At 42.7% G+C, this 271,103-nt stretch overlaps 1 protein-coding gene, 3 long non-coding RNA genes and 1 other non-coding gene across 8 annotated transcripts; 2 read left to right on the forward strand and 3 right to left on the reverse strand.

Moving 5' to 3' along the window:
* Positions 1-1,722: 1,722 nt before the first annotated feature.
* LOC140697783 (uncharacterized) lies at positions 1,723-18,970 on the reverse strand. 2 transcript variants are annotated; one of them, XR_012075111.1, is made up of 3 exons: positions 16,937-18,970; positions 11,486-11,651; positions 1,723-5,273 (listed from the first exon to the last, which is right to left on the reverse strand). It is a non-coding gene; the product is annotated as an uncharacterized lncRNA (long non-coding RNA). The 2 variants fall into 2 exon arrangements; XR_012075110.1 differs by lacking the exon at positions 11,486-11,651.
* Positions 18,971-19,838: 868 nt separating this feature from the next.
* On the reverse strand, positions 19,839-25,716 carry LOC140697781 (uncharacterized). The gene is made up of 3 exons (XR_012075107.1): positions 25,384-25,716; positions 21,233-21,330; positions 19,839-20,331 (listed from the first exon to the last, which is right to left on the reverse strand). It is a non-coding gene; the product is annotated as an uncharacterized lncRNA (long non-coding RNA).
* Positions 25,717-25,835: 119 nt separating this feature from the next.
* TULP4 (TUB like protein 4) lies at positions 25,836-232,751 on the forward strand. Of its 2 annotated transcripts, XM_072966122.1 has the most exons (15): positions 25,836-25,989; positions 78,019-80,241; positions 156,989-157,117; positions 165,331-165,492; positions 187,856-188,036; positions 190,519-190,653; positions 196,467-196,633; positions 206,258-206,482; positions 207,776-208,010; positions 215,718-215,862; positions 218,574-218,718; positions 220,768-220,861; positions 223,795-223,938; positions 226,378-228,899; positions 230,521-232,751. In XM_072966122.1, exons 2-15 carry the CDS (start codon positions 79,990-79,992, stop codon positions 230,635-230,637), a joined length of 4,653 nt encoding a protein of 1,550 aa, XP_072822223.1. In that variant the 5' UTR covers positions 25,836-25,989; positions 78,019-79,989; the 3' UTR covers positions 230,638-232,751. The 2 variants fall into 2 exon arrangements, with proteins under 2 accessions (XP_072822223.1, XP_072822224.1); XM_072966123.1 differs by lacking the exon at positions 165,331-165,492.
* On the forward strand, positions 175,573-175,713 carry LOC116281664 (U4 spliceosomal RNA). The gene has a single exon (XR_012075340.1). It is a non-coding gene; the product is annotated as a U4 spliceosomal RNA (small nuclear RNA).
* LOC140697782 (uncharacterized) lies at positions 220,357-227,189 on the reverse strand. 2 transcript variants are annotated; one of them, XR_012075109.1, is made up of 5 exons: positions 227,036-227,189; positions 224,873-225,000; positions 223,936-224,231; positions 222,928-223,010; positions 220,357-221,854 (listed from the first exon to the last, which is right to left on the reverse strand). It is a non-coding gene; the product is annotated as an uncharacterized lncRNA (long non-coding RNA). The 2 variants fall into 2 exon arrangements; XR_012075108.1 differs by lacking the exon at positions 220,357-221,854 and having other exon boundaries at positions 222,715-223,010.
* Positions 232,752-271,103: the final 38,352 nt, after the last annotated feature.

The following is a 271,103-nucleotide window of genomic DNA, read 5'->3' on the forward strand; positions in this document are numbered from 1 at the left end:
AGCCATTACATCATATGGTATCTATGGCTACAATCTGTAATTAATGCATCTTGGAAATTTTAGCAGAAGCTACCTAGTCTAAAAGTAAATGTTCTTTGAGTGTTTAAATCTTTAACTATGGCTATACTGGGTGACTGGTTCAAAAGCTGCTCTGGGAAATTTCCAGAATAAAACTATTTTGCTCATGACCTAGGCAGATACGCTATTGAGGGCTGCTGCTTCTGTATTAGGGTTTTTCAAACTTCAGTGTGCGCAGCCTTGTTAAAACGCAAATTCTCACTGAGCAGATCTGGGCTAACAAGCTCCCAGGTGGTGTCAGTGCTGAGCTCCAGCAGGTGGCACTGCGGAGTACCAAAGCTCTAGCACACAGTCACTGAGGGCCCAGAAGGGAAGAAACCTCAATACTTTACAAGAGCAAAGCTGCATTCCTCCTAAACTATTTTATTGTTTTCTTTTGTATTTTAATCTTGCAGATACCGCTGAAAAACTATAATTAGCTAACTGCTCCTATAATACGCATCTCAGTATGTTAATTTAGCTAAGGCTTTTAATTTCATATCCTGACTTTTCCTTCACTCCAAATTCCTCATTTCTTTTATTATTTGTATGAAAGCATCCAAGCACACATAAATAGATTGAATCACATAACAATATCCGTGCTAGTCAATGTTAACATTCATATTTGATTCTGATTTTTTAAAGAAATTAAACAATACAGAATCGAAGTCCCTTTTGTGCTCTTCGTCAGAGTCCTATTTTTTTAACTCTCCCAGGGTGAGTACAACAGGAAGTTGATGTATCATCTTTTACATTTTCTATTACTTAGTATGTATCCATAAAAGATCTGTATTATTGTTTTTGAATATAAGTGATACATAAATCATATAACAATGTAAACCAACATTCTATAATTCTTTTCACACTATTTTTGAGATCTATGTCATACGCATGGTTTCACTTTACTCATTTTTATCACTTACTTTTAGTCGTGAATACATAGAATTTATATGTCTATTCCTTTTTTGATGGACATTTAGGTGGCTTCCAAATATTAGGAACAAGTGCTACAATAATCATCATTTTATTCACACACCCACACGTCTCCATCCTCCAGCAACTTTGCAAGTCTTCTGCATTGTTTCCCAGAAGTGGAGTTGTGTCAGAGGTTAGGCACATTTTCAATTTCCAGAAATCTTGCCAGATTCTTCTTCAAAATAGTTGAATCAGTTAGCACTGACCAGCAATATGAGAAAATTGCTATTTTTCTACATCGCTGCCAACTCTTTATTTTTACTCATCTGATGGATTTAAAATGGAATTTAATCTCAACTATATTTTCATCTTTTCATATTTATTTTTGAAAGCTGTTTCAGTCTTGTGTCTGTGTAACAGGGGTAATTGTATGCCCATATCTAATGAGAAATATATAGTATTTCAGCTTCATTATTACTTTTTCTAGTTGGCCTTTACCCTAGCCATTATTCTAACACTAAACCAATGGGAAAATGTTTTTTGTAACAACTGAATTATAAATGAGCTATTACACACACAAGGACAGTTTACATTCATAAATTGGAGACTGTCTTCAATATGCTATTCCCACCCCCAAGTCTAAATTTTACTAAAAATAGAAAACCACTTTGTGCTCTTTGTAAATAGCTTAAGAGATTTGTCTGCTCCCAAAGTTGATCCCTAAGATGCTAGAGATAGACATTTTCAGGGTGAATTTTTAAAACAAACTTTTTATTAAATTATAACATACATACAGAAAAGTACATGTCATAAATATACAGATCTCTGAATTGCCACAAACAGAACACATCTCTGTAACCAGCACCACTAGGGTAAAGAAAAAGAAAATTATCACCATCCCAGAAGCCCTTTCATAGAAATGCCTTTCTGTCACTACCCACTCAAGGGTAAAACACTGTCCTGACTTGGAACAGCAGAGATTATAGTTTTGCTTAATTTTCAATTTTATATCAATATAATCATGCAACATGTATGCTGGTGTCTGGCAGCTATCATGCAGCGTAGTTGTGAGGTTCATCCATGCTACTGCAGGATATAATCGTCTTTTCATTCTCACTGCTGTACAGTAGGCATTCCATTAGTTGCCTTAATCATTCTAGAGATATTTTGGTTACTAAGTAAGTCCTAAAAATTAATAAATAATTATACGTGCATTAAACCTCAGTTTGAACTTGATAAACATCAAGAAATTTTACCACTGTCAACCTGTCATTACTAATAAATTTTTTCTCCAGTGGCAGAATGCATACAACTCTCTTTGTCTGAGAGAAGAAATGGAAGTATAGAATCTAATTGCCAAATATACTGGCATTAGTGACATTGATATTTTATGGTTATAACAGCTTCTTCATTCAGTTCTTCACTTATTCATTTAAAAAAAAATGTGTACTATGTCCTAGATGCGGAGGATGGCTATAGTTGGTTAAAAAAAAAAAAAAAGATGAGGCACCTGTATCAATTGGGAATGCTTTTTTTAAAACTTTTTTAAAAATTGAAGTATAGTTAATTCACAACGTTTTGTTAGTTTCAGGTGTACAGCAGAGTGATTCAATTGTATATACTATTTTTTCAGATTATTTTCCATTACAGGTTATCACAAGATATTGAATATAGTTCCCTGTACTATACAATAGGTCCTTATTGTTTATCTGTTTCATATATAGTAGTGTGTATATGTTAACCCCAAACTCCTAATTTATCCTGCACCTGTATCAGTTGGGAATGCTTTTGACTCCCAAGTAACAGAACACCAACTAAGAGTGGCATGAACAATAAAGAAGTTCAGTTGTCCCTTATAACAAGAAGTCTGGAGGCAGATAATTTCAAGGGGTTCAGCCCTCTGCTCTGCCATCCTAATAACATTGGCTTTTCATCCCTGGTTTGTTGCCTCATGGTCACAAGATAGTCGCTGCCACTCCAAGGGTTACATGCTCACAGCAACAGTCCAAACAAGGAAAGGAAGGCTCTACTTGCCTGCAGAGAAAATAAGGAAAAGCTTCCTCCTAGTATGAGTGTTTCTTTTTCTCAGGGAGAAAAATCTTTACTAGAATCTTCCCACATGCCCATCCCTGGACCACACTGGCAAAGAGGACTAGAATAATCAGAATGGGCTTAGATCAGTGATTCTCAATTTTTAAATCACCTGGAGTCCTTCTTACAGAAGAATTCCAAATTTATGTAGATACTGTCCAGGTGGAGCTGAGTCCACTAACATGAGTGTAGCTTGCTTAGTGACTTGCTTCCAAAGAACAGATTTGGACAGGGTGAAAAAGTAACTGTACAGTGGTTAAACCTGGAGAATACTGCCTTCCCCAGGTAGTCAGCATTAAGAGAAATAAATGTTGAGACCATGTACCCCTATGTGTGATGAGAAGGGCACTTCACCTCTGTGGTTTTCTTCCTTAAAGACAGTAACTCCAGTCTTACCATGAGAAAAGCATCAGACAAACACAAATTTAAGGGAGTTCTGCAAAATACACAACCAGCACTCCTCAAAACCATCAAGGCCAAGAAAAACGAGGTGAGACTGAGAAACTTACAGACCAGAAGAGACTAAGGAGACACCATTACTAAATGTGAAGCAACATCCCAGATGGGATCTGAAAAGAGGAGAGAGACGTTAGGTAAAAACTGAGAAAATCTGTGTGAAGCCTGCAGTTTAGTTAATAAAATGTACCATTCTTGATTTTTCAGTTGTGACAAATGGACAATGTTAACATAAGACTGTAAGATGTTAACCATAGTTAGAAGGTGGGGGTGGGGTAGGTGAGCCAAGACTGGCAAAATGTTGATAAATGTTGAAGCCGGGCCATGGCTCAGTGGGCTTCTTACACTGTTCTGACTACTTTGGTATATTCTTGAAGATTTCCATTAAAAGTTTTTAAATGTGAATATTTTGTTCTAGTACATAATATGCCTATATTTGTTTCAATAAAGTAGAGCATAATGGTTATTAGCCTAGATCTTTGTATCAGGAATTCTGTGTTTGAATCTCAGCTTTGCCATTTAATAGTTGGTGATTTGGGGCAAATGACTAAACTCTTCTAAATCTTGGGGGTGTTTGGTTATCCATAAAATGCAGGTAGAATAATCACGATAATACCTCCCTCATGGGGTTGTGTTAAGGATTAAATAAGATAAAGCATGCGTTGCTGCAGGGCATGACACATACTAAACACTGAACAGCTTGAAAGCTTCCTCACCAGCATATAAATTTAGTCTCTGTTCCCATTAACAGAAATACACTTCAGTTAGATTAAGCAAAAAAAGAGGAATTTGTTATCAAGGTGAGTCTCACAAAGCTCAAGCAGCTGAGCTTCACAAATAAGCTAAAACCAGAGGCCTTCCAGCCCTTCTCCAAGCACATCTTCCTTCCAGGTGAGGACCAACTTCCTCTGACTCTTGAATTCAAAGGGGAACGTGGTCCCATGGCTATAAGATTCCTATCTGTCCATTCAAGATTCTTGCTAGATGATGTAAAGAGCTCTTTGTTGCACTGCCTAATTCCCTAGGAAGGGCCCAGTGATCCAGCCAGCTGTGGCCAGGAAGACAGTCACATTGTACAAGCATAACTGGGGTAACCACGTGGATGGACACAGCCAATAGAAGAGGTATTCACTAAAACCAATTAATTTACAATCACAGGCTTTGAAAAGCAGAGTATCTTCAACAAATTCTTTATATAAAAATATTAGAAAGCAATAAAATCTTATAATATCCACGCTTTTTTCATAGACTCATTCAACAAATATTTATTGCATACCTACGGAATGCCAGACACTGCAAAACAGGCTCAGAGTACATAGAACAAGGTCCTCTTTTGGCAACACAGAGGTCCCAAATTCAAACATTTACTTGCATGTGCAAACCTTCAAAACTCTATTCTAAACTTTTGAGAAAAATTCATGCTTTAAGGAAGATGTGCTTTGTTCCTCTTGTGACTTCCACGTATTCTCTAGCATCTTACAGTGTACTTCCAGGGGGGCATGTGCCCTAATTTCAGAATCATAGAGTCAGGCTATGAGTATAAAGATAAAGTGAAGGCCATCATATTGCTGTCTCCCTGTAGAGGTTCCTTGGGAGCACTCACTTACTCTGTTCTAATCGTGTTCTGGTCAGGCCACCCTCTGACGTGGGATTTGGTCACCTTGAGACCAGTCTGGACCTGTTTGTCCTGATTGTTGTTCGTGGTCGTCCTCTTGTCAGCCGTATGCTACAGCCAGAGAAGACATGCTTGGGCACTGTGGGTAGTACATAATGAGAAAAATTCATGCTCTTAAGTTTTGAAGATTTCTATGTCTTTAAATAGATTTATAAATGTCTAATTTCTGGGGAAAGTACAGCCTCACATCTTTTTTGAATGAAAAATAACTACCAAGTAGTATCATTCCATGATCATACCCTGTTTTATGTGTCACATCACAGCTCACATTCACCTTACATTTTGTGACTGAGAAGCCCATGGAGTCTGGCATCAGAGTGTGGTGGCGTCAGCATCCATGGTAGTGTCCTATCAGGCAAGGTGCTTAAACTTTGTTAAAATTTTAGACAAATTTTCAGTGGCATGCAATCTGTTTCAGTGGCATGAAATCAAATATATTGAAATCACTTCTCTCACTCAAAGTCTCATTTCCCTGCATTGTCAGACTGATCAGTTAAATCTAAGGAAAAGTACAGGTTCCCAGTTCTTGATTACAAGAGTGATTAACATTCCATTAAGACAAATACTTTTGACTCAGACCAAAGAGTTTGAATATACATATGTAATGTAAAGAAAACGTGGAGTTATAAACAATGGAACCAAAACCCTACCTGGATGAGGTTACAGGTGATTTATTGTTTATCTGTATTTCCAACAGTTAACATATCTGACTAGTATAATGGAGAAATAATAAAAATTAAAGGAAAAAGGACTGTAACCATGTGGATAGTTTATGAATATCATATATTTGCTATATGTATTTGTCCTCAACATTGAAATGGAACAAAACTGCAGTTTCCTTTTCAAAGATAAAAATTCATTATCATCTTTCTCATCATTATAAAGTATTCTATTCTTATGTTTCTTGAATTGATTTCTTTATGGCTTGTATATACCCTCTCCAAACCCAAAACAGTTTTTTTTTCAATTGTATTATAGGCTATGCATACTTATACTAATTGACCTATCATTTGATCATTTGATTGTTTGGTGTTAGTCAGGAAGAAAATCTAATATATTCTCTTGGCATGCTTGTTCCTGCAAGAGTCATAAGTATTAAGTCTTAAAGTCACAAAAACTTGAATTTACTCCCCAAGTTTAATTTAATCCCCAGTATTTGGCAAAATTAACTGTCCTTAATAAAGAACAAATATTTACACAGTTTATTTTAGAACTTTATATTTAATAAAATAATATTCTAACATTCTATGAGCAAGACCAGACACTACAAAACTCCTAGAGGAAAACATAGGCAGAACACTCTTTGACATAAATTACGGTAATATTTTTTTGGATACCTCTTCTAAAGTAAAGGAAACAAAAGCAAAAATAAACACACAGTATCTAATTAAACTTAAAAGCTTTTGCACAGCAAAGGAAACCATCCACAAAATGAAAAGACAACCTACTGAATGGGAGAAGATGTTTGCAAATGATATGACCAGTAAGGGGTTAAAATCCAGCATAAATATACAGTTCATACAACTCAATATCAAAAAAAAAAAAGATTTAAAAATGGGCAGGAAATTAAACATTTTTCCAAAGAGGATATGCAGGTGGCCAACAGGCACATGAAAAGATGCTCAACATTGCTAATCATGAGGGAAATGCAAATTAAAACCACAATGAGATGTCACCTCAAACCTGCCAGAATGGATATGGAGAAAAGGGAACTTTGTTCGCTGTTGGTGGGAATGTAAATTGATACAGCCACTGTGGAAAACAGTATGGAGATGTTTCAAAAAAGTAAAAAGAGAACTACCATATGACCCAGCAATTCCACTTCTTAGTAAAAATCCAAAAAAAAAAAAAAGTAATGCTAAATTGGGAAAGATAAATGCACCCCAATGTTTGTAGCAGCATTATTTATAATTGCCAATGTAGGGAAGTAACCTAAGTATCCATCAACAGATGAATGGATAAAAACGTGGTATATAGATACAATGGAATATACTCAGCCATAAAAAAGAATGAAATTTTGCCATTTTCAACAACATGAAGGGATTTGGAGGGTGTTATGCTAAGTGAAATAAGTCAGAGAAAGACAAATACTATATGATATCACATATGGGGAATCTAAATACAACAAATAGTGATTAAAACTAAAAAGAAGCAGACTCACAGATACAGAAAAAAAACTTGTGGTTACCAGTGGGGAGAGGGCTGAGGGGAGGGCAACATGGGGAAGGCGGGAAAGGATTATTATGAGATTATATGAAATCATGTGCGTGAAACTTTTGAAAATTATAAAACAGTATAGAATTTAAAGACTCATTCAGTTTCAAAAAAAATCAATTAAGTGAGGGGTACTCACTCTTCCTCTGTTAAAATTGATATTTTGGTTTATATATCAGTACTGGAAATTCTAAAATGAAAATAGAGGGGGGGTATAGCTCAGTGGTAGAGAGTGAGCTCAGCATGCATGAGGTCCTGGGTTCAATCCCCAGTACCTCCGTTAATAAACAGATAAATAAATAAACCTAATTACCTCTCCCCAACCAAAATAATAATAATAATAAACTTATCTTTAAAAAACAATTAAATAAATGAAATGAAATGAAATGAAAATAGAAAGCTGGCAGAAAGGAACAATATTCAATGATGATTAAACAGGTCTAGCCAAAAATATTAACACAACAAAGTAAACAGTTTTAGGATTCTAATTCTGATGAAATTAACAGGCCAGATTTTCTAAACTGTATCCTCGATTAAGGAAAATGGGGCGAGAGAGGATGGTCACGTCTCAGGTCTCAGAGGAGTCCCTGGGATGTGCCCACCAAGCGAGGGTCTTTGGCTTTACACAGAAAATAATTCAAGAGCAAGCCATAGTTGAATAAAAGTAGATTTATTCAGAGAGATGCACCCTCCATAGACAGAGTGTGGGCCGTCTCAGAAGGTCAGAGAGGGTGACCACGAGGTGCAGAGTGGTTAGTTTTCATAGTCTTAGTAACTTCATATGCTAACACATGGGAGGCTTATTCCAACTACTTTGAGGAAGGGGCAGGGATTCCCAGGAACTGGGCCACTGCCCACTTTTTGGCCTTTTATGGTCAGCCTCAGAACTGTCATGGCACCTGTGGGAGTGCTATTTACCATGCTCATATGTTACAGTGAGCAGATAATGAAGCTCAAGGTGTACTGGAAGTCAACACCCCTGCCATCTGGGGCCTCAAGGTCTACTAGGAGTCAAATGTTCAACTGCTGTATCATTCTTTTGATGGTTGCGTCCTGCCCCCTTCTCTCTTATTTCATTCTTAGGAAGGATTAATGCAGAGAGAATGATACAGGAAGGAGGAATGTAGGAAAGCGACTCCTTCGTAGATCTTAATGATTTTTTTTCTTAAACCCAGATTAGGTCCAATTAGATACTTCACAAATTTGGTTAAAAAAACAAGTTTATTCTGTTTGGTGATTTTTTAATCCTGCCACCCCAAAATAATAGAGTGTGTTATTTATTCATATGACACTTCTATTTGGGAAGAACAAAAACAGCTTAACACATTAGCTCTTTAAACAAGCTTAATATTAATTCTAGCAGCTGATCTTGAGATGCACACACTGTCAGGGTGGAAAGTCCTGTATGAGGGCTTCCAAATGCACAAGAAGTTAGGCAGTTGGGGTTATTTTTAAATAACTCTTCCTCAGGGACAGGAAGCAAGTGTTAGGTCTTTTTCTCTCTTGTGGTCTCCAGGCAGGCAAGCATCCTTTCTTAGGAATGCTCAGTGCTTCCTAAGCCCCTGGCCTCCATCTGGTGAGCAGACCGCTTTCTCTCCCCACCCCACCCCCGCACCTTCCTCCCTCCCTGTGAAGCCAGGACCCTCAGATTCACCACAGCAGAGGCCTCTTCCTCCCTAGAAAGCCAAGTTTGGGTGGCTACTGTTAACACTAGTGTTCTCGGATACACCAAACATGACTCCACACTCCACTCTGATACAGATGCCCCCATGGAGGAAGTAACCGGAGTTTGGGAAGCCCCCAGTGCCTTTCCAGCCACTGCCACAAGCGTATAGAAGGCCCTGGAGCCCCTTTAAACCACGGTGGTGCGCAGACCAGCTGCATTGGCCTCACCTGGGAACCCTCTCCAAACTTGCTGAATCAGTCACACTTTAATGAGTTTCCCAGATGATTCTTATGCACATTCAAGATGGAGAAGAACCGCCAGGAAGGAGCCACTCTGGGGCGAGGGAGAGAGGATCTGAACGCCGCCTTGGGGAGCCAGAGGGGTAACAGATTAAGGGGTCAGAGGAGGGTCTTCCCAGCGATCATTATGTGGCCACGAACCAAGCCTGGCGCCTTACAAGCTGCAGCCTGACGCTCTCCCTTCTGCTCCCCGTCCAGTTCCGGGAAGAAAGCTGGGGATTAGAGTCAAGGGATATGGCTATGGTTACTGTGAAGAGGCTTCGTAATCTCACCCAGTCCAGAGAGGGGCAGAGACACCTTCACCAAACTAAAACCAGGCTCTTTACTTCACAAGAAGCAGAGTCAAATTTCTGTGAGTAGATGAAATACAAATTCTAAGACATCCCACCTTGCAGACGGGAGGCACAGAGCCACCCCATCCAGTGCCTTTGTGCAGCTCAGAAGAAGGTGGCAGGTACCTGGCTTTGCTGCTGGTCAGGGTGAAGAAAAAGACGCCTCTCCTTCCACAGGGCTCCGGCCCTCGCTCACCCTGTCAGCAAGATGCCATGGAACATATGACAGGAAGCAGTGATTGGGATGATGAGACAGGTGGCGGGGCGCTGAGTCCTGCCCATCAGATCACTCGAGTTCCCGCAGCCTGTGCCAGTCAAGTAAACTGCTTCGTTTGCTGATCTTACGCTGCCCTGTGACAGGATTTAGCCTGGTACTGCATCTAGGATCGTTAGATGCCCACTTCTTACGTTTAAATGTTAATTTTGTCCTTTTAAAAGCTATATATCATACTGCAGAACAATTTAAAAAAGTATCAGCCGCCACCTCACCATCCTCACGCAACCAAAATGAGCATTTTGGTGTATTTTGGGCTAACCTTCTCTGGTGTGCTCTATGGCTCTGTGGACATCCCCTGCCCCAGGGAAATATCCCAGGTGGTCACCAACGTAGGCGCCTGTCCCAGTTGGTGACTCCCTTTCCCCCACCTCCTGGTTGCCAACTTGCTCCCCCGCAGCCCAGCGCCTCTTCAGGCAGTTAAGCTGGAGAGAGCTGCTTATCACTTGGCCCGATTCAGAACCCAGCTCACCACAAACTCTGCTTTCTCTAAACAGTATAGTCCAAGACCATTCCCTCCCTGTCTTGAATCCAGAGGGTAAACTTTGGGTCCCTTTGCCCTTATGCGTGCATTACCTTACTTGATTGTTTGCCTTGACTCTGTGCTTTAAGTCATTTCAACTTGGGGGCCTCAGAAGACTGACAGTGTTCACAGTAAGTGCCCAAACTCTCCTTTCTGTTTTTTCCCACTCTGCCTTCATTGCCGTCACTGATCCTCCTTTTCAAGGTTGCACTGTGGCCTTTTAAACTTGACGATTGTGCCTGGGTCTCTAGCTTCCGACTTGCAGCTCCCTTTGAAGGATTTTGGTTTGGACTCAAGTTACTCAGGTGCTAGTTCTGCCTATTGCAGACAATCCCAGAAGTCTCAGCTCGGTCCTGGGGCAACTGTAACTGTAGTATCCAGTAGTGTTGTAATAGAAGTAGTTTTGTATGTTGCCCAGTATCTCCTTAAAAATCACAAATTTTAATGACTGCAGGGTATCTTAATATCATGTCATAATTTACTTAGCCATTTTCCTACTGCTGGAATTTAGGTAGTTTCCAGTATCTTGAGTGTCTAATTCAGTATGAATAACTTCTGCAAAAAATGTTGGATTATTTCCTTAAGATTCCTAGATGTAGAGTCACTGGGTTAAAGAATATCAATATTTTTATAGTCCTTGCTATATGTTTCTAAAATTGCTTTCTAATGGTGGTACCAACTGAATGTGCCAACAGCAATGTTCCAGTGTACCAGTTCCACAGTACGTGGACCAGAATGTCTTCATTTCATTATTCCACAAACAGGTACTGTATTAGGCACTGGTTAGGGTTTGGGGAGATAAAAACAAAATCCTTGCCATAGAGCTCAGATTCCAGTGCAGGAAAGAGATGTCAACGTAATGAATACTATAAACCTAAGTATTTATAGCATTTTATATGAAAGAGGTGGGAAAAATCTATTTCTGCCTGAAACTTCACAGAGGAAGTGACATTCATACTGAAACTTAAGGATGAGTAGTTTACCAGGCAACAGGGATTTCAAGCAGAAACAACATGGGCAAAGCAATGAGGTGTGTCACAGTGCCACATTTGAAGAGCTGCAAGCGTCACAGGGTGTGTTTGGGAGAGTGGCAGGAGAAGAGGTCCTGTAGGACCTTGTAGTTTTGTGATGATGTATCTGAACTTCACCCTAAAGGCAACGGAAAGCCACAGAAAAGTTTTAAACAAGATCATTTCATGATTTGCCTTCATTTATTCTGATCAATGAATATCTGGTATCTATTTAGAAGGCTCAAAGGGGCTGTTGGCAGGAGTTTGAACTGGAGTCGGGGTGGACCAAAGGCAGAGGATCTGGGTAAGATGTTATATCAGCATACCAGGTAAAAAATCAGGGGGGATGTCTCAACAATTTTTTATCTTTGGTTTCAGCATTTTGACTATACTGTGAATAAGTATGACTTTTTTTTGCACTTATCCTGCTTGGAGTTCTGTGAACTTCTTAGATCTGTTGAGCTGATGCCTCTCAACAATGTTTGAAAATTCTCAGCCATTCTGTCTTCAAATATTTCCCCCTCTTCTCCTTCTCACTTCTCCTTTACACATCTGATAAACCACTTGATAATGTTTTGCAGCTCTTACGCAGCTCTGTTCCTTTTTGAATTCCTTTTCTCTTCATATTTCAACCTAGAAACATTCTATTAACCTATATTCATGTTAACTGATCTTTTCCTCTCTTATATTCAGTTTTCTGTTAAACCCATTGAATTTTATGATATTTTTTAAAATTTATTTTTAGCATTTCCACTTTTGTAGTTACCATCTCTTTACTGAATATCCTCATTTGCTCATGCACATTGTCTACCTTTTTTAACCTGCTCTTTTAACATAATTATGATAATATGTTTCTCTATCTGATAATTCTAATATTCAGGCATCTCTATGTCTACTTCTATTAATCACTTCCTCTCTTGACAATGAGCCGCATTTTCTTGCTTCTTTACATATGTCATAACCTGTGTCATATTATCATTTACATGTGTCATACTGTCATTGCTTATTCTAGAGTTGGAGCAGAGAAAGTATAAGATGAGTAAGGCTATAAAAGATTTGAATAACACTCTCAATCTGTTTGATATTTACAGAACACTTCACCCAATAAGAGCAAAATATAAATTCTTTTCAAGTGCATTCAACATTCACCAAGATAGAGCATATTCTGGCTCATGAAACAAGTCTTAATAAATTTCAAAGGATAAAAAAAAGAAAGCAAATCAGAAATATCAGGAATGAAAGAGAGAAAACCACTACAGATCCCACAAACACTAAAAGCCTAATAAAGAAAATTACAAAGAACATTATGACAATCGATTTGAAAACTTAGGTGAAAGGCACAAACTCCTTGAAAAAAATCCGTGTCAAAACCAACACAAAATGTGAAAGCTAAACCACCCTATACTACTAAAGAAATTGAATGTTTAATGAAAAGTCATCCCACGAGTAAAACTCTAGGTCCAGTTAAAGTTCTATTAAACATTTAGGGAAGAAATAATACCCTTCTAACACAAACTCTTTGAGAAAATAGTAGAGGAGAGAACACTTCCCAGTGCATTTTATGAGGCCAACATAACCCGGACACCCAACCTGGACAAATATTACAAGAAAAATCATCCACTAAAATCTCTTATGAGAATAGACACAAAAATTCTTTAAAAATATTACCCAATGGAATCTAGCAATATATAACAAGGATATATATATGACATAATATTAAATAAATGTATATATAAAATCAGTAATATATAACAAGGATAATGCATCATGACCAACTGACCAAGGTTAGTTTAACATTTGAAAATCGATCAACGTAACTCATAGCTCACTACATCTACAGAATACAGGAGAAAAACCATGTGATCATCAAATATATGCCAAAAAAGTATTTGACAAAATTAAACACTCATTTTTTTTTTCAGGATGTTCAGAGTTTTTTTTAATTTTTTAATTGAAGTATAGTTGATTTACAATATTATGTTAGTTTCAGGTGTACAGCATAGTGATTCAATATTTTTAAAGATTATACTCCATTTAAAGTTATTATACAATATTGGCTATATTCCCTGTGCTGTATAATATATCCTTGTAACATTTATTTTATACATAATATACATAATAGTACCTCTTAATCCCTTACCTCTATCTTGCCCCTCCCATCTTCGCTTTCCCCACTGGTAACCACTAGTTTGTTTTTCATATCTGTGAGTCTGTTTCTTTTTTGTCATATTCATTTGTTTGTTTTATTTTTTAGATTGCACATATAAGTGATAACAAACAGTATTTGTCTTTCTCTGTCTGACTTATTTCACTAAGCTTAACATCTTCCAGGTTCATTCATATTGTTGCTTGTTAACAATCATTATTGATAAAAAACTCTCCACAAATTAGGAAAATATGGGAACATCCTCAATCTGATAAATGCATCTATTGAAATGACTACAATTAACAACATATAAGAGCAAAAGACTGAATGCTTCCCCCCGAAAACCTGGGAACAATCAAGACTATCCACTTTTATCATTTCTACTCAACATTAGACAGGAAGTCCTAGCTGGTGCAATTAGTCAAGAAAAAGAGAACAGGCATGTAGATTGTAAAGGAAGAAGTAAACCTGTTATATTTACAGACTACATGATTGTGTGTGCTGAAAACCTTAGGAAATCTTAAAAAAAAAAAACTAATAATTTGATTTAGCAAAGTCATAGAATGCTAGATCAATAAACAAAAAAACTTTTCTACATACTAGCAATGAAAAATTGAGAAATGAAATGTCAGAAATATCATTTCCAATAGCATGGGAAAATATGACATATACCCAGGAAATAGCTCCATACAGGTATCCCAGTTTCCTGACCCGTGAAATGAAGATGACAGTGGCCCCTCCTTCACATAGTTGTTGTGATGGTTAAATGAATAGTTATAGTTAAGCACTTAGAATACTGCCAGACAGGTCATAAATCCTTTGTAAATGTTAAGCAAATCTCAATGTAAACATCAATTATAAGGTAAATGGAAGTTGTGATATGGACTTTTTAAATCAGCACTTAATGAGAAATCTTTATTCCTGCCACGAAAAAGGAATTTTTGACTTACTGAATGTGCGACACTGTTATATTTGTTAGAAATGGAATCTTGACCGGGACTCCGATATCATGGTACCAAATAAGTTATTCCAGTAGGAGGAGCCCTGACCAAGAGTTTTAAAAGCATAGAGACAAACTATTGCCTCTGCTCTGGGGAGCCAGGCCTTCCATGCCCTGGAATTTGTCCTTCCTTGCTCCCTGTGTCATGTTAATGAAATAAAATGCTGCTACAAGCTGTATTTTTCTTCTCCTTAGAAGCAGTACATTGGAATAAATGAACTTGATTTGGATTTCAGCTTTAATTTCTACCAGAGAAATAATGCAATTAACTTGTATTGGCAAAAAGCACACTTTCCTACTTTAATAAACATCCACATTTGGGGATTACAAATAGTATCTTTACACATATATTTTTCCTGCTTTTGAGACCACTATATAGAAGGCTTTACAAAGGCTTTCTTGGCCTCAGACGTCAACTTTACCCTTGTGCTTCCACACTCCCTTTATTATTAAAAAAAATAATAAAAGCCCCACACAGAGACTCTAGACAGCCATGTCTTCATCAGCAAGAGCTATTTTTTGTTGTTGTGTTTTAACTTTTATTAAATTAAAAATAGTTTTCCTATTTTTATTTTGACTTGCTCTTAACCTTTGTAGTCTTTGGCAGTGTGATATTTTTGTTTTTATTGAGCTATGTTTGACAATTAAGAATTACATATATTTAAGGTCTACAATTTGATGATTTGATATACATATACACTGTGAAATAATCAACACATTTGAGCTAATTAGCAAATCCAGCTCTTCAGATAGTTACCACTTTAGCAAGAGCCATTTTTTTTAAGAGCCAATTTACAATGTTGTGTCAATTGCAAGAGCTATTTTAAACAAGTGTAATCACTACAGGGAAAAGATTGAGTATTCCAGATTAAAATTAATATTTTCCAAACTGACATCAATATCCTAATATGTGGACAACATATGTAGCTTTGTTCTGAGAGCTCACTGCATGGTGCTAGCATTATGAGTCCTTACATTTTTGTCATTTATCTCATAGTTGTCCTTGAAGAGCTGGATTTAAAATCAAGTCAAGGAAAGGGGATATGTCTCACTAATTTCAGGTTGCTAGGCAACTAGTCTACTTCACCACAGCATTTCTTCTTTTGTTCAGGAGATGCTGGAAGGTTAGCAGAAAGTATGTACCATTTAAAACAAATATACATTTGTCTATATGTAATACTGAGTTATGATAATTATCATATTGAATGTATATTACATTGATTATATTTATATATCACAAATGTATATGTGTATGTTAGTAGAATAATTTCTAGGTAAACTATACCATCTGTGGACTTTATGTTGTCTTTTTATATCTATATCTATTTTTTTCTTTATGTTCTCTTATTTCTCCAAGCCAACTACCTATTCCATCTTTCAATCTTATTAAGACAAGTAGAATTAATATTTAGAATTCTTCTTTGGAGAAATGAGTGAGTGTCAATGTATATATTTTCTCTCATCCTCTGATTTTCATATAAGATTTAAGTTTTTCTTAAAACTAACATCAAAACAACTATTTTTCTTACTGTTATGTTAATTGATATTCATTATTATCATTGTATGCGTTGAGGGTTGAAAGGTCAGAACTCCAGAATGATTTCCTGTAGGGTAACTTGCCTATACTTAGTTTATAATGATTACTTTGGTATATGATTTGAAAGCCATTTAAAGCTATGGATTTCTCATCTCGTATACTTTTACTTCTGAAAAGAATAATTAAAAGACCTAAAGTAGTACTCATTATTAAAATAGGTAAATATAGAACACTTAACTAGTATATCTAGTCACTTATTTAAACATTTAAATATCAAAACAAAACCAGTCCAACCACCTTTCCAAGCTGAACACTGTTTATTACATCTCACACCCCTGCTATGTAGTTGCTCAGTCTATTTATTCTTTAAAACCTCCAGTTATTCCCTTACTTAAAGTATACAGAAATAAATACTAGTTAACATGGGAACCCTTCCCACAAATACGTAGTGTCATTTTATTCCAAACTATTATAGCTTTCACATGAACACCTAATTTATTCATGCGTCATCCATCCCTCCATTGATTTGTTTATCTATTCATGCATGCAATTAGTCATCACATATTTAATCATTACCTGCCACTGTTCTAGGCACTGGAGATGGGGATACAATAGTGAACGTGAAACTTGCTCTTTTTTTCTCCTAAAGTATAAAACTTTTCTGCTGCCTACTTAGAGCTTCGACACTTCAAGATAGCCTGACATCTATTTTAACATTAGCTGCAGTTTTTACAGGCTTACCAAAATGAAATTTATTTTGTACTCCTTTGGCAGTTCCATGTAGGTGTTTCTTGTTGGTGGTCAGCCCTCCATCACGAGTGAGTCAGAAATCCAGGCCCTTTCTATCTGCTGGCTTTGTTCCCTGTATTTTGGGAGAATAGGTGCTTGCCTCACACAGGAAAGAATTCAAGGGCAAGGCATGGTAAAGTGAAAACAAGTTTATTTAGAGAGACACACTACACAGAGAGTGGGGATCTATCTTGCTCAGAAGGGAAGATGGCTTAGGAGATAACACACTCCAGAAGCAGAATGTGGGCTGTCTCAGAAAGGTGACAGGAAGAGAAGCCGAGAGGTGTGGGGTGTTTAGTTTGAAGTAAAAGTAGATACACACTCCATAGACAGAGTGCAGGCCATCTCAGAAGGCAAGAGAGAGAGCGACCACAAGATATGGAATTGTTAGGTTTTGTGGGCTCAGTAATTTTATATGCTAATAAGTAGGAGGATTATTCCAACTACTTTGGGGCAGGGGCGAGGATTTCCAGGAAATGCCTCCCCCCATCTACTTTTTGACCTTTTATGGTCAGCCTAGGAACTGTCACGGCCCCTGTGGGTGAGCTATGAGGCTCAAGGTCTACTGGAAGTCGAATCGTCTGCCATCTTGGTTCTAACTAGTTTGTCCTGTCCTCAGTTGCTGTCATTCCTTCAATGGTTGTGCCCTGCCCCCTTTCCTCCCTCTTCACACCAGGCTTCAAGTTCTTTGCCTCAAGCTGGCAGCCAGGAAAAGAAATAGGGTGAAGAAGCGCACCCATTTCTTAACTGCCTTGGCCAGAAGTGACACGTGACTTCTTCTCACATTCCATTGGCGAGCATCAGTTACATGATCCCACTTAGGGAGAGGGGGTGCTGGGCAGATACTTCCTAGTTACAGCCCTTTTATATGGAAAGGCTTTTGAGGGACAACTAGTCATCTCTGCTATAACATCCCAAACTCCTGCATTAGTTTGCAGGTGTGCATAAGGTTACTTTAACGTAATCATTAGGCGTCACTTGCCTATTTCAATATAATGTAATGTAATGCTTGGACACATCTCTTCTGTAGTCTGGTACTTGAACAGTACTTAAATCATTCAGAAATTATCTTCCTCTATCTAGTTTTTTAAAGAATGAAAGTTATTGAGTATCCAATAAATGATTCTCTTTGGAGAAATGCTTAATTATATAGGTATGACTTGACATTTGTATTCATTGGTCCTATTGGTAAACATCACTGTCATCAGTCTGATTCTCAGAATTTGTAGTTACAAAATCTAAGCTTTTTACTGGCTACCATTTACATAAAAGTTAACGCTTTTCCAAAATAGAGATTATAATGGTCCAAGCCCATTGTCAATCAGGAGGTCTACTTTCTAAGTGTGTGTAAGTTCTAGCATATTTTCACTATGCTTTGCTGCTTTTTGACATCTGCTTTTTTAAAATGCTGATGATTTCAGTTAACTTCATAAATGACAACTTTATCACATTTTATTCTCTATTCCTTTTTAAGTTTTCTCTTGGGGCTTCAGTGTCTTCATTTGAAAATAATGTCACTGATCTTGTGTATGGAAACATAAGCAAAATGGATGTAAAAATCATTGACATCCTCAGAACTGAATGTAAATGACAATGGTTGGGAAGATTTTGCAGCTAGTAAGAGGAAACCCAACCTAAAACTGCTTAAGCAAGAGGAGATTTATCATCTCAGAGAATAAGAAGTTCGAGATAGTGAAAGTCTGTAGAATACATACTGGGATTGGATCTTCAGAAGGTCAATGCAGCCTCACATACCAGTTCTCTCAGCTCTGCCATCCTAGCTGTTGTGGGATGACTCCTCTCGTGGTCACAAGATGGCAGCAGCCGCCCCAGTCACTGCATCCTTACCCCAAGGAGCAGTCCTCAGACTTTCTAAGGACTTCATCCCTTAACGTTCTTAAAAATGAAGAAACTCGAGATTTTTTTTAAAGTTGATTATGTCTACTGATATTTACCATTTTACAAATTAAAACTGAGAATTTTTAACATTCATTTCCTAATTAATTTTTAACAATAATGCATCTTTGTATGTTAATATAAATCACACATTTTGATTAAAAAAAAAACAAAACTATGTTTTCCAAGACAACAAAATCTAGTGGAAAGAGAGTCACTGCTTTATGTTTGTTTCAAATCTCTGTGATGTCTTTCTTAATAGGGAACAAGTGGGTTCTCATATTTGCTTCTGCACCCAATCTGTTGTGATATCACACATCATATAACCTCTGGACAAAACTGGTGTGCATTCACGAGAGAATGAGAGTGAAAATGCAAATGACTTCTTAGTATTACTATGAAAACAGACCCACAAATTCCTTAGAAAGAATGTCCTTATATTTCTTTTTAAGAGTTAAGAAGCTGTTTCTAAAAGGCTTCCCTCGCAGACTACTGCTCAGGTTTAATTGACCAGAACAGGATCACTTGCCTATTTCTAAGGAAAGAGAATAGAATTGTCAAGATTGACTTGTACCAATGATTACTCTGTGTGCATCAGAATCACCCGTGGAGTGTGTTAAAACACAGATTGCTCAGCCCCCAAAGCCAGGGCCTCTGTAAGGAAGTTTGAGGTGGAGCCCAGGAATGTGCATTTCTAACAATTCTCAGGTGTTGCTGCTGCTGCCTGGGGGTCCACTGTTTAGTACCAGTGGCTGGGACCCAGGCAGGGGGTGGGCAGTGGCCAGGCTTCTGGGGCCACACTGGTCAGTGGAGGACAAGGACAGCTTAACACACTGGGTAGGGTTCACAAGAAAGCAAGAGGGGAGAATGGCGGTTGGTCCAACTGTGATTGCTGTACTTACATCTTCAGAAAATTGATGGTAGATGACTGCAAAATAAAGAAATACTTGAACATTGGTCCTGTTGGTGACTTTACTGGTGACCAAGTATGTTTTGGATTTATGGTCACGGAGAGAAAAATGGTGAAGGAGGAGGAACAGAAAAGGAAAGGATGGGGTCGAGACAGAAATTTAATTTTAAAATGCTCTTTCTTCCTCTATAGCCTTCCTGTTGCCGAAACTCGGCCTCCATACTCCGCTTACTGAATTGACACTCTAGATCAGAGTTTTGGATGAAGTAGAATAGGCAGCTTCATTTCTTTGCCAGGCAAAGGAGATCACAGTGGGCTAATGCCTCCAAGACTGTGAGCCTGTCTGGGAGAGAAGGCAGAAGGTTTTATAGTAAAAGTTCAAGAGTTCAAGGCGGGGAGCTAGTTTCCATAGAGATCACATACAGGGTAACAAGTTATTGCAAAGCTGTTCTTGTTTTTGCAGATGCAGAGGTCGGTCCCCTTCCGTCTGCTGGGTATGAAGTTCACTTCTGGCTTTGGGACCCTTCTAATATTCTTGTACCTAGAACAAAGGACGCATAGGAAGGGGGTCGGTGGAAAAAAGCTCTAGAGAAAGACTTGTGCAGTTTAAAGTCAGGCTGATAAATGCTTTTAGCCTTTTAAGCAGGCTGAGGCCTGGGAACTCCTGCTGCAGGCTGAGGCCTGCAGCTCAAATAACAGAAGAGAAGGAAACCACAAGGGGTCAAAAACAACTGCAGACATGTGCAGCTAGGCCAAGTTATGAACAAAAAGATGCACATGAACCCGAGAGCCCTTTCTGAGGTGTCAGGGTCAAGAGCAGGGCACTGAGGGCAAGAGCAGGGCACTGAGCATGATCCCTGCACACAGCACCATGAGAGGGCTGGGCCGACCACCCAAGCCTCCCTCTTCTCCAGCCCAACCCTAGTCAGCAAGGGCATGAGAAAAACCCTTTAAGCCGTTATACAGTTAAGCAGTTACAAACACCGCTACAGATACCAGATGGTCATTGATGACAATAGGGTCCTGCTTGGTTACATTTCTAGCTTATGAAACTGTAAATCGGATGAATTTGATGTGGAGAAACTAAATGTAGCTGGGAGATCTACCCTTTGCAAACTCACTGGGGCACTTTATACTTTAGTAAGTCCACTGAGGTCTCAAACTGCATGCAGCCAGCCCCCGCCCCTTGCAGCTCCCCTTGTCCTTCACTTTCACACAGCCAGTCAAATGAAATATTCCTGACAGTAGGTTGGTATGAATATTCCAAACTGTAAAGAAGCCACGGGTTTGGAAAGGGCTCCATTTATTTCTATCCATTAACAAATCTCACTGAAAGAGCTGCAAAATTTTAGAGTTGAAAACGATCAGGGACCAACACCCCCTCCGCCTTTTACAGCCTGAGGAATGAAGGCCGGAGAGATGGAGGATGTGTCCAAGCTCACCCAGTCCCCATGTGCTGGTATAGATGATACACCTGTGACCTTGGCCTTGTGACCATGTCTGTTCTTCGCAAGTTCTGACTAGTCCTTCCATGTGGTGGCTAAAGCAGAAACAAAACCAAGATATAACAAACAGAGTAATAGTGAAGACCCACGGTTTTAAGGTATTTGATACTTGAGTCAAGTCATTCCTACTGTATTATGTTTTGGCTACAAGTTTTACACCCTGATCAGCTTCAGTCCCAGCTCCCAGCTCCACAGCTGTCACCCCCAGAAGCTTCCCAGAGGGCAGCCAGCATCCTGAGGTTTGAGCCAAAACTGGCTCCAGCACCACCCTGGAGGTTCAAGCGGCTGCCCTGCCCAGCCCAGGTGTGGCCATGAGTCCATCGTCTTTGCTCTCTCAGTGCCTTCACGTCAGAGGCCTCCCAGCCTTGAAGCAGAGCCTCTAAGGAAGTTGTCAGGGTCACTGATCTCAAATCACTCTTCCTCCTTCCCAGAGACCAAGTCTGTACATCAAGAGGTGAGGCAGTTTGAGGACATTGCCAGAAAAAAAAAAAAAGAAAAGTTTGCTCGAAACAATGACACCTGCCTACCTTAACAATTCCTTTACTGAGGCCACTTTGGTGCCTTTTGGAAGACCATTGACTACTCTGCTTAAAGAAAAAAACTGTACCCAACTCTGCTCAGCTACTCAGACAGGGTCTGGTCAGAATTCAGGGCTGTATAGATTGGGAGGGAGAGAATGAAGCATCAACCACAGGTACAGTATCTCAGCCTGCTCACCTCCTCTCTTGGAGGCTGGGAAGGAGGTGATGATAAAAATTCTTTTTTTAAAGCCATTTTTTCCTGTTTCCCATCTTTTTCCTTTCCAGAGTGAGCTGAGCAGTACTGTTGGTGCTGGACGTCAGGTCAGGCATGACCTTTGCTCTGGGGCCCTCCACAGGATGGGGAGAGGAAGGGGCCAGGCAGAGGCTCCAGGCTGTTTGGCTCAGAGAGGAGGATCTGGCAGGGGCGCCTGCAGTGTCCAGCCCAGCTGGCCAGAGTGAAAGGAGAGGCATGGGCAGGCTCAGCTCAACCTGACCTGGCTGCTACTTCTCTCATGGACCACCCTACTAGAAGGCTCCTCCGGCTCCCATAAACCCACACACACTGGGTCTTGATCTAGACAGCGCTTGGTCCAAAGAAGCTAGCTCCTCAATACATGATGAAAAAAGGAATAGTCCTCCCACATGAGCATATTCACCAGCATGGTCTTTGTTTCTTTTCGGGTTAAACACTCCTGTTTTCCTCAACAGCTACTTATAAAACTATAACATTGTAATACAGCTTCTAGAGCCTTTATCACCCCGGCCACTCTTCATAGTTAATGCTGCAGCTTATCGATGTGCTTCTCTAAACGTGACACGTAGGATCCAGAACTAAGAGAAACAGTCTGGACGGGGCTGGTTACATGGAATACCACGTACCATGGGAATAGCCTCCCTTCTTCTAAATGCTGTATTTCAGTAGTAAAGCCTAAGCTGGCACTGGCATCTTTGGCTCTGAGGATGTACTGAACAACAAAAAGCTTTCATCTTACTCTCCCAGAGCTCCAGCTCCTTTGCCGTGAACATTTTCTGTCTCCCTCTATCCAGGATCCAGTTTCCCATTCGTTGTGCTGAATGTCTTGGTGGCTGAAGATCTGGAGTCAGCAGAAACTTTAGGCTCTGAATTATGTAGTGGCCAGGAGAGAGAGGAGATATGACTAGGCATGCTGGGTGATAGGGAGGCGGGAGAGGTACCGAGAGAAGAGCTTCTGGGTCTTCAGTTTCTGGATGTCTAAGAGTGATGTGATGGGGAGGGAGGGGTGTAGAAAAGTAAGAGAGAAGAGCACAGAGGCCAACCAAGGCACCCAGCTGTGATTTCTGATCCTTGTGTCTTCAGGCCCTGCCTTGAAGTAGCACAGTGCTGCTGGCCCCACCTCCTTCATGGGTGCACAGCCCAATACTGATGGTGTGAAGTACTGATGTCACCACATAGTTGTCATAGTGGTACCAAGATGCCTATCAGATTCAGTCTGAGCTCTGAGCTCACTGTGTGACCCAAGGCAGATATAAAGATAGTATAACTTTCAAAGAAAGGTCACCTATCTGTCAGAACTTTGGGGAACTTGGTCCAGGTAGTAAGAAGTTTGTCTCAAACTTAAACCTAGAGCTAAAGGACAGCCAGTTAATAGAGCCACAATCATGAATGTCACATGAGAGAGACCCTCTTCTAGTAATTATCATTCAATAATGACTGAGGATTGCTTTCATTTCTTCAAATGTGTTGCCAAATTTTCTAATATTTAAAAGTATTTTAAACACACCAAAATAAGAATTGTTGGACCAGTGAGATTTCGAAGGCCAGTAGTAGAGTCTCTATTGCCAAATACCCTCTCGACGGTCCCCCAGTTGCTTCAGATTTCTAAATAATAGGCAATCATCTTTATTTCATATTTAGACTTTTTTAAAGCTTAAAATGCCGATTCACAACTGACTTGATTTCTGTAAGTGAGCCTTCAAGTGACACTGTCTTAAGGAAAATATTTTCATCCTGAAAAGGCAGAGAGAGGGAACAGATCCCTAAAGGTGTGGGATCCCTATCACTTGCTGTAAGAGGTAGAAGCAGGACTTCAATGAAGATGCTGGCTTGGAAGGCCATTCACAGCACCACCAACACTGTGGGAAAGCACAGAGGTGGAAGACAAACTCGAGAGCCTTTGCGGTTCTGCTGAGGGTTGGTTGTATGAGTGCCCAACAGCGTTCGATTAAAAGAGAATCTGTGCATGGGAGCCATGAGGAAAACTATGGTATTAGCAGAAGAGTGGTTTCAGGGTTAATAGTTTTTCATTTTGCAGAAGAAAAACACCTATGTTGATCAGTCTCGATGGTATTTGTTAAACCATTTTTATGCTTTTATAGCCATTGCATTTGTTAGGTCAAGCAAGTTCTTCACCTGCATACTTGTGTCTTTCATCCTTTTATGAACTCTTTGTTTTTCTTTTACTAACTCTTTAAGGTCTAACAGTTAAGGGTCAGATTTTTCAAAATTTGCTCCAGGTCCCGATTGCTGATCCCAGTTATTATGTGTGTGTGTGTGAGAAAGAGAGACTTAAAAAAAATGTTATGTATATATTTTAAAGTAATTCTGTTTAGAGGTTGTACATTTTGAAGGCAAGGGCCATACTGTATACTTCCTTTGGTTCTTCACAGTCTTTAGCATAGTATTGAGCCCTTAGTTGAAGCATAATACTCATTACATTGAACTGAGTGAGGATTACCATTGAGGTTTAAGGCGCTCTAATACTTAAATGTAGTTGTACTTCTGAAAATTTTCAAAATTAATTTTAGGGATGTTATTAAATATTGTTATCAAATAAGGCTCATATTAATATTTCTATCAAACACATTATACTTATGTGCATACGTGCAAGGGACAAATATCGTCGTTTAAAAATTAACTTTTTAAAAATTAAAACAATCTAGGCAGCACTTGCCAACATTTGTGAAATCGTAGGCATGGCATTTCAGAATTTAGACTCTAGTCCAACTCTTTTATTTTTTTTCCAACAACTAGAAATGCACAGAAGCAGGAATTATATATGAAGCTGAAGCTGATTTGGAAAATTTGGCAAACAGGCAAAATGGAAAAAAGTGTGGGACGCTTGCAAAGAGTGGCTGCTATACTTTATATAGGGCACGTTATGCCTCAAACCAAGGAAAGAAAGGATGCTGCTCTTGCCTACTTTAAAAAAATTACACATCTATGAACAGTGTCACAGAATCAGCAATGCTATTTCTGTGTACATGATGGAAAATGAAGGACGGATGAAGTTTCCGCTCCTAGCAGGACATCAATCTAATAGGTGGGAAAAGGCTGTGAATGCTTTTCTCTCCCGCGTGAGTTAAAATGACGCTCTCCAGTCTTTTCCCCATTAGACCAACTGAAAATGAGATACTGTATCTGAGATCATCACCATCAAAGACACTTCCATGACTGTCCTCATGGAGAGAAACGGTGGTTCATAGCACAAGCAAACATGTGCTTTCTTGTGGCTTTCAACTTAGCACACTATTGTGATTTCCACTTCCGGCTCAAATTAAGTTTGGACCGCATACAAATCGTTACATTACCGGTTGGGGAGGATTCCTCAAGGGAGCGGCGTTCAAACTGGACTAGTTACTAATTGTTTTCATTGTTGTCCACTGTGTATCTGCCCCGAGGCACGAGGACTGCCGGGTGTGCGTTTTGGCACACGTGTGTGAGAGTGTGCGTGCGAGTGTGTTCGTGGGTGCGAGTGTGCGGTGAGTGTGTGCTCGCGAGTGTGCAGGGGCTGGAGGGTCTGCTGAGTTGGGGGTTGCGCGCGTGGAAGCAGGCAGGTGGCGAGCTGGGCAGCAACTCCGGCCGGGGCCGAGCGCGAGCTGAGGGCGGCGGGGCCGCGACTCCAGCCCAGAGCCGGTGGGCGTCAACGGCCGGGGCGCGGGTCCCCGGGGGCGCGAGGGCGCGAGGCCGGCCGGGGAGGCGCCTGCCAGCCGCGCCGGGTCACGTGGCGCGGTCACGTGGCGCGGAGCCGGGCCCAGCGGCGGCGGCGGCGGCGGCGGCGGCGGCGGCTGAGGGAGGCGGAGACTCGGCCGAGACGCGGGGGGAGGCGGCGGCGGCGGCGGCGGCGGCGGGGGCTGCTGGAGGCGGAGGCGGAGAGGCGCGGAGGAGCGCGGGGCCGCCGCCACCGGCGCCCGGAGGTGAGACGGGCGCTGGGCCGTTGTCACCGCCGCCCCGGCCGGGGCGCTGCCGTCCTCCCGCGGGAGGAGGCGGCGGGCCCAACCGCCGCCCGGAGCGCCCCCCGGAGCCGGGCCGGGAGCCTGTCCCTCGGGGCGGGCGCTCGGCCCCCAGCCCCGGCCGGGCCCCTCTGCGGGGCGCTGGCGGGGACGCGTCGGGCGGCCCCGGCCCGGGACGGGGGGCGTGCGCCGCGGGCCGGGCGGGAGGGCCGGTGCTCGGGCGGGGGGCGGCGGGCGGGCCGCCTGGGTGGGCTCTCCCAAGGGCGCGGTGGGAAGACGGTGGCCGACACCCGGGCTCCGGGCGGCGCTTGCTGCCGTTCAGCTGCTTTAGCCCTTTGTTTCAACGTCTAAGAAAATGGGGCGAAAGAGGAGCTCGGTGTGCGTGTGTGTGTAGATCAGGAGGCGTTTGGCTTGGAGCCATTTTTTCCCCTTAATTGTGGAGACAGAAAATCCCTTAAAACGGTTTCCCCAGAGAGACTGTGCTCCTCCTCTTCCTCCCCGGTGTCTGGACGGAGTGGATTTCCCTCCCGGCCTCTGCCCACCTTCTCGTCCTCCAGTCTGTCCCCCGCCCTCCTTCCCTTTCCTGCTGCCCCACCTCCGTGAAGCCCCCGAGCGAGCGGGGTGTCTGCAAAGCGGCCCGGTCACCTGTCGTGGCAGCTGCATGGAAATGCTGGCGCTTCTGCTGTCTGGTCTGAGCTGTTTCCTTGGGCAAATCACGGAGATTCCGCTCAGATTACCAGCCCTTCCTATTTTCTCTGAGCTTAAAAACAAAAGTGCATGATGCTGGTTCTAAAGTTTGACCTGCTCGGGCAATTAGTAGGGAGAGGGGTCTACTTTTTCCTGTCACACCACTTCAAGGTTGGAAGGGTGAGGGCCATCTGGCTTTGTGGGAGGAAATGAGGGTGACACAGTCCAATCGGGGATGGATGTGACTTACCTGCTGAATTGCCATGGTGATCGAAAAGTCTTCTAACACTTTTCTGCTTGTGGACAGTCGGCTCCCCTTACAGGGAGCTGTCCCCCGGATTTCTCTGTTTGGGGGCTCTCCTCCTCTTTGTATTTTGCAGTGGTTCAGCAGCACCTTAAGGATACCCAGTAGGCAGGTTCTTAAAAAAGCACAGAGAACATCGTTTGTAAGGTTTTGAAGAATGTAAAAATTCATTTGGGGGTCCCTTTCTTTGTGCCTTTCCGTCTGTGTCCCAGGTTTCCATTTCTTGGAGTTTAGTTCTTGCAGGCAAGGCCACTAGGAATGGTGCTGTGGTCCCCAGGCCCCGCAGCAGCCGTGGCTGGGGTTTGGGCTTGTGATGGATGTGAAGTGACAGGGCATCTTGCACATAGCCACGCTGCAATCCAGAGACAGCCACCAAGAGTCCAGGTGGTCTGGTGGGGCAGTTTGGAAGCTCATCTCAAACTGCACAGTGATAGCTGCACTCAGTCTGGGAGGACCTCAGGCACCTTCCTTTATTTCTGGATAGTTTACTATTGTGGAAATGAGTATATGAATAAATTGTGAATAGCTAAATCTAGTGTTTAGCTCCTCAATTTAAAGCATAATAATTTGTATGAGAGTTGTTAGAGGATGTGAATTTCCTTTGAGAATTTTAAGTGCTCTATTTTAGGAAGGTCTGTGAAAGTAGCAGTGTTGATTGGGGAGGTGGTGTTGACCTCTAGACTTAGAGGTATGTAGTACTGAGTTAGAGGGATCATATAGGGGAGATTTTTTTAAAAATAACACGGTGGAGCTTTCTTTCTTTCTTTTTTTTTAATCCAGCATTTTATTTTATTTGGGTTTTTTTTTCTGTTTCTTTTTGGTGTGTCTGTGGGGAGGTAATAAAGTTTATTTATTTTTAGAGGAGGTACTGGGAATTGAACTGAGGACCCTGTGCATGCTAAGCATGCACTCTACCTCTTGAGCTATACCCTCTCCCCCACAGTGGAGCTTTCTGACGTGGGAGAAGAGTAGAAAGCCAGGATTACTTACTGTGCCTGAGAAATAGTAACGTACTTACTACTGTATATTTTAAAACTGACTTCTTCATTTAGAAAAGATGTGCGTATCATATTGAACTTTCTAGTTTTCATATGGAGCTATGAGAATGGCAGTTTGATTATTCATACTTTTTCCCACCAAAACTCTGAATGGTAAAACATTTTTTTTAACCCATAAAAGGATATGTGGTACATGAAACCTATTTTACATTGAACCACCACACGTTGCTGCAGAGATCCCCAGTAATGAAAGAACAGTAAAGAGACAGCAGCCTTCCTTCAGGCTGTGTTTCAGCCCTCTTGCTGGAGAGTGTGGAGGACAGAATGTAAGCCCAGGTTGTCTTTGGTCTTACTGCAGATTCACTGAGTATCTCTATTTCAGAAATGTTTGTTGAGTGCCTTCCATGCGCAGGGCTCAGTGAGGACATTGTTCTTCATCTGTTTCACTGCATTTACAGTATCAATTACAGTCTCTTTCCTGTTCTCTTTTGTGGGTGAAGAAAGATTGAAGATAGATTAAATGGACCAACTATGCATGTGATTCATCAGATGCATTAAAAAACTGAGTAAAACTTCTGCTATGAAATGCTTTGATTTCGTTATTGCGTTGGTTCCTGTTCAGCACTCTATGAAGTGTTTTCAGTATTACCAAAAGCCTTCCCCAAATTGTACATTTGCCCTTAGACTGCTGAGATTGCAGGGAATATGTGAGTGAAATTTCAAATTTCTTTTAATTTGTCTGGGATAATGTTAATTTAGTTGAGTAAATTTTAACATATAAAACATACTAAGTTTTTTATGATAAAATATACATAACATAAAATGTACCGTATTAACCATTTTAAACTGTACAGTTCAGTGACGTTAAGTACATTCACATTGTTGTGCAACTGTCACCACTGTCCATCTCCACAACTTTTTCATCTTCCTAAACTGAAACTTTGCATTTTATTTTATTAAACAGGAGCTTCTTACCCACCCCCCCCAATCTCTATGAGTTTAACTACTTTAGGTCCCTCATATAAGTGGAATCATATAGTATTTGTCCTTTTTTGACTAGTTTATTTCACTTAGCATAATGTTTTCAATGTTCATCCATATTGTAGCATATATCAGAATTTTCTTTTTAAGGCTGAATAATATTCCGTGTATGTACATACTACGTTTTGTTTATAAACCTTCTAAATTTTAACATACTAGTAGTGTTACCAGCTGAGGTAACTTCATGATGATCAAGTGCTGTCACTGGAAATCATAGATACCTTTATTTAATTAAAGTAGAAAATCAAATTAGTTATTATTTAATGCATAGTACCTTTTAATAATATAGGACCCATGGGGGATAAAACTAATATGTATGTTATATCCTTAACTGTGTCCTGTAATTTCCTTTTCACATGGATGGTACATCTTTCTGAAATTTGCAGCTGATGATGTTTTTGTTCCCCAGCTAATGTTACAGTGGTGGTGTATTTTGCTCTATGAAAGAGCATATAGGGCTCACCCTGATAGAAGAATGTTTGATTATTTCCCTTTATTTTCTACTTTCCAAAACATGAGTTGGCTAGTCAGCATTCTCTAGTGGTGATGGAGAAGGGGTCTTTTCTTTCCTTTTTTTCTTTTGAGTATCTTTATGAACTCCTCTATTTTAGCATATATGATGTGTTTTAGTCCATTTCAATATTGCCCTTTTGCTGCTTGAGTTGTCCTATCTCACACAGATAGAAGGTTGGCTCCAAGTCCTTATATGACACGCCTCTAGTTATCTGTAGTATCTTCCTCCCTTTCTGGTGTGACAAGATGTTCCGGGATCATCTTGTACCCTTCCTGTTCCAGGTTTGGAATCAGGGCAGATCATTTTTAAAAGGAAAAAAAAAAAGGAAAAATAAATGACCGATAAACAAAAACAAAATATTCAGTTTTACTAGTAATTAAACAAATGAAGTTAAAAGCAAAAATAAGATAACCATTTGCTATGAACTGAATGTTTCTCCCCCAAATTCTTATGTTGAAGCCCCAACCCCCAATGTGATGGGGTTTGGAGATCAAGTCTATAGGAGGTAATTAGGGTTAGGGTGCAGCCCTCATGAAGGGATTGGTACCCTTATAAGAAGAGGCACCAGGGAACTTACCCACTTTCTTCTGCAGCACCCCAGCCCCTGCCCTGCACAAGGGAGAGGTCATGTGATCACACAGTCACATGGCAGCCCCTTGTAAGTGAAGAGGAGAGGTCTCAAATGAAACCTACCTTGTTGGCATCTTAATCTTGGAGTTCTCAGCCTCCAGCACTGTGAGAAATAAATTCTTTTGTTTAAGTCACCACAGTCCATGATATTTTTATTGTGGCAGCCTGAGCCAAGACAATGGTGTCAGCCAACTAAGACACCATGTTTCAATTATTATATTGGCAATATAATTTAGACTCATTTCAGACCTTACTGGATGTGAAATACTTTGGTAAAGTTTAATACAAAGTATCATATTATTATGTTTACTTCTGGTATTCCTTCTCTTGGTAGTCTTAATATTTGGACATTTCCCAGTTTGGAACAGGAATAAGGATGGTGGTAATTCCAATGCTGGTGAGGATGAAGGGGAATGTGTACTCTTGGTCTTTGTAGAGGTATAAATTGGTGCACTTATTCTAAATAGCTACTATTAGTATCAAATGTAAAATTTGTATAGCCTTTAACCCAGCAAGTCCACATTTAGGAATTTATCCTAAAGAAACAATAGGAAAAATTAGCAAAAATACATGTACATAGAAAAGAACTAGTTCTTGCACACAATTGTAAAGCAAATAACCTTAAGTAAGGAATTGGTTAAATAGATTATGGTACCTTCATTGCATGCGGCCACTGAAAATAATGACATGGATCTATATTAAACCACCTGTATAGATGCCCATTATACATTACTGAGTGAAAAAGAGAGATTTCGGAACTGTAGGCATAGCACTTAACATAAGCATAGAAAACACTGAACACCTAGGCTTTGGAGGCCAAGAATTAGACCTTTGAGTATCTGGGCTTCAGGAACCACCTAACAGGTAGTCTGTTTCGGTGGTCTCAGAGAGCACGAACTGATTTCATTCTCATGTCATTAGATTCGGTTTTCCTGGAGAGAGAATATGACTGGCCTCATTAGGTAATTTGTCCATCCTTTGGTTGTGTGTGTGTGTGGGGGTGTGTGTGTGTGTGTAGGATTGCCCTCATATGGAATGGAGGAGTCATGAGGTGAGCTGGGGTGCTTTTAGCTAAAGAAAGGGAAGTCATTCCATGAAGACAAAGAGATAGATGCCTGCTATACATTCAGTTAAAATTAAATAAATTTTTTGCTCAAAAACATTGAATTAACTACTGCACCTCTAATAAATTACTGAAAACTCTGATAACTGATAAACTTGGGTTTTCTTTTCCCTTTAACTTCTGTTTTTGGCATGTCAGCACCTACACCAGTGGATCAACTTTATTTGATTTCTTACTTTCATAGAAAATGATGGGACAAAACTAAAATTTTGGGTTATTCATGGATTTAAAAATTAAGCTATTTTCCCTTTAAATGTGGTTAATTCAGAATCAAATATATTTCTCTGATGTAAGTGAGTAGAAACAGAAGTCTTTGTACTTGTGTCAAAGATACCCTCCTTTGAGAGAAAGTATTTTAAGAATAGAATTAAAAAGTAGTGTTTATGGAAAGCCTCCAATAGTAATGGTGTCGTAGGTTGTAGAAGGTAGACATGATTCCACAGGTATGCAGAGGTACAGACTTGTTTGAACATCTTTCTCCCTGTTATTATTTTTAATCAAAAGCACAATTAGAGTCAAAATGGATGTGAAAGAGCTTTGAGAAAGGTAACACACATTACAATTTAAATGGATGCTCATTTCTCAACTTTTAAAGAGTAAAGACTCAATTTAGACCTTAATGAATGTGAAGGATTTGGAAATGCATAATGTAAAGTATTATGTTGTTATGCTTACTTCTGCTATTCTTCTTTTTTGGGGTAGTCTTAATACTTGGACGTTTTCTCCTAGTTTGGAATGGGCAGGGTAGAGCCGCGGAGTTACAATTTTTGTTGTATCTGATCTGTTTGTGTCCGGTTAAGGCTAAAAAGGCCTTTTTAATGAATAATTTTTATGACAGAGTCTCAACCTTTACTTTTAAGTCTTAGCTGTTGATCCAACTAGTTACTGGTTAGGACACTAGGTTCTAAAGGCTCTTTGTATCTGCTTTCTAAGACTGTTGCTCAGTGTTTTCAAATTCCACTTAGATATAGACATGCCACTGGGTTCAGAATTTTTTCATCCAAACGACTTTTTCTTTGACCAGTTTCTAAACAACAAAAGGAAGATTAGTTTAAACTTCTGAGGCAGTTGCATCTGGTGTGTGTGTGTGTATGTGTAAGTAATTTTCAGGCAAGGGAAATTGTCTTTGTGTAGAACATATTTGTCCCCCTGCATAGCTTTCCTTCATCTTTGGCTGTTAGGAGTATATGGTACCATCCTGGGGAAACACATGGCATTGTTAATGACCTCTGTGATAAAACAGTGTCAGAGGTCCTCCATGAGGACAGGCTGGTTAGTACTGGGGCAGTTTTAACATTTAATACAAAAGTTGATCAGTAGTGATGTGCCATGTGCTGAGAATATACAGGATTATCTTCACACATAATCAGTTTCTCAAGCTTCAGACAACCCTCTTAGCCATAAGACCAGATGGGCAAATTCAGCTCCAATGGTTAGAATATCAAAAGGTGCATCATAAGAAGTTAGGCTTATGCTGTGTATGAAAACCCTGGACAGCCGAAGCTGACATTTCAGGTGGCCATGGTTACTGTACAGAATTGTTAAATCATCAGAAAGTTATGTGTTAGCATCTGTCATGCTAGAGAAGAATGCCTTCAGAAAGTTGTATCTGGACTTAACTGTTCTGAGAGGGGGAAGTTTGAGGAGGTTGGATCATGGGAACAACCAGGTGGATGGCTGGTTAAACTCAGGTCACGTTTTCCAGCGCCTACATTAGTTTGAACCCTTTTCGTTTTTGTGCTTTTTGTGCTTGCTGTCTTTTCCCATTAAATGAGAAACCCGGTCTGTGTTTCCTCATAGGAAGTTAACTTTTCAGAATTTTCTGATATCTGAATGATGAAATAAATTCTGTATTATTTGAAATGCTTGGAATAAAACATAGAATTCTTAGTAAGACATAGAAAGCTTGTAGTTTGCTTATTCCAGTAGTAATAACCTTTAATACCGTGACAGAGTGAGATTGAAAGTGGCACACACATTGTTTTGTCTTTTTACCCAGCTTTGATTCTAAGGGACTTGGGAATAAATTAAGCAGTGTGGGATTGGGGTGCTGCCCAGAATCTATCCATTATAGCTTACTAGAGCGTCATTTCACAACCTTTTTGGATTTATGGCATCCTGTTTGTGTTTGATTTTGCATCTCCCTCCTCCTCACCATTCTTACGGCTATGAGAGCCAGGTGTCTGTTATCAGTGGAGAGCAAAGTGCTGATATATGAAGTCCACAAATTATCACCATAATTCAGTTTTATCTAGTTTTGTCAACCTTTAATTTTAACTAATCACTACCAAACTTTTCTGGACCATTAACAGTCTGCATGATTACATTGCTGCATAGAATAGATTTATTTATGTTTTTGATCAATTAAATTAATGTTACTTTGAAAATTTTTGTGACGCAGTACAGTGAATAGGATTTGTATCTTATGTGTATTTATGAGCAAGAAATGTGATAGAAAAACATTAAGTGCCATCAGAGGTCCCTCCTAGGCTAAAAATACTTCTCTTTACAGAGGCATATATAGAAGTAATAATGTTTATAAGGTACTTTGAAATCAGCCTTGTGTGAATTTAATGTAATAAGTTTATTGTAAATAAGTAGGGCAGCCTCAAGATTGACCCACGGCTCATAAATGGTGTGTTGTCTTTAGTTCTCAGAGCCTTGGGATATCACGTTGTCTTCTTCCCTTCCTTGGTTTTCTGTGATTTGCAAGTGTCATTGATCTCCTTTGCTGATTAACGATCATGGAAATGGCATCTCCTTGGCGGTTCACCCGTGTTCAGATGGTGAAGTTTTTCTCTTATGCTTGATACAGAAAAATGTGTAGATGCTTGGGTGTGGGTAATTGACCTGTTTCTCTGGTGTATGCAAGACAGCCAAACTTTTTGTGGGAGTACTGTCATGTGAAAGATAACAGTAATCACTGGAAGTCAATTTAAGCCAATTACTTCACTCTTAATTTCAGCTATCCTCAAACCTTTCACTAGATGGTTAATGACTAGCACAGTTGGTTTCAGTTGAATATCCTTTGGTGCTAATGAGCAGTAAAGTGGACCCAAGGTGAGATATTTGAAGAAGGAGGCGTGCTGGGGAGTTTGGACTCATTCACAAATTAGATCATGAATGAGCTTTAAGAAGTTAAAACTCAGTTTAATTCTTCTCTTCATTTTGTCTTTACCTGGCCTTAAGTACTGTCTTAAGTACTTAATGTTATTTTGAGAAGTGAACTATCTTACAGCTTAGGAAACTCCAGATAAGCAGGGCAGCAGAAATCTGCCTGAGGTTTTTGGAAGAAGATAATCTACTGAGATGCAAACTTTTAGCTCCTGAATTTTCAGTCCCATGGTTTTAATCATGGTCACACTACTCTGAAAAATGCTTTGTTTCTTGACCTCTAGGTATTGTTTTATGTATGGAACTTCAATGTTCTTTTTGCTTCTTAATTTTAATATGATAACATGACCAATATTAATTCTTGATGTGATTCTAACTCTGACATAATATAAACTGTATGTTTTGATATGTATATGCTTGAAGTATATTCTCTTCAGATTCTCTGGTCCTCTTCTAAATTTAAAAGCACAAAAATAACAACCAAAAAATTACTAAGATAGGCTAGTTCTAATATTAACTGCTGAATTAGTTGTAATTGTAATTTATTTTAAGAAGAGGCTTTTTTTTGAATTTGAGAGTCTCTCTAGAAATCAGGTAAGTGGGGCTACAGGTGGGAGGTGACTGCCCACCTGTGGAATGCTTTTCTGCTTCCTTTTTTTCTGATTGGCTGGTGCTAAAATTGGAGTCTGGTTTTTACCTGCAAGATCTTTGACACCCTAGTCGTTTCTCAGGACTCCCACTTGTGGTTATGGTTTGACCCGTTTTCACTATGGTGGGCACCGAGCAGGTAAGCTTGACATACTGGGCTCATAAAGGAGAAGAGTCCTGGATTCTAGAAGGAGATTTTGGCTAGGAGTGGTCCAGCAAATTAAACAGAAGTTAGCTCCTTGTGGAGAAGGCTGCACTGAAGCTCTGCTTTCTCTAGCAGAGCCCCCGGTGTGGGGGATCAGAGGCAGTGGCTGAAATGAGAAAAAAACATGTGGTTCAAGAAGACTGAATTCAGGTTGGGACATACTGATTTGAAATGTATGAAAACAGTTGTAGCAGACGGAGCACTTAGGCATGTGGCCTCTTTAAATTTCAAAACTATAAAAAATTTACTGTGTTATGTATATCAAACCCTTTTCTTGTGTGTATGGTATAAATATTTTCCCAGTTTGTGGGTTGCTGGTCAACTCCAGCTCTGTTCATGACGTATTTTGATGTATAAGGTTTAAATTTTCTGAGTCAAGTCTATCAGTCTTTTTTCCATAGTTTCTACTTTGATGGTTTGCTTAGAAAGTCTTTTCGCATGAAGTTCTTTTTTCCTTTTCTTTTTTCTTTTTCTCTTTTTTTAAGCAGACAAGTGTTTTCAACTTTTTAAAATAAGCTTTTATCTTGGAGTAATTTTGAATTTACAGAAAAGGTATGAAGATAGCTTTGTACAGAGAGTTCCCATAGACCCTTCACCCAGCTTCCTCTAATGTTAACATCCTAGTAACTATAGAACATCTGTCAAAACTTAAAAACTAACATTGGTGCATTGTTATTAACTGAACTCTAGACTTCCTTCTGATTGCACCAGTTTTTTCAGTAATTTCCTTTCCCAGGGCACCACGCTGCATTAAATGGGTTTGGTTTTGAAGAGACAGGACCATGCGTGGCAACGTGCCCTGTAGAGTCCCGTGCTTGAAACCTCGCACTTGTGTGGAACGTGGCAGCTTTATGGTTTACAGAATCCTTGTACACACATGTAATTTAGATGGAAAATATTCTTGCGCATCAGTCTCATTAGGCACACCTGCCCCTAGGAAGCTTGTGTCTCGGCAGTGGCACTGTTGCACGTACGTGTGACCACAAGGAGCTTGGGCACAGAAGTGCCTCCCACATTGTCCAGCTGCCAGTTGCTGCCTCTGTTATTCCTGTGCTGTGATTACTTAAGATGTCTTTACTCTTGCAGTGTTGCCTCCTTCTTCTTTTGCCTGGACCGGAGTGGAAAATCATATGTTGTTGATTTTTAAGTCTTGGAGGGAAGGGCACCGTCACTGTGAGGAAGCGTTTTAAGTTCCTCGACTTCAGAGTATGCGCAGCATATGACTGCTTTCTCTCTCCAGAATCTTGGTGTTAGGCAAGGGCAGTCTTCTAACTTGATTGCCCCAATGAAGCATGTTGTATCTAATAAGAGAAAATGTGGTTGGCATAGATAAGTGTGTGTCCTACTTTTTGGGTGGGTTTGAGAATCTCTGGCACGTTCCCATCTCCACCCCCACCTCCACTGTAAGCGGAGACAGATGAATGAAGAAAGAGGCAGGGAGGGCAGACAAGAGATTAGGTAGAACACAAGCCATGTTGAGTGGCTTCAAGGCCACACTGCCAGTAAAAACAGCACCAGCAGGGAGGCTGAAGATGCCTCTGCATTCACTGTCTATGGGTGTCGTGACGCACAAGTGTTCGTATGAGTTGGGTTGAGCGTTCTCACAAGGAACCACTAGCTTCTACTTGTGCATTTAAATCAGTCTTCCCTCTCCTCACTGTGAAAACACTTACATTTTCTTAACCTTTTCTGACTTGAAAACACCACCACACTGCTTTTTGGGAGAGCAGTGAGACTGTGATGGCTGTGCCTGCCCGAGGGGGCGGGAGCAGCGGAAGAGCCAGGACCCTGGGTTTGGTGTTGGGCCGGCGCGCAAGGCAGCGTCTGTAGGGTTGTTACACCCACCGCAGCTCTCAGAGTCGGTAGGTCATATGGGAAAGCCGCCCACCAAGTCACAAGGAAATCAATAGAAATACAATTTTAAAAGCAGATGCCCATTAGTAGATTATACCTGCTTCATTTTGGCCAAACAGGAGTCATCCTTTTTCTTTTTATGGAGATGTCTTTCTCAGTGGCTTTTTCCACTGCAAGTTGCAGCTGTGATCATTACTTTTACAAAGCCTCTTTCCACATCTGCCATTTTATTAATGGTCTTCACAGCAACCTTGCACATTATGTCAAGCATTTTTTTTTTGTTTTATGAAAAAAGTGAGATCAAGGGGTTTGTACATAGTCACATAACTGAGCAGAAGTTTTGGGACTTGAGTCCACACCTGCTGATTGAGAGTCCCGCATTCCTTCTCTTACCCCCTTGTTTGCGTTGTGGCCTCCCCTCCGGGCTGGGGCTGCCAGTTTTATAGATGCACCATGGGCAAGGCTAGTGGAGGTTTGCTCTTATACGGTGTTGACAACCAGAGCATATACCCCAGATTGGTAACCATCTGACCCTATTGAGTGCATGTCTAACATCCTGTCTTCCCTTCTTAATGGAATTCGGGCCTTGTTTAGATATCTTCCCCATCTCCATGAACTGTGGGAAGGTGATCCAAGCCCAGCACAGGGCTAAGTCCTGATTTGTCTCCGCCAGTCATGCTGGTGCCGCTCGCCATCGTGACTGTTAGTAGTAAGCAGGGGACCTAGTTCTGGTCTGCCAAGTGGTTCTGGAAAACTTCTCAACCTTAAAATCACAATACTAGGAAAGAGAATCCTTTTCCTCAAGTATTGCCGTGTTGGATGTGCTGTCTGAAACTGTTAACAGCTGCATTGCTACAGTCTGAACATGAAGCCCATGCAGGGAGGAGGACAGAGCCAGGAAAATAGCAGAAAAAACTCCTCAGAGCCTAGCACTCATCAAAGCCTTTGGACTTGTGGTGTGAAATAAATTTCCTATTGTTTAAGGCGACCTGAGTTGAGATTATCTATTACTTGCACCCAAAGACATGCTGATTCATTCATTCATTCATTCATTCATTCATTCCAGGAGGGAGCAGTACAGGGTATAAAGGTGGGATCTGAGGGTCAGAGATGGCACCCTGAGGGACTGCAAAGGCCTTAGTGAAAGAGGCTCTTTTTGTTCTGGGCCTTGTTTCCCATGTTTAAGGATTTTGGTCTTTATTGCAAGAGCAGGGCCATTGAAGTGTTCATTGCTGGACAGTGGCCGGAGTACAGTGAGCTGTAGTTAATTTAAGCTGCCCCTGCTAAAGAAAACTTTGGCTTAACATTCCAGAGAGTCACATTTGATCTGCTGAGCAGGCAAGGAGCAGTCAGTGGTTAAGGCCCTGGTGGTTAGCAGGCATGTCCATAGAGCACAAAAGAGCATCTCTGCTTGGAATCTGATGAAATAAAAAATCTATTTTTCCTTTTCTTCCTTCTTGCCAGTATATAAATATGTGTGTGTGTGTACATATATACACACATACATATACTCACACATACACACGCACAGAGGCATCTTTCAGGTTTTCTGATTTAGACATAATTTGTGAACAGTCATTTTCTTAGTGTTTGATCATTTAACTTAAAAATTGCAGCAAAGAAATCTGTGTTGAGGTTGTAAAGACAGGATAGAAGGTTTCAGTATAAATAAAGTTTAAGGATGCTTTAATGTATCGGAAAGTGAACTTTTAGCATCTCCAGAGGTTTTTCGCCAGGTTTGATGTAATAAGATCTGCTCTGATTCTCATACATATGGATGTATTAGAAAACTGGATTACATCCCAGTGTAATCAGGCGGGGAACCAGCCTGAACTGCAGAGTGGAGCTGCAACGAAAGCTGCAGTGTTCCTGTAATCATATTAGGATGCGATGTGGTCCCTCCCTATGTTTATTAATTAGTGGAGTTGTAATGAGACTTCCCCCCCATGCTTTTAAGGATGCCGATCAGTGGGCATCTGGGCGGGATTTTAGTTGTGTTTGGGAGCCTTCTGCGTGCAGGTGGGAGGGATCAGTGTTTCAGGTGGTGGCAGGTGAGTCTCCCGCCAAGTTGGCATAATGGGAACAGGACTCTTCTGGGCTGCCATCTGTTTGTGGCTGATAGGAAACCAGCAGTGACTTCTGAGGAGTTTATGTTGAAATACTTAGGAATTAGTAATGTTAAGACCGTGCTGATCCGGTATTAGGAGGTGGGGGAAAATGGACTGTGTGGACTGAGCTTTCGTCACTACTAATTTTAGGAGATGACTGCCTGGATTCAGCAGTCCCTACTCCCACCTTCTCAAAACCACAGCTCTTTTCTGCCCACTGAAACTTCCACTCAAGTCACCCCAGTTTTGTACTGAGTTGCCCATGGCAAGGGGGCATGTTATTTACAGGACCGTCACAGGTAACACCGTGCATGGTGTTTGTCATTGTGACTCTTGATTCATAATTGTTTTTTGTTGTTTTAAATTGCGGTAAAATATACATAACAAAATTTATCATTGTAGCTATTTATAAAGTGTGTAGTTCAGTAGCATTAAGTACATTGATGTGTGACTATCATGATGGGTCATATTTTAACCAGGTACTTTGGCATACTTATTAGTGGTTGCTTCTTGTCTCTTTACCGTCTCTCTCTCTATATATATATATAATCAGCATGCTCTGTCTAACTGATGTCCTTTTGCTTTTTAAGCTGGGATTTACTTCCCTTTTGTATGGGAGTTGACTTGGTGGAGGTGCTGTGCCCCCCCTTCTCTGGGTCTGGTTTGTTGTTCTTGCACCTGGGAAGCTCTGCTCTCCAGGCACCATGCTTTTTGATGGTATCCTGAAAACTGTTCTGCCTTTTCTGTATTATACTTTAAAGCAAGGATGCGGAATAGAAAATAGCTCACTTCCCTTTTAACCTACCATTAGTTGGTAGGTTAACTAGAGGAGTTGACCTCTGGTGGCCTGGTGAGATGCATGAGGTTGGAGTTACCCCGTTGAACCCCTGCCACTGAAGCAGGTTCTCTTTCTGACTTGCAGACCCTGCTGGGTTCCATCTACCACCTGCAGGCTTCTATCTTGCCTCTTTCAAGACAATCAACAGAAAGGACTGTAGAGCCCTCTTTTAGTTAGGGGACTCTGGATTACAAGTAAAAGAGACCTAACTGAACTCACTTATACACAAAAGGCACTTTATTGGAAGGATTCTAGGCTCCCTCCTGGAATCTCTACTGGGACATAGCTGAGCTTCAGACTGGGACCCAGACACGGGAACACTCTAAGGATTCGCCTGGGAAGCTCTTTTCTCTCTCTGTCCTGTCTCTTAGCTTCCGTCACTGCTTCTGAGTTCTTCTCTGTTTTGGACCAGCACCCTCTACTCCTCAGTCCAGGTGGCAGAACGTGGCTGCCAACACCCTTGTTTTTCAGGTTATGATCTGAGTGTCCAGAGACTCATTTTGTCCATTCCAGAATTTTCTGGGAAGGACTGATGAGCGGTCGGTCATAGACGACGGTGACTCCATGGTAGCTGAGGGGAGGATGGAGCAGTTAAAGAGGCCTGTTGAGATTGAGCAGAATGGACATCTCTGCTACTGGGACACCCCTCATTGTTAACAGTTATGCACGGACCCAGGCTGTGAAAGCACCTAATAGACTTTGCATTAGAATTTAAATCAAAACAGTAAAACACAAAGCGAAACCAAAACCAAATGCTTCCACTCAACAGAATACCTAGCAAAAAATCCAGTAAGTTGAAGAGATGAACCTGCTAAACAAATTCTGGAATTACCTTTTTTAAAATTAAATTTCCTTTTTAGTGAAATAAATTATAGCCTATTTTTATGTCAGCACTGTTTGAACTCAGAGAAGTTTTGGCCACAGTTTAATTAAGCAGGGCAGCTTGATGTGGGAGATAGATTCCTGGAAACCTGAGTATAAATGAAATATTCAAAATTGTATTTTAAATGCACAGGGGGAGCTTGCTATCATAAGGAATCCTTCTGTAAATCTTTCTCCAAAATCCAGTCCTTCATCTTTGTGAATCTGAATCTTCCTGTGTCATACTCACCCAAATCCGGGTGTGCCAGGGGCTTGTCCTTCCTTGCTGTCGTTATCCCTTCAGGGTTGCTGGTTTACTGGCACATCGCACACTCCACTCGTTTCTGAGGCTGTGAACAACAGCATTTCCTCTTTTAGTTGTTTGGTTACTCACATAGATCCCCTGTGTGAATCTGAGAGCCCTCTATGAGTTGGAATTAAATTGGGGTTGAATGCTCTGTCTGAATTGTGAAGCTATATGCAGTAATCCAGGGAGATTTGAAAGTACACTTAGAGATTGCAAGACTCAGATAGAACAAGTCTGATAATTCTGGGCATTAGTGCCACTTGAGAACTTGGGAATTTGTCATTTTCTCAAATGCACAGGATCTGTTGTATTTGCCCATCAGTTGTAAAGGTGATTTGTTACTCATTTGACTTATTAGTGCATTAAAATTAAGTCTCAAACTAGTTTCCCTCTTCAGAAAGTGTGGGCTGTGTCGGGGTATGAGACATTACTGGCCTTAGGGGAGGGGAGGAATCTTGCCCCAGTGGAAGACACACTCTGGAAGGCTGCTGTACCTAAGATGCTCCTCACTCTGCTAAGTTTCCTGCCTTCAGAAGGACAGGAGGCATTTATTACTGCTTTAAAGGATGTAAGAGCCACTGGTATTCTAAGATAGTGCTGAAGAGCCCTGCTGGTGAGTGAATGAAAATGGAGAGGGTGCTGCGTGTAGGTTATGGGAAACCTTTTGTTCCCTGTGATCTTTCTCCTCTTCTCGGGCCTCTTTCCACACACCACAGGGATGCCCTGAAATGTCATGCCTTAAATAGAATGCCTCGAACCGTACCTTTCTCTCAAAAATGCAGATCTGGGGAGCTCTGAGGACTGGGGAGACTTGGTGCCTTCAGAGTGACAAGTTAGAAGTAATAGTGTAAAATCAGAAAAGCATATATGAGGGGGCTAATTTCATGTGGTGCCTTATGACAGCCCAGAAAAAAATCGAATTAGTATTGTAAATTTGACAAGGCAAAACCTTTTAGTTTATAAAGTACGTTACATTCTTCAGAGCATATTTATAAACGTCGCCTTGGGTCTTTCTGTTGTTGTCAGTAAAGGTGACAAAGACTGGGGCAGTAGTGTCCCCGTTTCTAAATGGGAAGCCGCCTGGGAGAAGCTGTGCCCCCTGCTGTCTCCCCACCACCACCCGGAAGGGACCACAGGAGCTTTCTTCTGAGTCCTGGTCAGACTCTTTCCCTAGTTCACTTTTTCTGACCCTCCTTTAAAAAAAAACTATTTGATGATAACTTTATTTAGAGCCCAGGCTTCCCCCACAAGAGTTGAGGTGGCTTAAAAGTAACAACTGAGAAGGATTATGTTGACAGAAAATTTTGGCTCAAGTAAGGCAAATACTTGTTTTCTTCTTATACTTTGAAAATGAGGATAAGAGGAAAACTGAGTAAAATTAAATCCACTCTGTGTGCCCAGAGCTCCCCAGCAGTTGTTAGGTGACTGCACAGCCCTCAACCATTAAGCATATAAAAACCTTTTCCTTGCCCCAAATTTAGGCTTCTGTGAATGGAGAAAAGAGTAACACATGAGGGAGCTTTGCAGTACAGACACCTTAGCTTTGCTCTTTTGATATCATACTTAGTGTGTCAATTTTTGATGTCTTTATAAGTTTAAGCACATAAAACAGCAGTGTGTTACAATACATTTATAAAACGGTAGAAAATCACCTTTGGTCTCCACCATTATGGTAACTCTTAAGCATAGCATTCTTTTGAATTCTTTTCTCAGATACATTTTTTTCATAGTTACAATCAAGACTACAAACACCTTTGTATATTTTTGAAAATTTAACATAGCATGAGCATTTTTCATGTTTCTATAAGGTCTTTATAATTATACTTTTTTATTGCAACAAAATATATATAACATAAAATTTACTGTTTTAACCATTTGAAAGTGTATAATTGAGTGGCATTAAGGACAGTCACCTTATTGTGCAACCATTACCACCATCCATCTCTAGAACTTTTTGTCTTCCCAGACTGAAACTCTGCACCCAGTAGACAATAATTCCCTGTTCCCTGACCCGGCAGCTACCCTTTTTCTTTCTATTTCTGAGTTTGACCACTCAAAGTACCTCATTATATTCACTTACAGTGAGCAAATCATATAGTGATATAAGTGGATATAAGAGGTACCTTCAGTAGTCAAACTCAGAGATTTTGTCTAGCTATATAGCATTTGTCCTTTTGTGACTGGTTTATTTCATTTAGTGTGATGTCCTCAAGGTTCATCCATGTTGTAGCATGAGTTAGAATTTCTTTCCTTTCTTAGGTAAGTAATGTCCCATTGCATGTATATGCCACATTTTCTTTATCCGTTTGTCTGTCAATGGACACATGGGTAATTATACTTTTTGGAGACTGTATAATATTCCATCAGGTAGATAAGTCATAATTTTTTTTGTGTTTGACTTTTACTGGGGCTTTGGGTTGCTTCTGTTTGAGGGCTATTTTAAGATAAAGATGTAATAAATATTGTTTTTGGCTTTAAAAATCTTTTTATTTATTTTTACTATTTTTGGGGGAGGTAATTAGGTTTGTTTATTTATGTTTAGAGGGAGTACTGGGGATTGAACCCAGGACCTCGTACATGCTAAGCCTGTGCTGTACCACTTGAGCTATACCCTCCCCCTTCATTTTTTTTTAATCCTTCTGGGTTATTTCTTTTGAATGGATTATACAAATACTGATGTTCAGTTTTGTTTGCTATTTACTGCGTTAGGATTTAGGCTGAACTTTTGGGTGAAAATAATTGAGATGTATGCTGAAAACAAACAGCATTGCTCTGTGATTTGAGTATGCCTTAATTGTAATGAGAAAGGGCCAGCTAAAGTACTCTTACTCCCTCAGTCAGCAGAGTGCCTCTTCGTGAGAGAGCACGGTGCAGTGGTTTACAGATGTCAGAAGTGACTCATGTTTCTGTAGTTGAAGAACTGATTTCAAGACAGTATTCAAGAAGAGTCTGGGGGCTGATTAAAAGAGTATCACATCTTCAAAAATTAGTCCAATGCTGAGACTATGATCTTTATAAGACCTAGTGGCCACACTGGGGGAAAATTGGTATCTCTGTTCCTGTGTTAATTATTATGAATCGTTGGTAGTCTATAAATACAGAGCTGGAGTGAAACATGTGATTTGTGCCCTCAGAGATGTTGCATCCAAGTTGTCATGCCAAAGTGTCTGACAAAACCAAAAGAACTCAGTGATAAGAGAAGTCGGCCTGGGATCCTACAGAGTAAGCAGGGGCAGACTTCACCTGCTTTTTAAATAGTTGTTAGACTGAGAGGAGGGCAGGCCTTAAGAGGATTCCAGAAGAGGGTGTTCAGTTTGATTTTCTGCCCTCCCTCCTGCTTCTGCTGTTCTGTCAGGCCTCTGTGTGCAGTTCGTGGCCATCTAACAGTAAGTCTTTCGGTCGCCGGGCAGCTTCACTCCTTTGCCAGGCTCATCTGCACCCATTTCCAGGCAGCTCGTTGCTCTGGCATCCCGCATGGACTCGAGTGTTGTTCCCCTGCCCGTGGATGCGTGCGTGGAGGCCACTGTGGTCTCACTGCCCCAGTGTAGATGGCTGTTCTTCGGCCGGACGTTACCTAAAGCCCTACAGTTGAGGGTTATGTGCTTGCCTTTGCCAGGCTGAATTTAAGGCTCTTTGGTACTTTTCTATCAGTCTAACCCCATCTGCTCTATGTCTTTTACAAATTCCTCACGGGCCTGTCAGTGGTGCCCACTGTCTGCTTTCTGCAGTTTTTTTTTTTAATGTTACTTTAACATTTATTTGATCATTTTTAGGGAGCTTGGAAGAGGAATTAGGTAAACACATAAGCTTATTCATCATCTTGAATTTATTCTTGTGTATTTTGTTTTCCCATTTTGCTGAACTCTCGTAGTACTAATTTCCTTCAATTCTGTTGTGTTTTCCAGATGGAAAATTATATTATTTATAAATAAGGATGATTTTTGACTCTTTCCATTTTATATGACTTTTTTTTCCCTGTCGTAATGCACTTCCTGGAATTTTTAGAGTGATGTTGAATAACACTGATGGTGGGAATCTTTGACTTAATCCTCACGTTAGTCAAGCTGCCTTTAGTACTACTGTTGGTTTTGGTCGCTTTTTGCATGTTGCCCAATTGCTGTCTGGAAAGATAGGCTGGTCTTGGAGTGTGCATGTCAACTATATGCTCACCAGTGTTGTGACCACAGTCTTGACAAGGCTCTTCCTAATCTATGGTTCTGTCATTTTAACATTAAATTTGGGTTTGGTCATTGGTTATTTCCTCCGGAAATACTGGAATCCATGAGGATGGTCAGAGTTGGCCTAGATTCATACATCGTTTTGTTCTTGTAAGTACTTACACACAGCTTTCCCTCCCTATTCCAAAGCAGCGTGGGTGTGGAGTGGAAATTGCTGTTGTTAATCCTGGCATCACAGTTTGGTGAAAGAAGTATGGGCCTTGGAGTCGGATATCAAATCTTAGGCCTATCACTAATAAAATAGCCTGGTGATTTTTGATAAGCTTAACTTAAACTCTTTGAGCCTTGGTTTAATCATATGTGAAGTATGGATTTTGCTATATCACAGGGAGACTGTGGGTGTGGAGTAAGAAGCAAAGGGAGCCCTGAGTGCAGGAATCATTATTTCTTGCTCCTTGCGTCATCTCTCCCCAGTGAGTTATTAACATACTAAGGCCATTCAGCAAGACTTGTCCAGGATTTTGGTAGACTTTAATTTTAATCAGAGATACTTTTCCCCCCTATGATTCTTTGTCCCTAATTTTCCAGTTGAATCAGGTTGAATGATTCTTGTTTTTACATATCTTTTCAATAATTTATTTCAGATTTTTAAATTGCTTAATGGGTGTAATATGAATAAAATTACAGCAATGTCTACCATTTATTGAGCAATTATAACTATGTGGCAGGCAGGTAATTAAAGTACTTTGTATATATTTATTTAATCTTCCCAGCAGTCGTACTTTATAGGAAACTGAGGCTCAGAAAGGTCACCCATCTTGGGAGTGTGACCCAGGCTGCACATCCTGGCAGTCTGACTCTGGAGCTGCTGCCAGCTGCTGCCACCACAGGACTGCCATCCTGGTCTCGAAGGGTTTGTTCCCTTTATTCTGTGTTTCCAAAGCCCATTTTAGTGTTTGTATGTATACATAATATAGAAAAAAATCTTAATTTTTGAAAAGGCTGGTTATTATTAAGTTTGATAGCAAGTGTGAAATAAGAGCATTCATATATATTGAATATGTTAATTAAAATCTGTGACGTTAAGACTTTTTCCTTACCTAGGCAGTATAATTTGCTTTATCTCCCTGGAAATTGCCACTCAGAACTGAACCCCTCTACTATATCTCTAAAACCTTGGTTTAATTTTGTCCTAAATTATTAAAAAATAAAGTCTTCAACATTGGGATATTCTTAATTTTTTATTATAAAATATACATAACATAAAATTTGTCATCTTAACCATTTTTAAGTTGCAGTTCAGTGGTGTTAAATACATTTATAATGTTGTGTAACTGTGACCACCATCCATCTTTATAACTTTTCATTTTGTAAGGTTGGAACTCTGTACCCATTAAACAGTACCCTCTGCCAAGCTTCTGTCAACCACCGTTTTACTTTCTCTTGACTAACCTAAATAGCTCATGTATGTGGAATCATTGAGTGTTCGTCTTGTTGAGACTGGCTTACGTCGCATAGCACAGTGTCCTTGAGGCTCATCCATGTCATAGTGTGTGTCAGAATTTCCTCCCTTTTTTAAAACTGAATAACATTCCATCATGTGTACATACCACATTTTGCTTATCCATTTATCTGTTGATAGGCACTTGGTTTGCTTCCCTGTCATTATTTGGACAGTTTTTTTTTTTTTTTACAATGAAGAGTATTTAATACTGTTGTTTATAAATCGTGGAATGTAGATCATTCACATCATTAAATTTAAAATAAACCTACATATATATGTATGTATATATGTCTTTATATGCATGAATTGTGTGTTTACACATTTTCCCCCTAGAGACCTGTTGTTAAACATTTACCAGCCTTACTCTGCACCGGCCTCCCACCACAGCAGGTATAATTCTCAGCACTGTTCCATATGTTCCCTGATCTCTCTCACTTCCTTGCTATTTTATTTGGACAGTCTTGTCAGTATAGTGCTTGACAGTAAATTCTCCTTCCTTTGGCTATGGTTTAGCTCTCTTAGTTTTGCTCTGCTATTGCACCATTTCGTAGGATCCTGAACTGGCTTTACGTTGCCAAGGATCAGTCATTCAATTAAGATTCTCTCAGCCCTGCCCCAGTATGCTTTGTTGGCCCTTGGTAATAGCATGTATCTTGTTATGTTGAAGTTTCTGTGTTTGGCCCATCTTCTCCCACTATGCAGGGAGCTCCTCAGGGCAGGGACTGGATTTCACTGAACTTCTCAGTGCTAGCCGCCAGCTGAATGTCTAGGCCTGGGTGCTGGGTAGCCAGTGGACATTTCTTATTTGAGTGTCCATTGGCTGCTTTCCTCTTTTCATATCTCACTTTAGACTCTTGCAGCTAAAATTAACACACATCATCTATTGATTTGATGCTTACCTTTTTTTAAGCCTTCCTAAGCTTTCAAAATTTCTTCCTGAAATTCTGGATTCTTCATGGATGAATTAGAGTTAATTTTTTACCCCAGTCTCCATTCTGCTTAAATGTGGCATCTTTTGAATTTGCCTTCACTTTTGTCTTAGAGTTTGTATGCCAGCCTGTTGTAAACATAAATGTAATTGATTTATTTAATAAAAGCAGTAGTCTCTGCTCTGTCTTAGTTTCTTTATTTTGTATTCAGTTGTTGTTTTTCATGTGATAATCAAGAAAAAATTTGAATCCTCATCAGGTGGGTAGCTATTTTGGTCCAGCTTCCTCAGGGTGGTGTCACAAGGTATTGATGAGGAAGGAAGGGCAGAGAAACATGTCACTCACATATACTTTGTCTCTTTTAGCTCAGAGAGATTTTTTAAAATTGTATTGCCGTTTAGAAGTTTTGAAGGGGTAGCTTTGATCCAGGTAACTATCCTCCCAAAGTAAAATAAAATGTTCTGAAAAGTTGGATTTTAAAGTTAGAAAGCACTGAGAATGAATCTGTGCTCAGGAAAACTTACTGGAAGGCTGCATTTGGGAATCTGTAGGATTGTGCTGAAGGCGAGATAGGGTGTGTATAAAGGACTGGTTGAGGGGAAGGTCCTTGAAAAGATTTATTGGGGCACCTGAGCAGTGGAGACTTTAAATTATTTGCAGAAGAAATGTTAGAATCCTTAATTTTTAAACTGGAAACTTAGGAGTGGAATTTAAAGGGGTTACTGACTCACCATTTTTTGTAGTTAATTTGCCTTGGTATGGATGACTCTTAAGTTAATACCTCTGGTCCAGACTTCCCCTCTGAGGTTCAGATTCATATGTCCAGCTACTTACTTGAACTTGACATTTGGATGATAACAGACACTGCAAACTTAACATGCCAGATGAACCTCTTCATAGGCCTTCTGGACCTGTTCACAGCAACCCTCTCCCCCACATGCTGCTCTTCACTTCAGCTATTGCCACCATCAACTGGGAATCATCCATGATGATAACCATAAGAGCTGACATTTATTGAGAATTTATTATGTGCCAAGCACTTTCTTAAAGACATTCCATGAATTAACTCAAATCTATTTCTAACAACAGGACCATGAGGTAGGTGATAATAGTAGTAGTAATGAGAATAGATTATTTAGCTCCTAGTATGTATCAGGCACTGTGTTAAGCATGTTATAAATACTGACTCATTGGAGTCTCACAACAGATCGTAATGTTAGAAACTGACACACAGGAGATTACGTGACTTCCCACGGTACTGCAGGTCCCCCGGCTGGTGAGTGGTGGAGCTGGGAATACAGTCCCCCAGAGACCGAGCGTGTGCATGGTACCGGTACTGCCTACTGTGATTATCCCGATTTCACAGACGGAGAGGCACTTCCTCCATGTCCTCTCCTGTGTCCAGTTCATCAGAAGTTCTGTTGGTTCTGACTTTGCACGTCTCCAGGCTGTGCTCCTTCTGTCTCGTGTGCGTCTTAGTGCAGCCACTGTGGGCTTGCCCTGTTCCACTGCCCCAGCCACTGTGGGCTCACACTCTTCCACCGCCCCAGCCTCCTGCCCCTGCCGTTTGCTTTCACTCTGTCCCCTCGCACAGCAGCAGCACTGGGCCTGAACTGAGAACCGGCACATTTCAGTCCACTGTGTGAAGCTCTTCAGTGGCCCCCGCTACACTCAGAATTAGATGTGAGCTCCTTTCTCACATCCTTTCTGTGGCTTCCATGGCCCCTCCTACACCTTATGTGCACCCTTGTTCTCCACTCTGCCCCCCTCCCCAGTCTTTCTCATGTCCTCAGCGTGCCAGTGTTTCCTGCCTCCTGGCCCTGGCACAGCCATCCCCCTGGCTGGGCAGCCCCCACCTGGCTGTTTGCCCTTCTCTGGCCTTGGTTGCCGTCCCTTCCCACAGGCCCTCCCTCACCACCGTCAGCACAGCACTCATCACCAGTGGCAGTAACTGAATTATCGCTTCCCTTTTTGCTGTCGTTCCCCCTGATGACCTAGGGCTCAAGAAGTATTTGTTGAAAGAAATAAATTCAGGTTAAACTTTGGCTGCTTTAGAAACCTGACCTTTTCCGCTTGAAAGTGTGTCCTGAGTTCCAGCAGGGCTGAATCTCACGTCGCCGGGGGCCCAGCCCACCTCTGAGCTGCAGCTGCCTGTGTGCTTCCGCCTCCACGGCAGACACAGGCCGCTGGGTCCGACATTCACGCCGGCGGTGTTCAGGGCTCTGCTCGTCATCCACCCATCTCCCCTACGTGCCACAGGATTCGGACCTTGTAGGACCGCTGCTGCCAAACCACAGCAACGCTGGCGTTTTTGTGGATGGTGGAAGGAAGCTGGGCAGGGGCTTTCACCTATGATGTGAAGGCCCAGGGCGTGGCCCCGCACCTGCCTGTGCAAGGCCCCCATCTGACTCTCAGCAGCTTGGGTTTACAGATCAACTACCGAAGGCAGAAATCTGGGCGGGTACCGTCACCACCGACCTCCTTTCGCTCTGTCTGGATGCCCGTTCTGTTCCTCTGAAGCTCCGTGTCACTGCCGTGTCCCCGGGGATTCTTCTGGAACCACCTTAGAAGTGCATGTAATGTTAATGCTAAGTTCTTTGACTTTCTTTTGTACCTAATTCTCCCAGGATGGGGTCCAATGAAATGTACTATATGAGACTTCTAATCGTAAACAAAAAGATGGAATTTGGGCTAATTTTAGGAAGCAGGCAATAAATAACTTAGTGAATTAACTAATATCTTGCTTGTAGTTCTGTTGTGGAGGACAATAAATTATCAGCTTACTGAAGACTCCATGACTTCCAGAGAACCGTGATTGTGTAAATATTGAATGAGGTGAGTCCCTGCCTTGAGAGGTAGGAGTGTGCCATTCATGTAGCCTTCCCGGATTGGAGCACTTATCTCTCTCCAAACAGGACAGTGACTGTAATGAACTAGGGAGACCTTTCTTCTAAAGCCACAGAAACAGCATGTTCTTAGTTGCCGGTGGAAGGGTAGACATGACCCTGATAAATGACTGCTTCAGCTGTTCTCTGGTCCTGAGCTCACAAGTCTGCATGGGTAGCAGCCAGTGTAGGTGGTTCCGACTTGAGACACTCATGCCATAGGATCACTTCCCACTGCACTCTCTTGTTTTTAATCTACACTAACTGGGAAGTTGTGTGGGTAAAGCAGCACTTTCTCTGCAGAAGTAGCATGTTGCATCCTTTATGCAAATAGAGGTGGCCTGAGTTATTAGAATCTGCACACGTTCTTCTGCCTGGCTCTCTCTGATCCTGAGTGTCACCTTTAACAGCCCCTCTGCCAGAGAGGTCAGGGAAATGAGATTACTTTGTAGACATTGAAGAGTGTTAGGGGGAGCACTGGTGTTTGCCCAAGGACACTGTGGGGTAGACAACGTTTATGGACCAGCCTGTGTGGCAATGATGATGCTTGACATCATTTCATTATAATAGTTGCTCAGTTTGCAACAACCCATTTACTAAGACTTCAACCACACAGTCAGTGTGTGGATTAATGGGGAAGTTTGTAGTAGGGCCACCAGGTACAGGGACTGGTCTTGACCACAGTGGCAAGAACAGCTTCTCCTCCTCCCTGTCCTCTGTTGCCTTTCTGGCTGTGGGAAAGCTCAGGGTGGGCTGTGTAGGACCTCATTTCTAGTGTCACACTAGGCTTGGTGACTCTTGATTTTCTGGTTTGTGGAAGCTATTGCTCTACACCTTGAACGTTAGATCTGATATCAGGACACCTCGGGGTGCGTCTCAGCTGGAGAGTTCACATCAGTGATAGAGATATTCTGAAACCACTCACTCCCTTCTGCAAATCCCAGGTTTGTGGGTACCAGAAACATCCCTCTTTTCTTTGTCTGGCAGCAGTAATCTCTGTGCACTTTCCAGGCCATCTCAGGCTAGGCTTGAGGCAGCTCTGCTTTCTTCACGCAGAGACCATCCACTCAGCCCCTGTCGTCTCATTGTTGCCAGTCTCTCCGCTTCCTTTGATACTGGGCCCCAGTTTTATGCTGGGTCTTCTCAGCAAGAGGCTGAGGCAGACGTGGCTCCCTCCCTCTCGTGCTGGATTCATCATGACAGGCGTGGAGTGACAGAACTTCAGGGGGTCTCACATCTGTTGATTGTCAGTCGAGTGCACCGCACTGTGAAGTACTGGGGAGGGGGTAGGTCTGTTTTCGCAGCGCCTTCGAGACTCTTCAAGGCGTCCGGTCCTGGTGGGGAGTAGAGTGGTTGTATTGACAGTGCAGCTTCGTAAAGAAAGAGCCAAGTCCAGCAGCCGCTCTCTGCCTCCAGTTGTTTTGATGTGGTGTATTTTGGAGTGTTTAGAGGGGAAGTGTAGAATAAAGTATTAGTTTTTTTTTTTTGGCCTCTTGCTTTAGATGTAAAATGATCCAGCACTTTCCAACATATGTTTTTATTATTAGAGCGAAGAGGTGGTGTTTATGTTCGTGTTGATTGAATTGATTGAAATGCTTGATTTTAAGGATATGCTTAGCTCTTTCCTAGGATGTTACTTTGATAGTAGTTTTTGTCTGATTGGAGAACATTTTTATATCAAGGATTTAGAAGAACAGTTGCTCTGACAGGAGTGAAAACTTTTTCTTGATCATTTCACACATTTTATTACTTTATTTTGTTTTTTAATAGATTCTAGCAACTATTTATTCGATCCTGATTTTTTTCCCTTTAAACATCTAATTGAACAAATACTTCTGGAGGGTCTACTCTCTGCAGGGCGCTGTTAGGTGGTACAGAGCTGAGTCACAGCCTCTGCGTTAGGGAGTCTGGTGGGTGAGGTTAGCCTGCCTTTACACAGACTCTGGTGGCGGGAGGGGGCAGAAGACTCGGCATAGTGTGTAATAATGACTAGCAGTTAATAGTTGTTCAGAATTTCTCTTGTATATGTTTCCTACCATCTTCTTAAGACTTTTTAAGATACTTTTAAATTTACACATAAACTGCTTTAGTATTTATCCGTGATTTAGCTCAGGTGTGATAGAAAGATGTGTTCTTTTCCTTTCGATCTTAATGTCATGGGAAGATAATAATACAGAGTTTGGTACTAATGTGTTTGGAAAATACTTCCTAGCCTAAGTATATGATATGCTGTATGCCTCTGTGAGGAAAGGCTTTAGTTCACACATGACTTAACTATGCAAAAATTAGTTTCAAATGCCTTCACCAGTGTTTAACTTCAGATGACTATGTTAAAAAAGGAAAGAAACCACGAGTGTCCCTCTCCTAGCCTTGTCATTTGACACCAGCATAACTGGGGCAGTATCCTTGGCCTGTCTCCTTCCCCCGAAGTAGAATGGTAGGGGTACCCTTGTGTCCTTACTGAGACAGACCTCTTCATTCGCTTCCAAAAGGTTCTCGGATGCCGCAGGCAGCTGTGAACACTGGATGCTTGCTTGGCTTGGAATTCAGCATGTGAACATCTCCACCTAGAAGCCATCCCCTAGACCATAGAGCTGTTATTTCAGAATGGCGTTGTGAAATTAGGTGTTGCCTCCTTATGACCAGGTGAAATGTGAGGCATTAACCATATGGATAGACAGGAGATGCATCATGGTAGATGTCAGGATTTGGCTTTCTCAGTAACTGGGGAGTCAGAATTGACACTTCAGTAAGTAAGAAATGGCATCTTTTTCTTATATATTCTCTCTTCATTTCCTTTTACTGATCAACTTGAATATTTGTTGTTAAGAGGTAGGTCTCGGTGTGAATTTTAATTAGAACTGTGGTACAGCACAAATCTTGTGGTAATATGATATGTAATGTAATATGAATGCATTTAAAGAAAGGAATCCTTATACACTATAAAACGAGTAAGTGACACTGTGCCCAGTGCACCGTTCTGTGCTTTTATGCTGCTGTATGTTTTTTCTTTTTTGTATTGCTTTTTCTATTTTTGATACTTTCCATTGGTCACTTATTACCTTATCCTCCCTGGTTATTTAAAATCACTTTTGCTCTTTTTTTTTTTTCACCAAGAATCCATTTTCTTAGCTTTTTGGAATAAGTGGCTGCCTGAATGTAGATCTTATTTTTATTGTGAAGATTAGTTTCTTATAGAAATTTTTCAGTGAAATTAAAAACTGCTTCATACCAAAGGATAAAACCAGTCAAGAGTCCCTGTATGATTTGATTTCCTCCTTAAATGGTTGCCTCAGTGCCTCTTAGCTACAAAATCTGTTGACACAGTCCCTGCTGGCTGTGGGGACAGAGCTGAAAGCCCATCTGTCCTTAGGGAGGTGGCCACAGTTGGGTAGTTAAGTGAAGATATGATTTTGTGTTTGAGGCCCTGAGCCATCATTGGGTTTACAGGAGACAATCTTACATTCTAATTTTTTTTTAAATTGAAGAATCAGTTTCTGGTGTACAGCACAATGTCCCAGTCATGCATATACATATATATATATTCACTTTCATATTTTTTATTAAAGGTTATTGTAAGATATTGAACATAGTTCCCTGTGCTATACAGCAGAAACTTTAAAAAAAATCTATTTTTATATATATAGTGGCTAACATTTGTAAATCTCAAACTCCCAAATTTATCCCTTCCCACTCCCTTTCCCTGGTAGCCATAGATTGTTTACCATGTCTGTGAGTCTGTTTTATAGGTAAGTTTATAGTTTCCCTTTTTTTTCTTTTTCTTTTTTTTAGATTTTACATATGAGTGATATATGGTATTTTTCTTTCTCTTTCTGGCTTACTTCACTTAGAATGATGATCTCTAGGTCCATCCATGTTGCTGCAAATTGTATTAATTATTCTTTTTTATGGCAGAGTAGTATTCCATTGTATAAATATACCACAACTTATTTATCCAGTCATCTGTTGATGGGCAGTTAGGCTGTTTCCATGTATTGGCTGTTGTAAATAGTGCTGCTGTGAACATTGATGTGCATGTATCTTTTCGAATTAGAGTTCCCTCCGGCTATATGCTCAGAAGTGGGATTGGTGGATCATAAGGTAAGTCTATTTTTAGTCTTTTTGAGGAATCTCCACACTGTTTTCCATAATGGCTGCACCAAACTACATTCTCACCAGCAGTGTAGGAGGGTTCCCTTTTCTCCACAGCCTCTCCAGCATTTATCATTCATGGATTTTTGAATGATGGCCATTTCAACTGGTGTGAGGTGGTACCTCATTATAGTTTTGATTTGCATTTCTCTGATAATTAGTGATATTGAGCATTTTTCCTGTGACTGTTGGCCATTTGTATATCTTCATTGGAACATTGCTTGGGAAATGAAAAGATATCCTTTGCTCTTGGATTGGAAGAATCAATATTGTTAAAATGACCATACTGCCCAAGGCAATCTACAGATTTAATGCGATCCATATCAAATTACCCAGGACATTTTTCACAGAACTAGAACGACAATCCTAAAATTTATATGGAATCACAAAAGACCCAGAATTGCCAATGCAATACTGAAGAAAAAGAAGGAAGCTGGAGGAATAACCCTCACAGACTTCAGACAATACTACAGTGCTACAGTAATCAAAACAGTGTGTTATTGGCATGAAAACAGACATATGGATCAATGGAGCAGAATAGAGAGCCCAGAAATAAACCCACAGACCTGTGGTCGGTTAATCTTCAACAAAGGCGGCAAGAATATACAGTGGAGAAAAGACAGTATCTTTAGCAAGTGGTGTTGGGAAAACTGGATAGCAGCATGTAAATCAATGAAGTTAGAATACTTCCTTACTCCATACACAAAAATAAACTCAAAATGGCTTAAAGACTTAAAAGATAAGACATGATAAATCTCCTAGAAGAAAACATAGGCAAAATATTCTCTGACATAAATTTTAGCAATATTCAACTAGGGCAGAACACCCAGGCAATAGAAATAAGAGCAAAAATAAACAAATGGGACCTAATTAAACTTAGAAGCTTTTGTACAGCAAAAGAAACCATAAGCAGAGGAAAACAACAACTTACGGAATGGGAGAAAATGTTTGCAAATGGTGCAACTGACAAAGGCTTAATTTCCAGAATATATAAACAGCTCATACAACTTAATAATAATAATAAAAAAACCCCAACCCAATCCAAAAATAGGCAGAAGACCTAAACATTCTTATGGTTTTTGGAAGTTTGAAAGGTACATTCATAAGGTGTGGTACACATTTTAACTGTTTAAATTGAGAGAGGGAAACTGTCATTTGTCACCTAAATTAGAAAGTCAAAGGTAGGTTTTATTCATAGTTTCTTCACTGCTTATCATACAGGCTGGGACGTAAGGCACTCAAGTATTTGTTCAGAGAGCTACTAGAGGCACAGATGTATGGATAAATGATTTAGTTCGTTCTTTTAAAAAAATTTATTTATAAAGAAACAGCAGATATGTTAAATCTGAGAAAAATAGCCACTTTGAATCCTTTGTGCTCCCAGTTGTTCGAGTAAGTGCCTGGGAAGGAATGGGTCATCACATGGGGCCAGGTAGAGCTGCCTCAGCTTGGGAATGGTCTGGGAAGGATATTCAAAAAGGCCGAAGGAGAAAGAGGTGGAATCTCATTTGTTTTCATGCATTTTATTGGTATCTCAGAGCATTAATTCAGACCTTGGATGCTCTAGGTTGAAGTCCCTGCCTTAATTTCCTTATTTACAGAACCAGCCTAAATAGTGAGGTCTTTTTTCCCCACCCTGGTTTTTATCCTCCCATCCGCCCAAGAGGATGGCAGGATCTGGTGGCAACACTGCACAGGTAAACAGAGGGCAGTGGGGAGATGGAGAGATGGAGCCCTGCCTCGGGGCCCTTTGTTGATTTGTTAACCAGTCTCACTGGGAGTCATGCTGTTTAGGAAAAATGAGAAGGACACGTTTGTTCAATTCATAGCTCATTTTAGACCACATTACTCCAGCCCTCAAAAAATTGCTTTTACCGAATTACCCATTAATGTTAAACTTTTATTCTTGTTTTACTGTGGGAAGTAATTGTAAATCCTCTTATGCATTTGTGTGAAATCATTACAGGCATTATCTTTTCCATCGTCTGATGGCCCTGCTGTAGTGCTTCAATATTAAAATTTTTTCAGAATTTAGTAATAGGGAAAATGTTCCTTTCCTTGGTAATAGTTTTCCTCACTTCTGATAATGAGATTGACATAAGCCATCCTGAGTCTCCTTTTGCCCTGGTTGTAGGCATACTTAAGACCAAGTTGTGTGTGCTTAGGGTTGACATTTTTGCTGTCTCCTTTTTCTTAACTGATTTTCCTTTTAAAACAGTATTCTATAAGTTGATACACAATCTTATTTTATTTTGTATGCACTTTATATAAAGTGCTTTAAATTCTTTCTGGAGAGTCATGCTTTTTAGTGATTCATGAAGCATCAGCACATATTCATTATTCATTAAGTGCTTGTTTTGAGTTTATGCTTGTTGTGCTACAGCCTCCTTTTCCTGCCAACTCCAGTTGATCTTTCTTTCTTGTTTAGTCCTGGGCCAGCCTGACTATCTCCACACATGGGTATACAAATACCATTTTATTTAAGATCTTGAGGTTGTGGTATAAGAACTTGGAGGAGGGGGTGGGGGTATAGCTCAGCGGTAGAGTGCATGCTTAGCACGTGCGAGGCCCTGGGTTCAATCCCTAGTATCTCCAGAAAAAAAAAAAAAAAAAAAGAACTTGGAGGAAATAGAACTGATCTGTTTCTTCCAAAAGCTAAGTTTCTGATAAATGACTATGAGTCCCTTCTGAGAACCTGGGTGATACAAATCATTGCCTGAACCCAAGACTTACGTTCATTATCTCCAGCTATGATTATTGCCCTTAATTGAAATGTGGTTTAAGGGAAGATTTGGATCATTATCCTTTTTCCTGCTATGCACTGTCTTCTCTTTTATTTGAGGTAATGCTGTTTTCTGGGAAGAAGGGTTACTCCACTGATCTGAGAGAATCATAGAAGAGATTTAAATTCTGCACTTCGTTGTCTCATGTTTTATTTGTACCCTTCCCAACAGTACTGTCAATTAACTGAGTATTCCCTGACTTTTCATTCCAGTTAGAGTTACTGACTAATGGAAGCGGGTATCTGGATCCAGCAGGGACACAGTCGCCTTCCTTGATGAACCCCATTTCATGTTAACCTTTTCTCAGTTTTGAATTGTTTCAGCTGTTTCGTATACAGAACGTTGTATTATGTGAGAATCTGCAGAGAGGTGTGCCTTGAAGTGCTGAGATGCAGTGGTGTGACTCGGGGTCCTTGCCCAGCTTCTTTGAGCTTCCTTTTGCTAATTATAACTATCTCCCACATATGATTATTGTTATATTGTTATAAATTTATTTATTGTTATAAAAAGAAATAATAAAAAATCTTGAAGCATTATGTTTGGCTACATTCACTAACAATTGATGAAGAATAATAAGCGTTTCCAAGCCCTTGGTGATGGCCCACCTGTTCCTCCACCTGTATAACCAAATTCTGTATGAAGCGGCTCCTTGATGTAGAATGTGACAGGACTTGCCTTGTGCTCTAAATCTTACGATTTCACTGGAGCGTCACACAACTGATAATTTGTTTTCATTGGTGGAACATCCACTTCATTTGTCTCACTTCCTGGACGTGGGGTTTCCTGTGCCGTATCTCCTGCTTGAATTTGATTTAACGCTGAATCTGTGTGCTTGTCTCGAATTGTTTTTGTAAGTTATATACACAAGTGATAGTTTTGTACCCCGTTATCTTCTTTAATAGGGAGAAGCACCAGTGAAGATAAGCATTGTGTTCTTTTCCTTCCCGTCATCCTTCAGAACTAATTTCTGAATTTCACATTGGTGTCCTTATCGTTATGAAGTAAACTCCTGCCTTGTCTTCTGCCCTACAAGTCTTTCCTCGCCACGCCCCGGGGCCTGCTCTCCCCGGGCCAGCCCTCTGCCCCTCCTGTGCGCTGGGGTGGTTCCCTTGCCTGCTCTGGGTGTCTCCTGCTTTGCTCCCCTGGTTTCAGGTCTTGCTCACCTTAGGGATGATTTTTAAACCCACACTGGAAGGGGGCAGGTGGTAGAGCATGGACCCCTCCTGGAAATGAAGCTGACCAGAAATTCTGGAAACCCTCCTGCCATAAACACTTCCAGTAGGAATATTGGAGAAAATAAACACCAGTTTATAATTTTTATTGCAAGAAAGTGAGAAACTCACAGGTGGGCAAAAAGATAAATAGGAGTGAACATTCCTGAGAGAGACAGAGAGAGACAGCGCGCACGCGCGCGAGGCCAAAACCAGACCGTGACGTGACGCCGAGGGGGCTTCTGCAGACTCCAGGGACCTAGATTTCGGGGAGCGGGTTTCACTGGAACCTCTGAAGGGCTAGGCTGGGGTGGGAGCGTCCATTAGCAAAGTGGGGAGACTTCTTAGCTTTAAAAATATAATCTCTTTTGAATCTGTTGGGTTTGGGATTTGAATCTTGCCATCTGCATGGTCTGGGAAACCCCAGGCTCAGAAGCTCATCTCAGTGCTTCTGGGCTGGAAGCACCCAAGGGCTTGGCAGAAATAAACACAAATCCCCTGTGGAAGGATGGCACCCTCATCCCACTGACTAAGAGCTCTGAAATATGAACAAACAACAAAAAACTAGACATACAAGGAAGTGAGCCACCATGAAGGAGAGCCACCTGAGAGCTCACTGTGGTGTGCCTTTGTTCATCCATTCATTCCTCACAGTTTTCTCTCTCATTCATTACATACTAGATACTCTTCTCAGTGCTGAGGTTACAATAGCAGAATATTCTGTGGGGAAATGGGTATCGCTGTTGACCAGAGGACTTGGTACATTTGGCCTGCAGCCCTGCCTTACTTCAGGTTTCTGAGTCACAGCCAGGAAACTCTGGAGCTTTTCTGGCCCCAGTTTGAAAACCTTTATTTTACAAATGGAAAAACTGAGACCAACATGGTTAAGTAACCTGCCTAAGGTATGAGCCTCAGTTTCCTTGTCTGTAGAATGGGGGTAATATCCACCTCACAGGGGTGCTATGTTGGTGAAAGGTTAACCCACACATGTTTGCCCCAAATATGCCTGTTCTGCGCTCTCTGTGCCCCTCAGAGTCACAGATTGCACAGTACAGGGACTCGGTTCTCCTCTAATTTTCAGGCTAAATGCTTTTCTTTTTTTCAATTTTCCTTATACATCTATCCTTTTTTTTTTTTAAGTACCCTCAGTTACAGTGTGTCAATTTCTGGTGTACAGCACAATGTCCCAGTCATGCATATACATACCCATATTTGTTTTCATATTTAAATGCTTTTCTACTACTGGTTTGACTCTGTGAAATCTTTGTTAAAGCACCCACAGAATCCCACACTTTCTTAATTATTCCCTGATTATTTCACATTTATGGATTTAACTTCCAGTAGCTAGACTGTGAACTGTTTAAGATCAGGGACCAGATCTTTTATTTTTATATTAATTTTGTATTAGGTAGACTTAGGCTGGTTGCTTGGTAGATGTTTTATATTTGTTTATTGTTGCTTGATTGAGCATGGGTGTAGTGCCATTATTATGAGGAAATGAGAATATTTCTGTCCAAAAAAGTCATTATGGTCATTACATGAGAGTTTTGGCAAAGTAAGAACACGCTTTTGCTGGCTGGCTATGAAGCCGACTTTCTGCACTCTGCGCTGTCCTCCCTGGCTGATGAGATGATTTCCACCTGACTTCCTGCTGCGAGTTCCTTTATAGTTCAGGACCACTCATCCAATCAGTTTGTAAGTGCTGCTCACTGAACTGGGACTCTCTGTGTATTGGAAATTATTGAATACCCCACAGCCACTTCTGTGTGGCCCTAAGCACAAGTTTAGGATTGGAAATTGTCCACCAGTATGGGCACTGGGCCATCAGTCAGCTCTGGTCCCCTGCCTTCCTGCCCTGCCCCCTGCCTCAGGGCATGGCCTCGGTGGACAGTCGGGCACGCTCTCTGTGTCTGCCCTGTCCATCCTTTGGCTGAGAGTCAGGCATTCCTGCTCATCACTGGAACCAAGAGGAATCAATTGGAAGTTTTCCCTCCCTTAGAACCCAACTGAGGCTGTGCCATGGCCGAGACTTGGTTCTCTTTCAGTTGCTGGCTGCATTTCAGCAATGCATTTGAGCCCTTTCTATATGAAAAACATGAAAATGCCAGGGGATTATTTCTGCAAGCAAAAAAGATGGCAGCAGATGTGAAGACAGATTTACTCATCATAATGTAAATTGGTGTTTTGTTTTCATTTTAATTTAACAATATATAGATATTTATGAAAATATTTGGCTGTAAAAAATCAAGAAAAATAACAAACTGCTATTATCTATTACAATCCAATTCAGTTTAGTTCTTTGGAAAGAACTTACAAGTTGTAAGTTAAATTACTAAAATTTATGTTAGTATTAAAATAAGCTTTAAAAGTTTTAAGTAATCCAAAAGATGTATTAAAATTCAGGTTTACTATAATCACTTGTACCTTTTGAGCAGATATACTAATTTTCAGGAGGATGGAAAGTGGGAGTAGAACTAATGCCACATCCTTCATTTTCCTCTGACAGTTACTTCTGTTTCTTCTTTTTTGTAAAGGAAGCTGTTTATATTTTGTATTTTCTCTTAGCGATGACCAAGAGGGTAATTTCTTCTCTAAACTTGTTTTTTCTTGTGTATGTACTAGACCGTGTGTCTGTGAAAGGACTGTGTTATTGGTGTTTCCCGTGAACTTCAGCATGGTGACATCACCTGAACACTACAAAAGGGACGTTGACAGGAGCTTGAGGGGTGCTTTTAGCTACTTGGAACTCTGTATTGTCATGGTATTTTTTAGTGTTTCAAGGTAAATTTTATTATGCAATTATATTTGACGTGTTTACTGTCATCTAAGACTAGTGTTTTAGATGACTGGAGCTTAGTCTTTTAAGAGCCCTCTCAGTTTTCAGCTCTTTTAATGGAAAAATATCAAAAATGACTGATTCCCTTCTTAGAGGATAGTGAGTATGATAGAACCCGTAACTTACCATTCAGGGTCATCTCTTTAGTTTTTTGTAAGGACACACAGTGATGCTTTGGGAAGAAGCTTGCATGTTGAACTTCCTATGTTTCATCCTAATTCATTCAGCACATACTGAGTCCTTCCTTAGGCCTGGAGTAATTAAGGCATATTTCCTGCTCTCAGGAGGTTTACAGTGTAATGGGAAAGGTAGATCAGGGCAAGAAGTCTTAGGAAAAGGAGTCTGGGCCATACAGATCTGGGATCCAGACAGATGTGGATTCAAACTGCAGGATGAATGAAGTTGTATTAAACTCTGTCTAGCATTTTTGTGACCAGAGTTATGTGCACACGAGTTTTTATCTCTGCCTATGGCAGTGGAGAGATGTCCTGCAGTTTACTGGCCTATAAATATAATTTATAACATAATTGGGAAAACATTTTTATTCCTACATGAGATCATTTGTTCTTAGGGAAAAGATTTTTAACACCATGCACGAATAAAAGCACTTTTATTCAACTGAACATACATACATTTATCGAATACCTAATGTATACACTGTGTAAGATGTCCTTATGAACAGGCATTTAAAAGTCATTACCCTGAAGTAACTCCCAACCTAGCAGGGAGTATAGGGGCTCAGGTACCTGTAATATGGTAGAGAATTGAATGAGCTCCTTAAGACAGAAGAGTATACCACGATGATTGAAGAAAAGAACTCCACACCCAGTAGGGAGAAGCTGGTGGGAACGTGTGGAGTGGGTAGTTTTGAAGATGCATCAGGGAAAATGGCTAAAAACTGAGGGATTTGTGGTGAGCTTTGTTGTCAGTGAGGTAAGCTTGGGGCTAAAGCGTACTTTAAAAGGCACATTATTTTACAGAGGATAGCAGTAGAAGACAGGCTACAATGGCAGGAGTGGGGCCATTCTCTGAAGGGCCCTGACTGCCAGGCTGAGGAGAGGGTCCGTAGGAAGTGAATGAGGTCAAGTGACTGTGGTGACTGTCATTCTGCGGGTGAACCCAATTTGATCACCATCTGGTATTTTCTGTATATGATACTGGATTTGCTAATGTACTGTTTAGGATTTTTGTGTCTTATTCATACGTAATATTGCCTTTAATTTTTTTTTTAAAGGGGGTTCACTTATTGTCACTGTTCCAAATGTACAAAAAAATTAGAAAATAATCCCACAGCTCAATTCCCACCACCCCTGCAACATTCCCCCCAACACAAGTGATTTTTCCCCAACCCACAAGCATAAGCTGGTTCTGGTATTTTCATAAACAGGGCAGCAAAAAACAGTTTAGAGGAAATTTAACAGGATTCAGATTACATCCTTTCTGTGCTCTCACCCCTGAGAGGTAATAACCCCGTGTGTGTCCCTGTCCTCCCCAGTGATTTTCCCGTCTCTGGTGAAGAATCCTTTTGTTTGTTTGTTTGTTTGTATATTTCAAGATTATTTCATTATGTGTTTATCCGGTTAGAGTTGTGATGTGCTCCAGGTGAACAGGACTATTTATTACTGTGGGGCTAGCTCTCTTCTTGGTTCCATGTTAACTGCTTTTGCATTAAAATGTTTTCTGTTTGATATTATTAGAGTGGCCCTGCTTTCTTTTGGTTTCTGTATACATAGCATATCTTCTTTTAAAAATCCTTTTATTTCCATTCTTAACTTGAGCTTAGTTTTAGGTATGTTTTTGTGAAAGCATGTTTTTTTTTCTTTCTTTAGTGTAATCTGATACTCTTTTAACTGGCAAACACAGGTCTTTTGATCATTGGTGTGTTGTGATGACTGATACATTTGCACTTAACTTCCATCCCTTGTTTTCATTTATTCTGCCTTTTGTTTCTTTTCCCTCTTTTCAGGGCACTGATTTGATTTGAGTCTACCTTCATCCTCTCCATTTTCTCTGTCCTGTGGTTGGGATATAATTCACCATGCTTACCTAAGCTAATCAAGTGTAAAATTAACCACTGTTTTACCCTTTCTGAGCAATATAAGGGCCTTAGAGTACTTTAGCTCTGATCATTCTTCTTTTCACCAAATTGTTTTCTGTTCCCCCCTGAAATAGACACAGCTCAGTGCTTAAGCACAGGGACTAGACTAGATAGAAACTGGCAGCCTGGTTTGAATCCCAGCTCTGCCACCTACCAGATCGGTAATGTTGGGCAAGTGCTTGACTTCCCTGTGCCTCAGTTTCCTCCTCTGTAAAGTATTAATGGTAAAAGGACTTTTCTCCTAAGGCTAGGGCTTTTGAATGAGTAATGTAGTACCTATAAAGCATTTAAAACAGTACTTAGTGGTTAGCAAGTGCTGTATAAGTGTTTGCTTTTATCGTTCTTTTTTGAAAAGGCATTTTAAATTTTACCTATGTGTTTAACACTTTCTTTTTTCATCATTTTTTCTTCTATCTTAGACTTTCCTTCTGAGTCATTCTTCTCATACCTGAAGAGTATTCTTTAGAAGTTATTTTGTGAAGTCAGTTGGTTTTAACATTTAGCTTTTGTTCTTTTTAAAATGTCTTATTAACTCTTAATTTTTAAGGGGCAGTTTTTCTGGGTATATAATTCTGTGTTCGTCGATTCCTGACTGCCATTGTTCTGTTGAGATGTCTGCTCTCAGTCTATTTGTCATTCTTATGTAAGCATCTGCCTTTTATTTTTGGCTATTTTTCAGTTCTTCCTGTGTTTTCTTAAATATGCCCAGGTGTGGATTTCTTTTTTATTTATCTTGCTTGGGTGTGTGTGTGTGTGTGTGTGTGTGTGTGTAGTGCTTCTTGTACCTGTGAATCTTTCATCAGTTCTGGCAAATTCTATTATTATGTCTTAAGATACTTTTCCATTTTCTCTGTTCTGTCCTTTTGGAATTCCACTTAGATCTGTCCTCCTTTTCTCTTAGCCTCTCCTTTATAGTTGTATCTCATTGTCCTTCTGTGCTACAAGACCTTTCGGAGATTTCTTGAGCTTTTAGACCCAGTTATTAATTCATTTTGGCTGACGCCTTGCGTATTGCATTGTGTGTTAGTGACTGGGCTTTCCTTTTCTGAGACTTCTACTTGGCTCTCTCTGGCCATTTTAGTTTCTTGTTGCTTGCTTTTTTTTTTTTAATTCCTTTAAACATTTAACTAATTATTTTATCTCTTCCTTCCTAATCTGTTGAGTTCAACTATATCCTTCCTGATTTCTGCCTGCTGGGTCTGTCCATTTCTGATAGATGGGGTGTTGAAGTCTCCAACTTTAATAGTGGATTCATCTCGTTTTCCTTGCTGTGTTGTTACTCTTTGCCTCACGTAATTTGATGCTCTGTTGTTAGGTACATACGGATTAAGGAATATTATGTCTTCTTGGGGGAATTGATCGCTTTATTGTCATGTAATGAATGCCCTTCTTTATCCCTGATATCTTTCCTTGTTCTGAAGTCTGCTCTTTCTGAAATTAATATAGGTACTCCCACTTTCTTTCTATTTGTGTTATCATGGTATATCTTTCTCAATCCATTTAGCTTTTATTCTATATGTCTTTCTATTTAAAGTGGGTTTCTTGTAGACATCATGTACTTGGGTCTTGTTTGATCCACCTGACAATCTCTGTCTTTTAATTGGTGCTTTTAGACCGTTGATAGAGTCACAGTAGTTAGTTAGTTGATATTGTCGGGTTAAAATCTGCCGTATTTATTATAGTTTTCTATTTGTTGCCCATGTTGTTTGATCCTGTTTTTTTGCCTTCCACTCTTTTTGTGCCTTCTGTGGTTTTAATCATGCATTTTATATGATTCCACTTTCTCTCCCCTCTTAGCCTATCAAGTATACTTCTTTTATTACTTTTTTTAGTGGTTGCCCTAGAGTTTGCCATGTATGTTTAGGACTAACCTAAATCCACTTTAAAATAATGTACTGCTTCACAGATAATATAAGTACCTTATAATAACAAAACAATCCTAATTCCTCTCATATATCCCTTATATTATTGCTGTCATTCATTTCACTTATAAAAAGCATACATAAGCCTGCATGTATATGAGTGTGTACACACACACTCACACAACACACGTATACAGGATTGATTACATCCTTGGTATTAATATTTTGAACAAACTGTTACCTGTTCGATCAGTTAAGAATAAGAAAACAGTTTTTATTTTACTTCCATTTTTTCCTTCTTTAATGCTCTTTCTCCTTGTAGATCTGCGTTTTGAATTGTATTGTTTTCTTTCTCTAAAGAACTTCTTTTAACATTTCTTTTGAGGTATGTTTGCTGTCAGCAAATTTTTAAAATTTTTGTTTGGGAAAGTTTTTATTTGTCTTTTTTATTTATTTAATTTTTTTACACGGTACAGAATTCTAGGTTGGTGGTTTTTTTCCTCAACAGTTAAAACATTTCACTCCATTCTCTTCTTGCTTATATAGTTTCTGATGAAAAGTCAGGCGTAATTCTTAATCTTTACTCACCTGTATTTAAGGTGTTTTTCCCCTCTGGCTTCTTTCAGGATTTTTTCTTTGTATTTAATTTTCTGTAGTTTGAAAATGATGCCTGGGGGTGTGTGTGTGTGTGTGTGTGTGTGTGTGTGTATGTGTGTGTGTGTGTGTGTGTGTGTGTCTGTTTTTTGTTTTTGAAATTTATCCTGCTTGGTGTTCTCTGAGCTTCCTGCATGTGTACTTTGGTGTCTGACATTAATTTGAGGGAAATCAGTCATTAATGTTTCAGATATTTCTGTTTTTTACTTTTTCTCTTTCTTCTCCTTCTACTATTCCTGTTACGTGTAAGTTGCACTTCGGTAGTTGTCCCACAGTTCTTGGATATTTTGTTTTCCAATCTTTTTTGTTTCTTTTCAGTCTCAGAGGTTTTTTTACTGAGTATCCTCAAGGTCAGAGGTTCTGTCTTCAGCCATGTCCAGTCTCCTAAGAAATCCATCAAAGCTATGCTTCATTTTTGTTACAGTGTTTTTGATCTCTAGTGTTTCCTTTTGGTTCTTTCTTAGAATTTCCATCTCTCTACTTACATCGCCCATATGTTCTTTCATTCTGTTTTTTTTTTAATTGTGAAAAATGCATGACATGAATCTTACCATTTTAACTATCTCTAAGTGTACAGTTCTGTAATGTTAACTATATTCACACTGTTGTGTGACCAATCGCCAAAACTACTTCATCTTGCAAAATGGAACCTCTGTACCTGTTAGACATGACCCCCATCCCTCTCTTCCCCAGCTCCTGGCAGTCACCATTCCAGTTTCCATTTCTGTGATTTTCTGACTAGTACAGATATCGCATATACAGGGAATCACACAGTATTTGTCTTTTCATGACTGGCTTATTTCACTTAGTGTAATGTTCTCAGGGTTCATCCATACTGCAGTGTGTGTCAGAATTTCCTTCCTTTTTTGAGGCCAAATAATATGCTTTTGTATGTGTGTACCACCTTCTGTATATTTATTCATCTGATGACGGCTACTTGCTTTGCTTCCACCTCTTGGCTGTAAATGTTGCTGTGAACATGGGTGTGTGCAGATATCTCTTCAAGATCCTGCTTTCAGACCCAGAATTGTCAATGCAATACTGAAGAAAAAGAATGAAGCTGGAGGAATAATCCTCCCAGACTTCAGACAATTCTACCAAAGCTACAGTAATGCAAACAGTGTGATATTGGCATAAAAACATAGACATATGGGTCAATGGAGTAGAATAGAGAGCCCAGAAATAAACCCACATACTTACGGTCAGTTAATCTTCAACAAAGGAGGCAAGAATATACAGTGGAGAAAAGACAGTCTCTTCAGCAAGTGGTGTTGGGAAAACTGGACAGCTGCATGTAAATCAGTGAAGTTAGAACACTCTCTCACACCATACACAAGAATAAACTCAAAATGGGTTAAAAACAAAAACTAAAACATAAGACAAAACACTATAAATCTCTTAGAAGAAAACATAGGCAAAACATTATCTGACATAAATCTTAGCAATGTTCTCCTAGGGAAGTCTACCCAGGCAATAAAAATTAAAGCAAAAATAAACAAATGGGGCATAATTAAACTTGTAATCTTTTGCATAGCAAAGGTGACTATAAACAAAAAGACAACCTGTGGAATGGGAGAACATATTTACAAATTATGTGACTGACAAGAGCTTAATCTCCAGAATATATGAACAAGCCATACAACTTAATAATAAAAAAACCAAACAATCCAATCCAAAAATGGGCAGAAGACCTAAACAAGCAATTCTCCAGTGAAGACATACAAATAGCCAATAGGCATATGAAAAAGTGTTCAGTATCACTAATTATCGGGGAAATGCACATCAAAACTACAGTAAAGTATCACCTCACACCAGCCAGAATGGCCTTCGTTAAAAAGTCCACAAATAATAAATGCTGGAGAGGGTGTGGAGAAAAGGGAACCTTCCTACACTGTTGGTGGAAGTGTAGTTTGGTGCAGCTATTATGGAAAACAGTGTGGAGATTCCTTAAAAAACTAGAAGTAGACTTGCCCTGTGATCCACTAATGCCACTCCTGGGAATATATCCAGAGGGAACACTAATTCGAAAAGATTCATGCACCCCAATGTTCAGCATTATTTACAATAGCCAAGACATGGAAACAACCTAAATGTCCATTGACAAGATTGGATAAAGAAGCTGTGGTATATTTATACAGTGGAATACTACTCAGCCATAAAAAAGAATAAAATAATGCAATTTGCTGCAACATGGATGGATCTGGAGATTGTCATTCTAAGTGAAGTAAGCCAGAAAGAGAAAGAAAAATACCATATGATATCAATTACATGTGGAATCTAAAAAAGAGACACAAATGAACAAAACAGAAACAAACTCACAGACATAGAAAACAAACTTATGGTTACTAGTGCGGGAAGAGGGTGGGAAGGGATAAACAGGGAGTTCACGATTTGCAGATACTAACTACTGTATTATAAAATAGATAAACAGCAGATTTATACTGCATAGCACAGGGAACTATGTTCAATACCTTGTAGTAACCTGTAATGAAAAAATATGAAAATATATATGTATGACTGAAACTTTATGCTGTAAACAAGAAATTAACACAGTAAACTGACTATACTTCAATTAAAAAAAAATCCTGCTTTCAGTTCTTTTGGTGATATGTCCAGAAGTGGAGTTGCTAGATCATATGGTGGTTGTATTTTTATTTTTTTAAGGAAACTTACTGTTTTCCATAGCAGCTATACCATTTTGCAGTCCTGTCAACACAGTACATAAGGATTCCAATTTCTTCACATCCTTGCCAACATTTTTTTATACCACTCATTCTGATGAGTGTGAGGTGATATCTCGTGGTTTTGTGTGTGAGCAGTTCTCATCCTAGTGTTCTCTTGAATTTCTCCAAAACACTGTGCTTTCTTCTGCCGTGGTCTTAGTGCACACTCTCTCGTTTGCTTGGAATCCTCCCTTTGCCTCCACTGTCCGTTCATCATGGATTTAACATCTCCTCTTCCTCCTTTGTGGCCTTTGTCATCACCTTAATCATTTGATGAATACCTTATCTTCACCACTAGACTGTAGGCTCCTTGAAGGTAGGACCATATCTCTATTTGCTTATCACTGTCTTTTTAGCACCCAACTTAGTGCCTGGTACATAACAACAACAACAGCATTAATAATAATCACTAACACTGTATAGCATTTATTATGCACCAGACACTATTTTTAAAAATTAAGATATGATTTACATGCAGTAAATTCACCCCTTTTGGTGGACAGTTCTATGCATTCTGAGAAATGTAAGCAGTTGTGTGACCATCACCATATCAAAATATGGAGCATTGCCATTGCTTCCAAAAGTGTCCCTGGGCCCCTTCTCCCCGCCTTTTTTCTGAATTTACTTTTTCTTCTAACACTATTGAAATATAATTGACATATGACATTGTGTAGGTTCAAGGTGTTCAGCAATGATTTGATACACTTACATATTGCAAAATGACTACCACAGTAACAGTAGGGTTACTTAACACCTCTGTCACCTCTCATAATTAGCATTTACTTTTTGCGGTAAGAATGTTTAAGATTTACTCCCTTAGCAGCTGTCAAGTATATAATAGAGTGTCGTTTGGCATAATCACCATGCCGTAGCTGACACCCCCAGAACTCTGGCTTTCAGTCTTGTGGTGGGCCTTTGCCTCTGGACTGTCATCACGTATTTTTCTGTGACATTTCCCCTACCCCTTCTCAGGTGGGACAGGTTGGCCAGAGTGGCTACAGTGGGTGTTTCTCTCTTCCCAGGTCCTTTGGCCTCTGATCAAATTCTGATTGGTTAATAGGTTTTCCTGAGGACAGACCTTGTTAAGAAGCAGAATGCCCTGGTGTATTTTAGAATGATTTCTTTTCCCATTCCCCTGCCAGAATCAAGGGAATTTTTCTCTGATATTTACTGTGAGGACCTGCTGAGCTCCTGGAGGTAAAACTCACCAAAATCTAGGGGCCCCGATGGCTGGGTCCCCCTGAGGCTTTTGCCTCTCAGACTTGCCCACACTGAGCCTCCGACAACTCATCACTCACAGTTCAGGTTTCCCTGGGTAAGTTGGAGATGTTTTCATGCAGACAAGGTTTGCATTTGCTCCAACCTGGCCACCTGGGGTGCTGGAAATTTGGGACAACCTCAGCCTCCTTTGTGGGCCCTGCTGAATGTGTGTGATTTCGGTTCAATCTCTCCACTCTGAGGTTGGACCAAAGTTTGAGTATCTGGTATTATGACCAGCTGTCTGGTTTGTTCAGTAGTGAGGGGTTTCCTGGGAAGTTTGGCACTTTCATTGCTAAAACAGACACAGTTCTGGGGAAACTGGGACAGTTAGGCACCCTGTTTCTTTTTCCAGATAATTCTGGACAAATGTGTATCGTCCACCTGCATTTGCCAGTAACTCCGGCTTTCTCCTGTGTTCTTTTGTGTGTATGTGCCTCCCTCGGAGACTTCTCACACTTCCTGCAAGACCAGCACAAATTATGTTAATTGTAATTTACTCAAGATCCAGTTATATGGTAGTGGGCAGGCCCTTCAGAACATTCTGGAAGTATAACCTGTAATTTCACATTTTACTTCAGTTACTGAGAACACGTTCCCATGTCACTCCCTAGTCTTCTAAAAGATAAATTCCTAGTGGTTGTATAGGATTCTGCTTTACATTTGTACCAACATTTACTGAACTAACATGCGATTTTGGATGTAAAGGTTATTTCAGATTTTTTCCTTATAAAAGTGCTATGGTGGAATCTCTTATATATAGCTAAATCTTTGCACAATCCGAGATTATTTCCTTATGATACATTTCCAGAAGTAGAATTGCTGGATCAGACAGTTTGCAATATTTTAAGTCTTTTGAATTATATCACCACATTGCTCTCACGTTTCTCTGCACCCTGCATGACACTAGGAATTATCATTTCTTTCGGTCCTTGTCACCTGGTAAATGAAGTGCTCTCCCTTTTTAGTTAAAGCGCATGACTGCTGATACCGGTGACTCCTGTATCTGGTACCGCAGTATTTTTTACCATGTGATTTGCAGGTGTAGATGCATTCTGAGCAGTATCTAGCTCCTGGTCTCTTTTAATCTTGCGATCAGTCTGTTTGTCTTGCAGCCTCCATGCCCTCCTCTCTGCACAGATAATTAGCTGTTCATGTCCTTAGGACTAGCTGCTGAAATCACAGAGAACAAATAGGGAGTAGCCTTCCCTGAAAACGTACCTCTCTGCTGTTCTCTGAACACAGCAGCGGACCGCAGCCCCCTCCCTGAATTCTTCGCTCGCATGGGCTGCAGTCGGCCTTCGGCTTTCAGAAGACCCAGATCTGAATGGTTGGTGTTAACCCCAAGTTTGTGAGGAGAATCTCATTCAGTCAGCATTTGTTTCCCTTTTCCTTAGAAGACCCTCTGGGGCTCTGAACCATGTTTGATACCTTATTGAACACTTCATTAAATGTGACTCTGGTGAGCTCTGCAGGTGAGATAAAATTGGAGTTCAGGTGTTTGTGGTTTAGGAGGTAGGATGGGCTACACCAGAAAATGGCTCTGCCGCCAGCAGACAAGACCCTTGCCACGTGAGTCTGTGGTGCTTCCCTGTGCGTGTACATGTGAAGGAGCTGGTGCTGTTCTTAGTAAGACAGAACTTTTCTGTGGAATGCATCTCTGAACTTTACAGTCAACGGAAAAATGATGTGACACGAACACACAGTTGTAGTAAGATTGCACGTTTTGAATACGCCTGGGCGTAAACATGCATACATGTCTTTAGTTGTCATCCCACTAGTGTGTTTTGAGAATTCAGAGCTAGAGAATAACACAGTAAAATATATCAGATCGTTGATTAAACTCCACTGTCTTTGCAGTGGTGGTGTAAGTTTTTCAGGTATGTGGTTGTTCCCTTACATATGTAGGTAGTAGCCATGTGACAAGTGATTGCTGAGAATATCCCTAGCTTACCCCTGCCCCAGGCTGTTTGATTTTGATTTCTTTTTTTAAAATGAAGTATAGTTGTTGTGCAATATTATGTTAGTTTCAGATGTACCTCATAGTGATTCATTATTTTGATAGATTATATTCCATTTAAAGTTATTATAGAATAATGGTTATAGTTCCCTGTGCTGTACAATATATCCTTATGGCTTATCTGCTTTATACACAGTAGTTTATACCTCTTAATCCTCTCGCCCATCTTGCCACCCTTTACCTCTCCCCATGGTAACCACTGGTTTGTTCTCTATGTTCATGAGTCTGCTTCTGTTTTGTTGCATACATTCATTCATTTTAGTTTTTAGATTCCACATATAAGTGATAACTTACAGTATCTGCCTTTCTCTGTCTGCCTGACTTCAGTAAGCATGATCCTGTAAAAGGTCGATCTGAGAGTATCCCTACCTTTAAAGGCAGTCTTGGAAGGCACATTTGAGCCTCTAGGCGGCTATTGAAGCTAATTAGGAACCAGTTAGAATTGCCTTGGGTTCCCTTGATATTTGTGGGGTGTGGAAAATTCCCCAGGGAAAGGAGTAACTGTAATTAGAGGCAGGTCATTGTAGTCACTTTAGTTAAAAAGAAATGTAAATAAAGTTTATGATCTGTTGCCACGTGTGGAAAAGGGGCAGCAGAGCGGCCTGGGTACTGAGAGGGCCACCCTCCCTCTGCGCCACCCTGGAGCTGAAGCAAGACTACAGACAGCCCAGGCTGTGGACTCACCATCCCGGGAGCAGACATTGGGGTGTGTCTGATTTACATCGCCAATCAGGAAAACTCGTTTTTCTTTTTCTTCTCTCCAACTCCGAAACAAGTCTATAATCAAAAGCTTAAACTGTAGAATGTTTGGAATATTTTCTTCAAAAATTTCTACTTTGTTTTTCCTCCTGGTTTGCTTTCATCTGACATCTGTACATTTTTTTCCTTAGTCTACTTTTTACTTCTCATCTTAGTCTTCTGTTTAACTGTCTTAAATTTTTATCCTTTAGAAATAGAATTTTATTCTGAATTTTTCTCTTATCTCCATTTGTCATTGTTAATACATATTTTCTTTGTAGACACTTTCTTAGCTCGAGGACTGAAATAGCATTTTTGATACTGTATTGTGATTTTCCAGACTTCAATAGTACTAGCTAATACCAACTGTTTTCCAGAGTCGTTGCATTCTTAAAACTTTTAGTGAGTGTATTTCTGTCAAAACTGAGTAAATACATCTTATAAGTGTATTGACTCCTAGACCACTATTCAGGTTGTTAATTCAATCCAGCACATGTATTATTTGCTGTAAGATTGTAATCTTCTAAAAGCAGGAATGGACTTTTCAGTGGTTTACTATAGAAACAGTCTAAAAATGAGCTGCAGTTAACAGAAGCAAGTTTGGGCCGGAATTCAGAGGTTAGTGTTTATTTCTAATGAGTTTCCAGGGATGGCTCGTGGGCCTGTATTACATTTTTAGAGTAAAAAGCATCATAATGCCAAATTGAGTATTTACTTTCAATCTGTTATTGAAAGACTTTTCTCCCCTGATTTAAAATGTACATAACAAAATTTATCATTTTTATCGTTTTAAGTGTATTCAGTGGCTTTAATATAAGTATGTTCACATTATTTTGCAGTCATTACCACTATCCATCTCCAAAAGTTTTTCATCATCCCAAACTGAAACCCTGTACCCTTAGATAGTAAGCGTCCCATCTCCCTACCCTCAGCCCCTCGCAGCCACCGTTCTATTCTCTCTCTCTACGAAGCCGACTGTTCTAGATGCTTCATATAACTAGAGTCATACTTAAATGTATTTGTCCTTGTGTATCTGGTTTATTTCACTTAGCATGTCTTCAAGGTTCACCCGTGTTGTACACGTGTCGGTCAGAATTTTATTTCTTTTTAAGGCTGAGTAATACTATTGTATGTATATACAATACGTTTATCCATTCATCTGTCTGAGGACAGTTGGGTTGCTTCCACCTTTTGACTATTGTGAATAGTGCTGCTTTGAACATGGGTGTACGTATATCTGTTTGAGTCCCTGCTTTCATTTGAACAGTTACTTTTTAGTCATTTTATGCCAAACCCCTTAACTAGTGTTTCTTTGACAGTCAGCTTCCCTCAGAAACAAATCAGTTACATCCTTATTTTCCCATGAGAAAGTAAGACAGAAAGAAGGGAAGTGTCCGACAGTTCCCATTTCTGTTAATGGTAGCATTAAGATAGGCTCCAGCCTTTCAGTGACTAGGAGACTGTGGTTGTGGTTTTTTTGTTGTTGTTTGTGTATCCATTATCCATTTGAGATATAATAACGTAGCTCGTCATTTTTCCTTAAAATATTTGCCTTATTTGTCTAGCATGTTTGGTGCTTTGCAGTTTTAAAAGTTTGAGTGAAAACCATAGCAGCATATATAATAAAATGAAACACTTTTGTCTGTGTTTTTATTATGGAAATTTATCCTACATACTTCTGTTTAGTAGTTACTTAAGGCTTACATTTTAGAGAGTTAGCATATATATCAATGATTTTCAACCTTTTTTGTTTTAGGGCCACTTTATATTCTCAAAAATGATTGAAGACTTCCAAAGAGCTATTGTTTATGTGAGTGTTAGCTATTGATATCTACCATGTTAGAAATTAAAACTGAGACTTTAAAAAATTACTAATTTATTTAAAAATAATAGACCTACTAAATATTATAAACTTTTTTTTAATGAAAAATAACTATTTTCTAACTGAAAACTTTATCAAGAAGAATGTCATTATTTTACATTTAGGCAAAATATCTTTAATATCTGACTTTACGAAAAATAACTGAATTCTCATGTCTGCTTCTGCATCCAGTCTGTTGAAATACACTGTTTTTGTTGAAATGTATGAAGAAAATCTGACCTCACACAGCTGTGTAGTTGGAAGAGGAGTATTTTAATAGTCTTTTCAGATAGTCATGTATATCTTTCTTTGATACCATACCAAAACCCAAGAAGTGGTAGTTTCTTAAAGGTTAGTAGCAGTGTGTGGAATTTTAAATGTATGAGTGAATTTTTCATACTTGGTTATATTAAAATCATTTGTCTTTCTTGTACATTGAATGGCTCTGTCAAGTATAATTTGTATCATCATATGTTAGTCACTTGAAAAATAATTGGTTCGACAAATTATGTGAATCTTCCAAATATTGACATACTGTGAAATATGAAATAGAATATTAATAATTCACATGTATTAATATCCCTTTCAGTCACATGCAGAATGTCTTTAACCCTTGGGGGCTATCAGGCTTGTAGTGATAGGTGCTGGCTTTCCCACAGTTCTGATTTTAACTTGAAAGCTCTACTTTTATTATCAGCAACAAATACCATCGGTTGTTTTCTTTAAAGTGACAGCTCACTTTGCTCATGTTCGAGAAACTGTCTGCCAAAGACCCAAGGCTGAATGACCATAATTTGTCATTCATTCTTTCCAGTAAATATGGCATTTCATGAAAAAAAAAAAAGCAATTTTCTCAGCCTGCAACTTAAACTATAACACAATACTTTTTCTTAGGATTACTGTAGTGCAGTGGTCAGCAGAAATGCTGCATGTGTACTTACTGTTTGAAACACAGAATGTTAAACAGCCATGTACTCAAGGGATGAGATTTAATGAAATTAATAATTTTTACTGTGGCATAAAGAACACTTCTTTTATTACTTTTTTATTGAAGTATAGTTGATTTACAACACTATATCAGTTTCTTTTGGATATCTTCTTTAAGTTTGTTTTTGGCATCTTGGTCTGTAAGCAGTCAAGTAGCAGAGAGATACCGTCCCAAAGAGAAGCGTCTGTAGGAATCAAGTGTTGAGTCCAACTAAGAACATTCTTAAGTGAAGTTAGCATTTAAAAAAAAATCTGTTGAGTACTGGTACGGGCTGGTGCCAGGGCCTTGATTCATGTCACAGAGCTGGCAGTTTGACCCACTGTTGCTTTTGCACCATTGATACAATTGTCAACACAGTGAAGAAGGGAAATAATGCCTTAGAATTGTGTTGAAAATAATTTTGATGTTTTGGATCCCTCTGGGAGGGTGTCAGGGAACTGTTTCCATTGTCATGGTTAGTGTGGATGCTTTCGTAATTGTGGATTATGCTCTTAAATAGTTTAAACCCTGTGTATATATTGGTGGGTCGTGAGAGGTTGCTTCTGTATTTCCCCTCTGTGGCACTGTCCCCAAGCCAGGGTAGAGACTAAAGTAGTATTAGTGGCATTAGAATTTTAAGAGGAAGAGCATAGCATTAATTTGAATTTTATAGCGTTTGTTTTTACTTTTTTCCCTTTTTTCCCAGGTGCAAGTGCTTCCTGAGAGAATTTGTTTTGATTTTAGACACATTTGAAGTATATATACTGTGACTTGTTTGAATTGGGATCTCAGGGAAATTATGCGTAACTGCTGCCTTGCCCCGCCTGCCTCCTCCCTACAAACTTTTATTGGGTTTTTAATCGTTTGTGCTAAACTCTGTGCCAGGGATAAGAATAACAGGCCCCCGGCCTAGAGGAGCGCAGAGAAGAGTGTTAGGATGCAGTGTGATGAACACTGGTACCCGGGTTAGTACAGGGTCTCTGGGCAGCTTCACAGGAGGGGTGCTGCTGTAGGTGGGTTTTAAAGGAAGTGTTGGGCCTGGCCTGGTAAAGGAGCAGCAGGTGTGGAGATGTGTGAAGGAGAGGGAGAACACGGTATTTGGGGACAGGGAGTGGCCAGATGGTGACGGTGGCAACACAGGCTGGATGTGGAGGCTGTGTCACAAGAGGACAAATTGAAGTCAGATTGTGAAGGGTCTTGCTGGGACTTGATCTCATAGGCAGTGGTTCTCAAAGCTGGTCCCAGACTAGCAGCGTTGGCATCTCTTGGGAACTGGATAGAAATGCAGATTCCTGGGCCCAGCCCTAGACTTTCAGTGTCAGGTATTTGGGGGCGGGGCTCGGCTATCTGTTTCAGGCAGCTCTCTAGGGGACTGCCTGGGTAGGATGAGAACAGTCCAGGTTCTTCAAGCAGCCTTGCATTTTAGAAATGTCATTTTGAGGGTCCTCTGGAAGGTGGGATGGTGTCGGGAAGTTAGGGATCAAGTCACCCAGTGTTTTTGTGGATGTGATGTGGGCCTGGACTGAAAACAGTAGGAAGGAAGAGAGCAGAGATTCTCTATCCTCTTTATTGCCAATAGACTTAAAGGCCGAGAAGATAGCTGTGCCCTGCTCTGTGACCTGCCAGCAGCCTGGGATGGAGAGCTTTAAAATCCTTGCTGCTTTGTGTCTTCAGGGAGTATCTTTTACCGATAGTAAAAACATCAATTCAAATAACTTGCTTGAGCCTCTTCCGTCTCCTTTCTGAGGATGCCTGCTTAACTTAGGATGATCACATCTGGAGGGTAAAGGAGCACCTTCAGGGCTCACAGTCTTAGAAAGGACAACATGGTGTTATTTCATTCAGTGTGCCAAGCTGCCGGCAGACTTACTGAGTGGTGCGTGGCATTCAGCCCCTTATGTTGCACGTTGTCTGTAAGTTGGCGAGGAGTACCCTTCTACTATTTAAATTTTACCAATCAGTGGCTCCATTTGATGTATTTAAGTCCAGGTGGGTCTCTGATTTCAATTATTAGGTTCGTATGTTTATGAATAAAGGTGTATTAGAACCTTTATTCTTCAATATTTTAAAGTTTTTTTCTTTATATCCTGTTTTGTTTTACAGATTTGTAAGACTCCAGGGCCTTCAAGCTGTGATTAATCCCATGGTTCCTGAAATGACTGGGAAAACAGACATTTTGTGCACCAATTGAAGAGTGTATGTCTATGTATGTTTAAAACCTTTCTATACGTACACATTTACACGAGAAGACAGACTCATTCTTGTGCATACTTGAAGAGTTTTACAACTGATGAAAATTCATTTAAGAATCAGATGGAGCAACTTGACACCACTGGGCTTGGGAGCCCGGGGAGAGAAATACATCATTGATGGCCAGTTTTCCATATGGTCTTCACGGGTAAAGAAAGTTTGCAAAAAGAAGAAAAAAAAACTTGCACAGATCAAGCCTCAAAAATACCTCTTCAGTGTAGAGAAGGAATTAAGTGAGGAGGAAACTGAGGGAGACGTGTGATTTCAAGCATCACAGGTGGGAGCGTGCAGTGTTTTTTGCACTTTATTTTTCAGTGGGTTTGGTGATCTGGACAGATGTTCAAATTCTGGACTGAAAAGTAACTCCTACTGTGTGGTTATGACTGGAGGAAAGCAAGTTAGGGTATGATGAGACAGATTTGAAAAATGAACTAATTCCTTTGCCTTTTTTGGTTTTTGAGAAATTTTAATTTATTATTTCCCCTTTCCTTTCCCGTATCTATAGGATAATAACTTAAGGTAGCAATTGAAACTGATAATTGCAAAATAATTGTCAAGGAGCATCCGAGTAAAGCTTCTTTCCTTGGACTGTACACATGACGTTTGGAGACAGTCTCTGAGGTTAACAGGAAAGCGCCCATCAGCCAAACGTGCTCAGCCTTTAGGGAGAAACTGGGGAAGAGCCCATCTCTCGCCCACGTTTTTGCTTTAAGGGATTCTCTTCCCTGTTGAGTCCAAGAAGATTTGCATGTAAGAGGAGGATTACTTGATGGACTTAATTCTGAGATTAGTTCTTGTTCTTCAAGATGGAAAAGTTTGTAATCTTTAGAAGCAGAAAGGGGAGAAGTGACTAGGGAAGGGCGGAAGGAGGCGACATTCTGCAGCTCAGCTTGGCTCCTGCGTGTCGGCAAGAAGATTTAGGATTCCCTGGAGGCAGACACTCAGACTCCTGCAAGAGCTTTAGAACCTTGTGACTCTGCTGAGGGAAGGGGCTTTCTCCCTGGCCTCTATGGCACTGCGGGGTGGGTCAGCCTGCAGAGAGGGCCTCCCTGGGGACACAGCCACCTGCTGGGGAGCCAGGCTGGGTTCTGAAGTTGGAGGTTTCTGGTTCTGAACAGCAGGGAAAGAGTCTTTTTTCTGCCAAAATTTGGACTGCTGTCTGCACAAACTCTGGTCTGTTTTGCACAGTTTGTGTGCCTTTTTTCCCCTTTATGCAATCTTTTTCAGCTTTAGCAGCAGAAATTTGTCTAGTTGAGAAAACAAGCCAGAGGGTGGCTTCAGAAGGAAGGTGATTCCCTGTGTTCTGTCTCTGCATCTGAACTTTTGAAGAGAAAATTCCAGCTCGAGGGATTCTTAAAGCCTTAAGTTACTTGAAATCTATGTATTTGCAACCCTTTTGTCTCTGGAATCACATTTCACTAAACTGGAATCTCAGGCTGAATGCGAATAACCAAGTTGAGTAAAAAGAAGAACACTCAGTTTCTTTATCACCACTTGTTAACAATGCTCTTTCTCCAAAGGGTCAGCCCGCTCTTCCTCTGAGGACTTGAAAATAAAAATGGACCCCACTTTTTTTTAAGTATTGTCTTTTCTTAGCCGACTGCCATCATCTTTTATAGAGGAATTTTTTCACTATGCATTTGGTGGATCTTTATAAAATACTGACCTTCCAAATAGAACCAGGTCAGTCTTATTAAAGGGGGTCAGGGAAACCAACACAAGCCAACCACAGAAATAAAACAAACAAATCAATGAAAGGAATTGGTTTACATTTTTCGGCCTTCAGCGTTACTTTTTAAGTCAAACGGTTCTTCAAAAAAAAGTATGTATGCAGCGGTGGAACATGGGCCTGTCCTCTGCAGCGACTCCAACATCCTCTGCCTGTCCTGGAAGGGGCGTGTCCCCAAGAGTGAGAAGGAGAAGCCGGTGTGCAGGCGGCGCTACTACGAGGAGGGCTGGCTGGCCACGGGCAACGGGCGGGGCGTCGTGGGGGTGACTTTCACCGCCAGCCACTGCCGCCGGGACAGGAACACTCCGCAGAGAATAAACTTCAACCTGCGCGGCCACAATAGCGAGGTGAGCTGGGGTCCTGTTTCACTTTTTGTCTGCTCATTTTTGACCCCCTCTTCCCCCACATGGACTCAGAACTTACTTTGCTTCAGTTTCTCAGATTTGCTGCCCAGTGAACTCTGTCTCCTGTGTTCCAGCGGGAGACTCAGTTCCTGGTGGCCTGTGTCCCTCTCCGAGTGTGTCCTCCCAATGGCCTGTGTCCCCCTCCAAGTGTGTCAACTCTCCAGCATCCCTCGTGCTCCGTTCCCAGCGCTGGGTGGCAGGGACACCTGGGCTGCTTTTTGACCAGGTGTGAGGTTAAATGAGACGATCCTAACCTCCCCGTCCTGCCTCTGAGCCTTTATGGTCGCCCCACCTCAGTGGCAGAGATGCTGCCCCAGTGTCGGGCGGGCAGAGTGAATCATGAAAGGGGTGCCGTTCCTGCCGCGCACGGTTCACGTGTGTATGCTCGGTGATGGTTTAACACCTAGCTTGTATTTCTTGTACTTGGAGGTAAACCAAGGAATTAATTGGGCATAGGTGAAAGAAGTAATTAATTGAACAAGTGCCATGGTTTTTCACATCTATTGGGTATATTATATTGAGGATATTATGCTATGTATACATGCATATAGATTCCTCTGGGCTTCTGAAACATAAACATGGTTGTTATCTTTGAAATTCATTCAACCCAGATATATAGTGAGCAGTGTGTTTAAAAGAAGAGGTGTGCCTGGATAGCTTGTTAATGGTGTTCATGCTTCACTGTTCACTTATTTCTTTTGAGAAGTCCACCTTAAACTGTCATAGGATGGTTTTTTAATAGTTGTTGTGAAGGAGAAGAGTGTTTCTGAAGGGTGGCATATGCTAAAGTGCATTCACCTTAAGCCTGCGTCTCAGTGATCACTACATACACAGCCACTCACGTAAGTAACCACCAAGCAGGTGAGAATGTGGAGCATTTCCAGAACCCCTCACAGGTATCTGCTACCCCTGACCCCCGGCCCTGCACCTCACTGAGAGGTGGCCCAGACTCTGGCGTCTGTCTGTCACCACAGATGAGTTGTGCCTGTGCTTGAACTTTATGCAAGTGGAATTGCTCGTTTTATCCTCTGTCTGTCTGGCTTCTTTCACTCAGAGTTGTTATCTGTGAGATTTCTCCCTGTTGTATGTGCTGCTAGTTTGCTCCTTTTAATTGATGCTCGGTTTCCACTGAAGCAGGACACCGCGGTTTTCCCACTCTTCTGTTGGTGGGCTGTTGGGTTGTTTCCAGTTTCTGCTGTTTTGGTGACACCTGCTCTGGACACCCATGTGCATGTCTTCTCGTGGGTCTGCGCACTCAGGACGGGGCGTCCAGTTGTAGAGCTGGCATGCGTGTAGGTTTGGTAGGAATTGTCAGACAGTTTTCCAAAGTGATTTTTTTGTGCCATTTTATACCCCTGCCATCAATGTATGAAAAGTTCAGTTGGGTAAGAAACTTCTTTTGGATTTGAAGTTTTCATATAAAAAAAAATAGTTCTATGCTAGGAATTAACGGTTTATAAATACTTCCATCCTGAATACACACACACACACACACACACACATCAATATGTATCTGTAATTTTGAACTGGATGCTCTGTTTTTAAATTTTTTTATTGAAGTATGGTTGATTTACAATGTTGTGTTAGTTTCAGGTGTACAGCAAAGTGATTATACATATCATATATGTATTTATATATATTCTTTTTCAGATTCTTTTCCATTATAGGTTATTATAAGATATTGAATATAGTTCCCTGTGTGGATGCTCTCTTAAGAGACATATTTTTCTAAGCTGAGTAATAAATTACCATGGACTTAGTGGTTCACAGCACCCATTTATCTCACAGTTCTATAGATCTGAAGTCCTGGCTTGGTGTAACTGGGTCCTCTGTGTGGGGTCTCACAAGGCTGGGAAGCATGGTGCCAGCAGGGACTGTGCGCTCATCTTAGGCTTGGGGTATTCCTGCAGACTTGTTCAGATTGTTGGCAGAAATCAGTTCCTTGCAGCTGTAGGACTGAGGCCCTCAGCTCCTAGAGGCTGCCTGCTGTACCCTGCCATGTGGCCGTCTCCACAACATGGCAGTTTGAAGGCCTGGCTTCTTAAAGGCCAGCAGGAGGGCATCTGCTGTAACTTTGAATCTCTGTGACTTTCCATCTCTGAAAAAGGCCAGACCCGCCCACACTCCACGGGAGGGGACCACATCAGGGGGTGCTGTTACAGAATTCTGCCTACCACAGAAGGGGCGATTATAATTCCCAGTGGCATGGATGTTTCACTGTTTAAACTATTTCATGTGAGTTTTCCATTTTGTATTTTTTTTACCTTTAATTTCTATTCTTAATATTAGAATAGTTCTTATTTACTGAGCCCCTGCCAAGTAGGGTGACCAGCCATCCTGGTTTCCCAGCCTGTGGGACTGTCAGTGCCAAAACTGGAAGGCTCCCAGACAGACTGGGGTGGTTAGTCATCCTACTGCCAAGTGCCAGGCATCATGCCAGTTACCTTTCAACCTTCCCATCTAATTGTCTCATGTGGTTTTCATAGCAGACTAAGGGGTGAATATCATTATTTCCATTTTACAGGTCAGAAAGCTAAGGCTTATGGACATTAAACAGCTTGCCTAGGTTCCTACAGCTTGTATGGAGGACGACTGGAATTTGAACCCAGGGCTCTGCCATTCTCCTTCAGTGTATCTTTATTTTCTTGAAACTTGTGTTATGTGTAAGTCCTCTGTCCCTTCCTTGTCCACAGTTGTGAAATCTAAGGGCTCTGAACATGGAAAGTTTTTGCATAACTAATTTAATGGCAAGACCTGAACTGATGTGAGGCTATTTATTGTCATCATCCTGTCACTTTAGCTGCAGAAATCTATGTGTTTGATTGTGGTTCCTGCCCAGACTCTGCTGTTTTCAGAACTAAAATTTCAAAAATTCTGAATTTCAGAACTTACCTTGTCCCAAGGATTTTGAATAAATGATTATGAACCCATATCTTCCTTGAAGGGAATTGTGAAAAGCAATCTCTGAAGAGTTTTATCTTTTTTCATTTCCAGGAAGAATGGCATTTAACTCAGCCCTGTCCGTTGCTTTAGTTACCTTATCTTCACTGCCCTTCCACCACAAGGAACGAAATCCCCTTGCCTCGACCCTGACACACGCTGAAAACTCTAGGCAAGAATTGTTGCAAGATTCTGGCTCTATTTCTGGCCTTGGGACACCCAAACTGCAGATGTCAGATCTAGTAGTCTGCAGATTTCACAGCTGAAAAACTTGGGAATTTTTTTTTTCTAGAAAACAGTTTCTTACAGATGTTACTCATGTCATGCAGGTTAGTCGCGGTGAGCACTGGTTCTTCGTTTAGCAAGACTTTCTTCACTCAAGAGCAGACGGGCCCTTATTTGTGTTTGATGGGATTAGTTTCATTACAGGGACACATCGCTATAGGGCTGGTCTCACCTGGAGTTTTGGATCTGGTTACTCCTTCTCCTGCTGATCCCTGACCACCACACTCCCCACTCCCCACCACGGGCCTGCCCCTGCTGTAAACTGGGCAGACGTCTGCTTACATGGTGATGCTTTACTGTAGTTATCTACTTGTGCGGGCTGGTAAAACTTGCCTGAAGATTGTCTATTCTTGTGGTCTTAATTTCCTTACCTCCTGCTATTTAAAATGCCATTTGTTTATTTAAATTTCCTTTAAACTTGTTAGCTCACTTCAGTGGGGCTCCTTTCCCCACCACTCTGCTGAAATGGTCACGTTGCCAGTGACCTCACATTGCTAAACCTGGAGGTCACTTTCTGGCATTTGGTGTCTTGGTAGCATTAGTGGCGTTGAAATGTTATTTTCTCTTGCTTTCCATGACACCACGCTCTCCTGGTTTTCCCCTTAACCTTTCTGGCCTCTACTTTGCAGCCTTCTTTGCTGGCTCTGCCGATCTTCACCTCATCTTTAAATGTTGGGGAGGCCCCAGGCATGTATCCCTTACTAGATGGTCTCTCCAAGCTGGCTGTAAATCCACCTGGGGGCTGATGACGCCCAAATTTAGATCTTCCACCTGACATCTCCTTCTAGTTCCAGACTCCATTCCTCGACTTGATGTATGAGGCACAAAATTGGACATCAATCACCAGGCTTCTCAAGCTGTAGGTCATCTAAGAGAGCACTTGTTTTCCAACTGCCCCTTCAGCCACCAAACCTGTTTCACTGTCTTCTCCGTCTCAGTAGATGGCCCCACAACCAGCCAGTGAGTCACGCTTACAGTGCAGAAATCCCCCTGCCCTTTCCTTGTTCCCAAATCCAGGTGTTGGCAGGGCCTCCCACTGTCTTCTGAAACGTGCCTTCTCTCCGTCACCACCATGCTGTACAAGCCTCCTCACAGATCTTTTGACTTAAGAAAAGACACCGTAAACCTCTTAGAAGAAAGCATAGGCAGCATGTTATCTGACATAAATCTTAGCAGTGTTCTCCTAGGACAGTCTACCCAGGCAGTAGAAATAAAAGCAAAAATAAACAAATGGGACTTAATTAAACTTACAAGCTTTCGCACAGCAAAGGAAACTAAGTAAAACAAAGAGACAACCTACGGAATGGGAGAAAATATTTGCAAAAGATGAGACTGACAAGGGCTTAATTTCCAGGATATATAAATAGCTCATACAACTTAATAATAAAAAAACAAACAACCCAATCCAAAAAATGGGCAGAATAAGCTAAGGGTGTGTGTGGGTGCGTGTGCTGGGGGAGTGGTCGTGGTGGTAGGAGGGGCAGGAGGAGGGGTGCTTGCCTTGTGCTGAGTACTGTTCTAAAATCTTTAACTCGTTCACTCCTGGCATCCAGTGTGGGACTTCGAACCTATTCTATCATCATCTTATAGATGAGGTGCAGAGACATTAAGGAGGTTTCTTAAGATAACATCTGTGTTAACTGACAGAGCTGAGACGGAGTCAGGAACGTCTCAGACTCCACACTCTCAACCTCTCGGAAAATCACTCCAGTTTTCCGTCCTCGTTATTGTCTTCTCTGTGCCCAGTGTCCCCACGACTGACTTTTGTGGTTCGCTTTGCCAGGGAAGTAAGCCGTCAGCATCTGATGCTGTGGATGAAAACTGCCTGGTTACATCTCCGATGGCCTGAGGTGGGGAGCTTTGCCTGGCTGCATGGGTACCTGGGCTAACCTGCTCTGCACGTGGCTTTTCACCCTGGCCCTCTGGTTTCAGCTCAGCCTACCCCTCACAGGACCTGGACCCTCATCCCTGAGCCTTTCCAGGCTCCCTCTCCCAGGCACCTCTCTGCAGCACCCCTCTTTTCTCCAAAGCCAGCGAGCACACTCCTTTATCCATTTTCTGTCTTCACGCCCTGTGGTCTGGGCACCCTTGAAGGTGGCTTTTGTCTGTTTTCATGCTCCTTGTTTTGAGGTGATTTCTAGGAGAAGGGTTAGGATCATCTTTCTTTTGACATCTTAAATCAGAAATCTCCTGTTAAGATATTTTAAAAGATTCTTAATGGCATTAAATGTAGATTTATTTTCCCTAAACAAAAAACCAGAATGTAATAGAATTATATTTTATTAAGACAATAGAATTTGTCAAAATAGTGGCATTGTTCATTTCCTTCCTTTAGCAATTTGGTTTGTCTGTATTTTTTTCCTCGTGATAGGAATAAGTGATTATGTCTGAAAGTAATTTAGACGCATGGAAAACATTATCTTTTTGGTGTTATTCTTGCTAGAGAGAATCCCTGTGGGTACAAGGCAATAATTTTTTTGGTAATATCCTCCTAGGGAAGTAGCTTCAAGCTTCATCATGTCAAAATGAGAGTGAATGAGATGATTACTGAAGTCCTGGGCAGAGAAGTATTTCTTTAACTATAGCATCTGTATTCATGATTTATTACAAAGTGGACCTATAGCTTCTTGAGCCAGACAGCTTGGGGTTGAATTGAGCCCCTTCCTGTGTAATTTAGGACAAGTACTATCTTCTCTGTGCTGTGATTGTGTTATTTCTAAGGGAACATAACACCTGCCACTAAAGTGGTTGTGGTGACCGTCAGATGTGACTCACAGACAGTGCACATAGAAGAGCTCATTAAGCATTAGTTCTTGTTTGATTATTATCAAACTGTCATCTTTGGGGTTTACCCACCTGTATTTCCTAGAACGGAACAGTGGAGCCATGGCCTCTTAGCTGAGATTGCTTGTGTTAGCCTCATGATTGCAAAATATGGGGATGCAATGTGAAGTGGGAGGCAGGTGAGGGGTTAGGAGCAGGATGGGAGGTGTCCCAGCTGGGAGGGAGGCTGGGCTAGTGCCACTAGTTTCATTATAGGTTTGGGATTTCTGGGACGTTGGGCACCTCATCTGTGTTGGTTCCTTATCTACAAAACATTCTTGACTGTCATAAGCACACTCATTCGTGCTGCCTGCTTCTCTCCAAGCCCAGGGCACTTGACTCGTGGTCCTGGGAATGCCTGGAGCCTCGGCCGATCCCTCAACAGGGGGCTGTTAACATACCATAGAAATGGATTTGTAGTGCACTGGGCAGTGGGTATCATATTCTAATAGGAGGTTTTGTCTAGTGTTAACTGAAGTCATCTCTCTGGGATATGGTCTGGGATAGGTGGGGAGGGTACAGGATGAGGAAAGAGGGCCCAGGAACCTGTGCTGTGCCTCAGTTTGCTGTTTCTCATTGGCTCCGCCCACATGCTTGACTCCAGCCTCTGAAATCCAGCACGCCTATGCGTTTTGCTCAAGACTGTACTGCTCTGTGTTTTTGTCATACCTTCTGGCAACCTGCATTTAGTTTCTCTCCTTCTTTGTTGCTGTTTTATGGAATTCTTACTGACATTTGTTGTTTTTTCCACTTGGCCTAGTTAGATTTCTTCTACTAAAACACAGGAAATTGTCTGTCCCAGGGACCTTTCGTTACCCTGAAATATCCTGTTCAAGCTCATGTCCAACCCTCCTTCTCCTCCCTGTATATAATCCCTATAACAGTGTTTAAAGCAAAGCCCAGTTTTGTCTATCTTAGCTCTGTTCTTCTCATTCTTTCCTTCTTAAATTTTTAGAATTTTAAGGAAAAGTTTGTTAATCAGAGCCTTAAAATAGAAAAATAAATAACTTTGGAAATAACATTGTTGTCAGTCAGGTTTATTTTGTAAACTCCTTGGTAGCAGAAGTAAATGTTTAATGGCTTTGTTTATAAGATACTGTAAGTTAATGTTTAGGGCTTGGGAAGTTGATTTTATTCATACAGAGTTTAAAACCAGAAGTATAAAAACCATCTATTATTGTCTTTCCATTCACTTGACATTTTCACAATTTTAGATTTTACTTTTTCCCCTCTTCAGGAAATTTTCTGCAGATGGGAATGGTGGCTAAATAGGGAATTATTTGAACATGACCAGAGTGCTCTTTCTTGTCTCCTAAGCCTAAAATTTTTCTTTTACCTTAATTATGCCTTTTAAAAAGCATAATTATGTACTTTATTTCCAAGACCGAAATCACCTTAGAGGAGTCAGAATCTGTAATGTTAATTGACATTTTCTTCTAGTATGAAATACTTGTTTAAGAGATCAACACTGCTTTAAAAAAAAAGGTATTATTGTATTTTAGATCAGCACTGTAAGAGAAATATGAACCATATGTGTAATTTAAAATTCTAGTAGCTACAGTATAAAATAAAAGGAAACAGGTGAAATTTTAACAATATATTTTATGTAATCTGTCTAAAATACCATTTCAATATGTAATCAATATAAAAACCATGAGTGGGATAATTTATATTCTTTTTTATATTAAGTCTTTGAAATTTGGCACATCTCAATTCGAATTGGGCATATCTCAAGTGCTCAGTTGCCACTTGTGGCTAGTGGCTACCATATTGAATTGCATCATTTTGGACGGTTCTTTTTTTTTGAGGATTATGGCAGAGCTGCATGCTTACGCCAGAGAACTCTGTAATGTATGACTTAGATCCTGGATACAAGACATTTTAAAACCTTTTCTATTTGGAAATAATTTCAAGCATGCATAAAAGTTGCAAGAAAGTTAAACTCTTAAGTTGTTACATAAATTGACCTATTGTTAACTTGTGTTTGCATGTGCACACAATCTCTTTACATGTGTGTTTGTATTTTCCCTCCCAAACCACTTGAGAATATATTTCTTGATCTTTTACCCTGATGTACTTCAGTGTATAGGTCCTAAGAATAAGGACATCCTTTCACATAACCACAGTAGTACAGTTATCCCTTTCAGGAGATTTAGCACTGATTCAGTGCTTCACTGTCTATATTCCGCTTTTGTCAAATTTTTTCCTCTAGTACAGAATCGAGTTTAGGCCCATAGTTGTTACGTATGTTTAGAGCCCTTTAATCTGGAACAGTTCTTCAGTTTTTCTTTTCTTTCATGACATTGACATTTTAGAAGAATACCCTTCTCCTCTTTAATAGAATAGTCTGAATTTGTCTGATTTTTATTATAATTATTATTATTAAATTCAGGTTACTTGTGCTCAGCCAAATATCCCATCAGTGATACCGGATGTTGTGTTCCATGTGGAGGCTCAGAGTATCTGTCTGCCCCTGATGTTAATTTTGCTCACCTGGCCAGTGTGGTCCAGTTACCCTGCTGTGTAGGTACTGTGTTTCTGCCTTGTATTTGACAAGCGTTTCATAGGAGGACACTTTAAAACCATGCAAAAAGCCTCTTCCTTATCGAAATTTTCTCCCTAGGTTTATCATCCACAAATGAGTGCTGCTTAAACTAGTTTTTATTATGATGTTTGCATGATGGTGATTTTCAGCGGCAGTACTCCCTCCACAGAATGTTGCCAGTGGGCATTCTGTGTAAGCCTGAGCTCCGCTTTCTCCCGTTCATCCAGTCGTACATCCATTTACATAATGGATCCATACTGGATTTCAGTTTTTTGATTCAGTGCTCATTGTCCTTAATTGTTTAGACCCAGTTTTGCTCAAATTGTTCCATATTTGGCCAGTGGAAGCCCCTTCAAGCTGATGTCCTCTTCATACATTCCAGTCCTTGGGGCACCTCTTCACTCTCTGACCCAAGAAGATCTTCCAGCCTCATCTTGTACTCAGCCTACTCCAGGTCTGGAAACAGTCTGAGGAGTGCTGTTTGCTCTAGTGTGTGGTTTTAGAAAACAAGATCTGGCCCCTAGATGTGTTCATTGCTCCTGGGGTGTCCTAGTCACTAGGCCCTCCCAGTGGACACATACATACGTACCTACAGATGTACATACACATAGTGTAGATGTCTGGGTCCAAGTCAGGAGAAGAAACCTCACAGGTTAAAGCCAGGGAAAGTTTCATATAAGGAGCCAGTAACTGATCAAAGAATAACTGTCAAGAGGTAAGGGAATTCTCTACGGTCCCCTCTGCCTGAGGGAGAGGACCCAGGGAAGGACAAGCTTGGAAGGATTTCAGATCTTACTGGAGAAGGTGTGGTCTACCCAGCAGATAGCAGGGAAGTTTGTTGGCTAAGCCAGACTGGAGCTGATGAAGGAAGTAGTAAACAACCCTCTGGAGTGTAGGCAGGGGAGCAGGTGAGCACCAGCTGCTGGTGTGGTGTGCAGGGGGAGCTTGGGGGCAAAAGGCCATGTGGGGGCCGGGAGAAGGGAGACTTGCAGAAGGAATGACTACTCGGAGTGTGACCCTCCGGGCAGCTGGTAGTACAGACAGGTGGCAGGGGCTCTGGTTTCTGATGTCACGGGACCTTCAGTAAGGTTGTCACTAGGGCAAGGCTGTGAGGTCACAAGAGGGACTGTGTCCTGGGCCAGTGGCTGGGTCAAGTTTTACTGGATTTTCTCACCCCTGCACAGCAGCCATGCCCACCCTCCACGATCTCTGGGAACTTCAGGAAGCCTCTTCCTCCTGCAGTGTCCCTCCTTTGCCCTCTACTGAGAAAGCTTAACATCATGGTCACATGAAAGGAGAAATGCTTAACAGAATTCCACTGTTTGTCACAGAGCAGACATGGAAGGGTGCATTTGGAGCTGAGAGGTGATAAACTGACACACATATACATAGACCTATACATACACACACGTGCATATGCACACATACACATATACACATATGTGTATTTTAGAAATAATGAGTTTACACTAGTATTTCCAATTCTAAACCACCCCCATGGCTTCCCCCATTTCATATTTGTATTTTTTCTTCCATAGTTTGCTCAGTCTCACAGTACACCTAAAATAGTTTCATAATTTGTTATTTCGTACTAATACAAAAAAACAAACCCACTAAAAGAATGCTATGGACTGAATGTTTGTGTCTCTTCAAAATCCCTAACTTCCAATGTAGTGGTCTTGGAGATGGGGCCCATGTGAGGTAACTATGGTTTGATGAGATCATGAGAGTGGGGCCCTCCTGATGGGATGAGTAGCTCGCTGTCCCCTCAGTGTACAAAATAAGGGGTCATCTGAGCACGCAGTGGGACGTTGCCTCCCACAAGCCGACAGAAGAGGCCTCAGTATGAAACTTACATTGCTGGCACCCAGGTCTTGGATTAGGAAATCCAAATCCACAACTGTGAGAAATAAAATTTTGACTATTTAAGTTGTGTAGCCCATGGTGTTTTGTTACGGCAGCCCAGCTGACTAGGACAAAAGAGCTCAGAACTTGCAGGTCGCACCCCCCCCCCCCAGTGCTGCCCTCCCACACCATGTGTGCATAGTTCAGTGTTGATGTTCGTAAGTGCTTGGATTAATTCCTCTCTCCTCCCCTTCAGTGTGAGTGAGTAATTCGTTTGAAACACAGTTGGGTTTGTTTCAGTTTCATTTTAGTTTTTTGAAGTTTTTCCTCTTTCCATTCTTGTTGATTTTATTTTGTGTTTTGAATATGTAGAATATTAACTTGTGTTCAGAAGCAAAAACTACATAAAAATGTATACCCAGAGAACTGCCTCCTTCCCTTATCCTTTCTGCTCCCTCCACCTACCTTACAGACACTTCACTATTTGACTTATTTTTTCTACTACCTTGTGTAAAAATAAGCAAGTGTATGTTTGTGTGTCTTTCTCTCTATGTAACGTTTTCTTATTATCTCTTCTTTCTTTGACAAAAGAGCATAATAAATATTTGTTTTTTCCCCTGTTTGACTGAGATAAAATCGGCAACGTTGTGTTAGTGTTAGGTATATATGTATATATGCTTCTTTGTACTTCTGCTTTTCCCCTTAACATCTGGAAGTGGCTCCCTGTCAGCTCGTGCAAACTGTCCTCATCCTTTTTGTTTATAGCCCGAGGTGCTAAGAAATGTCCTTCTGTTTAAGGTCGTTTCTCCTGACTTCACAGAGCACTTCCCCTGGTCTTGTCGACGTCTTAGTGCTCTGCCTGTCTTTACCAGAGAGGCAGGGTTGTCTGGAGAACGGTTATCTGGAGGGTGGTTACAGGCCATGGCGTTTCTTAGCTGCTCTGCGTGACCCCCGCTGAGGAGAGGCTTAGGGTCGTGATTAGCTCTGTGTGTGGAGTGGAAGATGCTGAAGTCAGTCCTCAGATGCCTTTCTCTGTAGAGCCTTGTGTGAAAGGCCCCCTCAGAGAGTGAGCTCACAGCAGAGGCTGGAAGAGAGTAGGTTCCCTTTGTTACTGAATCCTTGAGAATAATGTTGTGGTGATTCATTGTCTTAGCAGTGCAGAACGTGATGGGGCCCGGGAGCAGCAATGCTGAGCCCTGGTGTCTCTAAAGCCCCCATATGATCCACGATGGACTGGAGCCAGTGGGCAGGAACCGTGGGTTCTGCTCCGGCTCTGACGCTCACTGGGGGGTGCGTGGCTGTCGGCCAGCTACTTTCTGACCTTTAATTTTCTTTATCTTAAAAATCGGTGGTCTCTAAGAACTTTCCCAGCTCCAGGGTTCTTAATTCTTCTAGATTCTTTTATTCCCTAGTTGTTCCTTTTATTTCCCAAGTACTTTTGGGTTTTTGTCCTTTTTTGTTTTAAACCATTCACCTCCCTCTAAAATTTTTTTATTTGAACTTCTTGGTCTTGAGTGTATTGGTCAGAAAAGTTGATTGGTACTTGACAGTCTGGCATTTCTATTTGAGTGTAAGCTCCATGGGAACAGGGACTTGGCTTTGGCACCATAAAGTGAAAGGTAAATAGAGTATTTCTTCCTGGTGTGGCTTAGTTTTACAAGGGCAATCAATTCTAGGGGCTTAGTAACATTGGGGCAGGCCTCGATGTTTCAGGTTTATTACCAAGTAGATCAGTAACATGACTTTGTGTCGTTGCCCTGCATTGTATCCTTTCATAACTGTGGCCAGAGGTCATGAAAATTCATTGTTGGGTGCGGAAGGGGTAGGTGGAAGTGTTGCTTGACCCTTGCAGACCCATCCTTTGCAGTGCCTTGAAAAACAACTCAGAATATGGTCAGGGTTAGTGACCATGGTCAGGATTAATTCCCCGCCCCCCTGCCCCAGCTTACATTGTGCTGTTTCACCTGTATAATGGGATTTCCTTCATGTCTGAAGAATGGAGAATTTAATTATTAAAAACAAAATCCATTCCTAGTTTGTATGCCATTTATTAAGAACGTTTGGCCCTGTTGAGCAGCTATCTTATTTTTCTTACATGGAAAAAAAAAAGGACAATTGAATTTTCAAAGATGTGACCAGAGCCAAATGTTCTCTTGAGGTAGCCCATGTCCTTTCTGTAAAAATGATCAAAAGTACAAAACAATTCATGTTGCCACATAACAGGCAGTGATTATAGATTTAGCTTAATCTGGAAGGAAATGCCAAGACTTCTGTGTAGTATAAAATTCATTTAAGTTCCGTGGATTTATAATAATTACTATAAATGGAAGGCTTCTTTTCCAGTATAGATTTATGTCTGAAAAGTCAACTTACGTATTTTTTTCCTAGCGAAGATGACTTGTGATTTGTTTCACTGTTGACATTTTTAAAAATAAAAACACCTATGTAAAAGATTTTAACCCTAAGTTTTTATTCAACTCATTTGAAAAAATACTAAACATCTTCCAAGTGCTAGCTGCCATGCTAAGTGCTATGATTTAGTGGTGAACAAGATGAACGTAGGTTTTATTAATTATGGTATGTTTGGTTGCAAACACAGAATACCAACTCGTTTTGGCTTAAGCAGTTAGTAAAAGGAAAGTATTGGGTCATGGAACTGAAAGCATCTAAGTAATATCAAGTTTGAATAGTGGTTTGACCCTCTGGACCTGGTGACTCTCCATCTCTCTGCTTCTGTCCACGTTGGTTTCATAGGCAGACTCATGTCACATGGTTGCTCTTGGCAGCCTAGGCTAATAGTCTCCTATGTCTCATTCCAGTGAAAAAGAGAGACTGCTCCTCCCCAATGAAAGTGTTGGGTTTGACTCTTACTAATGTGGACTTAGTTATGCCCGAACCTGAACCAGTCACTGTGGCCAAGGGGAGGCAGTGCTCTGACTGGCCAGGCCTGAGCCAAGTGGAGGGAGTCATCCCTTTTCTAGCACGAAGGCTCAGAGTAGGGAATGGTGGTCCCAGGGGAAAATCAAGGCTCTGCCCTAGATGCAGGGAGCGAGTGGAGTCAGCATTGACCACTGGAGTGAAGACAGTAAAGGGTGGTGGTGCTCTGATACAGGCAACTCGGGCTGCTGTGGGAGCACCCGGCAGGAGCACTTCAGAGCAAATCTTTCCTTAAAATGTAATGAGTAGCAGCAGTCAGAGATAGACTCTTAAATTGCATGTTTGAAAGAAACATAATTTGGTGAAGGAACATGGCAATTAACCTTATTTTGGACCTTCTTGGGCAGCAGGCCTGTTCAGTCAGTACCTGTCTGCTCTTTCTGGGCCAGGTCTCCACTGGAAGGCTGACTAAGCTGTGCACTGCTCCCGGGCCACTGGGGCGGAGACCTCTCATCCCGTATGCCTTGCAGCATTGAACATCCTACATTTCCATTTTCTAAGGGCTGGTTCAGTGTTGAGACAGGAGTCAGCCGCCTTAGTTGCACCTTCGGTGGGAGGGAGGTGAGTGGGCGGCAAGGTGAGGTCTGCATGGGGACCTGAGTCATTGCCTCAGACATGGAAGGAAGGGACTTGGGGTGGAGGGGTGAACACAGAACATTTTATGGACAGTGCAGCTTTGAGATGGGCCCTGATTACGGCAAAGGCTCCTCCTGACTATGGGAGCCCTGCCTCACCTCGTCTGCCATCTCCTCTTGGGAGCCCTGAGGACTGCTCTTCTCACGTGGGTATGAGCGCTCCTGGGTGGGCAAGTCCTCATGCTCACCTGGGAGGACTTCCGGAGGGGCTGCAGAGTTCAGGGAACATCATCAGTGCAGGGGCCAGGTGAGCGCATTTGAGGCTGGTCTGCTGCTGGGCACTGAATGGAGCTCACTGTGAGGACGGAAGTAGGAATGTGGTCTGACTTGGCACTTGGGGAACTGCTGCTGGTCCTCTGCTGGTGACCCCCCAACAAAGGTGTTGAAACTGCAGTGGCCACTTGCAGGCAAACCCAGAGGTCTATAATTTCGTTTGGGGAGTGCACTTTAACCTTGGTAATTTGGTGACTAGTGAAAATGCATTTTTCTGGGAAAGATGTTAATAGGAATTGTTTTGTATTTATTGTAGCCATGGTAGTCAGCAAACCTCAAACAGCAGTGTAGACGTTCAACTGCAGAGCCACTCGTAACTGTTGAGTACAAGTCACGTTTACTGAACTTAGCCCCTGTTAATTTAGTTTATTTTCTAAACTTTGTCCCTGAGTTGCTGTGTCCTTCCCCACACCCTCCACTGCGTTTGTGCATGTGTGTGGTGGGGGCGGGAGGGCAGGGTCGGGCACACACACAGCATCAGGTAGGAAGGGCTTTGCTGGTGCTGTCCCTCTTAGCCTGGACTCATTCCCCAGACCACCCACCGCAAGAGCATTGGCCCTGCACTTCCTCTGAATGTGCTGTCAGGGTCCCATCTCCATCCTCCCCACTGCGTTTCTCCTCAGGTCCCTCCTTCTCTCTTACATCTCCAGGATACCGTGGTGTCAGTTCTCAGCACTCCCAGCAGTCCTGCCTTTTCCCTGAAGCATTTGGAGGACGATCTCAGAGGAAGGGCCCTCTCTTTGGCGCTCAGTGATGCTGTGATCGCTCGTTGCTAATTGTTTGTACCACTTGCTGGGTGCAGAACTCATTGCCTTCTATTGTTTCTAGGGGTACACGTGCATCATGCTTCTCTGGTTTATGTTGTTTGACTTAGAGCCTCTGAGGGACCGCTGAGCTGCTAGGGATGGCACCAATGAGGTGAGACTGGAAAGTTAGTGAATTCTAAGGCTACCTCTGTTTTGAAAGCATGCTTAAGAAACTGCTGCGCTTTCAAAAGATTAATTTACATATGCCTGTAGTATTTATCAACATGAGTCACATATTAACTTTCTTGTTCATTTGCAGACACTTTAGATCTGAATCCTGAAAGCTGGTGTTTTGTTTATATAGCCTGGGTTGTCTGTGGAGGGAAATATCTCCATATGGCTGATTCACTCAGGAAGTAATTGCGTAGCCAACTGGTGTATTAAACATGTAGGGTTCTACAATAATGAAGCAACTAGTTATACAATACATGTTTTAGATTTTATATTTGATACTTCTGAGGGAAAGTGCAAGTTTATGCGCTTAGTTGCCCATAATGCTGACGTTTCGAAAGGTTGGATTAAAAACACTGGTATAAAGAACGTAGGATTTGGTGTCAGAGGGACCTTGCAGGAACTCTTGGTTCTATCACACACTAGCTGTACAGTCTCAGTACGGTTCCTTAGCTATGAAGCAGGGGTTATAAAAGCATATTGGGCTGTTGTGCAGATTAAATAGGATAATGTGTATTTATCTCATATATAAAGTCTCTGGTATAGTGTTTTGACCCTGAGAAGATGCTCAGATGGTAACTGCTAGGCTTCTTGGAGTGAAAATGAGATTAAAAATAAACAATATGTCTTGGGGGCAAAACTTAAATTTGGGGTACTTCTTCATGGTTGTCATCTGATAAAATCATCAGAATAGTGGTTTGCTGTGCAAACGCGTGGAACTGTGTGTCTGCTGCCAGGCCCACTTCCGCCACGACTGCTTCTCCAGACCAGCCTCCTGGGGGTGGTGGGGGGAAGAGGGACCTGCTGCGGCAGAGGAAGCGAGGGGCATGGAGTGTCTCCGTGATGGCCGGAGGCTCACACACCGCTGACCCAGGAGGAGTAGGAGTTGTGCATAGATTGTGCTCACACAGCTTTCCTTGGAGCTGCTTGGTAGTGACTTTGGGCTTTGTGCTTCATCTAGGAAAGGAAGGAGCTCTGACTCCAAAGGTGAAGTTTGCTCTGTTTCCTATCAAAGGGCTGAGCTAGAGTAGAACTCAGATTCTGATTGAAACTGGGTCCACTGGAGATTGTCATTCTAAGTGAAGTAAGCCAGAAAGAGAGAGGAAAATACCATATGATACCGCTTATATGTGGAATCTAACAGAAGTGACACAGATGAGCTTATTTACAAAACAGAAGCAGACTCACAGACATAGAAAACAAACTTATGGTTATTGGGAGGGGAAGAGGGGGTAGAGGGATAAAGTGGGAGTTCAGGATTTGCAGATACAAACTACTATATATAAAAGAGATAAACAGCAAGGTTCTATTGTATAGCACAGGGAACTATATATTCAATATTTTATAATAGTCTTTAATGAAAAAGAATATATGTATGTATAACTGAATCACTATCTTATACACCAGAAATTAACACAACATTGCAAACTGACTACACTTCAATTGAAAAAGAAAGAAAGAAAGAAAGAAAGAAAGAAAGAAAGAAAGAAAGAAAGAAAGAAAGAAAGAAGGAAACTGAGTCCAAAATGATGTTGTGATTTAATTTCTCTAAACCTTGCATTAAATTGTTGGTATGCTTTTTCTTTTTTGTGTGTGATTCTAACCAAACAGAACAGAAGTCAAGTCAATGCTGGGAAGAGAGCATGATGAGAAAAAGACTAAAGGCTCTGCACTGGCTTTTTTTTTTAAATCTGTCAGGACAGATAGTTTGACTTACAATGAAAATAGTAATAAAAATGATGTACATGGAGAAATATTAATAAAATTAAGTATGTGAATTGTTCCTATCAGTTTTGTTTAGCTTACCGAATGTAAAAAAGGATCTCTAATTTCACACTTGGGCTTCTTTTAGTACTAAAAGACCCAATATTTGGGCTTCTGAAGTTTCATTTAGGCAGAGGATTTAATTTAATGATTCAAGATTGGTGTAGACTTTGAGCTTTTGCTAAAACAAAACCCTTTCAGCCACTTCCTTCCTTCCTTCTTTCCTAAAATATAATTGGGCTTACATTTTGGCCCTTTCCTCATGACTGGAATAATTATGATTTGTAATTCTCTGATCTTTCCTATGTGCTAACTTGGTATTGAACTTTAAATTTAATGTATGCATAACAAAATTTGGATGTAAAATATGACCACAGCTGTAGCAAACATGTAAGATAAAGTTCATTCTGAAGTTCCAGAATGTAGAAATGTTAGGTAGTTTTTTTCTTTCCTTCTGGCAAATAATTTTTTGTTTTACTTTTTTTCTAAAATAAGTCATTACAATAAAATATAGTTTATATAGCTTTAAACAAATTGGAAATCCTATTTTTCTGCACTGCAAGGGTAATTGACATTAATAATGTGATCCTAAGGCATTACAGGATTCCAAAGTGTCTTCTGAGTCATTAAGGAAAAATTATCTTCAGCATAGTTTTTTAGTTCATTGCACTTTATTGCATTATAATTAATTCAGAAATAGAGATCTGAATATTTCATATATATGAGAACTTTCTCCTTTAAAAAGTAATCAAGATCTGTTCACATATACATGTAACTGTAAATATAGAAATAAGAAATAATGTGCACACATAGTTCAATCACTTCTTCCCATTCTGCTGCCAACCCTGATCTGAGCCACTGTCGTCTCTGTTCCCAGTTAGTGCACTGATCTAACTGGTCACCTGCTTCTCCTCTGGACTTCCCTTTAGTCCACACAGTGGCCAGAATCATATTTCCAAGCATTAGGAGATCCCCTCACCCCTCTGACTTGATTAGCTCAGACTTGCTCCTGCCTTCCCGAGGTGCAGTCCATCAGTTCGCTGACCTCCCTCTGCAGCCTTAGGTCCTGTCTGAGCCCAGTGGGACTCTGCCCTGTTCGTACCGTCTTGCACTTAGATTCCACCTTATTCAAGGTTGCTTGCTCAGAGAGGCCTTTTCTGACCACCAACTCATGAGTTATCCCTTCTCTAGCTTTCTTGCCTATCATGATTAGGTTTTTCTGAAATAACATTTGTATTATATTACCCCTCTGATTAAGAACCTAGAAGCGTTTTCTTAATTGTTTATTTCATCAGATGCAAACTCTCCTACCAGGATGTTTTTCTTCATTTTCTTTCTTATTCAAACATTTATGTTTTATATAGTGAACTTGGGGTCCCTTTCCTTGCTGAGATGCTGTTTCTAACAATTGGTCACCTGAACAGCGTAACCCTGAGTATAACTGTCATAAATCCCAGATGCCGACTGTATGCATGGCTGTATGTTGTAGTCTTTCTCCATGTCTGCGTGCCTTCACAGAATGCAGGGAGGGGTGAACACACCCTCTGGTACTGAGCCACATGCTCGCGCTTAGGAAGAACGAGAGTGAGGTGAAGCATGGATGCTTGGTTCGACCTGTGCTCTCACTGCCCTGGCCGGCTGTGCAGCCCTCTGGACCTGGATGCGCGGTGCCCATGCTGAGTTGGCACTTGCTTCTTCAGCACCCGTCAGGTCTGTTCTGGGGGCCCAGGCGAGCAGGACTTAGCGAGTTTCAGCTCCTGAGTAGAGGAGCCTCAGCCGTGAGAGTAACGTTTGCCACTAACTTAAAACTGTATTGTTTCGTTTACAACTTACGGTCACATGTGTTGTGTTCTTAGGAGACGAGGAAACACTGGAGGCATTTCCTGGGAAGAACTCTTGGCAGATGTGCTCCCTTTTATAGCCGTGACCTAGTGTGGTATTTATGGACTCAGAGACTTAGCCACCCTGTGTAATCCAGAAATTGTTTGCATTGGCAAAGCTGAGTTTGTCATTTGTCATGATTAAGGAGCATCTTTTCATATGGCTGTACCATGATTTGTTTAATCATTCATTCATTGGGGGGCATTTAAAAAATATTTTCAGGTTTTCCTTAGAGTAAATATTGTTAACACACTCATTGTAGAAATTCTTTTGGGACTATTTTTTGGAGCTATGGTCTCAAAAGTGGGATTAATAAGACTAACGACTTGAGTAATTTAGAATTTTTGTTGTATATTTCCAGATTTCTTTCCAGAAGGATTGGCAAAATGATGAACACCAGATTTTTTGGAAGGCTTCTGGAGTCTAGAAATTATAGATCATATAGAGTCTTTTTTTTTTTTGGCTAATGAATATAAAGTAGTATATTACAGTTTTCTGTTTTATTCCTTTATTTAATAATTAGGTTAAAATTTTAAAATAATATCAGTTTGTCATTTATCTGGACTAAGGTTGATTCTTCAACTTTTGAGGTATAGTACATTTTTTTATATGTTGTATTAATCATTTTTCTCCACTCACTTAAATAATGGGTTTTTTAAATTAAAAAAACCTGCTTTATCTCTAATCTCACCCTCCATATCTCTAACAATCACATTGAGCTTTATTTTACAGTTAAAATAAACATATAAACCCCTTTATTCTGAACTTTTATTATGATTTAAATAACAAAGGAAAGGCAAAGATTTTTTCCTTTCAAAATATTCTTAGATATTTGTGCTCACTTAATTTTTCTGGTAAACTTTTCTATGTTTTTTCCATAATTCCCAGGGCTGCAGAGAGTAGGTTTTAGCCATGAAAAAAACTGGGCCCCCAAATGCCAAATAAGGGTGAGCCAGCCAGAAATCTTTATGTGGGATTGATGCTGATCCACGGCATGTGGTCCGTCTGCCTCCCAGACCGCTCGGCTCTGGTAACGGTCTGCTTCTCTCATCCCCACCCCTCGTGGCTCTGCCAGTAGTTTTTCATCAAGTTTGATAATGCTTCAAACCTACATATTAACTGGGGACATGTCTCCATTGCTATATTTAGAATTCCAGATAGAATCCTCCTGTATCTCTCCCTTTGTTTTTCTTTATCTCCCATTAGGGTTTTATAATTTTTTTTAAATAGATGACTTATGTCCTACTTTAATTCCCCCAAATTACTCTTATTGCCAATAATATTGCTTTACACTTTCATTTCGGTCCTATCACTATGTATAATTTCTCAAAATTTTAAAGTTGCAGAACAATAAACATATTCAGTATGTGCGTATATTTTAGTGTGTGCTCTTTGTAAATTGAAAGCAGTCTGCTTAGTAAAATTTGCAGCGTGTTCTCTTTTTTTATTCTATCTGAAATGCCTTTCTAACTTCCAGCTATAAGTTTACATCTTCTTTAATTAGTTCAGGCATCTCTTTATTGAGTGCTGTTTGTGGAGAGACAGGTAACAAGGTGTTAAAATGCTGAAGTACTTGTTAGTTGATATGCTCAAATACAGTGGTACTTGTGTTTTCTGCTTCTAAATTTTAGATCTCTCAGGATAGATCATTCTTAAAAGTCTCTATAACCACTAAAATTTCTTTTTTTCCTAGAGATGAAACAATGTGAATTCTCTAACAGTAATAGTCTTCCAAGTAAAGCCTTTGACTCTGAGATTCTCTAAAGTGTGTTTTTTTCTAAAAAAAATTAATTTTTAATAAGGGTACTTGTTAAGGATGTCAGAGGACAACATCCTCTCTGAATGAGGATGCTGTGTCCTTACCTTGCAGGTCCACCAGGGTTCTCCATCACCACTGTTGGCTAAGGCACACCTCGGGGATTTTTAGGGTGATTATAAACAACTGTACCTTAGTGGTTTTATTAGAGGATTAGTATGTCTTCATTTTCCCCAGTATTTGCACTTCTTCTTGGAAAAAAGTATTTAATAATTGTTATTTGTCAGAAAGAGTGAGTGAGCTGGTGAGGTCAGAAGCTAAAGTGTGAGTAACTTTTATGTGTTTTAACTTGTTTTAGTTCATCTCTAGGCATCTGGAGAATTTCCAACTGCATGACAGCATCACTGCGCGAGTGAGGCTGTGGGTACACACTCTGATGCCAACATTTTCTCTTCTGCTACCATGTTGGCCGACCAGTACCCCCGTGAACAGATACAAAACTGTCCTCTGACAGACTCAGAGTGTGTCTAGCAAGCAGGCTGATTAGTGTCAGTTTTCTCTGTTTCACTGCTTTAAAAAAAAATCAAAAGTTATTGAGACCATTTGTCAACAAATGTGAAGAAAGGATAAAATATTTGTCTTCCAGTTGCTCATCATCAAGCATAGGCAAGTGTCCATGCCATGAGCTCGCTGGGTAGAGGTAAGTACAAGGTGTGGGCAGCAGCGAGGAAAATGTGAGGGAATCCTTCAGCGATGGCTCAGATCAGATGAACTATGCGCAGTTTCAGAGAGTACGCTGAAGTTTGTGAGGAGACTCATTTGTGCAAGAGTTGGTGTAGCAGGGGAGGAGGCCGATGAGGCAAGACCTTGTGTGCTGAGTGAGGGATGTGGTTCTGTTAGTGGTGCGATGCAGCTGAAGGAGTGAAAGCAGGAGACCCGGTTGTATTTGCATTTACAGAGGCTCTGTTGTGCTGTGTAGGCTCCACACTGAAGGAGAGGCGGGACCGTGAGCAGGGACTGGGCTTTTGCAGGAATCTAGGCTCAAAGGGTGTGTGCTCAGGCCATGCCAGTGGGAACGCAGAGGGCAAATTTGGAAGAATGGGGGAAGTCAAGTTACGGGGTTGCTGACAACCTGTGGATGTTGATGTGGGTGGCTAGTAAGGTGGAACGCAGATTGACGCCCAAATTTACAGCTGGGTGCTATTGGCTGAGATAAACAATGCAAACTTCATTTTGGGACATGGTGCATTTGAGGATTAGGGGGGCTATGTATTAAAAATTCAGATTCAAATTTATACACATAACAACATGGATAAATCTCAAGAACATTATACTAAATGAAAGAAGCCAGACACAAATGACCACATGTCTAGGGCATGATTCCATTCATGTGAAACGCTCAAAAAGACAAATCAATCTATAGTGTCAGAAGGCAGATCAGTGGCTCTCTGGGGGTTGAGTGCTTGGGGTTACATTAGGACATTTGAGGTGACGGAATCTCGATTGTGGTCAGAGTTCACTGGAAGGTACATGTTAATCTATACATTTATTGCATGCAAATTATAACCTCAGTAAGGTTGATTTTTAAAAATTCAGGTTCAAGAGGGAGGTCAAGGCCAGGGATAAGTACATGTTTGGGAGTTAGTAGGTTTAGGTCAAGGTTGAAATCCCGCTAGTGGATGACATTGTCTAAGCCAAGCATTAATGATGAGAGAGCCAAAGAAAGAAACCCAGGGCACATCTTGGAGGACGGGAAGGAAGGAAAGGCTAGTGGTTAGGGCTGGAGATGATCCAAGGACAGTGACATAATCCAGGAGAAGAATCCCATGGGTGTGGGAGGGGCAGAGGTTTCAGTCACTGCGAAGATAGGGACCATGGGGTTTAGCAGTTCGGGGGCTGCTTGCAGTGACAATGTGTTTGACTGCAGACGCTGAGCACAAGGGCACTGCCAGGATGGAGAGGGCGAGTGGGCTATTCTCTCAAGGAATGTGGGCTATGAACGGAGCAGGCAAACGGGACACGTGGGTTATGGGGGCACTCAGGGTCCTTTATCTTTCATAGGTTGAGGGGCTCTAGCAGGAAAGGCCAGAGTTTAGGTAGAGGTGCCTGATGGGCAGGCCCTTGGTGGAGGCCCCAGGTTGGACTGTGATACAGGAGATGCCCCCTTTCTCTGAAGGCGCCAGATCAGTTTGCCAGGGGGAGCAGGTGGAGAAGCTGCCTAAAGGATTGCGGTGAATCTTTGAAGTGGCTTCTTAGAAGCAGGAAAGGGGCCTGGCCGGGGCTAAGTAGAGGGCTGCTGAGGGGAGTGAAGCCTGGAGGCTCGAAACCCAAAACCCCACATGTTCTGGCTGGAGAGGCTGTCACATTTCTCCAGCGGTGCCCTACCCTTCTGTCCCTGAGACACAGGTGACTAGATAACCAGGGGAACGTTTTCCTTAATCTGGTTCCTATGAGGCATTGCTTTCTGTGCTGTGGGAGGTAGAGGCCACCTGCAGCCCTGGGCCCCTTGCCCCTCCCCACCTGTGACCCACATGGGCTGGTCGTGAGGTTGGCCTGCCTCGTGAGGTTGTGTTTGTAACTGATTTTGTGGTTCTCTCAGTAAAGGCTTTGTTTGGCTAGAAATAGAGTGTTTTGCCTGAGAAGAAAATGCTGTCTTTCTCCCACTCCCGCTTTACTGAGGTATAATAGACCTACGTATTGTGGAAATTTAAGGTAAATTTAAGTGTAATGGTTTTATATATGTATATTTTGTGAAATGATTACTACAGTAAGATTAGTGAACACATCCATCATCTCACATAGTTACTGTTTGTTTGTTTTGTGATAAGAACTTTTAAGATCTACCTCTTAACAACTTTAAAATATACAGTACACTAAAAATAATTTTTTTATATACAATACACTTTTAACTATAGTTACCATGCTTCCCATCAAATCTCCAGAACTTACTCTTATAACTAAAAGTTCACTTAACCACCTTCAGTGCCATCTTGGGTTGTGTATGAAAATATGCAGAGATGAGCAGTTGGTGTTGCCTGGCAGAGCTGGCAGAGGGCTTAGGTCTGGCTTAAATGTGAGCCATCAGGCGAGCGTCACCTGTGCTCAGTCTTCTAACAGGCATTTGAAATGGAAAGCCTCTGGTCAGAGGATGACCCTGAGAACAATCTTTTTCCCAGGACCCGTAGTGGCACATAGAGCACCTCTGGGATCCTGTGTAACAATGACCACAGTAAGCTCCCAGGACCCCAGATGCCAGCAGTTCCATCAGCTTAGTGGAGAAAGCGCTGTGGTTTCTGCTGCAGTTGTTACTGGCCAGGAGGGCTCCACCTTTCTCAGTGATCCTCTGCCCAGAAAGGGAGCTGTCCTCTGGAACCTAAAACGTCTCTCTGGTTCGAGGCCTGGCCCTGCGTTGGAATGAGTGTGGCATGACCCAGTTTTACCAGGGACTTTCACGTGCCTGACCTTTCCCAGTTGCTGGGTTTGTTGGGTGAAGCAAGGTGGAGAGCTTTCACATCCATCTTTGCTCCTTACTGGACTCTGAATTTGCTTCTTTGTGAAGCTGAGGATCTCAGTTACATGCTAAGTTCTAAAAGCATGCATGGGTTTCTAAAGATCTGTTGGGGTTGGAGTCCCAGTTACACCACTTAGTATTAACTTAGTAAGTAAGGAGGTAAGGTTGGGCATATCATGCAACCTTGGCACCTAGTGTTTACTCCTGGGAGCTAGATCATTATTCTGTCTTTACTGCCCACCATGTTGGAATACCCCGGCATGACATAAGAGAGATTAAGCAAAACGCTTAGAAAATTTGAAAGCACCACATAAATGTTAGTTTTCGATGTTGTTGTAAGTCCAGAGAAGACCTTGGTTTTTAGCCTTTCAACCTTTCCTGTGCCACCCAAAGATCTGTTACTCAGAATCTTCTCTTTAAAATCACTAAGGGGTAGAAGTAGGGGAGGAAAGAGCGGTTGGCCTGGGAGGCTTCGATACTTTTTTAAACTAGAGACTTTGTTTCATGAAGGTAATGCTTTTTTAAACTAGAGACTTTGTTTCATGAAGGTAATGATACAGCCATATGAACTCTTCTTAAAGACAAAGGGGTTCTGTGTGTAAATTAAAGTGTGCTTTGTGATTATTGTGTCAGAATTGTGCTCAGAATGCTCTACCTTTGTCCTACAAAGGTATTTATTTAAACAAATCCAAATCTATCTGTCATGATGCTATTACTTTATGTAACTGAATTGGTCCATCTGGGAAGACTTATTGAATCACACGGATTTATGCCTTGCTTAGACAGGTAGCACCTGTTTTGCAGAGAGCTTCAGAGTGAAGCATTTCTCGGTGTCATTCTAACAAGGGATAACAAATGAATTTATTGGTTCTTGCAGTAAAACAAGTGTCCTCTATAGGCTGGTCAAATTCTCCTTCGCATGTGTATAAAGACCTGTGGGAAATAGTTCTGTGCTCACAGGGCTCTTCCTTGAGGGCAGGAGATGTGCTTGTAGGGCAGAAATGTACAAATCATGAAAAATTCTAGAGTAAATGAACAACCCACCGTGATAACTTGGGCATCACCCCTGATGAGGTCAGAGGACGCCCTGAAAAGCAGTGCACTAGGGCTGGGTCTTCATAGGACATGAGGAGTTCCCCAGTCGAAGAATGGAAAGCAAGTGATGCCAGCCCATGGCCCTTGTTGGAACTGTGAGGCGACAAGCAGATGGTGGCAGATGGGGCCTGGGGAGGGCCTGGGAGGGCCAGGGCTGAGGGCAGGCTGGCCGGGCGAGGAGTGGGCGCTGGCTAAGCTGCTGGAGCTGCGCTCGGACACGCACGTTTCTCTTCTCAGATGCTAAATGAGGAGTCAGATGTGGTGTGCTTTTGTTGCAGGATAGCCTTTCATTCTGCTCCTGAATTATTGTTTTTATTTGTGTAGGTTTGTGCCATCCACCTTCCCCTACACTGTACCAAGAACTAAACTGTGAGAAAACGGGCACCTCACTGTTGACAGAGTAGATGCTTGCCCACGGTACTTGGGGGACACATTCCCTCTTTTTTTTAAAAAAAGAAAAAGCATCTTTGGTAATTATTGCTCTGTTCCTTCTTAAGTATATCAAAGGCAGATAATATCATCTCTAACTTGTAAATTGAAAAATTTTAAATGCCCAGAATTTATCCTCTCTTCTTAAATAGACCTTGGCATGGGAGGTTTACATTTTTGTCTGATTATGTGATGGACTTCTCTGTGGGCTGGGCCCCTACAGATTATCTTCTGGTTCCTGTTCAGCTCTTGTCCTTTGGCTTGTTCATTTCATCCAGCCTTGGGAACTCAGTGACTGTTGGGCCCCACTGAACGGAGGGTGAAAATTAATGTTTTGATTTTGGTAAAATAAAGCAATTGAAGCTTTTGTGCACCCTTCTCCCACTTTTCCTCCAAAGTGTGAGGTTAGAGTAATCATACATAACAGGAATTACAGCACAAGGTGCCTGTCAGCTGGGGAGCAGCTCTGCTGCTTTCTGCTTCTGTGCACCCGTCTCCCGATGTCACACCCTGCGCGCTGGGGGTCCACTTGTCCATCACGGAGTGCTTGGCAGGGCCCAAGGGAAACAAACCTGCAAGAACTGACGGACCCTCAGCTGGCCTTCTTCTGGATTTGCGGTCTCTAATGAGATGATCAGTGTCTGCCCCAGAGGATTATTATTATAAATCATGTGCCTTGAGAATCATCCTTCCAAGTTGATGCTGTTTTTTCTGAGCGATGTAGAAGACTGAGTTAAAAAGAATATTGTTGGCGTGCAATGGCAGCATCGAGGATGTGGCATTTATGAATTGGATTGTTACCAAATGAGTGAGCAGCAGTACCCAGAAAATTAGGTAGAAGGGGAAGAAAGAAACCCACTAACATTTATGTGGCAGGTACTTGTTCGTACTTTTACTGAATGCTGGAAGATGGGGGATGATAAGAATATGATCTCACAGACCCTGAGCAGGTCATGTAGGCTTTGAGCAAGTGACTCCCTCCTCAGTAGAAAGTCCAGCAAAAGATGCAGCTCTTGCTGTCGTTTCCCCATCAGGAATTATCTTTTTAATGTATTTTTGCTGCAGAATTACATTTAATGTAATTATTGGTACGACTGGATTTAGGTCTGCCATTTTGCTTTTTTCTATTTGTCTTGCCTCTTTTTTTCCTTCTTTTTCAGTTCTTTTGATCCTCCTTTCCTGCCTTCTTTTGTGTTAACCAAAAATTTTTTCATATATCTTTTTAACTTTTAAAATTGGTTTCCAGTTCTGTTTCCTTGCTATGTATTTTTTTTTTTTAGCAGTTGCTCTAAGGATTATTACATTCATCTCTGGATTTATCGCAGTTACACATGGAATCACCTGTGGTGAGCAGTGTCATTCCGTTTCCCCTCTCCCAGCCCTTGGTGCTGCCCTGTGGGGTCTTACCTGTTGCTCTGAGTGACGTTGAGACTCTTGGAGTATTTTGAGCAGAGGAGTGTCAAGGGGACCTATTGCTGTTAACGGTACATCCAGATCCACTGATTATTTGAAAAGAGTGGTATTTAATTGTAGTTCTCATAAAGTTTAAAAAAATGAGTAGAGTGTTTTTCACTGTTTAAAAATGGTGATGTTGCCCCTTAACATTGAGAGAGATGGGCCGTAGGTCACTGAAGGAGAACCTTAAAAGCCTGTTTTAATCAATGTGCCAGATTGCCTTGACTTTTCATTAGTTTTTCCATAATTGGTGGATTAGTGTTATATTTCATTTAATTAAAAGTGAATCCCTATCTTACAGCTTGTTCCTCAAATCACTTAGGTTTTTAAGCGTTTTCCTCTTTTAGAGGGGCAAGCTGTATCTTTTCTTTTTGAAATTAATACATGTACATTCTCATAGTAAAGACCTGGACGCTATGGAAACATATGGAGTAAAGCGTGAGGGAAACACGTCAGGGAAGTCTCTTACTACTTCCTCGTTTACTGCATCTTTCCTGTCTAACAGGGAGGGTACTCCTCCAAATGAATGATGCCAGCTCCCTTTTAGAGGTTAGCTCATAGGTGAGTCTGTCCATTCCATCTACGTCTCCTTACAACTTAGAACACTTCCTAGTCATCAACATGAACATTCTAGGCAGCTTATTCATTGTGCCCCAAGAATATTAAAACTGCAGCTTTGAAAGTTTCTCTGGTAGTTGAAAGAGTGGTTTAAGATTACTTTTATTGGATTCTATACTGAAGGTCCCATAGCATCAGTTGAAATAGCACTGTTGCATAACTGTCCTGTGTCTAAAAATAACATTGAGTTGCATGAGCTCTTGCCCAGGGATATGAACCCACACTCTTTTTGGTTATTTGTACTGACTGGGACCGCAGACTGGCTTCCAGTGTGTCCTGCCAAGTAATCCTTTATAGAAAACACCAGGCTTGTTCCCGTGAAGTCCGATACGGTTGTAGTCACCGACAGCACGGCAGACGGACTGTGCTTGGTGTCTGTCCAGGGCTGACTTGCCAACACTGAGGGATTTTCATAGTGTATTTATACTTCTCTGAGGTCTTTGGTGCCTGGGGTTGTGGATTGTCTATACTGCACTGAACCCGTTATAGATAAAGTGTTGTGTAGTGAGTCTGACTTGAAGAAAGTCACAGTCTGTTAGGGGCAGGGTGTGTTTTCCAGTTACACACTGTTTGAAATTAATACTCTTTATTGCCTATTTTATCACATGGAGAACTATAGACCCCCCTGTTGCTGGAGGTATGTGCAGGTTACAAATAATCTACAGAGCCTAAAAGGCGGATAATTGCTCTGGTATCCAGATGTGGCGTTTCTGAGATGACTTCATTAGGGGATGTGTGAATGCACTGAAGACTGTGCACAGGAATCAGTGTTTATATGTGCAGTGCTGTCCTGTCTTTGAGGGCACCTATTTTTTTTATTCTCTTAGAGTACCTTCTAGATTTTTATCTGCTATTATTTCAACTCCTATTTCCATTTGAATTAAGGATCTGATAGTCACATGTTTTGTTTTCATTAAGTCAGTACACAATTTGTATTTGCAAAACCTACTTTAATAAATGGATATTAAAATGGTGAAATAACAAATGTCATATCAAACATGCAGCTTTGTTTAGAGATGCATGATTTCTCTTCATTTGTGTGCAAAGACAATTATGAATTACTTCACCTTTTAAAATAGGTAAAAAAAAAAAAAACACATGATTTTGTGTTAAGTATTGAGGAAGTGGAACACATTGCTGAGGGCCAGGTAACTTGACCAAAGAAATGCACAATAAGTTATATGGCTAATAAATAACTTCTTTTGGAATTCCTTATTGTCATAATAAGTCTTTAAATTTAGAAAGGAGAAATAATCTGAATGTTGTGAAAAACATTTTGCTAATACTTAGGAGCTGTCATCTTGTGGTTTTATATCTAACTGGAAATTAAAATAGAAAAATGTACAATTGACAAATTAAGAGGCAGAAGAGTTAGTTTAGAGGAAAGAATACTAAACTGACCGTCAACATACCAGGGTCCTTATTTGTCTTAGCCATTGATTAGTAATGAAACCTGAAATAAGTCTTTTGTTTTCTCTCTTAGCTTCTTGTATCACCTTTTGGTTTTTAAAATTATTTTTGTTGAAGAACGTATTCTTTACTACTTCCTGTAGCAATTATCTGTAGAAGGTAAGCCCAGTCTTTGTATTTCAGGGGAAAAAAGTATTTCATCTTTACTCTGTGTGAATTCTAGGCTAACAACGGGTTTTGCTCCGAACTTTGAAAATACGAATTTATTGCTGCTGTTGAGAAGTCTGCTGCTGGCCTAATTACCATTCCCTTTTAACTCTTTTTTCCTCACCGTTTTTTAAATCTGTTTTTCAAGATTTCCTTTTTCTCCTTGATGTTTTTCGGTCTCACTACAGTTCTTTTAGGAGGAGATTTATTTTTATCCAGTCTCCTTGGCACTCACTGTGGGCTTTCAGTATCAAGATTCATGTCTTCATTCTGGAGAACTTCTAGCTTTGGTTCTGATACTGCTTCCCACCATTCCTTCTACCTTCATTTCTGGAAGTACTGTTAGATGTGTTTCTCTGTCCACCTGTTATTTTACTTAACTTCTCTCTATATATTCTGTCTCTTTTCCTGCACTCTGAGCAAGCTTCAATTTACTAATTTTCTCTTTGTGCCTGGTGTTGTTTCTCCCATCTATTGAGTTTTTAATCAAGACCATATTTTTTCATTTCCAGGATTTCAAATAGACATTTGTTTTCAGATCTACCTCTTGATTCATTATCTGACAGATTTTTGTTTCCAAAAATTTGGGGGTGGTTATTTCTTTCATGTCTCTTTGAAGGTCTTAATACATTTATATTCGAATCCTTTTCAGTTTGCCATGTTCTCATTTTGTCAGGAGTATCTTTGTCTGATTATTGAGTATTAGTCAGTCTTTCTTGAAGTTACTTTCCCTCCCCAGTGTTGGGCTTTTGGCATGGAAGCCTATCTTAAGTGGGAATCTTTGGTCCTCTCTCTGTCCTCCCCTCTCCCTGTGTAGTGGTTTCGCTGTGGTGCCAACTCTACCCCAGGGCCCTCGCTTAGAACCGGATCTTAGCTGGAGATTCAGGCTCCTGTCCTTGTTGATACGGAGGAAGGAGATTCAGGCTCCTGTCCTTGTTGATACGGAGGGTGAGGCAGGTCTGTTCCCTTGGCTGGGGTGTTCTCTGTGCTTCTCCTGCTGCTCCGGGGAACCCCCAGCTGTGGTCACAGAAGCCTTTTCAGTTTCTTTCCACAGGCAAGGTGTGCTTCATGCAGCCCTTGTGGTTTAATGCCGTGAGTCTTGCCCCGAACCGCTCCCTCCAGCCGCACCCCGCCCGCCGTCAGCGTGTGCCCTGCGCTGCCGTTTCCCCTCCAGGCCTCCGTGTTTCCAAAGGGTGGACCTGTGGCTTCAGGGCCTATTGCCGTCCCATTTTGTTCCTTGTGTCTTATTTCTCTTGTTTGTAAACATGACTGACGTACTTCCTCCCTCTGTATTCCTTCCCTTCCTTCCTCCCTTAAAGTATTTTATCTGTCACTGCTGTCATTTGAAGTAGTGAGTGGTGTTTAAAACTTGAACTCATCCTGCCCCGAAATTCTGTCTTAGTTTCTTCATCTTTACTAAGTAATCTTGAAGGTTCCTTTGAGCTCGGGAAACCCTCACTTCCCCACACACACCAGGCAGCAAGAGGGCTTATCTGTGGAGTCGGGTGTCTGATGCCTCGTAATCAGCCCAGTCACCTCCCTGTCTGTATGGAGCTGGGCCAGACAGACTCATGAATTACTGCTCTCAAAAGACGTCAGAAATATTGTGGCCTCTGTGGAAGCTTTTCCAGTCATTAGTCCCGCACTGGAGTTTGCTTCTGTAGGAAAAGCAAAAACAAGCCTCCCTGAACCATAGGAGTAATGCCTTGGTTCTTATTGGCCCAAAGACCACGTAGCTGTGGCTGTGGCGTTGGCTGCTGTTTCCTCGTCTCTCCCCACACACATCTCCTTTCCCTTGGCGAGACTTGCATGCTTCCAAAAGCAACTTCATAAGAAACTGATGATTTTTTAAAAATTTTCTACTAGAAAGTAATAATAGATCGTTCAGCAAACTGACTAGTTCAGCATTTCCCAAGGGGGACTTAGGAAGGGACGGAGGGGGTCATTGTTAGTCGGAAGGAGGTGGAATTTACTTTCGTACAAGCTTCCAAAGTCTCTTAATGGATGTTTGGTAGAGCTGTGTGTTTATGTTGTACGAATAATGTTTAATGAAGAACTGCCAAAATTGCAGTTAACATTTTTTTTAAATAAATAACTTAACAAGGAAGCAGCCATATGGTATCTGTCTAAAACCAGAGGTGCAGAATCTATTTTAAAGACTAGACCTACAAAAAGACCAAATACAAACCAAAACCCTCCTCCACTTTAATAAAAATATTTAACCACTTATGGTTAAATTTAAAAATTAGATCTAAGAATTTAAATAGCGTATTAGATCTGGCAGGCAGAAGTTCTGAGGAAATGTATATTTGATTTCAGTCCAGTGGTTCTTGGTGATTCTCTTATTGCTAATCTTCTGAGTACAAGAAAGAATTGCAGATGACTACATCTTTTAGGGAACCAAGTGCTATTAGAGAAGAGTGGAGTGAAGGCCTGCCATTATTAGGAAGGGGGCAGAGCCGAGGGGAGAGATGGGCTGCTCAGTGGAGCCCAGGAGGAGAGGATGGGGCTGAGGATGATGATCTGATGCCCAGGCCACTCTGACATGGCCCCAGCCTTTCTGGCACACACAGGTGCTACCTGATCTTCAGAACATTGGGGCCTCAAAACCAGTGTCAGAAGTGATGTATTAAATCTCAAGTGGAAGTTTGAGCTGTTTGTGAATTTCCTTTGGTGAGTCTGTTTCCTCTTGATTAATTTGTCTGTAAAATAAAAGACTATAAAATGAATAGAATTTTTACATGAAAAGTTATGATCATTAATGCTAAAATGATTTATAACAGAATTGGGTTGTACTCTTCAGTTTAACTACTTGATTCAGTGCAATGTTCTTAGCCCTTTTGAACAGCATCTGATATGCCTTTTGTCTTACGTTTAAAGCCTGTCGGGAACCCATCCCAAATAGTGTTTGATAGCATTTGTGAATTGGGCTGATAATTAGCCCAGTTGGTTAAGACACTCTGTTGGAGAGAGCAGAGTACTGCTTCAGCCCCAGGGTTGTCCAGTTAATTTCTTCCAGTTTTCTGAGTACAGAGCCTTGGTCCCAAAGAGGAATGGATCCTCACATCACTGTTATAAAAACAACCAAGGGTGCACAACTAGGGCGTGGTGTATATGTCAGTACAATTTTCATTAAAACATACACACATGGTCTCTCTTTTTTTCCAAGTATATAAATATTATGTTGTTGCCTCTTGTGGGACAAGCAAAGAGTTAAATTTTAAATACCTTTTTTTAATCTTTGCAGTATTTGTACGGTATTTAGCAGATTACTTGTTCATTCAGTACGGTACAAAGAATCCTTATCATGTGGTTGTTGGTCTCTGTGTAACCATAATCTTGAAGGAAAATGTACTGTGATATAGTTTTTATCTGTTTTGAAGGTACTTGTTAGAATTATTTTATAGTGCCAAAGAGTAGGAAATATGGTAGCAGATTACAAGAAGTGTCTCCCTTTATATCGTATTAGAATCAATTTTAAGAATACAAATAGATTTGTATTGAAAGACCATGATTTTAACCTCAGGATAGCCCTTATTTTGTGTCGCTTTTATTTTGTTTTAATGGCTTGTGATGAACGTCATTTTACAAGGGAGAAAAATTGAGTGTTAAGAGGCTCTGACTTAGCCTCTGTTGTAGGAGGCCAAGGGCAGGAATGGTCTGAGTCCATGTGGGTGGATGACTTTGCTGCACCTTGCATTGAGGTGGGAGCTGAGTGAGTTTCTGGTATGGTTTTAAAAGCAAAGTACAGAACAGATGATGCTGTAGTTTAGTTTTGGAAAACCACACATTTATACTTCTATACACATGGACTATCTTCAGAAGATATTATGCAAGAAACTGGTAACCGTGGCCTCTGGTTGTGGTAAATTGTGCTTGGTGACGAGACTCGGTGGAGTCAGATAATAGCTCTGACCTTAGGGCATTTATTTATCTTCACGGCTCAGTTTTCTCTTCTAGAAAATGGGGAGTGTAGTAGACATCTGTTGTTTTTGACGTCCAGTATCCATCCATCCTTCATGGCAGCCCTGCCCTTCCCTGCTGGGGCTCCTGCTAGGGTTCCAGTGCGGCCGCGGGTGGTCCCATGACTTAGAGCCAAGCTTTATGGTTCCCTGATCAACAGCGATTGGCTCAGGAATGGGGTCATGACCTTGACGTAGTCAGCGAGAGGCAGAGAGACTTTTGTTAGCACATCCAAGGTTGAAATTCTTTTTCCTTCCCACTGGATTTGAATGAGAAGAAGGTATGAGGTTTGGAGTATCAATGATCCACATCTGACCCTTGGAACCAGAGGAAAAGCCAACGAGGAAGAAAGCATGGAGCCTGGAGCAGCACAATGGGACCTGGATTCAGGCGACATCCGCAGCTCATTCCGCCCCAGCTGGTGACTAGACTCCTCACATGCTCCCACCAGTAAATTCACTTTTTAGCTTTAGTTAGTTTCTTGTCGTGTGTGAGAAAACAAAATCCTGACCAGTACAGGGGAATAGCATTTAATTTTAAAATGACTGGTTGATTAAATGCCACACATCTATAAAGTGTGGTGCTTGGCATCTTGGTAATTTTTAGAGCATTTAGTCAGGAGTCCATCTCACATTTTACTAATAACTTGCTTTGAGGTGGAGTAGAGGCTACAAGAGAGCTTGTACTGGTGTGTTCAGCTCCTGAGCCTGGCACAGTATACTTTTACTCAAGGCCGAAGACTTTGTTAAGCTAAAATACACATCTCTTTGTTGTATCACAGTCGAGAAGCAGCACCTCTGCTCAGGTTTCAGAGTTGATTTGAATTCCTTATTGTTTTCTAATTTAAAAAGATACAGTTCCATTCTATCTGCTACTTAAAGAAAAAAAAGCAAGAAAATAAAAGTGTTGGGTGACTTAAAAAAATAAAAAACAGGAACAGTGTGGAGATTTCTCAAAAGACTAGAAATAGATTTACCATATGACCCAGTAATCCCACTCCTGGGCATATATCCAGTAGGAACCCTACTTCAAAAAGACACCTGCACCCCTGTGTTCATAGCAGCACTATTTACAATAGCCAAGACATGGAAACAGACTAAATGTCCATTAACAGATGACTGGATAAAGAAGATGTGGTATATTTATACAATGAAATACTATTCAGCCATAAAAAACAATAACATAACACCATTTGCAGCAACATGGATGTCCTGGAGAATGTCATTCAAAGTGAAGTAAGCCAGAAAGAGAAAGGAACATACCATATGAGATTGCTCATATGTGGAATCTTAAAAAAAAAAAAGATCATAAATACAAAACAGAAACAGACTCACAGACATAGAATACAAACTTGTGGTTGCCAGAAGGAAGGGGAGTGGGAAGGGACAGACTGGGAGTTCAAAATGTGTAGATACTGCCAGGCATATGCAGAATAGATAAACAAGATTATAGCGTATAGCACAGGAAAATATATACAAGATCTTGTGGTAGCTCACAGCGAAAAAAATGTGACAATGAATGAATATATGTATGTTTATGTATAACTGAAAAATCATGCTCTACATTGGAATTTGACACAACATTGTGTAATGACTATAACTCAATTAAAAGATGTTAAAAAGAAGGAAAAAAAAGCTGTGTTGGGTGACTTAAAAAAATAAAAACAGGAACTCAGCAATAATAAAACAGTCAAGGACTGATCAGACCCTCTGAAGACAACACCTCATACCTGCATGGTGATTTTGACTGCCAGGTCCTCCAAGGCAGACAAAGCACAACAAGAAACTATAGGATGGAAATGGTTTTTTTCTTAAGTTGTTAACATTGAACCACAAAACCCATTGGATTACATAATAGCAGAAATATCACTGTTGGTTTTCTGACATCTCAACACTCTCCTAAAAGTGCAGTGTGGCACATTTTTAAAAGATTAAAGTGAATTAAAAATCAATTCTTATTTTGAGAATTTGAGCAGAGTGAGATAATTGGAAAGGCCCTGGAGTGCTTCCGTAATGATTGAGAATCATTGTTCTTAATAATAGAAATGAACCTTGAAATGACAAGCATTTTATACACTCCAGCTAACCTGATTTTTAAAATAAAAATGTTTCTAATGCATATGGAGCTCATGGCCCCTATCTGCAGTAATCCTGACATTTTCCCCTTGGGACTTTTATATGATTATCTCATCCCAGACACTGTATTTCTAAAGTGTCGTCTTTTATGTTAGCGGCAAGTGTAATATTACAACATATGGTTTTGTTTTTGCTGCTTCATTACTTTCACATTCTGAAAAAGTAGCATACACCATAGCAAATTAGTCAGAAGGCATTAGGCATAAATGTAAAGAACCAGGAAATCAAGGGGATGTTTAGATCATTTCCATGCAGTAATAATGGAAACTGTCGCCAGCACTCTGCATCAGTGTGCACTACTCGTAGTGCACAGGGGTCTGGTCAGCTTGACGCTGCTCTGCGAGGGAGGTCCTGAAGGTTAAAATAGGTAATGAGTAGAGTAGGGGGCGGCTTAACTGTAACTGTAAATAAATGGTTAAGTCAGGTTCTCACAGACAGGCTCTTCTATCGAAAATGTGGAGTCTGTTCATGGAGTAAGAGGAATGACAACAGCAGTGACAGTTCGTCCTTACACAGCTCTCTCTGTGTTCCAGGCCTTGTGCCAAGCACTCTGCACCTACTAAGCCACCGAGTCCTCTTGGCAGCCCCGAGGCAGGTGCCGTGACCACACCCTTCGTGCAGGGAGAAGCGGGGAACAGGGTGGTGAGGTGACCTGCTGCTCCAGGCACCCAGTTAGCAGGTGTGGAGCGAGGGTGCTGATGCTGTTCACCACCTCCTCTCCGGTCTCCCAGATGGACAGGCCCTCTGATGAGTGACAGGTTGAGAAAGTCAAGGTGAGCTCTGAATAAACAGTTCATCTTCCTGATGGCTTTGCACTTGAGCCGGACTTGAGTGCCTCACCAGGCTTAACAACGGGGGACGTTCTTGGAAAACTCCACTTAGAGTTATGGAGTTCATCTCCACATGGTAATACTGTCTTAATGAAATTCATGCTTTTCAAGGAAAGGACATGTGAAATAATCAGGTAATAAACAGGTCTCTGAATGGTCAGCTGCCTTTAACTTCCTCTGTGTACATGGAATTTTCCTTAGGGTTTACTTGTAATACTTGTTTACCAACCACCGTGTCCTGTGGCATGCTCTTTTATGTTACCGTTCATGTGGATGCATTCAGCAGATGTTTACTGAGCCCCTGCCGTGCTCTAGGCATGGGGGACAGGGACTGAGGACCAAACTGGGCCGTGAAGACGAGGTGGGTTCCACATGGGCAGAGAGTCCTGGAGATCCTACTAGATGAGAACAGCGTGTGCAGTTGTTCATGGGGGAGCACGAGGCAGGCTTATTTCCCTTTATTTTGTAAGTTACGTCCGACGAGGACACTGTGAATCTCCGGGTTGACACGGCCTGCTATTTGGGGGTCTTGATTGCACAGACTGTTTCTGGACTTGTTTTGCTAGTGCCATCAGGATACTATTAATAACATAACAATGCACAGGCCTGCTTAGATGCACATGCTGATTAGAAGTAAATAGCAGACATTTTCCAGGAGTGAATTGGTAGTGTGGATGTTTTGCAAGTATGAGTGGTATTTTGTGGTTTACGTTGCTTTTCCAAAAATGGAAAGAAATGGGGGGAGAATTATGAGATTCAGAGAAGGTACTGCTTTGTGAGTCTTTTGGGATCTGCTTTTGAATTCTCTGTGGGAGCTCTGTCGGGTGGGCGAGTTGTCCCATGGACCAAGGAGTGGGTCAGGAGTTTGGCTTTCAGCCTGCTGCTGCCTTAGGTGACGTGTTCTGTCCCTTGAGTTCTCCATATAACTCCAGATATTCACGGTTTCACTCTTAATTTCTTAGAAGTGGTCACAGTTGTTTATAGGCACATTGTCCTTCCCAGTAATACTGATGTGAACGGAGGAAACATTGTCCTGTCTCGGTTGTCGTTTTGTAAGGGTTCTAGGTTTCAGCGCTTCACAGAGTTTATTCATGAGTCTCCTAGGACTCATTATACTTTTGTCTTAAAATAGATCTGAAATGTAACATTTTCCCAAAGTAGCTTGTTAAAGATACTTTTTGGTGTGTCTTTAGAGTTATCAGGGTGTTGTTTCTGTCTTTAAAGTTGTGGCTTTGCTATACTTACCTAAAGTAAGTGTTAAAGAAGTCAGGTTCTCAGTCATAATTTAAGCCATTAAATGGGAGTCCCACCCCCGCCCCCGCCCCCTCCCCGAATTTAAGATCTTCCTTCTTGTTAGTTGTTGGCAATTCAGTATGTGTTCTTCTTTTTCCTTCACTCATCAAACATTTGTTGAATACCTACTGCTTGTCAGCATTCAGGGCTGAGAATAAACAGCTGAACAAAATATGGTCCTTCACTTAGTTACAGAGTGGCTTAAGGAGGAGACAAGCCCACACAATTCCAAGATAATGGGACAGCTGGAAGATGCTGAGGAGCGTGGAGAAGTGAGGGTGGGAGAAGTTCATCAGCGAAGAAGCCACAGAGAAAGACTGGATCTGAGATTTGCGGAAGACACAGACCATCACTGAGTGGTAAAGAGAAGGCTAGCTTTATGGTGAAGAAGGGGCTTTTAAGAGATACTGACTGTAGCTTGAAACACAGGATGCTCAATTTCATTCAGCACGAACTTATTGAACTTCTCCTTACCTGGTAGGGAGAAAACTAATAGATACAGTGCAGTTATATGTTGAGATATCCATGGGCAAGAATTAGATCATATTAGATCTAAGAAGCCAGAATAATGGGGGAAAAGAATGTGACTGAATGTCATTAAATTTTAAAATGTCTGTTATGGGCCGAGATGAGAGAGATCACAGTGGCCTAATGGAAATGTGAGGCTGGACAAAAACCACATGATCATCTCAATAGATGCAGAAAAAGCATTTGATAAAATTCAACACCCGTTTATGATAAAAACTCACCAAAGTGGGTATAGAGGGAACATATCTCAACATAATAAAAGCTGTATATGACAAACCTACAACCAGCATAGTACTCAATGGTGAAAAACCCAAAAGCTTCCCACTAAAATCTGGGACAAGACAAGGCTGCCCACTATCACCACTCCTATTCAACATAGTCTTGGAAGTCCTAGCCACAGCAATCAGGCAAGAGAGAGAAATAAAAGGGATCCAAATTGGAAAAGAAGAGGTAAAAGTGTCACCGTATGCAGATGACATGATACTATATATAGAAAACCCTTAAAGATCCACACAAAAACTACTAGAAGTAATTGAAGAATTCAGCAAGGTAGCAGGTTACAAGATTAACATTCAAAAATCAATTGCATTTCTTTACACTAATGGTGAATCAACAGAAAAAGAAAGTAAAGGAAATGTGAGGCTGGGCCACAGTTCCAGGGGAGGCAAGAACAGAGGCACGGGGCCCGAAACAGGGTGAGGGGTCCAGGGGAAGTGAGGACGGCAGCTGGAAGGACAGTGCCCTTTCCCTGGCCCCTTCTCTCTTGCCTGCCCACCATGGTTTTAGTTGTCTGCATTGCTGCATAACAAACCACCCCAAAACTCCGTGGCTTCACATAATAGTAATCACTTGTAATCAATCTCTCACAGTTTCTGCGAATCTGATCCCTGGGAGCAGCCCCATCAGGGAGTTCTGGCTCAGGATCTGATGTGGGGCTGCAGTGCGGTGGTGAGGGGCGTGGGCTGGGGTCATCTGGAAGGCTCTTTACTCACGTGTCTGATTCTGGGCTGGGAAGGCCTCCTCAGGCCCGCCTCAGTCTCTGGTCTCATCTGGGGTCTCCTCAGGCAGACTTTTCACGTGGAGCCTCCAGGCTCCAGAGGCGGATGTCCAAGGGAAAGAGCAGTACAGGTGGAGGCTGTACCCCCTCCTCTCCCAGCCCGGACAGCCCCACAGTGTCAGCCGCGCTGTCATTCAAGAGGAAGGAACTTAGATGCTGCGTCTTAGTGGGAGAGTTTCAGTGTCTGTGTAAGAAGAGCATGTGGAACAAGATGTATCAGTGTGCCCATCTTTGGGAAACACCACCTGTCACAACCGTAGAGCGTGGAAATGCTGGCTGTTTGCACTTTCTCAGCCTTTCTCGTGGGATGTCAGTGAGACATAAGAAGGAATTGGCTGGCAGCCCTGGGAAAACTTTTGTTTTCCATGAAACAGGAGCAGACATGGCTGCCACTGCTTCATGCTTACCCAGCTGAACATGACTGTTATGCCAGGAGCTGTGGCAGCTGTCTTGTGGCCATGAGGAAAAGGTCAAGGGAATCAGAGTGGTTGTCTCTAGCACTGTCTATCAGTTCAGGCTGCTATAACAAAGCACCATAGACTTGGGTGGTTTGTAAACAACAGAAATTCTTTTATCATGGTTCGAAAGGCTGGAGATGTGAGATCAGGGTGCCAGCATGGTTGGGTTCTGGTCATCTTCCTCTTCCAAGTTGTAGACTGCCGATTTCTTGTTGTAATCCCACATAGAGGAAAGTGTGTGATATTCTCTGGGGTAAGTGTCTTTGAGTTCCTTATTGTAAGGGCAGGAATCCCATTCATGAGGTTCTACCCTCAAGGCCTAATCACCTCCCAAAGGCCCCACCTCCTAATACCATCACTTTGGGGGGTAGGATTCCAGCTTAAGAGTTTTGGGGGTACACATTCAGTCCATTGGAGAAACTTTAAACGATCCCAGACAAATGACAGCACCTGCTTGCCTCCAGGTTTCTGTTTCATGGGAGAGAAAAACCCCTATTTGTCTGAGACACTTTCTCAGGTTTCTGTTGCTTATATTTGAAAGCCTTTCTAATGAGATAAATATGTAATATTACATAATATGGGATGAGTGAGGTAGTATGACTTTTTAATTACTGCTGCATGAGTAGTTGAAATTTTAGCGAGCAGTGGGAAGCCATTTGAGCTTCTTGTGCAGAGTTTGGAATCAGTCTGTTGATGGAGAATTTGTCAATGTCTACTCCATGCTCAGCACTGTCTTGTGCACATGGAGGATAAAAACACCGAGTAACATCACTGTTGCTAAGTAGATTATAGTTCACTTGAAAAGAGAAAAGCAGGTGGGTAATAATAATACACATATATGTGATTTTTTTATGTGCCAGGTATTATGTATGCTAAGGATGTGGCATGGAGTATTGAATTTAAACTCAGAAATATTATATGAGAAATGTAGTCCTGTCTCCTTTTTTTAATAGATGAGGAAGAAGATGCTTAGAAAAGTTAAGTGACTTGCCTATGTTTAATTGTAAGGTTTTCTATTGTTTTAAATGTAAAAGGAATTTTCCCTGGAAGTGCAAATTTCTCACATCTTCACTTGACTTTCATTTAGCTTACATTTTGAGCCCCTGCACTTGTGCTGACGCTGTGCTGGGTGCTGAGATGGTGGAGATAGACGAAAACAATGGGACCTGTGCCTCTGAAGGGCCAACTCAAGCGGGGAGGCCGGCTTCTACTGACCCTGCTTGGATGGGACAGATGTTTATCAAGGGCCTTCCGTGAGCCAGGGCATTTCAATGCATCAAATTAAGTTCTGTAGTGGGGTTCTTTATTATAGCATACCAAACCATTTCAGACCCAATGTTTAAAACAACAGCTGTTTATTGAGATCAAGATTCTGTGGGTGAGCAGATGGCTGGGCTGAGTAAGGTGGTTCTTCTGATCTTTACCAGACTAACCATACTAGTCATGTATCTGCGGTCGCTTCCAGTCGGTGAAGCAGCTCTGAGGATTGGCGGGCTGACCATTGAAATGACGGGCAGTTGGGCCACATGTCCTTCTTTATCCAGCAACATCCAGGCTGGCCTGGACGTTTTTTCATGCAGCTGGGGAAGATTCCAAGAAAGAGAAAGCAGAAGTATGCAGGGTCTCTTACGGCCTAGGCTAGGATTCGCACATCCTCTCTCCTGCAGCCTTCTGTTGGCAAAAGTCATGGCAAAGGATGAAGACATAGGCTTTGCCCCTTGCTGGGTGGAGTATCTGCAGAGTCCCATTGCAAAGGGGAGAGAGGATGAACTGTGGCCATTTTTATAATCTGCCCCAAGTGTTATGATGGAGATATGTACTGAGGCATTGAGACTTGAATAACTTCAGGTTTTCTGTTTTGGGAGTTTGGTGATCTCATGTATAAAAATTGAATGATTGGGATTGGGGAGCCAGTTTTAGGGGGAAAGATAAGTTCAGTTTGGAAACATCAAATTAGAGATGATAGTGGGTTACCCAAGTACGAGTGAACTTGTGTTTAACTGACAGTGTGGACCCGGAGAAGTCAGGCTCATGAGAGAGCTTTTTGGGATCATCTTCCCAGGGTGGTAGGAGGCGTCATGAGAATGATTTTGCTTGGAGAGGGAGGAGGGCAGGAATCAGAGTGCTATCTAGAAAGCAGACTGGCCTGAGGAGACCTGCGTGGAACAGGAGGGCTGCTGGACTCTTCTAGGGGGCAGAGCAGGCTGCGGGCGTACGTGATGTGGTGACAGTGGATTCTGCATCTATGTTTAAGGCAGAGGTGACAGGATGTACCAGTGAATCACATTTGAGGTGTGAGCGAAATAGGGAGCTCAAAGCTCTCCGGGCTGATCATGTAGAAGGTCAGGGTTGCCATTTACTGAGGCATAAAGATTCAGTACCATGTCTGGGGCAAGAATTCAGGACTTCTGCTTGAGATGCCTTGGATGTGAATCCAAGTGGTGCTGTCAGGTGGGCAGGTTCATAAAGGAGTCTGGAGTCCAGGGAGGAGATTCAGCCTGGAGGTAGGAATTTGGGATCTTCTGTGTTTAACTGGTATTTAAAACCATTGAGAAAAAAAAAAAAAACTAGATTTGATGAGATCACCTAGGGGGTCTGTAATAGATGGTTAGGAACTGGGATAGGGTGGTGGCAGTAGGAATAGAGAGCAGGAGATTCAAGAGTTAATTAAAAGTGAACAGGACTTGGTAATAGATATGATTTAAGATGTTAAAGATAGGAGGAATTATGGATACCTCCTAGATTTTAAGAGGAATTTAAAGATAAAAATGGACACACTTGCTGTTTCATTTACCCTGAGGTCCTGTCAGCAGACAGTTTTTAATTTTAATCTTTATTATATATTAAAACTGTGATCCGATGAGATTTGAACGTACTTTGAGACCCTCCGCAGAGATTCAGCAAGCTCTCTGAACAGTCCCTCTCTGGTATCCGAACCACACTGCCCCCTTGCTTTGGCAGTAACATGGAGTTAGGAAACAATTATGCCCAAGAAATGTTTCTCAGCCCTTAAATGGCCTTTCTGTGTTTAGCAGCCAAAACTTAAATAGCTCAGTTTTTGGTTTTATCGCACAGCTTTCAAGCAAAACAGAACGCCCGCAGAAGCGCACTGACCCGGGTTGTGTTGAGTGATGCTCGGAGGGCAGGGCAGTTCAGTCAGGGTGGTTTGTATCTCAGGTTGGGATGACTGAGTAGGACTTGGGGGCTACACAGAGGATTTTGTGTCTGTGAGAGCCCAGGCACGCTGCCGGGCTCCAGGTAGGAAGACAGAGGCGACAGCTGTACTTGCCCTGGGGGCTCCTGACTGGTGCGGAGGACGTGGCTGAGGCGGCGGAGGTCGGCTGTGCCGGGCGGAGAGGCCGTGCAGTGTGACTCGTTTGTACAGTTTGCTCTGCTGCTTGGTGATTTGGACGAATGACTGCAGGCAGGAAGATGGGTGCTTCCTCCTCAACAGTGGAAAGTAGTGTTTCTTTGATTTCCGACGTCCTCTAAGCTTTCAAAGGCAAACACAGCACCATAATTTTATGTGAGACTGTGTTCTTCAGTTCTGAATATTTTGGATTTTAGAAGGCATAGGATGCGCATACCATAGGGTGTGAGAGATTCCTTGCAGGGCTGGGGTATCACTCTGTATAATCTAACATCATATTTCAGTGGAGCTCATGAAATGGGGTGAATAAAGGCCTAACTGAGCCATGTGCTACTTCAGAACATATTTTGTAGCCAAGCAGTAAGTTAGCTCAGATTTTATCATCAGATGAGTTAGTGAAAAAACATTAGATTTTTCTAAGTTTTGAAATTAATCTTATTTCAGAGATTTCTACAGTTCAGAATTATGGTTAATTGATTGTTGACCCATATTCCAAATGTAGGGCCCTGCTTTTTATTTTCTTCTCCTTTGATGGACTCAATGTTCGTGAGAGGTATGGGGCATATTTTAGAAGTGGGGGTGAAATGACTGAATTTATAACTTGCTGGGTAGGATGAATTCTGCATTCTCAGCTGAAGAAGTAAAATGCTACCAAGAAGGCCAATTCAGGTGTATTTGCTCTTTAATAACAGCAATAGCATAGTTTCATTTACCTTTCTAAAAGCGCAACTTAGGAATATTTAACTTTGCTTCATGAAACTCCAAGTAGAATGAGTTATCACTTAATAATTTGTGTTCACTTGGATTTGGCACCACCACTTTTCCTCATGTGCAGTGCCATTGTTTGTTTACATGTATGTCTCCCTCCCTAGACCCTAAGCGCTTTTCAGTAAGGGAAACTAGTGTTTTCTTTTTTATCTCTGGCATCTGGCATAGTGGACACTCACGTCTGTGTGTGTCTGGAGGAGGAGGAAGAGGCAGTGGGTACATTGCTCCCACTGGATGTGTTCTTCAGAGACCTCCAGAGGTGTCTTTGTGCTCTGGTATTGAACTGTTATGAGCAAAACTTTAGGAAACAGGTTTCTGGGAATTCATCCGATGGGCTGACTACTCTGGGGCTGGGGGAAATTTATCTATACCTGTATCTGTCTACTTATTTTGGGGCTCTGTTCATGGTCTCCTGTACCCACTAATCCTTGAGAAATGGAAGGTAAGGAATTGGTTTCAGTGCCCTATGAAGTTTGGGGACTTTCCCTCATAGCTGAATGGGAAAACAAATCTACTGAAGCTGTAGACCTCTCCCTCCAAGAGGATGCAGAACCCCTCCTCTCTTCTTCTCCATTTGGCATATTCTTCCAGACGGCAGTGTAGGCAAGAAGGAGCTCTGGAGCCCAGCAAACTGGGGGTTGAATCCTTGGTCTTCCAATCTTTACTTTTTTTTTTTTTGTGGTGAAATTGCCATAAATCTCTGAGCCAAAGTGAATGAAATGATGATGATTAGAGCAGCTCTACCTTGCAGGCCTGCAGTAAGGATGAAATGAGATACTTTCAGTGATGTGGTGCAGCGCACGCCACTGAGTAATCCTGGATGAGTGGTGTTCCTTCTGTATGCTAGGAGACTTGTGCATAGTTAACTCTGGCATTTATTTGAGAAGTTGAGATGTCATTACAGCAGAGGTTGACACGTTAAGTAAAACAATGTCCTCTTCATATAAGTGAGTCAAATACCATCATATGCCATTAATCTTGGGAAGTCAAAAAGGAGATCCTGAGAGGCGAAGGGGGCAGTGCTGAAAACATAATGAGAACTTGGGTTCAGGAATCAAGGTCACAGCTGATTTAGCCACTAGTTGGTCACTAGAAGCATTTTGTGGAGCGGTTTGACATATTTTTTTTGAATCTGGAACTAAATTCAACCCAGCTTGTCCTGGACCATTCTGCCCAGTACATACCTCAAAGCCCCAGGACCATTAAGGTGTAAAAGCTAGACTCAAACCCAGTCTTGTGACTGGGAACGGCTTCTCAGGGCAAGTGTTCCATGGGTGTGATGGGAGAGTGGTGTGGCTACGTCAAACCATCAGAGAGGATTTGTGTTTGATCTGCAGGTTTAAATGATGACTTTCAGCAGGGCTGATTAGAGAGTAAAAGAAATAGCTGTATTTGGCAGGGAGTTAATGGATGAGGATTCCCACTGCAGAACCAAACATTATCAGGAGACTGTGGGGAGAGGAGGTGGGTCTAGCAGTGACCGCTAAGTCTGGTGGGTGGGATGGAGGGGAGACTTTGGTGAAGGTCTGTGAGTTTTGTCTTAACCTTCTGAATTACAGTGTTGTTTCTGTAAAATAAATTACCTCAAATATTCTGGACATAATTTTTCTTCTAGCATATAAAGCCAATTCTTTCATTCCCTGAGTGCAGTACACATTATGACAAGGTAATTTAATTTTGAAAATTTGACTTTGAGTATAAGAACTATATGCTTGTATAGCTTTTACTTTTATATCTTATTAGTTGGCAGTGGTTGATCCTTTCTTCAGGCCAAGCATTTTAATTGTTTGACAGGTTATTAGTCAGCTGTCTAAAGTGGATTGAGGTGACATTATCACCCCATTGAGGATGAGCATTTGACTCTGTGGCCATCTGAGGCAGGGACCCGAATGTGCCCTTGTTGGCTGCGGCTGAAGGACTGGGAGTGAGACGGTCTGGGGCTTGCTGGTTTGGAGAGAAATCAAGGGCTCGCTTTATGAATGTTCAGGGAGTGTTTCACATGAAGAGGCTGCAAAATCAAACGATCTGCTTGGAAAACTTCCCAGTGGTAGCTTCAGAAATTCTGAAATTAATTCCAGATTATATCTCCCAGCCCCGACCCCCAAAGTCAGTCTTTTAATTGCGTTAAGAGTTGGTTGACTAAAATAAACAAACAGATGGTTTCATCTAGAAAGCGGTTGCCCTCGCCTGCCTCAGTGGGCACTGCTGTGAATACAGGGTTGATCAGAGTGTGTCACTGACTTATTACCAAGAAAAACAGAAAAGTGCATGATCACCTACTGGCCTTCTAACCTCCACTGCCCGCTAAAACAACCACCTTGGTAAAAATATCAGGGGCTTAGGATGACCAGACATCACAGGTGCACGTTCCAGCGCTGTTCTTGTGGACTTTCTGGTGCCTCTGGCCGCTGTTGTTTATCTCTGCAGTCAGGGCTTCCAGGTGACTGCTCCCTTGGATTAGGTTGTGTCATAGCTGATCCCTCCAGGCGGTGATTTTGGTCAAAACAGGAAACACCTTGTGGCAGAAGGAGCATGAGTTCTGGTGTCAGCTGACTCTGGTTTCAGATCCTGCCTTTGCATTTAATAAACATGTCACCTGAGCAAGCTTTGAACCTCAGGTTCTTCTGTGAAATGGTGATACCACCTGCCTCAGTGAGTTGAGGATTAAACTAATGTGCATATATGTGTAATATATACATATATAGTACATACATGTATACAGACATGTTATTATACATGTACTATGTAAATATACATTTTATATTTATACATTGTAATTTGTACATTGTATGTATCATTGACTTTAGTGCTTGGTACATAACGTTCCTTATCTAATGTTAACTTTTGTTCTTTCTTCCCCACAATAGTCTTGCCATCAAATATGGTACCATTTAGCTCTGCTTATGTGCATAAGGAAAAACTCACATATACATTGTATAATATCTTGATTATAAAGAGTACAGTTGACTAGATGAAATATTCACCCCAAACATAATTTTTACTTAATCCTAGCCACAACTGTCAGATTGATCACTACCCCTAATAAATTTGGAACTTCAGTGTTCAAACCTTAATAAAACAGAGACTCCTCAAAATTTAACAACGTAAAACCTTATTAATTAGAAATAATTTGGAGGACATTCAATCTTTATGGTGACAAAGTGAAATTTACTAATAGATTTGTACTCTAGCCCTATTTTAAGAGAATGACAGTTGCATAAGGTGTTCATAGGTGCTAATAGAGACAATGTAGTGAATCTTCTTTTTACTAATTTAATGTATACATAAATTCCTTTTTAAAAACAAAATATTACAAATGTAACTTGTTTCATGCATAAGAAGGAACCCTTAATTCCTTGACAGCAGCTTAATATAGCTACAAAGTTCCGATAGGACATTTCCTTATTCAGAAAGGCAGTGTCAGCAGTGGGTAAGCACACAGATATAATAAACCAGACTGCCTGGATTAGAAGTCTGACTTAACCACTTATTAGCTGAGTGACCTTTGGCAAATTCCCAAATCTCTCTGTTTGCAAAATGCGGACAGTAATCATTCCTGTCTGGAAGGGTTGTTGAGGGGACTAAATGAGTTAAAGCCTGGAAAGTGCTTAGAACAAGGTGCTAAAGTGCTGAAAAGTGCTAAAACAGTGCTCGCTGTTTTTAAAACTTTGAAAATTTGGGAAGAATTAGTTTATTTTCTGTTTATTTCTCTCATCTCAAAGCAATTACAAAAATAAACAGGTTAGGGAAACTTTGGAGAAAGCAGTCAAAATGGAAAATTTTTGTAAAAGCAGAGGGTAAAGTCAGGAAGAAACTTCATGCATTCGTTGGGGGGGTGGGTGGAGCATGTCAGGGTAAAGCAGAGAGGGACTCGTGCTGCTGCATAATAAATGTGGAGCTGTTTTTATAGTTCTGTCAATTATAGCTTTTAGTGCAAGTTTATTGTATTACATCTACAACATCAAAATTGCTACATGCCTTATGTGTTAAATGATAACCTGCCAGTCACATATATATCTTAAAGCTTCAAGAGGTTCTCCAACACAGCATACCATGGTAGATGTCCTTATTTAGAGGGATGGAGACTGACAGGAGGTTGATTAATCCAAAAGAGAGAGAGAGAAAGGAGAAGTTGGGTCAAATTGGGAATCATTACAAAATGATTCATGAATACTTCAAGCATTTCACTCTAACTTAAAGCATAATTTCTAAGTAGCAGATTAACCAGTAAATAGTTTTTCCATGTGTTCACTACATGGACACCATGGTGTTTTTTTCAGCTTATGCTACTTGCTGTGAAGTACCACACTGCCAGTATTTTACTCACGATTCTGATGGGATTTCATATGGTCTTTCTTAGACTCGTACCCCCGTACACCCTGCCATAAACCAAAACACACACTTCCCACACACCCTGACTCACCTCGGTTTCTTTGCCTCCCCTCCCGTCCCCTCCCCGCCTTCCCTTTACTGAGATATAATTTACATACCGTGCAATTCACCTATTTGAAGTCTTTGTGTGCAGGGTTAATGGTTACAGCTGTTGATTATGAGCAGAGCTCTAAAGCCACTTGGAAGGGAAGGCTCACAGCGCACTGTCTCTCCAGATTATTCTCTCTAGTTTTTGACAGTCATGCCACCCTCACTTAATTCAACTGAAATCTTTTTTAGTGACCTGCCTTTATTGAATCTTTGCAAATTCAGCTTAGTTTTCATAGTTAAATTCATATTCATGAGTGTGCATGAGAGCAGCTCAAACTCATCCCCCCCAAAAGTAGATTCTATAGTTAATCAGTTCTGCTGTCTTATTTTAGTACATAGTTACTTGGAGAAAATTGCTGCTTTAAGAGATTCAAATATGTAAAATGGTTTAACTAGAGTAAATATAAATAATCACATCTTTCCTGTTTTCAATTATAGCAAATTGCTGAATTCCATCTAATTCATACCGTATAGGACTTAGTAATTTATATGCTTAACTAGAAAATAATTAGCCTTGAAATTTTGTTTATATAGAAGATTGGTAATGAAATTGGTTTCATCTATCATAAAAGATTCTTAGAGAAAATTAATAATATATTCATTTTCTAATGAGTCAAATAAAGCCCTCATCACAATAGGTATAGTTTTTCTGCACAGGTGTAGTTATGTTACTGTTTAACAGAACAATCACCTGGAAAATAAAAATTTTTTAAATAAAAAATAGCTTTCTGAAGTTACCAAAGTAAATTAACTGTAAATGATGGTCCGTTAGTATCACAGCTGAAATCTCACTCAGCACCGTGAAGCACGAGGAGACTAGACTGGATCACAGTTTATCCGAGGTCTGTGGCGACAGCTGAGGAGACACTTCCTGCCCCGGGGCAGTTGCATGGTGGCTGCCAGTGTTTACCCAGGAGAACACAGGCCTGTTGTCACTCTGTCCAGCGTTCAGTATCTCTGGTCCCTTATCTGACGTTTGAGAAGGAATGCCCCAACTCAAGATTATGTGGTTTGCTGGTTCACGTTTCAAAGAGATACAGGAGATCAAAATCAACAGTTTTAGAGTTTTGCTAGCTGTGGTAAGTTGTGCTGAAGGTACCCTACTCAGCAGGCAAAGGATTTAATTCTCACTAAATCCTACTACAAAAAACAGTGAAGACAACTTTTCCTTGAGATAAAAGTGAGACAGCATTTTTTTTTCTTGCACTTCTTATATACATAAAAATACATGTTTTGAATGGAGATCAATCAGTAGAAGTAGATTTGGGAATTTTTTGTTGTACAAATTATTTCTGGGTTTTAATTAGTATAATTCATTGCAAAATGTTGTAAAGGGGCATATGAATCCTGAGGTAGCCCTCTTTCCTTGGAGTTGGCAGGCAGTGCTTTTGATGAGATTCCTGTTTGTCAGTACGGATTTGGCCAGAAGATGGCCGGAGCCCAGTGGTACCCTGTTGTGTAGACAGCAGAGCCCAGCTTCTTTCTTCCCTTCTGTCTTACTCTCTTGCTGACTTCATCACTTGCCTGTTCTTGGCAAAAATTATCCTTACTTTTAGGCAGTTCAGTCAGATGATGAAGAAACATTTGCAGAAAGCTTATTAAGTATGCCTTCTTTGAGACAGAGGCCCATTTTTAAAAATCAACTACATACTATAATGATCAACTTCTGCTTTTTTTTTATAACAGTGTAATACTTTAGAAAGATAGAGTCAAGTAATGTATACAAAAGGAATTCGTTCTTATGAAACAGATCCTTTGAAAATACACTAAAGGGATCAAGCCTATATAGCTTTTCTAATTTTTATGTAATCTTTTATATATAAATTTTTATAAATAATGCATTTATTTTGTAAAAAACATACAGGAAGAAGAATAAAAATCTTCTGTAATCCCATCTCCTAGAGATACCTAGGGGCATCTCCCTGCAGACTGCTGCTTTATGCGCACATACGTACATACATTGCAGCATGACTTAAGATGTTTCACTTAAATAGTCATAAGTAGGAGAGGGGTTTTTTTTTCCTTTAAACTTTTTTGTTTTACCTTCCCCCCAAAAAAGTACGTGCCTTTTTCTTAAGCACAGGCAGCCAGGATTCTGGAGGAATTGGCCGACCTGCTTTCTGCCTGTAATCTGACAGGAGCACAGCTGGAGGCAGTGTGGCTTCAGCTGCGTTATCCTTACATGGCTCTGACTAGGATCGAGGAGCTGGGATCATGATAGGATTAACTGATGTAATTATGAAAAGAGAATGTGTGCTCTGCAAGGGAGATTTTCAACAATAAGATGAATTTTAGGTGTTTACTGACAACCACGGGGAGAGCACCTGGAGGGAACTTCAGAAAGTGGTCCTGGGGGACCCGCAGAAGCAAAGGTGCTGTCGTTTAACAGCCTGTATGGAAACCGCCTTGAGTGTGGGCAGTTGCATCACAGAGTAACCCTGGGGGGCAGGGGTCAGCTGAGGCCAGAGGCCGCAGTGCCTCCAGGAATCTGGTGGTCACCACGCTGGTGCCCTGGGTTCTCCAGTTCTCCTCCTTCCAGGGACATGCAGGGTCACCCTTCTCGCTCCCTTCAAGTTAGGTGTTTCCAGTTAACTTACCTTGACTGAAATATGTGCAAAACCTTGAACAGCTCTGCCTGATGCTCCACGCCCCCTCTCCCTGCACTGCCGTTGATGATGTTACAGGAACTAGAGGCCCCATCAGCCCATGTCCCCGAGTGAAGAAAGTGTGGAACAGAGCTCCCCACTCACCCGCGTGGGTATGAAGCCTAATCAAGGAATAAACCTGTGCTGTTTTAAGCCTGTGAGATTCGGGGCATTGTTATTGCAGTAAAATGTAGCCCCCCCTCTTGGTGGATTAGTGGTATCAGCCCCTGCCCTCAGCTGCGGAACCAATTCACCTGTTCCTGAGCCCAGACGGGCCTCTAATATGGCTGCTAGGTTGGCAAGCCTATCCTCCTGGCTTACTGAGAATAGGTTTGTTTGGTGTATAAAGTATACTGATGACCTCCTGCTTTTTCATGTATCATGAAAATTTGAAAGTCAAAATAGTCAGAAAGATAATACATGTTTTGCAGGATGGTGAGGGTAGATCCCGTCCCAGAAAACTATCAAGTTTTAGGTTTGTGCTGGGCCCTTACTCCCTCAGGAGTCTTAAGTTCTCAGCTGGATCTCTTAACAAAAGACAGACTAACAAGAGCAAAGCTTACAAATTTAATACAAGTGTTACATGAGACCTGAAGGCGCGGTTAAACCTGAGTTGAGTGTTTTACGCTGGGTTTCATGAGGAGTGGAAAGTGGGGGGAACGTGATTGGACAGAAGGGCCACGGCTGAGGGTCGTGAACTGGGGCAACTTACGTCCCTCTCCGCTGGGTGCAGGGAAGCTGCCTCTCACGTGAGGGTCTAGTGACCTGCTTTACGGTAGAAGGAAGAGGGGCAGGTTGGAGTCCTCCCTGCACCTGCCGATTCTCAGATTCCTTCAGTTTAAATGTCCAGTATGGAAGCACGTGCCGTATGTTGGGGTGGTGTGTCCTGAGTCCCATCAGGGTGATGACTTCACAGGTACCTGGTGCCCTGCCACACAACCAGAGGCTTCCCACCTTCTTCACCAGGTCCCCGGGTGACATTTGTGGCACCAGTTTTAAGTCCACCTGTGCCGTCAACCAGTTACTCCTGGTAAATACCACGTGTGGGGAGGTTCCCCCACTTCTCCAAACCAAGCTCACGGCAGGCGGGCTCCTCTCCTGGAGGCAGCTCCGTGTGACCCTTGCCCCTCCATCACTCAGAGTGGCCGCCCGGCGAGGGCCCGCCTCTCCAGCTCCCAGTGCGCATCCCCCGATGGATATGAGGGCTGCCCCTGCCCCCGAGGCCGCTGGTGCTGCTCCCATCCTGCGTGTCCTGCGTGAGAAGAGGGCATCTCATGAGGGGCAGTGGTAGCCCAGCTCACTGTGCTCCCCCGAACAAAACACTCCTCACTTGTGAGGCCACCTGCATAGACGCTGCCGTTTTCCTTTAGTGCACACCCGATACCAAGCTTTCTTGTGTTAAATACCTAACAAAATCACAAAGCCAGTGAGACCGCTCAGTGACTGGCACGCTTTATTTTGGTAACACTGGTCACTGCTGTGGCTGCGCCCTCAGTGGCACCAGCATGGTGACCACACGCAGATTCCTGGAGACACAGCTGCCGTCCAGCCAGTTGTCAGTCAGGGTTTTCTAAGCAGAGGACACCCTCGATGCACACACACAGGTGTGCGGGCTGGTGTGCACGGGTGTGTACAGGTGTGTCTCCGTGCCTTTGCCAGCACCTTCCTCTCAGGGGCCTGATGCTCAGTTTTGGAAGAGACGTCTTTCTCTGCCTCAGTTTGGGAGCTGTACAGAGATGTCTCCAGTTTGCTGGGAATCTGAAATGCTGGCAGTTTGCCCTAGGACTTCTGATGTAACAGGAGAAAGGAGGAGAGACGGGAAGGGCTGACTGGCAGGGAGCGACCTTAGGGGCTTAAATGCGTTCCCTTAGCAGCTTTCACCTGGTGGTCTTTCCAGATGCCGAGTAGGTGGCACAGCGACCACGGAAGGAAGCCCTACCTTCCCTCCTCATGGAGTGTCCCAGCGTTTTATGCAACCTCACAGCAGCGATGAGCAGTGTGGACGGTGAGTTCTTCTGTAGGGCACACTCGCAGATTTAAACACACGTGTGGAATACCTGTTGACGTGCAGATGCTAGTTCCCTGGGCCTGGGGTGGGCTCGTGTTCTGCATTTTACAAGCTCTTAGTGATGCCCGTGGCGCTGGTCCAAGGCCACGCTTCATCGTCTGGAGCCGGTGCAGTGTCCTGCCGTGAACTCGGGGGTGGTGGGTGCTCAGAGCACACTGCCTGGGGACGGCAGCCTCTCTCCTCTACTGGGGAGGCCAGGCGCCTCGCGAGCAAGAGAGTCAAACGTTACATTTATTCAGACCTTTCTGTGTGCCAGGTCTCTTTTGTTTTTTGTTTTTTTTTTTAAAATTGTTACTCACAACCTCTCTGTGGATAGGACTTCCTTAAAGCCACAAGTTAGTTACACGTTCTGCAGCCAGAACACACACACATTTGCCTGACCTCAGAGCCTGGGACTGCTGTCTGTCCTAAGAGCTCTTCACACACGTGCATTTTGCCAAAAGGACAGTCCAAGAGGGGTTGAGAGTTTTTAATTCTGTCTCCAGCTTGCTGGTCAGCCATCAGCTTGGGGTAATTCTGACGGGCTTTTCGATTCCCATCCTCAGGCGTGAGGAGGTGCTAGCGTTGCGTAGCTGCTGCTTAACGGTCTGTGCGCCTCAGAGTTGTAGGGTACAACTCCCATTTAACAAGATGAGGTGTTTACTGATAAGCATGAAGTGTATGTTACCAATTTACTGAGCTACCATTTTGATAAAGCTCATCAAATGAAAGAATTCTGTCTACAAACCTTTTTTAGTTCAGTGAAGCAAAGAAGTGTAAAGCCTTGGCATGATCTACAAACTTCCCTTGAACAAGCATCCCATCGCTAAAAAAAATTAATCATGCACCCCAACAGATGACATAGTTACTTACATGTTATATGCTACTGTATCAATAAAAATATGTAAGTTAGAAAATAAACACAAAACACAGCATGAGACATCACTGAACTAAGAAATATTTTTAAATGTCTTGTCAGCAAATCTGATCAATTCATTCTGTCATTAACACCTAAGGTGTAGTGCTTAGAAGACCCTTTGTTAATTCAGTTTTCCTTGTAAATCCATATCTAAGACAGTCGTCTTGGTAATTTCTTTCTTGATAATTGGAAATATATGTATTTATACATATATAATTATATACACACAGGCCAGGTCTTGTCAGTTCTGCCGTTTTCTTGTTTTCGCTTGTGCTTGCATAATTAGTTTTATCTTCACCTTCAGTTTCTTGGCAGTGTCCTTTTAAAACTGGTTGTCTGCTTTGTGAGGTTGGTTTGGTTAAGCTAGGTGTGCACTCAGAGACCCACCCCAGGCGTGCGTGCACGTGGGTGTGTGGGCTGCAGGAATTCTGCTCCTCCTCTGGTGCCTGGTCCGTCGTACCTGACTTTTTTTGAAGGGGGAATGGATTTATTTTTTCATTGAAGTATAGTCATTTATAATGTGTCAGTCTCGTGTACAGCATAATGTCCAAGTCACACGTATACATACATATATTCATTTTATATTTTTATGAAGGTTATTACAAGATATTAAATATAGTTTCCTGTGCTATACAGAAGAAACTTGTTAATTATCTGCTTTTATATACAGTAGTTAATATTTGCAAGTCTTGAACCCCCAATTTTATCCCTTCCCACCTCCTTTCTTCCCAGTAACCGTAAGATTGTTTACTATGTCTATGAGTGTGTTTCTGTCCTGTAGATAAGTTCATTAGTGTGTTCTTTTTTTTTTTAGAGTCCACATATGAGTGATATCATATGCTATTTTTCTTTCTCTTTCTGGCTTACTTAGAATGATGATCTCCAGTTCCATCCATGTTGCTGCAAATGGCATTATTTCATTCTTTTTTTACGGCTAAGTACTATTCCATTGTATAAATATACCACAGCTTCTTTATCCAGTTATCTGTTGATGGACATATAGGTTGTTTCCATGTCTTGGTTATTGTATATAGTGCTGCTGTGAACATTGGGGTGCATGTGTCTTTTCAAATTAGAGTTCTCTCTGGATATATGCGTAGGAGTAGGATTACTAGATCATATGGTAAGTCTGTTGAGGACTCTCCATACTGTTTTCCACAGTGGCTGCACCAAACTGCACTCCCACCGGCAGTGTAGGAGGGCTCCTCTTTCCCCGCAGCCTCTCCAGCATTTATTGTTTGTGCACCTTTTGAATGATGGCCATTGTGACTGGTGTGAGGTGATACCTCATTGTACTTTTGATTTACATTTCTCTGATAATTAGCAATATAGAGCATTTTTTCATGTGCCTGTTGGCCATTTATTTGTATGTCTTCATTGAAGAATTACTTGTTTAGGTCTTCTGCCCATTTTGGGGTTGGGTTGTTTATTTTTTTGTTATTAAGTTGTATAAGCTGTTTATATATTCTGGAAATTAAACCTTTGTGAGTTGGATTATTTGCAAATATTTTCTCCCATTCCATAGGTTGTCATTTTGTTTTGCTTGTGGTTTCCTTTTCTGTGCAAAAGTTTGTAAGTTTAATTAGGTCCCATTAGTTTATTTTTGCTTTTACTTCTATTGCCTGGGTAGACTGCCCTAGGAGAACATTGCTGAGATTGATGTCAGAGAGTGTTATGTTCTCTTCTAGGAGGTTTATAATGTCTTGTCTTGTATTTAACTCTTTAAGCCATTTTTTAGTTTATTTTTGTGTATGGTGTGAGAGAGTGTTCTAACTTCATTGATTTACGTGCTGCTGTCCAGTTTTCCCAACATCATTTGCTGAAGAGACTGTCTTTTCTCAGTCTCGTTTTTCCAAAGTTACAGAGCATCTTTGGTGAGGTACCGTTGAAGTAGAGCCTGAGATGGGGACTCTTGTTTGAACTGTTGCCTGAAGGAGGCTCTCAGGAGAGAGGGAGGAGGCAGCATGGGGCAAGCTGGGTCAGACTCAGGGTGGGGTCCAGCTTCACGCCTGCAGCAGAAGGAAGCTGGGCCAAGGGTGCAGATCACCTCCTGGAGTTGTGAGTTTTCTCCCTGAGGAGAGCGAGGCAGGGGAGAACCTCGGGACACACCTTGTGGGGATTGTGGGGACTGTCTAGCGGAGCTGATGGGAGGGAGTGCAGGTGACGTGATTCACATGGGGGCATGTGTGGGTTTAGGGGTTCGAAAAGAAGGGAACAAATGGGTTTTGTCTGATCACGAGAACACAGGGTCGGGTGTGATGGCCTGGCTGCTCTCCTGGTCGAGGATTTCTCATGAACATTAGAAGCGATGTGTGCTTAATAGCAGCCACCAGTGTGGGTGTCATTTCCAGGGCTTGCTCTGTCCAGGAACTGGCCCTGGGCTTGCACTTGGATCGTCTCAGAGAGGAAGGGGAGCAGTTCAGAGTTTAAGACAGGCTTTGGGCTCTGACTGGCCAGGGTCAGTGTCCGTGGCTCTGTCCTCATGTGCCGAGGGATTTGGGGCCGATCGATGAACACCTCTAAACCTCATTTTCTTCCTCTTTGCCTTGGGCGTGGTCCTGATTACCCCATAGAGGTTTTGCATGAGGATTAAATGAGATGGTATGAGATGATATGTGTGAAGAACCCAGCGGATGATGAGTCCAGAATGAGTGGTGATTATTGTTTTCTTCAGCAGTTTTACATTTGCAGCAGTCCTGTCGGTTAGGTGCTGCTGCCCAGGTTTAGGGATGAGCAGACTGAGGCCCAGGGAGGTTGTGTAACTCCCCCAGGGGCTGGCATGTCGTGTGATAGAATAGAATTGATTCTTGTTTTCACAAGTCAGAGGTGGCTGAATTCTTTGACCATCTAAGTTGCCTTTGATAATTCCCTTCACAGAGGCTGTTACGTTTGCACCTGCTGGCAGGTTCCAGAAATGTGTGGAATAATGGGTCAGTCAGCAAAATGGAAAAAAGTTGAGCTTTAATAAATAGAAATATAGAACTAAATGCAAATACAGAGTTGCTACAGTGGAATTTAGTTTAAAAAAGAATTCAAAGTACATTTCAGGTAATTCAGGTTATTGACTGAAGGCCAGTGTTAAATTATACTGCAGAAGCACATATGCACAGAAAATTAAACACTAAGAAATACTTTGAAGGGTAAATCTGAAATGCTAAATATGTTAGGGAATATATAATGATAACTTTTTATTTGCAGCTCTGAAAAAGCCCACCCCGATTTTCATTCTAAGGGGGACTGCTGGGCAGGAGGGAAGCCTCTTGCCACTGAAAGCATTCTGGGTAATTAGTGTTTTAGCAGGGAGAGCTAAAGCTCCCTGGCCCTGGAGGTTTGGAGGCTTCTGAAAACGCCTTTCCTGCAGAGACCTCCCCATGCGTTCTCTCTGCACGTAGTATTTCTAGCACTTGCTGAGCCCATGTACAGTTCCCTACCTGCCTGTCTCCCCGTCCTGAGTGCTTTTCGGACGTGCAAGCCAAGTGGCAGGCCCGGCTGCCTCTCAGGCTCCAGCGTGGTGTCTGGCACAGGGCAGATGCTCAGTAAATGTAAGAAGTGTCTCAGGCTTCTCCAGATGTCTTATACATTTTAACTGGGGTGTAAGCCCAGTGTCATTTGCCTATTAATTCTGTAGTCTAGCCAGCCCAGTAATTTTTATAAATAATTGTATTGTTGGAAATGACTTAAGCCATCCTAGTAATAGTTTTAGAAATGCAGAATTTCATTTATAGCCTTTCAAAGTGTGAAAGAGTAGTAATTGAATTTGTTAAGAAACACAGCTGGGTTCCCCCCTCATAATTTATATTTATTTTGTGTATTTTCATGTATTGTGTAACTGAAAAGAATGATGACGTTTCAGTTGTTAACCTGGAACCATTGATTGGACAATGTGGTGTTCTAGGCTGTGTATTGAAGTAAGTAAGCAGAAAATAAGGTCTCAATAAGAACTCTTGATTGAGAAGAGAAAACCTGCAGGTAGTTCAGGTTGACCAGTTGTTTGCATAAAACAAAATGAATGTGTGCCTGCACCGCTTGCTTTTATTCTGGGCTGTAAGTGTAAAGTGTCCCACAATGGAAGAAGTAAACAGAAAATGTCAAAGACAGTGGTGAGTGCCAGAGAAGGAGCTGTGCTGGGCTCTTCCACTTGGAGGCGGTTGGGAGACCATGTCAGGTGGAGCCTTGGGCCGAGGGTGTGGGCGAGGCCTTCCCAGCACCGGGCAGACAGCTCTCCACGACTTAGAGACTCATCGTCCAGGCTATAGCTTCTCTGAGCCTGGCCTTCTCACTCACGTCATTTCAAGTGCTGTCTTCTAACTTTTACTGTGCATTGGAGTCACGGTGCAGCGTCGGGCTCAGTGTTGGTCTCTGCTGCTGGCAGATTGGGCGGCCCAGCGGTGGTTGTAGCCAGGTCGGCCCTGCCGAATGAGGTCCATGTTGTCCAGCCTACATATCACCTCCACGCCTGCCACCATGGCCCCTTTGCTCATGCATTGGGTGGTGATGAGTGGCTGGGGAAAGAGGCTGGCTGGTGTCCATAGAATAGGTCACTCTTTCCACTTGATGATTAAACTCCTCTGCTGCCGAGGTTGCCCTGTGGTGAGCGTTCACATGGGACACAAACAGCTTCACTGTTTTGCCCATTTGTAGAGGTTGGTCCACAAAGCTCTCCCCTAGATTTCTTTATACCAGTATTCCAATCATGTTTCTTCTGAGTATCTGACCATCAAGCAAACCACTGACTGCAGCCCAAGAACTGGTAAATAATCGCACTTCCGGCCATTTCTTCCTTTAAGCAAAGGGAACAGCCAGGTGCACTGCTCGAAGTTCTGCCCACTGGGAGGATGTGCCTCCACCATGTCCTCGAGGGGTGTCCCGGGAAGGGCTGTAGTGCTGCAGCTGTCCACTTGGGGGCGGTGTCTGCATATCGTGCAGAACCGTCTGTAACCCAGGCCCAGTCTGCTCTTCCTCTGCCAGCTTAATGTGGGGAGCTCCCCGTGAGGCCACAGGTGCAGGCTGGGAGGAGAAGGCAGTGGAGCAGGAGTGGGGACCTGGCATTTGGGCCACTTCCTCGTGTAACGTGAGCCTTCAGGGTCTGCCTGGGCCAGATCACGTACGTACCACTTCCACGTGTTGACAGAGCGCTGCTCTACATGCCTCACTTGGCGGCTGATGGGTCAGATGACACCCAGTTCATGATGGCAGCTCAGGTCACGGGGTGACTTGTTGGTCATGGGCACGCGTTTGGTCTCTCCTGAGGCCTGGTAGCAGGCCAAGAGCTGTTTCTTGAAAGGAGAGTAGTTGTCTGGAGAGGGTGGCAGGCTTTGCTCCAAACCCTAAGGGCCTGCCCTGAGATCCACCTGTGGGGCCTGCCAAAGGCTCCAGGCAGCACCCCTTTCTGCCACTGATGCTTCAGGCACCACTGGATCTGCTGGACCATGTGACCTGAGTGGCGGAGCAGCTCCCGCGGCAGCCTGACCTGTGGGCCGCCTTCTCTTGTTCTGGGCCCCACTCACAACCAGCAGCTTTTTGGGTCACTAGGTAAATAGGCCACTGTGTCACACCCAAATTAGGAACAGGTTGCCTCCGAAGTCCAAAGAGGCCCATTTGACCCATAAAATTAACCGTCACTAAATATAAAGACTCAATTTCTCTGTAACTCTTGAACTAATTATTTTAAAAGTAGCATCTCTCATGTTTTTTGAATTATAAATGCTTAGGAGGAAACTTGTGTATTCAGCTCTTAACTCTGAATTGAATTATTTCGAGTTCACTCAGCGTTCCCTCCCCCATCATGTCCCCACCTCCTACCAGGTAGTACGTCATGATCCAGGTGCCAGATTTCTTTCCTTGGGTGGCAAATACATTTACATTTTACGGGATATTGCACTTAGAAGTGGGCATGCTGTGTTTGCTCTGTACTTAACCGAATAGAATCCAATGTGTCAACATATTAGAACTGGAGGGATCTTTAGAAACAATCTAGTTGCCAAGTTGCTTTTGCAGACAAAATGAAGATGCAGGGTGTTGGACCCAGATTGGAACTCGGTTTTCTGTCGTCAGTGAGACTGGCTTCCCAGTTCTGGCTCTGCTCTGTTCCCTCAGGAGTCAGGTGGTCAGTGGATGGATGAGCTTAGGTTCTGTCTTCAGTTGGTTGCCAGGCCGACCTGGCTACGGATCAAAGGTGGCAGCAGTGCGTTTGGAGCAGTGCCATGTCCTGACCAAATGCTGGATGTGCTGGGCTGAGAGACAGGGATTTTAAAGAGCAGGATGTTGAGAATCCTGCTGTCTTAACTGCTCCAAGAACAGAAGAGAAACACCTTGAAAATTAATCTAGTAGATTAAATGTAAACGACTAAAATACACACCTGGTTGACAAGGTTAGTATAATATTTAATGTATAAATTTTTAATTCAGATAATCATGTTAACTACTTTAATAACTGAATTTTCCTTTAGAAAATTTAGTGGCAATTTATCACTAGGTAGATGCTTAAGAGCTTAAGATCAGTTAGTTGTTTTTTTGGTTTTTTTTTTTTTTTTGAGGCCATAACATCACCGATGCCGAGAGCACATTTAATTTTAATTTGTCATCATGGAGTTGGATGGATGGTAATCTGAAGGTCCTCTAGTTCTAATCCAGAACCCGCCCCATTAGATGAATTGCTTCCAGGTACAGCTGGCAGTTGGCTATTAGGCCTCTTTTTTTTTTAACACTTTCCAGTGTCCAGTGTCTTCCTTTGAAGACAGTGTTTTCCATTGATAGTAAGTGATCGTTGTTAGAAAGTTCTCTTTTACAGTAAACCTCAGACTTCTTATAATTTGTGCTTATGACTCCTGGTTCTTGTCCCAAGATTTTTTTCTCAACATTTTTCTTAACTCATTTTGGAAGGTCAAAAATTCTAGACTGGAGATTTCAGCTTTCTAAACACTAAAAAAAAAAAATTGAACTGGAGGGATCTTTAGAAACAATCTAGTTGCCAAGTTGCTTTTGCAGACAAAACGAAGACGCAGGGTGTTGGAGACCAGACTGGAACTCACAAATACAGTAGTTTTCCCAAGATGAATACGTATTCCCCTAAAATAAGATTGTGAAATGATTCTGCCTTAGTTGATTTTTTAAGTAGGAAAACACACTGGCCTAGGAATGGAAGTACCTGGTTCCTGGCCTCTGCTCTGCCTCTTGCCAGTTGGGTGCTTTGGGCCAGTTAACCTCTCTGGACCTTAGTTTCCTTTTTTGTAAAGTGCTGATGATAATGCCTTCTCCAGGTACCAAGCTTTGGGGTCCTTTTGAGAATTAGATGCTTTTGTGGTCTCTCCATTTCCTCATAGATGTAGGAGGTTAACTCCCTAGTTAGAACGGAACATTTTGTGATCAACTCATCTTCGATAAAGGAGGCAAGAATATACAATGGAATAAAGACAGTCTCTTCAGCAAATGGTGTTGGGAAAACTGGACAGTAGCATGTAAAACAGTGAAGCTAGAACACTCCCTTACACCATATACAAAAATCAACTCAAAATGGATCAAAGACTTAAACATAAGACAAGATACAATAAACCTCCTAGAGGAAAACATAGGCAAAACATTATCTGACATACACCTCAAAAATTTTCTCCTAGTAGAAATAAAAGCAAGAATAAACAAATGGGACCTAATGAAACTTACAAGCTTCTGCACAGCAAAGGAAACCATAAGTAAAACAAAACGACAACCTACAGAATGGGAGAAAACTTTTGCAAATGAAACTGACAAAGGCTTGATCTCCAGAATATATAAGCAGCTCATACGACTCAATAAGAAAAAAATAAACAACCCAATCCAAAAATGGGCAGAAGACCTAAACAAGCAATTCTCCAAGGAAGACATACAAATGATCAAAAGGCACATGAAAAAAATGCTCAATATTGCTAATTATCAGAGAAATGCAAATCAAAACTACAATGAGGTATCACCTCACACCAGTCAGAAAGGCCGTCATTCAAAAATCCACAAATGACAAATGCTGGAGAGGCTGTGGAGAAAGGGGAACCCTCCTTCACTGCTGGTGGGAATGCAGTTTGGTGCAGCCACTGTGGAAAACAGTATAGAGATTCCTCAAAAGACTAGGAATAGACTTACCATATGACCCAGGAATCCCACTCCTGGGCATACATCCAGAAGGAACCCTACTTCAGAATGACACCTGCACCCCAATGTTCATAGCAGCACTATTTACAATAGCCAAAACATGGAAACAGCCTAAATGTCCATCAACAGGTGACTGGATAAAGAAGATGTGGTATATTTATACAATGGAATACTACTCAGCCATAAAAACCGACAACGTAATGCCATTTGCAGCAACATGGATGCTCCTGGAGAATGTCATTCTAAGTGAAGTAAGCCAGAAAGAGAAAGAAAAATACCATATGAGATCACTCATATGTGGAATCTAAACAAATAAAAACCAAAACAAACAAACAAACAAAAACAAAGTGTAAATACAGGACAGAAATAGACTCATAGACAGAGAATACAGACTTGTGGTTGCCAGGGGGGCACAGGGTGGGAAGGGATAGACTGGGATTTCAAAATTGTAGAATAGATAAACAAGATTATACTGTATAGCACAGGGAAATATACACAAAATGTTATGGTAGCTCACAGAGAAAACAATGTGACAATGAGTATGTATATGTCCATGTATGACTGAAAAATTGTGCTGAACACTGGAATTTGACACAACATTGTAAAATGATTATAAATCAATAAAACATGTTAAAAAAAAAAAAGGAATGGAACATTTTGAATCCTAAACATGTTGGTTTAGCCGGAGCTTAGGTAACAAGGTATGATGATGAAAACAGAGAGATGATGCTTGCTTTCTCGCAGGCCTTGAAACCTCATGAATACAGTGGGTTGACAATTTAGTTTATGCTTCTCTGTTTTTAATCGCAGGGACTGGAAAGAAACTCAAGAAAAAGTAAAATATATGAGTTATATTCTGAAAGCTAACATATTTGTTGGCTTAAATTAACACTGTGTACTAGTGTGGGTCCCTGTGAAGACCTTGATGTAAGTTGAGATCCCTGCTACATTTTAGAATCAAATCTAAATCCAGGGGGGGAAGTATCATTTGTTAATAGACGAAAATGATGTTAAAAAAGTAATGACCTTTTTTGCTCATTATTTATGGGGTTAATACTTTTTATTCAGCATATTTTATTTTCTAATTTGATGCTGCTTTTTTGGTACTTCAGGTAATCTGCATTATTGGCAGCTATTGGCATCCAAGTTCTCTTGTTTACTTTGTTTTCTGAGGATTTCTTTCCAAATCTGGAAATACTCTTCCTGATCCAGGAACCAACCCTTCAGCAGTGGGTGGGCCTCAGATGAGTGCGAGTGTAACATCTCAACCCAGAGCAGTGCTCGGGGACACTGAAGAGAGACTGGCTGCATCCTGGCTGGGTCGGTCCATGGGGGAGCTGCGCTAGACGAGAAAACTGAACAACACAAAGATGGACCTACTCTTCCTACTGTGAAGAGAGTGAACATGCCGCCGCTTCCTTTCTTTTCCCTTCCCTTTCCTTTATAAAGTCAAGCCCTGAGACCATTTTTTTAAACATATCCTTCTTCTCTCTTGCCAACTGGAAACATATTACTTATTGAGAAATTAATTTCAAGATGTGCAATGGAATTGTATCACAATCATGGTTTTGCAGGGAAGAAATAAATATGCCTAAGAGGAAATAATAATACAGTGTTTTAGTTGAAATTTGTCCATTGACACCTGTTTTAAGCTTTTTTTGTGTGTGAATCATGTTTTACAAGAAATATTTTGTTCCGTATCATAGTAATAAAACTCTTACATCCTCCTCTAATGTTTGAAATTTCAAAGGAAATGACAAAATCAGTTAAAGCTTTTGTATTATACTTTAATAACAAGTCCTTAAAAAGTAAATCAAAGCAACCATACTTAATGTGCTTTCTCAAATTCCGCCTATTCCACTCCTCGCAAACTGTGTCCCCAGATATGTTCTCCTGTCCTTCTTTGAGATACAGTGCCTGGTGCAGTGTTAGGACTGAATGGATACTAATGAAAATATAACTTTAAGCCTCAAAAAGAATGGTCTTAATACTCTGTATATAATATGTATGACAGTTATCTGATATCTATATAAAGTATACATATTTTTAAAAGAACAACCACCTTAAGTGGCTTTCCATTACTAAAAGCATAAATTCCAAGTCCCTTTAACCTTTCTGTTGAAAGACATTGTTGGACCTGACTTAATATTTAAGAAATTTACACCATGGAACAGGTAATATATTTCCTCTGTTTATATCAGAGGAGTACAAGGATCAGTTAAGAAAAGCTGATACTTGAACACGCAAGTGCTAAGGATTCTCAGAGGTTGATTTTAGCCATTCTGGTACGTGTGGCGGTGTCCCCTGTGCTTCTGTCAGCGTTTCCTGACGGTTGCTGGTGGTAAGCTTCAATTCATGTGCTCACTTGTCATTGGTGTATCTTCTTTGGTGAAGAATCTTTTCAGATGGTTTACCTTTTAGAAAAAAATTGGTTTGTTTTTGTTTTTGAGTTGAAGGAGTCAGATCCAAACAAGGTCCATTACATGAATTGCGTTAGGTTGATAAGCCTCCTAAATCTTTTTTTTTTACTTTTTTTTATTGAGTTATAGTCATTTTACAATGTGTCAAATTCCAGTGTAGAGCACAATTTTTCAGTTATACGTGAACATACATATATTCATTGTCACTTTTTTTTCACCGTGAGCTACCACAAGATCTTGTATATATTTCCCTGTGCTATACAGTATAATCTTGTTCATCTATTCTGCATATGCCTGTCAGTATCTACAAATTTTGAAATCCTAGTCTGTCCCTTCCCACCCCCACCCCCTTGGCAACCACAAGTTTGTATTCAATGTCTATGAGTCTGCTTCTGTTTTGTATTTTAATCTATAGGTTCCTCATCTGTTTTCCTTGCATTAGGAAAACCCAGAACATGAGAAATTCCATAGGAAAAGTGAATTTTCCTAATTACATCCCCAAGATGTTCTTTAGTATGTTTTTCTGTCTTCTGTATTTCTTGTAAACTAGTTGTTGAGGTCTAGAGACTTCAGGTTTGATTTTGGGGGGTTTTTTTGGAATTGCTTCATGGATGGCATCATGCACTTTTACGAGGAGGTGTATAATACGTGGTTGTCTGGCTTTTTGTGATGTTAAATTGGGGAGTTAGTGAGGGCTTGTCAGTTTGATCCATTCCTACTGCCGTCCCATCAGCCTTTCACCTGCAGCCGTTGTTTTGTTAGTAGTTGCAAAATGATGATCTCCTAATTCTGTCATTCCTCCTGTATTTATTAACTGGAATACTTACACCAGGAAAAACTTTGCCTCATCAACTAGTTGTTATGGAGTAGTGTTTGTAAATAGTGGCAGGATAAATGTGCGTTTTGTTTTTTTCCCTTTGTCTGCCAGGTTTTAGAGCAGGAAGTTCTATACCATTCTTTACAGGTTAACAGTGAGGGTTTTATTTTTCAGGATTATCATGAGCTCCTGGATTTTAGCATATAAGAGTTTTAGTGTATTTGTCTCAGTTTCCCATACTCTCTGATGCTCAAATTGTTCTATCCTTGTAGAAGCCCCTTTAAGTTGGGTCTAGAGGTCTTTTGATAACTGCTTTGCCTTCTGAGATAGTAAGATGTCCCAGGCTCATCTTATAACTGGCTGATTTTTTTTTTTAATGTCAAAAACCATTTACTCACCCCAGTAGCATGAACACACTTAGATCTTGGTTTCCTGGATCTGGACTCAGACCTTAGTTGTTAGTGCCGTTTTCTAAGAAAAGGAAGCAGGGTTCCATGGAGAAACGTCCGATTCAAGGACTGGAGCAGGGAAAACACATAATAACTTTGGAGCACATTGTAGTGTGAGAAAATAAGGTAGTACTCAAGAAACAAAATTATACACACACAGTGTTGGGAGTGTGTCAGAGGACATAAGAACCAACTGAAAGAGCTCTCATTGGCCAAACTTGGGACAATCTGAGCAGCAAAATAAATGAAGTGGAATTGGACTATAACCCTAAACATAAACATCCATTTATTTTATTAGTGACCCTACTGTGACAAAATTAATGGAGAACAGGCAAGTCTCCCTGGGGGAAGAGCTGTCAGTAATTTATGTAGATGCCCCTCCCTCAAGGAGGTGGAGCATAATTCACCACTCCTTAAGTGTGGGCTGCCCGTGGTCACTGCTTCCAGAGAGTACAGTGTGGAAAGGGCAAAGAAAGAGTCGCCCGACAGTGAAGAAACCTGGCGGTAACGGCTTCACCGGTGATCCGAGTTAGTGCGGACAGTGGCGGTCGTGGTGAGAACACTCACCGCTGACAGGATGTGACGAGAGCGCACTGCATGTCTGTGGTCCTCCTGCCCAAGCTCGTGATTCCAGCCTGTCCTGAGGGAAACATCAGACAAATCCCAGTTGGAGGATACCTCATGAGTTCTCAAAGTGGTCAAACTCACCAAAAACAAGGAAAGTTTGAGAAACTATTGTAGTCAAGAGGAGCCTAAGGAAACATGACGACTAAATGTGGTATTTGAGTGGGATCCTGAAACAAAAAAAGGATGCTACTTTGAAACCAAGGAAATTTGATTAAGTATGGGCTTTGGTCAATAATAATACATTTATTAATTGTGGCAATATACCAAAGCATACGATGTAAGGTCTTACTAATAGGGGAAAGTAGGTCTGGGACCTATGGGACCTCTGTTCTATTTTTGCAATTTTCCTGTAAATCTTTAACTATTCTAAAATGTAAAGTTTCTTAGAAATTTAAAAAGATGCTTACCTTTGGCAATAACCCCAAGAGCTCCTATCTGTGTAGGGCATCGTTGTCTTCAGACATGTCCTCAGTTCCTTTCTTTGAGTTTCTCCTCTAGTCTCCAGTTAGGCAGGGAAGTAGTGCTTTTTATGAGCATTAAGCTCATATCTAAAAAAACACGTCAGCGCTGGCACCACGGTGAAATCAGAATTGGGCTGGTAGACATCAAGCAAAGAGTAGTCTCTTCTCCACTGGCTGAGTTTCTAATCCCTTAACGACCAGAGGGGACACCACCCGCACTGCTTGAAGCCCTGCCTTTGCCTGGGAGGGCAGCACTGAGTCTCTGCCCAGACAGGCCCCCTACACAGCGATGGGCCTGAGAGGCAGGGAGGGAAGTGGGCTCCGCTGTCCATGACTCACGCTGAACAGATGGTGTCATTAACGTGGGTGGGGAGCATTGGGGAGGGGCCGCCTTAGGGGAGAATAGATCCGGAGCTGTCAGGGGTGTGCTCAGTGTGCCGGTCTGTCAGGCATCCAAGCAGAGATGTTGGAAGGACAGAGAGTAAGGGATTGAAGACAAGAATTTGGAAGTCATCAGTGTTTAGATGGTTAAACCATGAATTTAAATATGAGACTAGATCAGATTACTAGGAAACCAGAGTAGACCGAAGAGGGAAGGGTCACGACTGAGCCCTGGAGCTCTGCGCCTCTCCCAGGATGGAAGAGGGAAGGCCAGCAGAGGGCAGGCTGGGGAGCATCGGAGGCCACGTGCACTGGACGCTGTGTGCGCACTGTCCCCCAGCCGCCGTGTGCGTGGGCTGCTAAGACTCTCAGCTGTCAGCTGGTCCCCTTCCTAACTCCCACCCTATTCCTGCCATGCAGCCAGTGACCGATGGGCCAGTGGTGATGGGTTCAAATGCTCAGGCCCCCGGTGGGAGCAGACTGAGTAAGCTGGTCTCCAGCTGACACACATCCTTCCTTTATTCCCCAGACCTGTCCCACTTCCTTTATTGCCTCTCTCCTGAGAGCAAGCACTCGGGAGAAACGGCAGTAAAACACCCAAGTGCGGGGGAATCGCTGTCTCAGGCCCTGCTTTTAGGGGCCATAGCCAAAGACACCGAGAAGAGGATTTATCAAGGAGTGAGGGAAGTGCCTTAGGCAGTGTTAGCTGCCCTTCTTCTTCTGCCTGGAATAAAACTTCCCCTGCTGTGGTTGCTCTTCCTCCACCTAGAGTGCACTCTGATCCCCGACTCGGTGCATAACCCCTACTGCCCTGGTCACCGCGTCAGAAAGGAGGAGGCCACGTGACATCGTGAGGCTGGAGCAGCCAAAGGCAGGATTGGAAGGAAGGCCAGGCCTCGGGGGCGCAGGGAGGAAGCAGTCAGTCCTGCCTGAGAGGGGGAGGCAGTTCCCCAGAGGAAGTGACATCTGAGCAGCGCATTGAAGGAAATCCTGCACCAACGTCAAGGCTTAACTCGAGACCCATGCTGGAGCGTCCCCAGACCCTTCTATCGCCTCTGTTGGGTTCAGCCTCCCATTTCGGGAGCTGTCCAGCTCCCCGTCCCTGCAGAATTCACTTTCCAAGCCATTAGCAAGTTGGGGAAAAGGAGCGAAGAGGAAGACATCAGGAATTATGTGACTGCTGAGTTGGCTGGATCTTTAAGCCCTGCCCAGAATCCACCACGTTCCTGATCGGCCCGTTCTTCTGGGACCCTGACTGCAGCCCCTGCTCCTCAAGGGCACGACCACACCTTCCGGGCAGCTCACCCACGGAGCGCCTCATGCTGCCTGTTACAGGTGCCTCGTACTGACTGTTGGATTCAGAAGACTCTGATTTCTTCTTGGAGGAGGCCGTGAAGGGAGGCTTAGGTGGTGGACGCACAGCTGGGAACTGAGGACCCATTTTCCTTAAGCACAGTGGAGGGAAACAGAAGGAAAAACCTCAGCGCATCTCCGCAGAGCGTGTAACTAAGACATTCCAAATAGAATAGAATATGGAGATAAATAAAAATTAGAAGCAAAATATGAAATAATTTCACATCTGTCAGATTGGAAAAAATGTAAAAGTCTGGCAGGATCAAGGATAATTAGGATATAAGGCAGAGGTGAACTGCTGATGGGATGTAAACTGTTTGGGTCACTCTGGAAGATAACCTGGCAAAGTCTGGTGAAGGCAGAGCTGCACGTGCCTCCAGCCCAGTTGTGCCTAAACGCGGACTCCGGAGGAGCCCCTGCACTTGTGCATGGGGAGGCTGGTAGCAGGATGTGCATGAGCTGCCTTGTTCGTAAAAGCAGGAAAGAAAGGGGCGATAACCTAAATGTTTATTAGCAAGAGGATGAACAGATAAACTGGTGTCGTCAGTGACTACAGTGCAGCAGTGGGAATAGATGAGTGAGAGCCACACTCGTCAGCAAGGATGAACTCCACAACATCATGCTGAGTTAAACAAACGCATAGAGGTTTTTACAGGTTGAAAACGCTCAGAAAGGTTGGTGATGTTTAAGTTGGTTGACTGGTACATGGAAGGTTATTATCCCAGTTGCTCTTTGGTGTATGTTGCATTTTTTTCTGTAATATGAATTTTTTTTAAAAGCACAAAATAATGAAGTTAGAAAACATACATAGGTATAAAAATGCATGTGAATTAAAAACATGAAATGTCCAGGAAGCATTTTTTCCTCAAGGGAGGGAAGACAGGTGTGGAAAGAGCTCACAAGGGCTTTCAGTGGTCCTGGTGGTATTTTCTTAAGCTGAATAAGGAGAATTCTGCAGGCGAATTTTTCTTTAAACTTTTATATGTGCCGTAAATATTGTGAAAACCTTTTTTTAAGGCTATGGAAATATTTCCACCTTCTCTCAGCTCCACTTTTTTAACCTGTAAAGTGGGAGGTCATGATAATGGGATACCTCCCCCCTAAGATATTTGTGAAGATAAAATAAGCTAGTGCATGTGAAAATGACTTGCAAACTATTTAATTATTATTATTGCTAAAAGAAAGTGTTCAAATTCCTTGCCAAAGAAGTAGGCGAAGCTGAAATATGTTCATTGTGGGAAGATCAGAAAGTGTAGAAAAATTCTGATGAAAATCACTCTAATCCACCACCACTGAGACTTTATTTTTTTAAATATGATTTTTGTTTTCTTCTGTCAGAACTAGAATTTGTTGATAAAGCCGCTTTTGAGAACATTCTGCGTTGCAGAAGTCTGACAGCAAGAACACATGCTTATTAAGCAGGAAGAAGTGAGGTGTCTTCTCCAAGCTACACTGGGCGCTCCTTGAGGGCCGGGCATCTGTTCCATCTGCGTGCATCCTGTACGCAGCACCCTGGTGGTGCTGAGTGACTGATGGCCACAAGCCAGTTTGGTTGACCTTGGTCATGGGGACAAGTGCTCTGAACAGGAGCAGGGGGCCTGGGGCTCTGGCCTGGTGCCTGACCCACCTTGAGCCTGCTGTGTGACCTCAGGCAGGCTCACTTCCTCCATGAGACTGAGTGGTCATGTCAGCTCTCAATTGGCTAAAGCCAGTAACTATTGTCTGCACCACGAGTATTTACGTGAGAGTAAGTGGGAGGTGACGATGGAAAACGCGTGCTTTGTCACGATGAGGTACTCTGTAACCTCAGGGAATAGTATTTGTGACTGAACATACTTTCCACTGAAATTTCTACTCAGGAGATGGCAGCCGGGATTGAACAGAGAAGGATGGAAGTTGGAGTCACAGAGAATGTTATTTCACTGGATTCTGAGGTGTGCACAAATCAGTGACTGAAGATGGTCAGGAGATGAAGGTACCAACTGTTGGATTTCCTGCAGACTGCACTTTTGGATATACCTGTTCAAGGCATTATTTTCTGTTGCTTTAGTGGTAGATTTACTGCCACTGACCAGATGAGAAGACCAGGAATGGCAATTTTGCATTCGCGTCAGGAGACTTGGTAGAGTTCTTTTTTCCTAACTTAGGCCTGCCTGATAATATAAGCTCTCTTCAGGAAGAAGATGTGTTATTTTCCAACAAGGAGGTTTAAAAAACATCAGGAAGTTGTAGATGTGTGGTTCCTGGGAAGTGTTTTGGGAAGCCAGGGCTGAGCGAGTCCCCCCGTAACACATTCAGATTCAGGTTCAGAACCATTCAGAGGCACCTTGGTCCCTGGACTCCAGGGCTTAGAAAACCCTAGACCCATATTTTCTGAATTCCTTCCTTGTCTCTTGACCATTTTCTTCATGGAGCTTCTTATCAGCAAATTGAATTGAATGGATGAATGAAGACTGGATCAGTGAACATTTAAGTGAGAGAAATAAATTGGATTATGTGGAAGTGAAAGCTAAAGTTTTCCTCAAATGTAGTCAATGTTTCAGAAGACTTGAGAAGAGACACTCTGACAACTCAGTAAAAAAAAAGATAACCCAAGTAAAAAGGGACAAAGGATCTGAATAGACATTTCTCCAAAAAAGAAAGCAGATGCCCAGTAAGCACTTGAAAAAAATGCTCAACACCATTAGCCGTCAGGGATGTGCAAGTCAGAACCACGTCACACCCTCTAGGATGGCTATAGTTAAAAAAAAACAACAACACAATAGCAAGTGTTGGGGAGAATGAAGAATTTGGAACCTTGTACATTGTTGCTGAGAAATTGGTGCAGCCACTTTGGAAGACAATCTGGCAATTCCTCAAGAAGTTAAACACAGAATTGTCATTTGACTCAGCAACTCCACTTCTAGGCATAGACCCAGGAAAATAAAAACATGTGTACATACAAAAACTTACACACAAGTGTTCATAGCAGTATTATTCATAATAGCTGAAAGATGGAAACAACCCAAATGTCTGTCAACAGAATGGATAAACAAAATGTAGCGTATCCATACAGTGGAATATTATTTGGCCATATAAAGGAAGTAAGTACTAACACATGCTACTAGGTAGATAAACCTTGAAAACATGATGCTGGGTGAAAGAAGCGAGACACAAAAGGCTGCATATTGTATGATTTCATTTATATGAAATGTCCCGAATAGGCAAATACGAAGAGACAGAAGACTAGTGATTGTCCAGGGCTGGAGGGAGGACTGGAGGTTGACAAAAGTGTTCTTAAATTTACTGTGATGGTTGCACAACTCTAAAAATACAAAAACCTGTTGAATGTTACATTCTTAATAGATTGTGTGGTTTGTCAGTTTTGTCTCAATAAAACTGTTATCAAAACAAAAACAAAAACAAAAACAAAAACCAAGCCCGCAAACTCACTTTAACTGGTTTTAACATCTTACTGTTGAGAAAGAGGTTAGTATAAAATTCTAAAGAAATATGGTTAATTGTCCTTCAGGAGTATTTTAATTTGGAAAGATTTGTAGACTGCCACTGTGTGCCTCGCACAGTACTGGGCTTCAGGGACACAAACGCAGAGAAATGGCAGGCTGGTGAGAACCAGAGACGGTCCGGGGGAAGTGCACGAGGAAGTATCTGGGACATCGGGAGGGCTTCACCACCAGGTGACAAGGTGCAGAAGTTTACTCCAGGCCAGAGGTGGCAGGAGATGTGTGCTGGTGTGGGGTTTTAAGCTGTGGAGTTGGGTGGGGAGTACAGTTGGCAGAAGGTGAGTTTAGAAAGAGGGACTATCTTTCAAACCTACGGTCTTATATTAAAGAAGAGGAAACTAGATGCATAAATCCTGTGCTGAAGCAGTCTTCATCCCCTGGAAGTCTTAGCTCACAAATTAACAATACAGGGCGCTCACTGAACGCTTGCTGTGTGCCTGGCGCTGTTCCAAGGTCCTTTCACGTCACACTTTTCACAGCACCTCTAGAAGAAGTGCTGCTGTCACCCCCGTTGCAGACAAAGAAAGGGGCCCAGCAGGTCAGCAGAGGGATCTGAGGTGCACTCGCCACCACACTTCACAGACCCTCGTGCTGGCGGGCGCCCAGCTGGAGCCCCTGTTCACGGTGAGTTTCTTCCAGCCTCTGTTTCAAGATGCTTTTGGTTCTTTGTTAAAAAATGACTAAAGTATCTAAAATTAAGTTGGCTCTCATTTTGTTTTTCTTGTACAATTGAAGTCATTACTGTTTCACTTAATAAATTATAAAGTAAGAAGAACCAGCTGCTAAGAATCACTTAACAGGGCTCTATCACTTGAGCTGTTTGCATTTAGCATTTGTTCAAATTACAGTCTTTTGGGGTTGAGGGAAATATTTTTGAATGTTGGTGATCCTCCTTCACTGAGATATTTTCCTGTATATTTCTATCAAATACAAATTATATTTATCAATACCATTTGAAGGGTTCCAAAGATGAACATCCCTGAGATGGCTTAACTGGCACTGGTTTGATTCTACCTAAAAATAGTTCTAGGAATAGGAAGTGAGGTGACTTATTTAGGACATTACATTACAGCCCAAATAGGCTTTCAGTAGACCCACCCTGTATCCTTAGTGTAGATTTCTCTACCTTTAATATTCCTCAGCAAGTATTTATCGACAAGAATAAGTATAAAATGATAGAACATCTTACATTGGAGAGGGTGACAGGCTGGCATTTTGGGGGAATAATCAAAGACCTAGGTGAAAACTTGGCTTAGCCTCTGTCTTTTTGGTAGAAGAAAACAGACTTCTCTAACGTCTTAATGCTGAAGTTCTTTCGTGCCCAAAGCAAACAGGAGCCCCATTTTTCTTGAAAAGGGAAGGAAAGCTCTGCCTTAGAATGCCTGGGCAGCTGCTTAGCACCCCGCCACGTAATCTGGGCGCCTGAGAGCCCAGCTGGCCCCCTCCTGGTAATTCCTCAACACTCTGGTATGTCCCAGCATTGCCAAGTAGACTGGAGGGATCCAGAGAACAGGAAATAAGCTGCCGGGAGATAAGACGGGCAGCTCTGAATCGCAGACAAGAGAGGAAATGAGAAAACTAAGCCAAGGAAACAACACTGCAATTTAACTGTATTTTTAAACCAAGAATCACTGGAAAGATTTCTTTCTCTTAATTTAGGGGCGCAACCCACCTATGTTCAGTTATTCTCACAGCAAAGAGGTGCGTGGATGCCTGCTGCATCTCAACTGATCAAGAATTGCAAAAAGATGAAATTGAGTCTGTGAACTTTCTGTTTATCCCAAAACTACTACTGTGTTGTCATAAGACCAAGGCATTTTTAATGTTAGAAATAACTTTAAAATACTTTTTTGCCTCTGCTCTTCTGTGTTTGTGTCCTGCTGTGACTGTGCAGGCTGTTTTCATGAAGAGAGGTTTTGTTATTGATATTTACTAAGTATGCAATCAGACACGGCAATGGATGTTAAAGAAAAAAGGCAGAAGTAACAGAAAATGTGACTAACCTCTGTTCTCTGAACTATGACACATTGTCATCAAGTATCATTTTATAAGGAAGGTCATAGTAGATGAATGTTTACTGTGTTTAATTTAAGGAAATAATTTAAAAACTAATCAGTCATGACTATCACATTCTTGTTCGTCGTATTCTGTCCTGCATCCATCCTGAAGTGCATCAGTGATGGTGGGCGGAGACGGTGAAGGTGTCCTAGCGATGCAGCACATTGTGGGCTGCACTGCTCAGGCCAGTCATCGTTGGGTCTGAAAGAAGTTTATGAAGTCGACTTTTACTGACGTCTTAGAAATTCTAAATTTTAAGACACATTCAGTGCATTCAAAGACTTTTGTTGTATTAGTTTTACTGTTTTAAAAAATTAGATCAGTAATTTAAATAGAGAATTTGTAAAACTAGTCTTTAAAAAATGAATCTAGAATCTGAAAATGAATGTGTGTATATTCAGGTATGACTGAAACATTGTGCTGTACACCAGAAATTGACACAACATTGTAAACTGACTATAACTGAATAAAAAAAAAGTAATGCATCTGGATTGTTGCCCCTCCCCACCTGTGTTGAGCCCCCTCCTGTGTATGTTCACAACTCTGTACTTGCATATAAAGCAGGACATTGTGTCTGTTTAGCAAGCTGAACTCCACAGGGACAAAGATTTCTTAACTTCTATCCTCAGATCCTGAAAGTTTGTAATAGGCAGTCAGTCTACTCTGTGTTGGCTGTTGTTAAAATGGGAGTTGAAAATAATTTACTTGAAATAGTTTTCAATAGCCATTCAAAGATATAACTGAATAAGAAACCATAACTTGTTATATGTTACTGTTTGACATGGCACATTTAGCATTTCTGTGTGTCAGTATTCAGAGTGAGTGAGCCTCAGCCCCCTTCCTCAGGTGGGAAGGGGGGTGCATGTAAACCGATGGTTACAGTGGGTGGTGTGAGCACTGCACGTGCAGAGCTGTGACCAGGGCGAGGGCAGGTCCCAGCAGAGGGATGAAGCTAGATGGCCCTGCTGGGAGTTGTAGTGTCCACATCCATGGAACTTGCTTCTGTTTGGCCTGGGGGCCGTTGACTGGGTTAGACTTGACAAGTGATTGCTGGGTCTTGAAAGATTGCAGCCTTAGACCTCTTTTTGACTTCTGCAGCATTTTAAAAAGGAGCTACAGTATCCTTATATTTTAAGTGGGTAGTAATTTCCTTTTGGACAGTTTGAGGATTTTATTATGCATCTTGCAACAAATGCTGATAACCACCAAGTGTGGTGGACCAAGGCTGGGGGCCTCTCCTAGCCCCCTGGTACCCTGGAAATAAACTCAAAGACCTAGAATCAGGTGTGCTCATGGTACAAGTCTGAGAAGTGACAGGGCTTCTGCGTTGGTCTTAAATGTGGGACACAGATGGGTGTGAGGAGGGCTCTGTGCATTTTGGAGACCCTTGACAATCAGTCCTTGGCCTCACTTGCTCACATTTCACATATTTGAATATAAGTGGAATCTGGTGACCATTTGCACCAGTGCTGTGTATTCACGAGGGCAGTTGGTTTATTAGGCACAGAGTCCCTTAAGGAGACAGGATTCAAGTCTTTCTTATAAGGAGCTGGCATGCTTTTGCTGATTAATAACAGTCCTCATTTGACTGACACACATCAGCGTATGTCCACGTGTCCATGTGCATTCTGGCTTCCAGCTGGACTTTGAACTTCCTGAGCTCAGGCCTCGTCTTCTCCAACTCCATGTTAGTCTCATGGCAGCATGTGGCATGGATCTGATGAGTATGAGCCAAATGAATGAATTTGTCAGGATAAACAGCATGGGCGGGTTAGGCAACACCTGGGAACATTTCCTGCAGTGAACGCGGTTGGCTCTGTAGCTCTGTAGCTCCGGGGACCACTTCCTGGCCCTGTGTCCTTACAGGTTTCCCTGGGCTCAGTGAGGGCGCCCTCAGGTTCCATGGGTGTTTACTGGATCCCACAGACCATCTCCCAGCGCTCGCCTTTTAGATGAGGAAGCGATAGTTAAAAAGATGAATGATTTGTCCAGGTTCAGAGTTTTTCAAATTTAACAATTAAGTTCTTGTACTCATCAGTTTCAAAGCTTATAATTTCTTCATATTTCTTCTGTGATAAATCCTAAACAGCTTCGATGTTTCCCCTATATATTTTTTCCAAATTGTCATGTTTAGATGCTGAACTATTTGAAAATAAGGTAGTCTGGAAAAGATACAAAAAATTTCACTTTGGAAGGAATATGAAATTCAATAGTCCCTATCCTTTCTTCTTCCCATACTAAATAAATGGTATCTGATGCAAATACACAGTAGCTTTGAGAAAATCATTTTCCCACTACCCAGGACCCTCAGAAGAGCAATTGTTGCCCTGAGAGGCCAGGTGGGTACAGGTAGGCTCTGGGCCCCCTCTCTGTTTTCATGGTGATGGGCATTTTCGTGCTGTGGTTTGTTTGCTCAAGTGTCTGCTGCTTGTCAGGGAGCCGTGTCACCTAGGTCTGGTTCCACGAGGCTCTGTCGAGGGTGGGCTACGCCCTGTCCCCTCCACTGACCCACCGGTTCTCCCCAAGTCCCTGCCTTGGACTACACCTCCTCTGTAGTTCAAGTCTGACTTCGTCCACACAACCCTGGCTTGTGGTGAACGCCTCTGGCATGTCTTCCAGGTGGTGCTGGTGAGGTGGAACGAGCCGTACCAGAAGCTGGCCACGTGCGACGCAGACGGTGGGATATTCGTGTGGATTCAGTACGAGGGGCGCTGGTCTGTGGAGCTGGTCAACGACCGAGGGGCGCAGGTGAGCGGGCAGGAGGCTCTTCCCTGAAGGGCTAGGGCACGGGGCGCGGACCGCTGATTCCAATTTCGGGACCACAGTCTCCCCAGGGTCGGCAGGTGCAGGGAAATGACACCCGAGCCCCGCTTCCGCTCGCTGCGTTCCCCTGGAGTGCACCCCTGGATGGAGAGGCACAGGTCATCCCGCCTCCCCTCGGCTGTGCTGTGGAGCTGGGAACCCTCCCGGTGTGAGGCTTTAATTAAATCTGTGAAATCGTCTTTACCCTTCAGCATTGTGATTGCACGTTCAGTTGGGATGCTCTGAAGTGCTTCTGGCGTGTGGCTCCTTCGCTCCCTCTGGAAGGTGTGGTCCCCATGCTGTGGTCCCATGGTGGTCTCGCAGAGAGCGGGCCCCAGGTCCATCCGTCAGGTGTCAGTCAGCGTGGCCACCTGTCGTGTCCCTCTGCCCTTCCTTCCTGGCAAGGCACCTTTGTGTCTCTGCTCAGAGGAAGACAGTTGCTCCAGGGACGCCCTGCTGAGCAGTGCTATTTTTACAGCCACTTCGTGGGTCCTCGCAGCTCCGCACTCCCTCCCCCAGTTGGGCTGCCTGGGGCTCCTGCCTGGAGGGTTAAGGACACGACCCCCTCCCCCCACCCGCAGACCTTGACTGAACTGAGTCCTGGGGAACCTTTAATGATGAGGGTTTTCTCAGACTGCTTTACTCTCCAGGGATGGTTTCCCTGCAACTGCCTTTCTATGCATTTCTAAGAAAGTGAATTCTCACCCTCTCTTCTCCCATCTGTTGCTTAAATAAGTTACTGGATCATCAAGTTTGAACAATACAGACCAGTGAAATGACATAAAATTGCAAAGAATGAGTCTATTATTAGTAGTTACTGTTAGACTGAAGATCTTTGTAAGATGTCATCGCTGAAGGCAGACCTATCTCTGGGTAAAAACAGAACATTCTTTCTTGTGAGTTATTTGGTAGGGTAAGTGTAATAATTTTGGCTGATTCTGAAAAGGCCTTACCACTTTCCTTTATACCTCCGTGAGTGAAAAAAGGAAGAGTTGGCATCTACTCTGTGACTGCTCACTAACCTTGATGTAGAGCTGTTGTGGAAATCTCTGTGACCATGAGAAGTTCGTGTCACCAAGAAGGAGGACACTGTGGTCAAAAGTGTGAGCTCTGGAGTCAGACCGTACCATCCAGGCATCTTACTCCATGGGATACGCACCTCGTCTGTGCCTCAGTTTCCTGTTCTGCACACATGGGGACTCCAGTGGTACCTGCCTCCAAGGATCACTAGGAGTATTCAATGAGATTAAATATGGAAAGTTCTGTGACACTGTCTGCACGTCATGGTTGTCACCACATATGACAGTGCCTGTAGTACTGTGAGGTGCTGGCACTCATAGCCCCCAACCACAGAGCTTCCCTGCTCTTCAGTAGTAGCCATACTTTCATCACCAAAGACCAGCTTCAGGCTGCGAGGCAGCACCTCTTCACGGCTTTCTGTGTAGCGGAGACTCCTCTGCATTTGCCCTTATATAAGGGTCTCTAAAGTGCTGCTCTTCTCCCACCCACCGAAGCATGAGCTCTTCCCAAGAAAGGCCCAGTGACTGGGCGAGACGTGTCTTCAGACTTTGCTGGTAAGAGGTCTTTAAAGCATTACTCCGACAAAGACAGTGAGGGGGGCTTCAGAGCTCTGCTCGGGGCCTGCCTCGCCCATGTGTTCTCTCTCGGCCTCTGCAGGGACCCTGTGCAGAAGGTATTGTTACTCTCAGTTAATGGAAGAAAAAACCCAGGTCAGGGAGCTGAGTGACTCATCCAAGTAGGTTAGTTCCTGGGTGGTAAAGCCAGAATTTGAACCCAGGTTTGAGTCCAAATCTCTCTGTCTTGTTCCTGGACAATAAAACATTTTCTCTTTCAGCAGAAATGCATGTATTCATACTATATCCAGAGACCTCAGGCTTCAGTACCATTAGAGAGCCAGGCCCCGCCAGCCCGCTGGTGCTGCCACACTGTTTTCTCCTGACCACAGCCTCTCTGAGGAGGGAACCTCCTGTCATCTCCATGTCGCAGCCATGTGGTCTCTGCCACCACCTTAGCCCTCAGCCTTTCTTTGCATTGAAAGTTGGATGCAATGAAAACATGTTAAAAACAGGAAAGGATGAATTCAGACCTGGAGGTGAATGAGCTTACATGGACCATGGAACATCTGGAAGCACCCAGAATCTCACAAAAGCCTGTGCCTGCCAGGTTTGGCCAAAGGAATCACTGTGTCTTGTGATCTGGTCCAGAGTTTTATATAAGTTTTGCTGTTTGGAACTCTGATTCTGCAAACCTCAGGACCCACTGAGCAGTTGTCATCATTAAACACTTGCGTTTGGTTGACTTTAATTGTGTTGGAGTCGCATCTTATCTGAGTTTAAAACAAAAAAGCATCATCATGCACTGGGAAGGATGACTCACTGGTGGGGGGAGTGCTGGTCTGTGCATCCGACGCCGTGTCAGCTGGAAGGAGGTGCATCCTTGAAATCTGCTCAGAGAAAAGCAATGCTTTTTAGAGGAAATGACAGGTGATCTTTGTTATGTAGCATGGCTCTTGTCACAAAGTGATCAAGCATTTGGCAGAAGCTTAATGATGCCTTAACAATTTCATTTTCAGGAAAGGGTGATTATGAGTCCTTTATTTTAAAAATGAGTCTGCAACAGCGCCTGCATTATTTTATAGTATTAGTCACTGAGGATGACTGTGCCAGGCATGGGCATCGGACAGTCAGAGGAAAGGTTGCTTTGGGCTGAGGTGGTCCAGGCTGCCCCTCAGCTTCGGGTGATGGTGTCTGGGAAGATTCCCAGCGGAGCAGCAGCGCTGCGGCCCCTGCAGTGGAGAGACAGCCCGAGGGGGCCCTCTGCTTATTTCCTTACAGCACAGGGGGCTCCATTCCCCTGGTTTTGTTTTTCCAGTTGTGATGTATTCTTATCACTCTATGCTGACCTGCTTTAACAAACCCAATGAGTTCATGTAAACATCTTGTATTACCTTTTTTTGTGACTGTAAGATTGATGGTGTCTCTCAGAAGCTTCTTATCACTGGCTATACGTTTTAGCCCTCTGATACTAGAGACGTTTTTCTTGAGTACAAAGATAAATGAGTTAAAGTGCATGTAAATAAGTAGCATTATCTTTGCAAAATGAAAGGACTTTTAAATTTTATTGAAGAATTAATGTGTTGTATCTAAAAATATCTTTTTAAGTTCTTAGGAAAAACTAGACAGTGTAATTTGTTGAAACATAAGGTCAGTTAAACCAGGATTCTGAGTTTACCTAAGCAAACAACCTTTTTCACTGATTTCAGACCAACTGTTGAAGAGCTGTCTCTCACATCCATGCCATCCGTGGTCGTGGTAGAGACATGCTGATCACTGACAGCCCGTAGCCCCAGCTGGGAAAGCAACAAAAAGTTCATGTCCTTTTGGTGTTTGTTCATTCATTTTAGTATTATCTGAACTGTGATAAATCCAGTAATGTTACAAATTTTTAAAGAAAGTTGAACATTTCCAATTATAAGCAACAGTGAAGATTATAGATATCAATTTTTTTAAGTTAGAAAAGATTTAAAAGGCAGTACCAACTGAAAAAGTGAATCAAGGTGATAGAAATGGGACCAAATGTAACAATAATTAGAATAAATGTAAATGGACTTCACCAATTAAGAGATAATATTTGACAGATTATATTTTTTAAAACATAGACATGCTGTTAAGAGTCACACCTAAAACTTAAGGACATATACAAGTTTAAAGTAAAAGAATGAAAAAGATGTATCGAGCAAATATCCAGGAAAAAAAAAAGTTGGGGCAGTTAATATAACTTTCAGATAAAATAGACTTAAAGATAGAAAGTAATGTTCAGTTTTTAGGGTGCTGCCACATATTGATAAAAGCTGTAGTTCACCAAGATGATATTTTAAATTTGTATGCCCTTATTAATAATAGCATCAAAATATATGAAGGAAATTGATAGAACTGAAAGGAAAAAATGATGACTTCATTGACATACTAAGAGGTTTCAACAACAAAAAAATCAGCAAAGATACGGAAGACCTGAGCAACACATTTAACAAGCTTGACCTAATGGAAATTTATAGTTTCTGAATCTACCAGTTAGCACACATTCTTCTCAAACACACATAGAATGTTTACAAAAATTAATCATGTTCTAAGGTTTCACAAACTTCTTCTGTGAAGGGGCAGATGGTACATATTTTAGGCTTTGTGGACTAGAAGTCAAAATTGAGGATATCATGTAAATACTGTGTAACAAGAAAGAAAAGAAATTTTGAGAAAACTTTATTGATAAAATTAAAAACTATTTGTTGATGTTAAAATTTGAATTTTATATAATCCTATATATAACAAAATATTCTTATTAATTTTGTTCTACTCATTAAAAACCATTCTTAGTTTTGGACTATACAAAAACAGGTGGCAGGACAGATTTGGCTCACTGGCCATAGTTTGCCAGTCTGTATTTTTTTTTAACATTTTTTATTGATTTATAATCATTTTACAATGTTGTGTCAAATTCCAGTGTTCAGCACAATTTTTCAGTCATACATGGACATATACACACTCATTGTCACCTTTTTCTCTGTGAGCTACCATAACATTTTGTGTATATTTCCTTGTGCTATACAGTATAATCTTGTTTATCTATTCTACAATTTTGAAATCCCAGTCTATCCCTTCCCACCCTGTGCCCCCCTGGCAACCACAAGTCTGTATTCTCTATCTATGAGTCTATTTCTGTCCTGTATTTATGCTTTGTTTTTGTTTGTTTGTTTGTTTGTTTTTGTTTTTGTTTTCTTTAAGATTCCACATATGAGCGATCTCATATGGTATTTTTCTTTCTCTTTCTGGCTTACTTCACTTAGAATGACATTCTCCAGGAGCATCCATGTTGCTGCAAATGGCATTATGTTGTCAGTTTTTATGGCTGAGTAGTATTCCATCGTATAAATATACCACATCTTCTTTATCCAGTCACCTGTTGATGGACATTTAGGCTGTTTCCATGTTTTGGCTATTGTAAATAGTGCTGCTATGAACATTGGGGTGCAGGTGTCATTTTGAAGTAGGGTTCCTTCTGGATATATGCCCAGGAGTGGGATTCCTGGGTCATATGGTAAGTCTATTCCTAGTCTGTTGAGGAATCTCCACACTGTTTTGCCAGTCTGTATTTTACGGCATTAATAAAACCTGAACAAATTTCCATTGGTAGATGTCATGATTATGGACCATGACTTCTGAATAGGTTAGAAGTTATTAACAAAAAGATAAATTTAAGAAATCAAAGCATGTTTGGTAATTTTTAATTGTATTGTTAAATAGTTCATGAGGTAAGGAATAAATTTAGTGAGACCTAGACCTGAATGATAATGAAATCACTACGTATCAAAATTAGTGATACATGATTAAAGTGGCAATATGAGAAAAACATTTATCATTAATTATGTATATGAGAAAGGAATAAAACTATAGTCAAATGAACAACAGTAAATCCAGTGAAAAGAGAAAGGAAACATAATTAAAATAAAAGTGGAAACTAATGCAGGAGAAAAAATACAGTAGAGGAGATCAACAAATTCAAAAATTTGTTTTTTGGAAACAAATTAACAAAGTAGACAAACTGTTGACAAGACTGATTAAGAGAAGAAAAATAAAACCTACATTTTATGAATGAAAAATTGAGCCTATAACTGTAGATAAGATAGAGGTTACAAGGTAATGCAAGATTCCTAGGTAATAAAAGATGCCTAGGTAATTCAGTGGGGACAGAACAGTCTTTTTCTAAAAAATTGAGATATGATTTACATATAACATTATATTGGTTTCAGGAATACAACATAATGATTCAATATTTGTATCTATTGCAAAATGATCACCACAGTAAGCCCAGTTAACACCCAGGGAATAGTCTTTTTGACAAATAGTGCGTAAACAACTGAACACCTGTATCTAAAACTTGAAAAGTAGAACCTTGATTCTTACCTTACACCCTGCGCAGTTTAACTCTAAATGAATCATAGACATAAATGTAAAAGTTGTAAACTTCTTCTGGAAACTTTGGGTTTGCAACCTTGAGCTAGGTAAAGATTTCTTGGGTTGGATACAAAAAGCATGAACCATAAGAGAAAAAAAAGTTGATATTGGACTTCAAAAGTTAAAACTTTCACTTTTCAAAAGATACCATTAAGAAAATGAAAAGTCAATACACAGTGGGAGAAATTATTTGCAGCACTCTTATCTGAAAAAGGACTGTATCTAGAATTTTTACAACACAGTAAAGTCAGAAACATGTATGTGTATATATGTATATGAATATGTGTGTATTTATGTATGTGTATTTACATATATGTGTGTGTGTAAATGGCGAATATGGATCTACAAATAGATATATGGCAAGTGATTTGAACAGACATGTCCCAAAAGATGATGTGCAAATGATCAATAAGCACATGAAATGGTGCTCAGCGTTATTAGGCAAATTAAAAGCACCAATGTCCCACCACTGCACACCTACTAGAATAGCTAAAATAAAAAAGATGAGCAACACCAAGTGCTGATAAGGTGTGGACCTACTCACACATTGCTGATGGGAGTGTGAAATGGCTTAGTCACTTTGGAGAACAGTTTGGTTATTTCTTAGGCAGTTAAACATACACTTACCATGTGACCCAGCAATTAATTCCATTCCTAGATATTTACTCAAGAAAAATGAAACCGTGTGTCTTCAAAAAGTCTTGCACATGGATATTCATAGCAGTTTTATAATAACCAAATACTGGAAAGAACCCAAATGCCCAGCAATTTGGTTAGATGAATAAATTGTGGTACATTTATGCAGTGGAATATTACTCACCTATAAAAAAGCACGAACTGCTGATGTACATAAGAATTCAGAATACTCTCAAGACCATTATACCAAGTAAAAGCAGGCATAAACAAAAGTGAACATACTATGTGGTTCCATTTATGTGAAATTCTAGAATAATCAATTAGTGACAAATTACATCACTGATTGCCTTGACGAAGGGTTGGGGTAGGGGACTGGCTGCCAAGGGGAACTTTATTTTATTGTATGTAAATTACACTGCAATAAAGTTGGTTTTTTAAAGGATAAAAAATACTATCAACGACTACTTGCCAATAATTTTGAAAATTTACATGAACTGGCCAAATTCCTAATAAAATAAATAGAACTGACTGAAGAGGAAATAAGAAGCTTGAAAGCTTGATTGGTACTAAAACTATTAAATAAATGGAAGCAATGGTTAAAAATCTTCCCACATAAAAATGTAGAGCCATATGGTTTTACAGGCATGTTCCACCAAACTTTTAAGCAACAGGTCAGCCCAGTTTATACAAATTCTTCCCTGCCATGGTAGAAAAAGGACCACTCTCCAACTCATTCCGAGAAGGCGGCATAACACATATAAAAAAGAAAATTGTAAGTTTGTTTCACTTGGAGAAATTCTAAATACATAAGCATGTCAACTTCAGTAGTGCATGTAAAGGACAGTACTTTGCCTCCAAGATGGGCTTCTTCTAGGTAGGCAAAGATAACAAAAACTGGGAAATCCATGAAAGTAGTTTGCTGCAATAATAATTAAAAGAGAAAAAAAGTGGTCATTTGAATAAATGCGATAAATACATTTGCTAAAACTCAACACCCAAGTATAAGTTAGATTGTTTTTCATTTTGATTATGAGAATGTTGTTAGCAAGACTGAGAAAGGTATATAATCAGAAATGGAGAGGCTTCACTGTTCTGATAAGTGACCAAGAGACACTGATGGAGAACCCGAGGGAGGCTGTAGAACAGTGTCTATAAAAGCAGGGATGCTGGAACCACACAACTCTGGACCATTCATGGCTCTGCCATTCGCCAGCTCTGTGTGACCAAGGATAAGTTACTTATCTGTCTCTTCTGTGGGAGGTATTATCCTGGGCTTAACGAGTTAACATGCGTGAAGCACTTAGCACCATACTGTCATTTGCTTTTCAAATACTGTCTTTTATATATTACTGTTAAAACACACACAACAATATATTGTTCTCTTTAAACTCATCTCCATCTTAGCCAAAGGCTACATTAATGACTACAGCTTGTCTTTGATAAAAGTGTGTCCCACTCAGATCACACATTGACTCCCTTTGTCTGTGTCCCAAGGTGAGTGATTTCACGTGGAGCCACGATGGGACTCAAGCGCTTATTTCGTATCGAGATGGGTTTGTCCTGGTTGGTTCTGTCAGTGGACAAAGACACTGGTCATCTGAGATCAACTTGGAAAGTCAGATCACGTGTGGCATATGGACTCCTGATGACCAACAGGTAAAACCTCTTGAACGTGGTGTGTGATGTTAGACTATGTGAGCTGAGGGGGAAATGCGTTCGGTACTAACACAGGGAAGAAGCCGTGGGGAGGCGGAGCTGGCCCCAAAGGCTCTTTGAGAATCACAAAGGAAAAGAACCCAGAACGTGTCCAGGTGAAAATGAACACAAAAATTTTAAATGAACCATAGATTGGGGAAATACTTCCCACCAATGTTCTGAACACTGAGTTAACAATTTAATTACAGAAAACATTCATACAGATTTTACTCTTAAATCTACATAGATAGCCAATTGATAAATGGATAATAGACATGAATTACTCACAAAAGAAGTTCAGCTAGTCAGTAATCATGGTGGGAAAGTATGTATTCTCAGGGAAAAATGCAAAATACCACAGTCAGGGTATATTTTTACTTATTAACAAAAAATAAAATGATACAGATTATTTTACTGATTATTCATAAGACTTTAATCAAATAAGTATTCTCATTCATTGCTGGTGGTAATATGTATTAGACCTTTAGGAAAGCAAAGTTTTAATATAATTTTTAAGCAAGTCTTAAAAAGTATCTGCTTTGGCCTGGTAATATACTTGAGGCATTTATCTAAAAGAAACAAAAAGGGAAGGAAGTAAAAGCTATAGTCATTAAAGCATTATTTGTGATAGTGAAAATTTGGCAGCAGCCTACTAGTATGAAAGTAGGAGGCTGCTTAAATAAACTGTGGTACAGCCACTTAAAGGATCATATGGTAGTTCAGTAAGTTAGGGGTTGTGGTTACAGAGATGATGTAATGATCTAGAAGAGCTCCTACGGTGTAATGTTAAGGAAAACAAGCCAGGATACGAAATGGTATGTAATTACCACATCGTAAAGCAACCAGAAGAAACTGCCCACATGGTGAAAAGAACTGAAAGGAAATTAATCAAAATGCTGTAAGTAGGTGGTTACTGAATGGTGAAGAGCCTCTGGGTCATTTTTTTGAAACCTAATTTCAAATTTTTCTTTAATATGCCTCTTTTGCTGCCATGATAATGTAATAACCTAATAAAATTAATGTAAGGTTTGACTAGTTAAAACCTTTGTAAGCATATAACTTGTGTTGTCTAAGTACAGAAAAATCCATAAAACATGTCAGAACATTTCATACCGGAGACTTCAGTTTAATTTTGGTAAAATCAAGCAGTACATTATGAAACCATAACTAATTTTTTAATCTTTTTTTTTTACTGAATTGCTTCCATCTAGTCACTATATATTTCATGTTTCCATTTTTTCAGGTAAAATTAGCCAGTAATTTTTCCTCTTTCTTCCCAAACTATTATGAGAATTATGGAGTCTCAACTCTGTTTCTTGCCTTGCCTTCCCCCAAAGGTGTCTCGTTATTATATGAGTGCTTGTATGTTCCTTTGTGAAGCACTTGGATTTATTTATTACAACGTTTTATTTTTGTAGGGTTTTACTGCCCCTGCAGTCTGCTCAGAGACACATGCTGTGGCCCATTATGACCTTGCAGGCACTTAACTTCTCCCTGCTTCAGTTTCCTCCTCTGTGACAAAGGGTGTGAATTATTTCCTGCCTAATTCCCAGGACTTTTCAATGATCAGGATGAAGGAGCAGATGTGAAAGCACTTGAGAATATGTAAGTGGGAGTCTTGGCTTCACATCACTTTGTCACCTAGAGTGATGGAACCGTGAGGCCCACATCACAGTAGTTCCCCATGATTTGAGCCGCCCAGTGTTCCCAACCGACTGCACACCTGGAGTGTGACAGGCGCAGGCCCAGAGTGCTGGGGACACAGTGGATGAGACACCTGCCTTTGAGGGACTTGGGCTGGTTGAGGAGGCAGGCCCACAGGCATCCTGCCTGCTGCTGACACAGTCGCCGAGGTGGCAAACAGCGTGGTGCTGTGAGCGGGACAGAGAGGGACGGGCTGCTGCTTCAGAGCCAGGCCGAGGCCCTTGGACTTGGTTCCCTAGGCCTGTCAGCGGGACCTGAATGCAGCCTTTACAGGTAGCTGGGCTCCTGGCCCACGACCTTTGTCTGGATGACTGGTTTTTTTCTGCTTCTTTGTTTAGCACTAACTGGTGAAATTTAATTTGAGGAAAATGCTCCATTGCCTTTTAAAAAAGATTGTGGACCTTGGAGGAATTTAACACAGAGAAGAGATGTGTAGGACACTTTATGGGGCATGTTTGAACTGAGACTTGGAAAAACAATGTTCCTTCCTCCATCTGTCATTTTTCCATCTCTCTTGCTTGGTTTGAAAATTATTCATGAAAAGAGTATGTCATGTTGTAATGTAATGCCCTGAGCTCTTACACTGGGACGGCCTCAGGTGTGGACTGCGAGGAGCTGGCTGCATCTCTTCTCCTCTCCTGGTGGAACTCCTGCCCTTGGTGCAGAGTAAAACAGCCCCCAGGAGGCCTCCTCACATCTTGAGTCACTTCTGATCATGATGGAATTTTAGGCTGCTTCCTGTTAACTCTTTAAATTACAAACAGTGCTATCTTACAACAGTGAGTTTGAAATCTAGTCATTTTCTTACTTGTCATGTATTTTCTTCATCTTTGAGTGGTGATTTATATACTATTTTGGGATTTATAGACTACTTCAAATATCAGATAGAAACTGGGAACCTTTTCCCCAGAAAAATGTGCACCTGTACTTACACGATCATATATATCATTTGGCATAGAATTTTGGGAACTCATAGGATTCTCCTCTGTTCAAATCCTGATCTAGATTGTTTAAAGGTGGCATTTGGGATAATCTTCCCCAACTTTCTATTATGCAGATATTCAAACATTACAGAAAAGTTGAAAGAACATCCTCTCCTTTGGTTCAGCTGCTCACGTTTTGTCATATTTGTCTTCTGCCTGTTTCTCTTCCCCTGCCTCCCTCCAGCCTTCGCTCCCTCCCCCCCCACACACACTTTCTTCTAATACTATTTTGAAGTAAGTTGTAGCTGTCATGGCATGTGTTATGGCACTCCTAAATACCGTAGCTTGTATGTTCTAAGAATCAGGTCATTCTCCTACATTATCACATCTAAGAAAACAGCAGTGATATTATTTGCTATTCAGGCTGTCTTCCTATTTCCCTAATTGTTACAAGAATGTGTTTTATAGACTTCACTGCCCCCCCCCTTATATTTAGAACCAGGAACCAGTTCAAAATGTGCAGCAGTTGGTTGGTATGTCTTTAGTCTGGAACAGTTTCTTCTCTCTCTTTTTTTTTTTTAAATGACGTTGTCTTTCTAATGCCTTCAGTGTGGTTACCTCATGGAGTGTCCCTTACTCTGGGTTTATCTGGTTGTTTATGCATGATATCATAGGTCTAGATGAGAGTTGGATTAAACAGGTTTGGTAAGAATATTTTAGAGGTGACATTATATTCTTCATACTGAGCCACATTAACCACAGGTGTATAATGTCGTGTTAACCCACAGTGAAGGTTGCTGAGTTTGGTGGAACCTCTGTAAAAACAAAATTATTTTTCACAGTGTGTTCTTAATTTCATCTACACTTACAGCTACTTTTTTCAAGTGATGTGTTTCATTTCAAGCTAAAGTTTGTCTTCTGTTAAATGTCAGGAAAGGAATGTGATCCTCCCTGGACTGCATATAGTAGGTGAGGACTCTCTCAGTCTGCATGGGCTGCTGTCACAGAATTCCACAGCCTGGGAGCTCACACAACAGACAGTTATTTCTCACAGTTCTGGAGGCCGGAAGTTCAAGGTCAGATGCTGGCAGGTTTGGTTTCCCCTGAAGCCTCTCTCCTCGGCTTGCAGATGGCTGCCTTCTTGCTGTGTCCTCACGTGCCCCTTCCTCTGTGCTCTCATCCCTGGTGTCTCTTTCTCTTATAAGGACACACATTCCTGCTCCCTGTGGCCACTGCTTCTGACTCTTTGCTTGTGTTTCCCTCCACATTTCTGAATTATGGGCTTATTTGCCAAATCTGATGGGGCCTTGGCTGTCTCAGAACGCTCCCTTCCATGGCCGCCCTCCTTCCTCCCGCCTCCCACCCTCCCAGTATGCTCAGTCTTCACGTCTTCCTTGTACAGTCGTTTGCTTTTTCCAGAATTAGTAAAATTACCTGATTTATTTGCTTGGTTGTCTATATACCAATCACAAATTAATCCCTACGCTCTCCAAAAAATGGAAAATCTCCTCTGAATTGTTCTACCACTCCAAGTGGTGTGTCCGATTCACTTATCTCCCTCCCAGGGCCCTCAGCCGCCTGCTCTGTCCTCAGCTGGTGGTTCTTGGCCCTGCAGCACATCGGCGTGCTGTGCACATGTTCCCTCACCTCACCCTGCCTTAGGATCCCTGATTTATGAGATCACACCCTTATTTTTGTGGTTTGTCCCCTCATTTTGATGGAACACATCTTCAGAGTGTTTTAAATTTCAAGATGACGTACTTTGTCTGTTCAGCCCCTTCAGAGAGTAGGATGTGCACCTGCCTGCGTGGCTGGGAGAGAGGATGCGGAGGGCTAACATTTCCCTTTCAAGACTTCCAGCCAGTCCTGTCTCCCCTCCATCCCTCACCTCCACCTGGGAAGGAGATACAAATCGGCTTGCTCCTGCCTTCCCTGCTGTAGGTGGGGCTCTGGTCCACTCTCACTTACATGTGCCCATCTGTATCCAGTTTCTGGATGTTAACTTCTCTGCCTGCTGACCTCCTCTCTCCAGTTCTCTGTTAGAGTTTCAGGCCCATTACTGTCAATTGACTGGGGTTTGGGAAGGTGTCCGTCCATTTGCCGCCCCTCATACCTTTCTAGCCTTCTCCCTGCCCTGCTCCCCGTCCACACTCGCCAGAGTGGACTAGTTTGGTGTCCCAAACTCTCATTGCTTTCCTGCCTTTGCACATGCTGTTCCTTCTGCTCTTGCCCCTTGTCTGTCCAGTCAGTTTCCACTCATCCTTGATAGGTCAACTCAAACATCGCCTCGTCTGTGCAGTCTGCCCCCTGCCACCTTTTTTCTGCTCCAGCCGATGCAGAGTTAATTAGACTCTCTCTCAGTGTTCCAGCAGCACCTCCTGTTTACCAGGAGCACATTTTGTAACATTTTCCACATTGTGCTGCAACTGTTGGTTGCATATCTTCTTTCTTACCAGATGTGAGGGAAGGGGACCACGCCTCGCTGTTCCTGCAGCCCAGGACTGAGTGCAGCACTGGTGCGGGCTGCAGTGAGTGTGCGAAGCGTGCTTTCTCTAGAAGCTCCAGCTTCCCTCTCCTCTCTGCCTGGTGCTGATTAAGTCCATGGTCTTGCCTAAGGGATTGTCACATTTCCTCCCACTCCCAGGTACCACAGAGACATGAAAGGGATTCTTGGTTCACCCCGCACGTCTTGCCCTGGGAGGACCCAGCGTTAGCTTTTCGTTCGTAACTGTTTATACAGAAAAGTCTGATTTTTTGGTTTTTCACATCTGCTGATACTGGTGTGGAATCTTTCACTAGTTAAGGCTGGTTAGATTTAGGTTTTTCGTTTGTTTTGTTTATAAATTTTTCAGGCTGTGTGGTTATCCCTCCTTTAGAAAGCAGTTTGAATGAGGATTCTAATAAGTGATTTCTTCTTCCTACTCAAATCCAAAAACAGTTTCTGAATATGAATCATTGTTGGTTTAATCTTGATCCATGATATAGAAAATTCAACCCAGTGAGAATTACTAGATATTAGGATATCCTACCAAGAAAATCTACGTGATTTCCTTGGATGAAATCCTTTTCTAGATGACATGGTCTCGTCTCCTGGCATGGTGTCCCTGAGCTGCTGCCTGAGGATGGCAGGATAGGACTGATGCCATCTTTGCAGACCCCAAACTTTTTTTCATCTTTTCTTCCTCTGTCATATTGGCCCTTCTCTTTCTCTCTCTTCCATCTCTTTACAGTAATGAGGATTCTTTCTTATCCTGAGCCAACAGATTTTTCAGTGTAATTTTCTGAAATTCTCCTCTTTACCCAGTGTACCTATGACATATATTCATTTTTTTTCACTTTTACACTCGAGTTGTAAGTGGATTACGCACCACTGTCACCATATTGCAGACTTGGTCTTTGTTGTTCAGGGGGTGCTCCTCCTCACCCCTGTGTTCCGGGATTCTCTCAGTGGCATTGTGTCCTTGAATAGCTGTTAGTTGTTTTTGTTTAAGGGAGCAAAGTCAGGAACAACTATTTCACCATCTTGGTGACATCACTCCCAGTACAAATTCATGATGAGAAGCCAGAAAGAGAAAGAAAAATACCATATGATATCACGTATATGTGGAATCTAAAAAAAATAAAAAAGACCAACGAACTTATTTACAGGGCAGAGACAGACTCATGGACATAGAAAACAAACTTGTGGTTGCTGGGGGTGGGCCGCGGTAGATTTGCAGGTACTAGCTGATGTATATAAAGTGGATAAACAACAAGTTTCTACTGTATAGCACAGGGAACTACATTTAATATCTCATAGTAGCCTATAATGAAAAAGAATATGAAAATGAATATATGTATGACTGCAACATTATGCTGTACACCAGAAATCGACACAACATTGTAAACTGCCTATACTTCAATAAAAATATATTAAAAAAAAAATCATGGTGAACATCCTAGAGTTACATTTAGGAAGTTTACAGCCACAGAAAAGAAACTTTAAGACTCATTTCCTTTAATGAGGACACAAGTAGATATTCTTTTAAAATTATGAAGGCAAATATTCTGAATAAAATTCAGAAATACTGATAATTACTCTGTAGAGTTTATCCAGGCAATGACGGATATAAATTATGATTAAATCACACGGCAGAGAATATTGTGGGGTGGTGATGAACTTAGAAAACAGGAGAACAATCCTATACAATAGAAGAGAGAGAAGTAAAGCTATAAAAACAAATTGTCTACTCCAAAAGATTTATACCCCCAATCTTACAAGTGAAACCTAAGATTTCAGTAGACACATATTATGCTTGACCTTCAATTATAATAAAATAACCAGTGGTTTCTCCTTTGGAATGTTCTGTTAGGAAAGAAGCATTTGTCACATAGCTGGAATGTTTAAGTGTTTGCTGCTGATGTTAACAGCCCTAATGAAACACAGGTATTCTTCACTTTATATATGAGATTTTAAAGTTTCGGGAACTGAGTTTTTTTCATCATAATTTTACTTTAAATATTCCTGTAAGGGAATCTTTCCTATTTGAAAGAATATTCTGTAGAAATTGTCCTTGTTCAGAAGGCAGTTTGGTGTGAAATGAGAATTCTTTACCCAAAACATCTTTTTGCTAATGTCCAGGCTTTTGTTTTCCGTCAGTAGAGGTAATGTTTGTAAATACTAGAACTTTCTTTAAAAGGAGGTCTTAAGTACTTAAGTAGACCTAATATTTTCTTAGGTACTTTAAACCATGATTGCAAATAAACTAGAAAGAGTCTGGGTTGGTACATCTTAAATAGCCCCAAGACACGACTTTCCATTTCTCAGATCTTAGCACGTGCAGGTGTGAGTGGGGTGAAATCTTCTTCTCTGGCCTCCATCCTGGTGAGTTATTTTGTTGTTTTTGTTGTTTTTAACTTAGAAAGAGAGAACGTTTATTCTTTTTGATGTGGGATACAAATGGTGGGTCCCAAGCTGCCTCTCATCAGCTGAAAGGAGGTTTTTCACAAAACGTGGTCCCTCCTGATCAGTGTCTGGTGTCTGCTGATGTGATCAGTGAGCCTGAGATCACCAGTATTTGTACAACAACTCTAAATGCATTCACTACCATGACATGGACAACAATGAGAAAAATCACTGAACGTACCCTTTGTGCCTCTGTGACATCTAGAAAATGAAAGTCATTTTTATCTACACACTTTGCAAGAAATACGACCTTACTTGCCTTTGGGAGTAGATTGGAGTCAGAACTCAAGTGGTGTAGCAGGATTGGTAAAGGGATATTTTCAGTGCAGGATTAATTCATTTAGTCCTAATAATTTAAAAAGTAAAAAATTTAAATTATTATTATACAAATCTTTTCTGAGATAATAATTGATGAAAAAGGAACTATTAGAGATACTAATATACACTTAATGTTTTTAACACATTATAGTCAGTTGCAAAGAATAATTATTCATTTAATTTTGAGATACAAGGTTATGATTAAGGTACCAATATAGAATTGAAGTAGATTTGCTAACTCCCTGAAAGTATTGTAGGTGATAAATGATTCTTGGGGTTTTTAAATTATATAATTTTTAAAACTTCATTAAAAATTCAGTAACGCATCAAAAATAAATAGAATAAAGAACCCACGTATGTTACCACATATGCTGTTTTATCCCTTTATTCTTTTTTTCCGCTGTGCTATGTTTAAAGCAGATCCCAGATAGCATATCCTTTCACCCATGCTTACTTCATGATAAATCTCTTCAAAATATGAGGTTTCCTTCCATAACCACAATGTTGTTACCACACTGTCTCTTTTCTTTACTTTGAAGGAGGTTCTTGCAGATTAAAGTGAATAATTTGTCTGGAGCTTGGATTAGCCATGGCTTTAAAGGAGGACATCTGTTGCACCAGAAGAGATGGGTGGTCATTCTGAAGTTTTTCTTTGTCTTGCACTGTCAGAGAGGAAACGGTTTATAAAGGAAACTTTAAAAAGCAATATAAGGCTTAGTTTTCTCAGCTAAAAGTGTGATGTTGCCACCACAGTTTTATAAATGAAAAGTAATTTACTGATATTTGACATACAGATAATGACTGCCTCTTAGATAGAGGCCCACTCTTTGATATAAAAAAAGTCAAACTTAACAAAACAAAAATGAAAAGAATCACAATTTATTATTCGCAAGGAGTGTTCTGTTTCCCCGTAAGAAGATATTTTCCTCTGCTGGCTGTGTAGTGCTGGCTTTCGCAGAGACTCAGCCGACTGCCCCCACAGTGCCGCTCTCACTTCCCCCAGAGAGCCCACCCTCGTCCTTTCAGATGGTAATTGTAGGAACCGCATGGGTCTTAGCACCCCTGGGAAGACGTGAAAGCCATTGTGCTAACACAGCAGGGAAAAAACAGAAATCTCTCTCACACAAGCTCTTGTACTGAAATTATTTATTACTACTATTTTTTTAATCCACAAACTCACTGGAGTCAACAACTCAGTGAACCATTCTAATTCTGAAGACCTCAATGGTGAATGAACTATAAGTAGGTTAAAGGACTTGCACAGTAGAGTTCCTACGTAGTGGCTTGTGGGAACACAGCTTTGAAATTAGATTTACGCTAAACCAGTGGGAAGAGTGACTCTTTTCCCTCCCTCCCCATTAGATTTTCCCATGACTTTTTAGTGGTGCACATAGTTTAAAAACTACAGTAAAAGGGAAGCCCATCTCTATTTTAAGTCTTGAACTGAATGTAATGTAGGAATGATTCTTGCCAAAATAGGCAAAGAGGATGTGAGTAACAAAGAAAATATTGGAAACATATTCAGAAAAGGAAGTCAGGAGATGGCCTCCACCCTTTATGGCTGTCTTTATAGAATTATTAACAACGTTTAAAATTTTTTTAGATTTTATTTGTATGTATTCTGGATATTCTGTTGAGCTCGTCACAGGAGAATATACATTTATTTAGCAAAAATGGGTGAAACTATTGTGTTTGTACTATTTTGTGCTATTCTGGTTGAATAACAGTGGAAATTAAGATGTTTGAAAATTAAATTGCTCTGTTATCTCTAGACTGAGATCACTGATGAATCACTATATAAAACTCTCAGTATATATAAATTATAAAATATTCTAAATAAAAAAGCTTTCTTGAAATTTACATTTAATGATTTAGGTTAAGAATGAAAGATAGGAGGCAATTATTCATGTACACTGGCTGTTATTAAGTACACCTTCTAAAGAATATGTTGAGCAGGAATGACATTAGCAAGATGGCAGACTAGCAAGCCCTGTAGCCTCCTTTCTTCAACAGACATACCAAATCAACAATACACAGACTAATTCCCTTCGTGAGAAATCCAGAAACTAGTTGAGAGCTTTCTGCACCACAGGTGTGTGTGAAACCAGCCACATTAGAGCTGCTAGGAAAATTTGAGGTACCCTCTTGTCAGGCTTTGCACAGTGGCAGTATCATAGCTAATGAGGTTTATCCAAGGCATGATTATTGCTAATTGAAAACTTTCCCCAAAATCACTACCCCTGGCAAAGTGCCATATGATTAGGCACTAACTCTCAGCTTCTCCTTGGGAAGAGATGGGAAGAACTGGATCGTACATCTGATGTTCTGATTTTATTCTGGGTGTGGCCTAAGCCACTGGCTTCTGTCTCACCTTTCTCAAAGGGCTGGTAGGACACCTGGGGGCCACTGAGAACAAAGATGGCAGTTTGAACTAGAACTCATTACAGCCCCTCCTCCTGGCCCAGTGCAGCATGAGCTGGTGAAAAACCACAGATTCCAGCACCTACCTTGGGAGGGGAGGAGTTGGACCATATATCCAATGTTCCAGATTTTCTCAGGGCTGCTCGAGGGACTGACTTCTGTCCTGGAGCACTGACAGGACCAGCATACCCTAGACGTCTTGGGGCCACTAAGAGCAAAGACGGTTGTTTGGACCAGCATGATGGCTTGAGAGATTGCTAGAGTCTCTGAAAAGGCTGATTGTGAGGGTCTTCTTTTTTTACAGTCCTAGTCCATGAAGATTGGGAAAGGTGGCTGTTTTTGTCTCATGCACAGGCACCAACACAGAGAGTCAAGAAAAATGAAGAAACAGGGAAATAAGTCCCACACAAAGGTACAAGATAAATCTCCAGCCCCTGACCCCAATGAAATGAAAATATATAATTTACCTGACAGAGAACTCAGAATAGCAGACACAAAGATGCTCAGAGGTCAAGAGCACAGTGTGTAAACAAAGTGAGGTTTTCAACGAAGAGTTTCTAAATGTTTTTTTTAAATTAGAGATTATGGCACTAAAGAGTACAATAAATGAAATGAAAAAGACACTGCAAGGTATCAGCAGCAGATTAGGTGAAGCAGTAGAAAGAATCAGCAAACTTGAAGATGGGTCATTGGAAGTTATCTAGTCAGAGAGAAAAAAAGTGGGATACATTATCACTGATTATCAGAGAGATGCAAATCAAAACCACGATGCGGTATCACCTCACACCAGAATGACCATCATTAAAAAATCCACAAATGGTAAATGCTGGAGAAGGTGTGGAGAAAAGGGAACTCTCCTACACTGTTGGTGGGAATGTAGTTTAGTGTAACCATTATGGAAAACAGTGTGGAGATTCCTCAAAAAACTAAAAATAGACTTACCCTATGATCCAGCAATCCCACTTCTGGGTATATATCCAGAGGGAACTAATTCGAAAAGATACATGCACCCCAGTGTTCATAGCAGCACTATATACAATACCCAAGACATGGAATCAACCTAAATGTACATTGACAGAGGACTGGATAAAGAAGTTGTGGTATATTAATACAATGCCATACTACTCAGCCATAAGAAAAAGTAAAATAATGCCATTTGCATCAACATGGATTGTCATTCTAAATGAAGTAAGCCAGAAAAAAAAACACCATGCTATCACTCATATGTGGAATCTAAAAAAAGAAAAAAGACACTAATGAATTCATCTACAAAACAGAAACAGACTTGCAGACACAGTAAACAATCTTATGGTTACTAGGGGGAGAAAAGGGTGGGAAGGAATAAATTTGGGAGTTCAAGATTTGCAAATATTAACTACTATAGATAAAAATAGATTAAGAAAACAAATTTCTTCTGTATAGCACAGGGAACTATATTCAATATCTTACAATGGCCTTTAATGAAAAAATGAAAACGAATATATGTATGTATATGTATGACTGGGAAATTATACTGTACACCAGAGACTGACACATTGTGACTGATTATACTTCAATAAATAAATAAATAAAAATTTAAAAAATAAAATAATGGGACAGAGGTTAAAAAAAAAGTGACATGAAGTGAAGAAAGCTTCAGAGACTTGTGAGACACTGTCAGGTGAACTAACATATGTATCATGGGAGTCTCAGAAGAAAAGAGAGAGAAAGGGGCAGAATATTTATTCAAAGAAATAATGACTGAAAACTTCCCAAATCTGCAGAAGGAAATAGACATCCAGTTTCGGGATCCCTCATGGATCCCAAATAAGATGAACTCAAAGAAATCCACATTGTCAGAAGTCCAAAGGCAAAGAGAACTTTGAAATCAGCAAGAGAAAAGCAACTTGTCTCATAGAAGGGAACTCCCATAACGCTGTAAGTGAATTTTTCAGCAGAAACCTTGCAGTCCAGAAGGAGATATGACTATGTATTCAAAGTGCTAAATGGAAAAAAAAAGCAAAAAACAAAACTGCAAGTTGAGGATGCTATATCTGGCAACACTGTCCTTCAGAAATGATGGAGAGATAAAGGCTTTCCCAGACATATAAAAGTCGGGGTAGTTTGTCACCACTAGACCTACCTTACAAGAAATGCTAAAGGGAGTTCTTTAAGTTGAAATGAAAGGATGATAAACAACATGAAAGCATATGAAGGTACAAAACTCACTAGTAAAGATATAGATAAATATGGAATATTTTGTCATTGTAATGGTGGTGGTTAAATTGCCTTTAATTCTAATAAAAGTTAATGGACAACTACTAAAAATAACTACAATTATACAAATATGTCGGAGGATGTACAATATAAAAATAAATAAAAATAAATATATAAAATATAAATTATGACATCAGTAACAAAATGCAGTGGGAGGGAAGAAGTAAAAGAGTAAAGTTTTTTATGAAACTGAAGTTGTTATGAGTTTAAAATAGACTGACATGACTATAATTTCTTTTATGTAAGCTCCATGGTGAGCACAAAGGAAGTATCTATAGAGATATGCAAAAGAAAAAGAAACAGGACTGAAAGCATATGGATACAGAAAATCTGAAACACAAAGGAAGACTGCCAGAGAGGAAAAGATGGACAAAAGAACTGTAAGACTGACAGAAAACAGTTAACAGAATGGCAATAATAAGTCCTTCCCTGTCAGTAATTAACGTTAAATGTAAAATGGATTAAACTTCCTAAGAAAAAGACACAAAATAGCTGAATGGATGAAAAAAACAACATCCAACTATATGCTGCCTGTAGGAGATTGACTTTAGATTTAAGATCATATACAGGCAGAGAGTGAAGAATGAAATAAGGTATTCCATGCAAATGATAACCAAAAGATAACAAGGGTGACTATATATCAGACAAAATAGATGTTAACTTAAAAACTGTCACAAGATTACCATAATACTAAGTGAAGAAAGTCAGACAGAGAAAGACAAATATCATATGATACTACTTATATGTGGAATCTTTAAAGAAAAAGGATACAAATGAACTTACTTTCAAAACAGAAACAGACTCACAGACATAGAAACAAACTTATGGTTACCAAAGGGGAAAGGGGCAGGGGAGGGATAAATTAGGAGCTTGGAATTAACATATACACTACTTTATATAAAATAGATAAACAGCAATGTCCTACTATATAGCACAAGGAATATCTTGTAACAACCTATAATGGAAAAGAATAGGAAAAAGAATATATATATACACATACATATATATGACGGAATCATTTTGCTGTACAGCAGAAACTAACACAACATTGTAAATCAACTATACTTCAATTTTAAAAAGGTGCCACAATGAAAAACAATAACAAAGAATTGAAAGGTTAATAAAATATGTCTATAGATTTGAATTCAAAATTGTACCCAAATTCAAAAAAAAAAAAGCTGCTACAGAGATAAGGAAAGACATTATATAAAGGCAAAAGGGTCAATTCATCAGTGAAATATAATAATTATAAATATATATTCATGCAACATTAGAGTTTCTAAATATATTAAGCACTAAATTAGTATATAAAGGAAATATGGACAGAACTGAAAGGAAAAATAGCAATATAGTAATGGTAGGAGACCTCACTACTCCACTCTCAATACTAGATAGATCATCCAGATAGAAATCCATGAAGAAGCAGTGAACTTTAACAGCACTCTAAACCAAGTATACCTAACAGACAGATGTAGAACATGTCAACAAAAGTGGAATATATATTCTTCTCAAACACACAAGTAATATTCTCCAAGGATAGATCACTTGTTAGGTTACAAAAGAATCTCAACAAATTTAAGAAGTTTGAAATTGTATCACATTATGTTTTTGATCACAGTGGATTGAAACTAGAAATGAATAGCAGAAGTTCTACTGGAAAGTTCACAAATATGTGGAAATTAAAGAACACATTCTTGATTAACCAGTGGACCAAAGAAGAAATCAAAAGGGAAATTAGAAAATACCTTGAGACAAATGAAAATGAAATCACAACATGCCAAAACTTACAGAATGCTGCAAAGGCAGTCCTAAGAGGGATGTTCATAGCAATAAATACCTACAATAAAAAAGGAAAAAAGATCTCAAATAAACAATCTAACTTATACCTCAAAGAACTAGAAAAAACAGTTTAGCCCAATGTTAGCAGAAGGAAGGAAATAATAAAGATTAGAGCAGAAATAAAATGCAATGAAAGAAAGAAAGAATTTAAAAATCATTGAAACTGAAGAGTTGATTTTCTGAAAGAAATTAACAAAAATGATAAACATTTAGCTAGATTAACTAAAAAGATAGATGACTCAAATCAATCGTAAATGAAAGAGGAGACATTACAGCTGATGTTACAGAAAAAGGATCATTAGCAACTACTATGAACAGTCACATACCAACAAATTGGATAACCTAGAAGAAATGGGCAAGTTCCTAGAAGCATTTAACCTACCAAGACTGAATTATGAAGAAATAGAAAATATGAACAGACCTGCAGCTAGTAAGGAGGTGGAGTCAGTGATCAGAAACAACAAGGAAAATGCCAGGACCAGGTGGCTCAGCTGCCTGACATTTAAAGAAGAATTAACGCTATTCCTTTCCAATCTCTTCCAAAAACTTGAAAAGGAGGGGATACTTCCAAACTCGTTTATGAGGCTAGCATTACCCTGATACCAAAGCTAGACAAAGAGGCTGTAAGAAAATTACAGGCCAATGTCTCTGCTGAACATAGATGCAAAAATCCTTAACAAAACACTAGCAAACCAAATTAAACAGCACATTAAAAGGATCTTACACAACAATCAAGTGGAATGTATCCTTAGGATGCAAGGATGTTCATAGAAACATATAAAAATCAAAGTAATACACCACGTTAACAGAATATATGATAAGAACCACATGATCATCTCAATAGATGTCGCAAAAGCATTTGACAAAATTCAACATCATTTAATGATAAGAAAACTTTAAACAAACAAGGAATAGAAGGAAATTACTCCAACATAATGAAGACCATGTATGAAAATTCCACAGCTAATACCATACTCAGTGGTGAAGAACTGAAACCTTTTGTTTTGTGATCAAGAACAAGATGATACCTACTCATTTTACTTTTATTCAGCAAGTCTTAGAGCAACTTGGCAAGAAAAGGAAATAAAGGGCATTCAAATAGAAAAGGAAGAAGTAATAGCATAATCTTACATGTAGAAAACCATGAAAGACTATACACAAAAAACTGGTAGAATAAATGAATTCAGTAAAATTTCAGGATTCAAAACCAGTATATAAAAGTTAGTTGCATTTTTATACACTACCAGTGAGCTATCTAAAAAGGAAATGAAGGAAACAGTCCCCATTTACAAATGCACCAAAAGGAATGAAATACTTCAGAGTAAACTTAATCAAGGAGATGAAAGACTTGTACGAACTATCAAACACTCAGGAAAGAAATTAAAAGAAGACACCAGTAAGTGGAAAGACATTCTGTGTTCATAGACTGGTAGACCTGATCTCATTAAAATGTCTGTACTACTCAAAGTCATCTACAGATTCAATGTAATCCATATCAAAATACCAATGACGTTTTTTAGAGATAAGAAAAGAAATCCTAAAATTCAAATGAAATCACAAAAGTCCTAGAATAACCAAAACAATGTTGTGAAAAAGAACAAAACTGACGGAATCACACATCCTGATTTCAAAATATATTACAATGCGGGACACAAAATAAAACAGTGTGGTACTGGCATAAATACCAATGGTGTAGAATCCAACGGAACAGAAATTAACTGTATATAGTCAACTGATCTTCAACAGGAGTGCCAAGAATATACAATGAGGAAGGTAGTCTCTTCAATAAATAGTTCTAGGTAAATTGGATATCATATTCACATCGCAGATGATTTCATACAGATCCCCCCCACCAAATGATTTCATAGAGATTCATATTCTCCCTCCCTCCCTCTCTCCCTGTCTCCCTCCCTCTCTCTCTCTCTCTCACTCAGATGTGAGCAAACACTAGCATAGTTTCTGTCTGCACAGGGCCGTATAGTTAAGGATGACAACTCAAGCCTCCTGATGTTCTTGCCTGGGAAAGCTCAAGGCTGCCAAAAATGTCCTGTTTGTTCCAGACATCACCTGAAAGTAGGGCCCCTGTCTCCCAGTCTCTGGACCTTCCATAAGCACCAGTCAGCAGAACCCAGATGGCTTAATCCCGCTGACACAACCCTGCCTCCCACTTTTGTAAAGCCCCGCTTCCCTGACTCTGCGGTAGCCCCCACCTCCCTCCTCGCTACACTCTCATCTCCCTTTAAGATGCCCAGTCATGTCTGCCCAAGTGGGAGTTGCGTTCAGCTCTTCCTGACTGCACGGAGACTCCTGGTTAAAATCTGCCCTTGCCTCCTTGACTTGGGTCCAGCTTCGCTGATCCTTGACGCCAGCCACAAGGGCTGCTGTGTCTGCTGCCTTCACCACGTGCCCTGACAGCTGCTGCTGAGTCAGGAGACTTACTTTCCTCAGACCAGGGAGTCATTTCCTCTTAGCCCTTTTCTTGAGGAAGGTTAAAGATTTGGAGCATTTTGAAACAGGAAAGGGTTTGAGAGCTCATCTGATGTAACTTTTTTAGGTGACAGAAGAAAACAGTACTCAGAAAGGTAAATGATCAGTTCAAAGTTACAGGAGTAGTTACAAGTCAAAATAGAATCAGACCCCCAGCCAGCTGACTCCTCGTCCTGCGTCCTTTGCAAAGAAAAAGATGTTCGCCCAGTAGTTTTCAGCTGTCCACCCCAAACAGGCTAATTCCAGCATAACTTAGCGTTTCCTTCCCAAATTAAAGGTGGACGTTCACCCCCAAAGACCACGCAATAAGTGGCTACTCCGGGCGTTTTCACCTGCTCCTAAAGATCTGATAGAGAGCCATAGTCCTGAAACATTTCTCTCTGCCTCATTCGGTGTATACTTAAATATGTTTTAATAGTTTATTCACAGTGTATAAAATTCTAAATGTTCAAAGAGGTATATGATGAAAAATTCCGTTTCCTCCAATATCCCCAAGCCTCTGATCCCCAGAGGTAGGTGGTGTTTCCAGTCACTTGTGTGTCCTTCTGGAGATACCCTAGTTAAGTGTGTTTTTCAGTTAGCCCTGTTGTCAGACTCTTCCACCCGCCACCCCCAGGAATCGTGTGTGGGCGTCTTAAAGGGGTGAATAAACATAAAAATGGAGCCTGAAAGATTTGGGGAAGAATGTTATAGTAATGGGAATTATTTAACAGTAGATTCAGTTCCTGAGGCAGAATATCTCTTTCTCTTTAAAAGTCTTTAAATGTAGAATAGTAGTCTGTCATCTTTATGGGGGTTACTTTATAAGCAGTTATTCTGCAGTGAAGAGGTGAAATGACTTGAAAATTACATTTAGCCCAAAGATACAGATTTTTATTTTACATATTTTGGTTGGGATTTCTTTCCCATATGTATCAGAATTAGTCTTAAAATGTCTGTTTTTAGAAATGATTGTTATAGTCAATTGTAAAATTACATTTCATCTTTTTTTTGAATCAGAAAATATTCTGTTAATCAATTGAACAGTTCTGTTTTTTACAACTGTCTTATTTCAGTGACTGTTTCCTTAGCTGCAAAATAGTCAAATCTGGCCTTGAAACATACTTGAAAACTAGCATTCTGAAACCTAACAGGGGATCTTTCAAAAAAAAGTTTTACTTTGGCAGCATCTCAGAACGGAAGTTTCCTTCTAAAGAGCAAAGGGACATCACAGCTTGTCCCTTCATAGCTCCCTCCCAGTGGCCCATTTAGACATTTGCCACCAATGGGGCTGAAGTGACCACAGGCATATCTCAGAGATACTGTGGGCTGGGTTCCAGACCCCTGCCATAAAGCGAACACACAAAGTTTTTGGTTTCCCACTGCATATAAAAGTTATGTTTATACGATTCCCTAGTCTATTAAGTGTGCTATATATAGCATTATGTCTAAAAGAACTATATACATACCTTAATTTGAAAATATGTTATTGCTGAAAAAGGCTAAACATCATCTGATCCTTTAGCAAGTTGTAATCTTTTTGCTGGTGCAAATAAATGGAGAAAAGTCAACTCCTTTTATAACTAGTTCCAATGCTACTAGTTAAATAAACTCTACCACAAAAAACGTGAACATTTATAGAAGCATGTATTTTTATAGTTGGAATTTCCAAATACGGTCTTTATTCAAGAATTTTGATGAGTACCAGTCTCTAAAAATAATGGCCCTGGTGATATATCATCACTGGTTCCAAAATAGAAATATTTTGAAAGATTTGCTATCCTCTTCTACCGCCTTTGATTTGTGGCTTGGTTCATTTTAAATTACTAGTGATAATTACATTTTTAAATAATTAGCTCTAAAGATAGTTTACAAAGGAGTACATTTAAATGAGATTATATGTGGATACCATAATTATTAAAAAATTGCATTGGTATTAAACACTACCCTGCAGTGAGGGGCGGCCACTGAACTGGCACAGCCTAAGGATGGGCATGTTTCTACCAGTTTCTTTGGTTCTTGGTATACACCATATGGAGGGAACATTGTCCCTGCCCCTGTATGAAGCCTGCAGCCCAGCAGAGAAAACAGCAGGAGAAATATGCAACACATTTATATCATTCATAACTAAAAATGTTTTGGAGGCCAATTTTATGGAGAAGATTTGAGCATTAGTTTAGTTTAAAGAAGAAAGGAAAGAAGTTGTTGCTTCATTTGTAAGAAAACTTGGGCGGAGACCAAGGCTGTGGGCAGAAATTTATTTACTAATAGTCACTGAACACCTACTCCTGATAGGGAGCATATGAGAAGCTGGGGGTGCAGACCTGCCCTCAGGAAGCTCATTGTTTAATGGGAAAAACAGACATGTGACAACAAAGCAAAATTCAAAGTGCTGTGGGGGCCGTGGTTTGTGAGACGAACTCTTGTGTGGTGAATCCCAGAAGCCTTGACACGTGACATCTCAGCACCTGTTGTGTACCAGACACTTTGCTGGATGTTGGAGACAAAACACAAGCCACAGGCTTTGCTGGCAGAGGACCTGGCTATGTATGTTGTTGGTCAGGGGGCGTGGGGATGAGATCACGTGTTTCATTTGGGACAGGTTGACTCGGGCCTGTCCTTGGCACATCCACGGGTAGGTGGCAGGTAGGTAGTTGGATGTGTGAGTCTGGAGCTTAGGGGAGAGACCCAGGCAGGGAGCCAGCCCTGAATGGGGTTCTTGAGGTCATGGACATGACTGTGACCTGTGACCTCTTAGAGAGAGAAGATGGCCTAGGGCCAAGCCCAAAAAAGACCCTGGGAGAGAGAAGCCGGCACCATCCATCCAGAGCACAAAAATCAGGGGTAGACACCACAGAGATTGATGCATTTGCCCATATGTGTATTCATTATTAGATTTTTCTGTCTTGTTCTGTTGAAGTCTAAGCTTTATCTCATTGGAAGTGATTAGGAATGAAAAGAACTTGTAATAGAGGAGATGTTTAAAATCTGATTTTATGTTGCATCAGTGTTCCTCACTTATCTGACATACTTGTTCCAAAACAGAGTAACTTCCTCCGTCATTGCTTGACGCTAGACTTAACGCTGCCTTTTTCCTCTCTCTGTGATCTTAATGTGCATTATCTTCCAAGAGACCTGTAGTTGGAATTGATTAATGATAGGGAATTTGGAAGCTGTTCTTTTTTTTTTTTTTTTTTTTTTTTGGTCCTGTTTTGCTTTAGCGTGATGTTGAACACTGAAAGCTCATTAAAACACCAGTCCTTTATTCAGGAGTTAGATGGTATCTGTTCTTCTCCAAAATGGAAAAATGTGAGTGTTACTCAAAAGATGCTTCAGTGCAGAGGCATTTCCTCCCTCCCTCCACAGACACTACCATTGCCATGTGTCATCTAATATGACAGGCCCTGGGGAGGTCGTAGGGAGCAGAGCAGACATGGTCCACGTCCTCGGAAGCTAGCAGTCTAGCACAGGAGTCAGACAAATCAGCTAATCACGTAGTTAAGATATGAGTGATGACTGTGCCAATGGACTGTGGGGTAACGTGGGAACCCATTATGGGAGGGGTCAGGGAACTTGTTTGGAATTGATACATATTAATCCTGAGTACTTGAGAAGAGTAATTGTTTGCTGTTGCCTGCTAATGAGCTGTGTTTATTAGAAACAAAGTCGTAAGTGATGAAATAACCCCTTCACCTGCACAAAGGCACGTGGCTACTCTTTAAAACGTGCTTGAACAAATGAGAATGTGGTCAGGGAAGAAGAGAAGCCAGCTTCCCGGGATGTCGCCTGGCACAGGGGTTCCCACACATCTTTACTTTGAAGTTACAAGAAGACACATTCCGTATTTGTCTTCACTCAGAACTGCTTAGTCAGCACGTGCGGTGCCTGCCTCTCCCAGAGCTTCCGCAGGTCTGACCCACTGCTCCGGTGACCCCTCCCTTTGCCTTTGTCACATGAAGTCTTTATAGCTATGCCAGTGAATACTTAACTTTCTCTGTTGGCAACCAAAAAATTCAGTTTTTTCTAAAATGATTTTTACTGTGTTCCTAGTTAGCTTTGTCTCTTTTTCGTTTAAGCAGCATTTAATAGTGATTCATCACTGGCCCTGGGGGAAAACTGTTTTAACTTTTTTTTTTTTCTTTTGGTTTTTCAGTCATTAAAATGTAGATCATGCTTAAAGGAATATTTGATGGACAATTGGTTTATGTAAAAGAGCTCTGTAAATTCCATGAGCTTATTACTACTTAAATGAAATGTATCTTCCCTTGCAAGTAACCAGCCTGGCCTCATCATCAGGATTTATGTCCTCAGATTGACTTTTGATTGTCAGTGACTTTAATTCACTCATGTAACAGCAGATGCTTACTGAGTGACCGCTGTACCCAAGCTCTGTTTGATGCTGCGGGTACCCCTGTGGACAGTCTTTACCCTCAAGGAGCTTAATGTCAACGTCTTAAAAGCAAAAAGAGGTATGGACCTAAAAAATCTTAAGTAACTTTCCTTTTGTGACAGTCCTGATCTTTCTAGTTAGAAAGCCCTGGCTTGACCACTTAGTGACTCTGTCAACTTACTTGACCTCTGTCAAGTTGTTTCTGAATCTATAAAATGGAAATAATTTGCTTGGTTCTCACAGTGAGTTGCAGACGGATAGCCCAGTCTCATTAGACACAGAAGATACAAAGATTTTAGTGCCAACAGACACAGAAGCTGTAGAGCACCCAGAGCAGAGGGTAATGTGGTGTGCCAGCCGTGTGCCTGCCGACCTCCCACCCATGCTGAGGCTGGACCTCCAGGAGCCGCCCCCAGCACGCGGGGTGGCGGGCCATCTAAGCTCCATGCCAGCAGTGCTGCTGCTGATCTCCCAGGGTGACTTTGACCATTAACAAGGTAGACTTGTTAGAATAGTGCTTGGCGCAAAGTCAGCACTCAGTGAATGTATTAATACTGCTAATTCATTAGAACACTCTTAATTAAATATGTCAACACCATTATTATTCTCAGTAAAATAAAACATGAGACAAACATGCTTACATAAACCTAAAGTTCTTCCAAATTTAAGAAAATGTTAATAATGGACCTCTGCTGCTGCTTCTTTGTCAAGAAAAATAAGTAAATATTATCCTCCTCATAACCCTCCTCCTCCAACCCAAAAACAAAACAAAAGCAACCCACAAAAAATGACTTTGCTGGCATTTGAAAACATTCACACAACATAATGAATATATTTATTATAGTATTGGTCACATTTCAGTAATAGAGGATGAAAATTCTTGCAGTAATAGCAGCTAAGTTTCTGTTACTTAATGTTTTGTGTATTTCCTCTATTGCTTAACTGGTCTCTTTTTTTAGTTCTAAATATATTTTGTCCTGGTAAACAAGTTGGAAGATGATGTTTGCCAGAAACTGCAGTCCTTTCTCCCCATCCATCACGGGTGCTGGTCCTTGGTTGCAGGTGCTGTTTGGCACGGCCGATGGACAGGTGATCGTCATGGACTGTCACGGCAGGATGCTGGCCCACCTCCTCCTGCATGAGTCGGAGGGCATCCTCAGCATGTCCTGGAACTACCCCGCCTTCCTGGTGGAGGACAGCAGCGAGAGCGACACCGACTCCGACGACTACTCCCCGCCCCAAGGTAGCTCGCTGGCTCCAAGGGATGAAAGAACACAGAAGGAGAATGACCCACCTGCAGGAGGGAGGGAGGAGGGCCGCCACGTGCACAGCACACTAACTTCCCAGGAAGCGTTCTCAATGAAAGACAAGGCGGGGCCAGCCTGATCTTGGTTCTTGACTTGACTGTCTTCTCTCTGCCATCCCTTCTCGCAGGGTCCCTGGTCAGGTTGATGAAGCTCCAGCGGCCTAGGTTTTCCTAGACGTACAAGGAGACTTGTGACCGTTTCCACATCCCTAGGGTGTTGTGGGGCTTAGCTGCTCAGTGAGAGTCAAGAGAGCGGGAGCTGAGACGTGCTGTGCTGTTACTGTACCTTCATGTGTGATGCTCCAAGTCCCTGCTGGTAGTAAAGCCTGTAGCTTTAGCTGTGTGAGAAAAGGATTAGTTCTGCCTGTGTTGAAGGCCAGTCCGTGGGGCTGATATCCGTGTCCCCATCTTTTTTATTTCAGGCGGAAGGTCTTCCATTTCTCAGTTCAGAAGAACCTCCCTCCCTCACCTCCCGCCCCCAAGCCTCACAGTGATGTCCGATTAGAGTGGGTGACATCTGAGTTTGTTAACATTTGGGCCATAATGAAAGATTGTTTCAGATCCCTGGGGATAGTTTCAGACTCCAGCCTCCCTCACCCCTTGCTGTGTGCCTTACTCCCCAAAGCAGAAGCCTTTGGTGTCAATGCTGGCCATCACCAACGTCAGCCTTCAGCACTGGCCAGCCTAGGGCTTTGGCTCTTCCCCAGGATCCCTATCCCCTGCTCCAGCCTCTTTCTTTAGAAGGAAGAGATGTTATGAATAATGGAAGGGAATGTCTCCCTGATAAGATGTCACACTACTCAGGACTTCTGTCCTCAGCCTGGGCAACTGTGCTCACGCCGCTTGCTGAGTGCCCTCAATGGGCAAAGGGCACGTGCCGGACAGTTTCTCCCCTTCCCTGTGACTGTCGGTGCGTTTGTCCTGTGAAAGGCTGGTCCAGGGGAAGTATTTAATTTTCTCCCCCACGACTGGCTGCTGGCATTGGTACTCGGAGTGCTTTTGTTTTGTCTTCTCCCTCCTGTCCCAGGTGTGATAAAATGTGCTTCCCTGAGACAGGTACGTATTCATATTCATTCACTCATTTAGGGAGAAGGCAATGTTCATACGTGAAAAAAAATTTAGACGGTGGTAGTATTTCAGGGTTGATGGGTCTTGGAAGGGAGAGTGTTCTCAGCTCCTAAGTTCATTTCCTAGTAGGGCCCCGGCCTTGAGGGGAGTGTCGGTCCTTTTCCTGCCTCAGTGATAGAGTCAGTGTCTTTCCAACATTGGATTCAGCAGACTTTTAAAACAGAGCTTTACTAGACTGAATGCATATTTACTTACCCCCACTTACTAGGGAAAGAAACAAGATCCAGAGACGCAAGTTTATAAAGCAAGTCCAGAGTAAGTCTAAGAGTAGAATTCAGTTCCTGCTGCCACTCTAACCAGGTACGCTTTTCAGAAGCAATGGGGCCATTTGGAAGGTGGCTGGGATTTGCCTTTCAGATAGAGCAGGGTGTCCTTGGTGGCCCAGGGAGCTGGAGCGCAGAGGTGGGTACCTGCAGCATCTTAAGGTGGAGCGAAGGGGAGTGATTACTGGGAATCCTCTTCAGGCGGGGCTGAGCAGGGGTGAGGGGTGGATGTCAGGCTGACCCACACCTACGGCTGCCAGAGACGAGCTCAGCATGGAGGGAAGCCCACGGGGCCTCCTGAAAGGGCCCTGATTCACCCTGGCCGTGGAGGACTGACTCTTACTTTCTGAAGCAACACGTGGAAGAAGGCAGAGCCTGACCCCTCGTGGCTCCTTCCTTAACACTCATGAGTCTCCTCGCCCGCACACAGCAGGGCTTCCTTCCTGGGGCTGTGCTCTGTGCAAGCAGCTGAAGTCCTTCTGAGCCACATCCAACCTCGGCCTTCTCTCCAGATTTGGGGTCTCTTACGGTAAAAGCAGAGCTCCTGGTGGCCACTATGGCTGCTTATTTCCTATAATCTTCAGTGAAATGCATTCAATGTTGAAAAGTAACTTTTCTCTGTATGTTGGACGAAGATTAAGAAAACCTTTTCATCTCTCTTCCCACCATCTTTATACAGTATGTAATATTAAAATGATTTATGTTTACACGTGTGACACGTGACCACACAGGTTAATCAGCTTTTCACACATACGCTCAGCACTGCCCAACTGGGCCCAGGGAGACCCACTCGGTGGCTCAGGGCTGGTTGTCCCCGCTGCCTCTCATTGCAGAGTTCTTGGGAAGCACCCTGATGCTTTGGTGTAGATCCTGAGTGCTGCGTGGCGTTGCCCTACTTGGTAACATCCCAGTCCGGAGTCTACATCAGTAGGCAGTCTTTAGGCCCTCTGCGGGATCGCAGCGTGCGGGCCTGGATCTGGGTCACGTGCTCACTGCCTCTTTTTCACTCAGCCCTTCTGTCCCCGCAGACGGCCCAGCAGCGTACCCCATCCCAGTGCAGAACATCAAGCCGCTGCTCACCGTCAGCTTCACCTCGGGAGACATCAGCTTGATGAACAGCTACGACGACCTGTCTCCCACTGTCATCCGATCCGGGCTGAAAGGTACAGAGGGCTGCGCCTGGCCCTGGCCATTGAGCGGCCCCGCGCTTTGCCTTGCGAGCTGAATGTCGTCCACCTGATCCTGTTGATTCTGTCCCCTGCGGTGACCTCTTCTGGGCTTACTGTGGTCTGTTCATAATGGTCTTGCCTTTTACTCCTCTGCTTATGTGACAAGTCAATACCTGTCTGGTCTCATCTTGAGGAGGGATTCATGGCAGCCATCCTCATCTTCACCTGCCCTTTCCCCACCATGGCAGGAGCCATCTCTCGGGTGTTCCGGGACTCGCCTCCAGCCGGCGCTGTCTGACAGTGATGGACGGCACTGCCGGGCCTGCAGAGCAGACGACACACAAGACAGATGACTCAGAAGCCCCTGTAATTTTAAGGCTTCTTAAGGAGCTGATCGTTGTGCAGTAAAGTTACCTTGGCAGGCTTGTGGGGGTTCCAGAACTGTCAGATGGGGACACGAAGGCAAAGGTCAACAGTCGGGGCTGATGCCTTTCTGAGAGGTGTGATGAAATGCCGTCTTACGAGGAAATTGGTGTCCATTGGCATTGCGGGTGTTCTGAATTTTGAGTTCAGGAATACTGCAGGTGTTGGGATGCTGGTGAGTTATTTGGAAAAACAGTGCTGTCTCTTCAGGGTTGAATGGTGCAGTGTAGAAATCCCAGGCTGCCTCTGGTCCTCAGCATTACAGGGAGTGGGAAGTGGAGGCCAAACTGGAACCTGCGGTTCAACTTGCTGTGGTCATTCAAAACTGGCTGTCGGACCAGAGAGTCATAGCCACGTGCTTCTTGTCTGAATTATTGAGGAATCCCAGGGATATAGAGAACCAAGCGCATATACTTAACTGTTGATAGGCTGGGATGCATCGCACCTGCCTACACACCCCACTGAGCACTTGTTAATGCTATTTCAAAACTGTAGAATACTTTCAGAAGCAAATTAAACTCCCTCTCTTGGGTGTCCCATGTTGCTGTGTCATAACTAAAACTGCAAGGAATCATGTAGCCTGTAAACTCCTGAAGGACATGTAGAAGTCTTTCTTTATATCATATATGGGCCCGTTAGGAGCTGAGTACTTTTTTTATGATGATGATGATCTTAAATTCCTTCAAGTTTTCTGTAACTTCTTTTCTGAGTATTCTGTCTTTTGTGGAGTTAAAACAAAAAGATGGTCATCATAAATTCCCCCATATATTTAGTACTCCAAGCTCTGCTTTTGTTCTTCTAAAATTCTATTCTTAAACCTCGTAACTAAGTTGGTTAATTTCATCAGAACCTGCATCTGGTTCTGCAGTCCTGAACTTTGCCCTCCGCTGAGTATCTGGCTGGAACTGAAAATGCCACAATTACCACCCAGTTCCTTTGTATTCTTTATAGGGTGAATTCTTCTAATTTTTCACCATCTTGCCTACATATGGAAACTTTGTTTTTTATTCCTTGGGTATGTTGTTTTGTTCTCTGTCTGTCAGACTAATTTTTCTATTGAACAGCACTTTTAATACATCCCTACAAATGAGCAGCAAAGGATGAGGAGCATGAGGATGAGGTGACGTGGGGAGGCGACCCACAGTAGCCCCCCCCAAATGGGAAAGTTCTTGACTTGAGATTTATGCTAAAATACAGGCAAAGTTAGCATTCTTGTTTAATTACCTGACTGTAAGTCTAAATCTAATGTAAAATCTGTTCAGTCACCTACACTTCCATGGACGAGGTGCTCTTGCGCTAAGTCTTCCTAGTTTTAGAAAGTTGGGTGAAACTTCAGTAAATTGGTGTCATCCCGTAGGTGCTGCATGTAGGCAATTTCTCTTTTCTGTCTTCGTTTCAGAATATTTTAAGGACTCAGTCTTACACGTGGCGTGAACAGCAGTAGTTTCTTGAAAATTTTTGTCTACTACTTTATGGGATATGTCAGTAAATACTGGGGAGAGGTCGCCAGGTGCTGTCAGAGATGACTCGTGGCAGCTGCTTCCGTCCACAGTAACCTGTCCTGTCTCAGGCTGATCGGTTGCTTGACTCATGAGGTACAGACAGTCCCTGACTTTCTGTGGTTCGACTTGGTACAAAAGCAACGTATGTTTGGTAGAAACTGTGCTTTGAATTTTTTATCTGGCTCTTGTCCAGCTTAGCAGTGCGTGGTCTGATCCTCTCCCATGATGCCGGGCAGTGGCGGCGAGTGCAGTCCCGGTCAGCCCGGCAGTCCTGAGGGCCAGCAGCCCACGCACTTCTAGCCGCTCTGCACCAGATGCTCTGTTTTTCACTTTCAGTGCAGTAGTCGGTCAATCACGTGAGATACTCGGCGCTTTATTGTAAGATAGGCTTTGTGTTAGACGGAGGCCAAGGTTGGTGCTCTGAGCACATCTAAGGTAGGCTTGGGTAACCTAGGGTGTCCCGTAGGTAGGGTGTATTCAGTGCCTTCTCAGTTTACCATGGGTTTATCCAAACGTAACCCTATTGTAAGTTGAGGAGGATCTGTAGACCGAAAAGGTCTGGTATTTCTTATTTACTGAAATACTTTTTATTTCAAAGAAATATCATCAGAAAACTTTTCCAGTGAAGAAAGGTAACTCATGGTATTCTCCAGCTTTCACCAACACTGTACTTTACGTCATGTGCAGAAGAGCTTAGAATGCCAGATTCCTCGTGGTCCCCGCCGTCAGCCCTCTCCCCCACCACCTGTCTGACTTCATCGCAGATTCACGGAGGTCGGGGGGATTCTGCTTTGCAGATGTTTGCTGAGAAGGTTCTGCCTTGAAGAAAACTCTGCTGAGTGTCCCAGCCTTCAGGGACTTCTGTTTATAATTAGAAATTGGTTCACCTTATTTGGACCATATTGTGACTTTTCTCCGTCTTAAGGATGTAATGGAAACAGACGGTCTCCGTCTGTTCATGACAGGCCCCGGACTTGGGGACCTGCGGATTAGACTGATGAAGGGCTGACGGGCGAGAGAAACACACAGAAGTGTGACGATGTGCACTGTGTTTCCCTGTGGAAGCACGCGGAGATGAGTAACTCAGTGCCGCACAGCAAGCTCTTGTCAACATAAAAGAACCAAATTTTCTCACTGCTGACTAGGTACCAAATTTTGACCCTCCAGGCTTTTACCAGAAAAGATCCATAAAACTGTTTAGTGAAAATAGGATAGTATTATTCTGCTGTCTTTCTCTGTGTAGAATTCTTAAGAGACCAAAACTTTACACACACGCCCCTCAGAATGATCAAGAAGAATCAGTGGTTTGGGCAGATGAGCCTCTGTTGTGCTTTGGAACTCCCCACACCCTGGGAGACTGTGCTAAGAGCTCCGGGAAAAGTGAGGAGCGGCTGCCTGGGTAAGGCACTAGTCCTTTCCTTCTAGGTGATATTTTGAAATACATTTTTAGAGGCTAAAATAAATGAAATTATTACTGAAACACTGGGCAAAGATATTGGGAATCATTTTCTGGAATAAGATGAGCACAGCTTACCAGAAGTGTTTGGGACAGTAAAGGCTCTGTCCTGGCCACATGCAGACGTTTCTGTCCCTGCTCCTTCCTCATTGTGACACCTAAAAATGCAATAAATACTTGATTCTTGTTTCATTCTGTACTAATGTAGGAGGATTTTAATCTCCATAGGAGCTCAGCACCTGGAGAGCACTGACTCACCCCTGCCCTGGCTGGCACTAGGCTTTTCTTTCTTGGTCCCACTCTGGAGTTCTTCAGGCCAGGGTTTTACAGAGGTAACCTGTTTCCCCAGTGACTGATGTGCATCAGGACTGGTTTATGCCAAATATCAAGGGGCTCACACCTGTTTCTGCATCTTTTTAATGCTCTTGGTTGTATTATTACCAGAGCAAGAAAGAAATGACATCATTCTTATGAAACTTTCTGTTTTTGCAAAAGAATGACTTACCTTTGTAGATTCCAGCTGTCTCAGTATAACATTATAACTATAGCGAAGAAACCCCTGAGCATTTATTTGCCTGTAAATATTTGGGCTCATTGTTACTCAGATAGCGCCATCTAGTAGAAGGGGTCGTGAGCACAAGGGGTCCCTGGATTCATTTTTGGGCAACCTCTGAATGGCTTCTGTGTCTGGGTCCACCCTGCAGGGGCAACAACCCACTTTTCTGTTGGGAAAAACCACCATGACACAGAAACTCTTTAGAATAAATACATAACAGAAAGGTTGGTGCAGGAGCTCACTCGCCTGCGCTGAGCAAAGCAGGTCAGCCGAGGGCTGTGGGAACTGAGTGCTGTTGTCCTCACGTCCACGATACTGCAGTGAGGTTTCTGTCCTAAACAAGGTAGATTCCCTCTCTTTGCTGTCCTCACCCATCAGTGTTAGTTGCTCCTCCTTTCAACTTCCTTGTTTTTCTAAGGCTGCCGTCCAGAGATGGCCATTTCGGGTTCATTATCACCACCAGGCTTTTCGCTGAAGCATCGAGCCATTTGCACGTCCAGAGCACATTCTGGTCCATGCACAGATCCTCCAGCGGCCCCACCTCATCTGTCTTTAGATCTTATTCATCATGATATTTACTTGATTCTTTTAAGTTATTTTTCATTTTCGGATTTGTACTTAACCTTATTTACTTCTTTCTATAAGAAAAAGAAAAAAAACCCTGTATTTACTAATGCTTTTACTATCTCAGATTGTAGAGTTGTTCTTCTTTTCTGTTTATCTGTAACTGCTTCCTCTCAGCCCTCTGCTACTTCTATCTCGAGATTTCTATCTACAACTGACTTGACAAGCAATCTCTCAGTTCCCTGGGTCTGGAAAGCTGTCTTGTCCCAGGGACCACTGTCCAATCTTAAAGGGAAGTTAAGGAGCTTCAGTGATCTCAGAATGTGCTGGTGTTGACATCAGAATTGGTACCGCACATGAGTAAGAGAGATGCTGTTATTACATGTGACCTGGGAGAGCTCAGGAACTGGCAAATTCCAGACCCAGCTCTGAAGCCCTTCCCCGTCCAGGTGGTGCACCTTTAAATTCCAGCCTCTCTGCAGGACAGGCCACGGACTTCGGGATTTCAGTGATCTTTGGATAAGCCAGATACGGTTTTAGGGTCCTGAGGGAAAAAAACTATGCTATAAATCTTACTGTACCAATAGCTGATTTTACCAGCAAGAATAAATTGCTCACATTGGAATTAGACAAACCATCTAATAGCCATTTCTTATAGATACTGAATGGCTTCTAGGTGAGCATCACATCTTCACTGTGAAAATTTCTCTGACAACATCACCACCCACAGAAGCTTTATCTTCTTTTCTGAGCCTCCAAAACATCCAAAAGTTGAGTGAAAGTCACGGCCTTCATCTGCAAACATGTCCTTTATCTGAGCGTTATCTGCCCGTTGGTGCACAGAAATCAAATGAATATAAATTTAGGCTCTGCTCTTGATTTGCATTTTCCTTTCAGCTTCTGTGAGCTCCCTGAGTCATCTCTGAGCGGGGCCCCGCGGTGGGAAGAGCACGTCAGGTTGTGCAGCATCGGGCTGTGCGATCCCCCTTGCACTCCCGGGTTCTTCCCATCTCCTGACGGAAGTGCTGGTTGGGAGGTGGGCATTTGACACCCAGCTTCATCGTACGTGGCTTCCTCCTGGTTTAGTTATGTTTCAGGGGAATGCAGTCCCCATCCACGTAGTAAGACATCTGTGTTTAAGAAGAGTCAGTGTTGCCTTCAGGGAAATCGTAGCTGTCGTCTTCATGAGAGAAAGGGGACGAGCCACTGGTGTGTTTGCTCAGTGGTTCTGTTGTTTAAACTGCTCAAATGGAAGTTCAGGAAGGGTCCCCTCCTTGTACTCAACGTTTCTTCTCTGTGATTTCAGAGGTGGTGGCCCAGTGGTGCACGCAGGGAGACCTCCTGGCAGTCGCTGGTATGGAACGGCAGACCCAGCTCGGTGACCTTCCCAATGGCCCTCTTCTGAAGAGTGCCATGGTCAAGTTCTACAATGTTCGGGGGGAGCACATCTTTACCCTGGACACGCTTGTGCAGGTAAGGACGAGTGTCAGACACACTGACACCGCAGCGCTAGCACGCCCCCGGCCTCCGCCGAATATGCCTGGGTTGTTTCTACTCATTATGTTGATCTATCACAGAATTTAATCTTTTGTTGACCTAAATTAAATTATGGGGTATGAACCAAAAGAAACAAAGGGAAAATAAGTTTTCACCTTTCAACCAAAGTACTGTATTCCATTCCCCAAATGAGTGGATGGCGAGTAAGCGGAGTGAGCTGGTGTTTATCGTCAGTCTCAGGTAGAAATCAGAAACTTGCAGAAGCGAATGCTGATCTTCATTTCCTCACCCTGATGTTGTTTGTTACGCCAGTAATGTGCCTTTACCTTTAAACTAAATTATTGTTAAACAGTAAGTAAAAAAGCTTCAAAGTCTTTAAGAAAGTGTGGGCCCCTTGCTACTTGCTTTTATTTCCCAAAAATATTTAGACCGTTTCTGGTCTGGACCAGTTATCATGGAGGCAAAATCCCTTCTGGTGGAGGTGCAGCAGAGACAGGTCTGAGAGTGAGTTGAGGGCTGATGGGGGTGAAAATAAACTAGGGGCTTATGTCCTAACCTTACCCAGCTCATCAGAGAGACAGGTACACCAGATTTGGGGAAATTTGTAATTAGATGCAGACAATAATTATTTAAATATATTTTTATTGTAGCATAATACACATAACATAAAATTTACTATTTTAACCACTTTTAAGCATGTTACATTATTGTGTAACCGATTTCTAGAACTTCTTCATCTTGCAAAACTGAAACTGTAATGTGTACCATCTTGTTTCTATGAATTTGACTGTTTTTCATACCTCATGTAAGTGGCATCACCCAGTGTTTGTCTCTTTGTGTCTGGCTTGTTTCACTTAGCATAATGTCCTCGAGGTTCATCCACATTGTAATGTGTGTCGGAATTTCCCTCCTTCGTAAGGCTGAATAATAAGCCATTATGTATATACGTCTATCTCGTTTATCCATTCATCCATCAGTGGACATTTGGTTTTCCTCCAGCTTTTGGCTGTTATGAATAACGCTGCTATAAACAGGGATATACAAATATCTCTTTGAGCTGCTGCTTTCAGTTCTTTTAGATAAATACCCAGAAGTTGAATTGCTAGGTTATACAGTAATTCTAATTTTTTGATTTTCCACGGTGTTTGAATTTCCACGTGGCTGCACTATTTTACATCCCTGCCAGTGATGCACAGATACCAGCCTCTCTACATCCTCACCAGCACTTGTTATTTTTTGAGTTTTTGATAGGAACCATCCAAGTGGATGTGAGTGGTGTCTCATTGTGGTTTTGATTTGTATTTCCTTGATGATTAGTTATGTTGAGCATCTTTTCAAGTACTTGACCATTTGTATATCTTCCTTGGAAAAATGTCTGTTCAAGACCCTGCCCATTTTTAAATTGAGTTATTAGTTTTTCTGTTGTTGAGTTGTAGGATTTAAATGTATCTTTTAGACAGTGTAATATCTTCCGTGAGCAGATAAGCATATTTGTTTGTCCATTTGTTCAAGCATCCAACAAACATATTTTGAGGGGCTACTGTGCAGCTGGCCCTGAGCTCAGAGCTCTGAGCGCCAGTGTATAGGCATGTGATGCAGAAGCCACTCAAGATAGCAACTGAAATCTTACATCCTGGCCAGAGTGGGCTAGTGTGTTTGAAGTGAGAGTCAGTGTTGCGCACACCTCCTCCACAAGCTTTGGAGGCAGAAGTGGTACAGGCTGCCTCAGATTAGGAATTGGAGAGATTAATGTAGCAGAAAGACAAAAAAATGGAAGGAGTTTAGGGAACTACTAAGGATGTTATAGAAATGGGCAGCCACGGAATCTGAGTGGGTGGAAGCTCTGTGACCTAAGACTGTCAAGTGTAAAGTCATAGTAAAGGATGTTCAGGAAGACGTGATAGCACAGGGTGGGGAGCTGTGGTTGGAAAGGAAAGTCAGATTTGTACTGTAGAAGCAAGGTAGTTGTGAGTGATGAGGTGAACCCAGGGAAGAGCCAAAATAGCGTATGTAGAGTTGAGGCCACGAGCATGAGGCTGAAGTGTGTGGCAGAATTACACAGATGTTGGAGTCCTGGTGGATTTGGGATTGAAGGAAAGATAACCTGTTTACACAGTGATTGTGACCCTGCTCCTGGTGCACTGCCCAGAGCACAGTGGGTGCTCAGTAAGTATTTGTTAAGCAGATGATGGATGGACAGTTGTCAACATGTGCTTTCTCTAGTCCTTTCCTTTGACTATCTGAACCAGTAGGCTGTGTGCCCTCAATCAAATCTCATGCCAGCTTTCTATCCCTAACCTAATGGAAAGACAACTAGGAGAGGATGGGAATTGTCCGCTCTTCCTGAGTTAATCAGTCTTTCATGTCTGTTAGAATGTTGGTGAAGTACAGTGCTGAAGCACACGCCACGTACATGCAGCATTGTCCACCGTTCTGTTGGACTCCGGGCACCCTTCCCGCTGGCCTTCTCTTCCCCTACAGGGATTGTCCTTCCCTGCCATCTCCACTTGGGGAAGTCTGTCCTCTTAATGTCAGGGCAGTCACAGCCTTTTGCAAATCTACCTACAGACTGCGACCCCTCTTCTCTGTGAACCTTCAGAGTGCTTAATGCCTCTTGCGTTTATAACACCTTTCTGTTTACTGGTCTTATTTTCTTAAAGACCATATTTTCTTCATTTTTTTCATCTTCAGTGTGATTAGAATATAGAAGAAGCTCTAGGGCCTTACCCATTGCAAAAGTTCTCATCAGCCATCACATGAAACTAACATAGGTCCTGAATTTAAACTGCTTGAGGTTCAGGGATGAGAGAGGGCTTCGGCTCATCTTCCTTCAGAGAAGGATTTTTGCACAGGGTCTCAGCATTTTAATAAGTTGTTGATTCTTTTTTTTTTCCACTTGCATGTCTTTTTCAACCATTGAAAAATTTGCCTCAATAATATAAAGTTAAATAATGATGCTACTAAAACTCAAGTACGATATTGATTCTGGGTAGCACCAGCTTAACTGTTGTCTGTAATGATTCTAAAATCACATGTTGTCTGTGCTCTTCTATTCAAGTTGTCCAAAGGCAGGGACGTTTTTATAGCAGGAAGGAAGTTAGGCAATTTATTGGGCTGTTTATAAGAAGAACTAAATGTGGTTTAGATTGGATGATTTATTTCCAAGTTAATGAGATTGTGGCATATTGTATACAAAACCGTTGCCCGGCACAAACTTGCGGCAGTCTCCCTTTAAAACGGATTCTCCTGATTTCCTCATAACAGTAGTGCCTGTGGCTGACACTCTTGGAAGGAAATACTATGATTTCTTTTTCTTTCCTTCCTACCTGTTGTTACTTAAAGTCTATGCTTTATCCCACTAGCTGTTATCCGTGATCATCTATAAATACCTGCATATCTGATAACCTGACCACAGATGTGAGTGAGCACCACTGACTGATGTCCACAGACCCTTTGGTTGGCTGGTTGGGTCTTGGGGGTTTGTTTGTTGTGTGTGTTTTCACTTTATGAACTTTTTTTGTGTTAAAGGCAAGTTGGTGGAGTCACCTTATGTTCGATAAGGTTCAGGTGTTGATGTAAGATAGTTGGATAAAAAAACTAAGAGAGGAAGAAGCTAAGTGTGGAAACTGAAAAATCAAGTAAGGGATTGCCTTTATGGGCATAGACTACTATGCTCCGGAAGGAGAATCCTTTAGCAAAACTCTACCTCCTTTTGTTGAGAAGTAACTCTACTTGTTCTCACAAAGTGTGCTTTTATAGTTTGTAGTGTGCTTTTCCTATTGTTTGCTGTAAATAGATGAGAAAGTCCTTTCTGGGCTTGTCTGCTTAGAAAATACAAGAATGGTGTGTTCTTTTTAAATGGAGGTTTGGGTGACTGAATCCTGAGCTAACTTTAATTACTGCAATTTGGGGGCCAAATCACTGTAACTTAATATTCAAAACTGTCCATGGCTCCAACCAGCACAGTTTAATGGTGACCAGTCACCAACTTGGTCTCTTTTAAAAGTGAACTCTTCTGGAAGGTTTTCTTTTTGTGTACGTGCTTATACAAACATGAAACACCCGCTTCTACCAGGGGCTGTGAAACACTTGAAGTACATTTCTTCTATCACAGAGACCCCCGCCTCCTTCTTAGGAGGACAAGCGACTGGGGGGCAGGAGAGCCCTCTGACATTCACGGGGTCCGTCCCGAGCCCGGAGCCCCATCAGCCAGAAACCGTGTGCCTGGACGGCCTCGTTTTCCTGTCCTGGGCCAGTGTAGCCGGCTTGACCCCTTTGTTGTCTGTTGACTCTAATCCTGCTTGAACAGCTTATCTTTAACATGGAAAGGACACCCTGCATTCTCCTCCCCTTCAATTTTTAGAGGACTCTGTGCAACACACTGCTGTATACAGAAATAGTGGTGTGGTGAGGAAGCGTTCAACGCCAGTTAAAAACATGATCAACTCCCTCATCTCAGGCCGCTGCTGAAACTTCCTCCTTGGAAGCCTTCTCCGCTCCCCTCTGTCTGAAACGACCCCCTTGCTCTTTCTCTAGCCCTTTATCCTTCTGTTTGTACTTCGTAGCGATTTCACTATCAGGTAGCCCTGTCACGGAGGCTGAGACTTCTCTCTCCCCATCTCTCCTCAGAACGTCGGCTCCATGAAGGCAGGGAATTTATTTTATTCCGTGTCAGTCCCTAACACCCAGGATGTGTCCGGACCATTATAAACATTTAGCAGATATGTACTGATATTTACTGATGTAGCGAGAGATGCTGACAGCTCAGCAGATGAATGAATGATTGGCTAGATGCGCGATGGGTGTTGTACAGGAGCACAGGGAGGGTTGGGAGGGACTTGGTGTGTCTTCACGTGCCAGGGCGTTGAAGCTGGCTGTGAGCACTCCATGAAGCTGGATGTAGCGGGGGAGGACAAGTGAGCAGACTAACCTGCTCTCCTTTTAGGTGGCTCGGCATCTGGCAGGACAGCCTGACCGCACTGACCCCTCCCTGAGCGCCATGTGAACGGCAGCCTCTCCCCTCAGGACACCTGTCATCACTCCATCACACTCACCAGAGCACCGGATTCCACCACACTGACTGACACTCCATGAAATGCACTCATGTTCTTGACCTTTTGCCTCAGATTTAGGTGGAAAATATGTGAACTTTCCTATACAAATTAAGATTTGAATGTTATCAACTTCACAGTTCTAGCCATTGGTTCTAAAAATAGTCATTTTGTGTGATTTGAGAAGGCGATTAAGTCCACAGATTTACAGCTGAGTTTTTCCCTAGCAGACAGCAGCTGTTCAGACAAAAACATTAATCTGTGGGAGTTGTGCTGGTGTGGACCCTTGTGTGCTCCCAGGTTTGCAGGAAGAGAGCACCTGGCACGTTGCTCTTCTGCTACAGCTAATGCCGGGGGGCGGCAAGTTCCCCGGGCAGGCGGCGCTCGGCCGGGGAGGGCCGTGGGCGGGCTGGCAGTGGGTTCCTGTCCTGCCAGCGCCACAGACCCTAGAGGACCTGGCGGCAGAAATCGCTGATGGTGACGTGGCTAAATCAGGACGCCCCGCACCCCATGTCTGTGAGCACCTCGACTCTTGCTCTTTCTGAAACAGCAGAACATCTGTAGTGAGGTCTTTGTAGGCTGGAGTACAGGAAAATGAGCACCAGCAAGAAATGAGACTTAGGAAGTAAGATGAGATGTAAAAAACTATTTTAAAAAAAAGATAAAAAGGATTTTTGTGTGTGTTAATTTTCCTACTTATTTATTTCCATCTTTCTTAGGGTGTAATTGATATGAACATTTTAATATGAACTTAAGTATTTCAGTGTGGTTACCACCGTGAGGCTAGCTAAGAGCTCAGTGTCGTAATTACCATCTCTTTTCTGTGGTGAGAACATTTAAAATCTTCTCTCTTAGCAAATTTTAAGTATTAGTACAGTATTGTTAACTGTGATCGCCATGCTGTGCATTGGTTCCCAGGTAAGAGGACTTTCTATGGGCTCACAGGACTTAAAGGGATCCTGGGGGCTCATGGCCCTACTGCCTGGCCTCAGACTCAGTGATAATTACAATAATCAATTTTCTGACGTCAGTGATACCTCAGAATTTCAGACAAGAGGATCAGCGCTCACTGGTTGTAAATTCTTCCTTATTTTTCTAATACAGTCTTAAGATTTATTATGGCAAAGGTGCCAGTATTTATTTTGCTACTTTCTTATCTTACATGGAATATATGTTGTGAAAATAAATTAAATGAGAATGATTTCCCCCTTTACTAAAATGAATAATCACTGACTTGGGCAAATAAGTGAATGCTGTACCCCAGGTTACTGTGCTGTAAGTTCCTGGTTTCTTTGTCACCTTGTTCCAGATAACAGTTACTCCTTTGAGACCCCTACAGGCATCACCTCTCCAGGCTAAATAATTTCAGCTCTTTTTTCCAGTTCTAGTTTTTAGTCCCTTCACTCCTCCTTGCTGAGAATTCTGTTTTCCTCCGTTTGCAATGCCCGCCGTGCTGCTGTTTCATGCTCACCCGGCGGTGCTGCTTGGCTGGTTTATCCCAGTGTGCGGTTCTGCGTGACCTGTGGGCTCTTTTCTGCTGTAATGACCATTCCGGTCATTGTCCACTTGCTGTTTACGCAGCTCGTTTCTCCTCTTATCTGTTTGCCTTTTCTACACATACGTTGTTCTGTTTGTTTCTGAGTAAAATAGCCTTGGCCAAGTGGATTAAGGGAGAACCATGGGGAGAATTTGGGTCCATCACTGTATTTGTGATGGACAGAGAGGCAGCAGCACATTGCAGTAAGATGAGCATGAGCTGTGGGATTGGGAGATGGGTGAGAATTGTGCTGTCCTGTGGATCAGCTGTAACTGAGTCAGGTAACTCTCTTAGCCTCAGTTTCCACATATGTTAAATGGGAATAATGATGCCTACATGGCAGAGTTGAGAAGATTAAATGAGATAATATATGTGCCTATTAAGGTACCTTAATGTGCTATTGGAATGTAGTAAGGTTTTTTTTTTTTTTGCTTGTTTTGTTTTTTTAATATATCTTTATTGAAGTATAGTCAGTTTACAATGTTGTGTCAATTTCTGGTGTACAGCACAATACTTCAGTCACATAGAAACATACATACGTTCGTCCTCATATTCTTCACCATAAGATTACTACAAGATACTGAATATAGTTCCCTGTGCTATACAGTATAAACTTGTTTATGTATTTTATATATATTAGTTAGTATCTGCAAATCTTGAACTCCTAATTTATCCCTTCCCACTCCCTTCCAGCCCTGGTAACCATAAGTTTCTTTTCTATGTCTGTGAGTCTGTTTCTGTTTTGTAAATAAGTTCATGTCTTTTTTTTTGATTCCACATATGAGTGATATCATAGGTATTTTTCTTTCTCTTTCTGGCTTACTTCACTTAGAATGACAGTCTCCAGTTTCATCCATGTCGCTGCAAATGGCATTATTTTATTTTTTATGGCTGAATAGTATTCCATTGTACAAAGATACCACAACTTCTTTATCCGGTCATCTGTCAATGGACATTTAGGTTTCTTCCATGTCTTGGCTATTGTAAATAGTGCTGCTATGAACATTGGGGTGCAGGTGTCTTTTTGAATTAAGGTTCCCTCTGGACATATGCCCAGGAGTGGGCTTGTGAAATGTAGTAAGTTTTTAAGACATGATTGTTACTTTTCTTACAATGGGTAGTGATTATACCTGTAAATAAACAGAGGATTTTTATCTAGTTTGAAAGTCTGTAAAGTGGTTTAAGTTCCATTTTACAGAGATATGAGATATCATAATGATCATTTTATAGAAGACCTTCCCAAAACATATAATCAGGTATTATGCAGAGATAATTGCAATGAAAAGCACAACCAGGAGGAGGGAGGGGAAAGGAGGAGGAATATGTATGTTCTTCCCTTGTGACCACTGGCACGTCAGGCAGATGGACTCAGAAGTCATGGAAATTAGAGGAAAAAAGTGTCTGATGTTTTTGCAGCCAGTTCCAACCAGTCAGATTGTACTAATTGGAAACTGTTCTTCATTGCTTGAGCTATAGGTTGTAAACATTATCTTAGGAGACTCGGGCATGGCAGGGTGATGGTACAGCTTTAAGACAGAGCATGATTTTGCTGCTAGTAGAACTTTTGTCCTAAACTGCGCTCACGGGCATTGATACAAAAGAAATATTTTTGTATGCATTTCATGTGTTGTCTGCCTTGTCTTCAGCAGTGATTATGTTTTGCTCTAAGTGAACAGTTTCCTCTATGGTGTCTACATTCTCTGTGGGATCCTCTTTTAAGGTGGCCCATCTTGGAAGTCCTCTGGAAGCCCCCAGACTGAGCTCCTGGCTCCGGGGTCTGCCCCCAGGACGCTGTGGCTGTGGTCCTGCCCAGCGGCTGCCCGCCTCACTGTGATGGAAATGAAAGATGAATCATCTTCATCCTTGCATTTTGTTTTGAAGTTGAAACCAGGATTAGCTGACCCTGGAGGCTATTTTAAGCAAGTGTCTTCATGTGTTCCTTTTATCTTGATGTTTGTCGCTGAAGTGTTGTGAAAGTTCTGTTCCTATCTGTCATTCATATAAGAGGTCTGGTATCCCCACTTCTGATCCTTGAAGCCCCTCAAGACTTCATTAAATTAGAATTCCATCTGTCTGGATCAGAATCAGAGATTTTCTCACTGCTTTTCTGTCACAACCCTTCACCTCTTTCTTTCTTTCTTGGCTGGTCTTTCTTAGGTGGCACCTCTCAACTTTGGATTTTTTTCCCAGTACACCAGTTTCTAACTTGCATATTTGGGTTTCAGCCTGCCTTTTTAAAGCAAATGATGGCCACAAACGCCTAGAGTGGCCACCACAGAAACTGTGTTCCTCTCTCTCCCCCTTTCAGATACCTTTCCACTTTCTTTCTCTGCCTCGTCAGCTCAAGGGTGGTTGAGAATAACAGTGACTGAGGGCCTGTGGGTTATAGCCTGTGATGGGTCCCAGAAGCACTTTGATATCTTTCATCTCCTTTTAATCCCCCCAGCTCTCATTTTACTCATGAGAAAGTAAAAGACTTCCAGGGGTTATATAATATTCCCTGTGTCACAAGCTTGTGAACCCAAATCCAAAGTCAATTTCACTCTGAAATGCTCCTTGTCAGGATGAAAGGGAAGGGCCATCTGGTCTACCTGCTTGCTACCTCTCCAAGCCTTGGAAACTACTGCTGGTTACTTAGGGATCCAGGTAACCAGAGCTTCAGTAAGGAGTATGGGTTACTATACTGCAAGCTGTTTGCACCTCCTGGCAGAAACTTCATTATATGGACCTACGTTGGGTTTTATGGTACCAAATTAAATGAGGTAATACATATAAAAGAACATTTGTAACACTGTTGCCCTGCTTTGGGGTCTGGCCTGGGGATCTAACTATTTTTCAAGGAAAATACTGACTTTTTATAATATAGGACTTGACATTGTCTGTTGTGCTGTTTAAAACCAACATCCTGAAAATCTATTAGACCATTTTATTTTGCTTGACGTGATACGCATGGTCTTTCTTTGCTCACCACAAGAGCAGAAGCTTACGCAGTCTCCCTTCACCTCCTGGCAGCGCCCCATCATCTCCATCTGTTGGGGACACCGGGACTCACGGCTGCTCATGGCATCAGGACCGGCCCTATACGTGGTGCGTGTGGAGCACCGAGTATCCAGCCTGCAGCTGCTGTGCCAGCAGGCCATTGCCAGCGCCCTGCGAGAGGACAAGGACGTCAGCAAGCTGACCCTGCCCCCCCGTCTCTGCTCCTACCTCTCCACTGCCTTCATCCCCACCATTAAGGTAAAGCCTTCCCCTCTTCTGCTCCTTCCTCACCTCGCCTGCTCCCTCCTGAAGGGACTGCCAGGAGGAGCGCAGAGTCAGGGGAGACCGGCGAGAATTGTGCTGTCCTGTGGATCAGCTGTAACTGAGTCAGGTAACTCTCTTAGCCTCAGTTTTCACATATGTTAAATGGGAATAATGATGCCTACATGGCAGAGTTGAGAAGATTAAATGAGATAATATATGTGCCTATTAAGGTACCTTAATGTGCTATTGGAATGTAGTAAGGTTTTTTTTTTTGCTTGTTTTGTTTTTTTAATATATCTTTATTGACGTATAGTCAGTTTACAATGTTGTGTCAATTTCTGGTGTACAGCACAATACTTCAGTCACATAGAAACATACATACGTTCGTTCTCATATTCTTCACCATAAGATTACTACAAGATACTGAGAGTTCCACCCTGGCCTCCCCGCGTGCCGCCTGTCCCTAGCGTTCATGTCCACCAGGGATTCGCCTTGTGTGATGGATGTGAGCTTCCTCACGCAAAGGCAGTATTCTGGGCTTGATTACCAGGTCATCCTGATGATCATTCTGCCCATTCAGTCCTGACTTGCTGGCAGGTGCTGCCATGAGTCCCCCTTGAGAAAGTGGGAAGCATGTTCCTAGAAGTCAAGTAACTCCCTCCATCGTAGGTATGGAAATGGTCAGGATTGAAACCAGTTTCCTCACCACTGTGCTGAGGAGGGGCGGCCCCCACCAGCACTCCTGTCAGCGTCCTTCATACCGATCGTACCCCGGAAACCAGGCTGTTCTGCGTGGTGGTGTGTGGAACACAGCTGCCAACTGCTGTTCAAGGGTGGGCTTCCCCCTTAACAATGGGCCCTCTGCACCTCATCTCCTTTTCTGTATTCTCCTTTTTGTTTTCTATCTTTGCTTCTAAGTATCACATTGGCTTGTTGGTTACTTTTTTCCTCAAACAGCAGAGTTTAGAATCTGTTATGATTTTTTTCAAGCCGGTTTACAGTCTTGCTTCTGCAGTAGTGATTCTCAACCCTGGCTGCATGGTACAGTCACCTGGAGAGTTTGCAGAAAATGCACATGCCCAGGCCCACCCCCAGCAAGTCCAGTTTCATTGTCTAAAGTGGAATCTGGCTTAGGTACTTTTTAAAAGCTCCCAGGAGATTCTGACATGCACCCAGAGCGTGAATCACTGTTTACAGCATGTGGTTAACTCTCCCTGAGCTGCAGCCAGTGCTCTGTCAGAGTACCCAGTGATGCCCACACTCCTTTCCTCCCCCGCCCGCCTCCAGCCCCCAATTCCAGACCCCAACAACATGCGGGACTTTGTCAGCTACCCGTCGGCTGGCAACGAGCGTCTGCACTGCACCATGAAGCGCACGGAAGACGACCCGGAGGTGGGCGGCCCGTGCTACACGCTCTACTTGGAGTACCTGGGCGGGCTCGTGCCCATCCTCAAGGGCCGGCGCATCAGCAAGCTGCGGCCGGAGTTCGTCATCATGGACCCGCGGACCGATGGCAAATCAGGTGGGCCCCTTGCCAGAGGCACTGAAGACCTGTCGGGGGTGGTTGTGGAATAGCCTTCCTGACGACCCGTGCAAAGACAGTGCCTGTTTATGCAATGCAAGCCTGTGTTGGCTGGTGAGGAGCATCCTTGAAGCTGCTCTTTTTCCAAAATCCTATTGATGTTAATGATTCTCTGAATGTACTTCTTGACAAGTTTTTAACAGCATTTCGTATGGCTTTGTGTGGCTGGGACTGTGGGTGGCAGAAACATGGGCCCTCAGCCAAGGGGAAGCCAGCACAGGCCTTCTGGGGGTGATAGATTCCTGTGTCAGGTGCTCACCGAGGGCCTCGGTGTCCTGCGGAGCCCGTCGGAAAGTAGTGGTGAGGGGTTGTCTGCTCCTGAGAGAACGATGGAGCTAACGTTTTCTAACCTTCAGCCTGCTCCTCCACCTCCCAGTAGAGTCTTGCTTCTGCTCCTCAGTAGTCTACCATTAACTGCTTTTTAGCTGACTACCAAGAAAAATTTCTTGCTCATCCTTAGAGATTTTGGCACGAAGAACGACCCCTTCCTTCCAGAAACTCTCCTAGAGCCTCCAGAGAGAAGGAACTGTGTGCTTTTTGTTGGTACCGTGTGTGCTAGCCCAGTGTCACCACCTGGTGACCATTGTGGCCTCCATCCCCAGTCAGCACTACCTGCCCCCCCCCGGACCTTCTGCCACCTCCCCGTGAAGTCTGGCACGCCGCTCGCAGCAGAGTGTGCCTGGTGCTGCTCAGTCAGCTGCTGGGAGTCCCTGGGGCACATGGTAGTTGTCAGGCAGGGCTCTGCCTGACTCCCCGAATCCTGAGGGCCTAGAGGGAGGAAACTGAGGCATCTTTGTGCCCCCAGTGCTGGCAGGTACCTGACTGTGACACAGCATGGGTTGAATTGGACTTGGCATTAGTGCACACTTGTTCTCTCCACCTCCCAGCTCCCGTTCACGCTCCTGCCGACTAGACTGGCCCCTGCCCCTCATTACATCCCTGAAGCTACCGTGTCGTGTGGCACAACTGGGGTTACCACGGCGTCACAGTGCAGGACAGCCTTGGCTGCCTTGCCCACACCGGGTGCTCACGCAGTTGTTCCCTCCGTCTGCTTTTCTTTATTCGTTCGGCTTCTGTGGCAGCATTCCGCTGTCAGTGTTACTATATGCAATTGAAAGCAGTAAAGCTGTGCTTTAAATTATTGGATATTAGTCAGTTTTTTTTTTTTTTTTGTCTTTTGACTCATGTGACGAACTCCTACCAGGAGCAGGGAGAGCGAGCAGAAGAATCGGAGCTGGTGAGAAGGAGGTGGGAAGGAGGGAGGCCAGGAGGCAGAGTGAGAAAAACGGGAGCCGTGGCCGGAAAGCGCGGTTTCAGGGCTGGGAGAGAAGAGAGCCGCCGGCCGCGGGAGGGGAGGCGTGGGGCCGAGCCAGGACCCCGGCCCGTCTTCTCACCGGATGCCGCTGCCTCTAAGGTCCCTCCTGGGTATATAATTTCATAAAGCTGTGCTCAGATTACATCTTGAGGGGAACGTAGGTGAAGAGCTTGCTCTGTTCCCCGGGGCGTGTGAATTTCTCACTGAAGAACAGGGCAGCAGGAGCAGGGAGGGCGCCTGGGGCACTGGGACCGAGCCTCCAGAGGCCACGCTCGCTCGGAGCCTGCCCTGGCGGCCTCAGCACCTGCTTCTCCTCAACGCTCACGTTTATCAACTCGCACCACACCAGGCTGACTCGGTCACTAACAGTTCTGCCAGGAAGGAGATGTTTTATTTTTATAATTAAAAGAATTTAAAAGCTATAAAGCGAAGCGATTCAATAACATGTATTTGGTGCGTACTTTGCACATGGTCCTTGAGTCTCCTGCAGTTATGAAGCAACACCAGGGTGTCTGTGTTTTCAAGGAGTTTATAATCCCTTTTGGCAGTAAGACAACGCTTGAGAAATTCATTTAAAAAGTCAAGATTTAAATATGACCAATTGCCAACTGAATGGTATATGTGAGTGGGTGCAGAGGAAGAAAAGTCCTGACGTGGACAAGCCAGGAATTTCTCATCATGAGAAGCTGACTCACTCTATCAGGCCTGCATGTTGTGGTTTCTCAGGTGTGGCCCGTGGGCCGCCTCCCTGCAAGCCAGCTGGGGTACTTGGTTAGATACGGCCTTTGGGGGCCTGCACCTTGGATTGATTCAGCAGGTCTGGGGCAAGGCCTAGAAGTCTGCAACTTAACAGCTGCCCAGGTGATTGTTACGGTTTGAAGTTTGTGATCCACTGTTGTAGATATTCTCAACTCAACAAACACGTTCCTTAAAATTACCAGTGTGTGTTTTTATAATAGAAAGCATGAGTCCCAGTAAATTTTTTTAGCAAAAATCAACCAGTTTTCAAAAGCAATCCTTAGAGCTTGCTATGGCCTCAATTGTGTCTCCCTGAATTCACAGTTTAAAGCCCTAACCCCTAGTGTCACTGTATTTGGAGATACGGTTTTTAGGGGGTAATTAATGTTGTCATAAGGGTGGGGTCCTAATCCAATAGGCTTGATAGCCTTAGAAGAAGATGAGGAGGGAGAGCTCTCTCTCTCCCTCAACACGCATGCACCAAGGAAAGGCCATAGAGCACATGGCAGGAAGGTGTGTGTCTGCAAGCCGAGGATCCATCCATGCTGATCTTGGGACTGCTTGGCCTCTGTTACCACATGAGCCAATTCCTTATCCTCTCTCTCTCTCTACCTGTGTGTGTGTGTGTGTGTGTGTGTATCTCCTGTTGGTTCTTTTTCTCTGGAGAACATGAATAATACAGATTTTAATACTGAGAAGTGGGGTGCTGCTGAAACAGATACCTTAAAATGTGAAAGCACAAAACATTAAAAGATCATACACTATGATCAAGTGGGATTTATCCCAGGGATGCCAGGATTTTTCAATATCCACAGATCAGTCATTGTGATACATCACAGTAATAAATTCAACAGTAAAAAACCATATGATCATCTCAGTAGATGCAGAAAAATCTTTTGATAAAACTTAGCATCCATTTGTGATAGAAAAAAAATTCTTCAGAAAGTGGGCGTAGAGAGAACATACCTCAACATGATAAAGGCCATGTATGACAAACCCACAGCGAACATTATACTCAGTAGTGAAAATCTGAAAGCTTTTCCTCTAAAATCAGGAACAAGAGAAGAGTGCCTCTCTTGCCACTTTTATTCAATATAGTTTTGGAAGTCCTAGCCACAGCTATCAGAGAAGAAAAAGGAATAAAAGGAATCTAAATTGGAAAAGAAGGAGTAACTGTCACTGTTTGCAGATGACATGATTCTATACATAGGAAAATCCTAAAGACACTCCCAGAAAACTACTAGAGCTCATCAATGAATTCAGTAAAGTTGCAGGATACAAAATTAATGCACAGAAATCTTTTGCATTTCTAGACACTAGCAACAATCAGAAAAAAGAAATAAAGGAAGCAATCCTATTTACCATCACATCAAAAAGAACAAAATACCTAGGAATAAACCTACCCAAGGAGGCAAAAGATTTTTCCTCCAAAAACTGTTAAGACACTGGTTAAAGAAATTGAAGTCAACACAAACATATGGAAAGATACACTGTGTTCTTGGATTGAAAGAATCAGTATTGTTAAGATGACCGTACTACCCAAGGCAATCTACAGATTCAGTGCAATCCTTATCAGATTACCAATGCCATTTCTCACAGGGCTAGAACAAAAAAAATTATAAATTTGTATGGAAACATAAAAGACCATGAATAGCCAAAACAATCTCGAGAAAGAAAAACAGAACTGGACTTCAGATTATACTGCAAAGCTACAATAATCAAAACAGTATGGCACTGGCACAAAAACAGACACGTGGATCAATGGAACAGGATAGAAAGCCCAGAAATAAACCCGTGCACTTACAGTTACTAAGTCTACGACAAAGGAGGCAAAAATATAAAATGGAAAAAAGACAGTCTTTTCAATCAGTGGTGCTGGGAAAACTGGACAGCTACATATAAAAGAATAGTATTAGAACACTCTCTAACATTGTATACAAAAATAAACTTAGAATAGATTAAAGACCTAAATGTAAGACGATACTATAAAACTTCAAGAGGAAAACATAGGCAGAATCTGACATAAAAATCACAGCAATATTTTTTTGGATCTGTCTCCTGGAGTGATGGAAATAAAAACAAAAATAAACAAATGGGACCTAATTAAACTTAAAAAGCTTTTGCACAGTGAAGGAAACCATAAACAAAACAAAAAGTCAACCTATGGACTGGGAGAAATTATTTGCAAATGATGCGACTGACAAGGGATTAATTTCCAAAGTATACAAATGGCTCATGCAGCTCAATATCAAAAAAAAAAAAAACTCAATCAAAAAATGGGCAGAAGACCTAAATAGATGTTTCTCCAAGAGGACATACAGATGGCCAGCAGGCACGTGAAAAGATGCTCAATATTGCTAATTACTAGAGAAATGCAAATCAGAACTACAGTGAGGTATCCACACCAGTCAGAATGGCCATTGCTAAAAAGTCTATAAATAATAAATGCTGGAGAGGGTGTGGAGAAAGGAGAACAGTATGGAGATTTCTTTTTTGTTTGTTTGTTTCTGTTTTGTTTTATTAACTTTTTTATTGAGTTATAGTCATTTTACAATGTTGTGTCAAATTCCAGTGTGGAGCACAATTTTTCAGTTATACATGAACATACGTATATTAACTGTCACATTTTTTTTTCACTGTGAGCTACCACAAGATCTTGTATATATTTCCCTGTGCTATACAGTATAATCTTGTTTATCTATTCTGCATATGCCTGTCAGTATCTACAAATTTTGAAATCCTAGTTTGTCCCTTCCTATCCCCCACCCCCTTGGCAACCACAAGCTTGTATTCTATGTCTATGAGTCTGTTTCTGTTTTGTATTTATGTTCTTTTTTTTTCTTAAAAAAATAAAAATAGAATTACCATATGATCTAGCAACCCCACTCCTGGGCACATATTCGGAAGGAACTCTAGTTTGAAAAGACATATGCACCCCAGTGTTCATAGCAGCACCATTTACAATAGCCAAGACATGGAAGCAACCTAAATGTCCATTGACAGATGACTGGATAAAGAAGATGTGGTACAAACAGACAATGGAATACTACTCAGACATAAAAAAATAAAATAGTGCCATTTGCAGCAACATGAATGGACCTAGAGATTATCATATTAACTGAACTACATCAGACAGAGGAAGACAAATACCACATGATATCACTTATATGTGGAATCTTAAAAAAATGATACAAATGAACTTATTTACAAAACAGAAACAGACTCACAGACATAGAAAACAAACAAAATTATGGTTACCAAAGGGGAAAGGGATAGGAGAGGGATAAATTAGAAGCTTGGGATTAACATATACACACTACTGGATATAAAATAGTAAACAACAAGGATTTACTGTATAGCACAGGAAACTATATTCAATATTCTGTAATAAACTATAATGGAAAAGAGTCTGAAAAAAATATGTATATGCGTGTGTGTGTGTATATATATATGAATCACTTACAACTGAAACTAACACAATATTGTAAATTAACTATATTTCAGTTTAAAAAAAATGGTTAAAAAATGTGGAAGCAATTTTGCCCCTGGGCCCTGGGTGGGGACTGGAAGAGGTCTGAGGTATATGTTAGAAGCATGGAAGTTAGGGCAATTTCTGGTGAGGTCTCAGGCAGAAATGAGGAACATGTTATCGGAAACTGGATTCCTTTTATAAAGAGGCAGAGAACTTGGCTGAACTGTGTTCTAGGCTTTAAAGAAGATAAAACTTGCAAGCCAGTGAAACTGGTATTTCCCTGAGCAGATTTCTAAATGGTTTTGAAGGAGTGGCTTGGTTCCTCCACACTGCTTAGAGTTAAGTCAGAAGGGAGAAGATGAATTGAAGAGGCAATTGTTAAGCACAAAATAATGAGAACTTGAAGATTTGAAAAATTCTCAGCCTATCCATACAGGAAGAGATGAAGGAAAGCTGTTGGGCCTCTTGGATTTGACAGGGTGGGATGATAGATCTATTTGTAGGAACATACACTGTTCTTCAAGAGGGAAAAAAACCCCAACGGCAATTCAGAAGTCATCAGGGTCACTGCCTCGGTTTCAACAGGCAAGACAGCCTCAGCCCAGAGCCTTGAAGACAGGCCCCCAGCCCAGCAGAACCATGGAGGTGACACTACTTCCCCAGTGGGCGGAGTACTGAACCAAAGGGGTTATTCTTGAGCCTTAAGATCTAATGGAATCCCCCTTCCTAGGTTTTGGACTTGCTTAAGACCCATCACTCTTCCTTCTTTCCCGTTTCTTCTCCCTTTTGGAAAGGGAATATCCTGTGCCTATTCCACAGCTGTATTTTGGAAACACATAACTTGTCTGGTTCACAGCTGGAAAGGAATATTGCCTCAGTGTGACTTTACTTCAAGCTTCACTCGTGTCTGATTTAGATAATATTTACATGAGACCTTGGACTTCAGTGAGTGTTGATGTTGGAATGAGTTAATAAAACTTCTGGGGCTGTTGGGATGGACTGAGTGTATTTTGCAGGGAAGATTGACATGAATCTGAGCGGGGAAGCAGGGCTGGGATGATATGGACTGTATTTGCAAATAGGGCTCAGAAACTTAGAGCCGAGTTTGGATTAAACTCATCCTTTCTAATGTAAATAGCCCTTTTGAATGACAAAATCATTCATATTCTCTAAATTATTTCGTTCAGCTTTTTGATTACCTGGCAAGGCTCCTGGAGCCTGGAGGGATGAGACTTTAGTCAGGAGAACGCAGCATTTCTGACGAGTGATGTACTTCAGTGAGGGCAGAGCTGGGTTTTGAGTGATGAGGGAATTCGAGGGGTGAGGAAGGCAGCTGAGGAGAAAGATTTGGGGAGGGATGTCAAACACGAACTCCATCCACTGCAGTTTTGTGATGGCCTGCTCTGTGCACGTCACCTGCTGCCTTGGGGCCTTGCATCTGATGGCCCCCTGGATCCCATATAGGCGCCCTTAGTGGAGCCCCCAGCTACCACTGCACATCCTACTGCTTGGGTCTTCCAGCCATTGCTCGAAGCTGAGGTGCCTGAGGTGGGAGAGCCAAGCCCCACGGGCAACCCTGTGGCAATTCCAGGAAACCACGTGGACCACCTGGCATCCAGACGTACACTTCCGGGAGTCCCTAAAACAGATCTGACACAGAGCAGGCCTGGAATCAGCAGGGGTCTTTCCAGGTCCCTGGTCAGCAGCAGATCCTGGGAGGAGTCACTGAGTCAGCAAGCCCCTTGCTTGGCCCAGGTTCGGGGCAGCTGCCAGCCCCTGTGGCATCCAGATGGGTGCCTGGTGTGTCATGAGGCGCAACACCACAGCCATTTTGGCTCCAGCTTTCAGCGCAGTAAACAGGGCCAGATGGTTTTGTACATTCCAGAGGCATTAAAACCATGCCCATTTTGATAGCAGTACAAATAATTGCCTACTTTTGCTTAGAAAATGTAATAGCATAAAAATGTAAAAGGAAAACAGTGTTCTACTCTTTTCTGTTTCAACCTCTAGACTGAAAATAATGGCCTGTAGAGTCAGTCAGGCCTCTGGTTTCTAGTAATGACCGTTTTTAGGGTCTGATTGATGTCACTCCCCTAAATTTTGCTGGTTGGTGTCTTACCAGATGAAATCTACGGAAACAGCTTGATTTCTACCATGATTGACAGCTGCAACTGCTCAGACTCCAGTGACATCGAGCTGAGTGATGACTGGGCTGCCAAGAAATCTCCCAAAATCTCCCGAGCTAGCAAATCACCCAAACTCCCAAGGTAATCTCTGTCTTTAGGGATGTGGGGTGCGCTCCCTTTTTTGTGTCTCGAGGTGTGTCTGTGTTGCGTCTGCAGCAAAATCCTGTTGAAACCGACATCTGAGCACAGCCAGAGCATCCCCGCCTTTCATCTGGAAGAGCTGCCTGCAATGATCAGAGCCTCCTTCATCCTTTCCTCCAGGGTAGAAAAAGACATCCAGTAGGAAGTCTGCTAAACCTGCAGAATTTCTAGGGGTTGGCACTGATGGTGGGTGACATGAGGTGGCCATAGCCAGGGAGCTTGTTTTTTTTCTTCCAGGTTGAGGAAAGTAAGAAAATGGTGTTACAGTGTATGCTAATGTGTTGAAGAGAATGCCAAATTAAATGCCTATAATGCTGTAACAGGGAAAACATAGTGAGCTTTAAAAAACAAGTTAGTTCCTTAAGGTTTGTCCTAAGGAGTGGCAGAAAGCTGAGTAGATGGAAGGGCCTGTGGTGTTGTAGGTGAGAAACCCCACATTTCCTGTCCTGGCTCCCTGACCTGGATGCCAGTTTCCTTATTTATGGAAGTTAAAGGGTGAACCAGATCTTCACTAAGATCCTCTAGCTCAAAAATTCTCTGACGCTGTGCAAAACTAAGGTAACTCACCTGCCCAGATCTTAAACATAATTCACTGAGCAGTTGATAAAGCAGTTTTCACCACCCAGCTGAAGATGAGATTTCCATCACCCTGGGAAGTTCCCTGGGCCCTTCCCTTTCCATACCCGCTCCCTAGAGTGATCACTGTTCTAACATCTGTCCCCATAGATTAGTTTTACTTGTCCTTGGACTTCATGTAAATGGCATCAAACAGTACGTGCTCTTTTTTTGTTTAGCATTTTTGTTCAACATAATGATTTTGATTCGTTTATGTTGTTGTTGCATGTGTCAATGGTTTGTTTTTCTTTTTTGTTCTGTGGAATTCCTTTGTAATGATTATACTACAGTTTGTTTATTCCATTTACCAATTGATGGGTATCTGGTAGTTTCCAGTTTGGGGCAATTATGAATAAAAAACTGCTGTAGAAATTCTTACACGAGACTTTCTGTGGACAAATGCACTTGTTTATCCCAGGTATGTTCTTACGAGGGGAGTTGCAGGACCGTGGGCTGAACATGTGTTTAACTTCATTGGAAAGTGCCAGACAGTATTCCAAGGTGCCTGTACCATTTTAGATTCCCACCAGCAGTGTTTGAGAGTTCTTACTGCTTCCATTCTCACCTACAGTTGTATGTCATTTAAAAAATAATAATTTTATCCATTCTGGTGGGTGTGTAGTGGTATCTCATTGTAGTTAAACTCTGTTCTCTGCAGTAAGTGGTGATGCTAAGCAGCTTTCTATATATGTTGGCCAAATTTGGATCTCTTCTTTTGTGAAGTATCTGGTCAAGTCTTCTGCCCATTTTTTATTGAGTTGTTTTTCTCTTAATGAGCTGTGAGATTCTTCCTGTATTCTAACTGTGAGTCCTTTGGCAGATATATGGACTGTCATATAATCTAATATCTGAATTTCTTCTTTTATGCTTAGTGCTTTTGTACCCTGTTTAGGAAATCTTTATCTTCCCTAAGGTCGTGAAGATAATTTCTTCTGTTCTAGATGCCTAAGCTTTAGCTTTCACACTTAGATCTCAGATTAATTTTATACCTCAGATTAATTTTTGTGTATATATGAGTTAGGGGTAAGTGTTCGTTTTTTCCCATATGGATATCCATTTGCTTCAGGAATCTGATTGATTAATTTTTTATCTTCATTCTAAACTTGTTAAAATGACAAATAAAATAACGAACTTTCCTACACTTCTGCAGTGTTTCAGTTTTTCTCACTCCTTGAACAGAGAGGACTATTAATACATAAGCAACCAGATCCTCCACCTGTAGACGTCCTCTGAAAGCTCTTGGGTGTTGGGGTCTCAGAGCTGGTCCTCCTTCCTCCCGCCTTTCTCGTGTTGAGGTTCCCCACCTCCACAGCAGCCTCGCTAATAGTCCTTGCCCAGAGCCTCCAGCTGGGTCCCTGTCAGCCCTCGATGGCTTATCAAGCTCTCAGGCAATATAGGGGAGGCTTCATGTTTTTCTTTCATCAAACACCATCAGCCTTACCATACTCATTTTTATAATGCTCTCTCTTGGGTAGATTGGCATTAAACACATGTGTCCCCATGTTATAAACAAAGGAACTGAGGACCAGAGATATAACATAGGATCAAAAGGCAGCAGAAAAACTTCAGATCCACTGATCAAATATTGCAGGTGGGGAAATGCTAGACAAGTCTGCTGAAATGCAAACATTGTGTTAGGAGTTGTAAAATCATCACGGCCTTAAGGTGAGGAAGAGCTCTTCACTCCTGCCACTTTCTCTGGTACTAATTTTGCAGAGCCCTGGCAGAAGGCATGAGGACGTTTCTGAACATGCTGTTAGTCAGCAGAAAGTGAAAGTTCGTTCTCAGGAGTTCCTTACAAATGAATGGCTTGATGTGATCTCAGAATATTTTAAAATACATACTATTCGATATACAATTCTATCCTTCCTTCCTTATGTTCATAAAGCAAAAGCCTGTGGGAGGGACTTGGTTACAGGAAGGGCCTGGCTCCTGAGAGTGTGACAGCCACGGGGGCTGCCAGAAGTGAGCAGGGCCCAGGGGCGCGGGCCCCTTCCCCTCCGTGGGTGCCTGAGCCCCGGGCCTCGTCTCCACAGGATCAACATTGAGGCTCGGAAGTCTCCCAAGCTGTCGCGGGCGGCTCAGGAGATATCCCGGTCCCCTCGCCTGCCGATGCGCAAGCCGTCCATCGGCTCGCCCAGCCTGGCGCGGAGGGAGTTTCCCTTTGAAGACATCACTCAGGTAGCGTATGACTCTGCTGCCGCCCAGGGTCTGCTGAACCCTTGGGCCCTGCCTCCTTGCCTGGGACTGCCCTAGCTAGAGCCCTGGTTGCCGCCACTGCCCTTGCCTTCAAGCCCTGCGCCCTCCTCATCTCACAGGACCTCCCTCCCACCTCGGGCATCCCCGCTGCTGCCTGAGAACCTTCTTACCAGTGGCTCTAGTACAGACATGTCCGCAAGGCTACCTCCGCCCCCTCAAGCCACTCCTGACCCTTCAGTGACTCCCAGGGTCCACAGGAGCCAAGCCCTGGTCGCAGCCTCATGGTCTGGCCTGCCTCTCTCCCTCCTGGTCCTGCTCAACATCCCCTCCCCTCCTCCCCCCAACTCCCCCACCCCCACCTCCCTCACCCCCACCCCCCACTGCCACAGCCTTACTGTTGACTGGCCTCTTCGCAAGCATTTGTGCCTTTGTCCTGCCTGGGTCACCAGGTGTATGAATCCACCCTCTTGTCTCCTCCCCTTTGTTTCTGCCTTCATGCTTCCAGGTGTAACTTCACCTTTGTCATGAAGGCTTCCTTCCCTGGCTCTACCACGGTAATCCCAAAGCATCTTGTTTGTAACTCCCTTATAACATTCCTGTGACTGCCTTGTATGCAGATAATTACAAGCCTTATCTCCTCCATTAAACTGTCCTGAGTGTGTGTGTGTGTCTGTGTAGTTTTTAAAGTATAATTGCCTAGAACACTGTGTTAGTTTCAGGGGTACAACACAGTGATTCAATATTTCTGTACGTTTCAAAATGATCACCATGGTCTAGTTATGGTCTGTCACCATACAAAATTTCTACAATATTATTGACTAAATTCCCTATTCTGTACATTTTACCCCTGAGACTTATTTATTTTGTAACTGGAAGTTTGTGACTGGAAGTACAAACTTCATAATCTTCCTCATCTGCTTCACTTATGCCCTCATCTGCCTCCCCTCTGGAAAACACCTGTTTGTTCTCTGTGAGTCTGTTTCTGTCTTGTTGTCTGTTTTGTTTTTTGGTCTTCCAGTCCACATATAAGTGAAATCATACACTATTTATCTTTTTGTGTCTTACTTCACTTAGCATAGTATCTTCTAGGTCTATCCATGTTGTTGCAAATGCCAAAACTTCATTTTTTTTTATGGCTGAGTAATAGTCTATTTTGTGTATGTATACATTTACACACACACACACACCACTACCACCACCACAGCTTCTTTATCCATTTATCTGTTGATGGGTAATTAGGTAGCCTCCATGTCTTGGCTACTGTAAATAATATTGCTGTGGACATTAGGGTGCACATATCTTTTCAAATTAGTGGGGTTATTTTTTTCAGAAAAATACCCAGAAATGGAAATGTTGAATCCTATGGTAATTATGTTTTTAGTTTTTTGAATTCCATCCTGTTCTCCATAGTGGCTACACCAATTTACATTCCTACCATTTCTTGAGCTAGATTTGATTCATCTTTATTATCGCCCTTGTGTGCACACAAACCAAACACATACACTCTCACACACACACACACACAACATGTATTATGTGTGGCTTGGCATAGTGATAACTTCTTAAATTTTTAAAAATTTAATTGAATGAAAAAACAGCTAATTGGGTAGTTTCAAGACATATTGGTATCAATGCAACTGACGTTTCCGGGAGAAATAAAAAGGATAAAATTGGAGTCAGAGCTTCACACCTCTTGTAGGTCAGTGACATGGCAACAGTGACATGAAGAGAAGTGTGCCCAAATCACTTTTGTGACCTTTCTAACCTACCACACATGGACACACTGGAACACATGCACCCCTCACTCCCAACCTGAGAAACACAACCCAGTGAGCCACCATTGAGAAACGGTGGCTGCCATGCCGTAGTTAGTGCCTGGTCTCGAAAATGGTAGAATGACAGAGAATGAAGACTCCCGTCAGTGCCCACCAGTTACTTTGTAAGCAAAAAGTGTTAACATTCTTACTTCTTCAGTGATTGATAGAAAATATGGAAACAGATTGTGATTTTTCTTCTCTTTTTCCCCCACAGCACAGCTATCTTGCTCAGGTCACGTCTAATATCTGGGGAACCAAATTTAAGATTGTGGGCTTGGCTGCTTTCCTGCCAACCAACCTCGGTGCAGGTAAGCACCACGTCCCACTCTCTGCCCGCCATCCCAGGCGGAGCGCCGACTCAGAGGTCAATTTCGACCTCCAGTGGCTTCAGGTAGAAAATGAGCTCTTAGGACACCAAAAGATTAGCGTGTATTTTACTCTAAACTTTGACTCTAGCCACGATGACTTTGTAAAAATGAGAATTATTGCTCAAGTTTGTTGTTTTCTTTTTTGCCACTGGTACTTTTCATTTTTTTATATGAGCCCTGACTTAATAAAAATGACAGAAATAACCAAAAGCTCTAACAGGTTTCTGGTTATTTTGATTTGAGACCTTTTACTGTGGGCAGATTTTGCTACCAGTGTCTTTAGGTTCTTGAGTCAAAAGAAACTTCTGAAAAAAGCCGAGAGAGCATTAGAGACTCTAGGAAGTTGGCTGGCTTATTAGTGCAGTTCTTAGTGGTAAATCTTTACAAGTTTCATTTCTAAGTACCAGATAAATGTCCTGTGCAGGAAAATCTTGAGACATCGGGGAGAAGGGACCTGGGGGAGTACAGACCTGGGCGAGAACCCAGAATGTGCACCTCCTCTGTGCCCACTCCAGGGAGTAGCACTAACTTGCCATGTTTACTCAGGGACGTTGAAGGAGGGAAGTGACAGAAGGTCCTTTTCAAGGCAGCTTTGCTCTGATGGCACATCCCTGTGTCGGCTGAGGAGCTGAGTTGTCCCCCAATCTTGTGGGGTTGCCCCACCATTTAACACGCACACACCTCTCCAGAAGGACAGGTGGCCCCATCTTGAATGTGCTCTGTGTAACCTGCTAAAAATGCTTTTAAAAACAAAACAGAACAAAACAAAACAAAAAGCTCTGAATCTACCTATTAGCATTGTCCTAGACACGGATCCTTTAACATAAATAATTCTTGCAAAGCAGTTGTTAAGAACATCTGTTGCTAGAGATGCATCTTCAGGGGCTTAGTAAGTAGCGCTGCAGGTGGACTTTCCATTTTAAGGTTTCTCAGCTTGAAGAAAAGGAATAAAAGTAAAATATAAAACTGACTTAGGAAATTAAGAATAGACTATCCCTGTCCATAATGCAGAGAAATCTCTCAGAATATTTTCCACAACCCGGAAGCCCTCTGAAGACCACAAAAACCTGTTCTTGAGTAACTCAGCAGTGCCCGGCTGGTGTACGCAGGATTCCTATGTGATTGTCCCCATGTGAGTGAGCTGAGAACCTAGCTGTCTGCCAGTGGTTAACACTGAAAAAAGGAGTGGAAGTGAAAATGTACTTACTGGACCTTCTCATTCTGCCCTTATTTCTTGGGTGTTGAGTAGATCCCTGAGTAAGTTAGCAGGATCTTAAGATGGGACGGTCTGGAAGTGCCTTTGAGCCACCTGCTGCTCCAGTAGGAGGAATTTGAGTGTCCAGGACCAAAGCGTCCTGTATGACTGCAGTGCAGTCATTGTCCTAATCACTGACCTTTTAAAAAAGAGGGTTTTAGCTATTACTGTTTGTCAAGCTACGAGAATTTTCCACTTGATTCTATTGTCAAGATAGGAGAATTTTCCACTTGATCCTGCTAGAGAGAAGAAATTAGCTCTTGGATTTTAGAAGGTATGTTATATATGGGCACCCTGTTAAATCTGAGTGCTGTTAGATACTTTGTGTTGGATAATTGGATAATAATTTGTTTCCTTCTATTAGAATGATCTGGCCTATGAAATTTTTATTTTAAATGTTCTACATTTCTTAATTTTAAAAATACGTAATAAATTCAAAAGATTTAAAGGTGTAAACAGTTAAAACCTCTCTCATCCTCACCCCCAGCCACGTAATGTTTTTCCCCTAGAGGCAACGATGTTTTTTTTTTAATCCCTCCTGAGATTTTTTCATTTTATTTCTCTTCATCCATCTAAATGACAAGGAATAACACTGAACACATTAATTCTTGAGCTATGTGGAACCAGATAGGGTTTTTAAGCTGAAACTCACATTCTCTTGTGTGGGCAAGGGAGATGAACACATGGAAAAGACCTGTAATGATATTGCATTGGAAAAGGTATCTTATCCCATGCCAGTCCAAGCACCAACCTTACAAAGGGGCTTCAGAAAAGAAAGTCTGCTGTGCCCTGGGGATGCTGGCCAGTCAGCCACCAGGCTGTTGGAGGTGACCCCTGTGGAGATAGAGTTTGGCTTATCTTAATACAAAGTTTAAAATAACAATAGTTAAAGAACCTTTACATATCTCACAGGAAAGAGTATTAAACATAAAAGAAAGCTGATGGGGTAATTTCATCCTGATTTTAACCTGCTTTGAAACTTAAATTCAGATTCATATTTTTTTTAAACTGCTTTGTCTCTATAAATATTTTAGTTGCCATCTAGGCCTTCTCTTAAATGTCCCTGTTAAACAAATTAAACCTTAGCATTTAAAGAAACCATGTGGAAGCTCCCTGTAAGTCTCCATCCTGAACTTGACACTGAAAGTTGTAAGACAAGGATTAAGTGTGAATAAAAGCAGCATTTTATGCCTACCCGATTCATGTCGCCCGTTATCTCATAGTTGCCCTCAAACAGCTCCCTGATTGCCCGCGACTCCCCTGAGCTGGGCGCTCCGGTTATCACAACTACTTTCACTAAATTATCCTTCTGATTGCACTTGAGGTTATTTAAAAACATATTTATCATACACAGCTCATGTAAATTTTAACATTTGAAAAATGTGTTTCTATGGACCAACCATTGGCCAAAAGTGGCTGGGCTCAACCGAGAATTTGTTGTTACTGCACCTACACTGTGTTGGGGTGGCAGGCTGGGTGCCAGGGAGAGAGGCAGAGCTGCCTTCTGAGGGCAGGGCCACTGCGGCCCCATTTCTCTTCCCGTGAGGGACTCTGCTGGCGCCTGGGCTCCCCTCTGCCTCATCTCTATTAACCGCACTTTCTTCCTGGTCCCCGCCAGTCATCTACAAAACCAGCCTCCTGCACCTCCAGCCGCGGCAGATGACCATCTATCTCCCGGAGGTTCGGAAGATCTCCATGGACTACGTTAATTTACCCGTCTTCAACCCGAACGTTTTCAGTGAAGACGAAGATGATTTACCAGGTGTGTTCATGCATGTCCGCTGGTTTGTCATGAGCCCCCTCTCGGTGGGTCGTGACGGGGGGCCAGAACGGTGAGTGGCTGGGGAGTGCAGCATGCCAGTCTGTGCCTGCTGCTGCCTCAGTAAGGCTGGTAGGTGTGTGAGGTGTCTCGGGAAGGGTTATACAGTGTCACTGGCTTTGGGAGAAGGGGAAGCGACCAGAGCAAGGATAGTGTAGGCAGCTGGGACGCCTCGTGTTCATGGAGCATGTCTACCGTGACATTTCATCCGCAGGGTAATCCTCCCAGTCGTGTGCCTGGAGAAAGAGAAATTAATGGAACTAATCAGGACTCAAAATCAGAACCGAAACCCAGTCTCATTGGCCCTAGGCCAGCCCTCATCCTCTCAATCCCTGCTTAGAGGATGGTGTCACTCAAGTAATTCTCTGCCCACAAGGCTGGTTTCTCAAACCTGCCCCAGCTCCAGGGCAGAAAATCTATACTTTGAAACATCTTTCTCTGAAGTGCAATGCAGGGCTCTGTGCATAAAAGCCTGTTAAAGGGAAAGTCTGGTACAAGGTTTTAAAATCCCAGTTTATAAATTTTGAAATATCTATATTTAATCTTAATTTTTAAGTGCTTTCTAATAAAGGGATCCAATTTGGATTAATAGAGTAGAATGATTTCTAACTAGTCTGCCAGTTATTTGTCTTTAACTTTTCTCAAAAAAGTCTACCTGCAACTTTATAAATATAGAGATTCCTCTACTTACATCCAAGCAAGGTTCTGAAAGTCTCTGATTTCTGAGCTGAAGGAATCCTTCCTGGGCCACTGACTTCTCCTGTACCTAGTCATTCTCCAACCCAGGGGCTCTGGTCCTTGCCGTGGGTGGCAGGGACACTCTTCCCAACTCAGGCCCCAGATGCAAGGAGTTGTTCCCCTTCTCTCAGGTCTTTACCTGTAAAATCAGTGTCTTTCTGACAGCAGCCACCTCTGGTTCTCTGACAGTGTACCTCTCCTCGTGGTGGGAGCAGAGGTTCCGGGCTCACGCAGTCCTGATGGGTGGGGTCTTGCAACCGCATTAACCTGTGTTTTGGAGAAGCTGCACACACTTGAGCTTATAGCCCGTGTCCTGCTAGTTCACAGCCTCGGATCTAGGAGTCTCTTTTACACTTCATCCTTATTGCCCTCCCTGTTCTCCCAGAACGGTACTGATGGAGCTGTCTCTGATGCTCAGCTGCTGTTGGGACTGTGACTCCCAGTGAGAGGAGGGGACGTTTTGTCTCAGGGCTTAACACTTAATGTTGGTGACAAAGAGACTCTCCTTTAGCAGGAAAGACACCTGCCATCAGTATTCCTACGGAGGAGAGAACATCTGGAAGTGAGATCTGAACAGGAACAGTAGAAGACTTGAGACAGGGCCAGGATTTGTGCAGCTGGGAGGTTGTTACATCTCACAGAGGCCCCCAGGGAAGGGGGAGAGTCTGTTGTGGGCACCAAGGGTAGGCTTAGCTTTTGATGAACACGCTGACTTCATTCTGCAGTTCTGGGAAAGCTCAGCCAGCCCCTGCAGTTAGCCTGTTAAATTCTGTTCCCTGCTCAGGTACAGGTTGCCACACAGCGCTTAGGCCCAGGTGAGCCAGCTTGCCAGGGCTTGGTGGTCACATTAGATGGGGCAGTTCAAACAGTGGCTCTGAGTGCCTGCCTGTGGTCTGCACATCATCGCTCAAGTGAATGCTCTATTAAATCCCTGCTGTGTACAAACAGGATATATTTACAAAGTTCATTCAGTGTGGCCTACCTTACATACCATTTAAATGCTAGAAAGCAGATAAATTAGAAAATAATCCTTTCATATGTAGATTTGCTAGAGGAGTCTTTTCATTGGTTTCTCTGCTACATTCCACATGGTTCTATTTATAGAAATTTAATTTATGTACAGATTGCAGATACACATCTGCTGCATGACACTTCCCACACTAAGCAGTCCCAGACCCTGGATAAACTCAGAAACCTAGGCAATGAGTCCTCAGTGGAGTTTCATGCTGTACCATCGCCCTCTTCTTGCATAAAAGGGTGGGCTGTTTTATGAACATGATGAGTAAAAAGCATCACTAAGCAATTTGCCATGTTGCCATCCAGGTACATGATAGCAAATTCAGAAGGTTCAGAGGTATTTATTTGAAAAGCCCTGGCAATGCCCATGGCTTATGGACGACTGCGGGCTGCCCTGAAGAACCCATCAGGATTGCCTGTGTGCCCTTCTAGAAACATTAGAGAAGTTTTGTGTAACCTGTGTGAACTGTCCAGATTTCCCTAAACAAACATGTCTTCTTCTATGGCGACTGCCTTTTGTATGCAGAAGGTCTGGATGAGTTGTACTGAGTTGAGTTGTACTGCTTATTCTGATGCAGTTTCCTGGCACTGTTTTGTAAGCAGTTCATTTTTCTAATTTCCCTTCAGTGACAGGAGCATCTGGTGTGCCTGAGAACAACCCACCTTGTACTGTGAACATCCCTATCGCGCCCATCCACAGCTCGGCTCAAGCTATGTCCCCCACGCAGAGCATCGGACTGGTGCAGTCCCTGCTGGCCAACCAGAATGTGCAGCTGGACGTCCTGACCAATCAGACCACAGCCGTGGGGACAGCTGAGCACGGAAGTGACAGTGCTGCCCAATACTCAGTGTCCAACCGCTACTCCAACCCTGGACAGGTGATCTTTGGAGGTGTGGAGATGAGCCGCATCGTCCCGAACCCCCCTCCGCTGTCCCTGCCCCCGCCGACACAGGGGGCCATCCAGCTGTCCGTGGTGGACCATGGGGACCGAGACCACGAGCACATGCAGAAGCCAGCCAAGGCCCTGCGGCCGGTGCCGCAGCTGGCCACCGAGGGAGACGCAGTGGTGTTCAGTGCTTCCCAGGAGGTCCAGGTGGCGAAGATGAACCCCCCACCCCCCTACCCAGGAACCATCCCCGCCGCCCCCACCACAGCCGCGCCGCCGCCCCCGCTGCCGCCTCCGCAGCCCCCGGTGGACGTGTGCTTGAAGAAGGGCGACTTCTCCCTATACCCTACTGCGGCGGCGCACTACCAGACGCCCCTGGGCTACGAGCGCATCACCACCTTCGACAGCAGCGGCAACGTGGAGGAGGTGTGCCGGCCTCGGACGCGGATGCTCTGCTCCCAGAACACCTACACGCTCCCCGGCCCCGGCAGCTCGGCCACCCTGAGGCTCACCGCCACCGAGAAGAAGGTCCCGCAGCCCTGCACCAGCGCGACCCTGAACCGCCTGACGGTCCCGCGCTACTCCATCCCCACGGGGGACCCGCCCCCCTACCCCGACCTGGCCGGCCCGTTGCTGCCCGGCCGGGGCGCGGGGCAGAGGCCCGACAGCAGCCTCATCCACGCCACGCTGCGCAGGAACAACCGCGAGGCGGCGTTCAAGGCGGCCCAGCTGGCCGAGCCCCCGCGGCCGCCGCCGCACCCGCCCAAGCCCAAGGGCGTGGCGCAGTTCCCGGCGCGGCCCCCGCCCGCCCTGTACACCTGCAGCCAGTGCAGCGGCGCGGGCGGGGTAGGGGGCGCGGCGGGGCGGCCCGACCCGGGCGCGGGGGCGCAGCCGGCCGCCGGCCTGGCGCACGCGGCCAGCACCTCCCCGCTGACCTCGCAGTCCTCCTACAGCCTCCTGAGCCCGGCCGACGGCGCCCGCGAGCGCGCCGACTACGTCAACTCGGCCTTCACGGAGGACGAGGCCCTGGCCCAGCACTGTCAGGTCGAGAAGCCCCTGAGGCACCCCGCGCTGACCGAAGCGGCGGTGGCCGTAAAACGGCCGCCCCCGTACCAGTGGGACCCCGTGCTCGGGGAGGACGTTTGGGTTCCTCAGGAAAGGACAGCACAGACTTCGGTGCCCAACCCCCTGAAACTGCCCCCTCTGATGGTTGGTCAGAGCCAGCACCTGGACGTGTCCCGAGTGCCCTTCGTCTCCCCCAAGTCTCCCGCCAGCCCGACTGCCACTTTCCAAACAGGCTATGGGATGGGAGTGCCGTATCCCGGAGGCTATAACACCACCCCTTTGCCAGGAGTGCAGGCTCCTTGCTCCCCGAAAGATGCCCTGTCCCCAGCACAGTTTGCACAACAGGAGTCCGCCGTGGTTCTTCAGCCGGCCTACCCGCCCAGCCTCTCCTACTGCGCCTTGCCCCCCATGTATCCAGGAAGCAGCGCCTGCTCGAGTTTACAGCTGCCACCTATCGCCTTGCACCCCTGGAATTCCTACAGCACGTGCCCGCCCGTGCAGAACCCCCAGGGCACCCTCCCCACCAAGGCACACTTGGTGGTGGAGAAGCCCCTCGTGTCCCCACCGCCCACTGACCTCCAAAGCCACCTGGGTACAGAGGTGATGGTGGAGACCGCAGACAACTTCCAGGAAGTCCTCTCCCTGACGGAGAGCCCAGTCCCCCAGAGGACAGAGAAGTTTGGGAAGAAGAGTCGGAAGCGGCTGGACAGCCGAGCAGAGGAGGGAAATGTTCAGGCCATCACCGAGGGCAAAGTGAAGAAGGAGGCTCGGACTTTGAGTGATTTTAATTCCCTGATCTCCAGCCCCCGTCTGGGGAGAGAGAAGAAGAAGGTGAAGAGTCAGAAAGACCAGCTGAAGTCGAAGAAGTTGAATAAGACAAACGAGTTCCAGGATAGCTCGGAGAGCGAGCCGGAGCTGTTCATCAGCGGGGATGAGCTGATGAACCAGAGCCAGGGCAGCAGGAAAGGCTGGAAGAGCAAGAGGAGCCTGAGGGCGGCCAGCGAGCTGGAGGAGTTCAAGTGCAGGAAGGCCAGTGAGAAGGAGGACGGGCGGCTGGGCAGCCAGGGCTTCGTGTATGTCATGGCCAATAAGCAGCCGCTCTGGAACGAGGCCACCCAGGTGTACCAGCTGGACTTTGGGGGGCGGGTGACCCAGGAGTCAGCAAAGAACTTCCAGATTGAGCTGGAGGGACGGCAGGTAAGAATCCTTGTCCCAGGGCGTGGCCAGGGTGCGACTTTCTCCCCCTGACCCGTCTCTGTGCTTTGGCCTTTGAGGAACATTTTTCAAAAGCCCAGATAGGAAACGTGGGAAACAGCTGATGTCTTCTAGGTAGGGCCGGCGGGGCTCTCTTTTATTTCTCTCCAAAGTAACGCATGTGCTGATTTTTTAAAGCCAAGTGGTTCTACATGATCCATGAGGAAAATAGCAGGCACCTGCCCTCTCCCCAAACCTGCCCTCCCAGAGGCTCTCTCTTCCAAGTCTGTTTGCTTTTTTCTGGCATTTGCCACCATGTTTGTAAAGAACGTGCTTCTGCTTGTATTTATTGATTTTCCAGTTTGGGGCGTCATATACTGACTTCTTCCTGAGGAACGTGAGGGTTCATTTGCTTCACACTAATGCCCCCAGCACATGTGAACTGTCCCTTCCCCCTTTTCTTAGGTTAATCGACAGTCCCTCATTGTGCCACTAAATATAATCTACATCTGCGTCACATATTATGGTCTAATGACATTTGTTTTTTTATTGTGTGGGTTTTTTACCCTAGACGTAATAATTATCCAGCTTTTGTTTGCTTATTTCTCCGTATATCTATTACCAAGTCATTCCCTGAGTCTCTGGCAGAATGTAGACCTCTTGGTGCACTTAAGCACTCGGGGTAGTTTGTCAGTTCTTCCTGCCCCATCCTAGAATTGTCGCTGCAGTCCTGCTGCGTAACTGTTGTTCTGGGACCACCCTTCTCCACTGTCCTGGAAGTCCCTTCACTGCTCGTATTTAAGTCTCATGGTCATTAATTCACTCAACAAATATTTACTGAACAGCTGCTATATGCCTGGCAATCCTCTGGGCCAGGAGTTGGCAAATTACGGCCCAAAGGCAGGCCCATCTGCCCCCTCTTTTTATAAATAAAGTTTTCTTGGAACACAGCCACACCCAACCACTTAAGTATCGTCTACGCTGCTTTCGCCCTGCAGCAGCAGTTAAGTAATTATGGCAAAGTCCATGTACCTACAAAGTCTAAAATGTTTATTAAGAGAGTTTGTGAACCGCCTGTTCTAAGTGCTGGAATTAAGAGCACTGAGGAAAACAGAGGAAGGTCCCTGTCCTCATGGAGTTCACAAAAATGGAAGAAAGACCATAAACAATTAAGTATGTGGAACGTCATGAGAGTAACATAACACAGTGCGGTCACTGTAGGCTCTGGGGTGACAGACAGAGGAGAGCAGCTCAGGAGGGGACGAGGGGAGCTCTGCAGGTCCCTTGCTGAGCAGTGATGTCTCACAATTACAAGTATGTCTCTCTCAGCCTGTAGATTCTTTTTTTTCTACCTTTTCTTTCTCCTTCGTGGAAAAACCACTTCCTTTGACCTGTGGGGCCTTCTGTTCTCTGAACTTTGCCCATGGTCTCCCGACTGCATTATTTGACGCGTTCCTTATCCTGTTATTTCCAACAAACTCAGAGTTAGGTTGAGAAGCTCAGCAGAGTCACTGTTGTTGGCAAAAATCTCACAGACGGTGGTGCTGTCTGCTTCTGTCGGGAGCCCGAGGAAGTTCTCCTTTAATGTCTCTGCTTCCCCGCCCCACCTCCCGCCCCGCCCCAGGTGATGCAGTTCGGAAGGATCGATGGCAGCGCGTACATTCTGGACTTCCAGTACCCCTTCTCAGCCGTACAGGCCTTCGCGGTGGCCCTGGCCAACGTGACGCAGCGCCTCAAGTGAAGAGACCGCCGTCGGGACGAGAAAGAGGCGCAGAGCCTTCCCAGGGAGGTCTGATCGCAGACGCGGGGGGAGCCCGCAAGGCCTGGTCCTGGGGGGCCGGAAGACAAGGGCACAACTGGAACCGTCTGTCAGGCCCGGGCGAGGGCAGTGACTCTCCATTGTTTGTTTGGGTTTTTATTATCCTTTATTGTCTTTATTCTTTTTTTTTTTTAAAACGGAAGCAAAATACAGGAGAGTGGAATTTGGAAGCAAAGGGTGCGAGGCACCTGGTGTTGTTTAGGAAGCGTGATCGCTGGGGGCGGGGGCTGCTGGGTGTGCTGTGTCAGCTGCGGGACAGGGGCCCTTCCGAAGGAAGGCAGGCTGCCGCAGAGCCTGCTTCTTCTAGGCTGGGACTGCGCGTCGTTTGCACTCTCTGCAACGTCTAGCTTTTATTATTCCTCCAACATCACCACTAGTCTAAAAAAGAATTAAAAAAAGAAAGAAAGAAACCAAAAAATCCTGAAGGTACAGGTTCTCTTGGAGGGACATTTAATTCATGCATACTATGTTCTTACTCCAGAGGGGACCTGATTAATGAGGGGTATTTTGGCAAATGCACTGTGTTTGACTAAGAAAAGTAGGCTTTCTATGGGGGTGCTATTACCAGGTATAAATACGGTTTGCTCACGAGGACGTAGGGGAAAGGACGACGGGGCAGGAAGGCACTCCTGCGCGTGCACACGTGGGTGGCTCGCGTAGCGTCGCTTGGAGCAGTACAAGGGCTACGCTCCTCTTCCGAGGATGTTTACATTGAAGACTCCGCTAGTTTTGTAATATGTCAGAATTCCATTGGCTCAGTGATCATCCAGTCTGACCGACTTCGAGGGGAAAAGACCCCCGTGTGCTGGGGGCGGCGGTTTTCAGCGGCGGGGGTGGGTCACTGGTCACCCACTGCTGAGAAGCGGTCTTTACTCCCTCTCCGCTCTCATTGTTTGATCTGGGAAACGTGGTAGCAGACGTTACCTTTCCCATTAGATAACACCATTCTACTCTTTCTAAAATTGCTGCAGATACTGATTTGAAGGCACTCCTTTCCTCTTTTCGGCTATATTAAAAATTCAGTTGACTATAAATGTTTTCCAACAGATTAGAAGTGTAGGAAAAAAATGTTAGGCATTTGCCAGGATATGAAAAGACAGAGTTATAATCAACTCTTTGACAAGAGCCCCACAAGCTTCTCTACCAAAAAAAAATTGTTTATTAACTGTACAGACTGTTTACTGAGGAGACAGACCACTGGGAGAACATGGTTAAAGTTGCAGTACTTAATGTAGTTTGTTAACTACTCTTGTTAATTGCAAAAATCCGCTGAGATTACGTCTTCCCACCTCCCTCTGATCCCACCTCCCCCTCCCCAGGGGACACGCTGGGCAATATTCAGCCCTGATAACAAGACCCAGTTGGTAGTTTTCCATTACCGACTTCTGCGATGTTATTTAGGGCAGTGGCACACGAGCTGTCTGCTGGTTTAGGGCCCTGAATTTGGGTTTTGTTTAAAAACAAACAAGTAGAAGATACTGCAGAAAAGTATTTTCCAAAAAAAAAAATTTTTTTTAATCCTCTGTTTTAGTTTAAAAATTAGAAAAGAAACAGGCCCGGAGCAGGATGACATCACTCACCATTTTCTTCAGATCCTGAAGAGACGCAGGTGAGGTTTTAAATATGGTGAAGGACATCTCCTAGCTGATACCAGAGTTTCCCAATTTATATTTTGAAATATTGAACCTGGTTCTTTGGTGGGTAAATTTTTCCATAAAGAATTTATCTGTGTATTCAGTTATATAATTCTTTTATATGAGTTTCTGTAGCTTAATATGATGTTTCAGTGCTGATGATTAGCTGTGCAATAATGGTTAGCCTATTTCTAGATAATTTAAATGCCATTCCCCTGTTTTATTGTCCAAGAGTTAATTATTTATCTTGCTTTAATAGTGTTTGTAGGAATTATTTTGTTACTATGTTCTGGTGAGTTATGCCCATTTTATTATTTATTTAGGAAAATAGTATGTTTGTAACGACTTATTTGGTGGCAGGATATTTTGCTGCAAGAAATAAAGAGGATATGATAGAAGGTTTTTTTGCTGGACAATTTGTAACTTTTTCTAATTGGGAAAAATTCCTATTAATCTTTTAAAACTAATTTTTTTTTGCATTTTATGATCTCAATTATATACAAAGGAGAAGATTTCTTTGAGATAACATATTCTAAAATAATATTTCCCCTTCTGAAAATTTTATTTTTAATTTAAAGTAAAAGGTGATATGAAATGAGACTTGTGAGAATGAGAGTAGCAAGGAAAGGACTTATTGCTGGTAAGTTTCAGTTTTTAAAGTTCTGATTGGCTTTTAAGATATAAAGACCACAAAAGGGTACATTTACATTCTTAGTACAATCAAACATAGAGGAAAATCCTGGGAGTGAAAACTACAAATACGTGTGAAGAAAAAGTGAGTATTTGTAGCAAATAATTAACTAAGTTCCTAGCTCAGTCCCCAAAAGACCTTTTCCCCACATGGGGGCAGAGGCCTCCATGGGTGTTCTGCATACATGGGAGTCCACCTCTGAATGGGAGGCAGCTGCCCAGCTCTGCCGCCCTGGGCTGAAGGAGGAGGTAATCCCATGTGCCAGTCGGTCAGAAACAGGTGTCTGCAGCAGTTGTGATGCAGTGTCTTTTCAACTAATGGTGATTTTTTCACTTACTGTAATAATTGTTTTCATTCAGTCAGCCTCAATTCATTAAATACCACTGAAGTCAGTACTTTGAGGAGCAGAGTTCTACATACCCAGCACTTATTAGTATCAGTTTATGAATATTAAGATACTTTATTGAACCTCTAAGGTTAAAAACATTAGCCCATTGGTCAACTACATAAAGAATACATGCCTTTTTGAGGGAAGCAGTATATTAACAAACATAAAAACCAATGTTAAATTTGGTTTAACCTCATCAAACCAGAGGCACAGCTTTGAGTATGGTGTACCCATTGAATGTATATCCTAAGAAAATCTGGTACCAAGAAAGCAGGAAAATGTCAGCGCTCTCATGGCAGTCTAAGCCAAAGCGTCTGCAGTGTTTCTCATCCATGGCCGTTGCTTCCTTGCGGAGTGTCCCACAAGGGCACGTGAAAATGTGTGATCACAGCAGAAAGTCAGGAGACCCCAGGACTGAGCCGGCTCTGCCACACAGTTGGCGGATGACCTTGGGCCTCCATTTGTCCATCTGTAAAATGAAAGGCCAGCCTGGACAATCTTCTAAACACCGGTCATGCCTCTCGAATGGCCTGAGGGCCTGAATTGTAACAGGTTCATCATTCCACTTTATAAACTTGGATGGTAGGTTTTTAAAACATTGCCCTTTGTAGAGAAATATTTCTTTTCCTATATTAATGAGCTACCTACTGAATGTAAACCAGTGTTTAAGATAATGTCTTTGGAAAGTTCACCTCTAGAAACAGATGTGTTTGGAATCATGTTTGTTCTCATAAAATTATGCAAAAGCACTGATTCCAGGAAAGACAGAGGAGCCTCCCCACGAGTGTGGACACAGCACCCTGGAGAGCAGACCTCAATAAGCACCACCACTTGCCCTGCAGGCTGTAGAGTGGGTTGAAGAGAGAATAAGGGCATCTCTGCCTCGGCTGGCCTGCGTTCTTGAGTGTGTTTTGCAGCGTCCCACTGGCATAGTGTTCGGATTTCTTGAGAAGGAACCCGCTGTGTCCTCGTGTGGACCGTCTAGCTTTTGGCCCAGTCAGCGGTTGTGAACAAAGTTAGTTGAGACAAAGTGTGTCCAAAATGCTGTTTGAGTTCCTGGGATTTTGGAATAGCACACACCTCAAACTCTTCAACATTTGTGTATCTCCTTACCTCTGGCCAATGAAACTCTGAAGGGTTGTGGTTTCCATTTCTTTGGCTTTGTGCAATTTTCTTGTAACTTTTCTTGTACCTATATTTTCTCTTTATAAGTTCTTTTACAGGGAAGGGTTCGGGTTCTAAGACCACGTTGTTGATTGTAGATAAAAATTTTTTTCGTGTTGTAGAAAAGCATGGGTTATGTGTTTGACTGAAAAAGGCACTGTGTTATTTACCAAAGGGGTATCGTTTTTATGTTTGTTTATAAATGCATTATTTTGTTACTGCAGATTTGGACATAATTTCTGAGTTTATTACTACTGGCATTTTCTTTTTCCTTTTTTTTTCCCCCCAAACTGTAAGTGCGCGACGCAGGTGCACAGGTCCCAGACCAAACCAGACCACCAGCATGTTGTTGTCCCCGCCTTGGGAGTGGCGTGCTGCTTTGGACGCCTGAGTTCCTCTCTCACTGGTTTGTTTGTTAGTTTTTTAACTCAGCATCCTTTGTTTTACTTTCCAAGCAAGATCTGTTGAGACCCCCAATTTGCATTCTAATACGCTTACCCTTATTTGCCTCTCTTCTTATGTATTTTGTGTATTAGATTGTGCAGGAGGTTTTCTAGAAGGCATTAGTGGTTTGCATTCAAAATGACGTGGTTTGTCCAAATTATTTTGTCTTTATTATTGAGATGGACTAATCTTATTTTTCCCTTGATGATTTGAAGTTGTAAGAGTTGTCCAGCTATTGCTTAATAAAATTTTGCAGTTCCAAAAAAAATCAATTACTTGTGTGCAGAATTCAGCCTGGTCTTGAGTCCGTTAAGAAGAAATCACCGCTCCCCACTGGCACGACCCATTGTCCTGATGCTTCTCCAGTCCCTGGGTTACTGCCAACCATTGCCTGACACCTGAGATCTTTGTCATCGTTGCTCTTTCTGAGAGGTCAGAGATTGTATTGTCTTCTTGATGGGTTGGTTTGAGTTTGTGTTTATTTTTTCCTTGCTTTTTAAAAGAGGATCCAATTCAGGATGCCTCCATCATAGCACCTACAAGATCAGAGATGCTAAGTACAGTGGCATCTTCTTTGTTAATCTGCAGCAAACTCAATAAAACCACGTTTTGAGCAGTTCCACTACACTTGCTGATGTAACTGTTCATCGTTGTTATTACTAGTAAGCCTTAGTGCACCTCCTTGCTCTGCCCTAGGATTCCCTCTGACCCTGGGAGGGAGGCCGGGGCTGGGAGTCACAGGAGGCTCAGCTGTAAACACTGTAGTTCCTATGCGTGTTTATAGAACTACCTACCCATTCTTTTTTTTTTAGAGATAAAAATAGGCATGTAATCACTCAGGCTTTAGGAGAAAGAACCAAAACCACTGTCAACTCTAACAAATTCTGATCATTAATTAAGTTTTAAAATAGTCATTGGACTATAAACCTGTGCTTTAAATAGTACTAATCATACAAAGGTAACTAATCTGAATTTTGCATGAGAATCAAAGTATGTCTCGTTTTATCATGAAAGTTTGTGAACTTCAAGTTAACATTCCTTGTAGCTTCCCCACTTAAACCAGGTGGCAAGGAGGCCTGACTGAAAACAAACCCTCTCCTCCCCTCCCCAGATCAAGAGACCAGGACCCTAACAGCCAGGCTCTGTTGGTCTGCGCTCAGGACCATGTGTGGGAGCAAGACTGCCTTCCACCAGCCCTGCCCCGTGGGCAGCTTTGGGGCCGTTCAGTGTGGGTTGGAGTCTCCAGAAGTGATTTATTTTTAAAGTAAGAAAACTTGGCAAGTCTCTTTCCTTCTACAAACTTATTTTGAAAAGGATGCATTCTGGTTTTTTTCTGGTGCTCAGTGTTCTTTTTCTGGTAGTGTTCAGAGAATAGGGAGTGAGCTTCGCTCTCATACCCTGACCCTAAAAACTCATTGCAGAAGAGAAATGACTGCCTCTTGGAGGCTGCAGTGCAAGTTGTCAGGAACGCACAGCTAAATCTCCAGACTGCATTACAAAGTGGATACCTTTTGCCTTTCTTTCCTTTCTGGAGGAAATTAAAGCACTGAGAGCTAGAAATGATTCCTGGATTCCATAGATGAAAAACCAGTCCTGAAATAGAATCAGAGATTTCTGGGTCACATTAATGAAAAGACCTGGTTTATTCCCAGCTTCTCACTCTGGTGTTTCCTAACGATTTGCCTGTAATGAGTCCTGAGCTACTCACACTTAGTCATCTCCAGTGAAGAGAGGCTGTGTAGGTGGGCCACCCTCCCCCGTCAGCAGGTGAGCTCACCCTCTCGGCAGCTGAGAGTGAGCACTCGCTCGTTCTTGAGCTGTCAGAAGATCAATCAGTTACTCACCCAGGCCACCCAGGCGTCGCAAAGGAGCAGGTCTGTGTGGATTTCTTTCTCTGCATATCTTAGAAACAGTTGCTTCATGCACTAAAGAATGTGAAACCCTCCACGGAAAGAAGGGGCTCGTTTCTTAAATCTGCTTAAAACTCCTGTTTGATAACTTCAAATGATAGAAGGTAGCCCAGCATAGAAGCCGGAGCGCGGCGGGAACCTGAGTCAGGGGTGAGGATACTCTTGCTTTCCCGTTTCTGGTCTCCTGCCTTCCACATCGCTGCCCTCTCTCTGTAGGGAGTGGGTTCTGTGCGGTAGATGACCTGAGAGCCCCGCTTTTGATGCTGCCCTTGAAAAGGGAGTGGAGCCTTCAGTGCAGTGTGAAAACTTGTTCCTTGAAGCCTTGCTGCTGAGGCAAAGTAAAAGGCTCTGTGGGAAACTATAAAACGATAGCACAGAAATTACTGAGTTTATCTGAAGGAGAAGTGAATCTGAGGAATTTATTAAACCCCAGCCACCTTTCAGGACAGGGTGCCAACACTTTGCAGATCGTTTTTCTCTTTGCCGTATGAAATGTCTGTCTTCCTCCCAAGTTGATGAATCAGAAATTCAGATAGCGCGTTGCCATTTAGCTCCTTCTCTGTTCCGGGCACTTTCTGAGCCCAGGGATTACGCAGCATTTTCACTGCATGAGCAACAAAAGCTCCCTCCCCCGCCCCCCAAGAAGAAGACCGAGTGCTGGGTCCGGGAGCTTGAATGTTGAAGGCTGGCGGCATGAAAGTATCTCAAACTACTCATCAAATTGCCTCCTCTTAGTCAAGCTGGCAATCTTAGTCATTTCCACCATCTTCAGCCATTAGGGAGCAGAGAGAACCTTGTGTTCCTCTCTTCTTCAAAGTAAAAGACAGCGGCCAGTCCTGACACCATTCCCCGTTGTGTGCTGGGGACCAGCGGTCACCGTGCATCCTTTTAGTTTGGCCTCCGGCTCATTCGTGGTTTCTCCTTCCACGTGAATTAACTCAGTGTTTCCTGCTTCCCCAGGTGTCACCTTGAGGGCCACCCAGGAACCGCCTGGCAAAATCTTGCACTTGAGCCAGTAGTGGGTACAGCCCCTGTTATTAAGAGGAGAAACCCTTTAATCCTTAAATCCTGTTCTTTCACTGTCTGGTATCAGAAACCTGGGCTTTACCGGGGTTACTTTTTCTTCCTCTCCCTGGCAAAAAGGTGAGCGGCCCAGGCAGCACAGTACTTGAGACCCAAACATGTGATGGACTCCACTGCTTCCTGTGTGTGAGCCCTGGGCTGTGCGTTCCTCAAGTACCTGCACTGACTGCAGGAGGCCCTGAAGTCCCAGGATCATGGTTTCTTGTCAGTACTGAAGTCTGACCCCTTTTTTTAAGTTATGAGAGAAAACATCTCTCTGAGAGAAAGAGATGGTCTCCATTCATTCCATTAGAATAACCGGCCCCAGCCACAGCTTCCCATCCAGCAGTGTGGGAGGAAAGTCCGTCAGCGCCAAGAGGTTCATCTGATGACACTGGACCCCAGGCCAGTGGGGAAGGCAAATTACTCTAAAAGCTGCAGAATGTTGGGTTTACTGAACTCAGGATTTCTGCCCTGCCTCAGCCACTTGGAGTTGGCCTCCGTCCCCTGGCCCTTCTGTTTCCTTCTGTTCCCATCAGCTCCCTTGCTTCCAGGGCTCCCCTCCCGTGGGGTGAGCTTATGAACATCCTCTTCTCCAGCACCCGCACTTCCTGGCAGGTGCTGAGCTCCTGGGAGGCTGAGAGTGCATGCAACAGACTTTTGAGGGCATCAGCCAAGTTTCACCAGTGTTCCCAGGAAACCCTCAGACTAGATCACACCAGCCTCTTGAGAGTGTCCCTTTCCCAAACCCTCTCGGTTCCTGGCATACAACTCACCAGGTAGATGCCACCGCCACCAGCGGCTAGAAGCAGTGATGGTGACACTCTTCATTCTCATGGGGTCCCTGCAGCGGCCCTGCCCTCCCTCCAGCAGGACTGTGCCCACGGCCCAGGGCACTCCAACCTGTCTCTTAATGTTGTGTTTTCATGATGTGGGTCTCCCAAGGTTGTGCTTGAAAAATGTGATTTATCTATGCAATAAAGAACTGGTAAACTTGTGTTTGAAAACCCAATAATTTTTTAAAAACCAGCCAGAAACAAGTGCATCTGTACCAAGAAACTTGTATTTGGAGCCTCGTGCTTTTTTTCATCCTCAGTACACTATAAAGACACAGCTAAAAATAATTTAATTAGTTAAAGTCTTCTATCTAACTAGCACTGTATATGTAGTCTCCAAAAATAAAGCGAAGGTGAAAATGACACAGTTCAGAGTTGGGGAAATCGGAGGTAGAAATTCCTAAGTGACTTTGCTCCAAGCCTGGCAGTGTTGAGAGAGAGCCAGGAGCAGATGTCAGAGCCCCCAAAGCACCGCTCCTGTTTGAAAAGGGCTCCCGTGAAGCTTCGTAAATGGCGGAGACAAAAGCACCGACTTCAGGAGAATGGAAACCCGCCTTTGCAGGGAAGGGAGGCCCAGACCAGAGCCCCCTGGCGAGGCCAAGAGCTGGCCTGGATGTTTGCCTTCACTTCCTTTCTCCTTAACGGTCAGCTGCCAGGAGGGATGTGGTGCTCCGAAGACCTTGTCCCAACCCCTGACCCGGACATCTCAGAAATAACTAGAAACTCAGTGATTCGGGTTCAGAGAAGAGAAGCCACTCTCCAGGACAGCTGACTTCCCATCACAGAGCCTGCGCTGCCTGCGGAAAACACCCTCCTGCGCACAGTCGGAGGGATGGGGAGACGGGGGCCAGGAGATCACCGACGGTGGTTGAAAGGGACTCTGGCCAAAGAGAGGAACTAGAAAGGACCATCTCCAGAATTTTGCACACCAGCTGCCCTCCTAAGGGAAGAAAAGAGTTGATTTTCAAACCTTTTATGTGGGCAGGGCAAAGAGCTTCGCGAGACAGAAGAGGCGGGCCTGACCCAACCCTTCCTGCGCAGAGGTCTCCGTTAGGCCGCTTTATGCTGTGAAGCATTCCATCCTTCGTTCCCTGTCCTCATAGAAGCAGTAAAGTGCTCTGCGAGGGGCCCTGGCTCCTAAGTGCTTCAGCCCTGTGCAGACCTGGTGCCTGGCCTATACCTGGCCGTTTCCACTGGGAGATGCTCTGCACTGCGCATCTTTGGGACTCCAAGGTTACAGGTAAGGGATGGGGGCAAATCAGCAGGATGTGGGCGTTAATACCCAGGCATTTTTCTTGGAAACAGTTTAGATTTTATTAAAATTTCTGAAGTATTTCCTTAACAAATACAGTGTTATACACACTGCCTATGTGCCATGGGATAACAGAGTTGTAGTTGAGACCAGACTTGAATGGAAAGTCCTTTGGAAGGGCTGCGTCACAGCACTCTCTTTCAATGAGTAGTGACAAGATCGTATTAACTGTGAATGGCTTCTAGATCAGTGAGAATACCTGGCTGGATACGTCACAGGTCAGGGCCTCCTGGGGAGGCAATGTGGTGAAGTAGAAGAGGACTCAAAGTTGGAAGATGAGGGAGCTTCTCCTGGATGCGTCACCGAAAGTGTGTAACCTGACTCAGATGTGGAGACTGGGCTGCTCAGTGTTTCCCAAGGCACATTCCATACTTCCCCAGTAATCCTGCACAGGCTTCCTTTACTGTAGGATTTTCCAGAAACATCAATATGCTAATGGGTCTTGCATGGTGGACCAACAAGGGGAGGAAGTACAGCGCAGAGTTACCCAAACTTTTGCCCTTGGGGTCTTGTTTTAAGGGAGCATCTCAGAGGACCCAAGGAACGAATGGGATTAGGGAAACGACTGGATGCTCTCCTAATTCTTCCTAGCTTCGGAATTCTGTGCTGCTGTGAATTTTACTGAAGACCTAAGGCAGGCTTCTTCCCTTTCTCTTCTGCTAGAATTAAAGATCTGCTTTGCTTCTGCTTAAGTAGGCAAGAGACCCTTGCCCAAGTGCGAAGTGCATTTGCTGGGCTGCAAAGGTGTAGAGTTGTGTTGTTTTGATTTTAGAGTACTTACCAAGCGGAGCTGATGGAGACAGAAGTGAGCTCTTGACCATTACAGCCTATTAAGCTGCAATATTTAGCTTGTAGAATTTGCAGTTCTAACTCACGCCAGTACAGTCTTTCCTAAGACAACTGGGACTAAGGACGCCAGACTCAGTCTGACCTAGCTCATCTTCGGTTCCTAATTAGTATTTTGAGATTTCTGTGTTCAGTTTCGTCGGGGGCCCTTGACATCATCTTTCAGTCAATTTAGAGAAGAGAACCACTCAGTGTCAACCAAGCATTCATCTGAGTCGCAGCCAGTGGATTACACCAGGCGTCATGCCAGGGTCTGTCTCCTCCAGGGCTTAGGAGTTCATCCAGAAATGTGGTTGTAAACAGAACTTCAACTGGCTGGGGAGGTGATTTACCAAAGTAAATGTCTCTTCTGAACTCTTGCAAAAGACTTGCTGTCATTTCAGTTGCCAAACTAAGCCAACAGCTTCTCAGAATATTCATCTGACCTAGAAGTCAGATAGCAAATAATGTCCCCTAGGAGCCCCTGAAGTCTGGCATCCACTTGGGGATGAGCTGGACAGGGGGGACTGGGCTCACTGTGTGTTCCTGGGAGGTTCCCAAGCCCCTGGAGAGGACCCCCACTAGGAGAGGCCTGGCACTCAGGGCCCCAGTAGAGCCAAAAACGATGCTGAATTGTGACTCCAGGGAGACAGTACAGGAGTCAGGTTTGCCTCAAGATGACCTCAAAGTTCTTTCTTGTCTTACGGAAATAAAAACCAAGCAAATGATGACAAGCAAAGCCTATGTATCCAGAACTTGCCGTAGCAAGGGAGTCAGCCACCATCACTGCGATTGGCAGAGACTCGGGGGCGGGCAGAGGAGCGCGCAGGCTTCTTAGTGAAGAGGGGGCGGCCTCAGGTGTGCCCTGAAGGAGGCACGGGCACCAGGAAGCTGGAGGCGGCTAACCAGAAACAGGGTGTCCGTGTCATTGGTTGGGGGGAAGCATATTTCACCTTCTCTGATGGGTCCTAAATTGGAAGCGGGGACAAAAAGTAAGGGAACTGTCAGTTATTCATCAAGTTCTGACTATTCGGAGCCACTTGTTACAGGGGCTGTGGTTGGGCTTCCAGGATTGTTGCTAGAGGTGACAGTGAGACTTCCTGTAAGTCTGACTTAGAGCAGATCGGCTTCTTGGGACCGTTACTGCGGATCTCGGGTCAGAGTTTTTATATGTGGTCTTGCCATTGTCCATTTATATATTGTCTCTCAATTTAAATAAGCGACTTTCCAATTTTCCTAAATTTTATCATAAGAATGAAATCAACATAGCCCCAATGAACAGTAAATTAATTGACATTAGTAAGAATATCTTACAGTTGCACGGTTACATTTTAAATATATAAGAAATGTTGTTCACAGAAAACATGCACCTTGCTCAGTTCCTGATTAGCTCTTACAGAAGTGGGAAGGGCACGCTGAACCAGGCGTGTTCAGAAACAGTCGTAAAGGGAGAAACATTTTAGGAGCCCCTAGAAGTTATGTGAGAAATATAATTACGAAATACTCTGTAGATCATATTCTAGTTAGAGTCACATTTTATCACAAACCTCATTTTTATTTTATTGCCTTAGTTCACCCCCAAGGAACACAGAAACAGTCCCCGCAGTGCTCACGGTGAGTTCTTGAAAGCTTTGCATTTTCTGCGGCAGAGTTGGAACAATGAATCTCTTCACCGATAGACATTAGTGCAGGGAAACTGAGCTCACCCAGAAACCGGGCTATGCTGTTTGGCTCCAGGCCGCTTGCTTCTGGAATGTTTAAACAAGAATTCTGCCACCTCTAAATAGTAAGACATCCTGAATCCCACTGGAGGGTGGTGGGCGGAGCGTAGCAACTTTGTGGGAGCTTAGCTGCTCACGAATGTCAAAGCCAGCGTGTTGTCAGAAATTCATGGAGCATCTAATTCTCTGCTTTTCCACTCACCAGCCCTGCAAGCCTCTCAGTAGAAGGGGTGGTACATATAAAGTGTCAGTGACAACTTTATCAGAAGTTTATCTGAAGTGTCTGACTCCTCTGTATCCCGTGTAAGTCATCCAGCCTGCCCGTGTCCTGCTGGGTAAATGTGACTATTCCCCCCACCCCGGCCCCTGCTGGTTCTCTGTTGCGCGGATACCCTCTCAGAGAACAATACTTTCGGCTCAGGGTTGAGCACAGGGACCTGCTGGTAAACGTTTAACAACTAGTTTTCCAGAAACAAAACCCTGAATGCATAAATATACTTACGTAAGCATTATAAATTGCAATGATACAAAGAATGCATAGCACACAATTACAAAAAATAAAATATACAATACTCTACTATAATTCCATATAGCCAGTTGAGTCTCACAGGATAACTGTCGATTTTTGCCAAATGATCGTATCCATAGCCAATCTATGGTTGCAACTGACAAATGAGTATAGTTCCGACGTGAGTGTTGGTTGATATCCTCACTTGCATTTATGAGCAAGACAGTTGTGAAACAACAAAGATGTCTGTTAAGTGCAACGTCAGAACTTTACCTGGACATTAATGACATGACCAGTTTCTGTACTAAACTGGATAACAGCTTCCAAATACTGGAAGAAAATTTCCTCCACTTTCTGTGCTATTTACAGTGTAATGGCTACTGACATGATACTCTTTTCAAATTAAAGCACATTATTAACTTCACTTCCCCATGACTTTAAGTCTAGAGCTTAGCCTTGAAGCAATAAACAAAACCAAATTAACTCCTGATTTATGGCTTTTTACTGATTTTCATGGTGTAAATGTTCCCATCAGAGCCAATTTCAAGCAACCAACATGTCACTGAATGTGGAGTTAGAAAGAGATGGGCAGTAAGTAGTAACAACATTTAATAGTGACTGTGTAACAAGCAGCTCTCAAGATTCCTGACGGTTTAACCACGGCTGTCACGAGCCAGCACAAGCCAACTCCAGCACATCACTGGAGTCAGAACTAGACTGGCCTCAGGTTGGAGGGCGGTGTAGGCCTTGTTGAGTCTAGGGAGGCTAAGTGCTTCACCCGAAGTTACTCAGCTGCTGGGTTTCAAGGCACAGACTTTTTGTCTTCCTTGAATTCATCAAATATTAACGAAGTACCTACTACATGCCGATCACTATGATTTCCTGTTCAGATAGGTAATCCCCTGGCAGATAAAATAAACACAGCCCTGCCTCACAGAGTGAATGGTCCCAGCTAGTTCTGTCTGCCAGACTCTGCCGAGTCCCTTCTCTCCCAGGTCAGCTCATCCTCCCACTCAATGCCTTAGTGTCCGGAGTCCAGGGAGGAGCGCCCAGCTGTGCCAGGGAGGAACCAGCCTTGCCCCCCACTCCTCCTCCACCCACAGCGATGCACCACCAAGTCCCATCCATTTCTCCTCCCAGGGCTCTCAAGCCCTCCCACCACTCCACCTCTGCCGCCTTGACCCCGGTGCACACCCTCTTGCTCTCCCACCGAGACTTCTTCAGCTGCCTCCTCACTGGTCTTCCCGCTCCCCCTTCTTCCAGTCCACTCTCCATTTGGTGACCAGGGGGGATTTTTTAAAAAAATAAAAACCCTGTTTTTATATCATTTCTCTAAACCCTTCTAACGGCAGTTAGATTCAGCCAGCTGGGGTGTGTTGCTCACTAGCTGGGCAACCTTGGGCAAAGTTACGCAGCGGCTCTGTCTGCTTCCCCACCTGCAGAAAGAGGATCACGTAGTGCCCGTTGGAGAGGGTAGTTTCGAGGACTATAAGAATTAGCAACGTGAAGTGCTCAGAACAGTGCATCATCATCCTTATCTTTAGGGTAAAGGCCAGGCCCTTACCTGATCCTGACTAGTCTTCCAGCCTCAGCTGTCGACACTCACCCACTGCTCTGTGTTCCAGAACCCAGTCTCTCTCCGCAAGCTTCTCCACACACTCTCCCTTGCCCAAGCACCTCTCACTGCCTGCCACGCCTTCCCTCCACCCAGCTTCACCTTAACTCAGCTCATCCTTCAGAGCTCTTTCAAGACCACGTTTGCAGCAAAGCCTTGCCCCGGTCTAGATGGAGGCTTTGTCACATTACTTCAGAGCACATGTCCCACTGCACTCACACACTGATGAATGTATGACAATTGATGTCCTGTCTACACTGTGGACTCCAGGAGAGTGCCCAGTGCCTCATAAATTCCTGGAACAGGGTGGGCTCTCAGGGTATATATAAAGTCTCTATAATAAACAGGACTTATCTAAGACCCATCTGAGATACCACTCATCATGAGCAATGTCTCATTCAGCAAAATTCCAGGATGAATTAGAACGTTTGGCTGTAAACCTAGATTTGCCCAAAGGTAATATTTACCAGCAATCCTTTCACCCTAGTACTCCCATTACCCCAAATTGCCAAGAACCCTGCTTAGCCTCTGCCTGCTTCCCTCAGCGTGATAGGAAAAGAGCAAGGGTAATATCAAGACTCTGGGGCCTTCCCAAAGTGTGTAACCCTGTGGGATTGCTAGCTGTTGAGCAAGCTTGGCTTCCCAAGACCATTCCTCAAGATTTCAGTAGGTAAGTAGTTACCGCAACTTACTGGGCACCCACTGGATACAGGGCATCACTGTAGCTACTTCACATACCTTGACTCTGTTCTGCCAGAAAAACTGAACTACAGAGGGGGTCAACTTCCCAAAGGAGAGCCTGAAAACCGTGGAGGTTCAGCAGTTCTCCCCTTGTGGGTGCCTCAACATGTTTTGTTTATGTTTCACGGCCTTATCTATCAGAGAAAAATATTAAAGTAAAATGTTACAGTAGGAATTTGCTTTAAAATATCTCAGCAACAGAATGGCAGGGGAAATAAATGAAACAAAAGTGGTACTGACAACCGAAGCCGTGTAAGGGATGACAGACACATGGTTGGAGGATGAGTAGCCGTTACACTAGACTCTTTTTGGGTATGTGTGAAAATTTCCACAATGAAGGGTTTTAAACAGCCTCAAAATATATAAAGCAAAAATTGTTAGAACTACAGGGATTCATTGACAAATCTACCGTTGTGATGGGAACTTACAACATAGTATTTTGTATTATAGATGGATCTAACACTCAAAAGCCTGATTTCATGGACATATATAAAACTTGACACCCAACCACTAGAGCATATGAAATCTTTTGAAACAAAAGTAGAGCATTTAAAAAATTGATCGTATAAGCGACTATGAAGCAATTGACAAAGTTCAAATAATCTGTACCATGTAGACTATGTTTTGGAAGCACAATGTACTTAACAATATAAATCAATAATGAAAAAAACCCAAAAATTCTGAAATGAATTCTACATAACCCAGAGGTCAAAGAGGAACTGTGTGTTAATGAATCAAAACTTGTGAAATTCCATGAAAACAGTACTTGGAGATGATTTTGTAATCTGAAATGCTTATTTTTACATAAATGCAAAAACTGAAAATTAACAAAATACACGTCTTCAGACATTGGAAAAATAACAACAGAATCTTTTTAAAAAGTCAAGGAAAAGAAAACAGATAAAGGTAAGAACAGATTTTAATGTGAAAGTCAAATATACCTTCAAGAAATGGAATAACAGCGCTCCCTGTGCCTCTCAGCGCTGCCCGGGCGCAGCTAGCACGCTGCCTTCTGAGCCAAAGCTGCTCCTGAGGCTGGGTGTTATTCTCTGAAGTCATGTCGATTCTCTACCATCATGGATTCACTGACCCAGAGGAAAATTCTTTGAGCAGGATGTGCTGGTAATTCTCTTTGCCCTCCTCCCCTGTGTCCCAGGAAGCTGACCTCTGGACTGTGTCACCCAGCAACCTAGATTCCTGGCATCCTGTCGGGTTTGGTCAATGAGAGGCACTGGCATGAGACTGGCAGATCAGAGGAATATATCCGCATGAATACTACCATCTGTTCTAACTGTAACAAGACTCTAAACGTTTTAGCCTCACTTGTCCTTAAATACAGAGTGTATCTTCAGTGGGTTGTATGATGCTACACGAAATCAGGGAAACAGGGCTATTACTTAATGGCGCTGCAACCCCTCAATCTCCAAATACAATTGCTCTTCAATGGGATACCTTGCTTCATTAGGGGCTGTACCATGTATTGAGTAAAAGTGAAATCTATAAAGTCAGACACATCTGGGATCAAATACAACTCCTGTTACTTGCTCTGAAATTATGAGCACATACTCAACCCCTCTAAGCTTTGATTACTTCAAAACAGCAATAATAGTAGTAGCCGCCTAGAATGGTTAATTTTATGTGTCAATTTGACCAGATTAAACATTATTTCTGAGTGTGTCTGTGACAGTGTTTCTGGATGAGATTAGCATTTGAATTAATGGACTCAGGAACGTAATTTGCCCCCTCCCCGATGTGAGTGAGTATCATCCAACCCACTGAGGACCTGAAAAGTAAGAAAATCGGAGGAGAAAGAATTTACCCCCCTTTTTTCTGCCTCGCCGTTTGGCAGAAGGCAGATCATGGGACTTGTCAGCCTCCATAATTACATGAGCCAATTCCTCATAATAAATATATATAAATATATAAATGTGTGTGTGTGTGTGTGTGTGTATTCTGTTGGTTCCTATTGGTTCTATTTCTTTGGAAAGTCTGACTAATACACCACCCCATAAAACTGCTGAGATATCTGAGTAAAGACAGTGCCATCAAGTGCTTATCACAATGTCTAGCACACAGTATGTGCTCAATAGAATGGGTCTATTATTATAGTTGTTGGTAATAAAACTACCATCAACCATATATCCAGGGAGTATCTCAACTAAGAGCCAGAAAAATAACTTATTGTGGTGTTTCTTTGAAGAGCAGAGAAAGAATTGTGTATTTGTGATTCAGCAGTAATAAATTATACCAACCACATTCATTGTCCTTCTCATCTCATCCTCTAAATAGACTTTCTTATGACTATTTTATTCCTCTCAGAGGATGAAAATGATCTGAAGAGTATTTTTGATTTGATGCTTCTTTGCCAAGTCCCTTATGCTCTCAGAGGAAACAATGTCCTTTAAAATCTAATTAGCAAATAAACAACCCAGTAACCACTGGGAAGCCTTACAGAATGTAAATGCATGTCACTCAGAGGTCTCTTATGATCTCATATTTCAAAAGACAAGGATGCAAAGAATTAATTTTAATAGGTATTTCTTCTTTTTTGCTACCAACCTTTTAAAGAGACATCAAAAATGAAGATTTACAAACTGTAAATTCAGTTAATTTTCATATAGATGAACGATGTATTTCATTTAGACAATGTATAAAAAGTTGCTGGCTTGGAATCTTTTTTCAAAATTTCATTAGCATCCCGATTTTTAAAAATAAAACATTGGGGTAGAAAGGGAGCACTTTTATTTTTATTTTTATTTTAATAAACACTAAATACTCTTGATGTCCCAGACAACCGTAGGTACTGAAAATTCAAAATTGAGTAAGAATCAGTTCCTGCCTTCTAGGAGTTCATAGTCTTGTGGGAGAGACACATGTGTAAAGAGATCCCAAAGATGTGATTAAGTCTAGAGGTCTCCCCTGTCAGTATCATAGGATATTTTCACCAGGTTTAACCAAATCAAGAAAGGAGCCCAGTAACTTCCTAAAAGTCTTCAAGAAAGCCCTTGTGATTGATGATATCATAATTGGTGAGTCTGTGTCGGTGGGTGAAGCTTATTGCTGGATCTCCCCATCCCAAACATGAGGCTTGAGTGTTGTCTGGGTGGAAAGAAAGCTTATGGCTTTGTACATACTCTTACGTGCTTCTGTGCTCAACTTCCTGGAGTGGACTTGAGTTCCTTGTAATTATATTACAAGTTAGATACTAGTCAAATTTGGCTTTCTTTATGCCTACAGACTAATTTTCATTGGTGTTTGCATAATTCCTTTTTGTCTTATTCCTGGCTGGTTGTCTCTTTCCAGGTAAAGTTCAAAGCATGTTATATTATTTTTTTCTTTCTGAAAGCATATAGGAGCTTCATTTTGTCCACATTACGACATTTCAAGATTATTTGGTGATGTTCTTATCCATTGGACCTGACTTTTAGAGCAAATCTCCCCCTATCAATCCAATACTTCAGTTTGGGGAGATTTTCTTGATTGTTTCCCTGCAAAGGCTCTTCCCGCTGTTTTCTCTATTATTTCTTTCTGGAACTCCTATTAGTTGAAAGTTGGTCATGCTGAACTGGTCCTCTGATTTCTTTACTAGTTTTCATTTCTTTGTCTATTTACTCTACTTTTATTCAACATTATATTCCAAGTTTTCTGTTAAGAGTTCTGTTTCTACTGTGATGCTTTTAATTTCCAAGAGCTTTGACTAGTTCACTGAATATTAATTCTTATAGATCATCCTGTTCATGTTTCATGGATGCAATGTTTTCCCTCCCTCCATCTCCTTCTCCTCCTACTCTCCCTCCGTCTCTCCTGCTCTTTCTCTAATATTCATGACAGTTCAGAATATGTATCCTTCTCCCTTTATAATCTACTTTCTCCAAGTTGCTCTTTACTGCTTTGTTATGTCTCTTTCACATTAGAAGCTTTTTGCAGATGTCCAGTGACTCACTTTAATGCTCCTGTTTGAGACTGGAGCACTAACATGCTTGGAAGGGGGTTGTGTGTGTGTGTGTGTGTGTGTGTGTGTGCGCTTACTTAGGGAGGGAGGGGACTTTGTTGGGCATAATATGGCTGAGCTATTTCCTTGAGGAATCCCTGATGTCAATACTGTCAGGTCTTTCCTCTTAGATTGGACTCCAAAAGGGTACCCTTTTGTCATGTGACTGAGCCCCTTCTCCTATCAAGGGACAGAATCCATTTCCCCTTACCTTGAATCTGGGCTGGTTGTGTAATTTGCTTGGACAAGTCAAATGGGTTGGGAGTTACAGTATGTCTTCTGGCCCTAGGCCTAAGAGGTATTGCACCTTCTGTTTTTTCTTGAAAGCCAGCCTGTGTAAGCCAGTCTAAGCTTTGCTGATGAAGACTGTGTGGAGGGAGCTCTGGAGGATGTGAACTATAGGGAGAAGAGCTGAGCTGCTTCTGCCAACAACCAGCACCAGCTGCAGATGGGTGAGCAAGGCCATCTTGAACGTTCTCAGCCCCAGCCCAGCTCTCAACTAGAGGCAACCACATGAATAATACTCTGAACAACATATGGAGCAGAAGAAAATCTCAGCCCATTATACTGACAGACTCATGGTATGTTGATGTTTTAAGCTATTAAGTTTTGAGATGTTTTGTTTTGCAATAGAAAACCAACACAACCAGTCCAATTCCATAGAGAAGGATTCTTTCATTTCTTACTGGAAAGAGAAGAACTGGTTGCCAGTATTCTGGGAGCAGAATGGAGGAAAAAGGATAGGAGGGGCCCTTCTGCATTTAATATTCATATTCACCTCATCCCCCTTATTTTATCTGTCTATTGCTATGCTGCAAAATTAGTGGCTTAAAATAAACAGTCATATATTCACTTATGATATTGCAATTTGAGCTAAACTTAGCAAAGAAAGCTTATGTTGTTCCATGTGACATTAACCTGGGTGGCTCACCCAGCTGAAGGACCCAGGTCCATGATGGCTCATTCACATGGCTGGCAATATGATGCTGAGGACTCAGCTGAGCTGTTGACAAAGGGTCCAACTCTCTTCCATGAGGGCCTCTCCATGCAGGTGCTTGGGCTTCCTCACAGCATGGCAGTAGGTTCTCAGAAGGAGACAGTGGACCTGATAGGCCTTCTTAATGTCAGTGCTCGGAAGTCCCAGGACAGCACTTTCTTTTATCCTATAGGATGAAGCCATATAGATCCAGCCCAGATTAATGGAATTTATAGGACTCAGCCTCTTGACGGGACCTGCATCATGCCTCTATAGGGAAGGGGGGATTGTTTGGGTCCATTTTTAAGATTATCTTCTGACTTAAATATAAAACAGAAACAGACTCACAGACATAGAATACAAACTTGTGGTTACCAGGGAGGTGGGGGGTGGGAAGGGAAAGAGTGGGAGTTTGAGATTTGTAGATACTGACAGGTATATATAGAATAGATAAATAAGTTTATACTGTATAGCACAGGGAAATAGATACAATTATGTAAAAAGGATCAGGATTTCTAATGGCTTCAACTTCTCAATAGTAACTCTAGAATCTGAGAGACAATGGAGAAATGCCTTCAAAATTTAGAGAGAAAACTATTTCCAATCTAGAGTTCTAGTCCTAGCCATCCTATCAAGAACATGTAAGGATAAAAGAATGACATTTTCCTACATTTAAGACCTCAAAAATTTTTCCTTCCATGCCTTCTTTCTCAGAAGTCTCCTAGAAGATATGTTCCACCAATAAAGAGAGAAACATGAGATCCAAAGAACAGAGGGTAGAGAACCCCCAAGATGGTGGTGAAGAGATCGCTCAGATGACAGCCCTGCGCCAGGCATAGGGCAACCAGTTCATAGCTGGTCAGAAGGCAAAGAGAGATTTCACAAAGATGAAACTGATAGAATGCATTGTTTAGAGGGGAATTAGACAATTGGTGGGGTACCTGATGTTGAATTAATAATCATACATAGAAAACTAAGCAATAACAAATACAATTATTAATTCTAGAGGAAATAAAATGTACAGAAAAGGAAAAGTAATTACAGTATACTATACCATTTCAGTGTGCATAACATCTACACAGTTGTTACATATGTGTATGCACATATGTTCATGTGATATTTTATCTAGCATTTCCAGCTCTTTGTGATAAAAGAGGTAACAAAGTAGATGAGTACCCCCACAGTACTGGAACCAGAAGATTTACATTGTCTTCTAGGGGCTACAGTGGTTCAAAGTGGGGAAAGAGCTTAGGCTGGAGAGGCTAGGGGAGGATTCCTGGAGATTTTTAAAGTGTTCTTGGATATCTTTGGGGTTAGTGAATATTTCCCCTAATGATAATCTCTCTGTAGCCAGTCATGAAATAATTGAAATACAGCATATGCTGGTCTCATAATTTCTACTACATTACAGAAAACAAATCTGCACATATGTTTTCTGAAGGATCTCTTCTTAGTGTGCCTCTCTTCACTGTATTTTGGATATGGCAAGCTGTGAGCCCCTTTCTTTGTCTTCCTGAGATGATTAAATACTATGCTCATAATATTGAATTAGGGCTAAAACCTAACTGTGCATAGTGCACGATGATCAGAAGTTACGGAAATATTTGCAAGGCCAGCCTGGAGAGCTTGGCTAGCAGAAAAAAGTTGTTCCAAAATGCACGGGGAAGGAGGAAATAAAACATGATGGTAAGAATAAAGAGCAAGGAAGAATGAGTGAAATTAGAGCATAGGTAAAAGCAGGAAATATGGAAATTCTGAGGATATCTAAAAGTGAGTGATCACTAGACTCACCTGAGGAGCTTTGAAAAGTACAGATTCCTGGGAACCATATTCTATAATTTAGATTCAATAGTGTAATTTAGGCCCCCAAAATGTATATTTGTAGAAGGCTCCTCTAGCACATACAAGATCAACCTCACATGGAAACCTGTACTAGATTCAGGTGGAAACTCACAGACATCATCTGGAACAACTGTTTCTCCACTTGTTTTTGGAAAAAAATCACAAGATGAGATGACACCATCTTTGGATAAGTAGTCTCATGGAAGACTGTTGATTTGTGAGTTTTATTTTACACACCAGTGTTGAGCTTTGTAGAGGATGAGAAACTCCTTTGTTTGGAATTTTTGTTTTGTTTTGATGGCTGTAGAACATGTGAGAAGAGGTATCTCATTCGGACACGTTCCTTTATCGTTAAAAAAAATTTATTATGACAACCGTAATGGGTTTCGTTTAAAATATTTTTGTGAGTGGAACCCAAAGGGGAGGGAAGGCATTCTGGGAGCTGTCCGTGGTGCTGAGCGTGATAACCTGTTCCAGCCTTTGACCTTCCCAGCAAAAAGGAGCTCTCGGTCGGTCCCCAAGTCCCATTTTCCTTTCTTCTCTCACCTCGTTTCTTCCCTTTCCCAAAGCGAGCAGTAGCAAGGGTGGTCCTTTATATTTTTGCCCTGGGCGGCAGATGACCTTGTGTAGGACTCCCCACCCCCCACCCTTGCCCGCTCCCTGGGCGGCGACTGCTGGGCGCGGCACCCTTTCCTCCTTAGGCCTCCCTCGGCGGGGCGGGGCAGCGGGGCGGGGACCCCCATCCCCACCCTCCCAGGGGCCGGCTCCCGGAGTTGCCGCGGCGGAGCTCTGCGTGCGCGGTACCCCACCTTCCTCTGCGCCCCCTTCCCACCTCCCCCGCCACCTGCTCTTCCTTCTCCTTGGTCCCGCCCAGCGCGCTGGCAGCCCCGATCCCCGGAGCTGGCAAGAGAGAAGGGGCGAAGGAAGCAATACAAAGGGCGGAGCGGAGGGAGGAGGGGACGCCCGGGCTTGCGAGGGCGGCGGCGTCTGGCGCGGGCGGGCGCGGCGCGGGCATGGACGCCGAGTACCCTGCCTTCGAGCCCCCGCTCTGCAGCGAGCTCAAGCATCTGTGCAAGCGGCTCCAGGAGGCGTACCGAGAGCTGAAGGAGGACCTCACGCCTTTCAAAGATGACCGCTACTACAGGTAGGGGCGGCGCGGGCTGCATGGCCCCTGGCGGGCCAGGCTGCGGGGAGCTGGGGCGCAGAGCCGGGCTTTGGGCCGCCCCACCCCTGCCGTCCTCGTCCCGGGCCAAGCGAAGGTGGGGGGTGGGGAACGCGGCAGGTCCGCTGGTTCTGGCAGCGGCGCTCGCATTCTGGGTGTCAAGGGCAGATCCGGGGAGCTTGGGCGAAGAGCTGTTTTCCATTCCCTAGAAACCTGAGCGAGATTCTCAAATCCTGAGAAAGGGATCCAGGGAGTTTCCTTCTTTCTTTGCTCCTCCCTTTCTCCCTTCCCTTCCTGTCGCAACCCCCCCCCCCACCTCCACGCATTACCGCCCCCCCCATGCCTACCGCCCCCGAGGTCTTCTCTCAGGCCTTGCTGAGTGGGACCTAATCTGAGGGGATATCACTCCCCCTCGAGCATCGCATGTGCAGGGCGGGCCTTGGCCTCTCCTCTAAGGTACTCAGGCCCCTGGGCTTCTGTGAAAATCTCCCAGGCTGGGCTGCTGCCTGCCGAGTGTTGGGGTCAGATGGCCTCAGGGCTAAGCGGCACCGCGGGGAGATGCTGAGGGTAGCTATGAATCAGCACCCCAAGGAGCTGTTGGTTTAGGCTTGTCTTTGTTCATCTCTGTCTCCTTCTCCTGTAGCCAAAGTGAGAGCTGTGGGGCCCTGCAGTCCCTTAGCACCCGCACCTTCCTCCCTGTGCTTTGCTGTTCTGATGGGAAAATATATCCATTGCAAATGTCTGCACCTCCCTGACGTGTTGCAGGGTGATGAAAGGACCCTTCAGGAGTCCTGAGCCTGGAGCCTAGATTGGTTTTGTTACTAACTATCTTTGTGACCCTGAGAAAGTTAATTGCTAACTCTGCACTTCAAGCTCCCTCATCTGTAAGATGGGAAGCTTGAACCAAAATGTCTGTTTAAAGCGAAGGTCCTAGTGATGATTCACTCGCTCTGTGCTCAAGGATGGCAAGCATATTACACAGGTATCTTTGAAGTGGTGGTGGTCATTTCTGTGCAGTCCACCCTGGGCTAATAGTCATATGTGTGTACGTACTCAGAAGAACATGTGTCACACTTGTCATCAGACTTTTTTCAAAAGTTTAATGGCTTCCTTGGGGCTAGTCACCAATATATTGCTGACCAATATATTCATCAGTATCTTGCTGACCAATAATTGCTGACCAATATATTGGTCACTATTATTACTGAGTGAAATATTACTGAGTGAAAACTCCATTTAAAGAGTATAATCTCAAGACCACATGGTGTAGCTTTTAGATGAACCTCACAAACTATGGAATTCAGCCCCCTAGGAGACTTGACAGTATGGTACAAACAAACACAGATAGTTTCAAATCTTATTTTTGATGTATGTTCTCACTAATTTTTCCCTGCTTTTTTTTCCCTCTATATTTTGTTCTCTTGGGAACACTTCTTTGGCAAAGGAGCTATTGAATAGCAAAGTGGTCTTAAATCAGGTAGCAGAGAAGAAAACAAAAACTCATCATTGTTTAATCCATAATTAGGTCATCCTTATTCATTCACCTATTTATTCAACCAATAGTTACCGAGCACCTACTTCATTCTAGGTGTTGAGGATACAGGGTCCCTGATGTCATGGGGCTTATAAGCAAGTGATTACATATTGTGATGCATGCTAGGAAGATAATAAACCAGGTGACATGCTAGAGTGATGGGTTGCTACTTCAGAGAAGGTGGTCAAGGAAGGCTCTTAGAAAAGGTGATATTTGAGAGGTGAAGAATGAATTGCCTACTATATAATGATCTGGGGAGGAAAGTTCCAGCAGAGGAATAACAAGTGCAAAGCCTGAGGCCATAGTAACACAGCATGTACAAGGGACAGACAGAAGACCAGTATGTCTGGAGCATAATGGTCAGAGAAATAGGCAAGACCAGTCCTATAGAGCCTTGAAGGCAGGACTAAGGGATATAGATTTCATTAGAGTTCCAATGTGAAGCCTATCAGAGGGTGTAAGTGGGGTGGTGACATGAGCAGTTTGGTTGCCTGCCCTATAGAAGTATTTGAATCTTTGCTCCAGGAGCAACTTCATTAGTTGAGTTGGATCTTAAAGACCATGAATTCACTATAGGTGGAAGGGGACCCCTCCTGCCCCACTGGCCTGAGAACAAGTTGACTGCAGGATGTTTTATAATCTTGTGAGTCAGCAGAGCACTTAGGCTGAATCACAAAGATTCTTTTATAGTGAGGAGATGTTTTAGGTCATTGAACTATCTTCCGCTGCTCCATTGAATTTTTATATCAGTGGGTTGTACCTTTACAAATCTAGGTGAAATTCTCTTGGTTTCTAAGTTGGGAAGCTGATGGTTACAGTTCCTGCATCTGTCTAGCTGGAAGATGAACTTGCTACTATAATTTTTCTTCTGTTTTTCTCACCATCTTCATTTTCTCATTAGTGATTTATGACTAAAAATCACCAGCTCACTTTTCCCTGGAGGACCAGGGATTCGCCTCATGTAGTTGACAGTTTCCTCGTAACAGGGTACAGAAAAAGAGACAGCTGCTAATGCTCTATTTTCAAAAGATGGTTAGGTGGCATGGCTATTTGCATATTAGCTACATAATTTGGCATCACTGAAAAATGGCAGCTGTGTAATCAAAGGACTCACAGTCATTTTCATGAAATGAGAGATGACAGTTGTACTGCCTGCAAGGAAAGGGGGTGCCACACTTGCAAGTGGAAAAGCTGGAGGCTGGGCATCTGAAATCCCAACTCTTCACTTCACTAAGTCCCTGGCCTTGGGGAAATCATCAAATTTCAGTGGTGATCAGTTTTCACGTCAGAAAAATGAGACAAGGGTGTTGTGAGGCTCAGGTGCTTTATGAAGATAACACTAAAGATGGCTTTCCAAAACTGATAACAAAAATACCAAAGCAACCAGCCTAAGCAATAAGGTAACAGACTGAGTTGCTGATCCAGCAGCTTAATGACATCACTAAGTCCTTTCTTTTTTACTGGGTAGCAATTGGCTGCAATTGGCCACTAATAACCATTTGGGCTATTGCTTCTCATTCACATTCATGGGGAGAACTAGGTGGCTTTCTAAAGCTCTCTAAAAGAGAAGGAATGACTTGAAGTCCACGGCAAAACTCCCTGAATCTCCTCTATCACCCCACCAAATGGTGTCAATGAAGAAGACAGACATGTTAACAAGGACATGAAACTTTCCTGCACTGCAGAAGGAGGGCAAATTGGTACAATCATCATGGAAAATATTTGCATTAACTACTAACATTGAACATACACATCCCCTTTGGCCCAGCAACTCCTCTTAGATATGTCTGTACACATGTCTTGTTAACAGACACGCACTAAAATGTTCATAGCAGCCCAGTTTGTAATACTCCTAACTAGAAGGCAGCCAAATATTCATCAACAGTAGAATTGATAAATTTGGCTTCTTCCATAATGGAATATGATACAATAATAAAAGAACGGCTTACAACTACACACAACAATAAGGATGAGTGTCACACACACAATGTGCAAGCAAAAGAGGCTGGGTACAAAGAATACATATTGTTTGATTCCACTTATATAAAGAAATTTGAAACAGGCAGAATGACTATGCTGTTGGAAGTCAGGATAGTGGTTCCCCTTGAGGGGACAATGACTGGAAAGCCGGCATGTTGGCTCCTGTGTTGTTTGTTTCTTCACTTATTTCATAAGGGGGGCAGGACCTGCTCCGGTCATACCATGACTTCTAAGAACTCCTGCTTTTTGTTTTGGCTTTGAGACAGTGTCTTGATGCCAGCTCAGCTTTCTGGGTGCTTGTTACACAGGTCAACTCAAGCTGTACACATGACACATGTACTTTTCTGTATGTGTGGTATGCCTTATTAGACAGCTTTAAGGAACACCAGCTCCTGTGCCTCTGACTAGATGGAGGCCACTTGTCCTTTCTAGAGCACAAGCTGGCAAAAGGATGGAATTAGACTCAGACAAATCAGAGTGCCTCAGGAGCTGAGGGTGGAGCCAGTTTGCTGAAGACACACAGGTCTTCAAGGGAGAAGGGATAATTAGCTGAACCAAACTGGGGTTCTGTTAGGAAGAAGATATAAGGAATGGATGTTGGATAGGCAGTCAACTATGTCCATGGCATACATGAAAAAGAGCTAAAGAAACATAAAGGACAAGAGAAACGTTCATTTAGAGCTTAGCTCTTGGCCGTTTTTCTGATCCATTCTTTGTTCCTCAGGTTATTTATCTTTGTGAAATATAGGAGCAATAAAGTTGGGCTTGAATTTTCTTGGCCAGTGAAGTGATGCGCAGGGGTGTCCTCACCCAAGAGTCTTCTAGAAGCAACATTTCATCACCTTGGTGGATTTAACACCTTGGTGAATTCATCAGGGCTCTGCAGCTGGCCCTCATTCTTGCTGGCTTCTTTTAATCGACTCATTGAGAGAAGAACTACTTTTCAGTGAGGCCTTCACATTAACCAAGCTCTGAACTGCTGTATAGAATCCGGATGTCAGTTTATTTAGTTAGCTGATGCAGACCCACGGGAACACAGGCACCGGTGGGCCTGGTATCAGAGCCAGGTGAATTAGATAGATCAGAGACTCTCAATGCTGGCTGCACATCAGAATCACCTTGGGGAGATTTTGAAAATAGAGATGCCCAGGCTCCACCCTCAAGGATTCTGATTTAACTGGTCTAGGAGGCTTCTCAGCCAGGATGCAGAACCCATGGGTGTGAGGGGACTGTTGATGAGCTTCAGGCTGAGAGAGCCTGGTGCCGGCGTCTCTTCCAAGTTTGAAGTCTTAGGTCAAGGCTCCCTCTCCCCTACCAAAGCTGAGTGGCTTAAATACATAAATATGTAAAGTGCCCAGCAGAAAACAAACAAACAAACAAAAAACAAAGCTGAGTGGCTGCCGTCAACAGTCACCTTGGCTGATTCTCCATTTACCAGGCGCCCAGGCTGACCATCCTTCCCCTTGGGATTAATACCTCTGGTCAGGTTGCTGTCAGGTTTGAACCATTTCTTCTATTTAAGGCAAATCTGCATATCTTTATCCTGTCCCATCTGTCCTGATTTTAATGTTAGTGTTTCAGCAGGCTGACTTTCTCCTTGTTTTCAAGTTCCTGGAGACAACTCTGTGACTTCTGAGCACTGATGTGTCTGTCTTTTCTTTTTTGGTGGGAGGAAGTTATAAATATCCCTGATGAGGTTGTGAGTTTTAGAACTAGCTTCTCTGTCTCTATTATTTCAAAGGTAAAGAAATAATTTCATTACGCTCACATGCTTGAGAACTTGGAATTGGGCACAAATCTGGCTCAGTGAGGGAGGCGGTGGTGTTGTGTTCTATTTGGGACAAGATGCAGGCACCAGGTGGGCCATAGGTCAAGGACCCAAGCAAACACAGGTATGAGGGGCCAGAGGTGGACGCTGGGGCTGGTCAGCTACCCCCAGGCTCACCCCTACGGCTCCATGCAACTCCCCCAGGCAGCACCCCTGCCCCATGACTCCTGATGGCTCTCCTCTCCCTGCTCTGGGATCTTCCTCCATCAATGATCCCCTCTTGTTCTCAGGTCATCTTCCCCTCCACTCTGACTCCTTCCAACCTACTTAAACAAACTTCCCTCAGCCCATCCTACTTTGGGAGCAACCCGGCTATCCTCTTCCACATCTGTTGGTCTGGCTTCTCCCCTGCCCCCGACCATGTTGTTATATAAATGTGTCAAAGGTTAAAGATAGTCTCGGCATGTTGGCTCCCATGTTGTTTGTTTCTTCACTTATTTCATGAGGGGGCAGGACCTGCTCCTGGTCATACCATGACTTCTAAGAATTCCTGCTTTTTGTTTTGGCTTTGGAACAGTATCTTGATGCCAGCTCAGCTTCAGGGACATTTGGGGGTGTTCTCAATAAGTGAAAAAAAGGTAAAATATACCAAAACATATGGGGTATAGCTAAAATAGTGCTTAGAGGGAAATTAATAATTGTAAATGCCTGCCTTAAACAAGATGATCTCATCAATACTTAACCTTCCACCTTAAAGCACTAAGGAAAAACAGAGCCAGCTAAACCCAAAGCAAGCAGAAGAAAAGAAATAATAGAGATCATGGTGAAAATTAATGAAATAAAAATATAAAAACAATGGGAAAAATAAGTAAAACTAAACATTGGTTCTATGGAAAGATCAACTAGTTTGATAAACCTTTAGCTAGACTTACAAAAAAAGATTCAAATTACAAAATTCAGGAATAAAAGAGCGGACATTAGTGTTGACCTTACAGAAATGAAAAAGGATTGCAAGGGAATGCTATGAACAACTATGTGTCAACAAATTAGACATCTGATTATATGGACAAATTCCTAGAAAGACACAAACTACTGAAACTTACTCAAGAAGAAGTGGAAAATCTGAAAAAGACTCATAATAAGAAAAGAAATTGAACTAGTAATCAAAAAGCTACCTACAAACAAAAGCTCAGAGCCAGATGGCTTCACTACCAAATGTTTAAATGATTAATATCTGTTCTTCATGAACTCTTCCAAAAATCAGAAGGGGAGAAAGCACTTTCCAACTCATTCTATGAGACAATATTACCCTGACACCAAATCAAAGACATCATAGGAAAACTACAGATCAACATCTCTAGTGGATAGAGACACAACATTCAAAAAAAAAAAAAAAAAAAAAGGAGAAGGGGAAGGAGAAGGAGAAAACAAATCTCCCAAATCAAAAAACTAGCAAACTGGATCCAGCAATAGGATTATTGGGGGAAAAAAAAAAGACTATTCACCACTACCAAGTGGGATTTAACCCAGGAATTCAAGATTGTTTTAACATTAAAAAATCAGTTCATATATAATACATTATATTGATAGAATAAAGGATGAAAATCATATGAGCATCTCAATAGACGCAGAAAAAGCATCTGACAAAATTCAATACCCATTCATGATAAAAGCGTCAAATTTGTAACAGAAGGGAACATCTTCAACCTGATAAGGGGCATCTGTGAAAAACCCACAGCTAACATACTTAGTGGGGAAAGACTGAATACTTTCTCCCTAACATCAGGACGTCCACTCTTGCCACGTCTATTTAACATTGTACTGGAGGTGCTAGCCAAGGAAGTTAGGCAAGAAAATTAAGATTGAAAAGGAAGAAGTAAATTTGCAGATGACATGATTTTGTGTATAGAAAATCCTAAGGAATCCACTAAATAACTATTAGAATAATGCAAATGAAAACCATAATGACATACCGCTTCACGCCCACCCAAATAAAAGTGACAGATAATAAAAAAAATCGTTGAGGATGTTGAGAAATTGGAATCTTCATCTCCTGTTGGCAGGAATGTAAGATGGTGCATCTTTTTTGTTCAACAGTCTGGCAGTCCCTCAAAGATTAAACATCGAGTTGCTATATGACCCAGCAATTCCACTCCTAAGTATATACCCCAAATAAATGGAAACTTGTCTACACAAAAATTTGTACATGAAGGTTTGTAATAGCATTGATAATAATCAAAGAGTAGAAACAACCCAAATGTCCATCAACTGATGGATGGATGAACAAATGTGGTATATCCATACAATGGAATATTTACAGCCATAAAAAGCAACGTACAGATACATGCTACAACATGGATAAGGTTAGAAAACTATGTTTAATGAAAGAAGCCACTCTCCCAAATCCACGTATTGTATGATTCCACTTATATGAAATATCCAGAAGACACAAATCCATGGAGACAGAAAATAGATGAGTGACTGCCAGGGTCTAGGAAGAGGGGATACAAAGAGATGCTGCGAATGGGTAGTTTCTTTTGGGGTATGATGAAAATGTTGTAAAATTAAATAGTAACACAGCTTTGTGAATGTAATAGCAAACACTGAATTGTGCATCTAGAAATAGTGAATTTTATGATGTATGAATTACAGAGCTGTTATTTAAACAATAAAGAACAAGAGTAAGAGTAAAGAGAAGGGCTTTTCACGTACTCTAAGGCCGTGACAATAAACACATATGGTTTTGGTCAAAAATAAACACATAGACAAACAAAAGTAGAGTCTAGACGTTGACCCATGTATACATGAGTGTAATATTCAATTAAGGTAGCATCACGTATCAATGATGAAAGGGAGGATTGTTTTGGATGGTGCTGTGAAATCTTGCCCAAAACATGGAGAAAAATGAAACTCAATCCCTACCTCACACCTGTACAAAGGCGGAGTCAAGGAGAACGCCCTGAATGGGAAAAGTAGTGCTCTGAAGTAAATGGAGGAAGAGGTGGGAGACTGTCTTTGACACCTCCAGGGAGGAAGACACTTCTTAAAACTACGAAGTCACAATTCACATGGCAAAGGGAGTGGTGGGTCTGATCATACCACAATTGGGAATTTTTGTTCCGCTTAGGACCCTATGAGACAAAGTTTTAAAACAGTGAACTGGAAAATACAAGGTGTTTTCAAGATCGATTCTTTATAAAGAAACACTGTGTAGAATATATGAAGAAATCCTATACCACCACCGCCACCACTTCCCTTGGCAAAATATCCCCAAGTGGGCAAAGCATCAGGATTAGGAAATGCAAAAGGCATATGAAGAGATGCTCCAACTCAGGAAACAGGGAAATGCCACTTAAGACATTAAAACTATGAAGTGGGATGGACAGTCAGTCTGGTAAATACAGCACTGGAAGCTCTGCTTTTAAGCATCACCGGGATCCTGGTTGACACCTGATGCATGAAGGCCCAGGGGCTGTGTCCCAGCAAGGGGCTGACGCCACCCCGCCAAGCCCAGTCTCTCCCTGGCCAGCCATGGGCGACGTCTCGCACCATCACATCACGGCCACTTTGTTCCTCTCCTCATCACGCTCTGAACCTTGGTTATGGATTTCCAAACACGTAAGGGTACCTCCTTAGCTGCAGGGTTAAGCCCCCCTTGCTTTAATATTGGAAGAATGATTCCTTTCTACAGAGCACAGGTTTCCCTCAGGTGCTTGAGTGCAGCCCCAGGAGGCCTGAGAGAGGGGCAGCTTGCTGGCGGTGTGAGGGCTCATCCCCATGCTGTGCATGTCTACACGTCCTGCCCCCTACTTCTCACTTTCTTAACTGAGACTTCTCTGCTGAACAGCTGTCTGCTCTGTCCCCGTCACTGACGTACGATGAAGGTGTGACTAGGCCCCGGGGGAACAGTGGCCTCGTTGGACCCACAATACCCACCAGTCCCGTCTCACCACGCTTTGTTCATTCATCATTTGGTGTTTCCAGGTGGCACAACTCTGTGCCTGAGGGACATCCAAAATGCCTTGAATGGGCTGCCCATGCTTGTGGAGGTGCTGTATGCTTGCCAGGGCTCTTCCTGGTGGCTCCCCCAGGCATAATGGTTTTTATGTAGGTCTTAATGTAAACAGAGCTGTGGCCCACGCAGAAGAGTTGTTTGGTTCTTTTTCCTTCACTGCTATGTCTCATTCTGAACCAAGAAGAAAAGATAAAGCCACTCATTTCCCGAGGAGCAGAGCGGGTGTAAGCACCCCATCTGTTCTCTGGGCCCCGGAGTAACGGAGCTGCAGCGATGACCCAGCTTTGCAGCAGAAAAGCACCCCTCACCCGGTGAGAACAGGCCTCCGAGCTGGGGCAGGACACCCCAAACCTGAGGCCTCATCCCCGAAATATGAAAGCTGGGGCTCTGGGTTAGTGTCCAGGGCTACCATGACAAAGCGCCACAAGCTGGGGGCCTTAAACTACAGACATTTTATTGTCTCACAGTTCTGGAGGCCATAAGTCTGAGATCACGATATTGGGGGGTTGTTTCCTCTGCAGGCTGTGAAGAAGGACCTGTCCAGGCCTCTGTCCCAGCTTCTGATGGCCTCACATGTCCCTTGGCTCATAGGTGGCTGTCTGCCTTCTATGCATGTCTGTCTCTGCATCCGTGTTTCCCTTTGTTATAAGGACACCAGTCGGGTTGGATCAGGGCCCACTCTTGACCTCATCTTAACTTGATCATCTGCAAAAACCCTATTTCCAAAAGACTATGTTCACGGGCACTAGGGGGGGTTAGGACTTCAACAACTTTGGGGGAGCACGATTGCCAGAGGGCTATGGATTTAGGTTCCTCTCTGAGAATACTTTCTAAACTAGCAGCAGAATGTTTGATGAAAAGAGTCAGGAGGACTGAGTCCTGACGCGGGGCCATTGCTACTATCTTGGAAGTTAGGTCTGTGCATCTTGCGGAATGATCTCAGACCCCTCCTGGCTCTAAAGCCAAGACAGCTGTGGGTCTGATGCAGGTGGCCAGTGACAGTCTCCCCAGCAAAGCTGTCTATGATCTATTCTGTATTACCTGAGCTGCCTGGGGTTTATCATGTTCAGGTTGGGAAAGGTGTGTGCGTGTGGTGTGTGTTTATGGTGTGTGGTATGTGCACAGGGCAAAGGAGGATGTGGGACGCGGGCAGAGGACACAGGCTCTGGCCCGGCCTTCCAGCAGAGGAGGAAGCCAGCTCGCTCAGGGGCTGTTGGGTTAAAGGTAGGATGACCAAATTGTCTTGGCTTTAGCACTGAAAGTCCAGTGTCCTGGGTAATGCCTTAGTCCCAGCAAAATTGAGCCAACTGGTCACCCTAGAGGTGAGAAACGGCCTGGAAGTGACCAGTCCACAGGGAGGACTCCAGGTGGAGCTGAAGGAGGCAGGGCTGGAGGTTCCGTAGATGCGCTGTCCTCTGGGAGTTGCCTGTGTGTGAGCTGGGGTCACCGCGGGGTGGTGGGCAGAGGCAACAGGGGCACACACCCCCTTGCACCTCTCCACTCTGGAATGGTTTTCCCTCCTCGTTAGGCTCTCTCATCCTCTTGGCCTTCTTTTTGCCTCAGCCCTCGCCCAGCCTCCCCATTCAATAGAGACAGCATGGCATCCGCGCCTTTGGGCCGTGGTTCTCGAAGGAGAATCCCCACAGGGCAAAACCCCTCGAGGCCCTTTCTTTAACAACAACTCTTTTGGAGCACTTCCTTTCTGATCCTAAAACAAAATTCCTTGATACTGTCTTACCTGCTCCCATAACTTAAGAAAAAATAACTACCTTAAATGGAATCTAATGTAAATAGCCCGAGTATGCTCCGGCAGTTCTCTCAAAGGAAATGCATCAGGAGGTGGGATTTTCAGAAGCCGCTGCTTCAGGCCCCTCCCAGCTCCTCCCAGGATGGGTGGGTGCCCGGCGGCCCCTCCCAGGGCCCCTCTCTGCAGGTCCTCCTGCCCCAACTCCGGGGTTGCTCAGCTCAGACTGCAGGGCACTGCTTCCCGTCTTTTCTATACCAGCCTCCCTGCCTCTTCCTGCCCTGCTCCGTATTTACTTGAGTTGTGTAGTTTAGGTCACACCTAGGAAGTCAGGATAAACCCCCTTGCCCTGTATATTCAAAGCCAAAGCAGAGGATTTCCGTAGCCCAGTGACCCCTGACCTGCAGCTGGACAAGGACAGCCCCATCGTGGGCCCGAGACTGACCCACGCGGCATTTACCCTAACTTGCAATTAATGGCAAATTGTGGACCTTATTTGAGCAGCTTGGTCTGTTGTGTGGGGTGCGGCTTGGGTGGAGGGTGGTTCCCTCTGGAAGCCGAGCTCTGAAAGTGAGAGGTGAGCCATGCACCCCCAGCACGTGCTGCACACGGATGCGGGGAGTGTGGGCGGGTGGAGCCTGGCCTGCCCGCTCTGTCCCCGAGGCAGTGAGGCAACCTGGGAACAACATTGCTCAGCCCGGGCCAGCTGTGCCCTTTCAGTCCTTCAGACACCCACGTGGCTGGGAGAGTGCCCTTTAGCTGTATTTTCTGGCGGGGCAGCACATCAACAAAGTCACGCTGATGTCTAACCATCAAGCCTGTGAGGACTGGAAGACAGGGCTATGTTTCCATGTGCAGACGATTGGTTTCCCCTGGTTGATCCGTCCAGCACGATGGCGGATCTAGTGTAACTCGATGCCTTGAGTGAAGAGAGCCCTCACTTTTGGATTTAGGCCAACAAAGATTACTTAACAGTCAACTTGGAGAGGGCAGGCATGCCTACTGCCCAGCGGTGAATGGTTCAGGAGTCCAGGACTGGGCATCCTCCCAACAGTGGGCAGGCCTCAGCTCCTTCCTGCAGGGCTACAGGCAAAATCAAACACCATTCCTTCCGGCCGCAATAAGAATAATAACTTTACTGTAGTTCTCCTTGTTGAGAGCAATGTCAAGGACACTCAGAGACATTAATGGTTACTCTATTGAGATATGGCATTAAAGCATTTAATATTGTTGGTTGCAAGTATTAATTTCAGCCGAAAAGAGGGAATTTATTACAAAGATACAGAGGTAATTCACGGAAACAAAGAGCAAAAATGAAACTGGATCTCAGGAAGGAGCTGGAACTGATTCTGCATAGATTCCATTTTCTTAATCTCTCTTCCCAGTGCCCCAAACCACTGGTTATCAACTTTGCTGCACTTTGGAATCCTTTAGAGAGCCTTAAAAATGACTGATGCCTACAGCACCCTACTTCAGATTCTGATTTAATTGGTTTGGGGTTCAGCCTTGGCACTGCAACTTTTTAAAGCTCCCCCCAAGTGATTTTGACTTCAGCAAATTTTGAGGCCCATTGTCTTAAATTAATTTGTTCCTCTGTCCCTTTGTCTCAGCTGCCTGGGAGCCCCTGGTCTGATCAACACCAAAATAGTCTGTGCTCACATTGCTCATTTGCAGGAGGAAACCACACCAGGCAGGCATTAAAGGAAGTCACTGTTAGTATGAGATCACGGGCCTTAGCTGGGGCCTCAACAAGGCCCCCAGATCCTGCTGGGTTTCCCAGGCTGCTCATTTCCCTAGTCTTTGCAGCAATGATTTCAAACCTTGTCCATCTCTTTGTACTGAATGTGGCTGACAGGTCCCCCAGATCAGTGAGGCCCTGCCCCAGAGCCAGCATCCCACCCCACCTGTGGCCCCCGGACTTGCTCCCCCTCCTGAGCTGTCCTGTGAAGGTTCACAGAGTTCCCCTGCCCCGCTCCCTCTTCCCCCTAGACTAGGGAGCCCCGGGGCCGGCAAGGGAGGCTCCACTGACCGGACTGGTACCCCCACGCTCTGGCTCCCACTGGCTGCTTGCAGGGCCCAGAACATAACCTGGATGTGTAGGTCAGACTCTGGCCTGTGGGAGACAGATGGCAGGACAGAGCCAACAGATTCTTCCCAGACATGGTCAGTCCGCCCATCTCCCCGGAGCTAACCTGCAAGACGGCTTGTGCTCCCTTGAATTTATCCTCCTGAGTCCCTGCCGCACTTAATTCTCTCTTCTTGTCTCCCAGAGGTTGTACCGGCTCCCCACCGTGTTAGCATGGAAACTTGTGCCTCAGGTTCTGTTTTCGAGGGAACCAAGCTAAGATATTCTTTAAACATTAAAACAGTTTTGCCCAGTAACTCAGAACATGTACAGGCCAGAAGCTGGGTGACCCACTGTCCTGGGCTGCCAGGAAAGTCTCAGGAGAACTTAGGCCAGCAATTTGCTTAAGCCAGAAGGCATCCCACCCCCACAAGGGATACACTCACTGCCCCTGTAGCCCCCTTCCCTTTCCTTCCCCCAAGTCTCTCAACTATTAGAAAACACCCTGGTGTATTACCCATCAGCTAACAAATCCCACTGAGTCATTTGTTCAGTACATGTGTGCAGTTGTCTTTCTGTCCCAGGCTGGGTGCCGGGTCCTGGAAAGCTGAGGACAAAGGCCAGCAAGGTGAAGTCCTAGGAGATGGTGGTGGGCAGGCTCTGCTGGAACAGTGAGAATAAATTTCTGTCTAATCAATTGGGGCTGATTCTTAACAACTCTCAATCTATCAAAGGCAGAGGATGTGAAGGGTAAGGTATACTGGATTCCTGGGAGTGGGAACACGTGGGGCCTGTGCGTGAGGGCTGTGTGGTGTGAGAGCAGGGCTGGGCACTGGCAGGCTCGCTCGCCTCCATTATTGCAGGGACCAAGAGGTACCGAGGCATAAGAGGGCTTTTGTTTTACCGGTAGAATGAGATAATGGCAGAATGAGATAATGTATGTCAACTCCTTAACCCAGCAGTAAACTCTAATGTGACTCTGAAAACTCTGTGCATAGTTTTCTTACCTTTGGAGACGAAGAAAAGAGAGGAAGCAAACATCTTCATTTATGGACTTCAAGACGATGGTAGCCAGTCTCTGAAGATGGTACCTCAAAGAGCCACTCCTCCCAGGATTCACACTGTTCTGTTGTTTCTTGCTCTTGGATGTGGGCTGGTGCTGGCTCTCTTTTTACCAACAGGACATGGGGTAGTGATGCTGAATGATGCCCGAGGCTAGGTGGTGGCATCCCTGCAGCTTCTGCTTAGGTATCTCAGAGCATCTGTCCCAGGAGAAACCAGCCATCACGTGTGAAGTCCGACTTCCCTGAGACTGTGAGGAAGCCCAGGCTAGCCATGTGAAGAAGCCAGCCCCCAGCTTCCCAGCCATCCCAGCTCAGGCCCCAGACATGCGAGTGCAGATGCCATTCTGGATGTCCAACACAGTCAAGCCTTCATATGACTGCAGCCTCAGATGTCATCTGACTGCATTTGTAAGGGAGGACCCTCCCCCCACAGCAAGAACTGCCCACCTGGGCTCAGGCAACACGCAGAACCATGAGAGAATCGACTGCTGTTTCAAGCCACTAGGAGGCAGCTTCTACAATGGCTCCCAGTGACCTCCCACCTCCTGGTATTCACACCCTAGTGTGATCCTCACTCCTTGAGTGTGGGATGGACCTATGATTTGCTTCTAAAGAAAAGAATAGACTCAAAGGGATGGGCTCTTGCTCATGAGATTAGGTTACAAAAGACTCTGCCTTCCATCTTTCTCTCACCCTCTTGGGTTCTCACGTGCTCACTCGATGAAGCAAAGCTACGTGTTGTAAGTTGCCCGCTGGGGAGGCCCATGTAGCAAGGAACAGAGAGCAACGTCCAGATCCTGCCAACAACCACAGTGTGAACCTGGGGGCAGATCCGTCCCCAGTCGAGCCTCGAGAAAACTTCAGCGCCAGCTGAAACCTTGACTGTGAGAGAGCCTGGGCCAAAGGACCCAGGTAAGCTGCACCCGGATTCCTGACCCACAGAAACTGAGAGATAATAAGTACTGTCTCAAGCCACAAAGTTCTGGGGTGACTTGGGATGTGGCAATACATAACTGATACAGTTACCCCATGTTGGGGCAGTTTACTATGCAGCAATAAAAACGGGAACCGTACAGCGATAAGAAAGCAACAACAGCCTTATGTTATCAATACCTGCCAAGCAGAAGAATGTGCTCCAGGTGTCCTTGAATTTGATAAGCAAGATAAAGCATCTGAACCAAAAAGAGTCAGACTCTTGCTTCTACTGATCAGTTCTGAGGAGTTAAGATGACAAAGGTAAGTAAGCTCCCACATGTGATGCATTACGTGGGCTGGGAAGGCGTGAGCCCTCCTGCAAATGACGGGAGGGGGCCCTGGAAGGCAGCATGGTGACAGGACTGAACCGCTGGTGGAAGTACCTCTGCTTGTTGAGAGAAGATGAGGCAACAGCACGTGGCTGTCCAGGGCTGTCAAAACCACAGGCCAAGAGATGTCATGTACATCAACTGTCATCAACTGTGATCATGCTTAAAGGAAAGTCAAGACTAAGATCTTCCTGCCTTGGAAAAAAGAATAGGCAATTAGAGTTGGCATTGAATTCTTCCATATTCTCTGTACTTGCTACTTCAGTTTTCCTTTTTAAGAAACCTTCCACTGAGGACAGTTATGGAACAGATTTGTGTATTCCCCCCAAATTCATATGTTGACGTCTTAACCCCCAGCATGGCTGTACTTGAAGTGAGGAAGTAATTAAGGTTAAATGAGGTCATAAGGGTGGGCCCTGATCTGAAAGGATTATGTCCTTGGGAGAAGATATAGGAGAGAGCCTGTGATCTCTACCCCTGAGGACACAGCAGGAGGGTGGCTGTCTGCAAGCCAGAAAGAGAGCCCTCACCAGAAACTAAACTGGCCAGAGCTTTGATCTCGGGCTTCTAGCCTCTAGAGCTGTGAGGAAATAGACTTCTACTGTATAAGCCACTCACTCTGTGCTTTTTGTTATGGCAGCTGGAACTGCCTAAGACAATAGGTTAGGGAGAATTAGGATAAGCTGTGGAACAAGCTTTTTCAGTTTTTAAACTCTGCCCAACCGGAGCATGAGTACTCAAATTAGTCTTATTAATACGATAGGAGAGAAAGTCACAAGAGTATACCTACAGAATGCTGGATGAACGTCAGTTGCTAAGTTGGGAAGTGAGTTTGAGTCTCTTGGAACAGACGGCTGGTTTCATGGCATATCAGCATTTACAGGAGAACCTCTTGAGCTGTTGCCGTCAACTTTGAAAAAGAGCGGTGACTAGGAGTCAGCAAGCTGCAGGTTGACTTGACTTTGGTCTTATTCTAGACGGAAGTTATTTAAGAGGATGGTTTGTCGGCCCTTTGAAAATGAAATGAACATTAGACATGAGTAGGGTTTTTCTAAGAATAAGTGGTGTCAGACCAATTCTATTCCTGACATCTTATCCTTTTTGAAACAAGGCAGGGTTTCAAATACACACCTTCTCACTTACCCATGGGTCAGACTTTCCAGTTAAATGGGATTGCTGGGGAATACTGTGGATGCAGTAGAACTGGATTTTAGAAGGTTTTTAAATAAGAACAAAGTTGATAAATGTGGGCTGAGTGTCTTTGTGGTTAGACTACAGCTGGTGGCCCATTTGCATCTGCAGTTCTCTGTGGTTAGAGAGACTCGAGCTGGTGGCCCACCTGCATCCAACCTCAGCTCGTCACCATATCCCTGTCATATTCATCAACACCAGCATGGTGACACCAACACTGGAGGTCCTAGGTTAGGGTCAGGTCATCCTGGGTTCTTCCCAGTAGTTGCTGAGAAAATCACTTAACCTCTTTAGTCCTCAGTTTCCTACTATAATTGAGGACAGTGATCACAGATGATTCAAGTTGTTAAGAGAATTCATCGGCTCAGGCCTTGGGCTTTGCAGGTGCTCAGCAACTGCTGGTTTTCCTCACCAGAGAGCACGACCCCGAGCGGAGAGCTGAGGTCACGATGTGAGAATAAAAAAATGGGCTGAATGGGCTGAAGATGCCAACAGACGAACTCACTCTCAGGCCGATGTGGACCTCACCTGGAGCGTGTTCCGTTCTGAGCACAATGAGGAAGCTTGCCAAACAGAAGCATGCTTAGGGGAGGGGAGCCTGGAGGTGGACGTGGAGGAGTCTCACGTGGGAGATGGTGATGGATCAGACCAGTGTCCTTGGAGCCCCAGAATACATGGGTCCCCCTCCCTTGGTCACAGACACTGTCACAGCCCTGTCACACAGTTGTAACTGTGTAATTATTTGGCTAATATTTGTTTGCTGGCTGTGTCCTTCACTAGAAAGTTAGTCCCAGGAGGATGGGGACTTGTCCATGAATTCACCTGGTGTTTCCAGCACTGAGGAGAGTGCCTGGCACATGCTGAGAGCTCAGTTCATGTTGAAAGACCAAATCAATCGGGA

Source organism: Vicugna pacos, chromosome 8, assembly GCF_048564905.1.
Source record: "Vicugna pacos chromosome 8, VicPac4, whole genome shotgun sequence".
In the NCBI taxonomy this organism is placed as follows: domain Eukaryota; kingdom Metazoa; phylum Chordata; class Mammalia; order Artiodactyla; family Camelidae; genus Vicugna; species Vicugna pacos.

Bases quoted from the DNA above. Each gene is read 5' to 3' on its own strand.
- TULP4 (XM_072966122.1), top strand. From the start codon at position 79,990: ATGTATGCAGCGGTGGAACATGGGCCTGTCCTCTGCAGCGACTCCAAC. The intron at 206,483-207,775 runs GTAAAGCCTTCC...GCCCGCCTCCAG, and splicing joins CCTTCATCCCCACCATTAAG to CCCCCAATTCCAGACCCCAA. The intron at 223,939-226,377 runs GTGTGTTCATGC...ATTTCCCTTCAG, and splicing joins AGACGAAGATGATTTACCAG to TGACAGGAGCATCTGGTGTG.